This window comes from Rattus norvegicus, chromosome 6 (assembly GCF_036323735.1).
Source record: "Rattus norvegicus strain BN/NHsdMcwi chromosome 6, GRCr8, whole genome shotgun sequence".
Lineage (NCBI taxonomy): Eukaryota > Metazoa > Chordata > Mammalia > Rodentia > Muridae > Rattus > Rattus norvegicus.
In genome coordinates this window covers 116,218,183-116,453,833 of record NC_086024.1, presented here as the reverse complement: position 1 = coordinate 116,453,833, position 235,651 = coordinate 116,218,183, and the positions used below count along the sequence as shown (strand labels likewise).

At 44.1% G+C, this 235,651-nt stretch overlaps 2 protein-coding genes, 1 long non-coding RNA gene, 1 other non-coding gene and 1 pseudogene across 10 annotated transcripts; 4 read left to right on the top strand and 1 right to left on the bottom strand.

Moving 5' to 3' along the window:
* The first annotated feature begins 12,442 nt into the window (after positions 1 to 12,442).
* On the top strand, positions 12,443 to 161,936 carry Ston2 (stonin 2). 4 transcript variants are annotated; one of them, XM_063261953.1, is made up of 7 exons: positions 12,443 to 12,736; positions 46,690 to 46,952; positions 50,396 to 50,671; positions 85,372 to 85,569; positions 145,097 to 146,935; positions 153,379 to 153,581; positions 155,179 to 161,936. In XM_063261953.1, exons 2-7 carry the CDS (start codon positions 46,865 to 46,867, stop codon positions 155,260 to 155,262), a joined length of 2,688 nt encoding a protein of 895 aa, XP_063118023.1. In that variant the 5' UTR covers positions 12,443 to 12,736; positions 46,690 to 46,864; the 3' UTR covers positions 155,263 to 161,936. The 4 variants fall into 4 exon arrangements, with proteins under 4 accessions (XP_063118023.1, XP_063118022.1, NP_001129346.1 ...); XM_063261952.1 differs by lacking the exon at positions 12,443 to 12,736 and adding an exon at positions 39,800 to 44,574; NM_001135874.1 differs by lacking the exon at positions 12,443 to 12,736 and having other exon boundaries at positions 46,742 to 46,952; positions 155,179 to 155,636.
* On the top strand, positions 56,488 to 65,695 carry Acp1-ps3 (acid phosphatase 1, pseudogene 3; annotated as a pseudogene).
* On the bottom strand, positions 115,688 to 138,776 carry LOC134479244 (uncharacterized). Its single transcript, XR_010052317.1, has 2 exons — positions 132,626 to 138,776; positions 115,688 to 131,046 (listed from the first exon to the last, which is right to left on the bottom strand). It is a non-coding gene; the product is annotated as an uncharacterized LOC134479244 (long non-coding RNA).
* Positions 161,937 to 201,613: 39,677 nt separating the features above from the next.
* On the top strand, positions 201,614 to 234,220 carry Gtf2a1 (general transcription factor 2A subunit 1). Of its 4 annotated transcripts, none has more exons than NM_022208.2 (9): positions 201,614 to 202,086; positions 204,737 to 204,838; positions 215,829 to 216,033; positions 218,541 to 218,608; positions 220,635 to 220,710; positions 221,965 to 222,098; positions 222,349 to 222,669; positions 226,375 to 226,464; positions 229,697 to 234,220. In NM_022208.2, exons 1-9 carry the CDS (start codon positions 202,057 to 202,059, stop codon positions 229,802 to 229,804), a joined length of 1,134 nt encoding a protein of 377 aa, NP_071544.1. In that variant the 5' UTR covers positions 201,614 to 202,056; the 3' UTR covers positions 229,805 to 234,220. The 4 variants fall into 4 exon arrangements, with proteins under 4 accessions (NP_071544.1, XP_006240472.1, XP_038968927.1 ...); XM_006240410.4 differs by lacking the exon at positions 201,614 to 202,086 and adding an exon at positions 202,130 to 202,669; XM_039112999.2 differs by lacking the exon at positions 201,614 to 202,086 and adding an exon at positions 202,130 to 203,306.
* Positions 217,614 to 217,756, top strand: LOC120093479 (small nucleolar RNA SNORA79). Its single transcript, XR_005486525.1, has one exon. It is a non-coding gene; the product is annotated as a small nucleolar RNA SNORA79 (small nucleolar RNA).
* Positions 234,221 to 235,651: the final 1,431 nt, after the last annotated feature.

Here is a 235,651-nt window from a genome sequence, read left to right as displayed (position 1 = left end):
ACATTCTATTATAATCTTACGGAACTACCAGCCTACCGAGTACATGCTGTTGACTGGAAACATCATGTAATACCTGACTGTACCTGTGGGTTGGACTTTAGAGCTCACAGTATATATAGTCAATCTAACACATCCCCATTGGAGGAAGGGTCATCGCAGACTGAGCACCTGGAATTCTCCCATTCCATGAAAATGTGCTCACGGTTCCAAGTAGAAGCTGAACTAAGTGAGATGCGATCTTCTAGATTCGTTCTGGTCATAAGGAAAATAGAACTCATCGCTAAGGAAGGGAGCAAGGGTCAGAACTGTACAAAGAGATTTTGAGTAGGCTAATGGTGCCAACAACCTGGCTGAGTGACTCCAGCGTGAGATGATTGGCAGTGAGTGGAACTTCCGCTGCCATTTAGAATTCGATTCCGGGCCCGCCCACTCACCGGAGGAGAGCGGGACCCCTGATTGACAGCGTCTGGAAAATTTGAGGGGAAAGGAGAATCACGGGCTACGGGCCTCAGAAACTGAAAGGAGTTCTGAGCAGAGAACCTTCGTCGATTTCTTTACAGATCCCGTGTTTTTTTCTGTGCTTTGCCTTAGTTAGGATTCTGTAAAGAAGTAGAACCGATGGGATGAATGTTCTCCGAATTCTGGGGAGGCTGAGAACTCAGGAAGCTGAGTCTGTGAGACTGAATGCCTCGACAGTCCCAATCTGGTGCTGAAGGAGAGCCTTGGTCCTGCAGGGCATGTCGGAAGTCAGAAAAGGCTGGGTTCCGATGTCAGAAGAGAATGGCGCCAATGCCAGCAATAAGTAAATGCATTCACAACCAAAGCAGAGAGTCACGGCTTTCCTCAGACCTCCCTACACCCAGTCCACAGTGGTTCCCACTCTGAGGGAAGGTTTTCCTTCTCCCTACTTCCAATCCCTTACAATAACACTGATGTACACTAGAGGGCGTCAGTGTACATGTTTTTAACCGAGTCCAACCCAACAAGAATATTTTTGACATATTATTGTATTTATATATCAAATATATATTTAGTCAAATACATACACACAGACACACACACACACTCTCACACATATATGATCAGGGGTGCATCAAGCTTGAGTGTAAAGGTGTGAGGACAATTTGTAGAAGTCGGTTTCCTCCTTCCTTCATATGGGACCAGAGGATTTGAACTCATATCAGGCTTAGTGACAAGTACCTCTCTGCCTGCTAAAGCTAACTCACCAGCCCTGAAAACGGACTTTTCACAATCTACTTAACTGGCGTCTAGCTCTCTTCACATCAGATGGGTGAGCCTTTGAATAATCATCTTGAAGATATCAGCAGGCTTAAAAGAGAAGCAACAGCTTTAGACCTTGAAGATCAGGTTCCAGTTTTGCTTTTGGCTTTCTTAGCTGAGGAGTGGGGCAACAGTGAGCCTTATATTGCTATAGCGACACACTATTAGCCTATTGTGGCTTCTAAGCAATTTCACCTTCCCTGAGGTGTTGCTCCCAAACTCAGTCCAGAACTCTCCTTTCTTTCACTGACCAACCTCCCGCTCCCCACAGAGCTCCATTGGCAGAGATGAAGAATCCTCAGCTGTGTAACTACGTCAGGGACTCATGGTTGGCGAAGAGGCTTCCTGGTGATGGGTTTATGACGAATATTAAGTGCCTGTTGATTTAGTAACCAGCTCCTGAATTGCCAAACAGTTTACTCCTTGTAAATATCTCTCATATACATAAAGATAAGAGCTGAGGATTCCTTGGCCACATTGCTGGTCTGAGGGGAGGAAACACTAAGTGTGAAATCCATACCCTTTCTCAAAGACATAATGTGGAAAACAGACCAGAACGTTGTTTTAGTACATCTTGGCTGCTGTAACAAAGAACCTCGAACCCTGAAGCCCATAAACAATAGGGACTGAGGGAAGGACCAGCAGAATTTGTGTCCAATGAGAACCTGCTTTCTGGTTCACAGATGCTGCATCCTCAATTGATGGGAGGATGAGGGGACCACTCTTGGGCTTCTCTTAATAAGCATTAACCCTATCCATAGGTGTTCTTCCTCCCATCCCCACCCCCACCTCGAGACCTTGTCTTATAATACCAAACACAGCTGTGCTGCTAATCACGTGATGGCTGATCTTAACTGGCAACCTGACCAGATTATCAATCAACCAAAACTCAAGCGATTGACTGGGCATTCCAGTGCCATTCAATTTCCTTGGTCAGGTTTATTTGAAGCAGGAAGTCCCTTGCTAGATCAGCCACCACCTTCTGATGGCAGCCAAGATAAACAGATAAGAAGGAAGCTTTTGCTTCTTCGTCTACCTGCCATCGCTGTTGCTAGCTCGAAAGTCTGTCCTTCCTGTGGACGTTGCAGCCCTTTGTTGATCTCGCCAGCTTTTCCCGGCCCTAGTGTGGACTGAGGGCCAGCAGCTCTCCCAGAACCTCAGGACCTCGGTGTCAGAGCGGGATAGAGGAGACATCCAGCCTCGAGGACTGAGTACTGGAATCTCAGCCTCTCCAGTGTGAGACAGCTGCTGTTGGAATACCCGGACCACGCTGCAAGTCAGTCTAATACATCCTCCTTTAACGTATATATTTAGTTTATCAGTTATTTTCCTTTAGAGAACCCTAGTGCATCAGGTCTCTCCATAGGAATGCAAGTACGTGTGAATATCCACACCGTAGCAAAAAGTTTAATAATTTGCATTTGAATATCTACTGAGATATTTTACATACGATTGAATGAATATGAGATTAAATGACTTCATTAAAATGGCTCCTGAAGAGTTCGAATGATTTATGTGACTCACCTTCTGTTTCTAATAGATGAACCAGTCTTAGCTATATAATTTACAAATTTTTATCCTGGGGCTTAGCGTATAGCCCAATCATACAGTATAGGGAAGCATGGGCAGGCTCTGGATTCACAAACACCTCGGAAAAAGGTCTTGTCACCCTGTGAGGTCCCAGGATGTAAGAAGTGTCCTAGAGTGGAGAAGCAATCCCATAAGGCTTATATCCTTCAGCTCCGTTCACTGAAGTTTGTTCTATAGAACCACCTGAGCATGGGCTCTTGCATAATGGCTATGTACTTGCAGCCCAGTTTTTAAAAAAAAAAAAAAAAAAGGTAGGACAGCCCAAGTGTCCAACAACCTAGGACAAATTGGTAAATGCTGAATGAAGATATAGGGACCTGAGACAGAAGCTTATTGGTAGAACACCTGTATGGTATTTCAACACCCCGGCTTCACAGCTGGATGTGCGCGCACGCATGCGCATGAAGGGTAGTGGGGGTAGGACTATTCTATCCATCTATGGAGTGTATGCAACCATTGTAAAGACGGAGAATCTTAAAAATCACCTGAGACACTTAGAGAAAGAATCGAAAAGGAAAGACTACCTAGGCTCCTCCAGGAGAAATTCTCGTTCCGCAGGCCTCGGTTGAGACCTGTTAACCTCTGTATTTTAAATGATGTTCCCAAGAGAGTGTGGTTTCCAGACAAGCTTGAAAGATGCTAAAATAATAAGTGTGTGCAACGACATGAGAAAGATGCTCAAGCCAGCAAGTCAGCATTCAAAATCGCGTGGCACAAAGCCCCCGCTGGTTGTCGCCCCGGGACTGCAAGTACACAGGGGAAAATGGAACCACACATACCCACAGAGAAGGATCTGAGTCCAGACAGTCCTGGCGGGTGCCTCTGGGAAGGGAAGAAGAAACGGACTCTGCATTTTTTGGTGTGTACTTCAATGTTTGTTTATACATTGGAGGACGGTGTGCAGAGAACAAGAAAGAACCCCTTGGGGTTTCATAGGTTCCCAAATATATGGAGAGGGTGAACATGGGAGGAAGTGTCACTCAGGATGACAGCCAACGCAGCCCAGGGACAGGCCGTCTTGTGGGGAACACGAAATGGTTGCGGTGCTCTTTCTGAGAGTCCCAGCCAAGCTAGACCTCACCCTGCAGCTAAGGCCCTCTCTCCCTCTGCTCCTTGGTGCTGAGCAGGGAGAGCCCAGACTTGGGAAGAGGGCTTTCCAGATCAACTTGGCCCACGACACAGCCAGAGTGATGAGGTCATTTAGCACAGCTGCAAACTATTTCAAGGAAACAGGTGGTGGCCGTAGCCTCTTCCAGGCTTGGACTTTTGCTGGGAGAGAGGCCTCTTTCAAGGGCGTCCTCCCTGGGAGGCCAGACACAGAGGCCTAGGTGGCTGGGAAAAGGGAGCACAAGGTCACAGAGTGTCCTCAGAAGCCTGCGGATGTGTGTCCCTCCACAACTGAAGTCTCAGTGCCAGCTGTTTGTTTCTTCACCGTAACAGCTTGGAATCCGTTCTTTGGGAGCCACGCCTTCAGACCGCTAGAGAGGACCAGGGGAACCTGGCACAGTTTGAAAGCTCTTGGATCATTTTAGCTGTACAGTCAAGGTTGACACCAGCTGAAGACCCTGGACAAATAGCACTCCCTTAAGAGCTTGCTGGGAATTTAGAACTTCAGGTCTGTACCCATCCTCCCTAGATAAGCAGAATTGCATTCCCAAACAAGAGTCCCTGGAGAGTCTTGTGCTCTGCAGGGTTTAGAAGGTTGGCTGGCTTCTCGGGGCATTGACCTAGCTGGTGAACACAGATCCTGGGGATCTTACAGGGGATGCAAGGCAGGTAAACACTGGCCTTCTCTGAGATGCATTGACCTCCTCGAGGATGCAATAAGGTTGGCACAATTTTCCTTCGAATGCTGGTGATGCCTATGATTGGCGCGACCTGCAGAGCACCTGGAACTTAGCGCTTAGTAGATTAGGGCTCCTGTTTTGTCAGGATGGCTACTGTTTGTGATCCTGCAACACAAGCTGGTTAATATCCTAGCCTGTACGAGCATGCGCCGGCTCCATTTCTTGTCCAGCTCAGCCCCCACTCTGCAAACATCAAACATCTTCTCTCACTGCCGCTCAGAACTGGGGATCGGAAACTTCAGGCTCCGTCCGCACTCTCTCCGATTCCAGCATTGATTTTTTTTTTCTGTTGAAATTGTGTGATTGCTCCATCCTTAGGAAAAGCAAAACGATCGGAGGTGTAGGTTCTAACAGTTGCTGTAGAAGCTGCAAGGGCAGGGTGTGTCCCTGTCAGCTGGAGAGGAGAAGGGGTTGGATTTGGGCTTTGCCAAATCCTTGCTTCCCAGCCTTCTGCTAGTTCGGTTCTGGACGGAGGATTGCAGGCTCTGTGTGGACACAGCCCTGCGATGATTTGGGGACTGACTCACTGATAAGGGTGAGTAGCAGGGGACAGTAAGTAATGCTATATCTTCAATGATAGCGAAGCTTAAAAAGGCATGTGGTGGCGGTGCAAGCCTTTGAGGCCAGCATTTGGGAGGGAGAAGCAGATGGCCAGCCTGGTCTGCATAATAAGTTCCAGGATAGCCAGAACAGAGAGTCTGTCAAAAAAAAAAAAAAAAAAAAGAAGAAGACCAAAATAATCACATACCCCCCTAAAAGCCTAAATAAATAAATGCCTAGTTACTTAGCAAGCAATTAAGCATTTTGTAAATGCCAAGTATTTGTACAATTGTCCCATTTAATTATCAAAGTTTACTCTTTGATACTGATACCACACTTATTTTTAGGTGAGAAACTGGCTCAGAGATGTTTGGGCCTTCAGATAAACAGCCGTGGAGTCACAGAATTTGGAGTTACACAGAGGTGGTCCTGGGTCCAGTGTCTACTCTGGGTCATCCTGTTAAGTGACCTTTCTCCATCCCCACTGGATCCTGGAGCTCTTTCTGGTTAAATATTGGCTAATTGCCTTTCCTTTGTTTTTTTCCTGGTAGTGTTGAGAGAGACACCATCTCTCCAAGTTGGCCTGTCAATCCTTTCTTCTAAAATGGAGAATGTTCGCCTGTTAAGGACTCCAGCTTTGGATTTATGTGCTATAGGAGTTTTAAAAGACATCTCCCTGACTCTCTATTACTTGAGAAAACATCTATCGTGGATGTCGGGAAACACACAGGAGAGCAGAAAGGAGAAATGGCTTTTGTTTTGAGGGATGGGATTATGAAGGAATGAATCCTGAGTGCCGAGGGAAAAGAAAAATACCTTGTGTTTTTATGGATCAAAAAGGAGAAACTTCAAACCATGGCAACAGTACAAGCAAAGCTCTTTTTAAATAGATATTGATTCCTTATTTTCTTTTTCTTTGCCGTGCTGAAGGTTAAATCCAGAGCCTAGGCAAATGCTCTACCACGGAGCCACACCCCAAGTCTGCCCTGTTCCTTTTTGGTTCATGATCTTCTCTAATAGGCAGCTTTCATAAACTAAAAGTCACAGGAGATTTTAAAGAACAAATTCGATTTTCTTATTAATCAATTTACTTACTTGCACCATATGGGATGGAACTCAGGGTTATACCTATACTTGGGCAAGCATTTGCTGCTGACTGTATCTGTGATTGTGAGCTTTAAATGATCCAGAGTGACATTATCCATGATGTCCAATAAGTCCCTATCACTACACACCAGGCATCATCCTTTTTTTTAAAAAGATTTATTTATTTAATGTATATGAGTACACTGCCTCTCTCTCCAGACATAGCAGTACAGGGCATCGGATCCCATTACAGATGGTTGTGAGCCACCATGTGGTTTCAGGAATTGAACTCAGGACCTTTAGAAGAGCAGTCAGTGCTCTTAACCTCTAAGCCATCTCTCCTGACCTGCCAGGGGTCATCCTAAGTACTTGATGCTTGTTAACTCCAGGCTACTTGTGTACTTCCTTACAGATCTGTGTGCAGTGAGTCATTCTTTCTTTCCGTAGCACCTAGGGCTTTTCCTGCACAACGTACACACAATCCGTGAATATTTATGTAACAGAGGAATCTTGCCTTGGGAGGATACCATGCTATAGACCAAAGACAAGAAAACAGTGCCGTTCTATACTATTGATTTCGAGCCCAATAAAAGGATGATTAGAGGTAGTGAAGGAGTTAAGGATATTGTAAAGCTGGACGTGGTGGTTTATAAAAAGGATCTAAAAGAGTCTTCGGAGTAATGAGACAGAAGAAGACATTTGATCCTAAGCCTGACAATTTGAGTTCTATCTCCAGAAACCAAGGGGTGGAAGGAGAGAGACAATTTCTTCAAACTACCCTCTGACCAACACAACTATATGCTATAGCAGTGGCTCCCCACCCCCACCCCCACCAAAAAAAAGCCACAATAAATGTAATGTTACAGATTGTAAGATTTTCCAACAGTAACATCTTAGCAGCAACATTTTCTGCTTGTAAAAACACTGAGTGGTGGTGTTGGAGAAAAGGGCCATGCCCTTTAAAGAGATTTTTAAAAAGTCTTTCCTTCCTCTTATCTTTCTCAAGACCCACCATTTAAAATAAATTTTGTGTTACTCATCTATGAGTACATTACACAAGGAGATCAAGGGGTGTCAGATCCCCCAGAACTCAGGTTCCCGGCAGTTGTGAGCTGCCTGATACGGTTGCTGGACATGAAACACGATACCCTCTTTTAACTCCCAAGTCATCTCTTCAGCCTAGGACCAGGGCTTTAAAGTTGTCCAACATCGTTATTCTTTCCTATCTCTAGTGTGTTCCATAAATTGACTATTCCATGTATACATGTGCATGGAAGCATTTTGCATAAAGACATGCTTAACCCCTGTTGGATTGTTGCTCAGGAAGACAGTGGAAAAGGAGAAAGGAAGAGTGAAATGCTCCTGAAGGGTTTCTGAGCCGGGCTGTGGGTATAGACACAGGCTCTCCCACTCCCTTAACAGTTAAGATGGTTCTAATGTGGTGTCTGTTTGTACAGTTGTTGACATTCTTGACATGTAGCTCTGGCTGATCTAGAACTCACTATGTAGCCTGGACTGACTTCAAACTCACAGGAACCCACCTGCCTCCGCCTTCCTAGTGCTGGGATTAAAGGCATGCACCACTACACATGTCTAAAATGTTTTAATTCTCCAAACCAGCTCAGGTTTGAATGACATAGTGGTAGTCATTAGCTACATATAGCTATGCATATTTCAGTACCACTTAAAGCACGGTATTCCAATAATCCCAATACTCGGGAGGCAGAGGCAAGCTGAACTCTGTGAGTTCGAGGCTAGCCTGATCTATAGATTGGGCTCCAGGACAGCTGGAACTACACAGAGAAACCTTGTCTTGGAAAAGCAGACAAACAAAATGCAATATTTCAAGTCATAATTAACCACATTTCAAGTCTGAGAGCCACACAGCTAATTGCTGCCTTATGAAATAGCTCAAATAAAAAGTGTTTTGCTGGCTGTGGTAGAATGTGACTGTATAATCCCAACACTTATGAGGTGAAGCTTGAGGGGGATCAGGACTTCAGGGCCGTCCTTGTCTACACAGTGAGTTCAAGGTCAGCCTAAACTATGTGATAATCCGTCTCAAAATAACATATACACGAAGAAGACAAAAAGACAAGGAACATCCCATTTTCATAGCCCATCCTATGAGTGAGTCAACATGGATCTAAGAAGTTACGTTCTTCCCAGGCTGATAGAGGTAGAAACGCCGGGCTTCCGTAAGTTGTATTACATTTAGCTTCCTTTCATAGGCCTACCAAAGTCTCTCCCTGTGGAGAAGGATACTTCAGATAGTTCATCGTAAGATTTAATTAACGTTTTCCTCAGAGCATTTGCTTCACTCTCAGAATGTGTGCTGTGTAATAGTGACAGGTTTGTTTTTCACAAGTCAGCAGACGTTCATTCCCTATTTACAAGGCGTTTTACCCCAAAGGAGGCCTGGTCGCCGTTAAGCGACTGCTCCTCATTTCTCCGTCTCCCACAGATGAGCTGCATATAATGTCCCTACAGATCTGCCTAGCCTAGTGTCTCATAGAGATGGAACGCTACACTGTGTCACCGTTGGCTTCAGGCTTCTTCTTTCACTTAGCATAACATTTTCAAGATCCAGCCACACTGTAACAAATATCGGTTCTTCGTTTGTACTGATTTGCTAAATGATACTACTCCATGACACCCAGTATTCACTATATTTATGAACAGTTGATGACTTCATACTTTTCAGCTATGATGGATAGCAGTACTACGAATATTCTAGGACAAATTTTTATGCAGAAGCATGCTTTCTGTTTTTATATATATAGGTATATGAAAAATAGATGTGAATATATTTGAAATATGTGTGAGGATATGTATTTACACGAGTTCAAGTGTAGCTCTGGCTGGCCTGGAACTTGCTATGCAGGCTGGTCTCTAACTTAGTCCATCAGCCTCTGCCTCCGGAGTGGTGGGATTCAAAGCCATACGCCACCACGCCCAGCCAGTTTTCTTGATATTATAAGTAGTTACTGGGTTGTATTGCAACTGTGAGCTTAGTTTATTAAGAAACTGACACCTCAGAGCCTGCCCCACATGTGGCCCATACATATACAGCCACCCAATTAGACAAGATGGATGAAGCAAAGAAGTGCAGACCGACAGGAGCCGGATGTAGATCGCTCCTGAGAGACACAGCCAGAATACAGCAAATATAGAGGCGAATGCCAGCAGCAAACCACTGAACTGAGAATAGGTCCCCTATTGAAGGAATCAGAGAAAGAACTGGAAGAGCTTGAAGGGGCTCGAGACCCCAAAAGTACAACAATGCCAAGCAACCAGAGCTTCCAGGGACTAAGCCACTACCTAAAGACTATACATGGACTGACCCTGGACTCTGACCCCATAGGTAGCAATGAATATCCTAGTAAGAGCATCAGTGGAAGGGGAAGCCCTGGGTCCTGCTAAGACTGAACCCCCAGTGAACTAGTCTATGGGGGGAGGGCGGCAATGGGGGGAGGGTTGGGAGGGGAACACCCATAAGGAAGGGGAGGGGGGAGGGGGATGTTTGCCCGGAAACCGGGAAAGGGAATAACACTCGAAATGTATATAAGAAATACTCAAGTTAATAAAAAAAAAAAAAAGAATTGGCAGAATGACAATTGAAAAAATTAGGAAGAGATGAACAGAACTAGCGTTCATCACACCAATGTTTGATTAGCTACTTATCTCATTAATACTACCAATATCTAACAAGAAGCAACTTGAGGGAGGAGAAGTTTCTTGGGACTTGCAGTTCACGTGATGTTCATAGTTGCAAGGAAAGCATAGTGACACAGTGGCAGGAGTTGGTCACATCGTACCCACAGCCAGGAGGCAGAAGAAACAAGAAGTAGGGACAGACTATAAAACCCACAGCACCCTTATCCCTGGATGATTTTCTCCTGCAAAGATGCTGCATCTTCTCAAGATTTCTCAGCCTGCCAAGACAGACTGGCTGGGACCCAAGTTTTCAAACTCAGGAGCCTAAAATGGGCCTTTCGCATTTAAATAACAGTAGTGGGTCTGTTGCTGTTGTTCTCTGAGTGGGTTTGACGTCAATTCATTTGTTTATGACAAACAGAATTCTTCATATTGATTAAGTAAACTTTCTGAAATGGTAAAAAAAAAAAAAAAAAAAAAAAGAAACTGACACCTTTTTGTAAACCAGCTCTCCAACCTCACCTCACCTGTGTTCATACAATAAAGATACCATTTTTCTCTTTACTCAACAGTGTCCAACAGACAGGAATTACTTGTTTACAATTGGATTGAATGGATGCTAATTTTAAGTCAATAGCCATTTATTCAGGAACTGGAGGGTACCCTGCTGGAACGTAGGATAGGATAGCACTTATTAGCCTGTTGGAAATTGTAGTCGAGTGCATGTTTAGAGAGTGTCTAGAAGACTTGTAACCCATAGACAGAACAACTGTTCCTTTGTGCCTGGGAGACTTGGTGAAGGCCTCACACAGGAATGGACGTTTGGTTCAGACTTCAGTGCCAAGGACTAGTAGAGAGAGAAGGAAGTCAGAACTAAGTAAAGCATTTTTCCTAGATGAGACAAGTTATAGAACTATGTATAAGTGACCTCACCCATAAAGAAGAGTAGACTCCATGGTCTTCATTCTTTCAAAACCTGGTCATTTGTGGGCTGAGGTTAGCTCAAAGCAGCCAGAATTGAGTCGTTTGACACGTCATCTTGGGTCAGCCTCCAACTCTGGCAGGAATGAGTGAGCTTCTCTTCTCTGGAGTGAGCTTAAGAGCAAGTCAAATGGGGCTTCTGCTTTGGCAAAAGCCAGAGCCATGGAAAGCAATCAGCCAGGACTCACAGGTTGCTGGGTGCCATGTGCTTCTGATGCCTGAAGAGGGATGCCATGAAAGGACTTTCTTCACCTAGCCTCCTGTTTTACTCTGTATTTCAACCGCGTAAGGCTCAACCCGAGCCCAATCTGCCCCCTTTCCTATAAAGAAATCCATGCTTCGTTTGTTACTATAAATGACAGAAAATGGACATAATTTTATCCTGTGGACTGTGTCTCTTACTCTGGGATAAATGAAAACAGTTTAGAGTGGGTCAAGCTGGATTCCCAACTGATATATTTTTTAAGCATTCTTCTCCCAGCCACACTTAAGGGTTCTGTGAGCCAAGAGAGAATGCTTATAGAACTCGGTCACATACGGTGTGCTATTTACTGGCTCATTAATATAAACGACAGAAAATGGAGCTGTTTTTATCCACTGCCTACTATCAAGGGTGGTAGAGCAGGTGATTTAAGGGTGGCGTGTGGGATTTACACCACTTGTTTTTGTTTTTAAGAGATCTGGAACAGGTGGGTGGGGACGTGGAGAGGGTTAAAGAACTATGGGGGGGGGAGAGATGGATGATGGGAACTGTTACTGTCCCTCTTCTCCCCCACAGGAATTGGAGCCCTGCTGGTCTTTTAGATGCAATTTTGGCATCTTTAGAACATCTATGTTCTATCCCCAAGGCTGTCTCTACGGCAGGCTTTTCCTGAATTTCTGGATTTTAAAAGTGAATGTAAAGTTCTTGGAATAATGCCTGCCAAATAATATACACCATGTTAATATTAGGGTAATTATTAGGTTATGAATCAGCTTCATCTCTCCAGCTAGGTATTAAGTTCTTTGTCGGTGACATCAGTTCATCTTGTTCTTTTCCTTGCCAGTACAATGTCCTTAATATACTGATGGTAGTGGGCTTTCTGACAAATTATCTCCCTTGTGTGAGCTCTGTCTGGTACGTAGAGACCATACAGAGTTCAATCTGAGTTCATACACACTATTTGTCACCTACTGTTTACCGGCGTCTTCCTAAGCCCTACGCTTCCTATACTAAAAAGTATGGGAAAATAAATGTGAACTCAAAGTGGCTTGCACGAGAGAGGCCAAAAGGAGCACTGGTCCCTACAGGGTAGAGGTTCACAAACACCAGCTCACAGGGGGAGTAGTTAGGACTCGGCAATGATCCCCAGTCCCTGACACCCCTGAAACACTGTTGCTTGCCCCGGGAGCTTGCTTGGCCCACCCCAATGGGTGCACAGGGCGCTGAAACAGATTTCAATGTTCTCCTGGCCCTATAGGTGCGGTGAGAACCAAGGCATGGGCAGCTTGGGTCTGGGAATGGCTCCACCCATCCCATTCCTCTTGTCCAATCAGAGGGCGGCTCTTGCACAAGCTGCGCCCAATCAGGAACGGCGAGAGCTGCTCCCTGAGCCTTCGGGCGCCCAGCAAGCCCAGAGTCGCGAGCGAGGAGTGGAGGTTCGGCGGCCCAGACGGAGCTCCACGCGAGCGGCGGTGGGACAGGGTCAGGCTGGGGAGCTGGTGGCGGTGCGGACCTCAGTGCGGACTCCGGGACTCTGCTCATCTCGATGCTGGTGAGTACGACCCGCGACCCGGAGCGACCTAGGCGCCGCAGGTGGACGGTGGGGGGCGCCGGCCGCGAGGTCCTAGCGCCGTGCATCTCCCAGCACCGCGTACCGAGCCAACGCGGAGCGCCACCGCACCACCAAACCGGAGGGGCCCCATCTGGGAAGTGGGGGATGAGGCGAGGCGGCCTCCTCGGGGTGTTTGTGGAGAGACCCCTGTAACCCCCACACTTATGCAGCACTTCTTGCCAGCCGGTGCCTTCTCCGCAGAGATCCAAGTCGGCCAGGGCGACTTCGTTGTCCTGAGCGGGGAGGCGACAACAGGTGTCCTTGGAGATGGTGCCTCGCCCCACCCCCGCTCGAAATCCCGGCCTTGGCGTTGCGCCCCAGCTTCGGGGTGTTCTGAGTCGGGACCCCAGCCTGGCCTCTCAGGCTCTTTGCCCGCTGGACAGCGCCCAGGGGCCTCCTGGACCCCGGGCCTTGGATGGAGTTTCCTGAACGCGTTGCCAAGCAATTTGCTGGACACCGCCTCTCGTTGGGATGGATAGTTGAAGATGGGGCTGGGGTGGGGTGGGGGGTGGCGGATTTGTTGGACGCAGGCCCCTTCCTGGGATGAAGAGTGAAGAGTTGAAAATGTGTGTGTGTGTGTGTGTGTGTGTGTGTGTGTGTGTGTGTGTGTGTGTGTGTTCCCATAGACTCTGCTGAAAGGAGCTGCCTGAGGGCTGTAAGTGAATCATTAACTCTGGTTTTGTGCAGCTACTGCCCCTGCCTCTGCATTTCTCTTGCTCCTTGTTTCCTTCAAGCTTCCTGTGCTGTTTGCTCCCCTTATTTATAAAGTGACCATTCTGATTGCACTCGTTGTATGGAAGATTGTATGAGCCACTGTCTGAACAATATCAAGCATAGCCCCAAGCATTCAAAAAATGCTGGCTCTTACTATTGTGAAGTGGGTGATTGTGGTGATTGTTTAAAGAGTAAATCAGACCTGTCCAAACTGGCCTCGCAGCCATTTGGAGTATTTAACAGTTTTCTACTCTCCAAGGGGGAAAAAATGTTACTGTTGTTGATAGTATCATGTAAAGGTAATAAATATATACTGTGGGGGAGCAGATGGAAAAGAGAAATGAATTTCAATTAGTAGTCAATGCTTTGTAACCTTATGATGTTTCGTGAAAAGAATATTATGGTACTTTTGTTGAATTCTCTCTCTCTCTCTCTCTCTCTCTCTCTCTCTCTCTGTGTGTGTGTGTGTGTGTGTGTGTGTGTATGTGTGCGTGTGTCTGTCTGTCTGTCTGTCTTTAGGTGATTGGAGTGGTGAGAGAATTATTTTTAGCATTTTGTGGCTTGTAATTTTTTTAAGGTAAGGGGCAACAGAAACACACATGCACAATTCCCGGCCTTATAACAAAAGGCCACCAGCTGAAAAAAAAAAATAAAATTTGTGTTTCTAACTTCCTGCAGTTGATGGAATGTCTGTTTCAGGTGGTCTAGTTAAGTCCTTTGCCTTGTATCTTCCCTGCCCCTTTGCTGTTTAATCTGAGAATCACAGAGATGGGTGACTACATGTTTATCTGTGTTTCTAAACCCGAGATATCACATGAAGTTGTGAGCCTTCACCTCTCGAACCCTAAAAACCTCTGTCTGTGTTCTCAGTGGACATCTGCCTATCTTGTTATCCCACTCCACTCCTGTGGCATGGACCTCTAAGTGAAAGGTCAGACAAACTATCCCCGTTTTCCTGTGCTTGCCAGAGCCTCGTCTGCTTAGGATCAAAATACCCACACAGAGGGTGAGCGCCTTCTCAGTGTCCGAGATGCATTTCTCACTGCAGATCTTCCAAGTGTGAGATCAGTGTGGCTTTTCAGCTGTTGCTCTGTGGACTTTTCCTTTCCGGCAGAGAGGGAAGGTCTGGGAACTACGGCCGAGGAGGGACAGAAGTATGTGGCACAGGGCACATTGCTAAACTCAAAGGTGGACTCTCACCTTGTGAGAGCTGGGCTCTAACTATGACTAGGAAACCTGGGCACCCTGCTTTGATTCTCTGAGCTAGGCTCCACATGAGTGATACTGATTTTATTAAATAGTGAAGAGACAGTATGCTTTAAAAAAAATAAATAACGGGAAGCCCGTAGCACAGTCCTCTGGACACAGTTACTTGTCTGCGGCATCTAGGAGGGTCTCACAGTAAAGACAAAGGCCATTTTGAGAGTTGACCACTTGGGTGGTTGATAGAATGAGAAGCTGAAGTAGGGTTATCGAGAGCAGGGTGGAACAGACAGGAGAAGGCATGGAAGATTACAAGTGTTGCTGGAGCCCACTTGGGCTAAATAACAAGAAACCCCAAATCCCATGGTTCTGCAGTCGCCCTAACTTCTTGCTCACTGATGCTGTATGTCTGGGTGGGTCCCACATCACTTAACAAAACAAGTCAGCCTCCCTCAAGGACCATACTGACCTCACTTATGGCAGAGAAAGGCTTGCGATGGGACAGCACTATCGCGTTTAGCATCGGCCGGGAAGTGACGACTGGTACCTACCCCTACAGCTCCACACTGCTGACCAAGGTCAGTGGCATGGCCAAGTGTCATGTCACAGACGGTATAAGCTTCCTGAAGATAGGGAGATACAGTCTCGGGGATCGGAAACTGAAAGAAAACGAGGTCAGGGAAGTTACCCAGAGGCAGATTATGAAGGATTTGGGTTTGTGGACCAGGCACTTGGGCCTTTATCTTATAGGCAGGATGTAGCTACTGAGAGCAGAGGTGTATGTCTGTATCTGTGTGTCTGTGTGTATATCTCTGTGTGTGTGTGTGTGTGTGTGTGTGTGTGTGTGTTCTTTGAGAGTGTCTGTCTGTGTGTGTATGTATGCGTATGTGTGTGTGTGTTCTTTGTGAGTATCTTTGTCAGGTGTCTCTGTGTATATGTATGCGTATGTGTGTGTGTGTGTTGTTTGCTGTGTGTGCACATAGAAACCAGAGGAAGATTTGGGGTACCCTGTTCTACCATCTCCCCATTCTCTTGAGACACGGTGGCTCGTTGTACCTGGAGCTAGGCTGGTGGTCAGCAAGACCCTGCAACTCTCCAGTCTCTGTCCTTCACACCAGTCTATGAAGCCTTTTACATGGGTGCAGGACATCAATGAACTCAGACTCTCGGGGTGTAGAGCAGGCACTCTTACCTCCTGCGTCATCTACCAGGCTCCCAGTGAAGTTAAGTTGAGGTTTAACAAGGTCAGATTTTCAGGACAAGCACAAACCTCTGGTAGCACTACGGAGAGAGGTTTGGAATTGGTGAAATTCAAAGCAAGAGGTGGCAAGATCCTGATCAACCCAGTAGCCCCGCGTCCCTTTCACGTGTCTCAAAATGCCAGGAATAGGAAAGTCTCTTTAACTGATCCTGGAGCAGCTTGTGTTTTTCACGAGTCTTCCCACAATGCATGTGCTCTCTTACCTTGACATCTTTATCTTATAATAGCATCAAAAATGAACAAACATCTAATAAGGTAGTTCCCAAACTTCTTCAAAGTCCCTTAGAAGGCGCCAGTCAACAGAAATTGCTGACTCTGCCCGCAGCCCCACCCCAGAGTTTCTGAATCAGTCAAAGCTGGGTCAGGCCTGAGAGTAAGCTTTTCTGCCTGCTGTTCTGAGGATGCTGGTGCTGCTGGCCCAGAGGCCTCACAATGAAAAGTAGGAAAGGCAGACATTAAGATGGGTCTCCTGGGAAGAGCTGAAAGGGAGGGCTTATGAAAGCTTCTAGCACTCTGCCCTAGGCCTCCTTGAGCATCAGGATGTAGGAGTGACTAACCCTCCAATTCTTATTCATCGCTTGCTATTTTTACTTTTTTTTTTTAAACAGAACCTTATTTTGTAGCTCTGCCTGGCCTAGAACTCTAAGAAATCCTCCTGCCTCAGCCTCCTAAGTTCTAGAGTTACAGGTGTGTGCCACCCCGCCCAGGCTTTCATTAAATGTCATGTGCAATTCTCCTAAGGAGAAACTGCAAAGCAGCTCCAATTTGGAGCTTGTAGAAGCATACAAGGGTTGCTTTGTCCCACCCCCTTGTAATTCTGTCCAGCATCTCCATCCTGTCATTGAGCACACACCCTTTCATCTGGCTCCAGCCTTCTCTCTCCCTGGCCTGTCCACACATCCAAATCTTAGTCCCTCGTATTCTTTTGTCCTTCCAGTCTAACCTCCTCTGGAGCTGGCCCACTGGGCGGACCTTTGGCTGAATCTTAGCAGAGTCAGACCAAGAGATTTCTTGTCTCATTCGGTTTAGTTCTCAGGACCAAACATCTGCATGGTGCAGTCATTTGCAAATTGCAGCCCATCTCTACCCCAAGATAAATAATCCTCTGAGAATCCAAGATCAGCCAGGCCAAAACTCTTTGGCTTGTTGCAATAGGAGGGGCAAGTCACAACAATCCTCTCCGCTCTGACTCATTGCTCTTGCAGTGACAGAGTGTTTGAAAAATGGTTGTTAAAGAGAGAACATGTTGCTTTGTGCAGGAAATGAAACAGGATTCTTTTCTTTTCTTTTCTTTTGTTCTTTCTTTTCCTCCTCCTCCTCTTCTTCCTCCTCCTCCTTGGTTTTAGACATAAACAAGGGGTGACCTCTCTGTAGGAGCCAGATAGCTATTATCTGCCCACCCTAATATACAGCATGTGAACACGTGACATATGTTTAGCTTCAAAGTTTTGAATGCTGGATAGTGGCTTAGGAGACCTGTCTCTAGGTAAGATGAGCACGTGATGGCTCAATGGGATATGGGTAGAAAATTCTAGAAACAGCGCATATTGTTTCTATAAAATAAGAAATATTGGGCAGATAATCACACTTAGCAGGTATGTTTCTGAAACAGGCAAATCTCCAAGGTAAGTAAGAAAGTTTGGAACCAGAATTCTTGTTCTGTAGGCCTGAGGCCATCTGTTTCTCTCTCCAGATAATTCTGAAAAGCAAGTGATTTCCTCTCCTCCAACACACCCGGCTTCAAAGTGCCCTTCCCTCGGTGACTTTACGAGGCATTTGAGCATTGCCCTGCACCTTAGTCTCCCAGAAACTTTGAAGTTTCAAAAGATGCCATAAACCAGAACCCTGGTCTTAAGAGCAGACCACAAGAGACTATAGACAGGAAGGATAAGATGTCGAGCAGACTGAGAAAGTGCCACTCTCCCATTGGAGAACATTCATCTGGCATATCTGAAATATCATGTGTCAAATATGTCAAAACCTCAGATACCTAGAACATTGCCCTTATGTGCGGATATTGGACAGTTGTGGGAAAAAGATTTACAGTACCATTGCTGTCTTTCTGAAGGGTCATAACTAACATAAAAATACTAGTCTAAGTTCTGTAGACAGACAACAGGTTACAAGATAAGCAAACTGATAACAAGAGGGCGGTATTGAAAACTCAAGTCCTTGCATGTTTTGTCCATCCTGCGCACCTGCTGGCCCCTTACTAACCTGGACTGGTGACCTCCAGTGGCTTCACTGATGGGAAGATGGTGGTCAATGATTTCGATGTTTGTGATGGTCCAGTATAGCCTTTGGAAAGTGACTCCCAGGATGGTATTGACAATCCTTCTGGGTACAAAAGTCTGAGGAAGGAGTTACAGGGACTCTGTGTCATCTCACACAGCCTCTATTCTGAGAGTAAAGGAATATATATAGTATTTACATAAATTAATATTAGTTAATGGCAAGACCACAAACAGTAAGTAGGCAAATGACTAAGAGGGTACCGAGTGCCAGGAGTTCAGAGCAGGAACTGTGTGGTTCTGCGAAAAAGCAGGTACTGTGGGAGGAGAGTAGAAATAGGATTTCGTGAGGCAAGAGCACTGGTTTTGTAGGGAATGAACCACCGTGGACTGTGGTTCTGCATTGGTGACTCACTTCAGGCTCCCTGACAAGACTGCTTCATGTGGGATGAGAGAGTGGACAGAAAGCTGAGGAGATGGTGTGGGTGCTTCCTTGTTCAGTTGCCCTCCGACTATCTAATATGAATGCTCATGCACGTAGAAATTTGCACAACCTCCTAACCAATGATTATAATTCATTAGCAGGCAAACAGCACAGGACTCTGATGTGACCTTCTTAACATGCCTGTTTTATTAATAGGAGAGCACTCTGAAGCGAAGGATGTCAGACCTCTTTATAAATAAAGTCTAACCCTACCATAAACTCTGTCATCTGGCAGGCAACCGGTCTGTCTGTGTCTGTCTGTCTCTCTCTCTCTCTCTCTCTCTCTCTCTCTCTCTCTCTCTCCTTCTAAAATGGTTTAAAGGTCAATTGGGTGGTTCAAAGTCATGCAGGGATCCCTGGACACGTCCGTGTTAACTGATCCCACCTTTCCTGTCACTAGCTGGTGTGGATTACGTTGCTTCCCAGATCTGCACGAGGATGGTGACACTAAGGAGTTAGAGCCCCGCCATCTAGCTAGGATTTCTCCAGCTCACGTTCTGTGCCACGCAGATCTTCAACTGCTAGTACCTAACGCTCCTCGTTAGTTTTAAATTTAGATAATTACACCCTTCTCTTTCAGGCTGGAAACCATCACACTTATCGAAAGAACGTGCCGCTTTTATGCTGTGGCTCCGTGCAAATGTACTATGTGAATAAAAGGGCATTGAATTCTTTCGAACAAATGTCAGCCAGGGTAGTAGTGGGCCTGTCGCTGCTTCCAATCTGTTTGAATATGGGAGCGAGGTGCCAAACCGTTACCAGCTTGATACTGTCCTCCATTGCCTGCCCTTTGAAGGTAGCTGGTTGCTCTTGCTGCTGCTCCTTCTTCCCTACTCTTTCTTTCCCTCCTCCCTTTTTTCTCACTCTTCTTCCTTCTCCTCTACCTCCTCCTCCCCCTCTTCACCACATTAGTGTGAGGGTCAAAGGGTAACCTCAGATGCCAGTCCTCACCTTTCACCTTTATAAAACAGGGTCTCTTGGGTTTGTTTATTTGTTTTGTTTGTTTGTTTGTTTGTTTTTTCCTGCATATACCAGACTAGCTGGTTTTCAAGCTTCCAGGGATTTTCCTCCTTGTCTCACCTCCTGCTGAGATGATAGTAGATGCTTGCGCTATATATCAGGCTTTTACTTGGGTGCTGGGGATTTGAACTCAGGGTCTCATGCTTGCGTGACAACCAATTTTATCCACCGAGGGATTTCTCCACAAAGTGGAGACTTACTGGTTCTTTGGAGAGTCAGTTGTGTTGGATGGTGTTTTGCTGGGGATTTCCTGAAGTGGGCACAGGTGGAAGGCTAAGGAAGATTCCTGAAGTAATGTTTCACTGAAGCAGACACAGGAGAAAGGATGCTCTTGCTAGAGCAAGCACGTGAAAGGACACAGGATGAAGGATTCTTTGCTAGCAGCATGCATGTATTGGTCTGCCTTGCATTGCATAATTGAGCTGGATTTGTTGAGACTCCATAAAGAGAGAAGCACCAAAAAATTTCTGTGGAATCAGGCTGATTGGCAGAATGATGTCAACCGAGATGTATGTGCTGAGGCAAGACCCATGGGAGGACATGATTTCAGGAGGGAGTGTAAAAAGGACTCACGGGCAGTGGTGGAGGCTAAGCTACATTTGCTTATAGAGCTAGCTGTTCAATGCTTGTTGGTCTCTTGTCTTTGCTGATCTTTGCTTCCCTGAGAGAGATACTGCTGAGAACCTCTCCTGGCATTCTTCCTGATCCCTCCTGCTGATTTGTGCTGAGGCTGAGGCTGAGGCCCGGCTATCTGTGTGCTAGGTAGTGCCACCACTGCTGATTTGTGTTTGCTCTATAGAACTAGACTGCTGGTGGTGTATCCATGAAATGTTTTCAAGTGACTGGAACTGCCGCTGCTAACCTGTGAACTGAATTGCCAATTTCTAACAACACAGATGGGAGGTGTTCCAAAGAACCATTTCTAAACAGGTCCACTTCCTCCTTTGCTTAAGAAATTGAATACACCTGTGCGTCTTTCTTGATGGACACTTTTGGAAGAGAAGACCTAGAATGCCATGATTAAGTGGCTAGACTGAGTCTAGTCAGGCAGTGGATAAAATGATGGGTGTTGTACATATTAAGTGTTTTGTGCCCAAAGTTGTCAGAACCGCAGCTCACTTTCTTTCTCCACTCTTGCCAAACCTAATTATTTTTTCTTGTGTCTGCATTTTCTCACTTCAGATGTTGAACAGCTGAAGTGTGTGGAAAACTTATATTGTTATTGAAATGATCAAGGTCCCTGTCAGAAACCCTCACCCATTGAGTTTTCCTTTTTTTGCAACTCCAGGCAGTGAATATCTCATTTTGCATCTGAGGCAGGGTCTGAGGTTAAAATTTGTTTGCATTTGGAGTGAAGCTGGACTTTGAACCCACTTCCTTTAATCCCTTAGGTTTGGAAGCTGTGCTCTTAGTCTCCACTAAGTCACTGGTGTCTGGAAACAAAAGGGAAAGCACTGGAAAGCATCAGTGGGCCGTGTGTGCACTGCTTGCACACCCGTGGAGAGCCAAGTGGGAGAAAGCTGCCCTCATTTTTGCACTATCAGTTCACACAGTCAGCAGTGTCATTGAGGCACCTCTCTCTCTCTCTCTCTCTCTCTCTCTCTCTCTCTCTCTCTCTCTTTCTATATCCTCTTCCTGGGAGTTTTTGTTTATAAACTCAACTTTATAAAGGAAGCATATGAGGATGGGGTAACCTATTTGAGTTATAGCCTGTCTGACAGTCACTCACCTGTCAGTTTCTTTGGCACGAGTGGGTGGTGCTGGCCCGGGCATAGTGTTTCCTGACTCCTCTATCTGTACCACCCAACACACTCAGGGCCCTGGTGTTCACGTGCCCTGTTGTTGTTGGGTTCTAAGTTCCTCATGCCTGAGCATACGGTTCCAAAGAATCAGAGTCGTTTAATGTCACATATTAGCCTCTAATCTGGGTGGCTTGGATGGCCTCAGCTGTGATCACAGGATAAGGGGCTTGGATCCTCCGTTGTATGGTTGCAATTTTCTTGTGAACAGGATACAGCATGTGCACCTATCGAGCTGGGCCCTTTGCAGACGTGGGTCCTGGCTGTAAGAAAGCCGGGTTAAAAGAGTCAATTACTTTATTGCATATGTGTCTCTACATATAGGAGGAGAACTTACCGGTGGGAAAGTATATTGCATGATTGGAATATGGCAAGATGGTTAAGTCTCTAGCCAGTCTGCTCACGTTTGAATTATGAGGTTCAATAAGTTATTTAACCTCTGTATGTCTCCTATTCCTTATCTTTGTAAAGGAATAATACTAGAACTGCCTAGACTTACTATGAGTTAGTGTAAGTTATTTAATTTAGAGTTATAAAGCACTTTAAGACTGATGTTTAGGAGATAGGAAGGATTTATCAAATAGCAGAGAATATAAATCAGAAGGCGAATGTTTCTGGACGGCACCGTAATAGGTATAGCTCACACGGCTGCATCTGTAAAGGTCTCCAGGAGTGAGTCGCAGGCATGTGCTCCCTTAACAAGTGCTCTGGGGGGGGGGGGTGCTGGCCACTTTAAAGAATCCCCTGAGGCATCCCCACAAACTTCCCCTTCATAAAACGAGCACGAGAGAAGCAGTATAAGAGGAAAAGAGAAGCCAAGGACTTGCCTTGGCTTCTGGGAAGAATGCTGCCACCTCCTGCTCTCCACCCATGTGTGTGTATGTGTGTGTGTGTGTGTGTGTGTGTGTGTCTGTCTGTCTGTCTGTCTGTCTCTGTGAGTGTGTGTGCATATGCCTGCAAACTCATGTGCATGTGTGCGCATATGTTCACCTGTGTGGGCATCTGTGGAGACCAGAAGTGAACATTAGAATTGCTTTACCTTATTCTTTAAAATATTTTTTATTAATTTCAATTTATACAATTTATTTTGAACCTATTGACTCCCTCTCCACCCTCCCATTCCTTTCTTCCCAACTGTATGGGCTACTCCTCCTTCTTGTCCCCATCAAGCCTAGTCATTCTGTCTAACTAGTCTTATCCACCTTATTTTGTGAGGCAGGGTCTCGAATTGAATCTGAAGTTTGCTATCTTAGGTAGAGTAGCTGGCTAGAGAGCCTCCAGGATCTCTCCGGCTCTGCACCTCAGCACTGGGGTTACAAGTGTGTGCTGCTATGTCTTTGGTTTCTTTACATGAGTGCTGGGGATACAGATTACATAGCCACCAAACCTTCTCTTCAGGCCCCTGTTCTGTCATCCTGGATGGGAAAGTATCTTGGGCTACAGGAGTGTGAGTCATTGGCCAAGTTTGGATGTTGAGTTTGAAAGGCTGTTAGACATTGACATGAATTGGTCATTGGGTGGAATCAGTTGAGGCATGTATATGAGGGTCTTAGGCTTGGTGATGGGACCCACGGTGGATTGAATGAGAATGGCTCCTCACCTCCTTAGACTCATAAATTTGAATGCTTAGGTACCAGAGAGTAGAACTGTTTGAGAAGGATTAGGAGGTGTGGCCTTGCTGCAGTAGGTGTGGCCTTGTTGGAGGAAGTATGTTACTGGGAGTGGGATTTGAGGTTTCAAAAGCCCACACCAGTCAGTCTCTCTCTCTCTCTCTCTCTCTCTCTCTCTCTCTCTCTCTCTCTCTCTCTCTCTCTCTCTGCCTGCTTCCTGTAGATCAGGATGTAGCTCTCAGCTACTACTCCAGGGCCTGGCTTGCCTGTCTGCCTGCCTGCCACCACACTCCCCCTGCTATAATGATAATAGACTAACATTCTGAAGTCGTAAGCAAGCCCCCAGTGAAATGCTTTCTCTTATAAGTTGCCTTGGTCATGGTGTCTCTTCAGAGCAATAGAATAGTAACTAGCACAGAAAGTAATTCTGGGAGAAAGCGAAAGTAATCAAGGAGAGAGTTCTGGGTGAGAACCAGGGTCATCTGAGTTCTGGCTTTTAGAAAAGTCAGTCTGCCTCTCCATCCCGAGTTTGTTCTTCCCCTCCCCTTTCCAATTGAAGAAATGGACTTGGAGGCTGGCGCTGGAGGCTGGCATTGCACTGAGTTATTTGTATCATTCGAGCTGTCTGGTGAGCGCGTTCATCTACAGACTCTAAAATCCGTGAGCTGGCATCAGTTACCATTCGATCCCTCAGCAGCCTTGTGTCCTCCTCACCCAGTCTCTAAGACTGAGTCTCTGTCCCTGTCAGCTGGTAAGTGGTAGTAGCAGCCTGTCCCTGAGACGGGAGGGCTCTGTGAGTGCAGCACTAATGCTCTGAAGTGGTTCCCTCAGCTGTCGCTGTCAACGCTCATGTCATGCCATTACATTAGAGGAAGGAACACTGGTGGTTCACATGGCCTTAGAGCCCTTTCGGTTCTCCCTGGACTGAGAATCACAAATGGAGGAGGGAGGGCAAGGAGACAGTGCAGTCCACTGCTCACACTTGTCAGTCGTCGCATTTCTCCGCCATTGAAACACTACATCTAGTGACCAAGGCTGGCCTGGGGTGAAACAATTGCTACGCGAATCACAGATGCGGAGGCATTCAGAGAAAAATGCAGACATTTAAAAGGGGGTGGAGGGGGTGGGTCATCTCTGTGACACTGACCTCATGCTTGTTCTTTGCCACTCTAAGCTAAGAAAGAAGATCCTCGCTGCCTCCTAACACACGAGCTCATCTTGTCCGCTGTTGTAAATTCAAGTGTGTGGTTGTCATTCTGAATCTATTCTTTAAAGTCTTTTTTATTACTATTTAGTGTATGTGTGTGTGTGTGTGTGTGTGTGTGTGTGTGTGCTCACATGTGTGCAGGCACTTGTGTGTGTGTGGGTACATATAGCCATGCATGTATGAAGACCTCAGGAGACCTCTTCAATCACCCTTCACCTTGTGGTGTCTTATTTGAGCCCAGAGCTGACTGATTTGGCTAGTGTAGCTAGCTTGTTTCTCACTGTCCCCTCCCATCCCCAAGCCACTACTTCTCCCTCCTCTGCTGGGTTGAGGGTGGGCTCCATGCCCACATGGCACCCTTTCGCACAGATACTGGGGTTCCAAACTCCATCCCTTGCTCTTGCAGTGTGAGCTCGTTACCTGCTGAGCCGTCTCCCCTGCCTCTGAGATGTTCACACGTGGAAACTGCAGCTCTCTCGTCCTGCCTCTCATTCTCTAAGTAGACCTCTGCTGTGTTTGCAGTTCTGGTTTACATCCTTTGAATTTGCGGTTTTTCTGTTTTGCAAGAGTCACTGTTAGTGAGCTGTCTACCCAGAGAAATACCATTCGCCGTGGCAGGACCAAGTACATCGCCACAGCGCGGCGTGGTTTGCTCTAAATCGATACCGGAGTGTTTTGAGAAACAGTTTCCAGATGGCTGTGGGTAACACCAGGGCTGAAAAGAAAACACTAGAAACACCAAAGCAGGAAAACTCATAGGAAAGACCTTCCGGGGTGGGGACGAAGTTTTTCTTTCTGGGTCTTCCAATTTGGGGAAGTAAAGAGGGTAGGCATAAGCAGTGGGAAATTTCCACCAACTTGGGAGAAAAAAAAACCAGACTAAATAATTCTCAGCCACTAAGGTGCTAGCACAGGGAGTCACAAGGTCAGAGGATCCTGTCCCATTTGTCTGTGGTGACAGGCTCCTCTGCCCCCACCAGGAACGCCTCCCCTCGAACAATAGCCATGTCCCCAGGAAGTTGAAATGTATGCAAACAATTATATAAACATAAATCACACTACTCTAGAGTTTAGAAGTAAACTGTGGGTGTGTTTGTAGTCATTTCCCAGATTTTCTTTAGTGGGAATATATATATATATATATATGTATTTTTAACTATAAGAAAAATAGACAGAAATTTCCACAAATGAATCTGAAAGCAGGAATGAACTAGAGATGTTGGAGTAGGAGAGCAGTGACCATTTAAACACAGTCAGCTGCTCACATTTTACGACCTGAGAATTTTCTTCTCACGTCCTCATGCCCCGAACTTAATCGCTTTCGAAAAGGAAAGGATGTTGGTGAATTTTAGATCTCAGAACCCAGGAGCCTGCTGTAATGAAGCCCAACCCACCAGCCTGCCCTGTGGACACGTCAGCCGTGCCAAGCCCACCAGCGTGTCTGGGTTCATCTGTCCTGGCAATGGGCGAAACCCACACACCCCTGCTTCCAGTAAGCACTTGGACTTGGGATGTATCTTGTGTGTGAGTGGTCTAGTACATGACCTGTGTACAAGGATAAGGTCACAGTCAGGCTGGGGCCCCTCCACAGCTGCAACTTTGAGGCCCCCTGCTGTAGTCTGGTTTTGTGTGTGTGTGTGTGTGTGTGTGTGTGTGTGTGTGTCCCATGCTGGCTGGCTGGCTGGCTTGTTTTGGTTGTCTGCCTGTGTCAGGATTCTCAGAAAAGGGAAGCAGAACCTCTCTACATTGCTGAAAATGGAAATAAGGAATTATCAGCTCAGGGTCAGTGCAAGCCAGCTTCCTTCTGCAGCTCTGCAATGATTCTGTCGTGTTTTGAACAGCCTGAAGCTGAGTGGAGCTGGGTTAGGGTTAGGGTTAGGGTTAGGGTTAGGGTTAGGGTTAGGGTTAGGGTTAGGGTTAGTTGTTCTGGGACTGAGTCTTTAGTCAGAGGTCCTAAGGGGATTGTCAGTTGCACTTTAGGCAGGCTGTCCATAAAGCACCTTAAACCACAGATGATGTCGTATGGATGTGTGCTTTTTCTTAACTGAAGAGATTCAGAGAGCCCCAACATGTAACAAAAGTACAAGAACTAGTTTCAGGGGTAGGTTGGAACCATGCATCTCACCTGTGGCCCACCCCGGAGAAGTCTTCCTAATGCAGAACATGAGAGTATAGCTGTAACCCAGGCCATTTGTGGCACTTGCTGGAACCCCAGCACTAGCAAGGCAGTGGCAGATGGATCTCTGAGTTTGAAGCCAGCCTGGTCTGTAGAACTAGTCAAAGAGAGCCAGGGCTACATAGGGAAACCCTGTCTTGAAAGAAAAGAAAAGAAAAGACAAGACAAGACAAGACAAGACAGAGAGAGAGAGAGAGAGAGAGAGAGAGAGAGAGAGAGAGAATATGAATATATCTGTGTGAAACCCTTGGGTGTACCAACAGAAAGGCCATGGTATAGGTAAGAAAAATGGGGTTGATTCCTTCAGAACTAGCAAGATAGACACCCCAAAACTGACACCACTGCTGCGAGCGCTACCCTCAGCACCCTCTGGCCTTCTTTCCTCTCTTGGGCTTGAGCCTCCTTGTCTCTACATTGCTGAACAACTGACCCAATGGAGTAACACCTTTCTCTTTTGCCTGGCTTCCTCTGGCTTCTACTCCTTCAGGATGATGGCAGAAGCAGACTTCCAAGTGGCTGCTTATCTGGCCCAACCATAATTGTTAGCCTTCCCCAGACCTCAACCTTAGTTCTTATTTCGCCTACTGCTATTCACTGTGTGTCTCCCAGTCCAAACCTCTTGCTTCTCCAGACTGACTGGCTTAACAGACTCTAGGAACAGCCCAGCGATTGCCACAAAGGCCCGTCAAACTCATTACGTCTAACTCTGCACTTACCACATCCCTGTCCCCTCAGTCACTCTTCCTCCTGAAGCCCTTGTTTTGGCAAATACAACTTGGTCCCTTCCAAGGGTCTCCTTCATCTGTGTACCCCACAATGACTTCTTCCTTCTAATGAGGCTCAACACACTTCACCTCAGTGTCCTGATGTCACACCCTATATAAACCATCCTCTCCCTCCGTCTTGCTAGTCTGATCGTAGTAATTCCTGCTTAACCTCTCCCCTCGTGTCTAGATTCCTCACTTTCTTCCCGAGTGATCTTTCTAGATGGTTGAGTTACTGTTCTTTGCTCACTTGTTTAATTAGCGTTTGTTGTTTCTATTTCAGGCCCCTGCCCCTGCAGTGCCCTGCCTTCACACCTTTCTCTTGGTCTGCCCAGTGTCTCGTCCTCCTGTGTCCCTTCTGGCTCCTTGCTTTTCCAAATGGAATTGTCCGAGTGTCAGAGGACAGCATGCTTGCATTCATGGTCGTTCCTTGAGCGCTTAGCATTTTAATGCTGCTGTTTCCAAAAACTACTGGAATTCGACTTTCCAAGCCATGTCCAAAACAAATATCCTACGCCATCTGTGTGTCCATCACCCCACCCTTTACCCCATCACACTCATAGCTCACAAAACCTTTGAACTGCAGCCTCACCTCCGAAGCTCAGCCTTCCCTCATACCACGGCTTGCCTGTACCTCCAGTTTCTGCTTCACCTCCCCACTCCACATTCAGCTTTTATGGTGAACACGGGCAAGTGCGGAGTTAGGCAAAGGGATGTCCACAGATGCTCATGAGATTTAGGGATCCCTGTTGCATGTATTCTTCTGGGTAGTGAAGTCATTTTGCATGTTAGCATGGCCGTGAGCATGACTAAGTAAAACGGTACCCTGTATTCTCATGGTTGGTTCTTACAGAGGCCACACTGCCGTCTGACAATGTCCCCCTCTCTCACCTGCGTCCCATGACCCTGGCTAATGTCCATTTACATTTCAGACTCGTGGCTAAGTATCCTTTCTCCTCACTTGTTCTCAGCTGGCCAGATGGAACTGCGTGTCATTCTTCTGCATGCTGGTAGTGGATCCTCCCGGTGTGGCGCTAATCATATTATATCCTGTTTGTCTGTCTTCCTGTCTCTTTAAAGAGGGTCGATTTTAGTCAGCTTGAGCCATAGGATTTCACTCGCTGTGCCAAGCAGCAGGGAATGTTAAATGAACGCTTATAAAATGATTGGATTGGGGTTGGGGATTTAGCTCAGTGGTAGAGCGCTTGTCTAGGAAGCGCAAGGCCCTGGGTTCGGTCCCCAGCTCCGAAAAAAAGAACCAAAAAAAAAAAAAAAGATTGGATTAGTGAATAAATGAATGGGTGATGCTCTGTGGCAGAATTCTATTAACCCAAAGAAGTTCCACGATAACCAAAGGCCTAAGACAGCCGCTGGGTCATCCCCCGTCTTCTGAATATGTGGGAGTGTATACTAATATAGGGTCTTATCTACACTTAAGCTTCTTATATAGGCCTCTTATGTGCCTTAGCAGTCCTCAGCCTCATTTCTCTTCTGTGGTGACCAAGTGTGCTGGTGTGAGCCCTGCCGCTGTCCGAGGCTGATGCTGGGGTCTACGTCTGGGTTCAGACAAAGTACCACACTGAAGGCGTGGGATCTAAGCCCCCCATGTGCTGTTATAGGAGCCAAGAGATGCACCCTGCACATGGAGAAGTTGAGGCACCATGTAGTAAACTCCGACCCAAAGGGAACAAAACCAGGTAACAGCCACCAGACACAGCCTGCCTCTAAGCACCTCCTCACCCCCGTACATCAGACTTCTAGAGGCAGAAATCCCTAACAGTGTCTGAGATCACCAGGCAGCAGGCCGAGGCTCTGAAGCCAGGGCCAGGTCAGTCCATACCTGGTATTACCCTACCTCTTGGCCCTGGGTCCTACATTGTATGAACTTCTCTGGGGTTGTCATAAAGCCCCAGCATCGAAGCTTGACCTTGTGCTCTAACCTAATACTCATTCAAAATTGCCACACTTCCCTGAGAACCCCAGACCAGGGAAGGGCCAAGAAGAGAGACTGGGATGGTAATCCAGGCCTCCGGGTCACAGATCCTACAGTCTTAGGCTTTCGTCATTAGTTTCCTGTTTGCTCTTGGCTATGCAGCACGGAGGGATTCTGGTCTCTCTTATTTAGGGGAACTGGACACAGAGGCTTATTAATAGAAAAAGACGTATCAAATTTGGAGCCCGTAAACTGGTTGTTATTCAGACTAATAGTCTCTCCTTGGGTTTCCTATTTTTAAGAAAATCTTTCTGATTAAAAAAAAATCAAAAATGGGGCTCGAGAAATGGCTTTGTAGTTAAGAGCACTGACTGCTCTTCCAGACAACTTGGGTTCAATTCCCAGCACTCGTGTGGCCGTTCACAACTGTCCCTAACTCCACTTCCAGGGGACCTGACACCTTCACACAGACACGCATGCAGGCCAAACACCGCCGATGTACACAAAATAAAAAATAAGTAAATTTTAAAACTCAGATATACATATAACTTTAAAGGTCACTAATCCAGAGGAATATTACATAGCCACAACGTGGATAATTATGACAATTTTAACTAATTGGAGGTTTAGTATCTCTTAGTGTCTCCATCTACTTGTGTGAATGTGTAAAACTTGGCCTGCCCAAGCCTCAGGTTCCTTAGCAAGAAAAGTCAATGTTAAGGATTGCTCTTTGTCTCGCAGGGTTCATGTGCAGATTGTGTTATAATATAATGCATATGGATGGCGCCATCAGTACTTAAAAACCATCCTTTAGTTGTTAGGTCTATTTGTTTTCAAGTATGTGTGAATGAAGGTGTTAATCCTTGTGCTTGTGGAATAAACATAACTTCAAGGTAAGAGTTTGGAGTCATTAAAGGTTTTATTGGGATTTCAACAGGAATATTCTTGGTCTGGGATTTTTTCCTCCCAGGGAAAGTCACAGACCCAGTTTTAGTCTTGCTTAAAGAGTGGCCTTTGTTGTTGTCGTCATCGTTGTTGTTATTGTTGTCATTGTCATTGTTGTTTTGGGTTTGTTTTTTTTTTTTTAAGGGAGCAGGCAGGGTTACTAGCAAGCAGTGCTGACTTGCTAGCTTTTTAAAGTCTATTTCCCCTCTTTAGGGTACTTTCATAATCTTTACAAGAAGGCTAATATTATCCTTAAATTAATACACCTTGGGGGTGGAGCAGAAAAGTTCGTATTTTTCGCTGTGGCTGAGAGGATCCCAGGAGGTAAATCACGCCTTGGTCCTCACCTCAGGTGGGTTCCAGTTCGTTCCATCCAGGTAAATGGAGAACTATTTCCCCTTTGGAGACATGCAATCAGGATCAACCGTGTATCTGGTGATTCCCTCTCATTTATGGAACGTATTAAGGAGCATTAAGCTTTAGGGCTGGCAAAATGGCTCAGCGGGTAAAGGTGCTTCCCACCAAGTCCGATGGCCTAAGTTTGATCCCTGGCTTGCACTTGGCGGAAGGAGAGAACTGACTCCCACAGGCTGTCTTCTGGTCTCCAAATGTGCACTATAGCACAATAAATCAATGAATAAATTAATTAACTTAATTTAAAAGAGTCTTTAAATTATAGTTATTTTTAACTTTTTGTAATCGAGCTTCCGGCTCAGTTTCCTCTTCCACAGACCTGGCTGCCTGCCTTCAGCATGACATGCACTGGTGGCAAAGCGCCCTCTGCTCCTCATGGAGTGGATGCTCTCGCCGGCCTCTCAGGAGTCACTAATGACCATCCAGCCCCATTATCTTTCTCAGTGATGTTCACTGGAAAATTCTCTCTGGCCTCCATGAACCTTTGAACGATTCTTTTTTTTTTTTTTTCTTCCCCTTTTCTTCCTTTTCCCTTGATTTCTCCCATCTGTCACTTCAGGTCTGGTTTTTTTTTTTTTTTTATTCCTGAGTCTCCCCTCCCATGTGTAGGACTGCTCCAGGGGTCAGATAGTTTCTGTCTCTTTACTTCCTGTAGTGATAGCCTGCTAGCTTGGACTCATGTATTGTCTGTCCAGGGTGATCTTTTACCCCCCACTTCCTCCATATTTTCTGAAACCACCTTTGTTGCAAGCTATTTGATCATACCATGAACCCTGAGATTGTGTTTAATTTACTGAAAATAAAATGTTTCTAGTTTCTCCGTGGCTCAGCCCTTAGCACACACCTTTAATCGCAAACAATGAAAGGAAAGTTAGTTTGTAGAAGGAAGCACCCATGTTTGAAGGTGATGTCTCATTGAGTGTCAGACAGAGTGAGAAAACAAGCTAAACACAGATAAGAGAAAACAAGCCCGAGACTGAGAAGGAGCTAGAAGATTAGAACAGATTGTCAAAGTTAGTATGAGGCCAAGCAGAGCAATTCAGGAGAGGCTGAGAGAGAAACACCAGATTGAATCAGTCAGCTTGAAGAGGAGTTTGAGCCAGCACAGATGAGTTGAACCAGCCAGCCAGAGTTCAGGAAGATCTAGGAAGGGTGAGCTTATTCAGCAGCAAGTCTCAGAGGCTGAGAACATTCTAGGCCCAGATTAGATTGTACAGAGGCTAGAAGCTTCCAGGACTAGGCCTAGGTTAACAGGCTAAGGCAGTAAGGCTTGGAAACAACAATTACCACAGCTGGAAAAAAAAAAAACTGCTTTTATGCACCCTTTTCTTTTAAACCCACGAATCTCAGCATATGCCAGATAAAACTCATTTCCTACCTTCACCCGTGGTTTCCTTAGGTGTTCAGGGCCTTTCTCTGCCCTCTATTCAGCTGCTACTGGCATTAATGGCACCCTAATCACCAAGCTTAATCGCCCTTTCCTGTTGCTCTTTCCTTTATTCTGTTGAGTAAGGAATGACCTAGGGATTCCCTGGCTGTGGGCATTTTCTCTGCTTTTCATCGTCTTGCTAGGTCAAGGTTTTCTTCTAACAGTTAGCATTTCTCTGCTTTTTGTAACACGTGGATGTCTGGATCGGAAGCAGTGTGTGCTGTTCAGGGCTTCGTGGCCACATATCTCCAGGGTAGCATTCAGATAGAGACGTTTCCTGTTGTGGACCTGGATGCTACTGCTCATGGTTATGCTACAAAGGATGACGTGTTGGCGATGCTCACTGTGGTGCTGGAGGCAGATGTCAGGGAACAGGGGAGCACACATCAACCTAGACAGAAGTTCTGTTTCTACAAAGAAGAGGGGATGGGGAAATAGCTTTTCAATTCATCCTGTATCCATGAGAAAGAAGACTCTGTGTGTGTGTGTGTGTGTGTGTGTGTGTGTGTGTGTGTGTTTTCTAGGCAAGGCCACATTGGGCTAACTTCGCTGTAGATCCGGACAACCTTGAGATGTGTGGCTGCAGGTGTTTTCTTCCAGCCCTTGTTTATCTCGGTATAGAGTTGTTGAAGGGAGCTTCTAAATTGCAGAGTCCATGTTCAGTCAGGATAGCACCACACTCTCAGGTCATAACTACACATCATTGGGTGTGGTGAGCACGCTGAAGAGAGGTTGGCAAGATCTGCGGTCACATCGATGCCCCCTATCAACTGAGGCGGCGTGAGTTGGACTCAGTAGCCGTGGCACAGCTGGGCTCATCCCGTAACACGTTGTCCCCCTCAGCTGCACAGGCTGTGGACTTCACACTCCGCGGTCACTGCTCACGTAGGTGTCCGTGAGAATGGAGCCTCAGAATTATCCAGTGTGGTGACCCTCCAAGACAAGATAGAAAGATAGGACGTATTAAGGGACACGAGAAAGGAAAGACGCCCCTGACCCTGAAATCTAGGTTGTCTTTCCTGTCGATGGAGCCAAAAACAAAAAACAAAAAACAAAAACAAAAAAGAAACCAAACGAACAAAAAGTCAGCATAACCTCTGCAACCCACATTGCCTTCAGTGTGATTTTTCCAGAGACCTCTCAGACAAGAAAGTTAAAGAGAGCAGCAGCAATGCTTACTTAGAGCCAGAATCACCAGCATCACCCTGTTATCACTCCTCTCGGGCAGAAATCTAAACATGGTCCTCACAAAACACCTCACGATTGATCTGCAAAGGAGAGCCTTTGAGAAAAAGGAAGCCACAGTTTTAAACTTCCAAACCTCACCTTACATTTTAAACTCCGCTTTATCGGTAAAAACCTTGTTATAAATTACATCCTTTGAGACCTGTAATGTAGAAAGCCACCAGAGCACATATTAACTGTTGTGACGACATTTAAGATCGATCCTCTTGCTGGGCATGGTGGCCAGTGCCTTTTCCCCTAATAGCTCAGACTGCATAGGAAGACCTTGACTTACAGAAGGAAGGGAGGGAGGGAGGGAGGGAGGGAGGAAGGAAGGAAGAAAAGGAAGAAAAGGAAGGAAGGAAGGAAGGAAGATTGACCACCTTAAGAGCCAGCATAAAAGTCTTGGGATGGTATATATCCTCTCCTATTTATTTCTATTTGGTTTGATCAAGAATTCTTTTTGCCTGTAGGTTTACTTGTGTGGAGGTCCCTGAGGGAAAAGGTTAACTCTGAGGGCTTCTGAGGGCTTCTGGTGGTTATGTAGGGCAGTGTCTCCCTGTGTGGCTGCTGACAGCCCTGCTTCACATCCAACACTTATATCCAGAGCCTCAGACCACACTGACCAGCTGTTTCCTGTATGAAGCGGAAACTCTCACCGTGACTTCCTCCCCACACCCCCCAAATTTCTTAGGTCTCCCTTTTTCTTCAACTTTCACTTCCTGAAATGTCATCGCAACCAGACTCATGGGGTTTGCGCTCTCTCTCTCTCTCTCTCTCTCTCTCTCTCTCTCTCTCTCTCTCTCTCTCTCTCTGTGCCAAGCTAACTCCTACTTACCCTAGATTAATGGAAATGTCAGAGATGATCAATGCCGTTAGTTAGTCAAGCCTTTGTTCTTGACTTTGCTAAAAGTCTTAGGTACAGCATCTATTTTCATCTCACAGGAATCTTGAGGAAAGGTTCCCGGCACTGTCCAAGGAGACAGGCTTAGAGGTCCCAGGAGACACTCCCTAATGCACCTCACAAGGAAGAACTTGGCTGGCTAGCCCGCAGGGCCTGCGCTCTGAATTTTTGTTCATTCTTTGCCTTCTCCTGAGTTCATAGGTCAGATAGAGTCTTCCATGACCCCCTCCTGCATTCCTGACTCCAGAGACCCGAGGTCACCCTCCCCCCCAGCACCCACATCATCATCAAACTCAAAGCTTCTCAATGGTGCTGAAGAGAGCTTTGCTTCTTTCTTTGTGCTTTGCTTCTCTGAGATCCTCGGGGTATTAAAAATGTAAAGATCTTAAGACAGGATTAGAAGTATAAATCGTTTTTCCGTCCCTTTCCATTTCTCCAAATTAAAACCTTGAATATTTATGCCTGTACCTAGAACCCATAACGTTGCATAATTTTGCTGTGCACACAGTAACTATATGTGTTAGTTAGTTTAAAAGAAAAGATACTTATTTAACTCTCCCTGCAGATAGTACCGGGACGTGCATTTAAAGTTATAGAGAGTATCTGATGACTTTCCTTCCACTGTGGTACTGGATGCCCTTCCTGGAAGGAAGCCGTTGGATAATGGCATTCCCAGAGTATTAGTTATTCATTCATCTCCAGCATCTACCTTGGTGTCCGTGTTTGGCAAGTCTCAGAATCTACCATGATGCCTAAGTAGATAAGTTTGTGATTTGCCTCAGAAGTCAAAGGGGTCTGGGGTCGGAATCCCCACAAAACTTGAACTAGAGTGAGCCATCTGACCTCTCTGGCTTCAACCTTGTCACCTGTCAAATGCCGGCATTGACTACTACAGTACCATCTTTCAAGGTTGACGAGAAGAACACAGGTAACAACATCCCTCATCTTCAGCATGGCAGAAGTGAGCCACCGATGATGACCGGTGGTTGGGAAACAGGCGTTAGAATCAACAGCCACAGAGCTTTCGTCCCCAGGACCTCTGCCTATGACAGCCATAGAGAAGAGCTCATGGCCCCAGGAAGACTCAGCAGCACCCGGATTATTGCCAGAGACAAAGCCCCTCAAGAAGTACAGTGCACAGAACTTGCTGTTTGCGGAAAGCAGTCCACCAGGCATCCTCCTGCATCAAAGGATTTAATCACTTTTCTGAATTTTGAAACCGTCCATGTTTTTAAGAGATCCCTGCTCTTGTCACGACTTGCCTGGCATCTGCTCATCTCTCAGTGGCTGTCACCAGTGAGGCTTTTCCCTCCTGTTTTTATTCTTTGGCAGCACGTACATGTGTCAGGGAATTTCTTCGCGAAGAGTTCCATTTGAAACTCTTGTTTCCCAGATGTAGAAAGCCTAGGCTTTTTGGCTCTGGGATACCCTGTCATTGAAGGGCACAGCACCACAGCAGTTCACGACCAGGGCATGTCCTCACCGTTTCGGGATCTCTGGAATCTGGTTCCTGTGGCTTGGATGCAGCCCTCATCGTGCTACATCGCAATGACACTGGGCATGGAAAAGCATGGGCCATTCCTTTTTGCTACAACCTCCCCCTTGATGACCTGATGCCCTGGGTAGGATGGTGGCTTGTCCCGATTTGATTCTCCAGCTCTGGGCTCTGAGCACCTCTCTCAGATATATAATAAACATCTGTAAGTGTATCATATTTTAAAAGAAGTACTTAGCTGAGTGTGGTGGGGCACACTAAAATGCCCAGCACTTGGGATGCTGAGGCAGGAAGATGGGGCAAGTCTGGGACGTATTTGTTTATAAAAAAGAAAAAAGGTTAAAAAAAAAAAAAGAGAGAGGGAGGCAAAGGAAGGGAAGGGAAAGAGAGAAAAATGAGAGAAGCTTATTTATTTAACAAACCTTGGCTTTTCTCCCAATGTTAGTTAATGGCTCTGTCACTCACTTGGTTTTCATACAGAATCCCATGAGTCTTTGCCATGGCGCCACCTCTGACTCTACTTTTCCTGTCTGTTCAACTCTCCCTTCATCCCACTTCAGCCTGAGCCAAAAACCTATTTAGCATTCCTCACTGGCAGGAAGAACCTTGGCAGGAGTCGACCATTTGAGCTCCAGGAAACCATGGATGGTTCGCTGGCCTCCCGATGTCCGCTCAAACTGTTTCTTAACCTTTCATACTAAAAATGATGGCTTTGCACCATGGCCCCAAAAAGACTAGCTAATGTCCCCGTGAGCTTGAAAAGCGAGGCAGAAAAGAATTTTTTAATCTTTTGGACAGAGGCTATCCCTCAAATATGTTCCAAATGCTGCAGGCATAATTTTGTGCATTAAAAAACAAAAAAACAAAACAAAACAAACAAACAAACAAACCACAAGGGGTTGGGGATTTAGCTCAGTGGTAGAGCACTTGCCTAGCAAGCACAAGGCCCTGGGTTCAGTCCCCAGCTCCGAAAAAAAAAAACCAAAAACCAAAAAACAAAAACAAAAACAACAACAACAAAAAAAAAACCCAAAAAAACTTTTCTTTGATTTCCTATATTCTGTGGTTGCAACAGTGGTTGATTTTATTTAGAACTTTGTCCTATTTAAAAAAAAAAAAACAACTTGTAATTTTTTTTTCTTTTAACTATCTGAAAACCAGTAGTTTCACCGATTTGCATCATCATTTTCTGATGATATGCAAGAAATCACTCAGCAACGACTGAGAGAGCCTCTGCTTACCACCCACAGTTCTTGAGGCCCCACCTCGGCTTAGCTGCATGGTTTCTCTGCTCAGCTGGACCCACGGGTGTAAACCAGAGGTGACTGGCAGTGTGCTCGCCAGAACTCAGGAGCCCCTCAGATTTTGACCCGTGACAGAATTTCGGTTCTTGTGGTTCTGTGATTGTAGTCCCTGTTTAAGGACTCCACAGTTAGGATGGGCTCACTGGCATAGTCTCCCCTTCTTAGGGTCCATCAAATAGTCAACTTAATTGTATCCATAACATCCATTTCGCCAGGCAGTGAGCGCAGGAGAAACAGAACCACCAGACCGAAACCAGGGTGTGGGATCTTAGCACTCTGTTCTCCGACATTTATTTTTCCCTTAAAAAAAAATCAGTTAGCATAGCATTCATTTATCTGTCTATATCAGAAAATCTAGTTATAATAGTATAAACAAGAATAAATATTTTCCCACAGAGCAATAAATAGGTGAGTGATTGTGGATACCAGGACAGTGGCTTGATGACATTAGGGCTAATGGTTACAGTCCTCATAGCCTCTTCTTCATATGATAACTCTACTTTGCCATATGCCCAAAGGAAGAGTCAAAATGAGAAGGGTTATAGTTACCTGGGCTACATCTGTCTTCTTCTCCAGAAGAACAAAACAGAGATAAGAAAACACTTGCCAGAATTATATAACTCACCATGTCTTCTCCCTTTAAGTCTGATTGGTCTGAACTTGGGGAGATAGCTACCCCACCAGTCCAAGGAGGCCACAAACATAAGAATAGGAATGTGCCTGGCCTAAATCGATAGTGAAACCATCGTCAGATCTGGGCGGTGAGGAAGTAGATGTTTAAATATTAATAGTGTTGTACCTGTTTTCCCCAAGGCTGGATATGGTGTAGTACAGAGTGCCTAGCGTAGTGACTCGTGGCACTCTCCTAGTTCTTTTGTAACCTTGAATTCACCCACAACCAAACCAATTCCTTTGTATAGCAACTGAGAGGAATGCAGGTTTAAATTATCTCAGGGTGACTGTACAAATAAATTTAGGTCTGAAATTGACAGATGTAGAAGACCTTGAGTGAGATCCTCAACAAAAGAAACTCCCAAAATAGCAGTAAGAAATTGACATAATCCATGAGGCTATTTGTATCATGGAACTTGTCTAGACTCCTACGTGGGACATATGACCACCAGGAAGGACTCAGAAGCTTCCTATAGAATCCCCCACCATATTGTGTTGGGCTATCCATAGTGAGGGATCACAGCTTTAAGACATAGACAGAAGCAAGTTTCCCACACCAACTACTTATCTTCAGACAGCCAAATTTAGTACTTTTGTTCTAGAAGTACGAAATTGGTTAAGCCAAGGTAAACTTTCCAAGGTGGAGTAAGCCATTACCGGACTGTAGAGTGTGCTCTGCAGACCTTATGAGGCCACAGAGCTCTGTGCCGCACTGGGGCCTGGGATGCCTGTCTCTCAGGGCCACTGACTCGGGAATGAGCCAGAGACCAGAGGCAAAGCCTAACTGTTTTCCGAGGCAAGTGTGACTTTGATCTTTGGCTCTGAATGTGCAGCCCAGGTATTGTTGGATAGCACAGCTGCAAAGCATCTCGAAGGGAAAAAAAATCATGTAGTCAGGTAATTTGAAGAGAAAACATTGCCTCATCTCTGGAGGGAATCTCAAGTTAGCTATCTGAGCCCCTTTTTTCTCCTCACGACTTCTAAAAGGTCAGGAAAACTTTGAATTAATTTCCAAGTATAAGGTGTATTTTTCCAGACTAGATAGGAAGTAATAGCAAATTACCTTTAGATAATCTGAGCCGGCGTCTTAAAAAAAAAAAAAGTGGAATGCAGCCAGGAAGAGTATTGAAGCGCTCTCAATTCTGGCTATAACTGGCAGCAAACGGGCCCTTCAGCAGCAATTAACCACAAAGATGACAACCATTTTCAGGCAGTGCTTAAGATGTAACACAAGATTTCCTCCCAGGGGTCAGGAAAACGTGGGAGGTGAACTCCACCACCAAGGCTCACCTCTGCTGGCTCTGTCCCAGGGAGGTGACCGCCTGCCTGGAATTTAAGCTGATCACAGCACTCCTGCCACACTAAGGAAATAGAGCTCAGGGTCAGAGCTTTTTCAGCAGGCAGACTCTGCAGGATTCAGCGTGCTTTTGCTGTTGCTATAACAAAATACCCGAAGCAAGATAGTGCATAAAGAAGAGGTTTATCTGGCTCATTCTCCTAGTGATTGGAAGGTTCAAACAGCGTGGTGTCAACATCCTGAATGGACAAGCTGACTGGGAAGCAGTGTGTGGCAGCTGTAGTTTACAACAACCCGCCCTCATGAGATGTCATCAGAGCTTAGATGACCTAATTTATCTTCTACGAGATAAATTTATCTCCACTGTTTAAAGGTTCTACCTCCCCAGAACTGCTCTGAGGACATCAAGATTCCAACACAAACATTTAGAAGTTGCCCCAAAGTCAGACAGGAGACAAGGAGTGTATGGGGAGGGGTGAGGGAAGCCCAGGCCTGTCAGAGGGAGCTCAGAGAACCTTTGGTAGGACTGGAATACATGTCCACTGACTGAAAGCATACAGAGCTTCCTAAAGATGCTGTTAGAACCAAGGTCACAAAGACCACTAGTGGTCAATACTGAGGGGCCTTTGAGTATATATTACAGCCTTCAGTTTAGTGCTATCATGGAATTCCTTAGTGTGTGAATAAGTAGGTCTCTGTTTCTTGGGCTTCTCTTGGGCTCCTTTCCTTTTGTTTGTTTTGCCCTATTCCAATGTGTATTTGTTCTATTTTATTGTATTTATTATTATTATTATTATTATTATTATTATTATTATTATTATTATTATTCCATAGAAGTCTGTCTGTTTTCTAAATGAGAGACAGAAAGGGGCAGACATCAATGGGAGGGGAAGTAGAGAGGATCTGGGAAGGATAAAGGGGGGTGGGGACCATTATCAGGGTATAGTATGTTAGGGAATAAAAAAATCTATTTTCAATGTTGGAGACAACCTGAAAGATATATCCCTTTCCTTCGGAAGCTCTCAGGCCAGCTTGGCAGCTAAGAGCAGTCGCTTTCATTATCCCTGGGTGAATGACCATAGGTTGCAATAGCATCAGCATACGGAACAGTAGGGGATGGGTTGTGGAAGCTGGGGATGGGTACACTGTGTTCTTAAATGAAGCAACAGGACCCAAGTCTGCCTGATGTAAGAAGGAAATGAGTTTATGGAAGGTGTTGGAGAAGTCACTGGATTGTCAGCTGCCAAACTTGGCTTGGAAAATAGGTTAAGAATCACAAGACAGCCGGCAGTGACCAGAGCCAGGGTAATGTGGTGGTTCTGATTAGGGCGCCATATTTGGTTATGTCACTACCGAATCCAGATGCTCCTACCACTGGGTGTACCAGATTTCCAATGCTTGCAAGCTGCTATGCATCCTTCAAAGTCCACGTACCATTGAGCACTCTCTCAAGATCCCAACGCCTGCTGACAAAGGGACAGAAATTATTTTCTTTTTCTTTCACAAAATGGAGATTTGGGGTATTTGGTGGGACAAAACAAAATAAACAACAATAACAGCAAAACATTCCTATTATAAACATTTCATAGCAAAAAGGATCAGTCTTCTTTTCCTTTGGATTGAATGGCCACTGCTTAGAGCAGTACTTCTGAACCTGAGGGTCGAGAGCCCTTTGGTGATTGAATGACCCTTCCATAGGGGTCACTTAAGACCATCAGGAAACACAGATCTTTACATCACGTTTCATAACAGTAGCAAAATTGCAGTTATGAAGAAGCAAGGAAGATAATGTTATAGCGTGGGTCACCACAGCATGAGATGCTCATTAAAGGGTGGCAGCACTGGGAAGGTTAAGAACCACTGACTTAACGCTTGTTGAATTAAACCCGTGATAAAGAAGGAGCTGAGATTTTAAGAGGAGTAGGAGCCCATTAAATAACAGTGTAGAGGAAATATATCCCAACGGGAAGATCTTGGGTTTATTAAGTAGATAAATATATGAACAAATGACCAAATAGAACATAAGCATTCACAGAAACAGCCTTTAGTAGGAAATAATCCAGTTTGTCTGGAAGAGGGAGTTCACATGGGGCTAAACAGATGAGGATAGACGGGAAGCTCACGTGCCCTGGAGCTGCAGTGTGTGCCGAGCTCCTGACAGGCACTCCACTCCGTGTTGTGTGCAATGCTAAGAGCTAGCAGCATGCGGGCTGTGCAGCCCCTGCTCTCAGGGAGCCTTTGTGAATTTCTCCTTCTCACTTTATTTTGTGAGTAGCAGTTAAGGTTTTAAGGAGAACCGTGGCACAGCCATTTGCAGGGTTTTGGAGTCTAGCATAATAGGTTGTACAATAGGCCACAAGATGAGGCCAAGCAGAGGGAGACAGTAAAGGACTAGTAACTAGAGAAGGAGTAGTGAGGACTGAAGCCGTGAACGCAGGGAGAGCTGCTCTAAGAGGTTCTTCAGACTCATTCACTGCCCGGACACCAGTCCCACCCCTCTCAGGTAAGCACACTGCAGGCTAGCCGTGTCATTGCTACGTCTCAGTCCCAAAGGGGACTATGTCTTTGTCTTATGCTCAGGGCATCCTCTTCTAGTTGAAGGTACAGATGAGCCCTAGGACCCTTACTGGACCCCTGTAGTTCTGCAGGACAGGTCATCCGATAGGATGGGAACAGAGGTGACTGTTAGATCTCTGAAGTTGACTGTAAGTCATGTAAAGACTGTGTTGGTCTCCCGCGTTTCCATGCACTCTTAAAGTTCGGAACTCTTTGTACTCAGCGCAGTATGCCTAGTACTAGTTCCAGTTCCTGGTGGTGTCAGCCCCTTGACTGTAGGGCACACCAGAACTGTTGTAACTGATAACTCACCGCCCAGCTGCTGCTGAAGGTGGTGAGCAATGGTAATCTCTCAAAAGCGTGCACTTGAGTCACCGTCCAGCCCTAAACCTTTAGCACCTTTTCATTTTCCATGTGACCTTCCCCTTAGCTTCTAAGGTCCCTTCGTCCTTCTCTTCCACTTTTCCAATACAAACCTCAATTCTCGTCTGACTCCCCAGGGATAGCCCTTACCAAGCACTTACTTTCACACGGATCCTTCTTTCTCCAGAACAGTCTTTTTTTTGTTTGTTTGTTTGGTTGGTTTGGTTTTTTTGAGACACAGTTTTTCTGAGTAGCCCTGGCTGTCCTGGAACTCACTCTTAGACCAGGCTGGCCTTGAACTCAGATCGGCCTGCCTCTGCCTCCCAAGCACTGGCATTAAAGGTGTGAGCCACCACCATCTGGCTCCGCAGAACAGTCTTACTCTCACCCATTAGTGTTCCAGAGCCCAGGGCTTCCTTCCTATCTATACAGCCTGCACCAGGCCTTTGCATTTCCATTTCTCAGAGATGTCTCCATGGCTGACAGTCACAGCACCCCTGTGTGACCTTCAGCAGGCAGTTATCCCCACACTTGTGTTTGCTCTTCTGTCTTGTCTCCCTCCGCTAAGTTATGACTGCTTGAGGGTTGCTATCTCCAAGAACAGCTGGCACATTTCCAAAAGCACAGAGCGCGTGAGTATGAGGGACTGGCCTAGGACTGTCTCCTTCTGATGCCTCTGCTGTCAGACGAGTGCACTCTCCTTCCCCACCACGTAAGGCCTAAGTGATGCTGACAAAGAGAAGAGGTGTCCTTACAATAGTCTTCCGTGGGATTTCTGTTGTCTCCACGTCGCTCCTGCTGCTGACTGTGAGTCACCGCTCATCTGTGGCGACTGCAAGCCTCATTTCATGATTCACAGGCTAAAAGTGGCATGAGGTTTTTTTACCGAGGAACTAATTCCAGCCTGAACTGAGCTTCACAATTACCGGGTTCCTCTGTGGGTTTTGAGTTGCGAGCGTAGGGCTTCTCACAACATGTACCTAGAGTGCACTTCACAGGGATATGCTGGGAGGTTCCCGGCAATACGTTTTCTGTCAGCCTTTGTTTAGCTGATGAAAAAGCTAAGGGAGAATAGAGAATTCCTTGGGGGCTCTTCTTTAGTGTATTTCTGTTGAGCGATGGTTTGGTTTCTCAGGCAGAATATGCATCTGTCTATCCCCAAAGAGCAGGTTTCAGAACTGGCCCCTGACCCCCCGTGGCCAAGGGCTTAGCTCTCCTTAGCATCTGAGAGACCTGCTCTAATCACGAGTGAAAGGGAAATCACTGGAGAGAGGATGGATGCATTAATGGCAGAAATGGGACAGCTTTGTAGATCTCTATTCAATCCAAAGACTTCAAAAGAGCTGTAGCACATCAGGTGAGACACTGAGCAGCAGCTGTGATGACAGTGGGTGACACGTAGGGTTTGGAATGGCGCCTGGCATGGGGCAATCGCTCTGTGAAGTCACCTGCTATTGCTGTCACTGTTTTGTTTCTGAAACAGAGTCTCATGTAACCCTAGGCTGGTCTCAAACTGTAGCTAAGGGTGGCCTCGAACTTCTATTCCTCCCTCCTCCACCACCTGAGTGCTGAGGTTACAGGTTTATGCAGTGATAGTATCGAGCCCTGGGCCTCATGCGTGCCAAGCCAGCAGTCTACCCACTTGCTGCCCAGCAGCTGCAGCCTTCCTGTATCACACTTCAGAGAGCTGATTGTGCCCACTACTGAACACTTGGCGCTCACGGCCCCACTGAGTCCTTTGAGTGGTGAAGTGACTTTTGCTATTCCTGGTGTACAGACATAGACTGAGACTTAAAGAGGTTGAATTTTGAGTTCAAGCACTTGTGCTGGTTAATTCTATCTCAACTTGACATAGGCTAGAGTCAGCTGAGAGAAGGGAACCCCAATCCAGAAAATGCCTCCTTAAGATTGGCCTATAGGCACTTTTTAAACTAGGGATCAAGGGGGAGGGCCCAGCCTGTCATGGGTGGGGCCCCTCTGGGCAGGTGATCCTGGGTTCTATAAGAAGCAGGATGAACAAGCCATGGGAAGCAAGCCAGTACGAAGTAACACCGTTCCATGGTCTCTGCATCAATTTCTGCCTCCAGTTCCTGCCCTTACTTCCCTCAGCGATGAAAAGTTACCTGGAGTGTAAGCTGAAATAAACCCTTCTCTCCCAAGTTGCTTTGGTCATGGTTTCTCAGCAATAATAACCCAAACTAGGACGCCAGTCATGTATTCACTGGGCTATGAGAAGGATCAGCAGGTTAAGTACTTGCCACCAGTATTGATGACCTATGTTCGATACCTGGAACCCACACGGTGAGGTACACACACACACACACACACACACACACACACACACACACACACACCTACCTAGGAGCTATTGATCCTGAAGAGCCTACCTGTTCTTAAGGTTTCCTGCCCCCTTCACATTTTCTTTCCTTCTCCCTGTCCATCTCCCAACCCCACTTTTCCCTGGATTTGGCTGGGCTCACCACTGTGGGGTAAGCAGGATGTTTTCCCCGTGGAGCTGTGACGAGGCATGTGTCAGCACATGCCTTGCATTGTGGCTTTCTTTCCGAGAGAGAGGCCCAGTGGGGGCGCGGCCTCACATCCAGCTGCTGTTTCTGAGAAGCCGAATCCCACTCTTCAGTTTTGCTGTCTTATCTTGGCTCACAGCCATTACCACATTGAGTGACACTGGCATTAACGTTGACGGGACTAAAGAAAGCTCGCAGGCAGCCAGCCATGGGAAGCAGTCCTTGCGTTTGTGGCTGAATTACTTGAGGTAAGATCTGGTTTAGGACAGCAACATTTTCCAGGCTGTTCGCCCACGTCCAGTCCCGTGGCTGGTAAGGATCTCGGGGGAGGGCCTGGGAGTAGAGACTTCTGGACTTCCATCCTGTGTGCACCTTGGGTGTTCTGGCAGACGTCCACTTGGGGAATTTCTCAGGAAGTGTCAATACAGTTAGTTCACTGCAGTTGATATTCGTAAACTACGCAGTTGTCCGACAGTGTACATCTACTCTGCAGTACTTATGTGGCTATACCTGGAAGATTACAGCGTTTCAGCATCAGAGGACCTTGGCTCAGGGAGTGGATCTGTTGCCCACAGCATGACTTTTCCAGAGTACCCGTCCGTCATGACTTCTCTTCGATCCATCTTCATATAGAACATTACCATAGAAAACAAAAATCAGTTTGACATGACACCGTGAAGTTTTTCTCCTTGGAATCCTAGTAGGAGCATTTTAGAAATACTAGGGGGGTATTTTAGCATTGAATTAGGTCGCCTAATTTCTCTCTATTCAGATTTTTTTTTATTAATCTGCCAAAGAACTATTTTTGCCACCCAACCTAGCCATCTAATATGGAAGATAAGGGCTGTTAAAGTAACGCTGTGCATCCAGCGCTCACCCTCCTTGCAGGAAGTCCCGGGCTTGACCCACAGTACAACTTAAAGCCAGGAGTTCCCAGCCTTCCTAATGCCGTGACCTTTTAACCCCGTTCCTCATGTGGCGGTGACCCCGACCATAACATTACTCTCATTGCTGCTTCATGATTGTGATTTTGCTGCTGTGATGAATCTTAATGGAAAAATTTGACCGCAGGATACCTGATATGTGACCCCTGTAAAAGTGCTAGGCTGAGACCCACGGGCTGAGAACCGCTGATTTAACCCACTCGTACTACTGTACGCACCTATTGTGTCAGCATTCAGGAGGCGGATGTGGGAAGATACATTTTTCCACATAGCAGATATGGCCTCAGATATATGAGACTGTCTCCAAAAACAAAAAACCAATCAACCAAACAACAGACCAGCACACCAACAGCTTAAGTGAAGGACAGTACAAAAATAGGTTTCTGATAATTATGAAATTTATATATGCAGTTGCTTTAAGACGTATTAAAAAAAACTTTTTCCCATCAAACAAGGCAAAACTATTAAGTGTTTTCTATACTGATTTTTTTTTCTCAAGGTAAGTTGTTCAATGAAGGTAAAAACTTAGAGCAAAGTTTAACTGTTACTGTTACTATGGAAGCTGAGTTACATAATTCTAGAAATCTGAGTATTCACTTAGCAAGAATGGTAGTGCTGAAGACAGGTTTTTGGTCATCTGCAAAAGCACATCAACTTTGCATTAATCCTCATTCATCCGTCATAAGATCAAGAGCTAGGTTCGAGGTGTAAAAAGACATGGAGAAAATTGTAAGCCAATTAAATAATATTGAACATCCACAGAACATGATTGCCGTGCTAGTAAAGAGTTGACATTTATATACTAATTCAAACTGACCTGAATTGAATTGTATCTAACTCACTTTTTTCTTCCAGTAAAGCAAACATTCCCCAGCCTCTTACATAAATGAACAAAAGCTGACTCTTTCGTTGTTTTGCTTCTTTTTCTTTCTTTCTTTTTTTTTTTTTCTTGATTGGTTAATCATGGTTAAAGATGCCATCTGGGAGCTGCTGGGTTTCAGCCAGAGATTCAAATCAGACTCTGGAAAAGTTACTTGCCTGAGGCAAGAAAGCACTTTGGTTTCGGGGAAAGGAGCTTTTATTTCTCCATCTGTGTAAAAATGGTGAAAGCACTCTGAGCAAGTTTCAATACTTAATAAGGTCCGTTAGCCTCCCATCGTAGATGACAGCGTTTCTGAAATAGAGTGCGGAAATCGGGGACTCTAATTGCTAAAATCTGAGTGGTTAATTGGTGGTCTGTTCTAAATCCTTATCCGGGGATCTTGGTGTTAAAAGAGAGCGGTTGGTAGAAAAGTTGCCACAAGCTCCGGCATGTTGGAAACTGTCCGAAGCCTCATCATGGAGTTCAAAGCGCAAACCTGTGTGGATTCAGTATAATGCATTGTTTACCAATTTCCATTTCTTTTCATATTTAAACAGATCTTGGCAGATTAACCAAGGAGGACGGGTCTTATCTCCTTCCTGAGTACTGCCATTCACAAGACATCTGTGGCATACTGTAGCCCGAGCCCCCTGTGCTGCCCTGTTTACCCCAGACATCTTTCTGGGGTCCACTTGAGGTCAGCAGCGTGAAGATGAACAGAACCCTCTTAGCATGACGACCTTGGACCATGTCATTGCCACCCACCAGTCAGAGTGGGTCTCCTTCAGTGAAGAGCCATTGTTCCCCACCCCTTTAGAGGGTAAGTCTGCTTCTTGGTCATTCACAGGTGGGAATAATAAAGGAAAAAAGAAAAAGTCATTTGGTCCCTTACCACAGGTATACAAGAATTCTTTCATTCAGTAGTCAGAGGAGGGCGTCATCTCAGCCTGAGGCATCACCAAAACCCTGGGAACACGAAGGGCACATGCTTATTTCTACCAAGGGACATAACTTCTAATCACATATTGATTTACCATTGGTCTTTTTTGTGGTTACCCCCACCAGTCATGTGGATTTTTTTTTTCAAGTTTTAAAGTGTAATTGTTAAAAGTGACAGACAGGTTCTGAGCCAAACTGCAAAACTCTAACCTTGTCATCATCACAGATGAGTGGTATGCCCTTGGGTGAGCAATTTGTGTGTGGGATGAGGTGGCGGGTGTGTGGCATCTGCACATGCCATGCCCATCTACAAGGAGGCTAGAACAGGAAGAACATCACGTGTCATCATTCTCTGAGTTGTTGTTTTGAAACAGGATCTACCAACAAGACAGAAGTCCGTTGTTCTAAGCTAGGCTGGTTGACCAGTAAGCTCCCTAGGAACTGCTTGCTCCTACTTAATGCTGGAGTTATAGGTATGTGTGGCCATGCCTGGTTTTTCTGTGGGCATTGAGGATTTGAACTCAGGTGCTTATGCTTCCAGAGCAAGCACTTTTACCCATATCTGCCTAGCACTTCTTTTGGTATCTTGTTTTGTTCTGCTCCATTCTGTTTTTTGTTTTTCAAGACAGGGCTTCTTCTGTGTAGTCCCGGTTGTCCTGGAATTTGCTCGGTAGGCAAAGCTAGCCTTAAACTCAGAGATCCACCTGCCTCTGCCTCCCAAATTCTGGGACTAACAGCATGTGCCACCACACCTGGCTGGTTTTCTGTTCTAAGCATATTTTTACACTATAATCTCCTGTCCTAGAACTCACTATGTAGACTAGGCTGGCCTTGACTCCATATCGATCCTCTTACCTCTGCCTCGTGACTGCTGGGTTTACAGCCAGGTACACCGTGCCTAGCCCCCAGAATGATTTGTCTCAGAATTGCTGCATTGTCTATGTAAGAAAAATGATCACAGGCCTGCCTCGGGAGCCTTTGTGAGCATCTGCCATCAGACGTAAAATGCCTGGTGGAGTGTGTGGTCCATGCAAAGAGCTCAGTTTTGTCTTCCTGGATCACAGTAGACGTGACAGTATTGCCCTTTAGGAGAGCGATGCTCAGGGAGGAAGGAGAGCGATGCTCAGGGAGGAAGGAGAGCGATGCTCAGGGAGGAAGAAGGCCAAGAGAGATGCAGGGGTATTTGCAGCACCATGTCAGTTGGTTCTTTTCAACTTCACCTGCACCGGCTGGGCTCTCAGCTTCGTCCACACAGATGGAAAGTGGCGGTCAATCGGTCACAGCCCCACGTGGTATCCATGTGGCCAGTCTGAATCGAGACGTGCTGAACGTGCCTGGTACACAGATGTACATACTGCGAACATATCTTGGCTGCTGGGAAAATAACTTAGTAAATGTACTTGCTGTGCAACCTTTGGCCTAAGTTCAAGTTGCCAGGACCTGTGCAACAAGCTTGGTACGGCTGCGCGCACCTCTCACCCCAGTGCTGTGGAGGGTGTTAAGTAAGAAGATTGCTGCAGCCGAATGGCCACCAGTCTGATCCCAGATCCGGTGAGAGGCCTTGTTTTTCAGGGACAAAGCAAAGTGGGACAGAGCAAGAGAGTTAAGTGACCTCTCCTGGCCTCTGCACATGCGTGTACCTGCTCTCACACACATACAGACATCACAAACCTTTGGGTTTTGTTTTGCTTTGTGTTGCTGATTTTTATTTTTGTTTGTTTTCATTTTCATCACTTTTGTTTGTTTTTGTTTTTCTGTTTTTGTTTAGGTGGGTTTTTTGGGGGGTATATTTGAATTTTGTTTTGTTTTGGGTTTTGTTGTTGATTGGTTATTGGTTGTTTTTTTTGGTGTGTGTGTGTGTGTGTGAGAGAGAGAGAGAGAGAGAGAGAGAGAGAGAGAGAGAGAGAGAGAGAAAGAGAGAGAGAGAGAGGAAGAACATGAAGTTGAGTGAGTAGAGACCTTGAGAGAGAGAGAGAGAGAGAGAGAGAGAGAGAGAGAGGAAGAACATGAAGTTGAGTGAGTAGAGACCTTGAGAGAGAGAGAGAGAGGAAGAACATGAAGTTGAGTGAGTAGAGACCTTGAGAGAGAGAGAGAGAGAGGAAGAACATGAAGTTGAGTGAGTAGAGACCTTGAGAGAGAGAGAGAGAGAGAGAGAGAGAGAGAGAGGAAGAACATGAAGTTGAGTGAGTAGAGACCGAGAGAGAGAGAGAGAGAGAGAGAGAGAGAGGAAGAACATGAAGTTGAGTGAGTAGAGACCTTGAGAGAGAGAGAGAGAGAGAGAGAGAGAGAGAAGAACATGAAGTTGAGTGAGTAGAGACCTTGAGAGAGAGAGAGAGAGAGAAAGAGAGAGAGAGAGAGAGAGGAAGAACATGAAGTTGAGTGAGTAGAGACCTTGGGAAGATCTGGAAGAGTTTTGTACCTAGTGCCTACAGAGAACTAGTTTGTCCAGAGTTTGAAATTTTATATTTTATTTTATTTTATTTATTTTGGCGCAGAAGGAAACTGTACTGTCTGCCATAGACCCCACCCCACTATTCCATACTGCTTCTCATTTGTCCCACTCAGCTCAGGAATATTTCCTGCTTGACCTCTTGCTGCCATTTGCATGTGTGGCTCTCAAACAAGGCATAGACACTGAGATTAAATATAATGGGCAAGGGCTGGGGAGATAGCTTAGCTGATAAAGTACCAGCTGTGCGAGCATTAGAACCTGAATCTGGGCTCCAGCACCCACACAAAGTAGCCAACAGCACACGGCTGCTGCCCCAGCATGGAGAGTGTGGAGGTAGAGATAGGCAGGTCCCTGGGCTCACTGACCAGCCAGTCCTGTCAAGCAGATGAGCTCCGGGTTCAGGGGAAGACCCTGGCTCAAAGTGAGGTGGAGGTAATTGAGAACGGCATCTCAGTATTGACATCCAGCCTCTACGAGTGCACACAGTATGCACTGGCTAGTGTACCCCCTCACGTGTAGACACTGACTACATCACCCCCAAAAGTAGAGAACAATGAAGGAAAACAACTGATGGCCTCCATCCCCCCTTTCCCACCCTTGAACACATAGCATAAATATACACCACATACACTCGTATGCACATAAGTAAATACAATAAGGGGGATTGTTTTTCCTCAGTCGCCTTGGATAGTGACTGGAAACAAATGAGAGTACAGGCTTTGAACGTTCTTAGGGACACAGCTCTTTAGCATGGAGATGGATTGGCACAGCCATTTTATCTTCCAATGAGGAAGATACACATCCTTTCCCCTGGGGAGACATCCTCTTAGGCATCCTTCTTGGGTAATGGTAGTGTTTGGTATCTGCCGTAGGGGGCACTGAAGAGCACTTCCCAGGATTGTCATCTTCCTCAGACCGGTCTGAGAGCTCCTCTGGGGAGAATCATGCAGTGGACGAAGGCTCGCAGGACCTTTCACACTCTGAGCAGGATGACTCCTCTGAAAAGATGGGCCTCATCTCTGAAGCAGCCTCCCCTCCGGGGAGCCCTGTGCAGCCCACACCTGATCTGGCCTCAGCCATCAGCAACTGGGTCCAGTTTGAAGATGACACACCCTGGAGCAACACCTCAGCACCGCACAAGGAGACAGGTGAGCCGGGAAGGAAGTTGAGGGGGTTCTGGTTTGGTACCGGCTCTGGAGTGCCCTTTCCATAAGAGGTCTGTGAGACTTCTGGGGTTCAATGTTTTTCTGAGCTCCAGATCCTAGAACCACAAAGGAGAGCCATGACCTCCCTCCCAGCCCTTTTAACTTTACGACAGGGCTTTGCTTGAAATAAGCACGTAAAACAGCATGTGTGCCCTTTCTTGGTCATTAGCAGAGTGTTGACCCCGGCCCTGGCTATCGATTTGTCTGCATGAATACTTATATATTTGCTCTGTTAGGAATTAGAATTACATTTAGTCAGTTCCTGTACTGTAAGTTCTAGACACTTAGACATGGACGGTTCTCTAGTGTGACCCACTCGCCATCTCTAAACAAAGACAGATTTTTTTTAAGGCTTTAATTTGATTTTATAATTGGCAGAATGTGATGTTCAGCAATAAAAGAACAGATGTAAACCAGCATTTTACGTTTATCATCTTCTTTACTTATATCACCTTAGACAAAAGGCGAAGAAGCAATTTTCTTTTTAGTGTACTTTTTTCCTGTAGAAGTGTTCAACTTACATAAAGTAAGTAAGATCTCAATTCTTTTTTTTCTCCATCTTTATTAAATTGGGTATTTCTTATTTACATTTCAATTGTTATTCCCTTTCCCAGATTCCAGGCCAACATCCCCCCAACCCCTCCCCCTCCCCTTCTATATGGGTGTTCCCCTCCCCATCCTCTCCCCATTACACTCCCTTCCCTCAACAATCACGTTCACTGGGAGTTCAGTCTTGGCAGGACCCAGGGCTTCCCCTTCCACTGGTGCTCTTACTAGGCTATTCATTGCTACCTATGAGGTTGGAGCCCAGGATCAGTCCATGTATAGTCTTTGGATAGTGGCTTAGACCCTGGAAGCTCTGGTTGGTTGGCATTGTTGTTCATATGGGGTCTCGAGCCCCTTCAAGCTCTTTCAGTCCTTTCTCTGATTCCTTCAACGGGGGTCCCATTCTCAGTTCAATGGTTTGCTGCTGGCATTCGCCTATGTATTTGTTGTATTCTGGCTGTGTCTCTCAGGTTCCTGTCAGTCTGCACTTCTTTGCTTCATCCATCTTGTCTAATTGGATGGCTGTATATGTATGGGCCACATGTGGGGCAGGCTCTGAATGGGTGTTCCTTCTGCCTCTGTTCTAAACTTTGCCTCCCTATCCCCTCCTAAGGGTATTCTTGTTCCCCTTTTAAAGGAGTGAAGCATTCACATTTTGGTCATCCTTCTTGAGTTTCATGTGTTCTGTGCATTTAGGATAATTCGAGCATTTGGGCTAATATCCACTTATCAATGAGTGCATACCATGTGTGTTTTTCTGTGATTGGGTTACCTCACTCAGGATGATATTCAAAGACAGATTTATACTCGAGACCTTTGGACTCAGAATCCTCAGAGGAGAAGATTGTCATAAAAAGTAGAGCTCCTGTTTCACTGCAGTCTAATTACCGCAAGCTTTTCACTATGAAGCTCGTTCACCTGATTACGTGACCATTTACTGTGCTCCAGCACACCAAAGGCTGGATAATCCTGGGATGCTAGTGGCCCTTTACTCGCAGCTGTGACAAATTACCACACATTTGGTGGCTTAAATAATGTGTGCTGATCACCGGTGATCCTGCCTTTCAGTAATCCTGAATGGTGTTTCATTTTCGAGATTCTAGGCAAGAATCCATTTCCTGGCCCTCTAGCCATCCACATTCTTTGACCTGGGATCTCTTCCTCTGTCTCCAACACCAGAACTATAGCACTGTTCTGTGCCATTGTTCTGAAGTGACATCTTCCTGGTGCTCCCCTCTTCCATTGTTAAAAACTCCTGTGGTTACACTGGGCTTATATGAACAGTAACTCTATCTTAATGTCTCAGTCAGTGTTGTATTGCTGTGAAGAGACGCCATACCACAGCAACTCTTACAAAGGACCACATTTAGCTGAGACTGTCGTCCAGGTCATTATTGTCCTGAGAGGAAGCACGGCAGTGCACAGGTAGACATGGTGCTCCAGAGGTAGCCGAGAGTTCTACACTCAGATTAGCAGTCAGTAGGAAGTAGAAAGAGAGACACTGGGCCTGGCTTGAAAAACTGAAACCCCAAATCCCACCCCCACTGACACACTCCTGGGTCACACCTCCAAATCCTTGTCCAGTGGTGCCACTCCTTAACGACCAAGCATCTAAATCTATGAGGGCCATTCTTACTCAAACCACCACACTCACGTTCACATAAGCATATCTGCTGAATCCCTTTGCCATGTAAGGTAATAAATCCTCAGGTCCTGGGATTTAGGAAGATATCCTATGTACGGAAGTGGAGGATGTTGTCCTCTCTTCTACAGAGTCAGAAAGGTAGGCTTGGTGTGTTTTTCTGTTGAAGGGTTAAATAATTTGGTAGGTTTTTTGTTTTTTTTTTTAAACTATGATCTGAAGTCAGACCTAGTTGTAGAGCTTGGAGAAATTTAGTAAGACCCTGTCAAAAAAAAAAAAAAAAAAACAAAACACACACACACACACACACACACAAAACAAACAACAACAACAACAAAAAATTTAAAGGCTTGGTGTGGTAGAATTACCCATACATAGCTCTACATGTCCTGAGCGTGCTTCTAGTCCCAACTACTTGAAACTGAATGATCACTTGTGCCCTGGAGTTTGAGGCAAAGTTAGGCAGCATGGTAAGAACCTGTGGTGGTTTGAACTAAAGCTGTCCCCAACAGGCTCAGGAAACTTGGCCTTGCCAGTTTGGTGGTGCCGTTTGGGGTGGAGCCCTAGGAGCCAGAGCCTTGCAGGAGGAAGTACATAAGGGTCAGGGTGGCTCTGAGAGTTCATAGCCTCATCCACCTCCAGTTTGTTCTCTCTACTCCCTTCACGAGGACGGAAGTGTGATCTCTTGGTTTCTGGCTCTGCCTCTGCTAACCTGCCATCACCACCATTATGGATTCTACCCCTCTGGGACTGTAAGCGGGAATAGACCAAAATAAGCTTTCCTCCCTAAGTTGCCCTTGATGGTCGTGTTTATTACAGCAACAGAAAACTAGCTAATGCAGACCATCTCTAAAAATAATTCTCTTCTTGGAAGACCAGAGGACCTGGGTTTGAATCCCAGCCACTACATCGACAGCTCGCATCAGCCTGTAACTCAAGTTCCAGGGGAATCTAATGCCTTTCCCTAGCTTTCTTAGGCAATGCATGCATGTGGTTCACAAGACACATGCACATAAAATAAAATCAAGTTGAGTTTTAAAAGAATATATAAAATACAATTCTGCCATATAACACATTTTCGTTCGTTTTGATAAAATACCTCACACACTCTGATGTACTTTGTAATAGTTAATCGGCAGATTTTTCGGTGATTTGTTGATAATTGAGCCTTAACACTCAAAGCAGTGTGATGATGTGACAGATCCAGACTGTTTCAGTCTGGCTGGAGAGAGGGGCGGTGACCCTTACTGATCATCTGACACCGGCTCTCCATTCTACGTGGCAGGAAAATTAGGGAACACAGGTGCTGTGGTTCGAGTGTTTTGTCTCTCCAGGATTCATGTGGAAATCTAATCCTCACTGTGTTGGTATTTTGGGGTCTGTGGGAGGTGACTAGTTCACCTTGAGTGGAACCTTTGTGAACGGGATCCCTACCCTTATAAAAGAGACTTGAGGGAGCAGGTGCCTCCTCCTATTACAGTGCTTAACTTTCCGCCATGTAATGACATAGCTGCCCTCTGCACCCTCACCAAGTCCTAATCTGGTGTCCTCATCCTGGCCTTCCCAGCGTCCCAACCCTCAAGGATTACGTTTATATGCTTTGTAAGTTACCCAAACCACAGTATCATTATCGAAGCAAGGACAGAAAAGCCAATCACATGAATCTGTACAAAACTGTGGTTATTGTTATTATTTAGTTTTATAGACAGGGTCTCATGTAGCCCAGGCTAGCCTTTAACTTTCTATGTACCTCAGGCTTACTAGGCTTGACCTTCTGGTCCTCCTGCCTCCAACTTCAAAATAGTGAGATTATAGATGAGTACCACCAAACCAGGCTGTGTTTTGTTGGGTTGTTTGTCTGTTTGGTGTGGTTTTTCTGTGTATCCCTCTCTGTCCTGGAACTAGGTCTATAGGCCAGGCTGGCCTACCTCTTACTCCAGAGTGCTTGGATTAAAGACATTGTCTTAGTTAGGGTTTCACTGTTGTGAAGAGACACCACAACTAAGGCAATTCTTATAAAAGAAAACATTTAAATGGGGCTGGTTTACAGCTTCAGAGGTTTACTCCATTATCACCATGGTGGGAGCATGGCAGTGTCCAGGCAGACATGGCGCTAGAGAAGGAATGGAGAGTTCTACATCTTGGTAAAGGCAGGCGAAGGGGTCTGTGTCACTGGATTAGCTTGAGACTGGGAGACCTTAAAGCCTGCTTCTTACAACAAGGCCACACCTTCTAATAGTGCCACTCCCTATGGGCCAAGCACTCACAGAGAATCTGTGCAGGCCGTTCCTATTCAAACCACCACTGCCTGGCTAAGCCTGGCTGGTCTGTACTCTCTGTGCTCTCACTATATCATCTGATATACGTTATCTTTATGTTATCATCTAAGGAAGGTATGGGTATTCGTCCATGTTTCTGTGAGGACACTGGGGCAGGTAGGGGTTGAGAATTTCCTTGAGGCTATAGGCTAAGAAGTGACCGAAGAAAGCCTTAACACCTGGCGCGCTGGCCTGGAGACCTTGGAGCAGCCAGAGCTGAGCTGTGGTGTTCCCTCACTCTTCCTCTTCCCTATACCCGAGGCGAGGGAAAGTAAGGGCTGGGAGGTAATGGGTGGGTAGGACGAACAGATCACAGATGAGCATCCGGATTCTTTCACATCTTGTTCAGACCTAACCTTTAGCCGCTAACTACTGAAGACTGTTCACATGACAGATGGGTCCCCTTGCCTCAACTCTTCACTACTTCCTTTTACAAAAGTCATTTGAAGATGCAGGAAGCCAGCAGTTCAAGGTCACCCCAAAATTAAAAACAGCATCTTTTGCCAAGTGGCGGCGGCAGCGGTACACACAGTAATCCCAGCACTTGGGAGGCAGAGGCAGGCGGATCTTTGAGTTCAAGGCTAGTTTGGTCTACAGAGTGGGTTTTTAGGACAGCCAGGGCTACACAGAGAAACTCTGTCTCAAAAAAGAAAAACAGCCAAACTCTAAACCTATCCTACCTGACCCGTGAGAGGACACACTAAATAAAAGGCTGCAGGGTTCGTTCTTATCACACAAACCATCCTCTACCATGTGGGCGTACTGCCCTTGGGCTTCCTCCCTCGGACTGCATCTAACAAGAAGGAAGGCAGGTGGTGCTCAGTAAGAGCAAGTGGGCTTCTGTCCACTCAGGGTGGATAACAGAGACGTTCCACAGGTTACACAGGTGTTCTGGAAGCTGGTGGGGAGCTCAGCTTAAATGGCAAGCATGTGGATCGATTGTCGTGTTAACAATACCGTGCGTGCACCTGCAGGCATCATGCAGGCACAGCCTGTATTAGTACCGGGAGCTCCTTCACAGTGCTGGAGGCATGGTGACACTTCTTGCACTCACTGCTGTCTGCTCCATGATTTTGGTCACACTGAATTTTATGATCTCCTAGGCTAAATAGCAGTACCCAAAGGCGACAGGTTTTACTACCTTTAACCTGCGAATGCTATCTTATCCGGAGAAGGAACTCCAGCAGATATAACTCACTTAAAGACTTCAAGAGGAGGTCGAGGGCCCTAAATACAGCCACTGCATCCTTAGGTGAGGAAGGCTTTGCCCACACTGAACAGACAGAGTGGAGAAAATGGAGCAGAGGGCATGATGTTGCTGCCCTTAAAGGCAATGCGATAAAAACCCAGCTGAGGACTGCCAGCATCCACCAGAAGCCAGAGGGGGCAAGGAAGACGGTCTTCCTTCGAGCCTTTTGGAGGGATAGCGGTCCTGCTAACACTAAAACATAGTGTTTCTGACTTCTGATCTCCAGCCTCTATAACCATGTGAAAATAAATTGTCATTATTTTAAGCTACTGATTTTGTGATAATTTATTACAGCAACCACAGGAAGTTCATCCACTAAACTTCATATTCCTAAAGTATAAACGTTTGTATAAGGCTGAGAGTGAGTCAGGACGGGCCAGGGAGATCAGTAATGGCACAAGCCACCATCACTTATTCATCTGAGCACGCCCTCGCTGCAGATCTGCTAGGTGTGGACATTCAAAGACACAGCGCCGTGATCAGAACTTAACAGAAAGCCACTCAGCTTCCTCTGAGTCTTCTGGTAGGGACGCAGCTTGTGCCCCAGTGATGTCTCCTGCCCTTTCCCGTTGATAATCGACCACATGTGTTTCCATGTGTGTCTGCCAACTACTTCATGTCTCTTTCTTGTTGTCCTTGTTAATGTTTTACAGTTCATGGTAGCTAAGAACCTGGACTTGTCTCTGAGGAGGTAAGGGAACCGGTGGGTGTTGGGAGAGATCGTTTGCTGCAGTTGTCTGAGAGCTTCATTTTACAGCCAAGACCCAGCTGCTATGGCTTGTGAAGTATTCAACAAAATTCAAAGCACTCTCCCTTGTCAGTTATCAGTTCCTGTTGGGGCATCTCCAGACTTCTTACTCTGTTTGCTTGGGACCAGTGGTGACTACTTAGAAAGTAGGTCACAGGTAGGTCATTAGCATCCAGAAAATCAATGGCTATCTCATTGATTTTCAGGGTCACTTGGCAGCGTAGAAATATTTTCTCTGTTTCTCACTTATCTTCCTCAAAATGCTTTTGCTCAAGTAATTAGTTCTAATTATTCAGATTCTGAATCTCATAATTCAGCTCTAGATCCCAGGAAAAAATTCTAACACTTGTATTCTTTATCATCGTCAACATCATCGTCATCATCATTATTTGTGGGGAAGGCACACAAGTGCAATAAATAGCCCATGCATAGAGGTTAAGGAACATCTTTCAGAAGAAGAGCTCCTTCTCTTCTTCCCCTGTGAACTATGGGTATTGAACCCTGGTCATTAAGCTTTCATGACAACTGCTTTTACCTGCTAAACCATCTCACTGACCAACAAGTAAGATTTTTTTTTCAGACTAGGAAATATGTAAATGAGACAGAGGGGCTGTAGAGATGGCTCAGCGAATAAGAGCACTGACTGCTCTCCCAGAGGACCTGAGTTCAATTCCCAGCACCCACGGGGGGGTGGGGGGTGGCTCACAACTGTTTGTAACTCCAGTTCTATGAGAATCCAATGTCCTCTTCTGACGTTCTCTGCATGCAAATGTTGCACAAATATACACACAGGCAAAATATTTATGCACAGGGGTTGGAAGAAGAACAATGTTTGATATGTATATTAAACATAAAAATGTTGGGGTCTCTGGTGAAATATGTAACATGCAGACTGCCTCATCATGCAGGTGTAAAGTTCAGCCATGGAAAGGGGAAAGTAATTTTGGCTGTTTTGTTTTAGCCTACCTTGCAGCCAGATCATTAATACGTACTTAATTTATTCCCCATGTCTTATTTGATGACCCTAAATCCCCAAGACTCTAGAATAAGATGTCTCTGAGTCAAGGGGAAAATGTGTCTATTGGTATTTGTGCCACAGCACTTAATTGTGGTCATTGAGTTATGTGTCTTGGCCTAAGAGAATTTGGTAAGAATTTAGTAATTTGAGAGAAGGAAGCAGTCCTGATAGAGTTGTCCCTAGCGGTCCTTTCTACAAGAGAAGTGAAGCCTATTCTAGCTAGCTGCTTAATATCTAAAGATTCTGGCTTGCCAAGAGGAGCTGGGAAAGCAAGGGAGGGCAGACACACCAAGGGAAAATGCTATCTGGGAACCTCCTTTCCTTTCCCAGATTCTTTGAAGTCTTTTTGGCAGAGGAGAGAGAAGAAAATAAATGAAGATCTCCACCTAAGAGAGAAGCCAAGGGGCTTTGGCCTCCAGCCTGGAAAAGGAATGTTCTGATTGCCCCAATTAAAATGCAAGGCGGCTGTGGGCACAGTGGAGTTAGGGACAAAGAGACAGTCCCTAATGGTAGATCTTTTATTTTTATAACATTAAAATGGAAAGAGCCTCGCCCTGGGGAGTTTAGAGAAGCAAGGGAGTTGTTGGCTCACCTCAACTATCCGGTCACTTATTTCATTGTTCACCGAAGCATGCCAACAGTGACTGGACAGCTAGGGGCAGCACCTGATGTGGGTACTGCTCCTGAAATGCTTAAATCCATCAATGGAAGGCCCTCCTCTTAGAGTGCTAACTAGGGCAGGAGCTGAAGGGAATAAAATCCCCTTGTGGCTGGCCCAGAAAAAGGAGACACATTATTTCCTCTCGAGAAACTCGTTGGAGCTTGGGGAGCATGTGCATGGCCTGAGGCTCTGTCCCCAACACTGCACTAAACAAATACAAATGAAAAAGGAGGCCCTTTTATTACCATACATAGATGAAAGGGAGAGAGCTGGCATTCAACTCTTGGGATGTGAGATCTGAGGGTTGTAGAAGGAAGAGACCAACAAGATGATTCCCCTGGACTTCACCCCATGATGACCCCTGGAATGTGTTGGAGGACAGATATAGGGTTCCTCTCTGACTTAATGAGACTCTTCAGAGATGGGCCATCTTGATAAATGTTTGATATCAGAACTTTAGATGCCAAATACTCAAAGGCTTCTTTGTCACAGAACACTGTTCACACCTCAGTTTCTGTATGTCCTGTTCTATATACTGTTATATGTGCTGGAGAGATGGCTTAGCATTTAAGAACACTGACTGTTCTTCCAGAGGACCAGGGTTCAATTCCTAGCACCCACATAGTGGCTTACAGTCATCTGTATGTCTAATTCCAGAGTGTCTCATGTCCTCTTCTGACATGGGCACTAGGAACACGTACATACTTACAGACATATATGCATAAAGTAAATAAAATGGAATGAAACTTAAAAAGAATTTAACTGAAAACTAGTTTCCTGAGCCCTAAGCTTGCTCCTCAGACATTCTACTATGCCTTGAGTAGAGCCAAGGGATAAAACAAATGAGCAAAGAAACTTCTAGACAATCTGTTTAAATTTGAGTCTTACTAGTGTTTCTTTAAGGAGAAAGTTTTTGACAATAGAACAAAAAACGCTGTTGATTTGTTCACACTGAGCTTGTTCCCAACTTTTTGTAGCTACCAAAAGTTTGACTGACTTAATGAGGTTTCACTTGGCTTTAAAGTTCCACGCAAAGAATGTAGCAGTCAGCTTTACCTATCACCTACAGTCTTCATAAAGGTTCTTCATAAGCCAAAATCAATTTTGCCCATGTGCAAAGTGCACGTCCGAGCTGTGATTGAAAATGCTGACAGATTGACTAAAAGAGCACAGTTCACCCTCAAATTTTTAGGAAGGATATGAAGGCACAGTTATTAGCACAGACTTCCTGCCCCCTCACCATCCTGCGTGCTGACCTTCGTCCACGGGCATGGCAGTTCTACCGGAATCTGGGCTGAATTGAACCCATTATGCAGATACTGCAGGATATGCGTAATTAAAAACATATCTCAAAACCCTTTCATTTCCGGAACATTTGTCCCACAGCCCAAGAGAAACACTAATATTCCCTTATCCTTCACATGTCCTCCCTAGAAGCTTGGGCTGAGGCCCTCCCATTGTGTCTGTGGAAGCTAATTACTTGGGGCCAGAGAAAGAGCCATTTGTTTGGGGGGAGGGGGATGAGAGATGATGTCAGCCATATAAGAAAGAGGCAAGAGAGATTTCATCTTGAAGACCAGCCCAGTGGTTCATTCTGGCTACTGGGGGTGGGTGGTGGGTAGGGCTGAAAATGCAGACATGCATATGTATTTCCCCCTCAACAGAGGCAGTCTTATTTTCTTAGTACCTTGAATTGTTCTTTGCTTCTAGATGTAATTGATGACCTTTCCAGAGGACATACCCAGGAATACATTTCATCAGAGTGGGTTCTGCCCCGTCACCACTTAGCCACCCTTGCTGTTTTAGACTCTGTTCTCTGTGCTCTTTCCTCTACCCAGAGGCTCTTCCTCCAACATTTCACACAAAATTCTATGTAAGTGAGGCCTCCTTGGGGAGACTGAGAGCACTCCACACCCTACCCTCAAGTTAGCTTTTCCCTGGAAACTCACCAACTGAGTGTAGTCATATATTTATCCCTTCACTTTCTTTGTATTTAGTTGGTTTCTTGATGAAGTCAAGTTGTGGTTGTCAAGAAACAGCTGCTCCTCTCTGCTCTGCTTTGTTTTCTGACAGGACACATTCAGCCCAGGCTAGCATCAGTCTCTCTATGTAGTTGAAGATGGTCTTGAACTCCTGATCCTCATGCCTCTGCTTCCCCAATGCTGAGATTACAGGTATCCACTTTATGTGGTGCTGGGATTGAACCCAGAGCTATGTGCATGCTAGGCAAATATCCTACCACAGAGCTACCCCCGAAGCCTTGTAAACAGCTTTGATATAGCAAAGACATTAAGAGTGGTGCTTAGGAAAGGGACAATATACACATGAGGCATGGGTAGCCGGCTTCTCAAGAGAGGACTGGTTTAATGTGCTCTCTTTTTGTCTCTCTACCCAATAGAATAAAGAACTTCATTTATTCTAAAAAACTAATTTATTCTCTATCCTAGAATGTGCTATGTGCACTCAGAAGCTTACTTAGTACCTTTTTGTTTACTGAACAAAGACAGAGGAGCAGCATGTATGAAACCTACTGTGGACTGTGTGAATGACTCCAGCAATGGGGCTAATGAGCCTTTAGGTAGACCACAGAGATGGCTTCCTTAGTGAAGTCAGACGTCACTGTTGTCATTGTTTCCACCATCACCATTCCCCACCACCATCACCATCCCCACCACCATCACCACCACCACCACCATCACCATCACCATCACCACCACCATCACCATCCCCACTGTAGTTGTTATTGTTTTCTTTCTCCATCCTTCCTCCCCCCCTCCTCTACTTCCTTCTCTTTTTTCTTCTTCTTCAACAAAGTAGTCAAGGAAATTATACCAACATGTTGTCCTCATGCCCTGATTATCATTGTTTCATCATTTTCCAGCATCGCCATATACCTGAGGGGTGTGTGTGTGTGTGTGTGTGTGTGTGTGTGTGTGTGTACCCATAGTAATCACCTCAGTGGATCCTGAGAGGGGAAGTGAGGCAGGAAGGAAGGGCCGGGAGTGAAAAAGACCTCGGGTGGCGGTGACAGGGAAGAGAACAGACTCACGGGAGGCAACTTCAGTGAGACAGCTCATTTAATAGGGGGAACAAAGGTTACTTAAACCTTTGGGGTGTAGGTAGGAGTTTTTGGAGTGAGGGCCAGGGTACTGGGGATGCCTCACTTGCATAAGGATGAATTCCAGGTGCTGCCAGACATGACCTTATAAGGGGAGAGGTAGTTTAATCTGACTACTAGACTATCTGACCTCCTCTGGGGACAAAGGTAAGGGTGCAGGGGTTCATGTACCCCCCAACATAGGCCCAGGGCAGGGGCAGCAATACTACTACTACCAGTCTCAGGACAGGATTTCTGGGGTTTGGATACACCTTGACCCACTCTAGTGCCAGGCCAGTTCCTCCAGTCCCACTGTTCCCCAACCACCCCCAACCCAGTGTGTGTGTGTGTGTGTGTGTGTGTGTGTGTGTGTGTGTGAGAGAGAGAGAGAGAGAGAGAGAGAGAGAGAGAGAGAGAGAGCGCTCACTCGAGCATTCACACAACTACTTAACATATGCTATCTTGCCTAGCAGGGGAAAACTTTCTAAAGGTGATTTTTCCTATCTCTTTAAACATTAAAATATTAACATCCCAGTAGCCTCTTACAGAGAATACGTTAGCTCATCGAGCAGAATCTGTGGCCTGTCTTGCCATCTGTGCAACACAAAACAGAATAAACTACCTGGGCATGCTCATTAAGCTAGTGCATTCACGTACATCATATTTAGATGTTGGGAACACCATCATGAGACAGCTGGACACAGAGTCCCTGCTCTCCCTTGGTTGTGCTTACCTAACAGTTATACAATCCGTTACTGATGGGGTGTGCTGGTTTGAATGTAATTGGCCCCCAAGGCCCATGGGAAGGAACTATTAGGAGGTGTGGCTTTGTTAGAGGAAGTGTGTCACTGTGGGGATAGGCTTTGAGGTGTGCCATGTTCAGTATGATACATAGTCTCTCCTGGCTGCCTTCAGATCCAGATGTAGAACTCTAACTCTCAGCTCCTTCTCCAGCACCATGCCTGCCTGCAAGATGCCATGCTTCCCACCATGATGATAATAGACCGAATCTCTGAAATTGTAAGCCAGCCCTAATGAAATGTTTTGCTTTGCAAGAGATGGTGTGGTCATGGTGTCCCTTCACAGCAATAAAACCCTAAGACAATGGGGGGGGGGCTATCTGGGAATGAACAGAAGCTCCCCTGAACCAGTGATGGGGACAGGTGCCATTTTGAAGTAGCAGGAAAGTCACCAATGAGGAAGGCATTTGTATCTATTTTATATCAATGGCTGAATTCTCAGCATTGAAAAAAGAGTCACATGTAGCCCTTGTGCTTAGATGTAAGGTACAAATAAAGGACACAATATCAAAACACAGGTCAATATTTAACCTTTTATTCCACCCAAGACCCCCAATGGAGAAGACAAATACTGCATCAACTGTATCAAGTGTATTAGCTGACAGCTTATAAATTAATTAATATTTAACCAGCGCCACTTTCAGCTTTCATCTGCAAGTCACTATTCAAGGTACAGCCAGTGTTCCTGCCCCTTGGAGCCTGAGTTCTGCTAAGGGACCACACCCACGCCAGGAAGGATGAACGGGTAGAGAGTGTGTTAAGTCATGTTTTAAGTTGGAAGGAGTGGGAGATGAGGCAAAAGAAAGGCATGCAGGAGGGAAGCTGTGCAGCTTTGGAGGCCAGAGAGCTGGTTTGAAGAAGGAATCGTGAGTGAGGAGTTCAGGGAAGCAAAGGGGTAGGTGCTGCTGAAATGTCGGAGTTGGCCTTGTAAGAAGCAGGACCGATGTGAGAAAAAAGAGAACAGCCAGGCAGGAGAAGCAGAGCTTCAGGCATGTAGATCTGTGGACAGGATGAGGAGGGTTTGGACTTCCTGTGGGTGAGATAGAAGCCATTGAAGGGTTTTGAGAAGAGGCATGAGCCAATAGGTAGCTATAAAATACCAAGGCTCTCCATGTAAGATTTACATAACCTTGGGTTCCTCTGCACTGTGTCTTAGATGCAGGGGGAGGACCCACCCCTCTATGAGGATATATATCACTACTGATGGGGAAGGGAGAGGCATTTTCTTCAGTGGTGGGTGTAGCCACTGGTAAGGTAACCATGTTCCTGTAAACAAGCCCTCAGCCATACACCTAAACAGCTAATAAAATGCATAGAGCTATGCACACATATACGACGAGGTGGGGGAGAGGTCATGGAATTTACCAGATGGAATTAGTTGAAAAGAAGGGAATTAGCTCTGGGCACCAGGGTCTGCACCGAAACATGGCAGAGGTTGGGTCCAAGTCAATGCTGTTCGTGTGTCTCAGTAACATTTGCCGGTCACTCATTGCAGAAGCAGTGTTCAGAAAATTGGTTACTGATGAAAAGGTTTCAGATAACTGGGCCAAGGACAGCAGCGCTGTTTCCGACTAGAGCAGTGGCCCCCAGACCTAAGAGCTGTGAGCTGCCTGAGAAATCAGGGCATTAGGACAGCCCATAAGGTAAGACAGTTTATGAGGGAAGACTTTGTCACAGTCGATTATACACCGTGTATGGATGAAAGCAATCTGAGATTTGAGTAGAAAAAGTGGTCAAGTAAAAAACTGCAAAGCTAAAATTGGGCCACTTGGAGCCATGATCCACAGACACAGCTCATTACTGAAGATCCCTGTCATGGCAATGGCTCTGACTTGGAGCTGGTGTGCCAGCAATGCCTTAGGTGCTGCAAGGCCTTCCTGGAGAAGACTCACTAGCCAGTCCTAACCATCACCATTGAGCAACTCACTCATCAGCGCTGTGCCCAAGGCAGTCCTTAGCCCCACACCCCACCTCTCCCTTCAGCTGACTTAGTCTAAGTAGGTGGGAATCAGGCATGTGTTCAGAAGGATAAAAACATTTGAGTCAGACAGTTTGAGGTGTGGCTAAGTATTCTTAGCTAAATCCCTGACCTTGCCATAATTACAAAACAGCAGAACAAGCAGCTATGGAACAAAAGAAAACCCAATAAAGTAAGAATGACCTACAAGGTCCAGGTCAACCTCCGAGCCCAGCGAGCCTGGGTAGTCTGGTCTAACTGGAGTGTGAGCCTGGCCAGCACCCAGTGCACTGTTTGCTTGCCTTACACCTCTCTATTCTAGACTCTTATTGTGACAATATCTCCATCCACCCATGGCAGCCTTCCATTTAACACTGGGAGAGTTTAAACCCAGGCACACTGAGGGGATTCAGGTGTTTGAGAGAGGAGAAACGGGATGTGATGATGGGCCTGGAACTCCAGCAGGCTGTCCTGGACTGAAAGATAAACAAATAATAACAGATGGGAGCAACAGATTAGTAAAGTTAACACCTTCAGTCTTACGTGGTTTTTTTTTTTTTTTTTTTTTTTATTAACTTGAGTATTTCTTATATACATTTCGAGTGTTATTCCCTTTCCCGGTTTCCGGGCAAACATCCCCCTCCCCCCTCCCCTTCCTTATGGGTGTTCCCCTCCCAACCCTCCCACCATTGCCGCCCTCCCCCCATAGACTAGTTCACTGGGGGTTCAGTCTTAGCAGGACCCAGGGCTTCCCCTTCCACTGGTGCTCTTACTAGGATATTCATTGCTGCCTATGGGGTCAGAGTCCAGGGTCAGTCCATGTATAGTCTTTAGGTAGTGGCTTAGTCCCTGGAAGCTCTGGTTGCTTGGCATTGTTGTACTTTTGGGGTCTCGAGCCCCTTCAAGCTCTTCCAGTTCTTTCTCTGATTCCTTCAATAGGGGACCTATTCTCAGTTCAGTGGTTTGCTGCTGGCATTCGCCTCTGTATTTGCTGTATTCTGGCTGTGTCTCTCAGGAGCGATCTACATCCGGCTCCTGTCGGTCTGCACTTCTTTGCTTCATCCATCTAGTCCAATTGGGTGGCTGTATATGTATGGGCCAAATGTGGGACAGGCTCTGAATGGGTGTTCCTTCAGTCTCTGTTTTAATCTTTGCCTCTCCCTTCCCTGCCAAGGGTATTCTTTTTCCTCATTTAAAGAAGGAGTGAAGCATTCACATTTTGATCATCCGTCTTGAGTTTCGTTTGTTCTAGGGATCTAGGGTAATTCAAGCATTTGGGCTAATAGCCACTTATCAATGAGTGCATACCATGTATGTCTTTCTGTGATTGGGTTAGTTCACTCAGGATGATATTTTCCAGTTCCAACCATTTGCCTACGAATTTCATAAACTCGTTGTTTTTGATAGCTGAGTAGTATTCCATTGTGTAGATGTACCACATTTTCTGTATCCATTCCTCTGTTGAAGGGCATCTGGGTTCTTTCCATTTTCTGGCTATTATAAATAAGGCTGCGATGAACATAGTGGAGCACGTGTCTCTTTTATATGTTGAGGCATCTTTTGGGTATATGCCCAAGAGAGGTATAGCTGGATCCTCAGGCAGTTCAATGTCCAATTTTCTGAGGAACCTCCAGACTGATTTCCAGAATGGTTTTACCAGTCTGCAATCCCACCAACAATGGAGGAGTGTTCCTCTTTCTCCACAACCTCGCCAGCATCTGCTGTCACCTGAGTTTTTGATCTTAGCCAATCGCACTGGTGTGAGGTGAAATCTCAGGGTTGTTTTGATTTGCATTTCCCTTATGACTAAAGATGTTGAACATTTCTTTAGGTGTTTCTCAGCCATTCGGCATTCCTCAGCTGTGAATTCTTTGTTTAGCTCTGAACCCCATTTTTTAATAGGGTTATTTGTTTCCCTGCGGTCTAACTTCTTGAGTTCTTTGTATATTTTGGATATAAGGCCTCTATCTGTTGTAGGGTTGGTAAAGATCTTTTCCCAATCTGTTGGTTGCCGTTTTGTCCTAACCACAGTGTCCTTTGCCTTACAGAAGCTTTGCAGTTTTATGAGATCCCATTTGTCAATTCTTGATCTTAGAGCATAAGCCATTGGTGTTTTGTTCAGGAAATTTTTTCCAGTGCCCATATGTTCCAGATGCTTCCCTAGTTTTTCTTCTATTAGTTTGAGTGTGTCTGGTTTGATGTGGAGGTCCTTGATCCACTTGGACTTAAGCTTTGTACAGGGTGATAAGCATGGATCGATCTGCATTCTTCTACATGTTGCCCTCCAGTTGAACCAGCACCATTTGCTGAAAATGCTATCTTTTTTCCATTGGATGGTTTTGGCTCCTTTGTCAAAAATCAAGTGCCCATAGGTGTGTGGGTTCATTTCTGGGTCTTCAATTCTATTCCATTGGTCTATCTGTCTGTCTCTGTACCAATACCATGCAGTTTTTATCACTATTGCTCTGTAATACTGCTTGAGTTCAGGGATAGTGATTCCCCCTGAAGTCCTTTTATTGTTGAGGATAGCTTTAGCTATCCTGGGTTTTTTGTTATTCCAGATGAATTTGCAAATTGTTCTGTCTAACTCTTTGAAGAATTGGATTGGTATTTTGATGGGGATTGCATTGAATCTGTAGATTGCTTTTGGTAAAATGGCCATTTTTACTATATTAATCCTGCCAATCCATGAGCATGGGAGATCTTTCCATCTTCTGAGGTCTTCTTCAATTTCTTTCTTCAGTGTCTTGAAGTTCTTATTGTACAGATCTTTTACTTGCTTGGTTAAAGTCACACCGAGGTACTTTATATTATTTGGGTCTATTATGAAGGGTGTCGTTTCCCTAATTTCTTTCTCGGCTTGTTTCTCTTTTGTATAGAGGAAGGCAACTGATTTATTTGAGTTAATTTTATACCCAGCCACTTTGCTGAAGTTGTTTATCAGCTTTAGTAGTTCTCTGGTGGAACTTTTGGGATCACTTAAATATACTATCATATCATCTGCAAATAGTGATATTTTGACCTCTTCTTTTCCGATCTGTATCCCTTTGATCTCCTTTTGTTGTCTGATTGCTCTGGCTAGAACTTCAAGAACTATATTGAATAAGTAGGGAGAGAGTGGGCAGCCTTGTCTAGTCCCTGATTTTAGTGGGATTGCTTCAAGTTTCTCTCCATTTAGTTTAATGTTAGCAACTGGTTTGCTGTATATGGCTTTTACTATGTTTAGGTATGGGCCTTGAATTCCTATTCTTTCCAGGACTTTTATCATGAAGGGGTGTTGAATTTTGTCAAATGCTTTCTCAGCATCTAATGAAATGATCATGTGGTTCTGTTCTTTCAGTTTGTTTATATGATGGATCACGTTGATGGTTTTCCGTATATTAAACCATCCCTGCATGCCTGGGATGAAGCCTACTTGATCATGGTGGATGATTGTTTTGATGTGCTCTTGGATTCGGTTTGCCAGAATTTTATTGAGTATTTTTGCGTCGATATTCATAAGGGAAATTGGTCTGAAGTTCTCTTTCTTTGTTGTGTCTTTGTGTGCTTTAGGTATAAGAGTAATTGTAGATTCGTAGAAGGAATTCGGTAGGGCTCCATCTGTTTCAATTTTGTGGAATAGTTTGGATAATATTGGTATGAGGTCTTCTATGAAGGTTTGATAGAATTCTGCACTAAACCCATCTGGACCTGGGCTCTTTTTGGTTGGGAGACCTTTAATGACTGCTTCTATTTCCTTAGGAGTTATGGGGTTGTTTAACTGGTTTATCTGTTCCTGATTTAACTTCGATACCTGGTATCTGTCTAGGAAATTGTCCATTTCCTGAAGATTTTCAAATTTTGTTGAATATAGGTTTTTATAGTAAGATCTGATGATTTTTTGAATTTCCTCTGAATCTGTAGTTATGTCTCCCTTTTCATTTCTGATTTTGTTAATTTGGACGCACTCTCTGTGTCCTCTCGTTAGTCTGGCTAAGGGTTTATCTATCTTGTTGATTTTCTCAAAGAACCAACTTTTGGTCCTGTTGATTCTTTCTATGGTCCTTTTTGTTTCTACTTGGTTGATTTCAGCTCTGAGTTTGATTATTTCCTGCCTTCTACTCCTCCTGGGTGTATTTGCTTCTTTTTGTTCTAGAGCTTTTAGGTGTGCTGTCAAGCTGCTGACATATGCTCTTTCCTGTTTCTTTCTGCAGGCACTCAGCGCTATGAGTTTTCCTCTTAGCACAGCTTTCATTGTGTCCCATAAGTTTGAGTATGTTGTATCTTCATTTTCATTAAATTCTAAAAAGTTTTTAATTTCTTTCTTTATTTCTTCCTTGACCAGGTTATCATTGAGTAGAGCATTGTTCAATTTCCACGTATATGTGGGCATTCTTCCCTTATTGTTATTGAAGACCAGTTTTAGGCCGTGGTGGTCCGATAGCACGCATGGGATTATTTCTATCTTTCTGTACCTGTTGAGGCCCGTTTTTTGACCAATTATATGGTCAATTTTGGAGAAAGTACCATGAGGAGCTGAGAAGAAGGTATATCCTTTTGCTTTAGGATAGAATGTTCTATAAATATCCGTTAAGTCCATTTGGCTCATGACTTCTCTTAGTCTGTCGACATCACTGTTTAATTTCTGTTTCCATGATCTGTCCATTGATGAGAGTGGGGTGTTGAAATCTCCCACTATTATTGTGTGAGGTGTAATGTGTGTTTTGAGCTTTAGTAAGGTTTCTTTTACGTATGTAGGTGCCCTTGTATTTGGGGCATAGATATTTAGGATTGAGAGTTCATCTTGGTGGATTTTTCCTTTGATGAATATGAAGTGTCCTTCCTTATCTTTTTTGATGACTTTTAGTTGGAAATTGATTTTATTTGATATTAGAATGGCTACTCCAGCTTGCTTCTTCTGACCATTTGCTTGGAAAGTTGTTTTCCAGCCTTTCACTCTGAGGTAGTGTCTGTCTTTGTCTCTGAGGTGTGTTTCCTGTAGGCAGCAGAATGCAGGGTCCTCGTTGCGTATCCAGTTTGTTAATCTATGTCTTTTTATTGGGGAGTTGAGGCCATTGATATTGAGAGATATTAAGGAATAGTGATTATTGTTTCCCTTTATATTCATATTTGGATGTGAGGTTATGTTTGTGTGCTTTCATTCTCTTTGTTTTGTTGCCAAGACGATTAGTTTCTTGCTTCTTCTAGGGTATAGCTTGCCTCCTTATGTTGGGCTTTACCATTTATTATCCTTTGTAGTGCTGGATTTGTAGAAAGATATTGTGTAAATTTGGTTTTGTCATGGAATATCTTGGTTTCTCCATCAATGTTAATTGCGAGTTTTGCTGGATACAGTAACCTGGGCTGGCATTTGTGTTCTCTTAGGGTCTGTATGACATCAGTCCAGGATCTTCTGGCCTTCATAGTTTCTGGCGAGAAGTCTGGTGTGATTCTGATAGGTCTCCCTTTATATGTTACTTGACCTTTTTCCCTTACTGCTTTTAATATTCTTTCTTTATTTTGTGCGTTTGGTGTTTTGACAATTATGTGACGGGAGGTGTTTCTTTTCTGGTCCAATCTATTTGGAGTTCTGTAGGCTTCTTGTATGCCTATGGGTATCTCTTTTTTTAGGTTAGGGAAGTTTTCTTCTATGATTTTGTTGAAGATATTTACTGGTCCTTTGAGCTGGGAGTCTTCACTCTCTTCTATACCTATTATCCTTAGGTTTGATCTTCTCATTGAGTCCTGGATTTCCTGTATGTTTTGGACCAGTAGCTTTTTCCGCTTTACATTATCTTTGACAGTTGAGTCAATGATTTCTATGGAATCTTCTGCTCCTGAGATTCTCTCTTCCATCTCTTGTATTCTGTTGGTGAAGCTTGTATCTACAGCTCCTTGTCTCTTCTTTTGGTTTTCTATATCCAGGGTTGTTTCCATGTGTTCTTTCTTGATTGCTTCTATTTCCATTTTTAATTCCTTCATCTGTTTGATTGTGTTTTCCTGGAATTCTTTCAGGGATTTTTGCCATTCCTCTCTGTAGGCCTCTACTTGTTTATTAATGATTTCCTGTGTTTCCCTAAGTGTGTTCATGTCTTTCTTGAAGTCCTCCAGCATCATGATCAAATATGATTTTGAAACTAGATCTTGCTTTTCTGGTGTGTTTGGATATTCCATGTTTGTTTTGGCGGGAGAATTGGGCTCCGATGATGGCATGCAGTCTTGGTTTCTGTTGCTTGGGTTCCTGCGCTTGCCTCTCGCCATCAGATTATCTCTAGTGTTACTTTGTTCTGCTATTTCTGACAGTGGCTAGACTGACCTATAAGCCTGTGTGTCAGGAGTGCTGTAGACCTGTTTTCCTCTCTTTCAGTCAGTTATGGGGACAGTGTGTTCTGCTTTCCGGCGTGTAGTTTTTCCTCTCTACAGGTCTTCAGCTGTTCCTGTGGGCCTGTGTCTTGAGTTCACCAGGCAGCTTTCTTGCAGCAGAAAATTTGGTCTTACCTGTGGTCCCGAGGCTCAGGTTCGCTCGTGGGGTGCTGCCCAGGGGCTCTCTGCAGAGGCAGCAACCAGGAAGACCTGTGCCGCCCCTTCCGGGAGCTTCAGTGCACCAGGGTTCCAGATGGTCTTTGGCTTTTTCCTCTGGCGTCCGAGATGTGTGTGCAGGGAGCAGTCTCTTCTGGTTTCCCAGGCTTGTCTGCCTCTCTGAAGGTTTAGCTCTCCCTCCCACGGGATTTGGGTGCAGAGAACTGTTTATCCGGTCTGTTTCTTTCAGGTTCCGGCGGTGTCTCAGGCGCAGAAGTCCTGCCGCTCCTGGGCCCTCCCCCACGGGAGCCCAGAGGCCTTATACAGTTTCCTCTTGGGCCAGGGATGTGGGCAGGGGTGAGCAGTGTTGGTGGTCTTCCGCTCTGCAGCCTCAGGAGTGCCCACCTGACCAGGCGGTTGTGTCTCTCTCTCACCGGGTCTGGGAGCAGAGAGCTGCTGCGGGCCGGGATCCGCGGGTGTGGGCCTTACGTGGTTTTTATGTAGTTTTTTTTGAGCTTTGCTCCTATTCGAGCCACTTTGCTTCTTTAAAGTGTGCTTGAATAGCAGTGTGTGTTTGTAAGTGTTCTCTCATCAACATTTTACAAAGTTACAGGCAAGCATGAGTAATTTTAGTGTATTTTCAGAAAATGGACCTCAAATTTATATGGATGTATGTCAGGATTGTGAATTAAACTGGGACATTATCAAATACAACTAAAATACAAAAGAAGGGGTGGGGGGAGTAGCCTGTGTGGGACGGGAGCGAGGAGGAGAGAGGGCGAATATAATCTGAACGCATTATGTATATGTTTGAGATGTGATAATGAAACCCATTATACTGTATAGCTAATATATGCTAATTAAAATAAAACCTCTGTGGCCTGCTCTAGTGTGGCAGCTGAGAAGGGTGTGGCTGGACATACTAGAGAGGCTGTCAACGCATCCCCCAAACTGATCTAGACAAGCATGTGGTGGCTGGGTCAGCATGGAGAGAGCTAGAACGAGCCAGATTCCATAGCTTTTGAAAGTAGGCCTTGACAGAATTGATGCTGAACCAAAAAGGAAATGAATTGAGGTCGACATGAGTTTTATCCTGGGCAGCTTAAAGGATGACGGAGGTGTCTAGAAGGGAGAGCAGTAATTCAGTTTGAGGCACATAAGGTTAGAGATCTGATGGAGATTTCAACTAGACTGTAGCGCACAGATACACTGAATGGCAGCTACCGCCCTTTAATCTGTTTCAAGTACTTCCGTTGTGTGTCAGTGACATGATACCCCAGTGAGGGGTTTATTCTTTTTGGCTCCATTTTACAAGTGAGGAAGTGGAAGCCACAGATGAATTAATCCACTTTCCCCAGGCTGCAAGGCTGGCCCATGCTGTGAATGGGGCATCTGGATTCGGGGCCCTTGTTCTCAGCCTTGGGAAAGAGCAGGGGCAGAGTCCGGTCTTTCTTTTCTTTTATTCTTCGCTGTGCGGATGTGTCTGAGAAGCATCATCATGGCAGCCTGCTCAGTTCTGGCTGGCTCGGGCATCAAAGGTCTGGCCCTGGGAGAAGAGCCATGTAGCTCAGCACAGGGCATTCTTTTCATTTCATTTCCCCTGGCCTCAGGACATTCAGCTAACAACCTGGGTAAAATAGACCATTCCAGATTCTGATGCTGGTGAATGAATAGAGGGTACAGGACCAAATGGGAACCGTGTGTGAGCTACAAGGGCCTGCCCTCCCCCACAGGCCAGGCTATTCTTAATTTATCTTTCAAAGGAAATATGGGTGTTTTCACTTATAAAGGTAAAGATAAGTACTGAAATCAGAGTTCTTGATATGTGGGTTTAGTAAGTCTCATTTACAGTTGAATAAACACAAGCAGATGGCTTTTTAAGTATATTAAAGTATAAAGAACAGCACAAGGTGTCACCCCTTTAATAAGCAGAGTGTTACCAACATCCCAGAGGCCTGTGATTCCCTGCTAGCCGCAGCCTCCTCCACCACAGCCCCTCCCTGAGCTGCTTCCCGCCCCCAAGCCTCGTGGTAACAACTGCATTACTCATCCTTATACCTTCTTTGGACGGCTTTCCGACCGACACATCCATCAAGGAGAATGTGATTTAATTTAGTCTGGTTCTGAACTTTGCAAAAATAGAATAATGCTGGAGTTAGTGTTTTGTGACTTTAACATAGTATCTGCAAGACCCGCCTCCCTCTTCACTAGAGCCGGAATCTCTTCTGTGTCTCTTGCTGTGCTTTCCGCTGTGATTATGGCATTACACAGCAGGTCATTCATCAGGCTACTGATGGACACGCGAGTCCTCTCTACTGCCAGCTTTTAGCAAAGCGCTTCTGTGAACGTCCTCTTTTTTTTTTTTTTTTTTTTTTTTTTATCTTTGCTTTGAGACACTGATCTCATAAGTGGGTCTCGAGTCCCTTACGTGGCCAAGGATGATGCTGAATTTTTTAAAAACAATATCCTTATGAATTCTTTGAGAATATCATGCAGTGTATTTTGGTCCTATTTATCCTACTTCCCCTACGCCTTCCAGATCCACCCTCAACTCCCTACCCACCCGATTTTGAGTATTCATCTCCTCCTCCTCCTCCTCCTCCCCTTCCTCCTCCTCCTCCTCTTCCTCCTCCTCCTCCTCTTCCTCCTCCTCCTCCTCCTCCTCCTCCTCCTCCTCCTCCTCCTCCTCCTCCTCCTTCTTCTCCTCCTCCAAGTAGCCATCAAATAAATGCCAGTAGCTTCCTTCTCTGCTGGTGGTGAGATTTTATCCCCAGATCTTTCTTCCCCTTAATGCTGGGCTTTCGTCTGGACTGAGCTTGTACACACTCATAGTCTCTGTGAGTTCCTGTGTATTCACCCTGCTGTGCCTGTAAGGGTTCATGAGTCACCAAAAAAATGATACCCTGTACTTAAATAGTATGTAAATGCCAAGTGTTTATTCTGCAGAAGTCCAGCACACTGGGGTCTCCCATTACCAAGATAGAGAGACAACCAAGTGAGCTTGCAGGCCTGATTTAAAGCACATTAGGGGATTCCAGGGGTAGGTGGGCTTTGTTTTTTACTCTTATCTCTAGGCATTCCAGAATCATTACCAGGGCACAGTGGCTGGAAACTGTTACTGAGGAATCCCAGGGTAGGTGGGTTTTGTCTTCCTCTATCTCTAAGGAGATTCCATTACTGGGGCATGGGGCATTGTCCTTGCTTTAGGCCAAGTGGTGGGGCAGTTTTCTGGTGGCAGGGCAGTTTCTGACTGGCTGCCTGAAGCCTGGGTGTTTAGGCCTAATCTCCTGAACTGCCCATTTGAAGCCTGTCATGGAGTCAACCTGTCTCATTAGTGCCCAGAAAACCTTTTCCTCGAAGTTACTCGTCCCTTCTTCCTCCAAAATCCCCGAGTCTTAGGGGTAGAAGTATGATAGATACATTCTGTTTAAGGGCCAAACACTCTGCAGTCTCTTATTCTCAGCAACTTAGCTAGCTAGAGCTTCTGTGTGGCTTGGCCTCCACTGCAAGGGAACTGCTCTCTGAGGGCTGAGAGATTCACTGCTCTGAAGTTTTGGATCAGATTGCGTACATGGTGCCAGGCAGCAGGGTGGCTCAAGTGGGTGGGTGCTGAGCCCAGCTATGGTCCTGGTAGAGACAGAGTGACTTGGTTCCTGCCCCTGGGTCAGGGCCCTGTGTGAGCCTCCACAAGTGTCATTGGCTGCTGTGGGTGTAAGGCTTGTTTGTGTAGTAATGTACTCATTTTTCTGGAACCAAGCTGAGCAGTGGAGGACTCTTCCCTTCTGAGGAATGACCTCCCTGACTCCATGATAATTAGAGTCCAGGAGTCAAGGGTGTGGCTATGTCTCAGTAAAATGGTAAACACTGGGATCTTCAAGTTGGCCCTTAAGGCTCTGGGAAAGGATTCTAAATACATGAGCTTGAAAATATATAATTTCTCAACTGTGCAAGAAATAAGGATGCAATATGAATTATATGAGGGGCTTCATGAACCTAAAGGAACAAAGGCAGATACAAGGGCAGGCAGGTTCCTCAGTTCAAGGTCAGCCTGGGGGACACAGTAAGTCCAGGCCCTGGTGTGGTAGAAATGGTAATTTTAGGGGAGAGTCTCAGCCAACTAGCTTATGGTTTTAACAAAAGCAAACAGATCTCTGAATTCTTGTGCAATGTTAGGGGGAAAAAGTCTGCTTGCTGTCTCCTAAGATTCAAAGGGCTGGAGTCCTGGGATGCTGATTCATAAGAAAATCAAAAGGGAACCTATAATAAATAACTGAATTATGTGTAAATAAGAAACTGGGCTTTCGGTCTGCCTGAGATGGGCTAACAGAAAGCCATAGTGACTCTTCTTTAGAATTTTTTCTAGTGAGAACAGAGCTGTCTGGAGATCTCTAGACAGCAAAAACAGCTCTTCAGTAATTTTTCTGACAGGATTTCTGACTTGGTTGGAAGGTCCAATAAAATTTTTTTTATAGCAGTTCTTCTGACTTTGTCAGAAAACCCATGAGCTAACTAGATAGCTTTTAGAATTTTTACTAGCAGAGAGAATGTAAGGGTTCATGATTCGCCAAAAAATGATAACCCGGACTCAAATAGTATGTAAATGCAAAGAGTGTTTTATTCTAGAAGTCCAGCGTGCTGGGGTCTCCCACTACCAGAATAGAGAGACAGCCAAGTGAGCTCACAGGCCTGACTTAAAGCAAGTTAGGGGATTCCAGGGGTAGGTTACCTCTGTGTTAACCTGACGGTCCACCTCTACAGACATTCCATTACCGGGAGTGTGGGGCTGGAAACTGCTGCTGAACCATTGTCCTTGCCTCAGGCCATTTGGTGGGGTAGCTTCTGGTGCCTGGACTTCCCCAGTCCTGAACTGACAATTTGAAGCCTGTCATGGAGTCAGCCTAATCTTCTCAAGAGCTGGCTCAACCAGAGAGTTTTTACAATAGCAAGAAAATGCTGTCTAGGGTGGAGCAGAACATACTCGCTCTCTGTCTCTCTCTGTGTCTCTGTCTCTCTCTGTGTGTCTCTGTCTCTGTCTCTGTCTCTGTCTCTCTCTCTCTCTCTCTCTCTCTCTCTCTCTCTCTCTCTCTCTCTCTCTAGGAGGGAGAAGCACAATCTGGAAAGCCATCTCAGCAGAACCTAGGCCTCCAGCTTGGACCCACAATTTGATTTCTAGTTGTTTGTTTTCAACGCTTCCAAACACCCCTTCTTCAGAACCCCCTCCATGCCAAGGCTGGTCCTTGGCAGCTGGGGTGGCTGACTTGAAATGTTTTTTGATCTGAGCTTGGTGATCTGAGGTGTTAGGAACCACCACACTAGGTGTGGGTGCTGCTAGGGACTGGAGCGAGGGCTGCAAACGCAGGCTTTCCGCGTGCTAGGCAAGTAGTCCAGCAGCTGCACTACGTCCCCTGGGCCTTCTTCGTGACTTTCTATGTGTTCATAATCTACAGCCTGTCAAACATATGCAAGTGGTTCTCTTTTATAAGAACGTAGGAGGGAAATGGCTGCATTATAAGATGTTTTCCTCTCCAGACTGATGGGATAACAGACACCAGCTGGGTTTATAGGCACCCACCACCCAGAGCAGCTCTGTCAGGGTTTCTGATGTGGTTTTAATCGGCATTTTCTAGATTAGAAACGAAGTTGAGTTTATCTTTTTCCTTTTTTGTGTGCAGTGCGTGCGTGTGTGCAGTGTGTGTGTGTGTGTGTGTGTGTGTGTGTGTGTGTTTTCCTAAAATGCTTACTTTAGTTATTTTAGCTTGTCTCTAATTTTTCTTTCTGGAAGGTTTCTAGAAATTCCTGGTGAGTCCAATGGGTAGATATTTCCTTCTACATTATGCATGGTCTTTGTTGTATTTGCTCCCTTTATTTTATGCTGAGTGTTTGCTGCACTTGGTTATCTACTTCATAGTATTAAGTGCATCTGAATGTTGTCTTCTCTGCTTGCTGGGTAGCCTTTTTACAGCCCCGTGTTCCATTCACCTAGAGCTGCTTTCCTCTATACAATACGAAGTACAAGTTTGATCTCATTTTGTGCACATAAATACCCTGTTTTCTTAACGTTGTTTTGATTACAACCAAACATGACAGCCCAGGTTTAATCACTGGAACCCAAAATGTCCAACTGACTGTTGAAAGTTGTTCTCTGACTTCCCTGTGCATATGTGCCATGGCATGGGAACACACACACACACACACACACACACACACACACACACACACACAGGAAAGCAAGGGGCCAGAGAGGTGCTCTTCCAGAGAACCCAGATTTGATCCCCAGTAACCACCTGATGGCTCACAACCATCTGTAACTCAAGTTCCAGGGGATTTGACTCCATATGTGCAAGCAGCACACACACATAAAATAAAATAAACTTTAAAAAATGAACCAGAATTCTGAAAAAATCAACAATAAACAGTTGACTTTACAAACAGGCAAAAGCTGTAAGCAAATTTGCAAGTACACATCTATAGAAATGGTAACTGAATGAAAAGATATTCAGTATTATGAGCCGTTCAGGAGATGCAAATTAAACGCCGCTATCACTACTAATTTTTTTTAAAAAGACTATTGGTTGGGGGAATGCCTCAGTGGATAAAGCACTTGCCGTACAAATGTGAAGAGGTCACCTCAGTTTGAATCCCACATGAATCTGCATTCCATAGGTCACTTCTGCAATGCCAGTGCTCTAAGGTGGGATACACGGTGGAGACAGGAGAATACCTGGAAGGTCATAGGTGAGGTAGCATGGCTAAAGACCCTCTCTCTGGGTTAGCAGTGGAGTAATTAAATGCTATGGTCACTTTAGCCAACAGCTTGATCCTTTCATATAAAACTAGACATGCAGTCACCAATGCGGTCCAACAACAACAACAACAACAACTGAAAATCTACTTTGTGGAGTGGAAGTTTCTTTTCATACAAACTCATTATAAATGTTCATTAGAGCTTTGTTATAATACTCAGAACTGAAATGGCTTAGCTGTCCTTTGATGGATGGATTTATTTGATATATTTGGGTGGTTAAACTGTGATATTTCCCATGTCACAGCATATCACTAATCAATAACAAGGAATGGATTATTAACATCTACAATAACTCAGTTGTATCTCAGAAGCATTATGTGGGCTAATAAAAACCAATTCTGTTTTCCCCCATTTACTCAATCTTTTTTTATTAGTTATTTTATTTAATTATATTTCACATGTTATTCCCCCTTCCCAGTTTCCCCTCCACCAGCCCCTTCTCACCTCCTCCTTTCCTTCTGACTCTATGAAGGTGCTTCCCCACCCGCCCACCCACTCCTGCTTCAGCAGTCTAGTGTTCCCCTATCCTGGGTCATTGAGCCTCCACAGGACCAAGGAGCTCCCTTCCCAGTGATGCCAGACAATGCCATCCTCTGTAACATATGCGGCTGGAGCCATGGGTCCCTCGATGGGTACTCTTTGGTTGGTGGTTTAGTCCCGGGGAGCTCTGGGGGTTCTGGTTGTTATTGTTGTTCTTCCTATGGGGTTGCAGACATCTTCAGCTCCTACAGTTTTTGTTCTAACTTCCCCATTGGGGTCCCTGCACTCAGTCCAATGTCTGGCTGTGTGCATCCATATCTGTCTTGGTCCAGCTGTGTCCTCTCTGGGGACAGCTGTACTGGGCTCAGTAAGCAAGCACTTCTTGGCATCAGCAATAGTGTCTGGGTTTGGTGTCAGCAAGTGGGATGAATCCCTAGATGGGGCAGTCTCTGGATGGCCTTTCCTTCAGTGTCTGCTCCACTCTTTGTCCCTGCATTTCCTTTTGACAGGAGAGATTCTAGATTAATATTTTTGAGGAGTGGGTGGCCCCGTCCCTCAACTGGAGGCCATGCCTATACCCTGGATATGGTTTCTACAGGTTCTAGCTCCCCTTTGTTGGGTATTGCAGCTAAAGTCCTCCCTGTTGGGATCTGGGAACCTTTTTGGTCCCTGGTATCTGGGACTTCCTAGTAGCTACCCCCGGTCCACCCTCTCCCACTGCGACACGCCTACTTTCAAATTCCTGACCCTCTGTTCTTCTGCCCCATGTCCTCCCATATTTGAACTAGCTCCCTTTTGTCCCTTCCCCTCCTCTCTCCCTCCTAGATCCCTCTCTCTCTACTTCCCAGAGATTATTCTCTTCGCCCTGCTTAATAGTACTGTAGCATCCACACTTCAATGTGCTTTTCTTTCTCCTTGGGTTTCATATGGTCTGTGAGTTAAGAGTTACACACTTTATGATTCCATCTACATACCATTCTTAACAGAGCAAAACTGGAAATAAAAACTGGTTGCCAGGAGATAAAGAACAGAATATGGAGGGGTCATCAGAATATGGAGGTGGTGTCATTAAAGGATACCATAGCAGATCTTTCTAGAAATGAAATTGATATATTTCCCATGGGTGTAGAGATACCACTTTTCACATTGCTAACTCTGTAGAACTAGATATGCACATATGTAAGACTAGGCCAATGTGAATTAGTTTATTAGGTTCTATCAACATGTACTTTTTTATTGTGATATTCTACCAGAAAAGGTAATCCAAGAGAGAGTATGGCTGGGGCTGGAGAGATGGCTCAACGGTTAAGAGCACTGACTGCTCTTCCAGAGGTCCTGAGTTCAATTCCCAGCAACCACATGGTGGCTCACAACCATCTGTAATGAGAGCTGAGGCCCTCTTCTGGTGTGTCTGAACACAGCTACAGAACTCATATGCATAAAATAAATAAATCTTTTAAAAAAATGAGTGTGACTCTGTAAGGGCTGGAAAGATTGCTCAGTGGTTAGGAGGACCTACTACTCTATCAGAGGACTGGAGCTGAGGTCCCAGCACCAACATCCAGAGGTTCATAAGCATCCACAACTCCAGCTCTAAAGGAGCTGCCGCCATCTTCTGGCCTCTGTTGGAACCTCCACGTACACATGAACATAAACACACAGGTAAATTAACTTACCCCTTTCTTTAAAAAGTGACAGTAAGCAGGACTGAAGAGATGGCTCGGTGGTTAAAAGCACTGGCTAGTTAGTCTCTGTAAGGACCCAGGTTCGATTCCCATCACCTACATGGAAGTCTGTAACTGTCTGTAACCCCAGGTCCCAGGGGATCCAGTGCCCTTTCTGGACTGTGGGCACCAGACACACACAAGGTACACAAGCATACATGTAGACGAAACACTCCAATACATAAAAATAAATACATTTTAAAAGAGAAGAGAGAGATGGAGAGAATATGTGAGGGAAGGAGGGAGGGAGGGAGGAAGAAGGGAGAGACTATAGGGGAAAAAATTCTAACCAAAGACTTCTTAGGAGAACAATTCATGAAAAGAGGTTGAGAAACACCGCATTCAGCCAAGTTTGCTGAGGAGGGGTAGTCCAGTGTGTTGTAATGCTTCCTTCCTAAGAGCCTCTGACATAATGTCGGGAGTCTTAAATCCATGGTCACAATTAAAATTAGCCTGTAATTCTTATTGAATTGGGTTTATATTGGGTCTGTATTGTGACGTTTTAGTGTAAGGCACCAAGCTGCTGAGAAGGCCTTCCTTCTACACTCTGGAATAATTACCGAAGACAGACATTTCTTTTTTTTTTTTTTCCAATCGAGGTTTGACCTTTTCAGCAAATATACTTAGCCAGAAACATTGCTTATGGAAATACTCTAAGTACTGGTTCATTTCATTTCACAGTTATTAGACAAATCGAGCCTTTAATTTTCTTTTTCATGAATCGTGTTTAAAAGCTACAAGTCTCAGGACTTCTCCAATCTTATCTGTTTCCACATGTATTATGTGTGGATAGTCATTATTTCCCCTTACTGACTTCTCAAGGTGGTATTACGGGTCTTGTACCATCTTGTTCTCTATGATGGCTGGTTGTTTTTGATTGCTTGTTGGATTGGTTTCTGTTTTGTGCCTTTGTTTTAAGGAGGTCCTAGATGGTACCTCAGATTGGCTTTAAATTTACTGTATAGCTAAAGACGAACGTGTACTTCCAATCACCTCAGTCAGGATGCTGGGATTCTAGGTATGAGCCGCCATGCTCGTTCTACATGGCGCTGGGGAGCGAATGTAGAGCTTCACGCACATATTGTAAGCAAATCTTCTACCAACCGCGCTAATCCCTAGCCCACACCACCCCAGTTTTTATTCTCAATGTTATTTGTGCTCTTTTCTTGATAATTTTTTTATCACAATTAGTCTTCTCAAAGAGTGTTACTTATATATTTTTTTTAAATCTTTGGTAGCTAGTGTGTGTGTGTGTGTGTGTGTGTGTGTGTATCTTTCTGCCATGCCATAGGTTGCTTGGTTGATTGATTTTGTTTTATTATGACAGCTCTTTTTTTTAAATAGCTTTGAGTTTTTGTTTCCTTTTTTTTTGTTTGTTTGTTTGTTCGTTTTTTGTTTTTTTTTTTATCTTGAGAAATTCTACCTTTTCTGCTAGTAATGCTTATTTCTTTTTAGTTATTTTGAAAAAGAGTCTTCCTTTGTAGCTAAGGCTTGGCATGAGCCCTCCTGCCTCTCCCTCCTGGGTACCAGGACTGTAGGTATGCTCTGTTGTGCCCAGTTTTCTAATGTTTGGACTGTTCATTTGATCAACATTTAGAAGTATATTTCTATTTCTATTTCTAGAGTTTCAACGGGTCTTTTATCACCTTTAGAAAACCAGGCACTGGTTACCTAAGCAACTAGTTTATTTGAATACTAAATCACACTATGATCAGTATTCTGGTCTGTATAACAGATTTTTGACATTTCTAAAAGTTGCTTCAAGTTACAACTTGTGGCTGCTGGTCTTGCAGGTTCTTGGTGTAGTTATAAAGCATACGCATTCTCTATTTTTTCCTTTGCACAGGGAGGGCATTTCTCCATGCCCTAGTTACCTTAAACCATCCACTTTACACAGCTAGAGTCACCTGAGGAGGCAGTCTCGAATGAGGAATTGCCCAGAGAAATTGACCTGTGGGCATGTCTGTGGAGGTTTCTCTTAATTGTTAATTGATATCGGAGGGTCCATCCCATTGTAGGCAGTGTTATTTACTGGTCAAGTGAGCCTGGGCTGTATAAAGAGCTAGCTTAGGGTAAACCTGAGAGCCAAGCAGCCAGCAGCATCCCTCATGGTTTCTGCTTCAAGTTCCCACTTAACTTCTTTCCCTGACTTCCCTAGGTGATAGCTTAGAAACTGAAATAAACCCTTTCCTCCCCTAATTGCTTTTGGTCAGAGTGTTTCATCACGGCAATGGAAGGGAAATCAGAACACCCTCGATGAAATCCTATCCTGTGCGTATTCTGTATTCTGTATCAGCAGACTGACATGTTCTCTGCATATTGAGGAGATGGTGAAGCCCTTTTGAAAGTGATCTTCAGTCTTACACAATTCTGGACTCCCCTCTTAGTTACTCTGCTTGACATTCCTGGGGAGTTCTAATCGGGAAAGAAAAATTCACAGATTCTGGGAAATCCCCTGTCATCTGTTTCCTTCCTCCTAATATCACCTTCCTCCTATTCCCTCTGGTCCTTAAGAACCCAGTTCTATGGGTGAGAACATGTTCCTGCCCACTATGGAGGTGACTTCTCTTCAATATCTTTCACCTTATCTCTTTGCCCCTTCATGCTCTGCATTCACGTAGAAATCCATTTGGCCATTTTTTTTATTACTACATTTTTTTCTCATATTTCCAACTTCTTATTTCCTTAAGTACTGCACCTAGCTGTGTTCCCTGCTTCCCACACCTACCGTCTGACTTCCTCGCAGGTCTCACTCTATTTCTCACCCCTTCCAACATCTCGTTTGCTCTTAGTCACGATACTGCGGTTTGCTACATACTTTTTGTTTCTTAGTGTTATGTTTCTACCATCCTCTCGGGACACTCTGCCTGAGATTTGGGCAGTTTCTTCCAGAAAGGGTTAGTATATACCTGCCTTTTCCCAGGTAGCCTCACATACCTGGGAATATTTCAACTGAAATCTAGGCTAGAGGTTTTTCAGATCCACACACGATTTTTCCCTGACCGTTGGACCAAATCTACAGCAGATATCAGTCTTTCTGTCCCCAACTGAAAGTGAAGGTATTCCTGGGGAATTCCTGTATACGCATGTACCCGATACCTGCTAGGTTCTCTATCTTCTTCACACGAGCCATATAGACTCGGACTCAGCAGAGGGTCTCGGGGTTCAGCAGTCCCCAGGGTATGAAATTCAGCTAAGCTTTGTTTACATTTCTCGTTTCCAGATTTCACTTTACCTCAGGAATTCTTTACTTTCCTCATAGCTCTATGTTGAGCATTAGATAGTGTCCATACACTTTACCTAAGAGCTAATTTCCATAGTAGTGACAATACCTGATCCTAACCTAGGGAATGGCAGCCCTCGAACAAGCTTTACAGGCTCGTCTTCTTTACTTTCTATGTCTGTTACTTGTTCACGTGTCCCTTTTTTCTCTGTGTAGAGGCCATGGTTTTTTTGACAGTCTCTGTTTGCTGCAGATTGTTGGGCAGTGGTTTGTGGTGGTTCTTCTGACATGACCCACAAGTAATGAGCGCCTACCTTATGCCAGGAAGCATTCTAGGAGGTGAGCAAAACAGACAAAGGTCAGCGATGCAGCCAGTCACATACAGTTCAACATACATAAATAAATAGAGTAAAGGGCCTTCTCATTTGTGGAAAGGATAGCTCGTGAGTGATCTGCAAAGGGAGAATAGTTTGAAAGAAAAGAGCTATGAGCCCTCAGTGCAAAGACCTAGATGCTTCAGACTTGCCTGTGAGAATAGAGAACACAGATTCTCTACTGTTTTATTTTTATACCGTCACAAGTATTGCCATCCACTCCTTCTGAGATCTCAACTTTCCCATTCTGTCTCCTAGCCAAATTCTACCTTTGGCACTTCAGCCAGGATAACTGACTGTATAATCTTGCTGGGTTTTTTATTGTTTTAGGAAACTGATCTTTTTATTAATAGCAGTATCATTGTGGGACTTGCAGGTTTCTTAACCTCTGTGCTGGTTAGCCCCTCTGGAGGAAACCACTCCCTCCCAGTACCATCGGATCACACGCTAAAGCATTTGTCAATGACCTGAAAGGAAAAACAAAAAACAAAAGCACTCTGCTTTTTTGAGAAGCCAATTAGTGTTCTGAGTCAAGGAGATGATGCCACGGCCTGTGCATTTATTTCCCCATAGAAGGTATTTTATTTGTGTTCTCTGTGAACTAGCTACCCCACTAAGTTTCGTTGTGTGTGTAGCAGTGTGCAGAATGTCTGGTTATTGTCAGGCTTGGACCAAGTGGAGACATCTTGCACAGAGTAGCCAGGCTGGCTGGTGAGCCCCGGCTACGCCCTATCTCTGCCTCCACTGTGCCACTATGACAAGCACACACAACCCCCCACCCCTTTTTACTATGCAGGTGCTTAGGAGCAAACCCAGGTTCCCACGTGTCAACAGCAAGAACTTTACCCACTGTCTGAGTCACTGTTCTACTGCCACAAAGAGACATTAGGACCAAGACAACTCTCATAAAAGACAGCATTTAACTGGGGGCTTGCTTACGGGTTCAGAGTTTGCCTATGATCATTGTGGTGGGAAGTAGCTGAGAGCTCACATCTCACGTACAAGTGCAGACAGACAGACAGACAGACAGACAGACAGACAGACAGACAGACAGAGAGAGAGAGAGAGAGAGAGAGATTGATTGATTGATTGATTTGATTCTGGGGGCCCCGACCTGACCTTTTTCAACCTCAAAGCTCACTCTTCTCAAGGACATACATCCTCCAACAAGGTCACACTCATTCCAACAAGGCCACACCTCCTAATTCTTCCCCAATAGTTCCTTCTACTAACTAGGGACCAAGCATTGAAGCATATGGCCTATGGGGACCATCCTCAGTCAAACCACCATACCAACTGATCCATCTCTCCAGCCCCTTGGTATGTTTTTGATAGTAACTCCCCCTGAGACATTAGCCAATCCATATTTCTGTCCTCATCCCAGGCCTTTCCTTGCCTTTTATGGCGGCTACCATTACCCAGGACCTGAGTGATAGCTAACTGTAGGCAAAGGACAACAATTTACATTATATCCTCATGGATTTTTTTTTCACCTGTTCTCAGCCCTCACATTGACCGTGCCCTGCTGGACATGCCCTTCCTTGGACTCTTTGAGAAGATGCCCTTTGGCGTCCGAGAGCAGTTGGACCACCCATTCTGAGGACACCAGCAGCCCTAGTGTTGCTCCATCATATACAGACCTGCAGCTCATCAACGCTGAGGAACAGGCAAGCGGCAGGGCTTCTGGGACCGACTCCACCGGTAAGCCAGAGTTTCAAGTCAGAGCACTGTGCACATCTCTTTTAGCGCACTCAGCCCCACAACCGCCCACCACCCCCTCGCCAGCTTTGTTTGCAAGATAAGTTCATACGTGGTTGTCCAGTTCAAAAACTAGCATCTCCAGTGGTTTGCAATTGCTTTGGGGTAGGAAGTGACGTATAAACAGACTGCATGGTTGCCTGACCGATGCTCACATTGGGCAGACATTTGATGGTGCATTATAAAATGTTGCTTTCTGACTGTTCAGTACAAGTATCGTTTAGCTGTTAGTGTATTTTCTCCTCCAGTCACCGCTAGTCCAAGTGTAATGTATTCACAAGGCTGGATCTTTCATCCAGCCACCCACACATCGATCCTCCTCAGTAAGAGGAAGGTGGATTTCAAGAGAGAGTAATTGTTTTGTGAAGCAGAATGAGAATCCAGGCTCAGCCACAGCTTCTAGACTGGTGCAGATTTTGCAGCCCAGTGCCTGTAGCATCGCGTGTTCACTGTGCCCTACCCTGTATTGTCTCGTGGTTTCATTTGTTAAACGTTGCAATCGTCACACGATGGGATTCTGGCCTTCACTGCGGGTGGAAGATGGGTCTATCAACAAGCACTGCATCCAGGGCTATATGGAATGGTATTGGGAAGACGCATGTACTTGGTGTTTGTACTGTTTGACCAAAGGATTGTTTTCTTCCGAAAATGACAACCCCTCCCCCGTGTCAACGGTATTTTGTTTTCCTTTTCAAAAATATTGTGAAGCTTGAAGCTGTATCTTTTTTTTTTTGATGTTTAGATAACATTTCCTGTCATGCAGGATGCTGTTAGATTCTGCAAGCATTAAGAGTGACCCTGCAAGGAGAATCAAGGGTTTAGACAGGATTAGCTTTGGAATTTGATTGAATTGCCCTCCAGGATTGTTCGCCAAGGAATCTCTTTGCCAGCCACAGTTCTTAAGAGTGTTTTGTTTGCATCAACATTCCCTCAGTTTGCTTTAGGCTCTGGCTTATGTGTCTGTTAAATGCCCACAACTCCATTTTCGCTGTGGGACAGTCTCATGAACGGGAGGCAGCAGCTGGGACTCTTAGGGAGAGAGGCTCGGCTTCCTCGGCACCTCTCAGAGCCTTCTACTTCCTTCCCAAGCCTTCACAGAGAGGAGACACACACTCCCTGTACTGTTAATGGATCCCACAGTCAAATCCCAGGTCTGCCCTACCAGCCACATGCCCTTCAGCAATCCTTATACGCGATACACGTATATGTATATATATGCACATAGACATGTGTGTGTGTGCATGTGCTCTTATCTCTCTCGTGACTGTGGCCAAATACCTGACATAAACAACTTCAGGATGGAGAACTCTATTAAGCCTTGTAGTTTGAGAGGACGTAGCCCGTCCCAGGAGGCCAGGCACGGGAGCAGGTGTCCTCATGGTGTCCAGAGCGTGTGGTTGTGGCAGGACTCCTCACTGCCTCACATCGTGATGCAACAGGGAGCAGGCAGGAAGCAGGGCCTGGTGACCGTCAAGACCTCCCACTAGTGACTCAGTTCCTCCAGTGACCATCCTCAATCCCCAAGCATCACCTGCTGGGGAGCAAGGGAATAAGTACAAGGGGCTAAAGGGACCGGTTTTTAATATTCAAATGATGGGGTGGGAGGAGAAAAGGAGAGAGTGTGTGTGTGGAGATCAAGTGGAGGCCATGTGCATGTTCCCCAAGTGTTCTCCTCCTGAGCTATGCCAGGCGCATCTCCAGCCTGAGACTCTATTATCTTTATGGTTCAATTTTATCATCTGACAAATAGAAATAATACCTCACCTCGTGAGGCAATTGGTGTAGAACAATTTACATCGTGCCTGACTCGGAAGACGTGATACCAGGGATAAATTTCTTTCCCTGCCAAAGAGGTCTCATGGCCCTGGAGAAGTACGAATTGGGCCCTTTACTGAAGAAAACATACAGGGTTCTTGGTTCTTGGTCTGAATTCCAACATTAACTTATCAATTACTATTATTTTTGCTCAAACTCAGAGCCTTGCACACACCAGGCAACTGCTCTACCACTGACCCACATCTGTCTCCGACTTTTATAATTTCTTTCTTTTTTTTTTTGTTCTTTTTTTCGGAGCTGGGGACCGAACCCAGGGCTTTGCGCTTCCTAGGTAAGCGCTCTACCACTGAGCTAAATCCCCAGCCCCGACTTTTATAATTTCTAACATCTTCCTTTTCTCAGTAACATCGTTAGAGTTCACAGTCTCGAAAAATCCCCTCCTCAGTTGCTTTGTCAGGGTCCTAGGAGGAAGCAGATGGTACACAGGGAAGGGCTCGTTTGGAGAGGATTCCATGAAAGCACTGCTCAGGCAACAGCTAACTCTAGGCAAGCTCCTGCAGCCTCCCTGGGTGAGCAGGGTGAGGACGGCAGCCAGCACCGGTGCTCCATCTGTTGTCCCTTTGGGTAAACATGGATCGTGGCACTTAGGCACAGCCTGCCTGGTAGAAGACCGCAGGGACCCGAGTCACAGTCCCCGCCCTGTCGGCTGTGTAGGAGTTCTGCAGGGATTTGGCAGTCTCACAAGGCAGTGTGATTTGTAATATGATTGTGGAGGGAAGAATTCTGTGATCAGCCTACACTTTCTCCTCAGTTCCCCACCAGCCGCAGGGATAACTAGAGGAGGAACACAAACAAATCCCCTGGAGTTGGCTGTATGGGGGGTGGGGTGCTGGAGAGTAGAGGCAACATTCTCTCTAGAGATCCCATCCCAGCACAAATGACAGAAGAACTGGGAATAAGTGCAGCCTCAAAGACACCCTGTCCTCTGTCATCCCTGTCCCCAAGGTCTCCTTTGCCTAGAGAAGAAAGGCACACCTGTCATCTTCACCAGAGAATGCCACTGCCTTTACACCCGCTTGTAAACAGCCAGAGGATGGAAGGCACGGGAGCAAGCCCCTTCCCTTGATCTGTATTGTAAGCAAGGAAGAATAAATATTTGTAGGAGTTACAAGCCGCTTTAAGTGGTAGGATTAGACTCTGGTGTCTGCTTACAGGAAAAGTGCAGATTGTCGTGTGAGATCAGAATGCACAACTCTGGACAAACTGAGGGGTGACGGACTCAAACAGCAGTTAATGGAGGCAAGAGTTATCACCACCCTGATCCCCGTATGTCATTCACATTTTGAGTCCAGTGTTTCCCAACCTGTGTTCCATGTAGCAGCTTCAGGTAAGGCAGGATGCTGGGAACACTTGGTTATGTCGTGTCCTGCCAGCACTGCTGCAGATCCATGATGTGCTGTGTATTAAAGACTTTGAAAGGTTCTGAAACATATGTTTGTAATACGTATGTATACATATGTGAACTTACGTGTGTGCTTATACACACACATATTCAGTTTTCCATCGAGTTATCCTCCATACCTGATCAGATGTCAAAGTACGGCAACCTGAAACACATGAATTAAAGTTTTACTCAGAATTATGTATCAGTGTTAAAGTGTTGGAAGAAAAGACAGATCGGGGAAAGAGATGTCTGATGAACTTGAGAGAACGGGGAAAGAGATATCTGATGAACTTGCTGGCAGGTTAACTTCATGAAGCTGGCTTTGCTCTGTCTCTCGTAGTGCTAAACCTCTTGGACTTTTTCTTTGTAAAGGGTTGTTGTTTTGAGTTCTAGACTCAAAGGGTGTAAAAGTGCATTTGCTCTGCCTCCTTTGTATGTAAACTGCCACGGACTTTAAAACAAATGTAGACCAGATGATGGTGGTTCATCTGCGTTTAGCTGAGTGCAGAGTTCTGCCAGAGGGGGAGGCCCTCTTCCCCACATGCTGTCCTTTTGTTTTTCTTTCTCAGAAACAAGTGTTTAGGCCAGATAAGGAGTTGTGGACTGATGTTGGTGAAGTTTTTTTGTTTGCTGTTTCTTCTTCTTGGCACGTGTATGTGTGTGTGTGTGTGTGTGGTGTGTGTGTGTGTGTGTGTGTGTGTGTGTGTGTGTGTGTGTGGTATGTGGTGTGTGTGTGTGCGCGCGCGCGCGCACGCGTGCACATGCGCACGATCAAAGCACAGCTTCGGAAGCTGCCCCTTTCCTTACACCATGTACAGATTGAGCTCTCAGGTTTGGCAGCCAGCACTTTACCTGCCAAGCCGTTTCTCCTACCTGATGATTATAATCTTCTGAACGATAGTTCCCTTTCTCCTAACAGAGGGATAGCGGAGTAGTTTTTTAATCAAATTACATGTTTTCTTATTCATGAGAAAAACACAGATTTAGCCTGACTTCTGTTTCTGCAGTCTAGATGTATTCATTAGTTGTACACTTTGTGTTTTAATGGATGTTAAGAAAATACCCTTCCCTCCCATATGTACCTCCCAAAGGCTGCTTTGTTTGAAACTCTAGAGTTTCTCAGAGCACAGATACTTACACACGGTTCTTACAGTCATGGCAAACAAAGAAGACTATTAGATGTTATTTTCCTACAAAGAAAGAATTTTTCCTTGTCATTAAGGAGATTTTTACATACATATGACCTCAGATTATTTCTATTTATAGAGCATCTGTTATGTGCTGGGGAGGAATGTGCTGCACACTTTATACACGTCTTAACCAGTCTTCACAGTCTTAAAAGGCCATGTTACACATACACAGATACCCACAGCCAAGCATTGGACAGAGGTCAGGGGACCCCTTTGGAGTTAGGGGAAGGATTAAAGGCCCTGAAGGGGATGGCAACTAACCTGGACCCCTGGGAGCTTTCAGAGACTGAGCCACCAACCAAAGAGTGTACACTGGCTAGACCGTAGACCTATGTAGCAGAGGGCTGCTTTGTCCTGCCTTAGCGGGAGATGATGTGCCTAATCTTGCAGAGACTTGATGGGCCAGAGTGGGGGGCATACCCAAGGCAAAGGGAATGGGGGAGGGACTCTGTGAGGGAGAGAAAAGACAGCATGTGGGATATTAATTAATTAATTAGAGATTCCATATTACTGTCCCATGTCATAAATACGGAAATAATACCTAAAAGGGTTTGGTCACATGGTCCCACAACTAAAAAGGGAAGCACTGGGATTTACCCCACCTCTCTCCTCTGCTCACCAGCCCTGCCTGGAATGCTGTAAAGGCCTGGTGTTAGGGATGAGCTGTGGGAAGGAGCAATCGATTACAGAGCCTTCCATAAGGAAGAGTTTGACATAGCCAAGCGATGGTGGTGCCCTCCTTTAATTTCAGCACTCAAGCAGCACGTGTTTGAGTTTGAGGCCAGACTGATCTGTAGGGTGAAAGTTCTAGGACAACCAGAGCTACACAAAGAACCTATCTTAAAAAACAAACAAACAACAACAAAGTTGAAACAACATCTAAGAGAAGCGTCCACTAAAGGTTTGAACCCGGGGAATGAATGGCGTGAGCAGGTACAGAGAATAGTGCAGATGAGGGGGAGAGAGAAGATTCCAGCAGCCACGAGGACAGGATCCCGACATGATACACAGTGTCCTGGGCCAGAGGCTGGACTGTATCAGAGAAAACTAAAGAGTCCAAAGAACTTCAGAGGGGCAGGATTTCAGACTGGTTCCCCCATTATGTTTCAGAAACATCGTTTCTGTGTCTGTTCTTGTTCTTAACCCTGAATAATCAATCAATCTCCCCTCCAAATACACACATGCCAAACTCCTACTGATTAAGACAAAATAATTTGTGAAAAGCATGGTCTGTAGACTGTGGCTTCTTTTACTCTTTAGTGTGTGCACACATGTGTGTGTGCATGTGTTCATGTTACATGAAACGGGCTTGCTTGGTACAGCACATGTGTCAGAGGTCAGAGACAACCATCTAGCTGGCCCCAGAGTGGGACTCCATAAGCCACTCGAAGCAAGTTCTCTGTGTTCTGTTCCATGTCATGCGTGCAGAGCTGTCCCCGCCTTGGGCCAGGGAGGGCTCTTTGCTTGGACATCATCTTCCTGTAATATTCCAGGAACTAAGAAGCTGTCCACAGATGTTTTCACAGAGGTGCTCCCTTTCTACTTGGCTGCCAGCATTAGACTGCTGCCTCCAGCCCGAGGAACTAAAGGAATGCTAACTTCAAAATGCCTTGTTCCCACGTACGGGAGTCAATAAAGAAAAGTGAGAGGCATAGAAGGTAGTTCTCCTGGGGTGGGGGAGGTGGCTCAGTGATTACGAGCTCTCGAGCACCTGAGTTCCCTTGTCAGCACCCATATCAGGAGGCCTGCAGCCATTTATAACTCCAGCACCGGGGACCTGATGCCTTTTCCTAGTCTCCTACACACACGATATACACTCACAAAGACATATACGCATGAATAGAAAATCTTTAGAAATTAGTTCTTCTGGTTATAATTCTGAATTATTTGCTGTTTCTTTAAATGTAGGTATACTTTTCTAATAAGAGACCAAATATACCTGAGATGGATAGCATCTGACATGTTAAGTAGTTTCTCCGATAATCACAGCTTTCTGAGTTACCATGGTTATGATGTCTCTTCACAACAATGAAACCCTGACAGTCCCCAATGTGTGCTACTGTGTGAGGTTTAGGAGGTGCAGTCTTGCTGGATGAAGTGTGCCACGGGGGACACCTTTCAAAGTTTGAAGCATTGCAGGGCTGGAGAGATGGGTCAGCAGTTTAGAGCATGTGACTGCTCTTCCAGAGGTCCTGAGTTCAATTCCCAATAACTACATGGTGGCTCACAACCTTCAGTAATGGGATCTGATTCTCTCTTTTGGTGCACAAGAAGACAGAATACGCGTATATACATAAAATACATGAATAAGTAAATCCTTGTTTAAAGCATGGCCTCGTTCTCGGCTTACTCTCTCTGCTTAGTGCCTGCTGTTGAGCTGTCAGCTTCCAGCTTCTACTGTGCCTCTGCCCTACCACGGTGAACTCATACCATCGGCCATAATAAAATTTTCCTTCTGTAGATTTCCTTGTTCATTACGTTTTACCACAGCTACAGCAAAATAACTAATGTAATGGACTCTAAATATAGTCACATTGAACTAGGGGGTCACAAAATAACTTCATTTAAACCTAACCACCCCTTTAAAGAGCTTTCTCCAAATACAGTCACATTTTGGAGTGACTACAACATATAAACCTGTGGGGATACAGTTCAGCTCATAACACTATGTAAATACAACTTAGAAGCCCTCATCCATCCCTGTTGAAGAATAAGTTAAAATTCTAAACCCATCCCATATAGTATTTCTACAGCCTTCATAAGCAAGGTCACTTGATATAGAAACTGGATCCTGGGTCTGATACTTCGTACATAGCCAACTTCTCACAGATGCAGCAAGGAGAAAAGAGACGCCTGTGCCTAATAAGCTCCTTGTCTTAGTTCAGATTTTACTGCTGTGAAGAGACACGAGGTGATTCCTATAAAGGAAGACATTTCATTGGGGCTGGCTTATAGGTCAGAGGTTCAATCCATTTCATCACAGCAAGAAGCATGGCAGCACGCAGGCAGATGTGGTGCTGGAGAAGGAGCTGACAGTGCTACATCTTGATCCACAGGCAGCAGAAGGAGATTGCGTGCCACACAGGGCACGGCATGAGCATTAGAGACCTGGACGCCCACCCTACACAGTGACACAGTTCCTCCAGCAAGGCCACACCCACTCCAGCAAGGCCACACCTGCTCCAGCAAGGCCACACCTACTCTAACAAGGCCACACCTACTCTAGCAAGACCACACCTCCTAATATTGTCATTCCCTATGGGCTTATGGGGGCGGGGGGCCAATTACGTTCAAACTATCACACCCCTCCATTAACTAACATTTCTACCTGCTTGCCTACAGAAAGGTTTGGTACTTTTCTGTGGGGACAATATATCATGCCCGACTCACTGGCTTACCTGCCAATTTGAAACTCAGTTTCACAGGAGAAAATGCAAAACGACAGGAAGAGAGGGTTGCTCCCCATCAAGTGAACGGGTTAAATAACTACGTCCACTATCTGGGTAAAGCCTAAGTGACAGGAAACATGTAGCTGTTGGGAGAGGAGAGATGAGGACTTACATGCAAGGACACTGAGACGTCCTTTCGGGGTATTCTACCGATCCATTCCAGGGTAACCATGCCCTTTGTTAGTGTATCCCAAGTAAAGAATGAGGCATGTGTTTGGGGGTGCAGTAGAACACGGCTTAACTGATTAACTTAGTTTTTTTCCTAAGATAAGGTATCATTAGGTAGCTCTCGATGTCCTGGAACTCACTACGCAGACCAGGCTGGCCTGGGACTCTGAGATCCACCTGTCTCTGCCTCCCAAGTGCTGAGATTAAGGGAATGAACCACCGAGGAAGGCAGCACTGTTTATATTAACAAAAAGAATCACAGCCCAGATACCTACCCTGTATCAAATGCAGACAGCGAAGTGTTAGCAGGCACAGCAGGTATCTCAGTTACGCTGTTCATGGAAAAGGACAGTAATTGTCCAGTATGGTTGAGCATGCTTGTAATTCTAGCGTCGGGGTGTTTGAGGCAGGAGTTTGAAGACAGCCTGGGCTGTATAGCAGATTCAGGCCAGGCGGAGATAAATAGCATGCCCCTGTCTCAAACAAACAAGCAAATAAACAAACAAAGCCAGCAGGTTCATGTATAAAATGTGTTACTGTTTTGCCAAGTTGGCCACTACATGGTCTTAGACTATGTTTATAAACATATAGAAGGGATCGATAGCATGTATCCAACACAGATGATAATGGTAACCTTGACTGAGGCACCTGCGAGTTACTGTCTTTTCTGTCGGTTAGATGGGTTGATGTAGTTGTTCCAACTTGGCCTCTTTGCTTTGGGGAAGCCAGTTTTGCAAATCTGTCCTGTGTTTAAAAAAAAAATGTGTCCATTCCTAACTTTTTTTCTGACATATGTATATGTCATAGCTTATTCATAGCAGGAAGTATATATGGTGCCATCGCCTGGACAAACATGGTTCCACACCAGCTCCACCGTTCCCTGCATATTGTTTAACCTCGGTGACCATTAGCTACCTCACTTATAGAGTGGAAGACATAATAACATAAGGTTGAGCTTGTAGATGTGTTCTGAGGGTTTGCAACGAGGAACATAAAATTCCCAGGACATGAGAAGTCATTTCTCTGGTGATAGCAATATAATACACTTTAAATTTTTATTTCATTTTTATTGTATGTGTATGAGTGCTCTCCGTACATATATTTATGTGTACCATGTGTGCCCTGGTGACTTTAGAGACCAAAAGAGGGTATCAGATCCTCTGAAACTGGAGGTTTAGGTGGGAATACTGGGAATCGAACTTGTGTCCTCTACAGCCTGTACTCTGAACCACTGAGCTATTGCTCCAGCCACCGTACATACACTTATGAATTCTTCATATTCTAAAGCCAAGACGTGGTGAGTAGAACTTTAAAAAGAAATTAACAGGGGCTGGGGATTTAGCTCAGTGGTAGAGCGCTTACCTAGGAAGCGCAAGGCCCTGGGTTCGGTCCCCAGCTCCGAAAAAAAGAACCAAAAAAAAAAAAAGAAATTAACAGTAGTTAATTGATAGTAGTTGATAATATTTCTATTTTCCAAATGTATCCCTTATCTGTACATTTATTTCGAATGTATCTACAGTTCTCAGCTTGCGTTAGAAGGAAGAGTTGTCAGATCATAACTGTGGTGGTCATGTTAAAGGAAGGAGGCTGTTGAGAAACACTATTTTTCTGACATGGGTACAGCCTTCAATCAGTGTGAAACCACGAACTTGGCTTAGGGGCTCAGACCAGAGTTCACCAGTGTGGTTACGATCAGCACTGTGTATTGTGAGAAACTTTGTCATTTTTATAGTGCTTGGAAGCCAGGCAAGAGAGGCAGGCCGATCACTGAGTTTGGGGGAGGGGGCATGGAGCTCTCAAATGCAAGCTTTTATTCCTTCTTTGTGTAGCCTGTGAGAAAAGCAGAAAAATCTCTCTCCTTTAAACCAAGGAAGCAACTGAGGCATAGTAAATTTCAATGATTTGTGCTGTTCTATCAAATTAATATTGATATTAGGAATATTATATCAATCGATATATCAGTATGTATCCTTCACTACTGATGGACCTGTCATATGTCATAGATTATGCATTTATATTTAACAGTATTCCCACTGTCTTCTCATGTGTCCATGCCTACCTGGCTCATATATACAGGCCTCCAGAATCCTCCATGCAGACTGCCCCAGAATCTGTTTACCTGAGTATAACCCACACTGCTGTGTGTAACCTTTGGACTTTGGATGCTAGGAACTGTGAAGATGAGGGTGGGACCCTGATAGCAGCACATGGGGCTTTTCCCACGAGGACTCCATATAGTTCACAGTGCCAATACTGCAGGCTGGAGGCAGGGCTGAGCTCCAGAGCTCAGGGGGCTTCTCTGGCTGTTCCTGCATCCAGTGGAGGCTAATAGTGGGGGCAGATGCTCTGCCAGCCAGAACTCTTAGCCACTTCTTACTGCTAGAAAGTCTAGAGGGTAGGATGCAACTCTGTGCCCATAAAGAAACTACAGATTTTCATGGCATACCTGACTCAGACGTTATTGAAGTTGTGCTATACATCTCCCTTGATTGAAGTGATTTTTTAAGAACTTTGACTATTGTCTTTCCCCAGCTTAAAGTGCACTCTGATGTGTTTTGACACATGAGCACCCATGAAGTCATCTTCATAATCAGGATAATGAGCAACCCCCCCCCACACACACAGTGGGACCAAGGCCCATTATCATCCTTTCTGCTCTCTTTGTCCCCAACCCCTTCCCCAGACCCCCACTACTCTACTTGCTGTCACTATGAATTCATGGTGTCTGAATCATGTATGAATGGACTTGAAAGATAGGCTCTCCACTGTGCCTGGTTCCTTCACGTAACGTAATTCTTTTGAGCACAATAAATGTTGTTCTAATCCTTTCTATCAGTGAGGAATGCTCTACCATTTGCTTATAGTGTTTCATTATATTGACAGATAAAAACAAACCCAAGGCTTTTAAATAATTTTTTTGAGATTTTTATACATTTGCTTTAATTTCCCCCTTCCTTTTCTCCCCACAAAGCCTTCCATGTATCTACCCCCACCCTGCTTGCTTTCAAATTCATAACCTATTTTTGTTGTTGTTACATACATACATGCACACATGCATGCATGTGTACATACATACTCCCAGATACATAAATTCAGCCTGCTCAGTCCATATCAGGTTGCGTGCATGTAGTACATTTTCAAGCTTATCATTTGATATTGGATAACTGACGGCCAAGTTCTTCCCTAGAGAAGACTGTTTTTCTCTCCCTGGTCTCAACTCCTTAGCTGCCTGCGGTTCTCTGTCTACCATTGAAGCTGGGTGAGCTCTCCTCCTAACCCATCAGCACATCTATTGCTGTCTTCCTTGTACACGAAGATAAGTTTGTGACACTTGCGGACCAAAGCCATTGCTCCTTGTCATTTTGCCTCTTAACCTATAAAGGCTAAAAATAAAATCCTCATCATTGCACAGGCTAAAATGAGCAGCCCTGACCGTCTGGAATATAACCACAGTTACAAGAAAAGGACTAAGCCAAGTGTGCTCATACACAACTTTAGTCCCAGCACTTGAGGCAGAGGATCTCTGTAAGTCTGAGTCCAGCCTGGTCTACATAGTAAGTTCCAGGTCAGTCAAGGCTATAGTGTGATCATGTCTATTATTACAAAACAAAACAAAACAAAAAAACAACAGACAACAAGAACAATAGCAAAATGACTAGATTGGACTGTGCTTTTTTTGACTTTGAACTTCAAACTAGGTAGACTGTTAGTCAAGCTTGCTCCTGCTGCTAGCCTGGGCTCAACGGTCTTGGAAATCCAAAAGAAACGAAACAGGCCATTCCAGGATCTTACCAGGATGTTCCAGAGATCTACACTGTCATCTGCTGGTGCATGTTGATACCAGGCTAACCCAGGACAGCACAGCTGTACATCCCACCTGAGCTCATAAATCCTCCATGACTTCCTGTACCTAACCTTTGGCCGCCTTAACCTGGAGGCTGTAATTTACTCTGGGGTTTAACTTTCCCTAGCCTCATTTTCTCATCTATAAATGGGCTCAGGGGTGGTAACGATTGTTTAAATTAAATAAAACAAATTACCTAATATTGCCAAGTAGACAGTCTATATTTAAAAGATTAAGGTTTGTTTACATGTTCAAACAATAAAGTATTTATTGCTTTTAAAACAAAAACAAAACAGAACATCACTGTGGGGCTCAAGTTGGCCTGGAACTATGAAATCAAACCTTATAACTCAGACTGACCTCAAACTTCTGGCAATCCTCCTGTCTCAGCTTTCCAAGTGTTGGGGTAATAGGCATGAACCACTATGCTCAGCTCAGATTTCCTTTCTTTCTTCATCCTCTCTTTCCCTTTCCAGGTTCCCTGCCTTACTTTCACTTTTTGGATTTAATGAAATGCCTATCAAAATTCCAAGTGAACTAGTAGGATAAACCATTTTCGAAAGAAGAAACAGAAATGGCCAATAACTACGTTGAAAAGTATCCAGCAGTCCTAGCTTTAAAACCAATGCAAATTAAAATTACATTGACGTACACCCTTACCCAAGTTAGAGTAGTCATCATCAGGAATTCTAACAAAGCAAGAAGGCTGGAGAGGAAATGAGAGACTAGGAGCCTTGACTGACAGCCGGCGGGAGTTCCGATTAACATAGCCATTACGGGCATCAGTTTGGAGGTTCCTCAAAATAATTAAAAGTCAAACTGCCACATGACCCAGCTATTCCCAGGCATGCACCCGGACAATCCCATACCTTATCTGTGCTCATCACTGCTATATTCAAGGTAGCAAGGAAATGGAGCCAACCCAGATGTCCACCAACAAATGAGTGGGTAAGGATGTGGTAATCCTTATGTGGTACGTACATACATACATACATACATACATACATGCATACATACATACATACATACATACGATGTAAAGAAAATTGAAATGTATTGACCCAAACTTAGGGAAAAAAAAACCCTCAGAGGCACGTTCTCCCCCTCATATGTGGATGCTAATCTGGAGTGTGTACATGTATGCCATGTAGCCAGGGCTACACAGAGAGACCCTGTTTCAGAAAAGAAAAAGAAAGGGAAAGGAAAGGAAGGGAAGGGGAGGGGAGGGGAGGGGAGGGGAGGGGAAAGAAAGAGAAGAGAAAAGAAAGGAAGGGAAGAGAAGAGAAAGGAAGAGAAGGGAAGGGAAGGGAACAAAGAAAAAAAAAAGCCAAACCAACCAACCTGAAGCGGGCTTGGAGGCTTCAGACCCGCCATTCTAACTACACAACTTCACTGAGTGTAGACTGGGCAAGTGTGTGCCTGAGTGGCCTCCCAGATCCAGCTGTGATGTTTTGTTTGAGTTAATTACAGCACAGTGACGTCATTAACATTTATTTTTACATATTTAAATCAGTGTGGTCTTTGTTTGGTTTTTGGTTGGTTTTGCTTTGGCGTTGGTTTTTAGAACAGACCCATCCCTCTTTGGTTTTACACTGACACCGCCTCTAACTGCTACTGAACTTGGGTTCCTATTCCCCTTCAGTGTGAGTCCAAATACCACCCCTGACAAGGACCCATGGGACGTCTGCTTAGGTTCATTAAGAGCTCCTGTAAATGACAGACGACACGATTTGATTCTCAGCATGGAACACTTCGTGTCTGCGAGCTGAGATGTGTGGGGATGTCCACCAGACAGACGCCTGAGTGGTCCACGTTTTAACTCCCTTCTGCCTCAGGAAATGGTATAATGACCCAGGATTGTTGCTCCGTCCCCTGATTACTCTTCCGTCAGATGCCAGTCACAGACAGGGTGCCACCTGGACGAGGCAGAAATAAGGTATCCCTGTGAGTCCAACTTTGATTCTGATTAGTTAGCTGTAACTGGTCACAGGACTTGGGGAACCACTGTGTGACGTCGGCCAGCTTATTACAAAGGTGAAAAACCAGAGGGAAGAAACGACAGAGTGCCAGAGTCCAGCTCCGGGCGGGGTAAAGAGACTGACTGAGGGTAAATCAGGATAGCTCTTGTGTTTACTGGGAAAAGGCTCTGCCTTTCCTACTCTGTATGTGCAGAGTACCTTAGTCAAAGGCAGTGCTAAAGCAGGCTTAGTGATTCCAAGAAACATGATCTTTTCACCGATTGTTTTAACTCGTTTTAGCCTGATTTTTCAGTGTCCAGAATGAAAGAGATTATTAACGTCATTACAGTAGTTTTCTCTGAAGCAGAGGCAGGAAGTTCAGCAAGCATCTAAGTCCCTGTTATTTTCTAGGGTTCAGCAACCCCACCATGTACCCTCCTGTATGCTCTCAGTCTTTGTGGTCAGGAGGTATCAGACGTTGAGCCCTGAGAAACAAACCTATAAGCAGTTTTCATTCCTCGAAGGGCAGGATGCAATGCTTGTACCATGTAGCATAACCAGCATTGAGCAGTCCCCTAATTGTGTTCCTAGGCACCTTAGTCTTACAATATGTGGTGTTCTCATACATTCCCCAGGGGACCGCTATGACGTGTCCTAATACCTTCAGTGTATATCCCTGTATATGACAGAAGATCAAGCCACTCTAGCTTAACAGAATCTGCTTCTCAAGGGGCAGTACAGATCTTCCCATTCATCCTGTAAGTCACACACCTAGGGAATCAATCGTGGGCACTATTCTATACTGAGTAACTGAACTTTTTCCTGTGGGACTGTGAAAGGCACCCTGGTTCCCGGTTGAGGAGGTTTGAAACCCCAGAGACCCTGAAAGGTGTTTCTCCTGACTTCCAGGAAACCAGGCCAGTCACTGGCCCACAGCCCTCCATAGATTTGTGGCCATCAGTCACATAAGGGCAATGTCCCAAGCCTCTCCACAGGTAGAGGAAGTGACCACAGGTCACGTAGGCTCAAGACAGATCTCCATTATAATGAGGTACCTAAAGGCCTGGAGGCTTAGCCAATCACCTTTTCTTCCTAGACACTCCTCCCTGCAAAAGGTATTTAATCTCAGGCTCACTCTGAGAAGTGGAGTACAGTTTTACTCATCCACTTTTTGCCCTGACAATAAACGCCTTAAAACCACAGGCTGTCTCTTTTCATTGGGATCTGCCATGGGGAGCCACAGAGAAGGCCTTCACCTACAAAGCTGCTGTCTAATCTCCTGAAGAAAGCCTCCCTGTGCTCCAAGGGGCAACAAACTCAAGCCCACCGCCATCAATCCAAAGACTCTCCCCATGGGACCAGCTGGAGCTCCGCCTCTCTTTCCCCTCTGCCCCGGGCTAGATCCAGCCTCATGGGCCCCCATTCTGATCTCAGCTCTTCCACAACATCCCAGCCGTGCCTGGATGCCCGAGAGCCTGAGAACCCGATGGCTCCAGCATCCTTGCAGGTCGAGGACCCCCGAGCTAGCTCTGGCTGTGTCCTGCTCTCAGACTGTGCTGCCGCAGCCCCAGAGGGGTGTCCTGAGGCTTCCCACAGCCCAACATCCACCCAGCAGCAGCTTGGGGTAAGCGGGGTCAACTTCCCCGTGTCCAGCCTCCCCAAGAGGCCCAAGCCTGTGGTGGAGCAGACACAGGACCCCCCTAACCTACAATTTCCCTCAACTGCCAAGGCCTCAGACTGGGTCTGGACCCATTGTTTCTCTCAATGGCATGCTTTCATCCTTGGGACCAGGGGTAAGAGTCTAAGAGTTCCTAGACCAATCTTTTAGTTAATAAATCTTTAACTTATCTATTCTTGGTGCAAACAGGGGGGCACGAAGGGGATTTTTGGATTCTTGGGTAGGAGTAGGCACAGTTGTCACACTGTGTTTCCACAGTGGTGGAGATCTATTTTTATTAGAATGATTTTTGTATACATTCACACCCCCTATGAAAGCCCATACAAATTTCCCAAAGGAGAAAAACATAAGGAGACTCCCATAGCACATAGTGAAGATCATCAAAAGTGAAAGCAAAGGATGCTGGAGAACTGTGACCCTCTATATCGATATGAGGGTACCTTGTCAAGCAGTAGTGGCCGTCACAGGGTCCACACCAATAATGCAACATTCATGGGGAACAGCACACAACTTTTGTGCCCTCCGTGGGCACTCCCCCTCCCAGAACACTCTCCATGCGCAGTTATCTTTGGGGTATTTGTGGAGGCTTCATTAAGTAGGCCTGTAGAATACATCAGTGGCTATTGACTGTCAACCCAATCTTCAGTCCTTACCTCCTCAGAGTTCTGGGAAATGAGGTCAAAAAGTCCAACTCTGATCACACATGTTTAGTTCTCCTGACAGCCAGCCCCCACCCTGAGGATCTTCAGGAGTCTACCGAGAGTAACCCGTTAAAACAAGAGAGTCTCTGGTCATTCAGAGGAATCTAAGGAATTTAGAAGGTCTATGTCAAGAAGTGGGTTCAAGTACCACATCATTAGAACAAAAGATTTTCCCAGCAACCTTCTCTACAGGGGAGATGTAGATTCGGATAGATAGAATGGATTCTGCCCGAGAAAACAGGCCAAAGACCATATCTATAAATGTATGCCACATACATGCTAGAACCCCATGGCACCCACTTCTATCACAGCCAGTCACATCGCCCCCATCGTGTTGCCCACGGCACTGTGTATTCTTGTGTTCCTGTCTACCATCCTTGCTGTTTACGGCTCTTTTGCTCAGTGTGTTTTGTCTAGAAGGCTGTGCCTGGCGACCTTCACGCAAACCACTCCTTGGCCAATTTCTTTGTTCCATGGAAAGCATCCCCACACTGCTCCATGTAATCAGGGTTTTCCAGCAATACTTATTGTTGGCCTCTTCTCTCCTCCATTGCACCTACCCATCCTTCAATTGCTCTGTGTGTGCCGGTGCGTGCTCTTACACATACCTACACACAGACGGACACAGATGCACACAATCAAAAATAAGTTGTTGAAGATATTATGAAATGTGTCAGGTCAATAGTTATGATCTGGTGCTCTCTCCCTATAGACTCTTCCTCTGTCTTCCTGGTAATGGTAGAAAGAGGCACATTTCCCACTTGACTGTTGACTAGCAGATCAGTTGTATCCCTAGAACCTCTCTCCTCCTGAGAGGGGAATAAGAAGCTGTTTGTTCCTCTGTCCTGTGCATCTCTAGAAGCTGTTCTTCTGGTGCGTACATCTCTACAGACCCAACTCACTTTGCACTTCTCCTTAGGTGGAAGCCACAGAGCACATGTGATGTGTGAGACTTGGACAGTCTGAGATGGTCATGGTTAATGCTTGTCTGAGAACCAAGAATATATGGACGTAGAGAAAGATAATGGATGGTGTACACAGGTTCTTTGAGACCTAGCACTGTGAATGTCACCTCCCCCAGCATATTAGAAGGGGATTTCAGCCACCATTCTAGAACTTCTAGAAAATTGATCAAGGTCTCATTTCAATAATTCAAGGCCAGAGAGTAGACTTAGCATATCATCTACTTCTTCTGTTGTGAGGGGGCTTCAGTTGTGCCCTCATATTTAAATAAAGAAAAAGAAAAAGATTATTTAAGAAGAAAAAGATGAACAGTTGTTCAAAAAACTAATATTTTGCCCGACAGTGTGGGCACATACCTTTAGTCCAGCACTGAGGAGGTAGAGGCAGGCACCTCTCTTGAGTTTGAGGCCAGCCTGAACTACAGACATTAGGGTTTTATGGCTGGTCAAAGCAAGGTATGATCACAACATGCAATGTATTTATTGACGATGGAGAGACAAAGGCCATCTCAGAGTGGGACTATGAGAGAGAGACACAGACCAACAGCAGACAGAGAGCAACAGTGAGCGAACGGGAGAGCATGCCGTGATGGTGGAGATCCTTTGTAAATGGTGCATTTAGCATTGGCTTTTGATGACAGAGCTGCTTGCACTGAGTCACTGACTGCAGGCTGGGGCTAACGACAGAGCGAGTTCCAGGTCAAAACAAACAAACAAACAAACAAAACACCTAATATCTCACTTCTTTATAGATGCTTCAGAGACTTAGTACTTCCAGCAGTAAGGAACTGGGTGTTGAATGTGGCACATTGCTGGGTCCCTGGAGGTGGCTCAGGGATCTGTAGATGGATTTTCAGTGTCATAGTCCCCTCTGATCCCACCAGCACATTGGAGTCTTGACTCACATTCTAACTAAGAATCTTATGAGATGAAGGTTCTGTGTCACATCGGCGTGACTGATGAACCTCTTGGCTTTGGCACAGAAACACCGGGGAAGACACCTCTAACCACCCACTTCCTAGAAGATAGGAAGTTGTTTCAGAACAGGTACTCAGAACCAAACCTTCTCTTCAGACAGATCTGAATGTCACCTGCAATGACAGTGATTTCTCCTTCAGACTGGAATGACATAGAACGTCCTGACAAAGGTGAAAATATGACTATAGAAAGCTGTGTGAAACCAGGTAGTTCCATGCAATAACATATGAACTCATCACCAGGGGGATGAGAAAGGGCGACTGGCTAATGTTACAGGGGCAGTTTGAGTTCTCACTCAGGTCAGTGCCTGTAAGACTTACTGTCTGGGAGCACTCGAGTCCAAGTTCATACACCATTGGTGTGAGCTAGTCTTCATCTAACCAGCAAGTGCCAGGCTTGAATACTGCCTCTTCTGACCTCATGAAACACACATCCATGAACTATAGGGGTATTTTTTTTTTAATTCTTTAAAATTAGAGCAGGAAAAATAAAAATGGCATGTGGTTGTTGTGAAGTTTATCACTTGTCCATTGAATTGATAAAATAATCAGAAAATGGGAGTTAAAGAAGAAAGGGGAAATCCTTAAATCCCAGCACCCAGGAGGCAGAGGCAGGCGTCTCTCTGAGCTCAAGGTCCTAAGATGTGCCTCAAGTCTGCGTCGGTAGCCCGCCGAGGCCATTCCTCCCACAAGCCTCCCACTGATGGCACTCAGCATCCTTTTGTTTTGCCAGGTCATGGACTTGGGACAAATCCAGTTGCCTACTCTGAGGAGTTAAAACTATTTGTGATCCATTTAATGTTGACTACTGGCCTTAAGGGAAACTCTACTGTTTTGTTAGAGAATAAAAAAGTCAGTGTCTCTCAGTGGGGTTTGTTCCCTGCAAAGATGGCAGGCCAAGTCTTCATTAAACCGTTTTAACGGTTGTGGGGTGGGGGCACTCGCCTCTCATACCATGGCTGGCAGAAGTCAGGCTAGCGTGTGTGGGAGTCTTTGTTTGTCTCCATGGCTCTGGTGTCAGCTAGCTGTTCTTAATAGAAAGGAGGGGAAATGTGGCTGTGACCTCCAGTCATGCAGCTTCCTCATGGCTGCCTTCTTCCCCTCTGCCCCATGACTAGATTTAAGTACACTGAGCATCTTAGTAGACCGGCTTTGCGCCTAGATCAGAGTTCGTTGCTTACCTTGTAGGTGGTGTGTGAGGGTGGAGAGAAGAATGGCTCGGAGCCTCGTCTATGCTTGTCACCTGTTCGGTGGCTTTCTCCCCTCTCTCCTAATAGTGACTGTGGTCCTGTGGGGCTAGACTGCATCACTCAAACACTGTCCCAGCCCTGGCTCTGCCTTCTCTGGGCAGTTTCCCAGTGACACAGGGTAGGACTGCTGAGAGAGGCTAAGCAGGATAAGAAAGAGACGAGAGTAAAGACATTAGCACCACTGGGCATGGTGGCTCACTCCTGAGATTCCAGAATTCAAGAGGCCAGGCAGGAGAATTGCACATTTGAGGCCAGCTTTGCCTATATATCAAGTTCCAAATCAGCCTTGGTTATATGACAGGACTTTGGCTTTAGAAGGCAGAAAAAAAGGAATAAAACACACACACACACACACACACACACACACACACACACCCCTCACTCAGCACCATATGACACAGGAGATCCATGTCCACAGTTCCAAAGATACATGGGACTGGAGTCTGCAACGGCAAGTACCCGGAGTATTGCCACCAGTCCCAGCAGTCACTAAGAAAGGCTAGCGTGTAAAGAAAATACGTCTGTATAAATGTGGCCCCTGTCAGTAATAAAGTTGATGGCCTATAGGCTAGGCAGGAAATAGGAGGTGGGACATCCTGTAGACAGGAAGGATTCTGAGGTAGTGTAAGACACACAGGATTTCCCCAGGGAAGATGTGACAAGACAGGCACATGTTACCTAAGCACAGGTAACCAGTCATGTGACAGGATGCAGATTAGAATAAATGGGGTATTTTAAGTTATGAGCTAGTCAGAGAAGAACCTAGCTATATGGCCAGGGTATTTATAAATAAAGTTTGAGCCTGAGTCTTATTTCTGGGCTAGGAGGAAGAACCAGACCTAACTTTTACACTAGTAGTTTACAAACACTTGCATGCACACACACACAGACACACAGACACACAGACACACACACACACACACCTGTCCTAGACACTTTGTTTTCACTCATAGTTGGATATTTTAGCCCCCCTTAAATGTTTCTTTTACCTGTGGTCTTAGTGGCCACACTAAGGGGTGGGATGACCCTTTCCAGGAGTCAAATATAAAATATCCTGCATATCATATATTTACGTGATTCCTAACAGTAGCGAAATTACAGTTATGAAGTAGCAACAAAAATAATTTTATGGCTGGGGTCACCACAACATGAGCAACTGTGCTTAAAGAGTTGCAGCATTAGGAAGGTTGAAAAACACAGATTTAGGGAAACCAATGGGAAATGGTTAGTACCCAAGTGTGAGGAGAAGTCTCTTACAGCCTTTTCTACTTCCCTCCCTGCCTCAAGGAATCATTAGATGGCTCATTGTGGCTCACTTTTCAGAGGGGCAGGATGAAAATCTGCGTGAAAGTCACCTGATCTCGGGGTACTGGTGAGCCAGTGCTAACAGGTGATGAGAAAGGAAGGAACCCTTGCTCTGAAGGAGCTGTGCTGGGAAGTAGACCCCATACCCCATCAGTCAAATGCTGACTAAACAATACGCTTCTACCGACCCCTGGTTAGAATTCACTGTGTGTGAGGATGAAGATGGGTCTCCTTGAGCTACACAACAGCCAGTGCTAGGAAACAAAAGCCTTTGGGAGGAGGGAGGAGGGGGGTGGCTACGAATGCCTTTAAAACCAGCACTCGGGAACCAGAGGCAGGTGGGTCTCTGAGTTCCAGGACATCCAGGGCTACACAGAGAAACCTTGTCTTAAGAAACAGAGACGACAGAGACAGACAGACAGACAAGCAGACAGACAGCTTTGTAATCTTCCAGCGCCTGACACACTTCACGGATCAGAGCCGAGGTTCATCTCGTCTGCTCCATGCAGAGTGCTCAGGGAACACAGACAACCGCCATCACTATTTAGTGTTTTAAATACACAGGCAGTGGCTCTGTAACAGGTGTCATGGCGGCACCCTTGCTTGCCACCTTCTCCTCTTCGTTATGGCGATGAATTCTCAGTGCCGAGGAGTGGCCAGCGCTTGCTGACCTTTTCCACAGTGAGGTAGCCTAGCAGCTCGGTTCAGTGCAGCTCTGTGTTCATCAGGCCACAGATGCTCCCCCAACTACAGTAACAGCCAGCCGATCGATCGATCGATCAAAGGATGTTTCCTCAGGACCACCCTCCCACCATGCCTGAGTCCTGCTCACACTCCCCCTCCCCACCGGCTAAGAGGCAAGCTGCCTGACTGCACAGAGAGCGTTCTCATCAGGACGTGTCTGTGCCAACAGGCTGTGCAGCGTCTGCCCACCTGCCTTTCAGGTAAAGCAGCCTGACGTGTTTGTACTTGTGCAGCTTTGAAGAGCCAGACCTGGACCTTGCTGATGTAAGGCAGATTCGAGCTGATTCATGTTCTCCCATCTTGGGTCTCCACCCACACTCCTCACCCCATCCTATACTTTGGATCTGACGTCTCTGGCTCTCTTGTTTCCCAGAGCTGCTGGGACAAATGAACACAAACTAGGTGCCTTAACACAGTACAGATTTATTCTTTTACAGTTCCAGAGACCAGAAATCCAAACCCGACGTGGTTTTAGGGTATCAAGTGACTTCTGGCCATCCTCAGCACTCTTCGGCTTGTAGTAACATGACGCCAGTCTCCTCCTCCACTTTATACTGCCTTCTAGCCTATTGCATTGCGTTTCTCTTATTTATTTTATTTATTAATTATATGTAAGTAGCTGTCCTCAGACACACCAGAAGAGGGCATCAGATCCCATTACAGATGTTTGTGAGCCACCATGTGGTTGCTGGGAATTGAACTCAGGACCTCTGGAAGAGCAGTCAGTGCTCTTAACCACTGAGCCATCTCTCCATTGCATTTCTTACAAGGAAAACACTGATTAGATTTCGGGGACCCACTCTAATCCATCATGACTCATCTCTGTAAAGTCCCAATTTCCAATTAACATTCTGGAGGGCTAAGGCGTTATAGCTTGTTGTTTAAAGGATATAGCTCAATCTGCTGTAGAGCTAGTCAGTTTTCTGTTACTATAGTAAAAATACCCGAGATTATCCACGTATGAAGAGAAAATATTTACCTCGGCTCACTTTCCGAAGTTCTTGTTTGTATTAGTTACCTTTCGTTGCTGTGCTAAAACCATCACAACCAGCAGCAAACTCAAGGAAGAAAACGTTTGTGCTGGTTTACGTTTGAGAGGGAGAATCCCTGCCAGGGACATTGCGGCAACAGGTGGCAGAAACAAGAAGCTGAGAAGTCACATCTCAGCCACACCAAGGAAGGAAGGAAGGAAGGAAGGAAGGAAGGAAGGAAGGAAGGAAGGAGAGAGACAGAGACAGAGACACACACACACACACACACAGAGAGAGAGAGAGAGAGAGAGAGAGAGAGAGAGAGAGAGAGAGAGAGAGAACTGAAAACAGGGAGGCCATAAACTCTAAAAGCACGCCCTCCGATCGTGTCCTTCCTCCAGAAAGAATCCACATCCTAAAAGCTCTCTAACCTCCAAAACCAGCATCAGTGGGGACCAAGTCTTCAAATGCATGAACCTCTTGAAGACATTTCTCAAACCTCCATATTCTCCATGACCAAATTGTTCATCCTAGTCTGAGGCCATGGCAGAGTAAAACTGCAGACCTCATGGCTACCAAAGAAAAAGAAAAAGAGAGAGAAGGGTAAGAGTCCCACCATCTTCTTCAAGTGAACTTAAGACCTTTTACTAAGCCCCACCCACTGAAGAGTCCACACCTCCCAGTTCCTGCTGGACCTCCCAGTTCCCTCTGGACCGAGGCTTCCATAGGAATACTGCTGAACGGTGGCACCAGCCGGGTCCTAACACACCTCAATTTCTGAATTGTTAAGCAGATGTATGTGGAAATTTGTTTTACCTTTTTCTTCAGTTTCATACATGTTTGAGATTTTCCACAATCTAATGAGGAAGATTCATTTTGCAAATAATCTCTTGGAGACTAATTTGAAGCCGACGTGGCAGCACAGGCCTTTAGTGTCAGATCAGACAGACAGATCTCTGTCTCCCAATGATGACTCATTGGGGCATAGGTAACAGGGTTCAAATACTCTTGATACCAGTGGACACTCGGTGTTTCTTCCTTCCCATTGAGTCTAGAGCAGCTGAAAGATTCGTTTCTAGCTTTTTAATGCTACCTATTTCAGTGAACAACTAACTGAGTTACTATTCCTGAGGTTGGGCTCTTTTCCAATGATCAGTGATGGTTCAGTATAATTGAAACAAAGAAACAACATACACTCATTAGCCATGACCCCCCCCCCAACCCCAGACATGAGGACTCCTCTAACTCACATGAGAGGACATGGGAAGAGGGAACGCATACTCAGACACCTGCCGAGCTCCTGTGTGCTCCAGCCCCACTGAAAGTCACAGTCTCCTATCAAGATGGGCGTCAAAGTGACATTGAGAAGAGGTCAATTTCTCTGTCTTCAGTCTTTGAGTGAAACATACAGCGTTCACTCAACTGTGACCACCTTACAGGATCATGAGTCACTGCTCTTCCTCTCTCAGTCTGACATTTGTCACTTTGTCTACAGGGCTTCCCTTGCTTGGGAAGGTGTGCAGAGAAACAGAGCAAGGCAACAAACAGCTTAAGGCTTAAGCCGTGAGACACTTCCGAAGGTTGCACTGGGAGGAACAAGACCCAGTGAGCTGATTTTGAAGGTCTCTGTTTTGTTTTATTGGGAACAAGAGTATCTGTTGAGAATATAAGAAGGTATTGATTCTTATTATTCCTGGACAGTGTTTCTAAGAATGAGTCAGGAAGAATGAGTCCAAAAAAAAAAAAAAAAAAAGTCAGTTCCTCAACTGACTTTGAAACTATGATAGGTAAGCAGGGCGTGGTGCCGCGCTTCTTTAATACCAGCACTCAGGAAGCAGAGGCAAGGAGGTCTCTGTGAGTTCAAGACCCTCCTAGGCTACAGAGTGAGCTCCAGGATAGCAAGGACGTATAGAAAAAGCTTGTCTAAGATTTAAAAAGAAAAGAAAAGTAAGAGGGGGACAGTAAAGATTATCAATACTAGTTAACTGTATTGATTGCATACTAGCACCACACTTATGACACATTATGTTTGGATGCACACTGTGTGTTAGAGTCTTCTGTGTGATAAAGGGTTCAGATGCACACTCAGTTTAGAATGGCTTCGTTACTCAGATAGCATAAAAGACTATGTATGCTTAGAAAAGGCTCGTCCAACCTACGTCATTTCTTTCAGTAGTAAAGAGGGGCTGTCTAAACATGACATCTGTATCAGCTGCTCCAAGTCTCTGGAGAGACTCCAGAAGAGAGGTCAGAAAGATTGTAAGAGCCAGAGATTGGCAAGGAGCGCCGTGAGATGTGGTTTTTCTGGCTATGACGAGAGTGGTGCACCCCCATACACCCGCAGGCTCCCAGCAACAGTGGTTACTTGCACAAGACTGGGCCAACATTCCAGGGTGGATGGAAGGGTCAAGAGGCCCTACGCCTCCCTGAGCTGCTACAGAGTTAATGGTTGCTGGGGAGTCACCATTCACAGTGATGTAGCCCCAAGTAAGTCACCCTTGCCAAGTAAATAACCCCCTACTTGCTTGTACAAGTGACTCTAATTATATTCAGTGTGGTGTGTGCATGTTCATGCACACACACACACACGCACACATAAACACACACACACACACACACACACACACACGCACACACACACATACACACACACACACCCCAAAGCATGAAAGTAAGAGAGGACTTGTTGGGAATAAGAAAGGTTTGGTAGGAGGGAGATAATGGAGGATACACAAATAACTATAACAAAGTACATTAGTACATTTTGTGTGTGTGTGTGTATGCGTGTGTGTGAAATTATAAAAGAAAACCATTAAAAATTATTTTTTAAGAATAAGAGACTATTTGAGGCACTCTCAATCTTGTTGTAAGATATCATTTATCAGGTTGGCTCAGCAGGTAAAGGTGCTGGCCGCCATCTTAATGTGACTTACATTCCTGGGATCTGCATGGTAGAAGGAGAGAACTGATTCCCACAAATTGTCCTTTGGCTTCTCCACATGAGCCATGACATGCATGTGTATTACCCCTCCCCCGCCACACACAGAGTAAATAAAATGTAATTTAGAAATACTTTTTTTTTTTTTTTGGTTCTTTTTTTCGGAGCTGGGGACCGAACCCAGGGCCTTGCGCTTCCTAGGTAATCGCTCTACCACTGAGCTAAATCCCCAGCCCCAGAAATACTTATTTTTTTTTAAGATTTATTTATTTACTTTATGTATGTGAGTACACCGTAGCTGTCTTCAGACACACCAGAAGACAGCATTGGATTCCATGACAGATGGTTGTGAGCCACCATGTGGTTGCTGGGAATCGAACTCAGGACCTCTGGAAGAGCAGTCAGCGCTCTTAACTGCTGAGCCATCTCTCCAGCCCTATTTATTTTATTTTTAACTGTGTGTCTATGGGCTGGTGCAGAGTATATAACATGAATGCAGGCGCCTGAGGAGGTGTCACATTGCCCTGGAGGTGGTTATGGGTCATGAGCTACCTGATATGGATACTGGGAGCTGAATAACAACGGTCTCCTGGAAGAGTAGGATTCACTTTTTTTGGTTTTTGAGACACAGAGAAACCCTGTGCGTCCTGGAACTCACTCTGTAGACCAGGCTGGCCTCAAATTCACAGAGACCTGCCTGTCTCTACCTCCCAATATGCTATCACCACCCAGCCAAGATTCACTCTTAACAAATGAGCTATCTCTCCAACCTCTAAATGTAATAATAATAATAATAATAATAATAATAATAATAATAATAATAATATAATAAAACAAAATCATAATAAAATCAAGGCAGATTTTATTGATGATGTCTGGAATTTATAGAAAGGCAAGCTAAGATCTTCGACCAGAACTCTTTAACAGTGTTCGTCCTCGTAAATAAGTTCACAATTCTACTTGAAGAACAACTCATGTCAAGATCAGGAGCGTCGAGACTGTTTTCTTTGTTAATACAGCAACTTTAAGCATTTCCAGCACCCTCCCCACTTGCTAGCGGCACACCCACCCCATGGGTGCTTTCTGTAAAATGGGCTGACACCAGCCTCTGCTTCACAGGGTGCTGGAGAAAAGGGCTGAGTCATTACGTAACAAGAACTTTAAAGACAGATGGTGAGCACTCAGGGAGTGTTGATCTGCACTGTTGTCGTACCACTGGCACATCTGTACTTGATGTGAGGTAGGTCAGAGAACGCTGGTCCTCACCTTTCCTAATCCTGCAACCCTTTAACACAGTTCCTCATGTTGTGGTGACCCCACAACCATAAGGTTATTTTTGTTGCTATTTTGTAACTGTGATTTTGCTACTGTTAGGAATGGTGGTGTAAATATCTGTGTTTTCTGACAGTCTTAGGCGACCCCTGTGAATGAGTCCTTTAATCATCCCAAGGGGTCATGACCCACAGGTTGAGAACTGCTGTACCAGCGTCCATCCCTGTCCTGTTCCGTCTCGTCCTGTTCTCTTCCCCCCTCCTTGACTCCCCAGTTCTACACATAAGCTTCAAGTAAAGGTTAAACCAGCACCGGTGTGGGAAGCCAACATGACCGGACTTTTAATTAACATACTTTTAATTTAAAAAAGTTATTTATTAAAAAAAGATTATGGCTGTTTTGCTTGCATGTCTGTCTGTCTGTACACCACTCACATGCCAGAAGAATGTGTCCGATCTCCCGGAACCCGAGTCACGGAGTTGCGATTGACAGGTGAGCACAGGGAACTGTTAATCGCAGTAACCCCACGTTTTAGACTCCCCTTACTTTACTTCCCTCCTTCCATTGCTGGGGATCGAACTCTGGGCTTGTGCATATGCCAGGCAGATGCTCTTCCGTTGAGCATCCTCCCCAGCCCTGCCCTACCCTGAGTTTTCTTGACTGTGATGTGCTAATAACAGTTCAATATGCTGATATGGACGATACTCTTCTATACCATTAAGTTAAAGGAATGTGCCGAATAGCACATCAGGGGTATACTTTAGCTGGGGTGTGTTATTTTAAAAAGTGTATTCATTGTGGCCAGAAACCTAAGAAATTGCTAGTGGTGCTTTCCTCTGAGGAACGGGGACTGGTTTGGGGAGGAATAGGAGGTCACTTTTTATCTTATACTCTTAAACATCACTTGAAAGTTGTCACAATGGATTTTTTTTTTATAAATTTAAAAATAAACTTTGAAGATGAAGAGAAAAATACAGTAACCTGCTTCCATATTAGTGTCTACTGACGCCAAACCATCCCCTCTCATCAAGAAAAACAAAAGCCAAAGTTCCTTGAGAAAGGATTAAACACACAGACTCCAGGCTTGCAGATTCACAATACGTTTTAGCTTTTTAAACGTTTCTTTTGGAGAGGGGTGGAGGGATGGATTTTCATGACCAGGTTTCTCTTTCTAGCCCTGGCTGTCCTGGAATGCACTTTGTAGATCAGGCTGGCCTTGAACTCACAGAAATCCATCTGCCTCTGCCCCCAAGTGCTGGTATTAAAAGCATGTGCCGCCACCACCTGGCACACGTCACATTTAATAATTTGACTACCAATTACAGTTTAGTCATCCAGCATGAAGAAAAAACCATGAAAGCAGAAACTAGGAAAAGACAAAGCTTCACCTGGCTGCTTTTTACAATTTTTTTTTTTCAAGATTTACGTTCAGCTGTGTGTGTCAGTGTGAATATATACCATATGTGGGCAAGGTGTCCTTGCAGTCCTGAAGGGATTGTTGGGTCCCCTTTAGCTGAATTCGGGTTCTCTGCAAGAGCAGCAGAAAATCCCCCTCCCCCACCCCCTCCTCCCTCCCCCCTCCTCCCTCCCCTCTCCTTCCCCACCCCTGAACTCTTAACTACTGAGTCATCTGTCCTGTTTTCCCTTCTCACTAATCTTTGGTTTTTGTTTTAGTTTAGTTTAGTTTAGTTTAACTAGTTTAGTTTAGTTTAGTTAGTTTAGTTTAGTTTTTGAGACGGGGTCTCACTTTGTAGCCCTGCCTGGATATGTAGAACAGGCTGGTCTTGAGATTTGTCTGCCTCTGCTCGTATTACCACACCCATCCAGTTTATGTCCTCACTGAGATAGTGTCTTACTAAGCAAGCATCCATTGGTGGCCATCCCCCTGCCTTACAGAGTGCTGTGAGTTACCGCACCTGGCTTATTAAAAGCTTTGAGAAGATACAATGAAGAAACCTTCTTTCACTTTTGTCCCACAGACTTTATCTCATGAGACATCAGTCACGGAAAAGCTATATACCATTTGAGGAAAGGTGTCTTGGTCTTAGGTAACGTGAAAGAGGGTTTTGTTTAATGTAGCCCAGACATGCCTGGCGGGTGTTCTGGGACAGTACAAGGTCTTGAATTCTGACAAACCTGGGTCCAAAATCTGGGCTTTCTACTCAGTGGCTGGCTGAGCAGGACCTCAGTGTACCAATCTGGGAAGGAAGCAGCTTACCTCCATCCTAAGAGCATCTTGGGGTTAAAGGAGAGAAGGGTCTGGCCAGTGTAGAGGCCTTTTCCCTCGAGTATCTCTGGGTATCTATCTGAGAAAGGCTTCCTTTCAGGATCCACCCTCCAACAGGCTACCAAGTAACAGTTACTTCACTTACTGTGTGGATCCATTTCCCGCATCTCCCCTTACAGACTTCTGTCTCGATAATGTGCATCTTATAGAAAATACAGTCCACAGGCAGCTGAGCAAGCCATTTCTTTAAAATCCAGTCTACAGGTTATTTTAGAAGTACATCTGATTCTCTAGCTCCTGACACTTCCAGCCTCTGCCCCAGGGTAACCATTCACTTTCTGGATGATTCAGTGTTGATAACAGAAACACAGTAGGAACCAACGTTGGGGGGTTCCTCTGTCTTTAGAAGCAACCTTTGTGTTACATTCTTGCCATCTAATGGCCAGGAGTTATTTGCCTCAGTTATGCACCTAGTCTCAAGACATTTACCTCAGAGTTCAGGAAGTGATAACAAAAGGAATCGGAATGCGCTCTCAGGCAGTGGCTCAGAAGAATCTCCCAGTCCGCCTTGCCTCTCCCTCCTCCTGGGTGTGTCTGCCTGGGAAGGCCAGTGAGTAACCTGCACTTTCCCCCCCTTCATCTTGGCCCTTCCCACCCAGACAAGAGGACTGAGTGGCAGACAGGCAGGCAGACTGCGGGGAGTCCTGTTGAAGCATGCACGGAGCACACCTCTACCCGCACCCACCACCAGGACCCCTCACCGCCACCGCCACCTCCTTCAAACGGGAGGATCCAGAGCCCCGCGCCAGGGCTCCCAGGGGCACTCTGCTAGCTGTGGTAAGAGCTACTTGCAACCGAATCTCTTCGTGGACCTTGTTCGCTGTGTGTTGGCTTTCCTGTTCGATTGTGTTGAGGTGGGAGAGTTTCTGAGAGGTGTTCTGTTTGGCTAGTTCTCAGTTGTCCTGAGACAAAGAAATGTCTTTCTCTGGAGCAATTCATTAGAACTTGTAACCGGATAGCCTGACTTAAAGCAAAACTTAAATCACTCATGACTTCTGATTGGTATAACTTACCCTTTGGGCCTTGGGCAGATCCTCCATGCCAAACTTCACCTCCACCAGCCCACTTCCCTTCACTTCACACCCCCCCCCCCCAATTGCTCACCAAATAACCAAATAGAGTTTCAGAGAAAAAAAACAAAACAGTGTCAAGGGCTTGTGGGCATTTTAATGCATGGGTCCTACTGACTGACTTATTGTAGCGCACATCTGATGGCTATAGCCTTAAAGTAAAGCCTGCATGACATTTTTGGCTGAAAAGCAAAGAGAAAGTCCTATTTTGAAAGGTTTTACTGTGGAGAGGTGACAAGAGGTGGTTTGGGGGATGGGGGAGCTTAAAAGATAAGTGAGTTTAATTAAATTTATGTGAGCCTGAAAGTATTAAATTGGCAGCATTCCAGGAAGAAAAGGGTCTGGTGTTTTGATGTGAGCTTCCCGTGATATTTAAGGGAGAGAACGGAGATCTTTGTACAGTATGCTGAGGGCTCTGAGGAAAGGGTCGGCGGGCTAATGGAAGAGGCTGGGAAACAGGTTTCTGGTGTGCAGCTCTGGCCAAGGGCTCCTCTCGCCCAGTGCTGTGGGTGAGAGTCATTCAGAGCGATCAAATAGTGCATTGTTAGCTGTGCTTCAGTTATTCTGAAAACGAGCCGTAGCATTCAAAGGAATAAAGCTGCTGCCTCCGGTTCCTGGTCCAGCCTCAGCTAATACCTGGGAGAGGGAAATAAAAGAACAGTGTGTTAAAGGCGAAATAAGGCAAGCGGTGAAGTTAACTAGACACGATATGCTCTCACCAGCCCTGAGGAATTATCTCGTGATTGCATTAGAGTGGGAAGACGCTGAGCTGAGAGGCAAGCAGAACAGAAACCACGATTGAAATGGCCCTAAGCTGAGGCGCCCTGCGTGATACATGTGGACGTCTGGCACAGGCTCAGGTGCCAAATGCATCATTCTTTGGCATCTCGGTGGAGGCGGCACTGGGATTCTGTACAAGGAGCTGCCTCTACCGTACATACCTGGGCTTTTGAGCAGCAATGAGCAGCTAAAAACAAAACTAGGAAACTAATGAGGCCAGGAGAGCACTTGAGTCTCCTGCTGGTTTGTGAGAGTTGAGGGGGAGGGGATCCCTGTGAAATGCTCCTCCTCCGGTCTGTAGGAAGTCCCGTGTGCCTTTGGCTGAGGAGTTGGTAGCCTGCCTTCATTGTCATTATCGGTGTTCCTGGAGTGGTAATGCCAGATGTTTGCTTCCTTATCCGCGTGGCTTCCCCTCGGCTAATTAGAAGCTGAGAGTGACTGACTGCCTCCCAGTCAGCCAGCTCTTCATCTTCTGATCCAAGAACGGCACTTGTTTTGACGCCAAGTGGTTGAGAAGCGGAAGTGAGAAACCCAGTGGCAGAGTGGTTTTACCTGGAAATTACAGGTTTAAATCTGTGACTGTCCAATTATGACAGAGAGCAAATGGATGATTACCGAGCCAACCCAGACAGTGCTTGGCACTGAGAGACTTTCTGGCTCTGTCAGCATCCACACACTGAATACTTCACCTTATGGTAAAATTATATCACTCCCTGTCAAACCTGTCTTTCTCCAGAACTGGAACTCTGGGACAGAATGCATTTTGGAAGAGTGTAGTGGACTCTTCTCGTTGGTGTTTTAATGACCCAGGTTTTTGTATTGAAACAAATTGGATGCTGTGTTTGCTCAATTTGGCTCTTCTGAGGCTTCTTCATTGTGAATTTCCCATCTCTTGTGTTTTACACTCCCGGTGCTTGGTCTTATAAGGGTTGACCCTACTCGGCAGGTTGAAAACTAGACTTACGTTAGTAAGTCAGAGTTGGGCGATCAACTCAAGGCAGCTTTGTTTCTGAGAAAGTTGTGTAGTCTCCTTCTCACTTGAAGAATTCCCTCCAAGGAGCCTTCAGGCATTTCCCAGTAGAGCTGTCTCCTCTATTATGCTGTGATCTGGTTTCTGGAATTCCTTCTTCTTCCACCCCATGCTGTCCAGACCTCACAAGTCTGGAAATTAAAGCATTCCAGTGGCGATGGCGAGTGACAGTGTCCAAAAGGTCATGGTGATTATTCCAGAGCAAAACAAAACAAAACAGAAGCCATGCCGTACTTTGTGGGGATGCCATATAATAACTGCCAGCTGTATACACGTCGGGACCTAGATCAAGAAAAACAGTTTGCAGATGTAACCAGGTAGCTTTTGCCTAAGTAGTGACCATGGGGCAAAGAGGAGTGAGGCCGAGAAAAAGCGTGAGGAGGTAGCTAGTGGCAGTAGCAGCCCTCCAATAAAGTAGAGTAACTATCAGCCTATGGTCTACAGCAAGCTCCAGCTTCCTTCTTCCCCAGGCTGCCTGCAGCTCCTACCTGTCATCTGCTTCAGGTAGCATTACCTCCTAAGCCCTGGGGCTCCACGTTCATGCCAAGCTTCTCCAAGGATGTAGCTCTCATCCGCAATGCCATCTATATTTCCATCCCAAGCTAAGAAGAGACGCCGAGGAGAAACAGGTTTGCCCTGACAACATACAGGTCCCGTACATCTTCAGGTGCAACCAGATGGCTCTTGTTTGGTGCAAGGCTGAGGTCCTAAAGACTTTAAGGTGTGTGCGTGCATACGCAAAGCACAGGCAGAAGTGGAAAGAAATGAAGCTTCCGGAGGTCTGGGGGAGGGCTTGGCTTTTCTTTTCAAGACAGGGTCTCTCTGTTTAGTCTTGACTGTACTCACTCTTTAGACCAGGCTGGCCTTGAACTCACAGAGAACCCAGTCTGCCTCTGCCTCCTGAGTGCTAGGATTAAGGGCATGCACCACCACTGCCCAGCAAAGAATATTCTATACATATGACTATTTTGCCTGAATTAATGTATAACATATGTATGCAGTGACTTCAGAGGCCAAAAGGTGTTGGATCCCTAGAGCTAGAGTTGCAGACAGTGGGTGCTGAGAGCTGAACCTGGGTCTTCTGCAGGAGCAACAAGTGGTCTTAACCACTGAGCCATCTCCAGCCCCAGGATGAAGCTTTAATCTGAGAACCTTGTATCTTTTCTAGAGGAAAGTCAAAATGATGACCCTTGGTTGGGAATCACACATGGCTGGAATGACATTTTTCTCCTATACTGTGTAATAAATTGATTGCAATTTAAAAAAAAATAGATCCAGTCATTGTCTTTGAATCTATTCCACTGCAACATGGTTTTGTGACTCCTTTTTGCCAAGTGGCGCTGTTTGTTTTTCCCAGACTTCCAATCTAGACTTGGCTTCATTACTTGATTTGGCCAGTTGAAATGTGGGAGTAAAGTGTGTGTTTCTTAGTCCAGATCTTGGGAGACTTCATACAATTGTGCTTGCTCTCTTGCAATAGATGTTCCATGAATGGCTTACAGTGATACACTTCCGCCAGGTGATTGTACTAGCCAGCTGTCCAGACACTTGAATGACCCAGGACAGAGCAGACAAACCCCCCCCCCCCATAGACCCATGACCAATAACAAGGGCTTCTTGTTTTAAGATAGAATTTAGATTTTCTTTTTTTTTTTTATGTAACTCACAGCTAACTTATACATTTTATCTACCTGGCCCTAGTTCCTGCACACAATTTTGTGTCAACTAATCTATGTCATCACAGAATTGATTTGGTCAGCACATGGAATTCTGTTATGTTGGTGTTGGGTGAGGTGTCCTCAATTTGAGTGTTCCCACTACCATAATGATTTTAACAACATGGCCTGTATCTTGTGTTAGGGTGTTTCATCAGTTATTTGTCTATGGGGCTTAGAATCTGTAGATCACAAAAGTCTGGATTGGCCAAGGTTAAAAGCCAGTAACTGTGTGGTCTTGCCAATCCACTGGATTGTTATTACTGCAAATGGAATGATTCTAGTTTGCCCAGTACTTAAGTCAGTAACATTTGGTGTTTCCAACTTTGTTACTGACTCTAATTTTAGCTGTAGAAATCCACTTTATTATTGTCTTCAGAGAAAACACATTGGCCCTGATGCTAGATGGGGGGGGGGGTGGCTCACAGGTCCGGATTGATAACTAGAATTGTATAATATTTACCCTTGTGTTTCCTGGAGCTGAGAACATGGGAATGCACTCATGAGTCCTAGGCATTAAGAAGGAAATAGGACCCTAGATCTATGGTATAGTGAGGTAAATTCTCAGAGCTCTCTTATTTCTATTACATGTTAAGGAAAAGCAAACACTATTTTAACTCTTACCCTACAGGTGAGCTCCTGGGTTGGATATGTCAATTGTTGCCACAGATAACCACAGGCTAGACATACCTTTAATCCCAGTACTGGGGCAGGCAGCTACCTGTGAGTTCGAGGCCAATCTTATCTACATAACAAGTTCCAGGGCTACTAGAGAAACCCTGTCTCAAGAAATAAAATAAAATCAATAGAAGGTGTGCCTGAGGCAGATAATAGTGCCTAGTTCCTCAACCTTCTATGGGGAAAGGGCATGTGTAGAAACCACACCATTTCCTTCTTTGGAAAGGATCAAGGAGCCATTGTTGAATCCCTTTGCAGCCAAGAGACAGACAAGGTCTGCCTTCGGAGCGAATCTTTTTACGCCTGGTCATGCAGAAGTAGCATCAGACTCCATTGGGATCTATCTGATGAGGTTTCCTAAAGAGTGGTGCCAAGAATTAGCTGGAATCTTTCCGCAATGTCTCCATTTCCACCCACCTTGTCCTCCACGTCTTAAGCATGCAGGTCACTCTGTTGGCTGTCTCTTCTCCAACTCCAGGAGAGTAGCAACAGGTGACATCATTACTCCAGGTCCTATGACATTCCTTGTCATTTATTACATCAGGGTAAAAAGTGACCAGTTTCTATCAAGTCTGGTTCTTGGGCTCTTCTCCCAGATCCTAACTCAGGTGTTGTGGATGAGTGTCCTATCCTGGGAGTTCATCTTCCCTCCTCTAACGGTAGCCTGAGCCTCCTGTTGAGGTAGGAAATCAGTGTTTCAATGCCAGCTGAAGCTACATCGTGACCTTCCCGGAGCTGGCTATTAGATCATATCCTTGGCCCGAAGATTTTAGTTGAGGCCACTAGTTGATAAGCTTTGCCTGTGACATTCGTGGTTTTGCTTCAGTGTGCTCTGGTCAGATTTACCTTGCAGCCCAGCACAACTGAGATGCCAAGGACATTGAACTCACAGAGATCTGCCTCAGCCTCCCAAGGGCTGGCTTGTTCCACTCCACCCAGTCGCCACCTTCATTTTTGAGAAAAGGCCTCTGACTGAAATTAAACCTCTTCTTTTGCTCGCCCAGCAAGCAGTCTCCCAACCCCCTCTCTTCTCAGCTCTTTTGCTTAGCAGTCTGATTGCTGCTGTCTTGTTTCACTGATAGCTTATGGGATAAACACTACCTACTTGCTTTTAGCCTCCTGAGAAAACTCCGATTTCCTGTGTCTGTGCTCCGTGGGAAATGAGGAAGTTGATCAAGGAGGCGTGTCCGACAACCTGAGATTTCCACTCTCAGTGTAAGGAAAGAAGTCTGGATTAGACTTAGGTCATTTCTAAGGTGTATTTTCCAAAGGTTTTTCATTGGTACCTTGACCACAGAAATGAACTGGGGTGTGGGAACTGTTTTAGAGAGCCTGGACACTGCTTCTTTGTGTATTTTCTAAGTACTATCTGGCATTTCTGTTGCCTGCCGGGAACTATACACGAGGGACCATGGCCTCATGTTCAGCACTTGTGTGACATCATTCTCTAACACAGTGGTTCCCAACTTTCCTAATGCTACAATACTTTATTACAGTTCGTGTTGTGGTGACTCCCAACCATAAAATTATTTTTTGTTGTTACTTCCTAACTGTAATTTTGCTACTCTTATAAATCAAAAGCTTGATTTAATTAAATGGCTTATTTAAACTAATTTGTGGGAGGCATGAGAGCACTGGGGCAGACATTTCTAGTGTTGTTGTTTTTTCAAATTAACACTGGCAAGTTATCAAGTCATTTCCCTCACCCAGAACATACAGTCTACTGTTAACTAATGAATACTCTGACTATCTTACATAGATTGTTTTCTGGTAATGCCTTTACTGATACTGCATAATGTGTTGTGGTTTTAGCAATAACTTAATATCCACCTCCTCCTTCATGCTTAATGCCAAAGGCCATGCCTGCCTTGCTTTCCATGAAAGCACAGGACCTGCATAAGGGCGTGTAAATCAATGGGCATTGGGTGGATGGCATGATTGGATGCCAAGAGGACTGCATCCAGCACTGAGGTAAGCAGGGTTCTTCCCAAGTATTTCTGCCCCTGGACAGGGGCAGGGAAGGGTTAATGTTCTCTCTGGGAGCTGGAGGGATTTGGATCTTGATCTCACAGAGCTGCCAGAATCACATTCTTCCTGCTACTATAGCAACAGGTTGAATTCTGCCAGCTTTGTCCCTGCCTACTGGAAAGGCTTGAGCGCCAGTAACTTCATTGTCTGGGAGACAGCTGCTTTCTTTCTGTGACAATTCAATGAAGCAACTTCTTCACCAGAATCCTGGGCAGGCAGGGAGAAATCTTAATCTGATTGGAGGGACATCTCAAATCCTTTGTCCCTTAAAGAGGTGTAAGGCAGGGAAGGAGCGGAGGCTTAATCTATAATCAATAAATAGCACACCAGAACATTTCCCTCCATTTTCTTAAGTGAGGCATTTCTTTTGAGAGCTATCTGTCCATGGCCACATTTGGAAACTTCCTTTAATTCTTTTTGCTAACAGAGAGAAATAGGGAAAGCTTCTGGATGGCCGTTGAGTTTGGAGAAGCCAGACCAGGCCAGGGTTGTTTTCCTGACCAAAAGGATGCCTGTGTTGGTTACTGAAAAGAGCTAAGAAAGAGTGAGGAATGGAGAGGTTCGTTTTGGTTTTTTGGATGGGCTGGGGGTGTTGTGATGGGAACTCTGGGGAGAAAGATCAGTCAGCGAGTGGTGTAGACTTCAGGGCTGGTTTCCCAAACACCCCATTTATTACTCAGGGCTGCAGCTTGGTGTATCTGTTGGGGACAAGGAACACTCTGGATTTTGGAGCTAATTTTAGTTCTTTCTGGGATAATGAATAAAATTAGTAAACCTTAATCGAAATATTACTATATATTTGCGATTTGCTTTTACATATATCCATATACTACATGTGGGCCTGGTACCATGGAGGCCTAAAGTAGGCTTCAGATTCCCTTAGACTGGAGTTACAGATGGTTATGAGCTGGAAATAGAACCTGGGTCTTCTGGAAGAACGGCAAAGTATGGACTTTAACAATCGTTTTGGCTTAATTGGTTTTATTACACTGTGTGATTATTATCATTCTTATAGCCCAGTTTTTCACTTCAAAGCCTGGAGAGATGGCTCAGGGGTTAAGAGCACTGACTGCTCTTCCAGAGGTCCTGAGTTCAATTCCCAGCAACCACATGGTAGCTCACAACCATCTGTAATGAAATATGGTGCCCTCTTCTGGCCCGCAGACATATATACAATCAGAATGCTGTATACATAATAGATAAATAAATCTTTAAACAAAACAAAACCCAGCACCTTGAGCCTTTTTTAGAAAGAGCACTGGGTTTAGGGGGTATTATTGCTAAAAATGCACTTGTGGGGGAGGGGAGGGGCTTAGTGGTAATTGCAAAGCATGAGCAAGCAAGCAAGGCCTTGGGTTTAAGTCTAGTACCTCTTCCCACCAAAAATTTTAATTGAATTGGTTTTTTTATACTAAAGCCAAAACATACCATTTCAAAGCAGTCCACATTTGTATCTTTTGTAAGTTGTCATGTCTCATTATTGCAACCTTGAGTCCCCTGGTCTCCCTTAAACTGCTGTCCTTGGCTCTGCAGTGTGCCCCAGGCCAGAAACCCATGGCCTGTCCTGGCCAGTAGTGACTTTGACAGTTAATGTGGGGATTTTAAGTCCATCATATAAATAATGAGAAACTTGAAGCGATTTCTCAGAGATGGTGGTAACACACGCCCTTAATTCCAGTACTTGGGAGGCAGAGGCAGGTGGACCTCAAGTCCCAGAACAGCCTGGTCTAGAAAGAGTTCCAGAACAGCAGATTGTCTTTAAATTTCATGTGACTGGGGACTCTGAGGAGTGTCCCCGTCGGATGTGCTTACCGTCATTTATCTGTGTAGAGCCACTTGGAAATGAGGTGAATCGCTGTGTGCACCGAGCTGTATGGAAGGAAGATCCACAAGGATCTATTAGCCACACACTCAAGGGTGTGAGGCTTTGCTTCCCTTGTCTTTTTCCTCCTTGACCTCAGACCTACAGCCTCCAGATTCCCATCACTGATCTGGTCGTTAGGCAGGTTTTCATTTTCCTTGGCTGTACTGAAAGGCTTTTGGGTCAGAAATTATGAAGCAGGGCCTTGGACGATCAAACAAGAGTGTCAGAAGAGAAAAGGTAGGGAGAGGGTGAGGGGAGGGAGATGGAGAAAGACAGGACTGAGCCTTGGTAATTGTGTTCAGCAGGGTCCTCAACTAAGCAGAATTCTTTTCTTTTTTTTCCGGAGCTGGGGACCGAACCCAGGGCCTTACGCTGCGCTCTACCACTGAGCTAAATCCCCAACCCCCTAAGCAGAATTCTTAAGGGAAGTATTGAATGAAAGGATGCTCACATTTAAAATAAGACAACCAAAAAGGTAGAAACAAGCAGAAAAGTATTTCTGTTTTCAAACGACTTGGTTGGCAGGTCTCTATAACTCTGTGCAGCTACAGTAAATACAGAAGAATGACTTGTGAAATCATAGCTAATCCTACCCATTGTACCTGAAAACAAACAAAAAACCGAAGGGATCATTTTGAGTCTAAGCCCTAAGGTTTGTCTGGATACCTGGAAGGAAGGGTGAGAGCCCTTACTTTGGAGGAGTGATGGACTGTTATCCTTCAGGAAGAGAAGCTTAGAGGGACTCACTCACCTCCTTTGGTCTCCCTGAGTCTTCCAGTTCAGAGGAAACACCCGAGGGGCGTTGCCTAAACATTAGGGTTCAGTCAGAAGCCTGACATCTCTAGACTCTTGAAGCCCAGGCCATTCCCATTTATTTTAAGATCAAACCCAGATAAGTGTTAGGGCAGGTAAAACTGGTTGTTTCCCTTGTAGTCCTCTCTCTCTAAAGAGGTCTAAAGACAGAGTTAGTTGTCTGTCTGGCTGTTGCTGGTGTCGTTTTTTCACCAACACCCACTGGTACAGAAATGTCTATGAGCTTGGTCATACACTCACGCTAAACAGATTAAGTTCTAGCCACGTTCTGAGCCACTTCCCTGAGCCACTTCAGGACGAGCAGAGTGACTAAGACAAAACACATGATCTCCCTTCCTTATAGACAGGAAGGGGTTTCAGCCAAGAATGGAAGGTGTGCCTGGTGGCTTTACACCTAGCTGCACAACCACTACAGACATCCATGTAGCCTATTCATTTAGGTAGAGGCAGTACGGTGTCATGTTGGCCAAAGACCAAGAAGTAATTGAGTTGACAAGCAGCCAAGGCATAAGGCCCATATCTTCCCAAGCAGCATGGCTGTTCCTTCCTTCACACAAGCAAAGTTATTAAGCTAGGTCATGGTGCTTTCCTAGCTGATGCCCCTTGGCTAGTTCCAGAGAAGGTCAGCTGTAAACACTCTCCGGCTTTCCTAGCCTCTGGCCTGTTAGTGGACTTTTTCAGAACATGTAGTGAAGCAGATCCATTTCTTCTCATGGGAAATGCTTTCACAGCTCAGCTGAACCACTTCCTAACTGTACAGCCAGCAGCTGTGTCATTTAACCGCCACACCTCATCCTGCCCATCGTATTTCAAACTCATAACAGCGTCTCTTATAGAATTGTCCGGAGATGCAAATATCTAACAGCCCATGCGTGTGTGCGGGTGTGCATGGTGACTGGCACGCTGTAATGGTTTCTGTGGTTGTTGGTTGGTCAGATTTGTTTGGTTTGGGTTTTGTTTTTGGTTTTTAGAGACAGGGTTCCCCTGTGTGACCCTGGAACTCACACTGTAGACAAGCCTGGTCTCCAATGCACTCCAGAGTGCTGGGAGTAAAGGTGTGCCAGCTAATTTTTTTGTTTGTTTGTTTTGTTTTATTTTTAACATATTTCTGAAGGACAACCTGTTCTCTTTCGGCCATTCCCAACATTTCTTCATGTTTGACATCTTTTGGTATCGGGGTTGTATTGGAAAATAGCAAGGAGACAAGGAGAGCTGAGTAGAGCAGAGGTGGAGAGGCAGGAATGTAGTGTTGGAAGCCTGGGCCCCAGATTTTTCTGCCACATTGCTCTTGCATTATGCCATCCTGCTTTTGTAGTTTGAAATACAGTGTGTTAAAAAGAATACGAATTCTACTCCATCTTCCAGGAAGTGAGTCTAGGTTCTAGGCTAATTTCTTCCCTTCTCCCAGTCCTCATGTGCTTGCCCTTTAGCTCAGATCAAGCATTAAACAAACGCAGGCACAGATGAGGAAGAAAGGCCGATGAGAGTTGCCAGAGGACTTCATGATAGGCAGTCACAGAAACACTTGACACTCAGAAGAATTGGTCTTTAGAAAGTCAAAGAGCAGATCCAGGGTTGACCTTTCACAGGCATCCAACCTCAGAGGAAAGATCAGATCCAGGGTTGACCTTTCACAGGCATCTGACCTCAGAGGACTTTCAGGCTTGTCAAAAAGGGATGTGAATCACAGGACCTGCAAAGAGGACACAGGAAAGGAAGCAGGAGCTTTCCTGTCACCTCTGCCATGAAAGAGCTGACAGCACAGATGGTCAGGAACCCTCTCCAACCCTATTCCTCCAACCCACAAACAAGGAACACTAATGGAGGGTTTGACAATGCTGGATCTAAAGCCCGTGGCCCAAGAGCTTGGCATACGGTAAATAATAGCGTAATTAACTTAAAACTCCTGGAAGCCAATGAGACTCCTTGGATCTGTGTCACTTAAACTCCCCCACCATTGCTGATGCTGCCACCTCTTATGTGTTGGCCACAGTGAGCTGGTAGAAGCCGTTCATGCTGGCCCGTCTATCTGCAACTCCACAGAGCCTTAGGGTTCATGGGTTAGAATTAAATGAGTCATCATGAAGGTCCACGGACAGTGTGTCTGTCATCGCCACAGATGGTGAAACCGTGACAGTCAGCAGGTATGATGAGGGGTAAGCAGCTGGCTTTGTAGTCACTGCAGGATAGCACCGTATATACATGCTAGCATGAATTCATATTTTATCATTACTTGTTCATCATTCGTGCCTCATCAAAGCTGTGTGATTTTTTTTTTTAAAAAAAAGCTTTCTTAAAACAATCTGTCTGGTGGCTTGCATGGTTGCATTTCATAATAAAAAAATGAATATGGGTCTTAGAAATATGGATATGAATTCATCCTGTCTACACTCCAGGATCATCTGAAGCATCTCCCTTACTTTGAAATGTAAAAGGTTTGCAATAGTAAATGAATTCTGTAGCCAAAGAGCAGGGTTTTGGGCACCTAGGTACACATTCTCCTGCCCTACACCTTCTCCATCATTAACAGAGCCACTGTTCTGAACTGTGAGGATGATGACCTGTGTGGAACATACTCGGAGGACACCACCTTTGGCTTAGACTCTTTCTGTCTTTGGCACTTATGTCTGACTGTCCATGGGAAAACTCCTGTCTATTTTCAAAAGAGTCAGTAAATGAGAAAATTAATAGTTCCTGTTTTTCCCACTGAGGAAGTCCCATAGTCATTGTCCTTCTGGATATGCAGCCATGATTAAAACGAAATTACTCTTGATCTCCTTTATGGCCCAGAGATTGACCTTGTAAGACTACTACTTAGTAGAACTTCATCCTTCACAGCACCAGTCTGAGGAACAGTCAGCTCTGAGAGCACACAGCCTAGATAGTCCACTAAGCAACTTTTAAAAAATTATCTTAACTCAGTGATGCTCCAAATTTATATAGATTTAAGAAAAGGGGTGGAGCTAGAGACAGAGCAGCAGTTAAAAGCACCAGTTACTCTTCCAGAAGACCTGGGTTCGAGTCCCAGTACCTACAAGATAGCTCACAAGCATCTGTAACTCTAATTCCAGGGGATCCAACTCCTTCTGGCCTCCACAGGCACTGTATGTACCTGGTACACAAATATTTGTGTAAATAAGACACCTATATACATAATAATATAAAAATAAATGAAAAGAAAGCCTAAAGAACTATTTGAAGAAACATCATCCTTCAAAAATACAGTAATTGATCAAGATTCAGCAAACTCTCAAACTATAATTTAGATCTAATATTTGGTATTTCCTCCTTTGTTTAAAACCAATAATAATGACCGTAAGAACATCTTACTCAAGCAGGGGCATGCACCAGACAGTGTGATAACTATTTCTCCCGAGATCATTTAATTTTCCTGGTACTGGGAAGTAAATACGAGTCCTCTCATTTTACCGATAAAGACACTGAGACCCAGTTACTTAGTCTAGGGGGCATTTGACAGTCTATTTCCAGGGCCACGAAGCAGGGCAAGCAAACGCCATCGAGCTCATGCACAACTGGTTCTTCTGTCGGGTCAGCCTGTTCTACCCGGCCAGTACTGTGCAGCAGATAGCTGGCTGGAGTTTTGAAGACACAGCCCACTAAATCTTACCAGGAAGAGAGAGGTACCCGTTCTAACTCTCCCAGCAACCCCTCTGTGTATTCAAATAGAATCGCGTTTTCTGGGCACATGCGTTCCTTGAGAGTGCCTTCTTCCTCCATCTACTCTTTTTTTCCTGGTCTGAAAAACTGCCTGGCTTCTCTGTCTCCCTCCACGGGACACGAGATACTGGGCTCCGAGGTGGTCAGACACCAAGAGGTTCCCTGTGACCAAGCACCCTCCTGTCCTCACATGGGTGCTGTGGTTGTGCTTTGTCCCCTCACAGGCCTAAAACTAATTTCTGGCCTGATCTGGATTGCACATAATCCAGAGAAAATATCAGTCCCGATGGTGACTAATGATCATAACAATGGCTAAATCTTATAAATTTCGGAAGTCTTTTCTGAACCAATTTATATTCAGTAGACAGAAGCCATCCTTCTTCCTTACAATAATAAAATCAAAAACATAATGGCTCGAGATATGTTATCCTATCTATCAACCTCACCGTGGCATGCAGTATTAATCCTCCGTGACACATTAGGAAATTTAAGCCAAGCTTCGCCGTCAGACACCAGCCAAAAGACAGTCGGATCCAGACTTCTACTCTATACTGGGATGCCCCTTTAAAATCAGATGTTCGCTCATCAGCGTTAATTCCAACTGTTCTGAAAAAAAAATCAACACTCACTCAATGCCCGGAGATGAAGCTTTGCCACTACTTGGGTGGGCTGAAGACGACAACACTGGTGTTCTGAAAGCACTTCAGAGAGATGCAGTCAAGGGATGCCTCCTATTCTCCTCCCTCTGCCAGTGTTTCCACAGTCCACCAGCTTAGGCGCCTTCAGAGGCACGCATGACTGTGCTGTTTTGTCAGTCTCCCTGCTTAGCGCTGGCCCCAGAGGACTGGAGAGAACGCTCACTGAGATGAGTCCCTGGTTATAGCAGTGTTTCTTAGCCGTGTGCCTCCCTGCCTGCTAGATGATATTTAGAACTCCTCTGAGCTACCTAGTTACTGTTTGCCCTTCCATTTCAATAAATCAGCGCTTATGATGATAACCACCTTAGGACAGGATACTTACTTGTTCCTTGGGCACAGCTTCGGGCTGTCCCTGCTGGTGCTCACTAAAGACTGAGTGTTCTGGTATGCTCGCACTGTATTGGAGATGCTCAGTGTTAGCTGCATTTCCCCTTTCTTCTGTGCCCTACCGAGGGGAACATGTTATTATTTCTCCTAGACATATCAGAAGCCTGTTTTTAAAACTCATCCTGCCGTAATCATGGACGGATGAGGACTGAATTCCTTGAAGGTGAATTTTCTGTTCATATAATGTCATTGTTCAGGCTGTGCTGGGTACCATTGTGGTTTGAATGTAGAATGCCCCCCTACAGGTTGGTGTATCAGAGCCTGTCATCACCTGTTTGGGAAGGTTGTGGAACCATTAAGTGGGAGGAGCCATGCTGAAGGAGATGGGTCACTGATGGCGAGGCATAAGCTTTCAGGTTTTATAACTCTGTACTACTTCCTGTCAGCTTTCTGCTTCCTGATTACCATACTCAACCACCATGGTCATCTAAATCACTGGTTCTCAAACTATGGGTCATGCCCCCTCTGGGACTTGAATGACCCTTTCACAGGAGTTGCATATCAGATGCCCTGCATGTCAGATACATTGTAACTCATAACAGTAGTGAAATCATAGTTATGAAGTAGCAACGGAAATAACGTTCTGGTTGGAGGCCTCGCAACATGAGGAGCTGTACTAACCAGTCTCAGCATTAGGAAGGTTGAGGACCTATAGCCCTTCATAGATTGTGAGCCAAACCCTTCTTCCTTAAATTGCTGCCTGTCAGATCCCAACAATTAGGAATATGGCCAATACAGTGATGGGTAAGCATGGAGACCCTCAAGGGAAGAAACTGTGAGTTAAGGAACCAGTTGGCATCTTTGGTTACCAGCAACAAAAATAAACATTGGCCAACGAGAAATGTTAAAGGGAGAGTTGAGGAACAGCCAGTCTCAGAGAGGAGCAAGAGCCAGAGCAGCTCTGTTCCCCTGGCAGGAGCTTGCGGGTAGTTCCTTCTGAGCGCCACCCTCTCGATGGATGAACAGCATGCGCTTTTACTGTCGTGAGGCAGTTCTCAGGAAAAGCGCGTTGCCGTGACTTACAGTGGACAATGGCCACAAGTCAGGCTTTCTAACAAAGTCTCTTCAAACGAATCTTAAAGATTTGCTTTTAAGAAAATTAAAAGCAAACCACCGCATAAGAAGGACTGTTGCCGATAAGCATGTCTAACAAACTGCTCACGTGCAGAACATAAACAACCTTCTGCAAGAAGTTAGCCAACCACAAACAAGAGCCATATAAAGATAACGTCCATGGGCTGGCAAGACGGCTCACCAGGAAAAAGGGCTTGTCGTGGAAGCCTGGTGACCTGAGTTCAATCCCCAGATCCCTCGAAAAGGTGAAAGGAGAGACCCAACTCCCCAGAATCGTCCTGAGATGATGCATACTATGGGGTGCCTGCCCCACAATCCTACCCTCTCACCATAATAAATATTATTTTAAGAAGTATATCATAAAAGAGGACAGCCAGATAACCAATAAAACATGCACCAAGGTGCCATGCAACCCTCCTTAGCTATCAACGAAAGGCAAGTCAGTCTACTATAGAACAAACTACATAGGCGTCATCACAGTTAGAGTGAGAATGCCAGGCAGTACCAAGTGTTAGCAGAGATAAAGACCAACAGAGCACTTAGACACTGTGGGTAGAAGCCTAAGATGCACTGACCTTGCTTACTGGATGACGGGACGGTCCTGTCTAGTAACTCAAATAATGCAGCCTCATGGGTACCGAAGTATGTACCAGAATGTGCAGTGGGGCACCAGCTATAATTGCCCAAATATCTGCAAGCGTTCCAAAGGAGAAACTGTCACATTGATGCATTTGAATACAATATAGAAATGTTCATATAGTGCACGCAACAGCCTGAATGACTCTCGTGAACCTAAGTGAGTTTGTGAGCTACTGTAGTAGTCGTTGTAGTGATTATGAGAAGCGGGAGTTGGTAGGAGGAATGGGGGGCGGGGACGGGGGTGGGCGACAAAGTGAAATCGCCCTGGGTGCTGGCTGTGCTCTGGCCTTGGATCTGTTAATGTCTTTGCAAAAATGCATCAAGCTTTAAACATAGACAGGATTTCTGTTCTCTTCCGTGTGCTTGGTGTTTTAATAAAATGTTTCCAAACAGAAAATCCAGGCAGAATGCTATAGGTCCTTGATGCCAGCACTTGGGAGGTAAACAGGATGAGCTCTGTAAACCAGCCTGGGCTTACGGTGAGGTTCCAATCATCGTCAGTAGAGATGAGTCAAGTAACAAACAGTTACCTCTATAAGAAAGCATTGGGAAATTCCAGATTATTAGCAAGAAAAATATGAATTTGTTGAGAGATTGTCCAGCAGCTAAGACCATTTGCTGCTCTTGAAGATGAGTTTGGTTTCCAGCACCCGAGTTTGGAGGCTCACAACCGCCTCTAACTCCAACTCCAGGGAATTAAAGTGCTCTCTATCCTCCAAGGGCACCTGCACTCACGTGGTGTGCAGAAACTCTCAAAGACAACACACACACACACACACACACACACACACACACACACATGCATGCATGCACAGACAGACAGACAGGCAGGCAGGCAGAGACTAAATGAATCTTTTAAAAAAAATAGAAAAGTGCAAATTTAACACAAGGAGCAATTGCTACAAGTTAACTGCACTGAGTAAAGCTGATGAAGTAGGTCAGTAGGTTAGCCTTCACCCATCAGGACACTAACTGAAGGAAGCATAAGAGCTCCTGCTTCTCACAGAGTGCAGGGGATATGGATGCTTACAGTCCTGAGTGTCCCTGTGCATCCCTGTGCACCTTTCTCTGTATGTTCTACTTCAAGTCATTGAAGAGGATGGTTTTGAAACTGATTAGAAACGTTTTGCCCAAAGACAGGTTGCCTAAGCTTTTTTTTTTCTTCCCCTGTAGACCACGAACCCCCTCCTCATGGTCCTGAGGATGAGTTAAGTCCGAGAGCCATAGCAGTTCTTGCTACCTCATCCACTCACTGGGAACAGTGACAAACTGGGACAGATCTTTCCCGTGTTGAGATTTGAAGCCTCTCCTGGGGCTTCCCTGTGGAATGACCTCGTGTCATTGTGAATGGACCTGTCACAGCATGTTGGTTTTGGTGGCGCAGTGACTCAAGCACTGGGGCAAAGGGCACTTCTGCTTATCTGTACCGTGGTGTGAGGCTTGTCCCCACACCAGCATGCCACACTGACTTCCTTTTCCTGCGTTTACTCACAGACGCACCTGCAAATAAACCCAGACCCTGACACAGCGCCTATTTGCCGGGTGCTAGGCCATATCTTAGATCCTAATAATAATGAATAAAGACAGCATAAAAATGAAAAAATATAAAAACGAAATGCTACAGCCTTTACCTTCAACTTGTTTGTAGTCTGGAAATGAAGTGCATGTGTTTCTTCTGCAAGCTGCCATTTTCCTTTTCTTCTTTTTCTCTCCACAGCCTCTGCTTGGTACATATCACCTCACACTCGCACCTCATTTAAGTCTCCTCTCAGAATAGCATTCCATATAAGCAGCCTAAAAGTCATTTGACTCAGCAGGTCTGCAACGGAAACCGTCAGCTCATAACCTATGTCTCCTTGTTCCATTCACTCAGAGACCATTGCTGGCCGTGCCTGATTTTAATTATAATTGCAGAACGAGGTATTTATTAGATGTCCCTTCTATAAGCAGGAGCCCTTTGGCTAAATGGCACCAGCCCTCCTCGCGCACGGCCTGTTCATGGCACAGTACAAGGTCCCATTCTCTTCTGTGTCTCCTGTACATCACAGAAGCCATGTGAGGGATTTGCTCTGCTGATTCAATCACGGAAACGCCCATCTGCCATCAGTTTGTCAGCTGCACATATGCAGAACTATGTGCCTGGTAGAGGCTGGCACCATGGGTGTTGGCATCGTGGGCATGTTCCTGGTTCTTGTTTGACGAGGTCAGTAAAGAGCCAGGTAGACCTCACTTACAGATTCTGAGCTCGTATCTTAGAAACACTTAAGTATTCAGCAGTGGTAGCCTGCTGTGCCATCATAGGTGCACCACAGCAATGCTGCTGCAATCTATATTAAAATCTTAGGTGCACCTGAGCCTTCCAGTCTCTGCAGGAAGAGTCCTGTACGGAGAAAGCTGTGCTATTTTGTTCCTACCTTACTAGGCTGGCTCCCTCTGAATGACTTAAGATGGGCACCACACGCTGGTTAAGATGAGCCTTGCTGTGAGCTGGTAGGCAAACGCTTCTGAGTGGCTACTTAAGGGGGCGTCTGCTGTTCTCCTACTTCAACTCTCTCATAAACCACTCAGATTCCGACAGCCTCTGCTCAGTCCACAGTGTTGTCAGTCTGTAGGTTGGGCAGGGAATCTCAAAGCTGGCAAGTCACTGTTGATTTCCTGGATGACACTCTCACAACAGTGAAGGGCAGTGGCTTTTCTCTAACTTCTCCTTGGCCGAGCATGCCGATGTGTGCTGTGACCAAGGTGTAGATCAGGACTTAACTCGGCTTGCCCAAGTTCACAGTGACTTTTCCGGTGGTGACTTTCTAAGTCTGCCTTTGAGATTATGGGGTTTTAGCCGTCGAGGCTTTTGGAATCTGAGGTGGACACCTCTCTCACACTGGACTTTGGGTGGTATGGAGAATGGAGACAGGCATTAAGGTCTTACAGCTGCTGCTCTTTGCCTTTGTAGACTAGGAACTCATTCTCTAGAGAGCCATCAATCCTTTATTGCTCATTTCCTTCCCAAAGGGAAGTGCCTCTTCCTTGATAGCAGTTCCAGTGGGTTTTGTCCATGGCTCTAATGTCCCTACCACTGGGCCAAAGTCACAGTCTTGTCCAAATAACATTACTACTTTTTCCTTTTTAATGAAATATCCTGGATAGATAGATCATTTTCTGTATTTATTGAGATGGTCTCAATATTTAAAATATATTGCAATGAACAATTTTTTTTTTGTCGTTTTTGTTTTTTGTTTTTCAAGACAAGGTTTCTCTGTGGAGCCCTGGCTATTCTGGGACTCACTCTTTAGACCAGACCAGACTTGAACTTAGAGATCCACTTGCGTCTGCCTTCCCAGTTCTGGGATTGAAAACATGCACCACCAGTTCCTGGCTTATCATCTTGTATTGATTATTAAGGCTACAAACATTCTCTTTTTTTTTTAAAGATTTATTTATTTATTATATATGAGTACACTGTAGCTATCTTCAGATACCAGAAGAAGGCATCAGATCTCATTACAGATGGTTGTGAGCCACCATGTGGTTGCTGGAATTTGAACTCAGAACCCCTGGAAGAGCAGTCAGTGCTCTAACCACTGAGCCATCTCTCCAGCCCGGCTAGAAATATTCTTAAGCTAAAAGATCGTCCAGCTTCCTGTATGGATGCACATCTGTTCTTTTAGCACTAGGGGGCTAAGGAAGGAGACTCTCCAATTTAAATCTAGCCTGGGCTACATAATGACACCTTGTTTCAAGGGGGCAGAAGGCACTGGAAAGATGGCTCAGTGGTTAAGAACACTGACTTTGCTTGCTGTTGCCTATAGGTCTAGTTCCAGGAGATCAGATACCCTCTTCTGGCATCTGTGGGTACCAAGCATATATGTGGTGCATATCCACACATGCAACCAAAACACTACTGTATATAAAATAAATCTTTAATAAAAAGAAAGAGCAAAACAACCTGTTTTGTTTTTCTATGAATTTCCATATGTCCCACTTGGACCTCGTATCAGTTTTTGCAGTTCAAAAGTTAGATTCTCTGTTAAAGTAGAAGACTGAGACCTCAGAAATCAAGAAAGATGCAGAAGTGGGGGTACATAGCTGCCGTCCCAGCACTCAGCATCTCCCTTCATCCTCCCCCATGAAAGAAAGCAAGAAAGTGGCTTGAGGTTGGCCAGTCCTGGTGATACTAAATTGTAGTCCCAACACCATGTATACGAGGTTACAGAGGCTACATGCAATGTCATTCCTTCTTGTCTCAGATCTTAGCTTCTCTCCTTGTATGACTTTAGCTGATCACTGAACCTCCATGGAGGCCTTAGTGTCCCCATTCCTAAAACACAGTTATAATAGGCCATGACCCGGGTCTCAGGGTTTCTCATGGGACAGAATACCTAGCTGTAGGTACTGTTAGGCTCAGCTTGACTTCTGTCACAAGTGCATAGGTGAGGCAACAGATACCACCTAGTGTACTACTGCATGTTTAGCTGCAAAGGAGATTCAAGATGGTCCCTAGCAATGCCCAAGTGTAGAGCACAAGGCTACATATATGGTATTTTCACATCACACGCACACACACATACACACACACACACTTCAGCTTAGGTTCACCCAGGCCAAAGGCATTGAATTTCTTGTCCCAGAAAGACTCTCTGGTACAATGACAGCTCATTACTTAGAGCTAGAGGCTTGTCTTTGTGTTGTAGAACTGTCCCATCACCTTGTGGACAGTGTGAGCGTCGGTTAAGAAGAGTAATGGAGCTGAAATGGTTTTGCCCAGTAGCCAGACAAGCCTAAAGGGTTCTAACTACCAATGCCTACCTACCCACAGACCCCACAGACCCTACAGACCCCATCTTGTCATCTACCTGTGACTTTGTTGCTAAATAGCTTGTGTGACAAGGAATAGAAGCCCACTCAACTAAACAAAAAAATAATAATAATTTGTTCTAAGAACATAGTAGTATGTAAAACAAGCAGGAAAGCGGGACACTCGGGTTTTAGAAAATGTCACTTACGTTTTGTCACAGAATACCCCCAAATCTAGGGGCCCGAAGCGGTCACTTGTTTACCTCACACTGCTGTAAATCAGCATTCTAGACAGGGCTTGGGCATCCCATTGTGTGAGAGGTTCAGCTGGTCCCATTGAGGACTTGCTCATGGAGCCTGCAGTCGGTTGACTGGCTGTTCTGTCCGTTCTCTTCCATGCCCTGGAAGGTCACTCACACAATAGGTCTCAGGGTCTCAAGTGCTGGGAAAACATTAAATCTGCCCCCAAAATATACATGAACCTAAATGGACAAGCATTTTTCAAATTTCCACTTGTAGTACATAATTTCAGTTATTAATGAGAGTATCACAGGACTGCACTCATAGTCAGATGGACCCAGACCATGGGTAGACATAGAATCCCTGGCCTCTTTTGGTGTCTGCAGTGAGAACTTTGGTTTCTTTAAAAAAACAAAACCACAGAAGTAGGACTGGGCTTTCATTTTAATCCGGGGTGCGGGATATGGGGCTGCTTCAGATTGTCCACAGCAGCTGACTGGGACTCCCCTCATGCAGGAGTGTGGTTTTGCCAGTGGCATACGGTTTATGTGTTGTGTGACATTTAGAACTCTGGGGACTTTTCAGAGGGTATATTAATGCTAGGGCCCTGAAAGGTGTGGTGGGTCGTTGGTTGGTTGCTGTTGGTCATGGTTTGTTAAGTAGTCACATGTGAAGAAGTAATAGAAAAAGAAGAAATTAGATATCCTGACAGTGGATTCAAACTTGCCCCAGGGAACTCAATGGCTGTGATCAACAGGAAGTAGTATACTGATAATTTTGCCTCCTTTCCTTTCTATCCTTTTCCCTCTTCTATACAGTGTTGTGGAGTTGAAGGGATGGGGAAAAGGTAGAGAAGGATGGAAGGAAAAAGAACCCACGAAGTAGCCCAAGTTCAGCCTCCAGGTTCCAGGGACGGCTGAGAAACTTCTCCTCAGTGTCCCAGGGACGGCTGAGAAACTTCTCAGTTTTGTTGTTGTGTTTTGTTTTGTTTTTAACTTTTTATTGATTCTTTGTGAATTAGCACCATACACCCCCACCTTGCAACCTCCCTCCAAAAATAAAACACACAGCTACAATGACAACAGAAGCAACATTCCCCTCTCCTCTTCTTCTGTTTGACTAATAGAGAAAACTAAGAGCCTCATGCTTGCCTGGCAGGTATTTTACCAACTATGCCATTTTCCCAGCCCCATGGGCCAGACATTATTTTTTTTCATTTGTTTATGTATCTTGAGACAGAGTCTCTGTCTACATGGCCATGACTGTCCTGGAACTCACTATGTAGACAAGGCTGGCCTTGAACTCATAGATAGCCACCTGCCTCTGTCCTCCTGAGTGCTGGAATTAAAGGCATATACTGCCAGGCCAGGCCAGGCCAGCCATTCTTCATTTCACTGTCCTTAGTAAAACTCTTTAAACTAGCCACATTATTGGTTGATGCGGAAGTTTACGGGGGACTGAGGAATATTCCTAGGATGGCTCAAAGTTGGCGGTAGAGCCCAGCATGGGCTCAAGAACTCAGTCAGACATTAATACAAATCCCCTTTAAGGCAGCCTCTCCCTTGTGACCTGTTCTCACCCAGGAAACACTTGTATATATCTGCTACAAAGTGTGAGTGTGGTAGCAGGTCAGGAAGAGTGTTACACAAATGCACCATCTGGAAAGAGTTTAGCACTGTTTTCTCAGATCTTCTTAATGCAGTTGGTCAGAAATTTTGAGAGATTTAGAAATACACCTACACCTACACCTGCTGAATAAATCCATTGAATTGTTAGAGGTTGGTTTGTTCCCTGTCTAAGGTCTTGATATGTTCACAGGTTTAAGTTTTTTTTTTAAGGTTTATTTATTATTTTATGTGAGTGTTTTGCCTGTGTGTATGTTTGTGGACCACATGTGTGTCCGATGCTCTCAGAGGTCAAAAGTAGACAGCAAATCCCCTAAGACTGGAGTCACGGCAGTTGTGAAATGCCATGTGTGTCCTAAGAAATAAAGCCAGGTTCTCCACAGGAGCAGAAAGTACTCTTTAACCACTGAGTCCGTTGGTCTAGCCTCTATTATTCTTTTCAATCACTTTCTATAAGATTTTTGTCTCTTCTGATCTTGGTAAAAGAGGGTTAGACAAATGAACAAATTATGCCATCCAAATCCATTTGAAAAGAAATGGCCTGCTGCATACACGAGAGATGTTTGTTTATTCTGTTGTTGCCAATATTGTTGTTCAAAAACCAACATGAGAAGAAGTGAGTTTTGGGTAACACAGGAGACTGAATCTGTAGAGAGCCTTCCAGCATATAGGACTCACAGCCAACCTTCTTATGGAGGATGTTGGGCCCCAGTCAAGACTTCTGGAATTCCTTTGGGAAACTATATTATAGCTTCCAAGGTCAATAAGTAGAAGTTATCCAGACTCAGGATGTCTGTTCTCTGTCACATATGTGCACAAGCATGTGCGATAATGTGTTAGAGCTCCCAGCGCTGCAATTAACTCTCCTTTCCACCACATCCCAAACAAATTGACAGAATTAACTTTGATGAATCAGAAATCCCCATCACTAAAGCTTACACAATGGAAATATACATAGAAGTACCACGTGTGAAGGCTGGAGTAGGAAGTCAAGTGATGGAGTGCTTACCAGGCAAACACGAGGACCTGATGGTTGCCAAAACTCATATTTGATAGTAGGTGGGTGGGTGGGTGGGTGGACGGACGGGTGGACGGACGGATGGACGGACGGATGGACGGACGGACGGACGGATGGACGGATGGATGGATGGATGGATGGATGGATGGATGGACAGGTGGATGGATGGATGGATGGATGGATGGATGGATGGATGGATGGATGGATGGATGCCAGCATGATGGTACACACTTGTAATCCCAGTGCTGGGGAGCTGGAGACAGTCAGATCCTGGGATTTGCTCCCCAGTCAGCCTTGCCTACTTGGTTAAGTTCCCGGCCAGTGAAAGACTATTTTAAGATAATGAGGATCACAGGTAATAGGTGATAGCTGAGGTTGACCCCATCTTCCACATGCATGCACTCTTTCATGCACACGTATGTGCACACACGTAAGAAGTACTAGGTATGAAAAGGATGGTTAAGTACCAGCTCTTAGGGGTTTATACTGATGATAGGACATTAGCGGGCTAAGAGGTACATTAGACAGTACTGTGTTATGGGCAGAGGCCCTGATGAGACTTGAAATCTTCATTTCATTCAGGTTTGGGGAGCAGGCTCTGACCTCATAACCCAGACAGTCTTCAAGCTCTTGGTCCTGTGACATGTGGTCACTATGGCATCATCCCTGAGGAGTAGCTTGGCTTTTATTACTTGCTCACATAACCAGGGAGGTAATGAACGAAGTGCTTTGGTTGTCCCACTCCTCTGAGCATCTGTTCTTTTTTGTAATGTAACTACCGTAATTCACGGGTCGTAAAGGTGATAGTGTGGTGTGTCTTTAGTTGCTGAGCAATCCCAGGATTTATAATTGTCTTATGATTACACTAAACTTAATTTTACCAGCTCACAGGAGAGAGTGGATACTATTAGAAACTGATAGTAATGTAAGGTCGGGATTCAGTTCCCTTAGTGTATAGCGATCGACCCTAATCTTCACTAACTTCCTGGAACTTACCTCGGTATCTAGAGATTACTTGGCGCCTGTAGATGCCCTGCATTGTTACTGGCATATGTTCATCATCACACGGTAAAGAGGAGAGGGTCTGAGGTGTGTGAGTGCATGAGTGAGACTTGTTTGGAGGGAGCATTCAGCTCTTAATGATTCACCTGCTCCATTCAGAGCACGGGCACTATAGTCTGGCTGCTTCAAGGGATTCACCAGCACTCTTCCAGGAAACAGTGTGCCTGAGCCCCAGGCCTGGTAGCTTCTAGGCAAAGAACTGTCTTCAATCTGTCAAGATGGAGAGGCTCTTTCCCTCCTGTACTCTATGCATTGCCTCTTAGAGTGACTTCTCTGAAGTTCTCAAGCCACGAAACATGGTCCACTTTTACAGAATCCCTAGGTCCGGGTGGTGACGCCCTACTGGGTAACTAAAGTTGGTCCTACTGGCTACAGCAAGATGTATGACACGGCTCTGTGAACTAGAAAATGGAGCTTTTATCTAAGACAGTGGGAGAAACTTAGAAAAGAAAATGGATATTAAGGCAGGGAACTAGTAGGCCCAGATTGACTGAAGTTTACTTGTTAGAGGACAAGACGAAAGAATATAGAAATTTCTCATTAAATTGTCTCTTTGTGGAAAAGTGCTCCATGATCAAACAGAGGCCAAAGTTTGGAACTCCAGAGAAAAGATCCATCCCTGGCCATATGTAAGGATACACATTAACAGCTTGCTAGAAAGGGAAATATTCCTGAACCATTGACAGACTTCAAATTCCGATGCCCAGTCAGTCGGTCTTAATAAGCAGAGAGAAACTGACAGAAAAGCCGTGCGCACCATTCGAAGAAGGTCCTTGGTAAACACCAAGGTTTGTGTTGATGCATGGTCTGTTAATTAAGCGCTGGGTGGCAGATCAATACATCTGCTTCCTGCTTCAGGAAATGTCTGTCCAGGTATCCTTACCAGCATGACAGCATCCTCAGTCCTGGACGGAACTTAGGACAGGCAGAAAGATTCGAATCGCGGAGTTGAATATCTCCTTGTACTTCATAAAGCTAGAAGCTCCTTTGGGAAGTTCATTTGAGTAACTTCTGCCCTTGCACCCTCACGTATTTGGGGTGACCTTCTGCCCAGGGACTTCTGTATGAAGAGATGTCAGGCTTTGTTTAATTACCATCTTTCTCCCAAATTGGACAAAGCCCCTAAGTTTATGGCAGCATAACTCTTGCCATTGTCAAATGGAGAACGTTAATCAGGTTTTTCAGAGCAAACAGTAAGGGAATAGTGACTGATGAAGATGGATAGCAAAATGACTTCTGATCTCACGGTAAGGCAGTTGTCTCTTTAAGATACATCTATTCTTATATGTATACATATTCTGCCTGCACAGATGTATATGCACCACAGGACCTGCAGCCAGGAGAGCGGTTAGAACCCTGGGAACTGAAGTTGAATGTGGTTGTGAGTTACCATGGGACTGGCAGGAACTGTACTTTTAACCTCTGAGCCATCTCTTTAGTCCCTGGGCAGTTTTCTCCAAACCACCAAACCACGGTCTTCTCAGCAAAATGAAAGGGTTATGTTTTGCTGTCTCTAAGAAATGCTCCACTCCTCTGTCCATACCTCAGATTGCTATATGGCTACTTCAGTGCCTAGTGTTTATATTAAATAAAACCCGCAGCACAGACTCTTGGCTCGTATCTCTCCCAGCAAAGCCAGTGGACATCTTGCAAATAGGTTTTCTGCATGATGGCAGAAATTACACTAATGAGTTTAGGTTAACAACTGGGGGTAGCAAGATGCCCACTGAGTTCTAAATATAGAGACCGTTAATTCCCTGCCCTCACCACAGGCCATCAGCTTGGTCACCAGTGGGTCACTTAATCTTGTAGACTCTTAACCTTGAAAGAATCTGCTGCTTCCCTTCAGTTGGTGTCAGTAAAGATATTAGAAACCTCTTGGACCTTAGCGATCCTCCTGCAGTTTATACAGATTGGGAATCAGTCTTCAAATGTGGCCCTGCTTTAGCAGTCACTCAAATCATATCATACCAAAAACAGTTTTGAGGTAGCAAGTGGGAGAGTAAGTAAACCAAATGCTGACTTTTTTTTTTTAATAAATGGAATTGTGGGTGATAGTTAAATTCATATCCAAGAATATACTAGCTTTTGCCTGTTTTAGACTGGGAAAAAACTAACCGTGGCTTGTTCAACACACACTATAGCAAAACTGTCTCCTGCCAACCCCCTCTGGCATTACAGGCACATGCTCCTGAACTTCAGGCTCTCCCAATTTGAAATCAGGTCCCTACACTTGTGTGGCAGACGCACTGCTCAGTGAACCAACTCCCCAGCCAAGTTTCTGTGAAAGCATCATCGCACTATTTTTGAGGGCTTTTTGTTTCTTTTTAATCTTGCTTTTATTCCATGAGCTCAACATTTGCCTTTAAAGGGTTATGAAATACCATACCCTCGCTAATGCTTAGCTAATGTTTTTAGACACATAGTTACTTTTTAAAGGAAAATACTCTTCTGTTAATAATGGGAGAGCAGCCACCAACTGTTACGCTCTTGGCCTATCAGGTAGGAATTAATATTTTCTTAAATCCATGGATAGAAAACTGAGAGACACACACACATTAAAGATGTACCTGAAGTTTAATAGCTTTAGTAAGACATAATTAAAACATGAGCAGTCCGGGGTTGGGGATTTAGCTCAGTGGTAGAGCGCTTGCCTAGCAAACTCAAGGCCCTGAAAAAAAGAAAAAGAGAAAAAACAAAAAACAAAAACAACAACAACAACAAAAAAAAACCATGAGCAGTTCTAATTCTGATTATAGGGCCTTTATTCCCTCAACAGCCCATCATGGTTCTTCCCTGTGAATAAACTTGCATTGAACATTGTTCCGCGGGTGACGTGGTGCTCCATTTTAAGGGTCCAGCAGTCTACAGAATGTTTTTCTGTTGTTGAAATGTTTTTTGTTTATAGTTTTTCGGTTATCTAAACATTGGCATGTTAAACATCCCCTCCGTGCATTGTGACAAACTTGTCTTGTTATTCTCTCAGGTGAATTCATGTAAGCATTCTTGAGTTACTTTAAAAAAAAAACAACGCTTTGTGTGTGTGTGTGTGTGTGTGTGTGTGTGTGTGTGTGTGTGTGTGTGTTTGCGCGCGCGCACTGGGGATGTAACCCAGTGGTAAAGCGTCTAGCGTGAATGAACCTCAGTTCAGTTCTCAGCACTAAAATAAATTACACACCGAGTCTAATGCTTCAGTTCCTAACATCTAGCACTTTAAATAACTTGGTTTTGAAGAGGAATTTATTATAAGAAAATAATCTTCAATAGAGACAAGAGCCCTTCCCTCCCCCCCCCCCCCTTTTTTCTTTAACTTTTGTCTCAGGAGATGAAGAGGACTATTTTGGGGACAAGATTTTCAACAGAAGGGAATCTCTTGGCAAGAACATAAACAATTTTGGCAGAAAGCCACCCTCCAAAGGGACAGGACTCAGCTTGTCTTTAGCCAGTGGGTAGGGATGAGCTCAAGGCAGAAGGGATGTCCACAGCAGTAGCCAGCAAGGGACTGTATGAGTGGAGATGCTGTCTCACAGGGAGCAGCCACATTGTGACTCCTCCGAGTCCGGAGACTGCTTCAAAGAAGTAAGTGTATCGTACAGGAAGCCACTATGTTCCCCTTGTCCTTCCTTAGAAACAATAATGATTCATAAATGCAGAGGGTAAGCTTAGCTGTTCCTCCCAACTCCCTTTCCCCCAGGAAATAAACCAATTCTGTGTCTACAAAAGCACATCTGAAGGAGATGTTTATGTCCTCCTTAAGGCACTCCTCCTTCCTCGGCCTCCTAGTACTACAGTTACAGGTAAATGCCACCGTGCCTGGCTTTCAAAATGACTCTTTCAATTAAGGAAATTGCCATCAGTTTGAACAAATTCCTTGGAAGAATGGATAACACACCAACCATGCCTTCCACGTGCAATCATGTGTGCAGTCGTGTGCAGCTTTGCTGGTTCAGTGCGGATGGATGTGATGAGCATGACAGTCATAAAATCCAAGTGTCTGTTTCAAGTTGATCCCAAATGACTGGCATCACACATGCGCACACACACATACACACACACACATACACAAATACACACACAAACACACACATACACATACACACACGCACTCGCCTAGAAAAATAGAGCTACACCATATCAAAGCTTCTTTCCTCATCCAGACAGTAAAGTGAGGAGTATTTGCTAAAAGCCTGTGGCCTGCCTTCCTTCCCACCACTTCTTCATATTAGGGACTTAAAGGCTACACGAGTTTGGATCATTCTCTTATTAAAACCCAAATTCTTTATTTCCTTCCTTTAAGGCCCCATCAGGGTAAAATTTTATTTATAATAACTTCTTAAATTATAAAGTATATATAACCAGAGGTGGAAATTTAGATATGGAAAAAATAGATATTATATCATAAACTCTTCCTCATATTACTACAAACTTGTAAACATTGTCACCGCTAGGTATATTCCCCTGTGTGCTTAAGTAAACTGACATCACCAGTTTACTGCGCTAAAGGCAGAGGGGCCTGGGAGAACGGTGCCTAAAATTGAGGCAGACTAAAGTCTCACAAGTGTATATGTACTCCAAGGGTTAAAAAAGGTCACATGAGTAAAGTTCTCCTGAGTATATAATCATAAGGACAAGATGCATATGGCAGAAATGTGTTTTTCCATAGACGCCGATGAATACCAACAGCTGAAGTAAACTCCCTCCTATCTGCTACACCTGGGAGGAGGACAAATACACATTTCCACGTTTTGGGGAAACTGAGGTCAGAAGACTCTTGTTTTCTTGGAGTTTGCTTACCAAGCACTCAGAATTTCCCTCGAATGACTCCATTCTTGTGCCATGTTCTGACAGTCACCGAATTGTTAATGTGAATGAATTTATTACACGCACATTAAGGGTGCCTAACATGTTGTCATCCATACTTACGGATCACACTTAGGCCATAATTATTTTAAGGATAAGTACTCATGGTATTATGACTGATAGACTATAGGGTTTGTTTAAGAATATAGTTATTCTTTAAAGAATCAGTTTAGTCATTTCACACAGGAGAGTCATTTCAGTGTTTATAAACTAAGAACACACACCTTAGAGCTACGTGCAGAAACCGTCTGTTTCACATGTTAGTGCATCTGTTTTGACAAAGCCATCATGCTCTTACTGCCTTTAATGTGGTGGCACCTCCAATATGCCACATGCAAAATCACGAGACTTGTGTGCAAACAAGGAACTCTATGCATTCGAGACACGTGGTACGCTGCTTGGGAACTCACTGGGTTCTAGATAAACCTTTGCCTCCCCCATTTCAATTTCCCGTAACCCCGAGGTTCCCCAGGGCAGCTCCTCATGTCTTTTCCTTTCCCTTTCAGACAATTCCTCCTCCCTCCAGGAAGATGAAGAAGTAGAAATGGAGACCATCAGTTGGTGGGCAGGCAGTCCAGCCATGAACGGGCATCCTGCCGTCCCACAGGTGACCACTGCTCGTTTCCCCAGCTGGGTCACCTTTGAAGACAATGAAGTCGGCTGCCCTTCGCCAACAGTCCCCTCTCCAAAGAAGCCAAATGCTCCATCTGCTGCAACTGCTGGCCCAGACGTACCTTTCAACTCAACTGGGTCATTTAAGAGGGACCGTCCCAAGAGCACACTGATGAACTTATCCAAAGTTCAGAAGCTGGACATATCCTCCTTAAACCGTCCACCTTCTGTCACGGAGGCCCCACCCTGGAGGGCCACCAATCCTTTCCTGAATGAGTCGCTCCAGGACATACAGCCCTCCCCCATCAACCCGTTCAGTGCTTTCTTCGAAGAGCAGGAACGGCGCTCCCAAAACAGTTCCATTTCCGGTACCTCGGGCAAAAGCCAAAGAGATTCTCTGATTGTCATCTACCAGGATGCCATCAGCTTTGATGATTCAGGCAAAAGCCAGTCCCACCCCGACGCTATTGAAAAGCTCAAGCAACTCCAAATTGATGATCCCGATCCCGTTGGCAATGCAGCCCTGCCCGATGACGACCCCACAGCCTCGGTTGAACCCGATGCGCCCTCACCCACCTCAGCGCTATCTCAGCCCAGGGATGGATGGCCAATGATGCTGAGAATCCCCGAGAAGAAAAACATCATGTCCTCCAGGCACTGGGGACCAATCTACATCAAACTGACTGACAGTGGTTACCTGCAGCTGTATTACGAGCAAGGCCTAGAAAAACCATTCCGGGAATTCAAGCTGGAGATCTGCCACGAGGTGTCGGAACCCCGGCTCCAAAACTATGATGAGAATGGGAGGATCCACAGCTTGAGGATAGACCGGGTCACTTACAAGGAGAAGAAGAAATACCAGCCCAAGCCTGCTGTGGCCCATGCAGCCGAAAGGGAACAGGTAATTAAACTGGGCACCACCAACTACGACGACTTCCTGAGCTTCATCCACGCGGTTCAGGACCGCCTCATGGATTTACCAGTGCAGTCGATGGACTTGAGCACAGTTGGCTTAAACTACCTCGAAGAGGAGATTACAGTGGACATCCGAGATGAGTTCTCTGGCACAGTAAGCAAAGGAGACAACCAGATCCTACAGCACCACGTCTTGACACGGATCCACATACTGAGTTTCCTCTCTGGGCTCGCCGAGTGCCGCTTGGGCCTCAACGACATCCTCATCAAAGGGAACGAAATCGTCTCCCGGCAGGACATCATGCCCACCACCACCACCAAGTGGATCAAGCTCCACGAGTGCCGTTTCCACGGGTGCGTGGACGAGGACGTGTTTAACAGTTCCCGGGTCATTCTGTTCAACCCTCTGGATGCCTGCCGGTTCGAGCTAATGAGGTTCAGGACCGTGTTTGCCGAGAAGACCTTGCCCTTCACCCTCAGGACAGCAGCGAGCATTAACGGGGCGGAAGTGGAGGTGCAGAGCTGGCTGAGGATGTCTCCCGGCTTCTCTTCTAACCGTGACCCTCTCACTCAGGTTCCCTGTGAGAACGTAATGGTTCGCTACCCAGTACCCAGTGAGTGGGTGAAAAACTTCCGCAGGGAAAGTGTTCTAGGGGAAAAGTCTTTGAAAGCCAAAGTGAACCGGGGGGCAAGTTTTGGCTCCGCTGGCGCCTCTGGCTCGGAGCCCGTCATGAGAGTAACTCTGGGAACAGCCAAGTACGAGCACGCCTTCAACTCCATTGTGTGGAGGATAAACCGGCTGCCAGACAAGAACTCAGGTAGGGATCCTTGTCTCTGGAAACAACCACTGAGACTGAGGTGGGGGTCAACCTTCCACGGCCTGCTAGGCCAGTGTGTAGCATTGGTTATGCCGTATGGTAGAAGTGGTGGTGATGGTGAGGGGGGAAAGGGACTAGAGAAGTCCGTGTATAGGAATAGCCAAGATGACTTAGTATACCTCATCTCTTCCCGGCCTTACCATTCTCATCTCCCATAAGGAGTACTCATTATACTACTCAGCTCTGTGGACAAATAGCTGTCCAGGGCAGCTTCTGCATTACGTGCGTGTGTTTATGTTCCTGTGAGGAGTGTGTGTGTGCAAATGTGTGTGTGTGTGAGAGAGAGAGAGAGTATGTGTGTGTAAGTGTGTGTGTGTGAGTGTGTGTAAGTGTGTGAGAGAGTGTGCGTGTGAGTGTGAATGTGTGAGAGTGTTGTGTAAGTGTATGTGTGGGTGTGGGTGTGAGTGTGTGTGCAAATGTGTGTATGTGTGTGTGAGTGTGTGAGAGTGTTGTGTGTATATGTGTGTGTGAGTGTGTGAGAGTGTTGTGTGTGTATGTGTGTGTGAGTGTGTGAGTGTGAGTGTGTGAGTGTTGTGTAAGTGTGTATGTGTGTGAGAGAGTATGTGTGTAAGTGTGTGTGAGAGTGTGTGTGTAAGTGTGTGTGAGAGTGTGTGAGAGTGTTGTGTGTGTGCAAATGTGTGTGAGTGTGTGAGAGTGTTGCGTGTGTATGTGTGAGTGTGTGAGTGTGAGTGTGTGAGAGTGTTCTGTAAGTGTGTGTGAGTGTGTGTGCAAATGTGTGTATGTGTGTGTGAGTGTGTGAGTGTTGTGTGTGAGTGTGTGTGAGAGTGTTATGTGTGTGTGAGTGTGTGAGAGTGTTGTGTGTGTGTGAGTGTGTGTGTAAGTGTGTAAGAGAGTGTGTGTGAGTGTGTGAGTGTGAATGTGTGAGAGTGTTATGTAAGTGTATATGTGGGTGTGGGTGTGAGTGTGTGTGCAAATGTGTGTATGTGTGTAAGTGTGTGTGTGAGTGTTGTGTGTGTATGTGTGTGAGTGTGTGTGAGAGTGTTATGTGTGTGTGAGTGTGTGAGTGTGTGAGAGTGTTGTGTAAGTGTGTGTGAGTGTGTGTGTAAGTGTGTAAGAGAGTGTGTGTGAGTGTGTGAGTGTGAATGTGTGAGAGTGTTGTGTGAGTGTATATGTGGGTGTGGGTGTGAGTGTGTGTGTGCAAATGTGTGTGAGTGTGTGAGAGTGTTGTGTGTGTATGTGTGTGAGTGTGTGAGTGTGAGTGTGTGAGAGTGTTGTGTAAGTGTGTATGTGTGTGAGAGAGTATGTGTGTAAGTGCGTGTGAGAGTGTGTGTGTAAGTGTGTGTGAGAGTGTGTGTAAGTGTGTGAGTGTGTGAGTGTTGTGTAAGTGTGTGTGTGTGGGTGTGTGTGAGTGTGTGTGCAAATGTGTGTATGTGTGTGAGTGTGTGAGAGTGTTGTGTGTGTATGTGTGTGAGTGTGTGAGAGTGTTGTGTATGTGTGTGTTAGAGTGTGTGTGTGTATGAGAGTGTGTGTGTGAGTGTGTGAGAGTGTTGTGTGTGTGCAAATGTGTGTGTGAGTGTGTGAGAGTGTTGTGTGTGAGTGTGAGTGTGTGAGAGTGTTGTGTAAGTGTGTGTGAGTGTGTGTGCAAATGTGTGTATGTGTGTAAGTGTGTGTGTGAGTGTGTGAGAGTGTTGTGTGTGTATGTGTGTGTGAGTGTGAGAGAGTGTTATGTGTGTGAGTGTGTGTGTGAGTGTGTGAGAGTGTTGTGTGTGTGAGTGTGTGTGTGTGTGTGTGTGTGTGTGTAAGCACATATGTGTAGAGGCCAGAGACTGTCATCAGATGCCATTGGTAGGGTGCTGGCCACCCCGTTTGGGAGAAAGATTCTCTCACTGGCCTGGAACTCCATTTGCCAAGTTCAGCCAGGGTCCCGAGTGATCTGCATGTCTTTGTTTCCCTACCGGTGGTTCATGCGTTCTGTTGTTTTAATTATTTTACTATTTTATGTATGGCCTTTTGGGCCGCACATATGTCTGTGCACCCTATGCATGCACTGCCCTCAGAGGCCACAAGAAGGTTTCAGATCCCATAGAACTGAAATTACAGAGGTTTGTGCCTTACCATGCAGTTGGTAAGAATAAAACTCAGGTTCCCTGCAGGAGCAGCCAGTGCACTCAGCCTCTGGGCCTTGTCTCCAGCCCACCCCAGCCACGGGACTATCTGCAGACCCCCCACACCTGCCTCTTTTACCTGACACCAAATCCAGGTCCCTGTGTACACATTTTACTTGTTCAACCATCAACAAGTTCTGTTGAAGTGTTTTTCCTTCTGGAACCCATTGAAGTATTAGGACTAGGAGCAAGTATTAGTATTAGTGCCAGAAGCAGTTCATTCCCAGGTCCCAGAACATGTGGGTTCTGAAGAGGAATCCTTCCAACGACAATCCCCTTGATGAAGGTGAAAGAGTCAGTGTACATCCAGGCATAGGCACAGTCTGTGTGAGAGCTGCGCCTTCCGCAACGAGCCACTGTTGGTCATGGTGTATTAGACCCAGAGTTTGGTTTTGGGACTCGTGATGGAAAAGAGATTAAGTAGCCAGGATACCAGGGTCCAAAGGGCTGAAGTTCCAGCAGACAGAAAAATAAAGAGTGTTTGATTTGAACAAACAAACTTCCCAGCCTAGCTGTCCTGCTCACAGCCAGCGGCTTCGCTACTGTGTCTGGGAAAGCCCAGGAGGCAGTTACTAGCAAAACTTCTTGACTGAGAAAGCAAGACCATGCTAACGGCTTTATTTCTGGAGTATGTCGACGTGACCTCAGTGGCCCGCAAAGAGCCTGTGATCCCACAAGCCCTTAAACCACTTCTCTTGTCTGCAATAAAGCGTGCCCATCTGTTAAGGAAAGTGGATTAGCTAGTCAGAGGAAAATCGCACCGCTGCTTTCTTATGGTACCTCTGCTAAACTATTACAGTGCGTCCAGGGTATGCTGCTACAAGTGTGGATTTGGTTGCGTTATCATATCTCAAATGGAATTCGATGAGATAGACAGAGGAACTGCGGCTGCCCGGGAGAAGGCAAACACCGGCCTTCTGTGTCAGACACTGGGTGCGGCAATGCAAGCTGAGGAGACAATCAGACCTCTGTGCTGGAGGCTGGGGCGGCCACCCTCCGCTCCTACGCTGGGTTTTAAAACAGTCTTCAGCCCTGTGCTGGCTGTCTCCTCTCTCCCCTGCTCAGCACTGGGTTCTTCTCCCGGGGCTTATGTGCTGGCTGCCTCAGTCACTGGGGCCCATCTCGCTTGACAGTGGAAACGAGAAGCCCTGAGTTCTCCTGTGGCACAAAAGCCCCGGGGAAGAGAGAACTGTGTGTGAAAGGACTGGGCTTTCAAGCTTGGGACCTCAGAGGAGAGGCTAAGATCTGACAGGTGACATTACTCACCTGAAATCACAAAAAACACACACAAGGGTCTCTTCTTCATACCACAGCTCCTCTTTATACATGAGCAGAATACGTACACGCCTCAAATAATCTACACCCTGGAAACACAGATGTGTAGTTTCTCAATGTGTGCAAATAATATCAAAGTGACTTAAAATACTCAAAAGTACTGCGAGGAGGATTTTAGTCAAGGCTGACCTTAAATGGGTAGGAGTAGAGGCCTTCGGTATGAGTAGATCATTGAAATGAGGAAAGGTTAAACATCAGACATCAGAAAAGAAAGCTCTGAAGCAGCCCTAGTCACAGAAACTAATGGTCATCTCCTCAGTACAGCCATGGAGACAATTTTTGTGTCAGTCATTTTTGGTCCGTGGGCAACTTGGCTCAAGTTGACAAGTGACCAGAGCAATCAAGATGGCAGATAGTGCCGGAGAGGTTTATTGTCCTAAAGGAGAGAGAAAAAAGGATTGCCACCAGAAGAAACAGACCATGGGCAGAGGGCAGAGAGACAGCAAACAGATGTTCAGCAAATAGTTCTTTAATGCTCAGTAGGCTGAAGCCAAGTGACGGGCTGCTTGTGTATTACACTCGTTATTAGTTTATTAGAATTTCTTCAGGGAGGTCGGGACGGGGTTTCTCTGTGCAGCCCTGGTTATCCTGGAACTCTGTAGACCAGGCTGGTCTCAAACTCAGAAATGCCCCTGTCTCTGCCTCCCAAGTGCTGGAATTAAAGATGTGCCAGCTGTTAATTTCTTGCTTGATTAAAGGAGTGAAACTCCACTGTGTAGTAACATCAATCTGATTTTTAATGCTAAGTTTCATCAAGAAAGACCCAATAACGTAAAGATGTTCTTATTATTATAACCATGAATTGAATTATTCAAATTTTAAAATGGTTTAGCCCCACCTGTCCACCACACTTACACATTAAATAGCTGAAGCTAGGAATTCAAGTCAAGATTTGGCTTTCAGAGTTCCCGTGAGTACGCTCTGAGACAGTCAGAGAAGGAAGTCACCTTTTAAACAGAGAAACCACTTCTCAATATTCCAGACAGAAATGTCAGAGAAAGCTGATTAGAAAAAACAAAAACAAATGTTCAAGTCTCTATCTGAGTTAAGAGGCCTTCCACAGTGTAGTGACCACATTCCATAGCAGCTCACCATGTATGTAGGACCTGGTTTGGAGTCAGTGAGATCTGAATTTTATTCTTGGTGCTGCTGCTTAATGGTGGTATGACCCCATGCAATCGACTTAACTATGTCGGAGAAACCTAATTTTTCTCACTTATGAGACAGAGTAATTAGTACCTAGCTCATTCAGAACAAAACTGGGTAATGCTGTTAAATGTGAAGCATAGTTGTAGTATTGGTGACAAACGAGAGCTCTGTGATTAGTCCGTGGCACCCAAAACAATAGATTGAACAGGCGTGTTTTGAGATATCATCAAGTTTGTGTGTGTGTGTGTGTGTGTGTGTGTGTGTGTGTGTGTGTGTGTGTGTGAGAGAGAGAGAGAGAGAGAGAGAATGTGTGTGTGTGAGTGAGAGAGAGAATGTGTGTGTGAGAGAGAGTGTGTGTGTGTGTGATAGAGAGAGAATGTATGTGTGAGAGAGTGTGTGTGTGTGAGTGAGAGTGTGTGTGTGTGAGTGAGAGAGAGTGTGTGTGTGAATGAGAGAGAGTGTGTGTGAGAGAGAATGTGTGTGTGTGAGAGAGAGTGTGAGTGAGAGTATGTGTGTGTGTATGAGAGAGACAGAGTGTGTGTGAGAGAGAAAGTTGTGTGTGTGAGAGAGAATGTGTGTGTGTGTGTGTCAGAGAGAGAGAGAGAGAGAGTGTGTGTGTGTGTGTCAGAGAGAGAGAGAGAGAGAGAGAGAGAGAGAGAGAGAGAGAGTGAGAGTGAGATTTTGGTTCCTTTCCTAAAAGTCAGTGCAAATTTTTCAGTTAAATATCCTAGCCTTATTCTTTAGAAATAACCATTAAATTGTGCTACATCTGTGAAAAACAAATGCCTCACTCTGGAGTGATTTCCTCGGAGAGAGGGTGTGTGTCTCCTGATTCTCCGAGATGGGAAAATCCTGCCCAGAGCAATAAAGGAAATTGAAATTGTTGACTCTGAGAGGCAGGAAAGAGTTACACCGTCGGTCAAAGCCGCATCACAGTTTATCCGTAGTCATTGTGCATGTCTCATCTCCACACTGCCATCCTGCAACCTGGTCTCCATGTTTGGGGACCATGAAATTATGACTCAGACAAAGGGGTCCACAGTCCCAGCTGTAAGACTTTTTGCTGTGACCCGTGGCGGCTTGCTTTATGCACAGAACCCTCAGCCAGATGAGAGCATTGGTCCAGTGCACTGTGTCCCCCAGTTTCATGTGTGCTGTCTATAAATCCGTCACTTTCATATGTCACCCACCCACAGAAACATGCCCGAGGCACCTCGGAAAATATAAAATGCTATTAGGGGAATTCATCTTTTACAGGAAAGCAGTTTGCTGCAGGCGGCTGTCACCCATGTTTTATTAGGTGCCAAGTGCTAATCTAATCTCAGCTGCTCCTTCTTCCGCTGTCAAGCCTCTCTCTCAGTGTTCCTGCTGTCTGCACAGCTCTGGGACCTAAACAGTCAGAAAAACACTGTGGGTTTTGTTTTCCATTTGTTTTTTTGTTTGCTTTCACTTTTCGTTGTGAGCTGCCTTGTGGGTGCTGAGAACCGAAACTAGGTCCCCTGGGAAGACCAGCCATTGTTCTTAACCATTGAGCCATCTGTCCAGCCTCCACAGGCTGGAATTCCAGGCTGTGGTTACCAGGAGGACTGGATGAAAGGGTCCGGGGCACACGGAGCCTGATGTCCGCCCAGGGGAAGTTTATCACTGGACCCTCAGCGAGCAGGTGCAGCGCCGGCAGCCCTCCATTATTACCAGCGGGGCTCTTTAGCCTCCTTTCCTTTTTAATTTTTTCCTTAGAGAACTCAACCTCTGGATACTTTCTTTCTATTACAGCTTCTGGCCACCCACACTGTTTCTTTTGCCACCTTGAACTTGGCTCTGACCGGGAAGTGCCTTCCAGATTTGCCAATCATGTAAACGTCGAGTTCAGCATGCCCACGACGTCTGCCTCCAAAGCAGCTGTGAGATCCATCTCTGTGGAAGACAAGCCCGATGTCAGGAAGTGGGTCAATTATTCCGCACACTACAGCTACAAGGTAGCCTCAGGAGGGCTTCGGGCCCATGTTTCCACATCCGTTTGTTAGCCCCACAGCTTCCCCTCGTGCCTTCCAGCAAATGCTTCTTATATCAAGGCACTTCACATTCATAGCTGTGGATGAATCTGCTTAATGAAATGATCTCTCGTGGGTAAGAAGAGAGGCTAGGCCAAAAAAAAAAAAATTAAGGGGCTGATGAGACATCATGAATAGTAACAAAAAGAACAGTCGGACCAAGTGATACTTGTTCCCGGTCTGTGACAGGGTTCCTGTTTTGGTGTGAGGCACTGTAAGTAAGAGGGCAAACTTAAAAGCCAGCCCTTTCACAGTGACAATGGGATGGGGAACGTGGGAGGTGTCTGCAGTCAAAGCTGGAGAGCTGCTTTTATTGGGGGGAAACGGGGGTGTCTGAAGGCAGGATCCCTCCCTGTAGCTCAGCCCAACTTCAAGTTCTGCTTTCCTGCCTGTGAAGATTATAGGCATATCTCCATGAAGCAAGGGCTTACAACACACCAAAATGATAATTCCCCGCAGAGGTAGCCGTTTGGTAGATCAAGCTCCGAAGAGGGAAGAGAAAGGCATTGGTGAAAGGTTTCGCAAAGTCATTTGATCATTTCCTACATATAATGATTCCCACAGATTTATGTAATTTATTATTCTTTTTAAATATTTTCTTAGTTGTATCATGGAAAACTATTTCTTTAACTACCAAGAAGAACGAATGCCCCATCTTGTGGCCAGGGGAAAACTAGCAGTTCCCCACAACCATGGCTGTAAGCTACCTTCAGTTGTTGCCTCTAAAGGGAGAGGCTTAACATTCCGTGCAGTGATGAGAAGCACTTATGGGACCCCTAAGTGCAAAGGAGTGAGTCCCTTCCCAACTTACCAGAGGCTGTAGTCAGGGTGTGTTACTCTTTAAAAGGATTTTATTTATGTATTGAATGTGTGTGGATATTCTCTCACATGCATGCACAAACAGTGGCGTGCCACCATGTGGGTGCTGGGAATTGAACTCAGGCCCTCCAGAGGAGCATCCAGTGAGTGCTTTTAACCACTGAGCCATCTCTCCAGCCAAAAGAGCAACTTCTGGACAGTATTTTGCAGGAGATAGAATAGAACAATAAACGTTCCAATACGTATTAGTTTAGAGACATTTTTTTTAAATGAAGTAATTGGAGGTGCTTAAGAGGTCAGCTACAAATGGTTCTCTAAACCATTGTCAGTTGCCTACTAGAATCCCACACCATTGGATAAAGTCAGCTAGATCTTGCCCTTATCCCATGAACCTATGGAATAGTGGAGACAGGGACAGTGGATATATTCAGAGGAAACTCGGTCTCCCTCCTGAGTGGGCAGCAAAGGTAATATCTGAGCAAATCTGTGAGACAAAGGATGGATGAGAATTTTCCAGATGGACCATGAAGAAGGGGAATGCCACACCTCCACGGGGATCCTGGGATACTCAGGAGTAGGTGCTCCTCTGTGGCAGATGCCCAGAACATTCACAAAATTCCGGGCAATCCCAAGGGACCTCCGGGGTGCTTCTCCTCTCGCTTCCCCTTAGTCCTGACAGTTTCTTCATCTTTTCTTTTGGCAGGTGGAAATTGAACAAAAAAAGAGTTTGAAGCCAGACTTTGAGGGAGAGGACTTGGAAAACCCAAAGGAATGTGGGGTACAGTGACAGTGACCCACCTCAAGGAACTGAGGACCGCTGACTCGCAACCGGGTGTCTTCCCCGAATAACTCAAGTTTAAGTCGACACCTGCTGCGGCTGCTCCACATTGGGGGCTGCCTACCTCCGTTTCCTGTGTGCACCTACCTGTGGGTCACAGGAAATCCTGAGGGGGGCTGCCTTCAGTAGGCCCCTTGACACTGAGCATGCCCGAAGTACGTGGCACACCTGGCTTCTGGAGTTTACCAAGTATTGAGCCTCCTTGTCTCTTTTCTGCTTGTATCATGGCACTGGTATGTGGTTTGTGGTGACTATTAGAAACCCAGAAAGAACCGCCAGCATCAGTGTTGGCACAATTTGCCCCCAGTACTCACATGTCACTTGTAAAATTCTGGAGAAAATAGCCCTGAAAGTTTATTAAGAATCCATCTCTATTGCTCCCTCTGTACAAGATTCCAGGAAGTTCCAAAGCCATTTCTTTGGGCCTGCTTTTCTAGATATCTCCATGTTTTTAAACATGGGCATTCTGCAACAGAGGTTTCCCAAATGTTTCCCTTCTAGTTCTAGATTGCTCAAGATCAAAACACTCTTTCAACTTCTTCTCCATTTGCTGTCTTAAATATGGTGCATGATGGGAAAGGCTCCATCTGATATTTTCAAATTTAGGTTTGGAGCTTAATTCTACAAATGGACTAAATTGGCTTCACAGTCTGTTAAAAACAAAAAAACAGAACTTATTTTTCTTACCTAAAAGGAACATTAAATGTAAGCTTATATTTAGTTCGGAAGACAGCTTCGATCATAAAATATGCCAGATTCTCACTGGTCAGTTTTAATTCCTGAAACACAGCATGACTGTAATTCCGTGTGCGTAAAAGAGACACTTGGAAGTTCTTTTCATACCTCATACACAATGACTGTTACACATCTCTTCCCTCAAAATTCAGAGGAAACTTAAGCTAAAAAGATCATTGTAAAAGCTGAGTTTGGATGAGCTTTACCCCGAATTCTGAGGTTGGTTAGTTACACTATTGTGAAAGCTCAAAAGGGTGGTGGCGCACACCTTTAATCCCAGCATTTGGAAGGCAGAGGCAAATGGATTCCTGAGTTCAAGGTCAGCCTGGTCTACAGGATGAGTTCCAGGACAGCCAGGGCTGCAGAGAGAAACCCTATCTGGGAAGAAAACAAAAAACAAAAAAACAAAAAACAAACTAAAAAAGGCAGAAGGCTCCAGTGTAGGGCTGGGGAAAGCCGGTCTCCCAGTGTCATGACCATGAAATCCTGATTCCCAGACTCAGGCCAGCATCCCTTTCCTTACATTTCCCACCCTGCCCCCTGCTCCCCCACCCCTGCTTATTTGTACTCTGTTGATTGCTCTCATGAAGAAAAAAGTGAGGGGACTGAGTACATATTTTATCAGACTTGGGGAATATATGGAAATAAGTAGAAAATGCCTGCAGTTTGGGACTAACTGATTCAAGCTTTTTTTTTTTTTTCAGCTCCTATCTAGTGATCTAGGTATTAGAAATCATGGCAGTACTTTGAACCATGTGTTTAACTCTCTAAGCATTAGATTGGAATGAAAAGGACAAGCTACATAGGCCCACATGAGAAGACCTGTATTTTGAGTTTTTCAAATGCAACCCTTTCAGTATAGAGGGGTGTGTGTGTGTGTGTGTGTGTGTGTGTGTGTGTGTGTGTGTGTGTGTGTGTGTTTTGATGAGAACTAGGGAGACTTGATATTAATAGCAGTCCATATAGAAATGTTTTCTTGCTGAGTTCAGTCTTGAACCAGGGATAGATCCACAGCTATTCTCAAGGCTAATTCCTTCTATCTGTGGTGGTAGGTCATTAACAACTGTGCATGATGCACTGGCCTGTGCATGCCTGAATGGAGGGTTACATTCAAGTATGGCTACTGTATTTTAGGGGTGACACTAATAAGTCGACCGTATCCACAAGCAGGTGACCAGGGTTGTGACGATCCTGGTTATATAAGGAACAGGGGGCAGCTCTCCTGCAGAACAGAGGGCATAGCTGGGAAGGGAGTGCAGGGAAGTTGGGAAATGAAAGAACAGCCAATAACCAACTCAAGGTTTCTGCTGCACTAGGGAAAGAAGAGGAGTTAGCATAACCTCAAAGGCAAAAAGAAATAGGAACAGAAGAGAACTTTCCAGATGACAGATGTTTGCTCAGTATAAGAATCTCCTAGGAAAGAAGCGTTCTAAAGTTGAGAGGGTCAAGAAGATTTCCTGCTGCAGCTAGTGCCCAAAAGTCAACAGAGCCACCTATCCCAGGTGCTCCGGAAGGGACTATCACATTGGAGTGGTCAAGATGGCAGGAAAACTCTTATTCAAACAGCCTTGATGGGAATGAGGCTGGCTAGCTCCAGACAGCCTTTCCTCTGTGGGTTTTTTTTTTTTTTTTTTTTTTTTTTTTGTGCTGTTGGAGGGCAGTGGAGCTCTCGAGAAGAACTCAGTCATTGAAGTCCATGTCATTTCCACTGTAAGGCTAACGATCTTGAGAGTGTCAGATGACCAACAGGCTGGGCAGTTGGCAGGATAGGGGAAGGTCTTCCCTGGCTTAGCCCTGTGCCAGGAGCCCTGCCCGGGCTGCTAACATGCACAGCACCTGTTTTCTCTTGTCCCTCCCACCCCCTTGGTTTAATTCTTCCTGCCTTGGTGCTTCACCTGGACTGTTTAGATTTTTGTTTTTGTTTTGCCCTAATCAAAAGGTGAAAAAAAATCCCCTCTGTGCTATTTATATTTAGCAAGCAAATTATCACTAATTTTTAAGTATAGACCACCCTCTGGGTTCCATCAAATTTGGTTCACCTCTACTGCGCTTAGGGTCATATGAATAACATGTAAGGAGGTGAAATGTAGTTCAGAACTTACTGAAAACCTACCTAAAAACTGGAATTGGGCAAATCACCCTTTTCATGTGCAGAGTGTATGCTTGCCACAGCGGCCCTCAACTTTTATTTTCCTGTGCTTAAAAAAAAAAATCTAAATCTGTTATCAACGACATAAAATTTTGAAAAAGGATTGATTTTTACCAATACAATTAGGACACATTAGTTGTCACATAGTATCTAAATACAATTAGGACACATCAGTTGTCACATAGTATCCAAAGCTATTTTTGAGTCTAGGGCTTCTCTGTTTCAACTTTACAGTGAGACAGGACAAAAAGTAAATAAGCCTTCCAATATATCAGACAAGAGGTCTGGTCATGTAGCTCAGTAGGAGAGAACTTGCCTACCATGCACAAGGTCCTGGGTTCAACCCCCAGTACCACAGAAACAACAACAGAAAAGAGTGGTGGGTATTTAGAGGGCAGATCCCTGAAGCCCCTCTTGTTGACACAATGCTGGTTACTCCTTGGGAAAAGTTAGCCCTTCTTCCTTATCCTCTGGACTTGCTTCCTCATCTACCCGAGACCTCCTCACATCTACTGTGAGGCCTTATCCTCATGGGTGTCCCTTAATTTAGAAGACTTCTTATCTGAAGTGAGACTAATCTCTGCTTAGAAACACAGTTGAGATCAAGAGTTTATGTCCCTAGAAACTCCGTTCCTGAGAAACGTGGTAGCGACTAAAACTGTTTTAGTCATCGTGACTCAAATGCCTATAACAAGTGCGAGCCAGCAGGGCTCGGCCGCTTTCAATATTTAAATCAAATATGCCCGTTAAATACATGGAAATTATTGACACTTGGACCCTGAGACTACTTACTCTCTGCTTACAGCTAGCAAGCCGCTTTTATTTCCTGGAGGACTTAAGTAATCACTTTGCTCCGCTTTGACCCCTGCCTGCAGTGTCATCCAAGTGTCAGGATGGTGACGCTTAATGTGTGGCTGAGTCTGACCTACAGTGCACTTATTCATACCAAGAAACACTTCTACTCTACACTCAGCGGTGCGAGGGCACAGGTGCTGTCCACGGTTACGCTATTGATTCAATCAAGCAGACGGGGAGCCTCTGCCTCGCCCGTGACTCATGGAAGATGCTCGCATCTGATGGAGCACGCAGCCAGTCCTGCTGGGTCAGGTCTTTGTCCTCCCAACTGTAACCATGGACCAGTGCTATCACGCATGTCGTGTCCTCACAGGAGATGGAAGTCTGAGACAGGAAGGCTGGTGCTCACAGGGGAAATCACGATTTCAAAGCCGATTAATATTTTTAACCATCAGTTTAAGGGTAGAAAAACAAGAGAATGAGCTGACTTTTTTTTTTCTGCCTTAAAGGTCTTAGAATTAATTATCATGAGGAGGAAGCACTGTCATCCAATATACCTTTACAGATTCCCCTAGGAAAAGGTGGCAAGTTTATTTCTTCTATGAACAGTTGGTTCAGATTAACCCTAGCATTTCCAAAGTTGAGATTGTGATTAGATTAGAATATGATAGAGAATCCAATCGAAATTAACAAAAAAATTAAGTAAAAATATACCGTCTAGTAAATGAATGTTGTGTTAACACTTCGTTACCACCACCATGACAGCATTTTATATATAACATTGGTCAGTGTATTGTCTCTATGGTTCTGATGAGTGTTTTCTAAACATGACCAGTGTGGCTTTGCCAATTTCCTTCAAATCACCACATTTTAATTATGCTTTTTGGAAAGGAGATCAGCTTTAGTTCTTCTCCTTCATAATTGTGTTTTAAAGGGATTAAGAGTGAAGGAGATACAGGAGGCCAAGTCTTAAGTGTAGGAACAAATGAATGGGTTAGTAATATCCCCAAGGTCGTCTAAGCAAGAGCATGGAAGCTTTATATTCTAGTGTGCCTTAGCCACTTTGCTAATGAAAGTCCAGTCCTGTACTTTAAGAGTTGAAAGGGGATGTGGGGAGCATGCATATATCAACTTGCAATGCCAAGCCATAAAAGTAGAAAATTTCAGTAGTACTATGTTCTGCAGAACCTGGAAAGAGGCAAATAAAAAGGTGGATGTAATGAAAAACTACTAAACATCAGACTAAAGAAAATAATTTCAGTATGAAAAGAGTTGGAAGATAGCATTGGCCACCGAATTTAATATAACCTGAACTGGAGGCTGTCTCCAGTAAGAAGCTATTAGGGAAGAAGGGGGCATAGCGGGGACAGACAGCAGGGGTCTTTGCTCTGCCAGGATTGCTCAGGTGCGGTTTAAAGTACTGTTAGCAGCCAGCTTCCCTGTGGACGAGAGGCCATGCACTAAGATGCTCCTAGCTGTTAGTCATGCTGTGACGGCTTCATGAAGGAAAGCTGGCCTTTCTGTGACTGTCTGAAGGGCACAAGCATGGGGGAAGTTACTCTTGCTAACTGACCTCTTGTTGTCATCTTGGTTTCCAGAGACAACAGAGAGAGCACTGGGCTCGTTTTCCTTGGGATTGTTTGTGTGTGTGTGTTTGTCTGTTTCCCAGCAATGGTTTTATGGATTGTTTCACAAACTATCCTTTCCTGCCACATCTTGTTGATGTCCCAGGTCAGTATGATTCTTACGATTCTTATGCTTAAGAACCAAGAAGTCTGAAGTCGGAAAGTTGAGATCAGCTGGTTTATCTTTCTCCTGCTCAGCCCCCCCCCCCCAGTCCCCACTACGATGTTCTGCCTTTGACCTCAGAATACCAGTGGAATATGAGGGTCAAAAGGCGAATTCCCACTCGACACTGAGGTGTGAATACACCTCAGTGAGTATCCAAGTGGACACCAAGGTATGAATACCTCAACGGGTAGGTCCAACCCTCCACGTTAAAGATGTTTGAATGCAGGATGCTGGAATGGTCTGGAACCTATGGCTAGTCTTCCATGGGAAAGACCATAGGAGAGAGGAGGAAACAAGCCAATCTGGAGCCATCTGCAATTATAGCAAATGAGAGAAAAGGCCAGTCGCTGTACATAAAAATGTACTTATTTTTTTCTTAATAGCTTCTCTGTGTGGTGTGTCTGAATATGCTTTTAGTTTCTTTGGGGGGTTCTAATTACTCAGACAGAATAGATCAGTTTTAACTGGTCAGATGGAATTCCAGCATCCTCTCCTGGTTCATTCCCATGTTCTGCCTCAGACGAAACCCCAGTTCTCACTGTGGACACTAGCCATACCGTGGCTAAAGCCTTAAGCGCCGCCATTGCTCACACCCATGCGCTGATCAGGAGGCCCGACAGCACCAGTTCTGTGAACACGGATGAGCCCTCCGCTCCCAACATCAGCCTGTTGGGTTTAAGGGTCTTCAGGAATGGTGCACGAGTGTCACAGCTCCCTCTCCCCTTCAGCCAGCATTCACTTATCTTTATGTTCACTCGCCAACAGAAACTGGACAACCCTTTACCACATTCAGAAGGCTAATCAGGATCAGTGTTTGAGAGAAGGATTGGCGGAGGAGCGTCCCTCCCCACCCTCCATTTCTGTAACGTCCATATGAATTTCATGGTGTCGGGTGGTTGAACCCGCGGTCCAGTGACTACCTTGACTTCCTTTATTCGTCGTCCATCCCCACTCAGTGTAACTTCTTGCACTACTGTGGCTCGTTTTATGTAAAACCAGTTAACTCTAAAAAGAATGTGCCTATGTAATAAAGTCTACACACTGGCTATCTCTGTAGAGGTGACGTTTTGTTTTAGATGTTTTGCTGAATAATCTGTAATATCTTTTTTGAGCTATGAAAAGGAAGTATTAATAAAAAATTTATGCAAAGTGACTTTGCAGTGTTTGATGAGTACAGCATGATAAAGAGTGTTTGTCTGGCATGGTAGTGGATGCCTTTAATAAAAATCTTTGAAAAGAAGTAGATGTTTACTAATGAGGTCCATTACCCAGACAATATGGATATGGTCATTAGCTGACAAGTAATTTGCTTAAATTATTCTAGATACATTTATCATGTATACAATTTAAGTCAGTTCTAAATACATTAATTGCATTTCTTTCTTTCTCTCTTTTTTTTTTTTTTTTTGGTTCTTTTTTTCGGAGCTGGGGACCGAACCCAGGGCCTTACACTTCCTAGGTAAGCGCTCTACCACTGAGCTAAATCCCCAACCCCTTCTCTCTTTCTTTTTTTTTACTTTGTCCTAAATGCTATGAGAAAATAAATGTAACATGTAGAATCCTCGAGGTTTTCGTGGAGGTAAGAATTCAGCAGACAGACATGATTTCGTACACAATTCCTGTTCTATTGCCAGTGCTCACCCAGAAATTAATTGGTGAATACTAATTGCTAATGTCAACATAGCCCATTTGGAAAACACCAGTGTGGGACTATGGGAAAGATTCAAAACAAAGACGATGATGTCAGGGTTTGGTTTGACTTTGGTTCGTTTGTTTGAGTAAACACAAATAAGCAGCATTGTGTTAATTGTGCTTGGTTTCGTTCACATGGACCAAGGAAGGACATTTTATTATAAAACACAGGCATGTACTGCGGAAGGGCTCAGACCAGTCCAGTGGCTCCTGCTGTCGAGATGTCTGTCCTGAACAGTACACAGGATTCCATCACCTATTCCATAGGAAGTGGTGTCAAAAGAGTTAATAGCTAAGTAGAAGTTTAGTATTTTCTTAGGTTGGGGATTCTGGAAAGTGTTTCTTTTCCACTATTCTCCCCTCCCTTTAATAAATCTGGAGACATAACTGTAGGTACCACACTGTTACTGCTTTAGCCTGTCATCCTCCTCCTCCTACCCTGGAAAGGCCACTGTTCTGCAGAATTTGGGTAGGGGACTGGAGGATGAGGTAAAGTGATGAAGGTTGAAATGTCTTTGATGCCATTGGTCATTTGTTCTAGAACTCTCTCAACCAGTTAGTAACCTCCAAGTATCTTCTATTCCTCTATGTTGGGACAGCTTGACTCTCCAAACATAGTATTAGGGGCGAGAGAGAGGACTCAACAGTTGTGCTTGCTGCTCTCCCAGTGGACCTGAGTTCAGCTCACAGGCACACAGCAAAACATCCCATGACTCCAGCTCCAGGGACCCAATACCCTTTGGCCTCTGTGGGTATCTGCATTCACACTTACACATGCCACATATAGACATATGGAGTGAGTGTTGGTTCCTTTAAAAACCCAGCTATGGTTGTGTGAATATCTTTTTGTTTTAATCCCAGGTGTGGGATAAGAGGCTGCTTCACAGCAGGTGATTATGATTTGCCCGGTGCACTAGCAAGGGCATGATCTTTGCCAGCTGCTGATAGTTTAACTCTGGGGACTCTGGAGAGGTTATAAATGGGAGAGCCCTGAGATGGCCTACCTGTGACAGCTGCTGCTGCTACCCTTGCTGCTGGTTCGTTCTGCACTATATTTGCTATTGCTGGATATTCTGATGACCAAGATTATACTTACCCCAAGAAACAAGGCATCTCTAATCAGCAGGAAGTAGTCTAAAGAAGGCTATACCTCCATTCCCTTCTAACCTTCTTTCTCTCCTATCTAGTATTGGGGAATTCGATCAGAGGTAGAGGTATAAGAAATAAAGAATAAAATAGAAAAAAATAGTGCCAACAGACATATATACACGTTTATGTTGTTAGTATTTTGTTTTTCCAACCGGGGTTTCTCTGTAAAACAGAGTGCTGGCTGTCCTGGAACTCACTTAGTAGCCTAGGATACTCCAGTTCAGAGAGCCCTACCTGCTTCTGCTTCCTGAGTGCTGGGATTTAAGTCATTTACCACCATACACAACCACATTTTTTTAATCTTTGAAAAACATAATATTAAACAGTGTGTAATGAATGCCTTTAATCCCATAATCCCAGCATTCAGGAGGCAGAAGCAAGCAGATCTCTGAGTTCAAGGCCAGTCTGGTCTACATAGTGACTTCAAGGACAGCCAGAACTGCATAGTAAGACCCTGTCTCAAAATAACACAAAAAAATTCAAACAATTATGTACTGATTATACTCTGGTGCGGCCACCAGTACAAGGGTTTGTGGTATGTGTTCTCCCTTATGTAAGTAATCACCTTTCTCCGATTCCAGGCTGGTGGATATAATAGACTTTACCAAAAGTTAGGAACTGATGGATGATGTGGTGGCATGAATGAGAATGGCCCACTTAGGCTCAGATGTTTGAATACTTGTTTCTGCAGTAGGTGGAACTTTTTGGGAAGGACTAAGAGGTGTGGCCTTGTTGCAGTAGGTATATTATTGGAAGTGGGCTTTGAGGTTTTAAAAAAACCCACATCATTCCCAGTTAGCCCCCTCGTTCTCTGACTTAGGGTTATTGTCTCACTGCTCCAGAGCCATGCCTGCTGCCATGTTCCCCGCCGTGACTGTCACAGACCCATCCTCAGAAACTGTACACAAGCCCTAGATTAAATGCTTTCTTTTATAGGTTGCCTTGGTCATGGCGTCTCTTCAAAGTAATAGAAAAGGAACTAAAACAGATAGTGAGGACCTATAGCATAAAAGCAGACACTCTTGCTCCTAAGGGTCACTGACCATACCCTACAGAGGGAATTCCCAATGAAACACTTTCTTCTTAAGCTCCAACCTGAGCAAACCTACTTATTCCTCAAAGTCCCAAGCCACTCTCTGCCAATGAAGACTAGAAACTTAACGTCTTGTCCCAATGGGGATTTTGTTTGTTTTCAAGACTGGGTTTCACTGTGTATCCCTGGTTGTCCTCAAATTCAGAGATTCACCTGCCTCTACCTCCCGAGTGCTGGGACTAAAGGTATACACCATTGCCTTCCTGCTGGAATTATATTCTTAAGTAAATACTCTCAAACCTCACATAAACATTCACAAAGGAGGCCAGGAGCAGACAAAGGAAAACACTAATGGCAATTGCTCGCTGGCCCTCAATTGACTTGTTAAGTTCTCCCTTGTGGATACCAAGAGTAAGATGGTGAATAGTGGGAGGAAGTCATTAAAGTGAGTCACACATTTTCCCTGAGACCTACTGACATGAATGGACCATTCCAGACTTGGCAGCATCTTTTGTTTGCCTCCCAGACACACCAGCAAACAGGATCACCAACCTGAATGAAAGTGGCTGGACTTCCGGTTCTACCTCACTCTAAGATACAAAGTAGGATCCTCCCACCCCATCTCATCCTGCCCTGTCCCCAGTGAAGGATCTTTCCAAACCAAAAAAAAAAAGTTAATCTTGCATGGCCAGAAAAATACAAAAGTACTCAAAGGTTACAGATAAAATTTTCTGGAGAAGTTGAAGTCAAATTCCTGAGAGATGGCTCGACAGGCAAATTACTTTCTGTGCAACCCCGGTGGCCTCAGTTCTGGAGTCGCTAGCCAGCATCCGCATGAAAAAGATGAGTGTGGTGGCTCTGCCTGAATTTACAGCGTCAGCAGTACTACAGGATGGGAGGTAATTATGACAAGTAAAACTATCCAGGAGAAAAGCAGCAGAAATAATAAGAGAGACCCTGCCCCAAAAACAAAGTGAGAGAGTGTTGACTACCGAGTGCTGTCCTCTGACTTCCATATGTGCTCTGGAGAATGTGCACGCAGCACGCATATGAATTTTTTTTATAAATTAGTGCTCCAATAATGGCACAGTTAACCGAGTTTCCCAATACAGTGTCCCCTAAAGTCCTGCCTCAAATAAAGAGTTTGATATAGCCCACGCAATCCCAGATGGTGGTTACAAAATTTCAAGTACTTCTTTCTGATTACAAGTATTTTTTGTGGACTCTGGAGAGATGTTTCAGGATTTTTGAGCCTGTTTCTAGTGAGGGTGTGGCTCATGCCCTTACCATACACCTTTAATCCCTCCGGCTGGAATTCAGACAGCTCCTTAATACATACCTTTAATCCCAAACAATGAAGGTAAAGATAGCTTGTAGAAGGAAGCACCCGTGTTTGAAGGTGATGTCTAATTGAGCGGCAGAAAAGTGACAATCAGAGAATGATTTGACAGAATGGGATATGCCCAACCCTCACAAGAAGAGAGAGGGAAAGGAAGCTACGTAAGGGAGAGACAGACAGTACAGGAGAACGAGTACAGCACAGGAATACAGTTGAGTTGAGGGGGAAAGTGGAGCAGCAGAGAGAAGGAAGAGGGGGAGGCAGGTTTACCGGGAGAGGCTTACAGAGATAGACTTAAGAGAGAACAAGTTAGCCACAGGTAAAGACAGAACAAGCAAGAGAATGAGAAGGAGCCAGAAGGTTAGAGAAGATTGCTGGAGTTAGAGGCCAAGCGGAGCAATTCAGTGATTGAATCAGTCAGTTGGGAGAGGAGTTCAAGCCAGAGAACAGTTGAGTTGAGCCAACCAGCCAGAGATCAGAAAGAACTAGGAAAGGTGAGCTTATTCAGCAGCAAGTCTCAGAGGCTGAAAACATTCTAGGCCCAGATTAATGGTATGGAGGCTTCAAGCTTCCAGGACCAGGCCTAGGTTAGCAGACGAGGGCAATAATCCTTAGAGACAACAATTAATTCAGGCAAATAAAAAGTACTTTTACGGGGCTGGGGATTTAGCTCAGTGGTAGAGCGCTTACCTAGGAAGCGCAAGGCCCTGGGTTCGGTCCCCAGCTCCGAAAAAAAGAACCAAAAAAAAAAGTGCTTTTACAGAGAGATGCAGGTTGTACCTCTGTGAGTTGACCCTGGCAACAGCAGCCAGCATGGTTATCATTAAAGTGTTTTTTTTTTTAAACCTTGCTTCTCCATTGCTTCTACGAATGAAGCGTAAACTACAAAGTGCATGTTTCCTACTACGAACCCTTATCAGGTTCACTTAGCATTTCATCTTTACGGTCTCTTGCTAACCCGGTGCACTTCTCTCCGCATTGCTAAGAAATGTCTAATGGAGGAAAGGAGGAGGGCTGGGAAGGTTGTGGAGGGCCTATGGGCAATTAATGTTTACGCAGAGGACGGAGAGCCTTTTTCTTTGAGTGGTGTTATTTCTTAGTTGCCCATGTTCCAGTAAGTAGCACACACACACACACACACACACACACACACACACACACACATTCATGCAAGAAACCCTAATCAAAACCAGTGGGACACCCAAACACACAAAGACGGAAGCAGGAGGGGAACATGTGGAGAGGGGAACATGTGGAGAGGGGAACATGTGGAGAGGGGAACATGTTGGGAGAGGGGAACATGTGGAGAGGGGAACATGTAGGAGAGGGGAACATGTAGGAGAGGGGAACATGTGGAGAGGGGAACATGTGGAGAGGGGAACATGTTGGGAGAGGGGAACATGTGGAGAGGGGAACATGTAGGAGAGGGGAACATGTAGGAGAGGGGAACATGTGGAGAGGGGAACATGTGGAGAGGGGAACATGTGGAGAGGGGAACATGTGGAGAGGGGAACATGTTGGAGAGGGGAACATGTAGGAGAGGGGAACATGTAGGAGAGGGGAACATGTAGGAGAGGGGAACATGTTGGAGAGGGGAACATGTAGGAGAGGGGAGGGAACATGTAGGAGAGGGGAACATGTGGAGAGGGGAACATGTGGAGAGGGGAACATGTTGGAGAGGGGAACATGTTGGGAGAGGGGAACATGTAGGAGAGGGGAACATGTAGGAGAGGGGAACATGTTGGAGAGGGGAACATGTTGGAGAGGGGAACATGTAGGAGAGGGGAACATGTGGAGAGGGGAACATGTTGGAGAGGGGAACATGTTGGAGATCGCTAAAGAACGAAGTGTCTCAAAGCCTATGTAGTGTTTACAACTCTACTGTGTTTACATACAATACTTCATCCACCCCTATGGATCACGCACTGTTGATGCCTTTATTTTACAGATTAAAAGAAGAAAGCCAGAGTCACAGAGAGGTTAATTGATTTTTCCCAAGAGCAGTAAACCCACAGAATCAACTAACCTGGGCTCATAGAGGCTCACAGAGACCGAACTGGCAACCAGGGAGCCTGCATGGGTCTGAGTTAGCCCCTCTGGATATAGGTTACAGTTGGGTGGCTTGGTCTTCTTGTCTTCTTGCCTGCTTTTGGGACCCTTTTGCTCATACTGGGTCGCCTTGTTCGGCCTTAATACAAGGGGAGTTGTCTAGTCTTACTGGAACTTGCTATGCTGTTTGGTTGCCAGCCATGGGAGGCCTGCCCTTTTCTGAAGAGAAAGGAGGAGGAGGAAGAGGAGGAGGAGGAGGAGGAGGAGGAGGAAATGGGAGGGGGGAATAGGAGGAGAGAGGGGGAACCGTTGTGGGGATGTAAATAACGAAACAACAACAATGGTGATAATAATAATTAATAAAAGCAAAAATACTCCAAACATTAAAAAAGGGTAGAACTTGCCTGAAGCTGAGAGCCCGTCTGTGTTAGTCTGCCCCCTGCAGGACAGTCGTGGGGGAGCCGCCCCATTCTCAGGGACAATAACCACTAGGATTTTTATTCTGTCCACTCAAGAAATAGTTTTCTTTGTTGAAAATAGATTTTTTTTTCATACAGTATCTTCTGGTCATGGTTTCTCTCCCTCCCCCAACTCCTTCCAGTCCCTCCTCACTTTCCCCCAAATCTCCTGTCTTTCACTCGTTAGAATACAAACAGGCATCTACGTAATAATAATGATGATACTACTACTACTACTACTACTACTAATAATAATAATAATAATAATAATAATAATAATAATAATCAATTAAACCAGAGTAGGACAAAACAAACAAGCAAACCAAACGGAAGAGAAAGAACCAAAGAAAAAGCTCAAGAAACACATAAATGCAAAGGGAAAAACATATTTCCACCCACAGAAATCCCATAAAAACATCAAACCCGAAATCATACCCAGAGGATCTGTAAGGTTAAAACAAAACAAAACAAAACAAAACAAAACAAAGCAGGAAGCCCTGGCAAAGCACTATAAGACAACGCATGCTGTGAAGTGTGGTTTGCATATCCAATCAGACTCCGTTAGACCAAACTAATTTTTCCATTTGCAAGCAGTTGTCAGTTGGAGACTGCTTCTAAGTCATGTATGTGAGCTTGTGCCCTCTTTCTCTCTCAGCTGTGGCCCAGAACCGTGCAGAACCTGTGCCTGCTGTCACGGTCTCTGTGAGTTCATCCGAGCAGCAGTCCTGCTGTGTCTTGAATGAGATGTAACCTGTTCCTGGAACTGGAGGTTTCCTTTGGTGACAAGAGATACCCAGCTGGGGCTCTGTCTCCCCCCTTATTTGGTGCTCCCACTAAGATCACCTTCATATTACATATGCTTTTCAGAAAGCATCTACTCTACTTATTAGCTTTCCATGTGACCCTCAAATGACCCGTACTTTTAACTTCCCCTTCTCCCCTGTATCCCCTCCCTCACCCTCTTCCCCAACTCCCTGTTTGATCCTTCCATTCCAGTCCCACTGCCACCTTCTCCACCTATAATTCTCTATTGTCTTTCCCCTTCCTAGGGAGATCCAGCCCTCCCCTCTAGTCACGGACTCTATACTTGGCCTCCATGGTTAGAGGGATTGTAGCCCGTTTATCAAAGACTTCATAATTAACATGCATATAAGCAAATACATACCATATATGGGGGCGGAGTTATCTCAGGTTGATTTTTTTTTCTAGCCCTGTTCATTTCCCTGTGAATTTCATGATTTCATTTTTTCCATCTTTATTAAATTGAGTATTTCTTATTTACATTTCAAATGTTATTCCCTTTCCCGGTTTCCAGGCCAACATCCGACTAACCCCTCCCCTTCTACATGGGTGTTCCCCTCCCAATCCTCCCCACATTACCGCCCTCCCCACAAGAATCCCGTTCTCGCTCTTGCCTTTACTCTTCTCTGCTCTGGTGCCCTCTTCCCTGTCCCTTCTCGCCCCATCCCTCCCCCTTCCCTCCACATGCTCATGGCCAGCCTTTGTTCCTCCCCTCTACTACTCTTCTTCTCTCATTAAACCTCTCCATGTGGGAAAAAAAAAAAGAATCCCGATCACTGGGGGTCCAGCCTTGGCAGGGTCAAGGGCTTCCCCTTCCACTGGTGCTCTTACTAGGATATTCATTGCTACCTATGAGGTCAGAGTCCAGGGTCAGTCCATGTATGGTCTTTAGGTAGTGGCTTAGTCCCTGGAAGCTCTGGTTGCTTGGCATTGTTGTACATATGGGGTATGATTTCGTTTTTAAACATCTTTGTAATATTTCATGTTGTAAAGGTACCACATTTTCCTTATCCTGTCATATGGTGACAGATGTCTAGTCTATCATGAGTAGAGCAGCAGTAAATGTAGTTGAGCAAGTGTCTCTGTAGTAGGATATGGAGTCCTTTAGGTATATGCCCAGGAGCGATATAGCCGGATACTGACATAGCTCTCTTCCCAGCTTCCTGAAGAACCACAACACTGGTTTCCACAGTAGTTGGACAAGTTTTCACTCCCATCTGTAAGGGATGAGTGTTCCTCTAATTCCGCATCTGACAGCATGAGCTTGACTAGTGTGAGATGAAATCTCAAAACTGTTTGACTTGCGTTTCCCTATGACTAAGTAAGGATGGTGAACATTTCTTAGCTGTTTGTGATTCCTCTTCTGAGAATATTGTTTAAATCTGTACCCCATTTTAAATTTTTCTTCTCGATGTTCACTTTATTTAATTCTTTATGTCTTTTAGCCATCAGCCCTCTATTAGATGTGAAGTTAGAAAAAAATCATTTCCTGCTCTGTAGCCTGCTACTTTGTCTGAGTGATGATGTCCTTTGTTGAACGGTGTCCTTTGTAATATATACAAAGCTTTTAAGTTTCATGAGGCCTTATTTTGTTCTTAGTGCCTATGCTATAAGTGTTCTGTTCAGAAAGTCTCTGTGCCAGTGGGTTGAACACTATTCCCACTTTCTCTTCTATCAGGTTCAGTGTATCTGGCCTTATGTTGAGGTCATGATATATTTGGGGTTGAGTTTGTGCAGGGCGATAAGTAGGGATCTATTTGGATTCCTCTACATGTAGCTGCCCAGTTTAATCAGCACCAGTTGTTGAAGATGTTGTCTTTTTTCTACTGTGTATTTCTGACTGTCTTATTAGGGTTTTACTGCTGTGAACAGACACACCATGACCAAGGCAACTCTTATAAAGATAACACTTAACTGGGACTGGCTTACAGGTTCAGAGGTTCACTCCAGTATCATCAGGCAGGAGCATGGCAGCATCCAGGCAGACATGATGTAGAAAGAGCTGAGAGTTCTACATCTTATTCTGAAGGCAAATGGAAGATTGGATTCCAGGCAGCTAGGATGAGGGCCCACACCCACAGTGACACACTTCCTCCAACAAGGACACACCTCCGAATGGTGCCACTCCCCAGGCCAAGCATATTCTAACTACCACACTGGATTCCCAACCTTACCCCCATAACCCCCCCAAAAACCAAAATAGGTGTCCATAGGGTTAGAAACTTATCTCCCAGTCTTCAACTTGATTCCGTTGATCCATGGGTCTGTTTTTATGCCAGTACCAGGCTGTTTTTACTATGATAGCCTTGTAGTAAAGTGTGAGGTCAGAGACAGAGAATCCACCAACAGTTCTTTATTATTCGGTATTGTTTTAGTCACACAGGGATTTTCGTGTTCCATAAGCTCCTAAAGATTGTCTTCTCGATTCTGTGAATAATTGCATTGGAAGGTTGACAGAGGAGAACACTGAATCTGTAGACTGCTTTTACTGTACTAATTACTATATTACTATATTAATCCTCCTAGCCCATGAGCCCGGTAGATACTTCTGCCTTCTGATACCTTCTTCAGTTTCTCTCCTCACTACCTTAACGTTTTTATTAGACAAGCCTTTCACTTGCCTGTTTAGAGTTACCCAAGGATTTCTTTTGTGAGGTGTTGTTTCCTTGGTTTCTTTCTCAGGGCTTTTGTCATTTGTCTATCAGAGGACTACTGAGTTCCGCGTATTAATTTGTATCCTGCTAGCTTGCTGAAAGTGTTTATTAACTTAAGAGTTTCCTGGTCACGTTTTTAGGGTCACTTATGTATACAATCACATCAGAGTTTTCTGTTTGTTCGTTCGTTCGTTTGTTTGTTCGTTCGTTTGTTTGTTTGTTTGTTTGTTTGTTTGTTTTTAACGGGGTCTCACTATGTAGCTATTACTGTCCTAGAACTCACTATGTAGGCCAGGATGGCTTTAAATTTTGAAATCTGCCTGCCTCTACCTCTTGGGAGCTGGGGTTAAAATTTGGCTCTGTCCTTGTCTTGGGTAGGTTTTCCCTCCCTTGGTTTCTATTGCCCTCTCTGCATCTCAGGATGGTGTGATGGCTGTGGTGGCCTGGTAGGGACCAAGTGCTTCTGAACCAGGTGTGGCCACAGTGGGTTTTTGGTTAGAACTTGTTTGCAAGTATTGGGAGCTGATACAAAGGAATGGGGATGGGCTAGAAGTGGGGGTGGGGTGACTGAGAGGGTCTCCAGGAGAGGGGAAAGCTAGGTCAGCCATGAGGATCTGTGGCACCCCCAAGTAAGAGAAGAAAGAAGAGAGGAAAGACAGGTCCTTGCTTGTGATCTGCTACAAAACTGGGCATGAGACTGGAGACTTGGAATTGGAGGAAGGAGAGGAGAGTGAAAAATACCTCCCTGATTGCCACAGCCAGCAGGCTTTCAGGGAGAGAGTGCCTTGTGTATGGGTGCTGGGACAAGCTTGGTGGTGGTGGATGTGGTGGTGGTGGTGGTGGTGGTGGTGGTGTTGGTGGTGGTGATGGAGGTGGAGGTGGAGGTGATGGTGGTGGTGGTGGTGGTGGAGGAGGTGGTGGTGGTGGTGGTGGTGGTGGTGGTGGTGGTGGTGGTGGTGGTGGTGGAGGTGGTAGTGGTGGTGATGGTTTGGTTTAGATTTGGTTTTTCAAGACAGGGCTTCTCTATGCAGCCCTGACTGTCCTGGAATTCACTGTGTAGAGGATGGCCTCGAACTCTCAAAAATCTGCCTCCCCCTACCTCCCCAGTGCCGAGATAAAAGGAGTGCTCCACCACCGACCCCACAGAGAAGTGTTTTAAGCGTACGTGTTGTGTTCTAAGGAAATAAAGTGAAAGCAAACACGGTTCCAGAAGAACCTGTTCACAGCACAGACTTTGTTGCAGCCTGAAAAGCAAGAGCAGCAGATTTGAGCTCTTCCTTTGAATGACAAAAGGGGATTTTTTTCCAAGAAGACAGCCCCACCTGCTCAATGCCCTGAATACTGCATGTAGCTAAGGAGCCAATCCTCGCCCCACTTTCTCGGAAGAGCATTCTCCTGAAGAATAAAAACTACCCAAATTATAACTCTTGGGAATTTAGATGGGAGAGAGGGAGGGAGGGAGAGGAGGGAGAGGGAGAGGGTCCACTTGCTGGGTTCTGAACCACCTTCAGCTTCCAATTTTCTATTTTATTTTATTTTATTTTTTTTAGAATAGGAAAGATATTATCAGATGTTTGGAATTTATGGCAAAGTAAAACTGCATAGAATAGTAACCGAATGTCTTAACAGTTAGGTTTATTTACTTCATTTTATGTAGATGAGCATTTTGCCCTAATGCATGTATGTGTGTCACATGCATGTCTGGTGCCTGTGGAGGTCAGAAGAAGTAATCAGAGCCCCTGGAACTGGAGTTGAGGATGGTTGTGAACCACAATAAACCAACCCCGGGTCACTTGCAAGAGCACCAAGTGCTTTTAACCACTGAACCATATCTCCAGCCACAGCACCTTATTTTCATCTCAGTATGAAGAAAGGTCGGGTATAAAGAAAGGTTGGAGAAAACGAGTAAGCTGTGGGGAAAATGAAAGTGTCACATTTCCATATTACACTATATATTACACATTCCAGGTGGGAGTATTTCATACGCACTTATACTGCATTTGTCATGAGACCTCAGACTGCTCTCGTCCCATCTGTAGATAATCATCAACAACCATAAACACTTAGGGCCTTCCCCTCTTTCCTGTCCTCTTCCTCCTCCCCTTCCTCCTCCTTTTTTGTTTTGTTTGTTTGTTTGTTTGTTTGTTTGTTTGTTTTTCCAAGACAGGGTTTCTTTCTTTTTAATTTTTAATTAATTAATTTTAACTAAGTTATTTGCTTCCTCTCCATCTGGATCACAGCTTCCCTCCCCTCCATCTATCCCTCCTCCCCTTCTCCTCAGAAAAGGGGAGGACTCCCATGGGTGTTGACCAGTATTGGCAGATCAAGTTGTAGTAGGTGCATCTTCTATCAAGGCTAGATGAGGCAGCCACGTTTGGGGGTCCAGGGTGCAAAGGCAGGCGAGGTAGTGAGAGACAGCTCCGAGAGGGGGTTCTCTGTGTAGCCCTAGCTGTCCTGGAACTCACTCAGTAGACCAGCCTGGCCTCCAGTTCACAGAGATCTGCCTGCCTCTGCCTCCTTTGTGCTGGGATTAAAAGCCTGCACCACCACCCCCACCTCACCTTCTTCCTGTTACTCACTTGTGTGTATACGGTGGGAGGACAAGCTTCAGACGTTGCTTCTTGCCTTCTGCCATGTGTGTTCCGGGATCTAATTCGGGCTTGACAGAAAATACCTTTATCTTTTGGACCCCTTGGCTTACTCTGTAGTCTTTTTTCCCTTCAGTCAAATTTAGCATTTTTGCATACATGAGGGCAAATGCTCTACCATTCAGTTAGATTTCCCGCCAAAAGAATTTGTCTTAATTTCTAAATACACCAAATCTTGAAAATGTGATCATTAATGCTCTCAAAATGAATTACGCTTAAGAAAGTAATGGATGGGCGAGACTGGAGGGATGGCTCCAGGGTGCACTGTTCCTTCAAAGGGTCTGGGTTTGATTTCTAGCACCTACATGGTGGTTGATAACCGTCTATAACTATAGCTCCAAGGGGATCCAGTGCCCTCTCCCAGGTCTGTACATATATGGATGTGTGCACAGACATACAGGCAAAACACTCAAACACGAAGTGAAAATAATAAGTAAAACTCACAAAAAGAAGACAAGGCAAGCTTTGCATGATTTGTATGATGCTAGGGTATGGATTTTAGAGATTCAGGGAGGAAATCAGATGACCTACTATAATCGAAGAAAAGATTTAGAAAAAAAAAAACTGTGTTCTGAGCCAGCTCAAAAAAGAAAAAAATCAAGCAAGCAAACACACACACACACACACACACACACACACACACACACACACACACACACACACACGACTAGCACTTCAAACAGTACATCAGAGTGAGGAGAGCAAGTACACTGTAGTCCTCTAGTCCACAAAGTCTGGAGGCTACCATGATGTAAGTAACATAGGCAGGATTAAGCGTAAATTGTGGATTTAGAGAACATCTGTTCATTTCGGGAGAACAGCAGATACAAATGGCAAACTCTACTTCCCCCAAGACACATTCAATAACCAGCAATATTCCAGAGCCCTGCTCTCCCAGACCCTCCCTACTTTACGTCAAATGGTGGCATTTCTTCTCTGGTCCTTCAGTCTGAGTGGTTCATGACGGCTCCAACCAGGTGAATAAAGTGCTCCTCTGTGACTTCAGGACAATACCATTCAAAGATACATCTTCTGTGCTCTCCCTGTGACACTCCCCTTGGGAATCCTGCTGCCATGTCTCAGAGCTACCAAGGCACAGGAACAAGTCATGTGTAACTCCTCCAACTGACAGCCCAGCAAGAGTCTCAGCCAACAGAAGACTCTACTGCTACGGGTAAACGCGTGACGATGCCTTCAGATGACAACAGGTCTCAGACTCTGACCTTCCGGCTGAGGTACCAGATGTGAAAACCAAGAGCCAGCCCCAAGAAACCCTACCAAACTCCCAACCCATCACTTGTGCTACCTTCCAGAGAGTGCGACCAGACTAAAATCAAAGAGGTAAGCAAACATATGCCACTAAAATATACCAGGAAGTCATAGTAAAATAAGATGCGCTTAGGAAAAAGGTAACAGACCATAGCCATTCATTTGCTGTCTTGGAGTTAATCTTCATGATTATTAAGGACTATTGCCAAACTTCACTCATTTCACCTATGCAGTGAACTGAACATTGATAGTACCATGACATTATTTGATTCCTTAAATCTTATATCCATTAACTATTTCCGAGTAACAGTTAACCCAAAACATCAATAGCTTGGTGCAGGCTAGTTTTAGGTCAACTTGACTAAGCTAGCTAGAGTTAAAGGAAAGGAGGGAACCTCAATTTTAAAAATGCCTCCATAAGATTGCTGCAGGACATTTTCTTAATTAGTGATTGATGGGGGGAGGGCCCAGCCCATTATGGGTGGTACCATCCCTGGGCTGGTGATCCTGAGTTCTGTAAGCAAGCAGGCTAAGCAAATTACATTGAGCAAACCAATACGTAGCACTCCTTCATGGCCTCTGCATCAGCTCCTGCCTCTATGTTCTTGCCTCAATTGAGTTCCTGTCCTGACTTCCTTCAGCGATGGACTACAGTGTGGAAGTGCAAGCCAAATAAATCCTTTCCTCCCCAACTTGCTTTGGTCATAGTATTTCATTACAGCAATAGTAGGCCTCTACCTAGGACAAGCTTTAAAAACTTCCTTCCTTCCTTCCTTCCTTCCTTCCTTCCTTCCTTCCTTCCTTTTTCCCCTCTCCTTCCTTTCTTTTTTCTCTTTGTTTCTTTGTTTGTTTTTTGCTTTCTTTCTTTCTTTCTTTCTTTCTTTCTTTTCTTCTTTCTTTCTTTCTTTCTGGTTCCTATGTCTGGGTCTATCAGGGATTGGTCTCTCCCATATGTCTAAGTTGGCTGGGAACTAACTATGCTAGGTTTAGCTGGGCATCGTAGCAAATAGAGACAAATTCAGTCCTTGAAGCCAGTGCTCTGTATGGAATAGGTTATTTCTGTGAGAAGGCAGAAGCACAAGAATAGGACTAGAGACACATAAGGCTTCTTGATACCTCTGCTGAAAAATGTCCCAGCACTTAGTCTGCCACTACTAGAGTCATGTGACCAGACCTAAATTAAAGAGGTAAAAAGACATATTTCACCTGCTCAGTGAACTACAAAGTCATAGGCAAAGAACTGACACACATGAAAGGGTAATAGGCTGGAGTCAGTAGCTTAATCGGTCACATGCTTCATAACCATCAGGTCAGTGTCCTTATTCCAACTCCATCCCTTTTGTCGGTAAATCAAGGCTCAGCACCTTTAGAAACACGAGCTTACTGACTTTTGGGAGAGGCTGATGAATGACACCATTCTTGGGACTTTCCACACCCGTGTTCACTGAAAACTACCTAAGACACCAACCCAAGCTTTAAGAAAACATTTCCTTTGGGTTTTTGTTTTTTTCTTTCTAGACAATAATGGACTACCAGCATGCTAGATTTTCCTATCTGATTCCTGACCTTGCTCTAACTGGCTCTCAGGAGTATCATACTGATGATCATAATGTAAACTATACAGGTAAACTGCCATGTGCTCTTTGAAGTCACCAAGAAGTCGGCTCTGATGGTGGGGTTGTCCTTCTACCCCCATTTCAGATCCAGTCATGCTTGTCACAATTGCCCTCCCAAAGTCCCTGTCCTGGGGCAGACTGTCCACTTAAGTCAGAACAGGGAGAAAGGAAAACAACTGACAGATAAGAGTGTTAAAAACATTGGGGCCTTGAGAACAGCTAGAATGTAAACCATTTCTAACTGATTTTACCATTCTTTATCCCATGATATAATAGTGCCTGCCCAGGGTCCAAACGCCGGGCATTTCTGTGGAGAAACAGCTCAATTGGGAACTGTAGTTTATCACTTCAACTTCCTTGATTGATTTCTGTTGGGTGTTATTGATCTCCAGTATGATGCTGTTATCTGTGTAGGGTGTTATTGATCCCCAATATTATCTCTATGGTATGTAGTCTTAGGAGTTCTTTGGGTAGATTCCCAGGAAAGGTATAGGCTAAGTCATATAATAGTTCTATTTTAGGTTTCTTTGATGCCTTTGTTGATGTTCTGAGGTCTCTCCACACAAATTTCTATAGTAGCTGCACCAATTCGCCTTCCCACCAGCAGTATCTTTACTGCTATGATAGCTAAGGTCATTGAATATGTCTTCAATTGCTTATTGATCATTTTGCTTCTGCTTTTGGAGATTGTCTATTAATATAGCAGTTTGAATGAAAATGGCTTGCATAGGCTCCCAACGAGTGGCCCTGTTGGAAAGGACTGGTACAAGTGGAGTAAGGACTTGTTGGAGGAAGTACGTCATTGAGAGTGAGCTTCGGGGTTTTAAAAGCTCAAGCCAAACCCAAGGTTTCTCTCTCTCCCCTCCTGCTGTTGCCTTCCAAATCCAGACGCAGAGCTCCTGGCTCCTTCTCCAGCCCATGTCTGCCTGCACGCTGCCGTGCTTCCTACCATGACAGTAATGGACAAAGCCTCTGAACCTGTAAGCCGACCCCAATTAAATGTTTTCCTTTGTAAGAGTTGCTGTGGTCATGGTGTCTCTTCATAGCAATAGAGCACTAAGACAATTAAGCCCATTAAAACATTTACTAATTGGATGACTTGATTTCCTTTTGGTGTTTATGTTTTTGGGTCCTTCATAGATAGAATTCCATCAGAGATAAAGTTAACAAATATTCGTTTTGTTTTGTTTTGTTTCTGTCCTGTAGGATGTCTCCTCAGTCTAGTAATTGCTTCCTTTGGGGTTGAGATATTTTTTGTTGTTGTTTTGTCTTTCACTGTTGGTGTTTCTTTTTTCAACTTAATTTTTTCATATTATACTTTTTTTTTGAGACATGATTTCTTTGTGTAATGGAGCCATGTCTGTCCTGGACTCCCTTATGTAGACCAGGCTGGCATTGAACTCACAGAGGTCAGTCTGTCTCTGACTCCCAAGTGCTGGGACTAAAGGTGGGCCCTACCACCATGCCTGGGGCAATACATTTCTTATCATGTTTTGTCCTCTCTCAACTCCTCTCAGATCCCCACCCCCATCTCCTTTTCCACCCAACTTTATGTTCTTTCCATCTCTCTTTTTAAAAAGCCACACAAAGAAAAAACTCAAATGAAAACGAACAAAATAACCCAGTAAGACAAAACATGTCAAACAAAGCACAGTGAGGCAAAAAACTTACCAAAGGAAAAACATGGAGTTTGCTTTGTGTCTTGGGCTTGGTGCCTGCACTGGAGCGTGGTTGATATATCCGGTGACACTCCACTGTAGAAAACTGATTTTCCAGGGTGGAGAGGTGGCTCAGTGGTTGGGAACACGAATTACTCTTCTAGAGGACCCAGGTTCAATTCCAGGGACCCATATGGCAGCTCACAACTGTCTGTAATTCCAAGATCTGACACCGTCACACAGACATACGTGCAGGCAAAACACTAATGCACATAAAAAGAAAGAAAGAGAGAGAAAGAAAGAAAGAGAGAGAGAGAGAGGAAGGAAGGAAGGAAGGAAGGAAGGAAGGAAGGAAGGAAGGAAGGAAGGAAGGAAGAAAGAAAACTGATTTTGATTTTCTGTTTGCTGTCTGGTAACAGTTTCAGATAGCTTCTCCATTAGTAGAACCCAAGTCCACCGCCCTGTCAGGCTTAGACCTGTGCGGGTCGAGTGCATGCTGTCACAGGCTCTGTAGGTTCATATGAGCACCACTCCTATTATGTCAGGAAACAAGACTGCTGCCTTAGAGTGGAGCCCAGAGAACTTTTGGTCACCAGTCTTTTTTTTTTTGTTAATTTTTTTTGTTTGTTTGCTTGTTTGTTTGTTAACATTTTGCAGGGGGGTGTAACAGGGCCCCCAGACCTTAGCCCAGCTGACTCCATGATAGAAGTACCATTCAGGTTGTAAAACTCAGCATGTAGACAGCAAGCACCACCTGCCAAAATGAAAACAAAGACCTAATCCATCAATGCCATAGTTCTAGGAAAGTCTCTAAATATACTGACCTTGCTTTTTACCGCCTGTAGATCTGCTTCTGACTAACTGTTCTTGTTAACTGAAGTGTGTCAACCCAGGACATGTTTTTTTGTGTTTAAAAGCTCACCCTGAGAAAGGCTCGGGGCTACACTGGGAACCTAGAACACCCAGAGTAGTATCTAGCTGACTAATAAAAACTTTCTATTGGCTTAAAACTAAACCCTAGCAGACATCCCTGATGACTATCCCACAACACTGGGGTGGGGGAACCAGTATGCCATGACATGCCTGTGGAAGTCAGACGACAACCTGTAGAAGTCAGTCTCTCCTCCCATCACGTGGGTTTCAGGGATCAAGCTAAGGCTGACAGCCTTTGCCAGTGAATGAGTGCCTTTACAATGGAGTCATTTTGCCCACCCACCGTTCTCTTGTTTTTTAAAAGATTATTTTATTTTCACTTTATGAGTATTTTGACTACACGTAGAACACACATTTGCATTCAGTGCTCACAGAAGCCAAAAGAAGACACTGGATCCCCTAGGACTGGAATTATAGGTGGTTGTGGGTCACCTTGTGGGTACTGGGAACCGAACTCTGGTCATCTGCAGAAGATTTCCTTGACATTCTTGATTGTCATGTTTTTGTTTTCTTCTTTACTTTAGATGCTCACTCTTCACACACAGGCACACACACGCACACACACACACACATGCACACACATGCACACACACACACACATGCACACACATGCACATACATACACACACATACACACATGCACACACATACACACGCGCACACACACATACACACACATGCACATACATACACACACATACACACACATACACACATGCACACACATACACACACACGCACATACATACACATGCACACACACACACACACGTGCACACACACATATAATTTTTATTTTTTTGAGACAGGCGCTCACTATATACCCGAATTGCCCTGTAATTTGATATCACTTGGCCTCCTGACAGTTAGCATTGCAGTTGTGAACCATCATGTCTGGGTTAAGTCCTGTCCTTGATCCAAGCATAACTCTCTGACTACCATCCTTATCTTTCAAAAGATCTTCTTTCAAATTATTCTTTGTTTACAATAAATGCGATGAGACTATTATTTTATTTCCCATCAGTCTGGGAGAATAAAAGCTCCCCACCCATTCCCCTGGGGCTAAATAGTTCACTAACATTAAGGAGGTCAGACAAGTGTCTTCTTTAGGAAGAAGAATGACTCAGGAGTTGTTAATCTCTCACCCCATTGCAGGGCAAGGGAAATACACAAATAGCTTGTGTGGGTGTGATGGTACACACCAGCAATCCGGACACTTGGTAGGCTAACTTTCCCCACCCCATCTCAACAAACAAAAGACCAAACTCCCTAAATACAGTCTCCTACTAGGCAAGACTCGGGCGCTCTGATTTGAATCTACAGAGTTCCAGGGCAGCCAAGGCTTCACAGAGAGACCCTATCTTGAAAAGCAGCAGCAGTAGCAGCAACAGCAACAACAACAACAAAGAAACAAATCTAATCACCATGGTAACAATGTTGTAAACTCGGGCTTTGGGGGTGTTAAGGTGTTTGTAAAGACAGGAATCTGACTTAATAAAAGAAATGAATTTTTTCATTTTTAATTTATTCTTTGAGACTATTATGTGTGTGTATAATGCATTTGACCTTATCCCTCCCTACTCCCCACCCCTAACTCCCCCAGACATTCCCACTAACCAGTCCTTTTTAAAACTCCCCTAAATCCATTAGTGCTACCTATGTAGCTACAGTGTGAGGTCATCTGGTGGGGGATGGTTCGCCTACCAGAAGCTACATCCTTTGATCGTGGAGGGAGGGGAATGCCTCTCCCTCCCATCAACTGCATAGGTCCTCAGCTTGGTGTAGGAGTGTACCCTGTCCCGCCGCTGCCCCATCCACTGTAGAAAGGTGACTGGTTTGACCTTGCAGGTGTTGCCATAGCTCTGTATGCTGTGTGGGTGTAATGGTGCTGTCAGGTCCAGAAAACAGTGGGGTTTTCTCCCCTAACAGTTCTCTCTGACCCTGGCTCTTACAGACATTTCTCTATCTCTTCCAAAATGTTCCATAAGTCTCATGGGGCTGGGGTGGGTCCAGTACATATTCACTTAAGGCTGAGGACTCCCCATTCACTTGCCCCGGCACTCTAACCAGTTGAGTCCTCTGCATTAAGCGCAACCGGCTACAAAAACACCAAAGACAGCCTCTGATGAGGTCGGAGAGCTTCACTTATCCACCGATATGAGGATAAATGCTTGAGGCCAGCCTGATGACTTCCGTTTGACAGCTGGAACGAAACGAGAATGGACTCCTGCAAGCTGTCCTGTAAACTCCTCTCACAGCCCCCCCAAAACCCTCCCCGCAGTAAATCACTGTAAATTTATTTATTTATTTAAGTTTAAAAGGTTAAGAAGTTAGAAGATATTTAATGCTATATTCATTTAGCAAAATAATAGTACTCAGGACAGCAGAGAGAGGGAAATAAACACTAGGTCTGGTGTGGGCTTTTGAAATCTTAACGCTTATGATGCTCTCAGCCAAGGGGAGGAATCTGGTTGATAAAACAAGGCTTACATTGCACCTTACGGATCCAGCCCTAAATCCAAGCGCAAAGTGCTTGGTCACTCACATAACATCAGTTTTGTACCAACAGAAGGATCTTTCCAGTCTGGTCATTATTTTTGGACGGATAATTGGATTAGCTTGTTGATTTTTCAACTACTCAGCGTCTTCTAGCTCTGTGAAAGCTAGCCAGAAGGGAGAGAGCTTCCTGGTCAGGTCTAGCTTGATTTCTCCATGTCCTGTGCCCAAAGTGCCAGTGCCTTCATGGTGGATATCACGTCCTGACAGTCAACCAAGCACAGTGGCAGTAGCCTGTATTGTTTCGAGCGACTCTGGGACCCTCTGAGCAACAGAGTTTGCCTATCTGTTTCTTGTACCGTGAGAGACACAGCTTCCCCCTGGAGAATGAAGTAGCAAGGTACCAGACTGGACTCTCACCAGATGCTGAACCTGCTGGTGCCTGGCTAGCTATCAGCACTGTAAGCCATACATTTCTGCTCTTTTTATTTATTTATTTATTTTTTCGGAGCTGGGGACCGAACCCAGGGCCTTGCGCTTGCTAGGCAAGCGCTCTACCACTGAGCTAAATCCCCAACTCCTCTGCTCTTTTTAAAACCGTTGTTCTATGTATAGGAGTGTTTTACCTGTATCTATGTATGTGTACCAAATGCATGCCTGGTGCCCACAGAAGTCAGAAGAAATCAGCATCAGATCCCCTGGAACTGGAATTACAGATGGTTGTGAGCCACGGTCTTAGATATCATTCTATTGCTATGAAGAGACGCCACGGGGAAGGCAACTCTTATAAAGAAAGCATTTAACTGGGAGGCTTGCTCACAGGTCCAAAAGGTTAGTACATTATCATCAGAGCATACAGGATGATGTTAGTGGGGAAGGCCTGCCCATGTCTGAGTTCCAGAGAAGTAGCTAAGCGCTTTGCATACTGATCCACAGGCAGCAAACAGAGACAGGCAGGCAGACACTAGGCCTGGTGAGGGCTTTTGAAATTTCAAAGCCTACCCCCAGCCACACACCTTCTCCAAGGCCCCACCTTCCCAAGCAGTTTTTCAACTGATGACTGAGCATGCAAATACATGAGCAAATATATTAGGGAAGGGGGTGTAATTCTCATTCTGACTACCACAACCATCAGGGGTGTTCTGGGAATCAAACCAGGGTCTGCCGTAAGAGCAACAAGTACTCTTAACCACGGAGCTATCTCTCCAACTCCACAAACATATATTCCTAAATGATCGAGCTGTCAAACAATACCACTAACGGACTAAAACAACGAGTTCAAACTCGAAGCATCCTATTATTAAAAAGAGATATAAATATTTGAAGACAATTGCTACCTGTGCGAGATTCATTAAGCCCAAACGCCCACCTACCTGCTCCAAGTCTTTTCCCCAGACAGCTGAAGACAGTGAGAGGCATGCAGAGAGGATGACTGTCACTTTTAACACAATGACCGCCTGCAGAGCGATCCTATCTAGACTGTGTCATTTCTCAGACCTCCAACCATCCCTTCCTATATACAATGGATCTTCAGATTATAGCTGATCTTTTGGGAAAAAAAGAAAAAGAAAACAAGAAAGCAGTACTTAGTCTCAACATCAACTCTGCTTTTCTCATTCTCCTTTTGTAGCAGGTAGACGATCCTAGCAACAGGCCCGAGGTGAGTAGCCCAGGTAAATCAATACCTCCTTTTATGCACGAGCCCATCTGTAGGCAACGGCACTGACAGGCTATGGCTATGGATTTTGGAGCACAATGAAAGCTTGCAACTTCAAGTGGAGGACTTAGATGGCAGACGGCTGTTACTTTTGGTCACTTTCAGGTCTTGGCACACGGACAGTCACCCAACTACCACTCAACCTTTTGGCAGACTGCCAGGCCCTCATTCCAGGAACAGCTTTCATGGAGCTGGTAGGAGCCAGAGTGGGTACAAAGGACACTGCCATCTAAGTATTTGGATCTGTGGCCAGTCGCTGACTGCAGTTTAAGCTGATCAGTTTTAGAACAGTCTTAGGCGCTCAGAGATTTCCCATGGACTCTTTGCCTCCACACCAAGGACAGCACAGTGAGGGTTACATTCGTTCGGTAGTGAAAGGCTGAAAGCTTTCCCTGTGAGATGAGGAATAGGGCAGAGCTGCCCACTTTCACCTTTCCTGCCCGTTATACTGCTGCGAGTTTTACTAGAAGCGACCAGGAAAGGAAAAGAAATAACAGACACCCCAATAGGGGAAACATTAGTAAAATGACCTCTTTCACAGATGAAGTGATCATGTGTATGCACATGTGTATTAAAGAGTCTATAAAGATTTGTCAAAATTTAAAAAAAAATCGAATTCAGCTCTGAAGAGATGACAGCTCAGGGGTTAAAAGTCTATACTCAGGCTGGAGAGATGGCTCAGTGGTTAAGAGCACTGACTGCTCTTCCAGAGTTCAACTCCCAGCAACCACATGGTGGCTTCCAACCATCTGTAATGAGATCTGATGCCCTCTTCTGGTGTGTCTGAAGACAGCTACAGTGTACTCATATAAATAAAATAAATAAATCAGTTCTCAGCACCCACAATGGGGGTGGGGAGGCAACTCATAGCCACTAGCTCCGAGGTATCAGGAACCTCTGACCTTGGCCAGCACCTGGAAACACATGGGCATAACCCCCACATGGACAACACACACACACACACACACACACATGATTAAAAATTAAAAATAAATCTTAAACAAAAATTACTAATGTCAACATCGAATCAACGCATAAAAACTAGTTAGAACTTCATCCTAATATTCAACAATCTGAAAAGGAAATTGACAAAGAAATTCTGTTTATAACAGCAACAAAATAATCAGATGCTAAGGAATTAATTTAGGCAAAGAGGTTAAAAGAATTGGCTGCTTTTCCAGGGGACAGAGGTTTGATTGATTCCCAGCACCCACATATAAACTCACAACCGTCTATGACTCCAGTTTCAGGGGAGTGGGAATCCCACACCCTCTTCCGGCCTCCACTGGCACCACGCATGAAAGTGATGAGTTGGCAAAACACATATACACATAAAATAAATATCTCAAAGTAGTTCACAATAAACCCAAAACCTACCTAAAACTCTTAGAAATAACTACAGAACAAAAACTTTGTAGTTAGATTTAGTGATGATTTCTTTTATATGTCCCCAAAGATACAAGCAACAAAAGAAAAATAAAATAGACAAATTGGTCTTAATGGAAAATAAACTTCAGTGTGGTAGAATATGATCTTAGGATACCTGGGAACACAAGTTCAATCCTAGCACCCTCCACCCACTACCCGCCCCCAGCAAGGTGTGTGGAGAAGACACTGGCCATTGGAGAATGAAACAGAGTAAAATGCCCACCCATATAATGGGAAACAAATTTGTAAGTCATGCATTTGACAGGGCTTTAAGACCCATAACACGGAGAGAACTCTTTTTTTTTTCTTTTTTTTTTTTTTTTTTTTTTTTTCGGAGCTGGGGACCGAACCCAGGGTCTTGCGCTTCCTAGGCAAGCGCTCTACCACTGGGCTAAATCCCCAACCCCTTTTTTTTTCTTTTTTTTTCTTTTTTTCGGAGCTGGGGACCGAACCCAGGGCCTTGCGCTCGCTAGGCAAGCGCTCTACCGCTGAGCTAAACCCAACCCCACCGAGAGAACTCTTAAATTTCAACAGAACAACTCAGTTCAGAAAGGAGCAAAGAGACTTTCCCAAAGATGTGGATGGGCAATTACAGATGGAAAATGGCTAACATAAGTAGACATTAGGGAGAGAAGGACTGAACATAAGGCGACATCACTTTATAGCCATTAGGTGCTTGAAAAAAAATCCAGAAAATATACATTGGTAGAGATGTAGAGAATTTGGAATGTGTGTGGAGTGTCAATGGCTATATAAAATAATACGATTACCATGGAGAACACTGTGGCATTTCCCCATAAAATTAAAAGTGTAATTACCATGTGATCCATCAATTAATACCACTTCTGGATCTCTACTCAGAATAATCGAAGACAGGGTTTCAAACTTCTGTCAATATGAAGGCAAACCAGTGTCCATTGCCAGATAAAATGAACAAGCAAAAGGTTGAAAATACCTATGATGGACAAGCCTAAACGGCTCATGACACGTGACAACATATAGGAAGCATCCGGGAAAGATTCGGGAAGAAATAAGCCAGATTCCGAAGACCAAGTATGGCAACAGCTCTTCTTATATAAGGGGATGAGTCAAAATCATAGAGACAGAAGGCAGAATCATGGTGGATAGGGACAAGAGGAGTGGGAATTCTTTATCAGGTGTAAGCTTTTCAGATTTGGAAAACACAAAGAGTTCCAGAGGTAGCTGTTGGTATTGACTGTACAGCAATATAAATGCATTTAACACGACTAAACTCTATGCTTAAGATGATAGGACAGTGTAGTTCACATTGCATACGCTTTACTATAATATAAAGAGAGAAATCATTTGATACCGTGTCCTCTACCCCAACCAAATACAACTCCATCTGAGGACTCTCACAGGCAAGCTTCTCCAGATCTTCTCCCTCTTCACTACCCTCTGAATTCACTGTAGTTTATCATTCATTTCTACGATCACAACAGATCTTCCGACAGGACAGATCTAAGGTCCGACTGTCAGTGCTTGACACATTTCACGCTTCTCTTCCTGACACAGTTCCCTTTCCTTGTGGTCTGACCACTTCCCCCAGCCCTCCTCCTGACTTCCTTCCTTTCCACTGGAAGGAGATTTTTTTCTCTTCTGGGGTTCATAATCTACAACTGAGAAAGCCTCTACTGTCCCCCCCCCCTTCCAGTCATCACCTGAACCTTTTGGCGGGAGTAAATATATTCTAAAGACTCTCCTCTGCCCTTCTCTTTGGCTGTTAGATTATTGAGAGACAATGGTCCTTCAGGAATTGGAATTTCTCCAGGACTCTCATGCAGGGAGAAAGAAAAGACCAGAGCCCTGGCTGATAGCAGCCTGAGGAGAAAGGGATGGCACACAGTTCCAACAACTGTCACATCCCTCATAGGAGAGACTGGAGCTGAAATAGTAATGAGTGGAATAGTACCACGTGCTGAATGGAAACCTCGCACCTTCCGTTATCTGCTTACCTGTTCAGCTGCTACCTTCCCTAACCCGAGAGGCCAAGTCAGGATCTGAGAGTTCAGTGCTGAAAAGAATTCCAGGGCTGGTTGATAGAGTGAAGCAGACTTAGAAACTGTATTAAAGATATTTTACTTTAGGCATGAACACTAGGGTTAAGAGAAAGAGATGTGCGCGCAGGAAAGTAAGGTACGCCCAAGTGGGCTATGCGCTTCCCTGGTGCGACTGGAGGGTGGGGTGGGGGGATGGGTTCCTCAAGAGAGAGGAAGCCATTAATTTCCTTAGCAGTAGCATGGTAGTTCTGAGGCTACCTCTAAAGGTCACTAAGAACTCTTCCCTCCCAGCTCTCTCTATCTCCTTGAACAAAATTATGATCTTACAAGGTAAAACTGAAAGCCACTAGGGTTGTACAAGGAGTTAGTACATGTCCTTTCCTTAGAAATAGGTTTTTCTGGCGAGATTCCTAGAAACTGCGGGTTTCTAGCTGGGAAGAGAAAAAGGGCCTTTAACCAGTGGTAATTGTGCTGGGGTTCTTGCTGCTTGCAAAGGCTTTAGGCAGATTCCAGACTGAGGGGATATCCTTTCCCTATTCAAGTCTCCCGAATTCCCCCTGGCTTTCAGTGCTACTTCAGTAATGGGAGTCGTAATTAGAATTTCTTCAGGAAATTCCACACTGCGGGCAAGGTTAGGCCTAAACCCGGTCTTCCAGGAAGACTGCCATAGTTCTGAGGACTTAGCACGCAGCCAAATCGATGCGCGCGCAGCATTTCCTGGCATTTGTTCCATCCTTGCTGTGAATTCTAACAGCGCCGCAAGGCAGAGAGAAGCTGAGAATATTACTTCCTCAGTTCTAGACAGAACTGTAAATAAATCTGGTTCCTTTCACCAAGCAGTTACCATTTTCCTGGCTTTCAGTAGACTGAGCAGTGTACCTGGAATTCTGAGTCCATCGTGGCTTAAATAGAATTTTCAAAACTTTCCCCACTTTCTAGGCCTTTCACCTAAGCGGGTGTGGAGAAGTTGGGGCTGGAGTTTTGAGACAAGGGCTTCTTTTATAACTCTGGCTGTTGAGGAATTTGTTAGGTAGTTCAGGCTGGCCTCCAACCAACAAGAATCTACTACCTGCGTCTGCTTCCCAGGTGCTGGGATTAAAGGCACGTGCCACGATATCCGCAAGAACATTTTATTCTGTTTTAAATTGTGTGCGTGTTTATGCCTGTCCATGGAGGGTAGAAGAGGGCAGAACTGTGGCATCCCTTCCCCCTGAGGGACCAGCCGAACGAAGGTATAGTATAGAGTGAGTTTATTCAGAGCATGGGGAGGGGAGTCAAGAGAGTAGTAGAATCAGAGAAAGGGGGACAGAGAGAGAGAGAGAGAGAGAGAGAGAGAGAGAGAGAGAGAGAGAGAGAGAGAGAGAGAGAGAGAGAGAGAGAGGAAGAAGAAGGAGGAGGAGGAAGAGGAGGAGGAGGAGGAGGAGGAGGAGGAGGAGGAGGAGGAGGAGGAGGAGGAGGAGGGGGAGAGGCTGGCCATGAGCATGTGGAGAGAGAGGGGGAAGGGAAGAAAGTCGGGGCTGGAAGACAAGAGCAAGAGAGAAGTGGGGGACAAGCAGCCCCTTTTACAGTGTCAGGCATACCTGGCTGTTGCCAGGTAACTATGTGACAGAGCTTAGACAGAATGCTACCAGTGAGTGTTAGAAATTGAACTCTGGGGGCTGGGGATTTAGCTCAGTGGTAGAGCGCTTACCTAGGAAGCGCAAGGCCCTGGGTTCGGTCCCCAGCTCCGAAAAAAAGAACCAAAAAAAAAAAAAAAAAAAAAAAAGAAATTGAACTCTGGTCCATTGGAAGAACAGCAAACACAGTTAACTGCTGAGCTCTCCCTTTAGTTCCACACCTGAAAATTTTTTGTTTCCCCAGGCATAAAGGCATATAAAATAGGTATATAGGGCTGGACATATAGCACAGGGGGTAGAGTGCTCCCTTAGCAAAGCTTCCGGGTTTGCATCTCAGCGTAACATAAACTGGCCTAGCAGCACACATCTAATATGAACAATCTGGAGGTGGAGGTAGGAGAACCAGAAGTTTATCCTCTCCTCAATTATACAGTGAAGCCAAGGGCAGCCTTGCTTGAGTACCAATGAAGGAACAGTGCACAGTGCAGATGCAAAATACACACTGTGTGTTCAGAACCAAGCCTGAGGCAAAAATCACATGCTGTAACACACTCGAGTGCTACTAGAGACAGACACCCAGAGTCCTAACAGAATTGATTTTTAATTAATTCTTGGTCATTATGCATTCTGCATCTTTTTATTTTTGGCCAAATATTTCATGATACCTCAAATATGTGTGTAACCTCAAACTGGTTCACAGCCCACAGTTTAAGATGCTGGGGTCTACAACAGAGACCGATGCTCAATAAATACTTGTCGAACGAAACAACAGACACAGTGCCTGAAATCCTAGCACTCTGAAGAGGCAGGGGCAAAAGGATCAAGGTTCAAAGTTACCTGTGGCTACACAGTGAGTTCAAAGCTAGCCTGGGTTCCAAGAGATCTGTCTCCAAAAATTTATAATTTGTTTTATTGAATGAATATAAAAATAATTTAATGATAAATTATATAGACATTATATGGACATAAGATATATTCAAAAGATTTATTTTAAAACAGGAATAAATACCAAGTTTAAAAAAGGATGTATTTCCAGGTATTTTTGAAGTTGGGGCAGCTTTAGTCTTTGTCTTGGATGAAAGAAAGACAAACACAAGATTAAAAATACTATGAACACATTCACCTTAATTTTCCTTTGACTATATGTGTCTAAGCAAAATATACAGCAATTATGCCAAATACCATCACTTTCTAAATGTTTAAAACTGAGAACAAAGGAGTTGGAGAGACAGAAGCGAGGGGAGGTGAAAGTCAGTGGAGGAGAAAGGAAAGAGAGTTAGGAAGAAGAGATTTAGGCCTGACTGTCTTTGGCAGAAATTAGAGAGAATTTAGAAGCAACTATGTGCGGAATTCTACACTTGGAAAATGAAGCCATTGTTATCAACACATTTCACCATGGAGACTAGAAACAGGAAATGTCTCCAGACATTGTGCTTTCAGGGCACCGTGGTGTTTTTTTCTGGGTTGAGGCATATTTTGCCATCCTGTGGCCATGTGACAGTACTGAACGGCCTTTACTTCACAATATACCTGAAGTCTGGGGGAGAAACCCATCATTTTCATCTAACATTTGTTGAGGAAGAGCAGAAATACATTTTACACTTGAAAACTGAGCCAATGATAGAACGGATCTAGTTTTAAACAAGCTGATTCATTCCAGAAAAAGTGATCTTTTTCAACTGATAGAGAAACAACGAGATCAGTTACTCAGATGATTTAGCTCAAAAAAGCTGGTGGAAAATATACAAAGAGTGAGATCAATGTTTAATTTCAAACGTGCAATTGTATTCTGACTCTCATTTTACAAGTGGAAAAATGCATGTGCTTGGAAGATAGATATGTGTGTCTCATTGATAGACTGGGTTACAACCATGCCCTAATTTCCCAGAGTTTGTTCTACTTAAACCCTCAATAAGATCTAGGCAGAAACATTGGAGAATTCATCCTTTGTAGTCTATGTTGTCAATTGTCAGCAACGTTTACTGAAAATCTACCATGTGCCAAGGGCTACCAAGGGGTTTTGTGAGTTCAAGGACAGCCTGGTCTACATAATGAATTCCAGCCTAACCCAGGCTACATAGTAAGTGAGATTCCCATCTCAAAAACCAACCAACCAACCAACCAACCAAACAAACAAAACCTTTGTTAAATTAAAAGGTAGCTTTAATTCTCAAGCAACTTTCTAAAGTAATATCACTGAATGCCATTTTATACCTGAAGTACTTTTCCCACAGGGAGGACAATGCTTGAACCCATTTGACTCTAGAGCACAGGCTCCTGGGAACTTGCAAGAGCGGGATCTTTTCCAATGTACACTTTCTCTTCTAATTACTGAACAGCCACATTAACACAATTTATTTCTGTTTCCATAGTGGGAGGTACACCATTGACCCATTAAGAAAAATAAAAAGGAATTCTCTTAATTTTCTACCACTAAAAAAATGAACATGCTTCATTTTTCTTGTTTTATGGAAGCATTAGCAATTTAGAGTTAGAAAGCAGTATTTTCCATCAGAGAGAATCTCACTAGAGTATGACTACCTTTCGCCAAATTCAGTAATTGAGAAATTGCTTTTCAAACCAGGAGAGTAAGATTTTTGACTGATATAAAAGCAGAGGAAATCAGTTATTCAAATGATTTAACAAAGGTTTTTTTGTTTGTTTGTTTGTTTGGTTGGTTGGTTGGTTGGTTTTTGAGATGGGAATCTCACTTACTATGTAGCCTGGGTTAGCCTGGAATTCATTATGTGGACCAGCTGTCCTTGAACTCACAGAGATCCAGGTGCCAGAGATTAAAGACATACATCATTATGCTCTCAATAACAGATATTTTGGGATGAGTAGGACAACTATATTTAATTGGGGTCACTGTTTTAAGCCTCAATTTTCTTTACTACGTAAGTTTCTCTTTTTCCAAATTTATATAATTTGTAAAATTAATCTGTAATTAATTAAAAATGACAGTTTTGGAAGAATAAGATGTTCCAATGCAAACACCTTACTTGAGTGCTCCTGTTTTAATTTTTTTTTTAATAGAGTCTTCCCCCCCCTCACCCGGAGCTGGGGACCGAACCCAGGGCCTTGCGCTTGCTAGGCAAGTGCTCTACCACTGAGCTAAATCCCCAACCCTCACTTGAGTGTTCCTGAACAGTTCCATATGTTAAAACAGGTGTAAAAAGCCTTGAACTTGTACCTCTAATGTTTCACCAATGACGTTATCGCTTAAGATGGGATCAGTTTCCTACCTACAATACAGGAATAGACCGTTTTTCTAACTCATTGGACTATTTGTATTACCTTTCTGCTGCTCTAACAGAATACCTGGAAAAAACAACTTGAAAAAAAGTATCTATTGTGGCTGGCATACGTGTTTCACAGGTTGCAGTCCACAGTGGCACGTGCCCCTTACTTTAGGCCTCAGATGAAACCGAACATCATGGTGGTGGTAACTTAGGGTTTGGAGGCTGCTTCCCTGGTAATATACAGATGAAACGATTAGAGGCCAGAGTTAGGACAATAGACCCTTTGAAGGCAGGGACCTACCTCTGCTAACGAGTCTGTCCAGCAATGGTCTCCACAGTGAATTAGCCCATTGATATTAATGATCACACCAAGTATTCATTTCTGTGCAGCATACCAGCTGGAAACAAGTACTCAAACCATTAAACCCTCAGGGAGCAACCTCCTATTGATCCGAGATACTGTGATAGGTCCAAAAGAGATAAATATGTGATTGAAGTTTTTAAAAACGTGGTTGGAGAGATGCTCAGTATCTAGGAGCAAATGCTCTTAGAGAGGACCCAGGTTCAATTCCCAGCACCCACATAATGGTTTACAAACACCCACAACTCAAGTTTTCAGGGGATCCCAGTGCCTTCTTCCAACCTTCGCCAACACCAAGCATAACACGTGATGGACATACACGCAATCAGACAAAACTCACACATACAATAAAAAAAATATATTCTTAAAAGAAGAAAAAGATTCCTTAAAAAAAAGTTTTGTTTAAAATGCTAAGCATAGCTGTATACATTCCCACTGTATTGTCAATTTGACAGAGTATACAAGGTCATAAAATATTCATTCTTACTTGTAAGGTCCTTTGTGATGTTAAACTGCCAAAACAACCTTGCACATTAGGTCTCGGTTTTCAAGAAAACATTTGAATGGCACCCTTCGGTTTTTGTTGAGGTTTGTTTGTTTGTTTGTTTGATTTTGTGTGTGTGTGTGTGTTTTTGTTTTGTTTTGCCTCCCCCACCTTTCCTGCTATAGGAGGACAGTCTTAATATTTATGCAGATATATTACTTTCTTTTATTTTTTAAGTGTAATTTAATTTAATTTTAATCAATGTTTTACTGTGTAGTCCTGGCTGTCTTGGAACTCACTATATAGACCAAGCGGGTGACGAATTTGAAAAGATCCTGTCACTGCCTCCTATGTGGTCTGGCGATGGGATGCTTTCTTTTAGACCGGATCTACGATAATAACCCTTCTGCCTTTGTTTTTAAACTCTTCATCACCTTTATTTAGAACTGTAACTTTCACAGGAAAGCAAATTTCGGAGAACAGTCACCTACACGTGCTGGCTAATCACTTGGCTGGATTCGGAGTCACCTTGGAAATATACCCTGGAGGTGTTCCCAGCTAGGTTTAATTGGGGGACATACTCCCTGATAGTGTGGGTGACACTACCTGTGGATGAGATCTACACTGAATAAAAGTTAAAAAGGAGGAGGCCACATTCATTTCTGTGCTACGGTGGCCACAGTGGGACAGATTGCCTCACGCTCCTTCTACCAAGCATTTTCCACAGTAACAGGTTGTGACCCTCAAACTGTAGCCAAAATAAAAAAAAAAAAAAAAAAAAGCCCTTTGTCTTAGTCAATGTTTTATTGCTGTGAAGAGACACTATGACCTCGCAACTCTTACAAAGGAAAGCATTCTGTTGGATCTTGCTTCCAGTTTCAGAGGTTTAGTCTGTTGTCAGAATGGCGGGGAGCAGGCTGGCATGTAGTTCTACATCAGGATCTCCAGTCGGGAAGCAGGAAGAGACAGCCACTGGGCCTGACTTGGGCGTTTAAAAATCTCAAAGCCCACCCCAATGACACACTCCTTCCAACAAGGCACAGTCTTCATCCTTTCAAATAGAGCCACACCCTAAGCATTTAAACCTCTGAACCTAATGTGGGTCATTCTTATTCAAACCACCATGCCCTTCTTTCCTTAAGCTACTTTTCTCGAGTGTTTTTTACCAACGAGAAAAGCAACTAATACATCCTATTTCCAACTTTAGTGCAGCCTGACCATTCCTAATGTAAAAATCTGAAGGCTCTCTGGGCTCCCATGGTAAATGTCTATAATCCTAACACATAAGTCTGACATAGGAGGATTCTGAATTTTATACCAGTTTGGGCATGCTATAAGACTAAGTTTTATAACACCAAGGCCATGTGCATATATTAATTAATTAATTAACTAGTTATTATTAATTAATTAATTAAAATGGAAATGATCCAAATTAAAAGTCTTTTGAGTGTTGAAATGATGGCGCTGGGAGAAATTTCTATGCCTGAATTTACCTGAAGGACCACCCTCAAAGTGTAGGCACGCTAGAAATACTGTATGAAATTACCTTCAGGCTGTGTGAACAGGTATATATGAAACATAAGTGAATTTTGTGTTTAGACTTGGGTCCTATCCTTTAGAAGGTTCATTCTATAAATCAAGAAAAATCCAAAACACTTCTGGCCTAAAGCATCTTGGATAACGGATACCCAAGCTATAATAATTAGTAATTTTTCTAAGATCTAGTCTGTATATTATACATTTCACTTCATTACTATGATGTACTTTATTAAAAAATTGAATATTAGAATGGTGGTGCACACCTTTAAACTCAGCATTCAGGAATCAGAGGCAGGCAGCAGATCTCTGAGTTCGAGAACAGCCTGGTCTACAGAGAGTGTTTCAGGACAGCCAGGGCTACACAGAGAACCTTTCTTGAAAAACAAAAACAAACAAAATAAAACCAAAGTTGAGTATGTAACCTGGGCATGGGAATGCTTGTGCGGGGCCTCAATATTTGGAAGGCAGAGGCAGAATAGTCAAACATTCTAAATTAGCTCTGGCTAAGTAGTGAAAAGAAAAGGTTTGAAATAGTGTACTGAAACCCAGCAGATCCTGAATTTACTTAACAATGCTCAAGAATGGTCAAGCTTGTTTCATTTATACTTAACCTCGGTGCTGCCTTTGTATTATTTTCAAAACAAATTCAGAGCTCACACCAATTCATTCTCAAATATTTTAGTATGATTCTGGCTGTATCATTCTACCTTCTACTCCTCCTCTTCTGTTTGCTCTCTTTCAGATTTGTATTTATTTTTATTTATATGTAGGGGTGTGTCTTAGAGTTTTCCTGCTATGAACTGACACCATGACCAAGGCAACTCTTTTTTTTTTTTTTTTTTTTTTGTTCTTTTTTTCCGGAGCTGGGGACCGAACCCAGGGCCTTGCGCTTCCTAGGCAAGCTCTCTACCACTGAGCTAAATCCCCCACCCCTCAAGGCAACTCTTATAAGCACCACATTTAATTGGGGCTGGCTTACAGGTTTAGAGGTTCAGTCTATTATCATCAAGGTGGGAGCATGGCAGCGTCCAGGCAGGTGTGGTATAGGCAGAGCTGAGAGCTCTGCATCTTTATCTGAAGGCTGCTAGTGGAAGATTCACTTCCAGGCAGCTTTGACTAGGGCATTATTGTCCATGCCCACACAGGCACACCTACTCAAACAAGGCCACACCACATAATAAGTGCCACTCCCTTGTCCAAGCATATGCAAACCATCACAGTGTGTGTGTGTGTGTGTGTGTGTGTGTGTGTGTGTGTGTGTGTGTGACTATGGGGGGATTGTGGGGGTGTGGGGGGCAGAGTGCATGTTGTTTAATGTGCTCCCGGGAGCTGAAGTTACTGGTAGTTGTGAGCTCTCCAACATGGGTTCAGGGATCTAAACTTGGGTCCTCTGGAAGCTGCTCTTAACTGCTCAGCCATTGCTCCAGCCCTGTCGTGTGTCTCTTTTAAGGACACACTTTTTATTAGATTGAGGTCCTACCTAGTTAACGTGACAATTCAACCCAAGTGGTGCTCTTATCAAAACAGAAATTGGGACACAAAGACAGACAGGATGGTTTGTAGAAACAGAGGCATTGGCAAGGCAGCTCACATCTCCAGTGTCAGCACTCACAAGGCAGAGGCAGGAGGATTTCCATGAGTTCAAACACAGTCTGGGCTACATAGTGAGTACAAACAATATAGAAACTAGGGAACACTAAGGAAATCATGGCTTTTGATGCTGGGAATAAGCGAGGAAGAGATTTCATTTGCAGACACACGTGGAGAATAGGCTGTCCTCATTATTGAGACTGAGAAATCCAGTGACCAGCCACCTACACACTAAAGACCTGGGAAATTCCAATCTCGGGAGCCAGTGGTATAAGACCAGGTCTAAATCTGTAGGATGGAGAACTAAAGTAAGAGGCAGAAACTTGCCTAGCAAGTGCAAGGCCCTGGGTTCGGTCCCCAGCTCCGAAAAAAAAGAAAAGGAAAAAAAAAAAAAAGGCAGAAACTTAAGGGCATCCAGCACGTTCTAAGTTCCCAGTTCTATCTCCAAACCCCAACACCAGAACTGCTGAAATTCTAAGAAGACAGATGCTTCAGCTGGAAAGCACAGAAGTGAATTCACCTCCGTTCTTTCTTTTTGTTCCCCTCTGGCCATCGATAGATAGGATACGAATCCGCATTCATGATTGTAACCTTCAGTATTTTGTTTACTTATGTAGATGCTAATCGCTACTGAAAATACTTATATTAGTGACTTTCAAATATTTGGGACTAAAATACCCGAGGGAACAATTTAAAGTTGAGGGAAGATTTATTTTAATTCATAGTTTTAGACTCTCACGGGAGGGAGGGTAAAGCAGAACAGACTGGCTCACGTCACAGTGGGACAGCAGAGGAAGCAGGATTATACAAAGGGCCTAGGCCAAGAACCAACCCTTAAGGGAATGGCTCTAGTGACCTATTTCCTAAGTAGGCCCCATTTCCTACTTTTCATCAGCCCCCAATAATACAATGCCATCATATTATTACTTTATTAAGAGAATAATCTGTTTATTAGACCAGAGTCTCAAGAATCTAATCACTTAGTAAAACTCCATCCACTGGCAGCCAAACAACCAATGCATATGCAAACCACAATACACCTTTACAGGCATACTCATAAATAATATTTTATTACGTACGGACACTCATCAGCACAGGACAAATTAACACAAGACAGTTAATCATTGCAGGATTCTATCCAGTGTCTGTGACTACATGGACCTGCTTAAGTAGTTTAAATGCTAGCTTCCAGAGTCAAGGAAAAATACTTGCTTAAACCACTTAAAGGGGTACTTTGTTAAAATAGTATTTAAATTCTTCCCCTTGGTTATGTGTAGGAAAAGATATTCCTCATTTGGTTTGGATGAGTAATACTTGAGGTTTTGTTGTTTTGTTTTTGTTTTTGTTGAGACAAGGTTTCATGTAACTCAGGCTGGATATGAATTTATGGCCAATGTTGAGCTTTTGATACTCTTGCTACTGCCTCAGTGGTTGAGTTACAGGCTGGTAGCACTGTGACCAGTTTTAGGCAGCGCTGGGGACAGAACCCTGAGCTTCGTGTGTACTATATAATCTACTGAGTAATGTACATGCTGTGTCCCTAAAGAAATATTTTTCTTGTAGCGTTTATGGAGTTGTTGTAAGGTACCCACCAGAGAAGACTATTCATACCAGGGTTTAAGCCAATAGTCTTCAGCTGGCAAGTAGTGGGTGTTTAGGATTCCAGTGTAGCCCCGAGCCTTTTCTCAGGGTGTGCTTTTAAGCTCAAAAACCGTATCTTGGTTTGTCATACTTCAGTTAACAAGAACAGTTAGCTAAAAATGGAACTACAGAAGCTAAAAAACAAGGTTAGTACTGTAGAGACTTTTTCTATGGACGTTGACGGATTAGGTCTTTGTTTTGGCTGGTGGTGCTGTTATGTGTTGAGTTTTATGGTCTCGATGGTACTTTCATCATGGAGTCAGTTGTGCTAAGATCTGGGGGCCTGTTACAGCCTCAGTACTATCTCCAAGCAACTTTGATTGCTCTTAGTGAGAAATAGTTCAAGATCATAACCCAGAAATTAAGTGTTACTTCAAGTTACTGGATTGGTCAGTTTTGAGGCTCTTCTAGGTATTTTATAAAATAAAAAATTCAGGTTTTGTTCGTGTTTTAAGGAAGGCTTTTCCTGCTTGTGGCTTAGAATTCGAAAACAGAAACGTCTCAAAAGCAACGGACCTGAAATAACACACACAACCTAGGTACTACGTGTACTTGTTGCTGCTAGGTTCACTTCAGTCAGCTCATCGTGATTCTTAAGACACAAAACTGGAGAATTTTGTTTCTACTCTATTTTCTTAAATATGGATCTCTTCTCTCCCATGTTGACAAGAGTTGAGCATTTCAATCTGTAGACTAGGTAAGGATCATTTTAACCATTTGGGCATCATCATGGAGGTGTTGGTCTCCAGAATATACAGGGCTTTTTTGTTGCTCTTCCTTTTGAGACAGGATCTCTCTACGTACTTTTGGCCATCCTGGAACTCACAGAGATCCTCTTGCCTCTGCCGGAGATCAAAGGTGTGCCTACCATCCCTGGCTTATACAGATATTTTTATCTGCCTATATAAAAGATTTTGAAGTTAGAGAAAGATACTCATTACAAAAAAAAAGGCACTATTATGTGTCTACATACATTAAAACTATAAACTCAAAATTGGAAATCCAGTATGTTTCATACAAAGAGCTATTAAAATTATAAGTCATTCAAGCTTTAGAAGGAAGGAGGGTCGGTTAAAAATAATGTAAGTATGATGCAGTTTTGTTTGTTTTCTGGACAACCTTGTCTTGGAAGCTAAACATTAAGTTTTTCAGAATTTTGATACAAGAGCAGAAAATATCTGAAGCTGGTTTGTGACTGAAGGGGTACTACAGCTAATTGAAGAAGTAGGAACAATGCACTGTAACGGAGTCCATGGTGGTTTCTTAGAGGCGGGTGGGCACTGGACAGGGGAACAGTATGTGTGAGGCATTGCTGCAATCTAGACATTAAAGATATGGAAAGAGCCTCCAGTAGTCTGATTGGATTATTTTTCCAGTTGTGTATATATGTGTATATCCCGGCACTCGTGTGTTCAAGTTCTTCATGAGCTGGGCCGTGCTGCTTGAGTCTCCTGAAGTGATGTTCTCAGGAAGAGCAGCAATCACTTCTAACTGCTGAGCCATCTCTTAAGCTCCTCAAGGAATTCTTTTAAAAAAATCCAATTAACAACACCCATTTCACAAGTCGGACCTAACAACAAAGATCCAATCAATCCCCTCTGAAGATTAATTCTGTAGAGAGGAAAGTTTATAGATTCTTCTGAGTTCTGTCTTCAGTGGTCTTTAACTGATGGCAGAAACACCTGATCCTCGTTTCTCACGACAATTGTAAGCTAAGTATTAAAAAAAAAAGTTAAAAATGTAGACTGGATCACAATTTCAAATACTTATGCCCTGTGAGTTATTTTCTAGTGCTCCAGACCAGACACACCTGTGCAGGGTGTATTTAGTGGTTCAGAGGTAGTGTGGCACAAGCCTTTATTCCCAGCACCAGAGGGCAGAGGGAGGCAGATCTCTGTGAGTTCAAGGCCAGCTAGGTCTACAGGGTTTCTATGCAGTCCTGAAATTTACAGAACCCGACTCAAAGAAACAAAAAAGAGAAAATTAAAAAAAGAAGTTAAAGAAGAGAATGAAGCTAATGTTGAAGAAATCCTAGAGGCAAGTGAGGTGGCGTGCACTGTGAAAGCAGAGGTGGGCAGATCTCGGAGTTACAGGAAAGCAAGGGATACACAGAGAAATCCTGTGCTAAAAACAAAACAAAAAAACCTCTCAAGAATGGTATTATGCCCAGCTTCTCAGCATGCACGGCCCCTGTCTTCTCTGATCCCTTCCCTGAGGTGATAGCAGTCTGTAATCTTTCCTTGCCCTACTGGTCTTTGATATTCCATTATTACTTGGCTTCATTGGCACAGAATGACGTTGTTTGGTTGCCTTTTGAATATAAAATTCCCACGTCCACATTACACTTTATTTGTCCCCAAATTCCTAGGACCAGGAAAAGTGGCAGTGTTAAATTCTGCCAACCGAACAGGAGTCTGTTTCCTGAAATATTGATACAAAGGCGGGATTTGCTTGGACGTCACAGGTCAAATTCCCAATGAATTGCATTCTAAGACACCGACGAACTCTGCCTGATCTCTTGTGACAGGCCTGGCAAGTTGGTGAGTCATGGGCCTAAGTTTCAGATATGGTTAGTCACTGTGTGCAATCACAGCACTTTGGTAACATTAAAAAACAAAAGCAGTAATTAGTGTATCCCAATCTGGTAGTTGTATCCAAGTTTTTTTCTTCTCCACCCTAAGAAGTCATTTAAAGGTTCTGTGAGTTGGTAGAGGCTGATTCTTCGGGGGTATTTTAGCCAAACCACCTTGTAGTCTAAATCTGTAGAGACAAACAGCTGAGAACACAGGCTTTCCTAATTCTGTAAGGTACATACAGCGAGCACAAAGCTTTCCTCTCCTCTCCTCTCCTTTAGACTTATACACAACTTCACGAGGTCTATCCTTTGCAAAAGGCGCGAACTTCCTCCTCGCCCGACCTAAGCTCTACGAATCAAAAGATGACTCCGCATTTAAAACTGTCCCAAGCCCCAGCGCGCGGGAGCCGGAAGCCGCGCCACGTGACGCGCCGTCCGTACGCAGCCATCCTCCGGAGAGCCCGTAGCCTCCACCGCTACTCCACTTCTCCGCTCCACCCGATGCCCTGCTAGGTAGCCACGAACTCTGGGTTCCCTAAATAAACCAGCCTCGTCCAGTGACGCCTCCTGGCCAACCCGCCAACGCGCCGGGACCACCGCCGCGAAACGCTTCCGCTAGGGCTCCCCCGCCCCCGACCACGTGATCACGCGAGACTTGGAAAAGGCGGCGGCGCGCCTTCTTTTACTCCAGCTCCGCGGCCCCGCCCACCCAGGGCCTGGCGACGCCCCGGCGCGCGTGCGCACGCGGTTCTCGCGGTGTCTCGCGCTCGGCCCCGCCCCCCGCTGCCCCCGCCCTTTCCGCCCCTCCCTCCCTCCGCCCTGTCTCTCGGCGGCAGCGACGGCGGCGGCTCGCGCAGCTTGTTGGCTCGCTATATAAAGGGGAGAAGCAGGCGGACCGGACGGCTGGAGCTGCAGCCGGTGGCGGCAGCGGTGGCGCGGGGAGCGGTGACCGGTGTTGGTTTCCCTCCTCGGCGCCGAGTGGGGGAGCGGGTGACGCCCCCTAACCCCCTAAGGGGTCGTGGCTTATTTTTTTTTCCCTTTTTTTTCCTTTAGGCGATTCTCGAGGTTTTTAGCTGCGGGAGGAGTGCCCCCCTCCTCCTGGTCTCCCGCCTCTTACTCCTTCTGGATCGGTTTTGTTGAGAAATTTTTGCCCCACTCTTGCGGGTGACTTGGGTCACCCTCCGGGTCTCAGTTTTTTTTTCTTTTTCTTTTTCTTTTTTTTTTTTTAATATCTCGTTCTCTCTTGTTTGTGTTGTGTGTGGAAATGGCGAACTCGGCAAACACAAACACCGTGGTAAGGACGTGGTGCGGTGGCCGGCGGGGGCTGCGAAAGGTTCCGGCGGCAGGCAACGGCCGGGGCGGGCGGGGGCGGGCCCGGGCGAGGCGGCGCTCCCGACCCGGTCCCCTCCGCCCTCCACCACCGCTGCCCGCCGCGGGCCTGGCCGGGCGGGGGGGCGCCGCGGGCTGGCGGGCGGAGGGCGGCGAGGCCGGGAGCGCCGCGGGGCGGGCCACGCAGGCCGTTGGGCCCTGGCTGCCGACCCCGGGGCGCAGGCAGGAGGGTGGCGGCCCCACGCGGGACCCGGACCCGGCCAGCCTCCCGAGCGTCCGCGGGTCGAGCCCCGCGTTTGGGGAGCCTCTTGGACGTCGCCAAGGCCGGGCGTGCCTTCGGGGGCTCTCTGGAGGTGGTGCTTTGGGAAGCCTCCGCTGGGGCCGATTTTACTAATCCTCCGAAAGGAAAAAAAAAAAAAGAGACAAAAAAGATGAAGGTTGGAAAGCACTTATCTCGGTTCCTCCCCAGTGGATAAAATGGCGAAGGGGAAGCAAAACCCCCGCGGTATCCTCGACTAGCAAAAGCACCAGAACAAACAAAGCCTACAGTGAGTGGCCCAAGAGTCCCCCGCTTTCGCCTTGATATTTGCCTACTTCCCGCTGCTCCCTTTTTTGGTTACTTGCGATCACGTAGGTTTGCAAAAAGCAGTCACATAAAAATAACCTTTTAAAAAGAGTCACCAACGCAATGTGATCACTAGGCCACCCCAACTCTTGATCCTTTTTTTTTTATTGTTACAATAAAACACATTTTTTTGTTTTGTTTTTTTGTTTGTTTTCTTGGGTTTTTTGCCCGGTCCCAAACGCCGCAGAACAGCCTGCGGCCGCCCGACACTGTACCGTTGGCGACTCGGGTCGATCCATCATGGCTGCGGCCGCTTACCCTGCTTTTCAGTGCCTGCGCCTTGTGGTCCTCCTCCCTTTGGCTGCCCTGTTTATATAGAGCCATTGCCGCTCTCTAATATAGACTCTGCCAGGATGGGAAGGTGCTTTTCAGGCCTACGTCACCGCCTCTCCATTTAAACACCAGATCCGGCTTTAAATAGTGAGAGCTGCAGAGCGCGGGGCTGGGAGGTGCGTGCTCCCGAGGCGAGAGGCGCCGGCGTGCGGAGTTCAGTTTATTTCTACGCTCCCTTCACGCCGAAATTTCGCTCCGGAGCCAGGAGGCTGTTGTCACGGACCCGAGTGTGTTTTTGCTGTGGCAGCTAGAGTGTACTGCCTTTGTTTGTAGTGGGAAGTAGGCCAGAATTGCAGCCTCGTTTTGTTCTTTTTTCCTTCCCTTTATACAGTTTAATTTTAAATCGTTTTAGATCAGATAGGATGATTTTCTTTTTCTTGGAAGAGATACTGTCAACATTCTCGGCTTTAAAAAAAATGGCGTTGTACGTTAAATGTTTCCCCAAAGAGGACTTGAGTTTGGTAGTGTTTTCTTAATACTCAAGGCATGAAGCTTTTCGCGGTGACTGAAGCTTCTGTGCTCACAATCCATTGATGTGTATGTAGAGTTAAGTGAAGAAAGAGGTACAGCCTAAACTGAATTTTAAGAATTAAAGATTAAGTAATGGTTTTAATTTTACCAGAAGCTAACATGGTCAAACCCACCCAGGTTACCAAATATTGTGCCAAAAAATTAGCAACCTCTAAAAGGAACCTTCCAATAATGCTACATGCAGTCTCCAATTTGCCAGTTTCAAAGTTTGGAAAATGTGTTTTAAAAGGACAGATTTATTAAATGACCTTGTATTCAATAAAGACAAAAGCCACTTCGAGTGAAGTTTAGCATTTTCCTTTTTCCTTCAGTAATAGTGCTTCTGAATTGGTTAAGTTATTGGCTAGTTGCTGAATGATTGAATAGTAGCAAGAGAACGAAATTTTGTGTCTCAGTGTTGGAATTTCTTTTATGGTGACTGATTTAAAAAATATTGAAACTTCTGGTCTGCTGGAAATTTATCCTACCAATTTAAAATTACATGACCAATGTAGAGTTTGGTGATATAGCTTGAAGGTACAGACCAGGACAGGGAAAAAACTGAGGTCATTTTTGTATGATCACATTTGGATAAGACTGCTGGGTATGACCAGAAGATGACTAGTGAACAAAGAGTTCCCCAAATATAAGAACTGGAAAGGCTGTGAGATGGGACGAGGGTTAAATCAAACATGGATAGTAGGAACCAGGCGTAACCATAAACTTATTAATTATGATGTTAGAAATTTTAGTCACAATCAAGGAAATTAGAACTGGAATTTGTGTATCCTGTCTGCATAAAGAACTTTGTTTTATGAACTACATTGCCCGGCCTTACACTTTTATAAAATATGTCACTGTAAAATTTAATTTAGTAAGGACAAAATATGTGTTTTGTTTTGTTTCGAAGACAGGTTCTCTGTGTAGAGGTCAGGCTGCCCTGGAACTCTGATATCCTCTTGTCTCTGCCTCAAGAGTGCTAAGCCTGACTTAGGATTGCAGTATCTTTAAAGTCGCAATTTAAAATAGATTTAGATAATTGACCCAGTGACTTGTATTTAAGGATTAGATATTTTATTAAGGATTTCTCAAAGCCTGTTAAAATTTTGAAATCAGTCTTTTATTGAATCTTATTTTTCCTTTAAAGCCTAAATTGTATAGATCTGTGATTGAAGATGTTATTAATGATGTCCGAGACATTTTTCTGGATGATGGAGTGGATGAACAGGTCCTGATGGAACTAAAAACTGTGAGTTTGTCTCTTTTTAAAAGAATATTTTAGTATTAATAACTTTTCTATGAAGATGTCGAATGATGAATGTTTGACTTTAAGGAGAGACAGTATATAGTGTAGTGAAAGGTATTGGCTTAAACTTCAGCTCTGCCGTCTCTACGTCCTCTACTTGGGTAGCTAGGTACCTTGTATTCAGCTTCCTTCCCTGTGAGATTGGAGGTGGTAGTGCAGACTCCTGGGTGGTGGTTCTCAGGATGAAGTGCAGTAAGCATAGAGAATGCCTGCCTATCACAATGGCTTATAATAGCTTTTCTTGTTCACATGTGATTTTTATGGTTGTTTTACTTGACATGTCAGTAATAGTATTTACTTTTTTTGTATTTTTATTGTATTTGTATTTTAAAATTTGTTTATGTTGAAGGAGGGATTGAACAAATGCTCAATAAAAAAGTGTAGGTACTAGAGTAAAATCCTTGGTGTAGACTAAATGCTCCTTTTATTGTGTATTATACACTGAGAACTAGTTTTTCCTCTTAGGTTTATTATGCAGACATACTTAAAGATTTTTTTTTTTAAATGGCATTTGTGTGGGCACTGAAGAGATAGCTCAGTGCTTGAGAGCTCTGGCTGATTGTCCAGAGGAACTGGGATTGATTCACAGCACCCACATGGTGGCTCACAATAGACTATAAGTACAGTCCCAGGAGGTGCCCTCTTTTGGCCTCCATGGGCATTAATCAGCACACAAATGGTGCACAGACATTCATGTGGGCAAAGCACACATACACATGGCAGCATGTGTGTTTTCTGGTGGTAGAATGAGGTGAAAGTGTGGAGTATTTTTGTACTAGTTAGACTAAGTACCCAATTTGAAAATTTCATAGTTTATTATTCTTTCATTTAAAAGTTGCATCTTGTATGGTTGGGAAAATGACTCAACGAGTAAGAGTGCTTGTTCTGAAGTTAAGAGGACCTGAGTTCACATCTCCTGCACCACATAAAAAAAGGCAGGTATGAGACCCACATGTGCCTGTCACCCCAGTGTCTGGGGGATTGAGACTGTGGATCCCAGGCGTTATTGACCAGCCTCTAAGCAAGGGCGGAGAGAGATAGAGGAAGTCATTTTAATATCCTTCTGAAGGTTCCACATGTACACATACAAAAATTGTCCACTGAGAAAAGTCAGTACCTCAGTTCAGCAGCCTAAGTGCACAGCACTTACCATGCCTTTCTGTTAGATTCTGTTCCTGTGCAGCAGCGCTGCGTTAGGTGTATATTTACTGTGCGGAGACTGTTCTAAAAATGTGTGCTCTGCTGTTTAGTCAAATGTGTAAACATTCGGAAGGTTTCATAACTTATAATGATTGTCGGAAGATCATTCAAAGAACAAGATATATTAATAGATTTTACTCTTAGTAATGAAAAGTTCATTGGTATGCAGATTGAGATTATATATTGTTGAACTTTAATATTTTAAAATATCTTTTGCTTTCTCAGTTGTGTAACTATATGAGAATTTTTTCTTTCTACCCTTCGATCAAAACAACATTGAAATGGAGAGGCAGATGGGAAATCCAGCTTCTTTATGCCATTTTTATCAGCTTTTTTTCCCAGTTAATTCTGGAAAAGTTGGCATCATTTATACAAACCCAGGCTTTTCATTTTAAAATTTTAACACTAAAAGTATCCCAATTTTTTTGAAGTGCTCAGTCATTTTTGGAAAGAGATAGAGGAACAGAAGCTGATTTTCTAAAGTTGTCCTTTGACTTGTGCTTTGGCATGTGCACAACCCCCACCTCAAAAAACTTGAAATAATAAATTAAAAAGAGAGAAATGGACCTGAGGTCAGAAGCAGTAACTGTTGGTTTAGAAAGCGGGAGCAGCTTCTTTAGAGCTGTGCTCAAGTCATCACAGCCAATACGTCCTTAGGGCATAGCTGTGGTCTTTTCCTTTCAGATGTGGAAGCTAGAATTTAGCACTCATTTAAAATGAAGTCTGAGCTTTATTGTGGTGATGAAATATGTCTTAATATGTTTAAGCACCTGTGGACAACTTCTAGAATATTGCCAATGTAAGAAAGGGAAAAAAATGTTAAGTTTTAGTGAAATGAGTAGTACTTACCTGGAGGGAAATAAGTTATTTTTTAATACTCAAGGATACAAGTGTTAGAATTCCTCTTATGAAATAGGAGTTGGAAGATCGTGGAACAGCATAGAGTATTTATAGTACATTAAGAATAAGGAAATAAACTATTCCCTACAGGGAGAGAAATGGAGTGCCTAAAGATAAAGGTGTAGAATGCCTCCTTTGGGATTTGGAACAGCATAGATGTCTAAATTATACGAAGATTAAATAGACAAGCTTACCTTCGTCCTTGTGCACTGGGGAATGTTTTACATTTTGCTGGACTCCGTAATTGTCTTCTCTGTAACATTATGTAAAGAATAAAGTTTTTTTAGAGATATAGAAATGGTATGGGTCAATCTGGGATCTTTATTTTCTCTTGCTTTGTCGGTTGACAGTTTGGAGAATTCTGTCTTTTGACTGGTCCCTATAGCTGTTCAAAGACATTAAATTGTCTTGGAAAAATCAAGTGTCTTCACTTGTGTGTTTCTGACATTTGAAAGTAACTCGTTCAGCATTTAATCTTCAGTTTCTACCATAATACTTGGCCTATGTAGCTGGCACTCAGTTAAATATTTAGCTGAACTGCTTAATTTCGGATGTGGCTTCTGAATCTTACTAATGCTATTTTTGTTATTGTTAAGTGGGGCACACACTTGGGTTGTAATAAGAGTTAAAGCTGTTAGACCAGAATGAACTTAATTCTCTGCACTAAATTTCAGGACCTCATTAGAATTTTCAGAATGTGCCCTAGATTTAACAGGTAGACCCTAGCCTTGCCCAGGACTGTCTGCAGTGACCGAAGTGTGTGTCTGTCATCTGCGCAGCCACATGTGGCTGTGCAGCATCTGGGATGTGATTGGAAGAACTGAGGAATACATTTTTGTTAATTTTATTTAATTTAAATTTAAATCACTACATGTGGTTAGTGATTATTACCACATTGAGCTATTCAGATTTTCTTGCTCACAAGGTTAGCATCCATTGTGTGTTTTATGATTTATAATGGGCTTTGTGAGTGAGCTCCTTTTTTAACTGTTTCACAGATTATCAAGGTTGCTGAGGCTATCAGATACAGTGGTAATTAGATTATGAACTGAGATGCACAGTGAGGCAGCATATAATTTAAAGATTAATTAGATATTGTCAGAAATGTCATTTAAAAACTAAAACAAACCTAGCCAATTATTTAAGTCAGTTCCTGACGTGTTAAGAACTCACTTAAGGCGTGTTTAAACTATGGGAGCTGGGGGGAAGGCATAAATATTGTCCATATTTAATTGGAATGTGTATTGGCAAGGAACTGGATGGGAATGACACTTTAGAAATTCTCTTCAAAGTAAATAATGAGCAAATAAGGAAGGGAAGGTAGGAGAAATGGTACTGTGTAAGGGCTACGTAGTGAAGTTGTCTCAGAAAACCAAAAACCCAAAACACTGTAAAAGCAAAACTCAAAGTGAATGATAAAACCAACCTGTCAGGCCTACCTATATATCTAAATAGCAAATATATAAACTGCGTGATTCCGAACCTCCATTCTCCCCCTCACTCACACACACTCACACACACCCACACCCACACTACATTGCTCTTCATCAGACTGGGAGCCTTGTACAAGCTAGGCCAATGCTATGCCAGTGAGCCACATCCTTAACCCTTTGCGTTCATGCTGATAAAATGGATTCCTCAGTTAGAGAGGAATCTGAAAATTGAGGTTCTATGCCTCTAGTTTAGTCCCTCAGCTGTGGTGCATTTGACGTTGGACTGATTTTGACAGCTGTATATCTAATGTTAGCAACTGACTGACTTCTGCCAGTTCTGACTTACACCCATTAGTTGTGTTCAGAGATGGCTTTATTGCCCATCTCCCTAAGGAAGAAGTAGCAAAATCACCACATGTTGAGAACCACTTTTCTAAATACACCCTAATTATACATAGATACTTAATACATTGATATAAATACCTAAACTATAAATTGAATAATTACCTGCTTCTGTCCTTTGACAAGAGTGTTTAGCTAGTAGGTAGTGGCAATATGAGAGCCTGTGTGCGCCATGAGATAAAAGACCTACATTCACATTTCTACCATCTTTTAGTTAAGTGTCCTTGACAAAGGATGGTCAGCATTTACCTTGTACTCAAACTGTGAAGTGCCCATTCTCCAGCAGTGTTGGATTAGAGATTTTGAATGGTTCCTGTTTCTGCAAAGTACCTAGCTTCTGGATAAAGTGTACACTGATTTTATTTCAGAGCTTCCAAAAGATGTTAGGGAACTTAGCTTCTCCAAAGAGTAAGTGAAACAGAAAGTAGAGGAAGGAACTGGTGAAATGAGAAGGGCGAGGCAAGGGCAGTACCAGGCATGGTGCTCAGAGACACAGAGTTAGTCTTCAGCCATGTAATTATCCTGCTTTTGCCTTCTGTTATTTGCTCGTCTTGGAGAACTTGCTTAACTACTCGTTTTTCAGGTTCCTTTTCTCTAAAGAAGGAGGTGATAATGTCTACATGTGTGCTTATTTCAATAGAATTAAATAAAATGTAGTTACCAGATCATCTCACATACAGTCTCAGACTTTTGGGGAACAGAAGCTAAATTTTTGTCATGTCAATTTTAGATACCTAGGCAAAAATTGCTGAAGTGTGAATGTGCCAGAATTAATATTTTACTTGTGGGAAAGGGAGTAAATAAAATTAAAAGAGCTCTTCCAGTTTTTTTAAGCAAAGAAATGCTTAACAATTCTATATCCCTAGTTCAGCATTACCAGCACAATTACTATTGCCAAAGCAGAGTAGCATTTTAACAGCTGATATTTAGGACCTAGAACTTTCTGATCAAGTTAAAATTGTGCAGAAGTGAAATTGAAGAGCTGAAGAGATGCTTGAGCAGTTAAGAGCGCTTGCTGCTCTTACAGAGGACCTGTCCTCAGTTCTTAGTACCCACGTGGAGGCTCACAACCATCCATAATTCATTTGCAGGGAATCTGATGCCTTCGGACCTCTGTGCGCATTAGACATACATACACGCCAGCATAGCAGTTAGATGCACGAACCTTTTTTAATAAATGAAAGTAAAAGATAAATATTGAGTGGGTAAATCCAGCTTTATTTGAAGGTATAAGCTTGGTGCTTAGTTATATGGTATTATTTCTGTGTTCATTAAGTTACTAGAACGTTTACGAAGCTGAGTTCTGATTCTTTTTTTTTTTCGGAGCTGGGGACCGAACCCAGGGCCTTGCGCTTGCTAGGCAAGTGCTCTACCGCTGAGCTAAATCCCCAACCCCTGAGTTCTGATTCTTGATGGACGGCCCAACCCCTGCCAAGCTTTTGGCAGGATGTGGACATGTTCATGTGTCAGGAGTGGCCAACACCTTTGTCGTTTAGTAGGCAAGGACTAGGAATGTTGCGTTTCCTGTGGGACCATCCCGTATGATACAGATATCCTCAGCCTAAAATGCCAGTAGTATCCTATACTGAAAACAGAATTCTAATAAACATTATTTTTTACAATCTTTCTTTAAATTTAATACTAAATAGCTTATAAATTCCTAGTTACCTGTTAAGTCCCAAGTAAAATAATGTCTTCATGAAGGAATTCATTCAAAAGTAGAACTATCTCTAACAGCACATGGGGTAACACCCTCCCACCCCCAACACCCCCTACCCTCGAATGGGTGGCCTTGGAAACAGACACACTGGCCTTTGCCCCTCTCCTGTGTCTGCACTGAAGACATGGCTCAGCATGCCCAGTCTAAGAGACTGCCTTTCTCTGGGCTTACGGAACTTTGATATGGTTCATTTTAGAAACTGCACATTAAGAGCAATGGAGTAGCCTAAGGTTATTTAGCAGAAAGTAGCTCAGTATTGTAACAAATACAGTACCCGTTGCAGTGGCAGCTAGTCTTTGCAAACAAGCCATACTAAGCCTCTGCTCAGGAGTCTGACTAACTGGGGCAATAGATGGGACTAAGCTGCTGTTCTTAAAAATAGTTGCTAGTTTCCCCTTATCTACAGTCTTTCTTTTTTTAAAAAGATTTGTTTATTCATGTATGTAAGTACACTGTCACTGTCTTCAGACACACCAGAAGAGGGCATCAGATCCCATTACAGATGGTTGGGAGCCACCATGTGGTTGCTGGGAATTGAACTCAGGACCTCTGGAAGAAACAGCCAGTGCTCTTAACCTCTGAGCCATCTCTCCTGCCCCTTTACAGTCTTTCTTTAAAAAGGAAATGTGTGTGGGTGTTTTGCTTGTAGGTACCATGGCTGTGCTCAGTGCTTGTGGAGGCCAGGGGATGGCATTGGATTTCTTGGAACTGGGGTTACAGACTATTGAGAGGTGTCATGAGAGAACTGGGAACTGAACCTGCGACCTCTGAAAGAGCAGCAAGTGCTCTTAACTACTAAGTCATTCTCTCCAGATTCCTTATCTTATTTTTTGAGGTTTTGATTACCCTTAGTCAGCTTTGTTAGGAAAATATTAAGTGAAATAATCCAGAAATCAGTAATTTGTGAGTTGTAGGTTGTGTGCATGCTGACCAGAATGATAAAATCTTTCTCCAGTCAGCTGTGTAGTATCTAGTTGTGAGTCATTTCTCTGTCCAGCTTATCCACTCTGCATATGCAACTCATCCATTAATCATTTAATGTCCACCCAGGTGCCGAAATACCTGTGCAGTGTCATAGTGTGTTTGTTTAGATAACCTAACAAGTGTCTGTACTTCACCTAAATCTTACCACATAGATATTGGATTTCATATCCCCACGAGAAGCTGCAGACATTCAATAAAGTACTTTGAGAAAGAGACAATCACATAGCTTGTTATCCCAGAATATTCTTATAGGTGTTCTCTTTTATTGCACTGTTTATAGTTTGCTAATTAAACTTTTATCATGGGTATGTATGTAGGGGGAAAAAATCATAATTGAGGTGAGAATGGTTTTAGACTTCCAGTTGGGATGCGGGCTATTTTTACAGATATAAAGGTGATTATATTATAGGTTATATACATATATATCATAATGTTCAGATTATGCAGATTAATATAATTAACATAATCTATAATATAGTCTACAGATTATTACAGTTCAGCAGATGTGTTTGTAAACTTTAGAAAGTTAATCCATTAACTAACAGTGCAGAAAACAATGTTTCTTAAGCTTTTATGTATACTGTATAACCCAATAAAAACATAGAATGAATGAAAATATATATATATATATATATATATATATATATATATATATATATATATAAAATCCCCCCCCAAAAGAAAAGCATTGGTTTAGATTTTAATACAACTATTCTTACTTTTGCAAACATCACAAAATAACCTTGGCAATTTATTATAATGGCTTGTGGCTCACTTCTTAATCTGACGATAGCCTAAGTCTGGGATTTCACCTCAGAATCAGCTCTCCTCCTCTTGTGTAGCAGCCAGCTCCTCTTCTTTCCTTTCCTTTCCTTTCCTTCCCTTCCCTTCCCTTCCCTTCCCTTCCCTTCCCTTCCCTTCCCTTCCCTTCCCTTCCCTTCCCTCCCCTCCCCTCTCCTCTCCTCTCCTCTCCTCTCCTCTCCTCTCCCCTCCCCTCCCCTCCCCTCCCCTCCCCTCCCCTCCCCTCTCCTCTCCTTTCCTTTCCTTCTTCCTTTTATTTTCTTATGGTTCTGGATTTGTGGTTCTCATTTCATGCTAACCGGGAAAGCACTCTTACTACTGAAATACACTGTAAACCTTCTCAGTTCTGAATTTTGATTGCTAGGTCCTTGACAGAAGAAAGTAGGGGAGTAGACTATGTACTTAGCTGCTCATTACATGTAGCCAATATTCATTGGAATGATGGGCTCACAACCAACTGATGGTAATAACAATACAACACTGAATTTAGGGAAGTAAAGAGGGGCTATAGAGAGATGGCTCAGTCATCTGAGCACAGAACGTAAGAGCTCTGTTCCTAGAACCCACTTCCTAGAACCTATAGCCAGCTCAACTGCGTGTAACTCCAGTTCCAGGGGGATTCTACCTACACCCTTTTCTGTTAGTGAGGACAGCCCACAAGCAAGTGATATGTCTTCACATACACACAAATAATTCTTAGAAGGGGGAACAAAAATATTCATAGGAGATAGGGAGACAAAGTTTGGAGCAGAGACTGAAGGACTGCCCCACCTGGGGATCTAGCCCATATACATACAGCCACCAAACCCAGACAATATTGATGAAGTCAAGAAGTGCATGCTGACAGGAACCTGATAGAGCTGTCTCCTTAGAGGCTCTGCCAGAGCATGACAAATACAGAGGTGAATGCTTGCAGCCACCCATTGAACTGACAATGAGGTCCCCATTGGAGGAGTTAGAGAACGAACTGAAGGAGCTGAAGGGGCTTGCAACCCCATAAAAACAACAATACCAACCAACCAGAGCTCCCAGGAACTAAACCACCATCCAAAGAGTACACATGGACGGACCCATGACTCCAGCTGCATATGTAGCAGAGGATGGCCTTGTTGGGCACCAATGGGAGGAGAAGCCTTTGGTACTGCCAAGGCTGGACTCCCCAGTGTAGGGGAATGTCAGGGTGGGAGATGGGAAAGGGTGGGTGGTTGGGTTGGGGAACACCCTTAAAGAAAAAGGGGAAGAGGCGATGGATGGGATAAGGGTTTATGAAGGGGAAACTGGAAAAAGGGAATAACATTTGAAATGTAAGTAAAAAAAAAAATCCAATAAAAAAAAACCGAAAAAGTATAATGGGTTGGATATTGGACATTGTTAGAAAATGTACTTTAAGAACTAGTTTGGATTGTCTTCATCACCTCCTCAGTTAGAAAATTATTCTGTAAAACTTCTTCCCCCTCTTGGGGGAGGATCTTTGGAACTTACTATGTAGGCTAGGCTGGCCTTGAACTCAGACATCCACTTGCCTCTGTTTCCCAAGTGCTGTGAGTAAAGGTGTGTGACTGGCTTAAAAAAGTTTCTTAAACACTGACTATTCTTTTACTTTATATTTTGATTTTGATTTTAAGAAAAAAATGTATTTTGTCTGTGTGTTTGCACACACATGTGTATATACCACCATGTGCATGTGGAGGTTAGGTGATAATTTGTGGGAGTTGCTCCCCCCCCCCCCCCCCTCCGCAGAGTTCAGCCAGATAAAATTTGGACTCTTAGGAAGTACTACTTTGTTGCTCTAGGAAGTTGTTTTTAGTGTGAAGTTTGTAAAAGCCTCTATTGGCTAGAAGTTTAACAATAATCTAAATGAATTCCCTTTAGTTTTAGATGAGGAAATGTGTAAGAATGTTACACGATTGAGTCACATTAGTAGACAAACCAGGATTAACTGGTTTTCCAGCCTCTGATGTAATGCTGTTACCTAATTAAAGCCACTATTGGATTAGTAATAACAGCGAGCGCTCAGTGACCACTCACTTTAAGCTCCCATAGCCATGAGTGAGTGGAGGTTAGTACTGTTTTAAGTACAGATTTCAGGCCTTTAAGCATCGGGTTTGCTAGGGAAGTAGTTCTGTTGTGAACCTGACTTACTTCATTCTTCAGAACACTGCTGGAAAGACACTGGGACTGTTGGAGCAGGTTGTCATAAATCTAGGTCATGTAGAGAGGGAAAGGCGAGGGGAATTTTGCTTTGTTTTGAGTCTGTGAGTACAGGAGCCTCTGAAAGGATCCTGAGGAAACAGAGCTCTGAGTTAGCAAAGCAGTATCTCAAGAGCGGATCCTGGACTTAAAAACAGAATGCATACACGGATGGACTAGTGTAAAACTGACCAAATTGTTTCTTTGCATTTTAGAGGCACAATTTTACTTTCTTAGATAATTTCTTATAGGAGTGAAACTCTAAACAATAAACATAGGAGAAAGCAAATATGTTATGGGAATGTTTTCATTTCCTTTCTTTTGGGTGGTTCTTCCTCCCCTTTCCTCCCATTATGAATTTACCGTGTGGTGAAATAAGAAAGTACAAATTGGGTATCCCTAACCTGAAAGGAATCAGCAACCCAGGAATGTTGTCTTTCTGCATTTTTTTCAGACTTTGAAATACTTGCATATAATAAGCAGTAAAAGTTCTCTTATGTTTCACATACACCTTTTTATACATTGTTAGAAGTTAATTTTGCATAGTATTTTAATGGTTTTTGTACATAAAGTAAAGTTTCATCAGGTAGAATTTTCCTGTAGTGACATCCTGTCAGGAGTCAAAAAGGTACAGATTTTAGAACATTGCAGATTTTGAGTTTTTAGACTAAATATGTTCAACCTATAGAAGTGACTAAGCAGAAAGTGAATGTCAGTCGTCCATATTGGGAGAAAGGACATTTCAGGAGGTGTAGAGAGAGGATTGGGATGACCATTTCAGCATCACTTTCTTTAACATCAAGGTTAGACAAACAGAAGGAAGTTGACCTGTCTTAATTTAGAATGCCTTTATTTCTCATTATTCTCATTAAGGACAAATGGGTGAATAGTTCTCATGTTGACTCCTATTGAAGAGATAGGAAATTTGTATTGAGCAAAGTTCCATAAAAGCAATTACGTAATGATTTTGAAATAAAAAGTAAAAAGATAAGCTGTGATTATTCAGGGATTGACTCTGGGAACTCTGTTAACAATACCTGACAACTGAGGTGAGGAATTACTCTAGAAAGTTTCTTGGAATGTAAAAAAAATTTCTTCAGCATAATAAACATGAGGTCTGATTAAGGTTTATTTTCCTTATATAAAACTTGGGTAAGAAAGGTTAATTCATGTGTGTGTGTGTGGGATTGTATTATTTCTTAGAATGGAAGAAATTTACAAACACGTAATAAATTAATGTTTTGCCTATATATCCAGAGTTTTCTTGAAGTCACTGAGAAGTCTTTATTGTTCTTTGTCTTAGTTGTGGGAGAATAAACTAATGCAGTCTAGGGCAGTAGATGGATTTCATTCAGAAGAACAGCAGCTTTTGTTGCAAGTTCAGCAGCAGCACCAGCCCCAGCAGCAGCAGCATCACCACCACCACCACCACCAGCAGGCGCAACCTCAGCAAACGGTACCTCAGCAAGCACAGACCCAGCAGGTTCTTATTCCTGCGTCACAGCAAGGTGAGGAGGCTAGAGCTCCCTGTCGTGGCTAGCAAATTGCACTTGTTTTTCAAAAGTATTCCTTTGACTTGAATTTCATGGATCCATCATCTTTTTTAAATAGACGCTGGGATCGGGTGATCTATGTGATCTTTTTCTTCTCTGTTGGCTGGTAGAGTGCTCGCCTAGCATATATGAAGCCCTGGGTTCATACATGAACCCACCACTGCATAAGCTGGGTATTGTGGAGCACGTCTATAATGCTAGCATTCAGGAAGACGCAGGGTGAGATATTAAGGTCATCTTTAGTTATTTCTGTAGAGAGTGAGTTGGAACCAGCTTTGACTACTTGAGACTTTGCCTCCAAACCAGCAAAACAAAATAACAAAGGGAAAAGTTAAGAAGAGCATCCCTGGGAGGGGAGCTACAATATGTGAATGAGCTGAGCTAGGGACCAGGTAGAGAGACTTGGAGTCCCAAGAGCATAAAGGCAGAAGACCCCTGTGGGGAGATAGGTAGTATAGACAGAGTCCCAGAAGGTTTTGAGCCAGCGAATCTGTTAAATATATCAGAAACATTACAAAGAAACCTTGTGCCACATAGGTTGGAGGTAAGGATCCATATTCCACACTTTGTATATATTGTATAAGAAAAAAAGAAAATGGGGATCCCCACCTATACAGACTTATTTATAAAGGGATTCATCATTTAATATAAGGTAGTTTTTCTTTATGAAACATGTTCTTTCAAAGACATGTTTGTTTTGTTTTGTTCTTGTATCTTCAATACTGAAGAAATTTTGTAACTTTGGTAGTCTGAAAATTTAGTCCACCTTTTAATGCTTGATTTAAAGAAAGAAAAAAGTCATTTATTGACTCTGCCATAGTTTGCAAAAGTCAAATCATGTTATAGGTCCTGTTCTGTTAACTTTTATTGGGGTGTTTGCAGAATAGCTATTAGCTCAATCTCACAGTTGAAGAAAATCTGGAAAGATTAAGAATCTGCCATACCATTCAATTCAGCACTCAGGAGGAAGAGGCAGGCAGATCTCTGATTTCAAGGCCAGCCTGGACTACAGAATAATATCCGGGACAGCTAGGGCTACATGGAGAAAACTTGTCTCAAAAAACCCCAAAAACAAAAAAGGATCTCAGTACATAAAAAGGATCTCCGCCATACATAGTTTTTTTTTAATATGACAAAAATCTATTGAGTTACAACATTTCCTGAATCTTATAGTTAGATGAACTTGACTGGCAAGGAAACTTCAGGTGAATGAAAGCGTAGTTTAAGGTGGTGACTGTCCGTGACTCATTTGCTTCTTCTGTGAGTATGTGAAATGCACAGGGAATAGTTACATGGAGCAGAAAACCTATACAATTTGGTTTACCATTTACAGCTAATAGATTCTGAGGATCTTTTTTTTTTTTAAAGTTTTGTATATTGTGTGTGTGTGTGTGTGTGTGTGTGTGTGTGTGTGTGTGTGTGTAGGAGCGATAGTCCGTGGCTTGGTGGCAACTACCTTTGCCTACTGAACCATCTCACCAGCTCTTCATGCCTATATTAAGTCTATACCATAAAGTAGACATCCTTTTCATCTTTGATGACTGTTCCTCCTATTGCCTATAGGCATGGCACTAGGATTTTAGGTCATCATAAATTAAAATTGATTTTTTTCACTCAGAGAATATCAAGATAATGGGATTATCTGTGTATTCTCTGAAATTTGCGGGGTCAAACAATTACTTCCGCTTTTTAATTAACATTGCCATTGTTCCTTGTGTGTGTGATGTTGTGCGCACATGCAGATGTAGGTGCTCATGTACTGTGGTGCATGTATGGAAGTCAGAATACAACTTTAGGTGTTGATCCTTGCTTTCCACTTGGTCTGAGACAGCATCTGTGTGTTTTCTGCTGTATGCACTAGGCTACCCACCCTCAAGCTCCCCTCAAGCTTAGCGCTCTTCTGTCTCTGGCCCACCCTCCTGGTAGCTCCATACAACAGTGGTATTAGGGTGCTCATGCTATTATGGCTTTTATGTGTGTTCTGGAGATTCAAAGCAGGTCCTCCTGCTTGTATAGCAAGCATTTTTACCCACTGACTTGTATTTTTCAAATAGTTAATTAAAATGCCTTGACTGTGGTAGCAGTCAGGTTGCTAGAAAAGGTTGTAGGGTTTTCGTTTGTTTTTAGAACACTGCTTTACTATGTCGACCTGGCTGGCCTTGAACTCAGAGTTCTATCTGCCTCTGTTTCCTGAGTGCTGGTGTTAAAGGCATGCACTGCAATGCTGGCTAAGGTATTGTCATTTTATTAATATTTTTCAATATAAAATAAATGTATTCTAGCTGTTGATTTCCATAGAAAATTTTTTAAAAGTCTAAAATAGCAAATACTTTGAGAGTATTTTCAAGTAGGAAATGTAACAAAATCATGAAAAAGGTTTTGACATTTTATAACATTCCTGCAGCTCTGTACCCTTGTTTGTAAATGGACCTTTTATTCTTTTTTTTCTTCTATTTTTGTAGCTACAGCACCACAAGTTATTGTTCCTGATTCTAAGTTGATACAACATATGAATGCATCAAGTATTACGGTGAGACTTGAACATGGCACTTTCATCGGCTTTATTTATTTCATCTAAAATGACAGTTATTTCTTTGGGTATAATTTAACAACTTGAGGTTTATGGAAGATTTCAGCAAAATAGCTGTTAATGACAAATCTAAAGTGTAGTTTAATCTTAGACATTAAGGTTTGTAAAATAATGTAATTTTCTTCTTAAGAAAATACCAAGATACTCTTTGTGGGGGTTAGTTCATAGCTGTAAGGAGCCAGCCAAGCTTGTACATCTGCAGATCTCTGTTTGAGGCCAGCCTGGTCTGAACCCTGTCTCAGAAAAACAAAACAGTACAAAACATAAAAGGAAGTAGCTTCCTTGAAAGCTTCAGTAGCTGACAACATACTCAAATGTACATGGTTAGCACGAGATTTAATGGTTCAAAAAGAAACAAGGTCCAAGCTGGGGTTAGTGGGTAGAAAAGAAGGGGTGCAAGAAGGGGTACATCTGGGAAGAGTTGGGGTAGGGGTGGCATGATTAAGATGTATAGCATATATTTCTCAAATAACTAGTAATTTTTTAAAAAAAGAAATAGCTATCTTGAATAGTCCAAAACAGTTAATTTTCAATGTTTATAAACCTAGCATTCCTGTACTTACGTTTAGCTGACCTCCTGACACAGAAGTGCCAGTGTCGGTATATGTTTGAGAAGTAAATGATCTCAACCACCTTTTGCTCCTGAACTGCACAAAAGTCATTTTTATTGCTTTCGTTAGTTTCTCTAAAGCATATACACTTATTTTCTTAAACTCAAGGTAAATGTTGGTCTCCTAAAATTTTATAAATTAAAAAAATAGTTAATGGTTGTATGTTTTAAGGAATATCTAAACGTAATGGAATAAAAGCTACCTAAATGAAGTTACAGTGAGATGCATAACAATGTTTAAAAGTACAAAATTAAGCTAACAGAATGATAGAAACCTTTTGGGGCAAGCAAGAAGAATATAAGAATTCTTTGGAAGAACTAAATGGAGTCCACTAGAGCTGTCATAGGGCACTGTGTAATCCCTTCTCTCAGGAAGCAAAGATAGGAGGATTACCAGTTAAGCCAGCCTAGACTAGAGTAGGGCCCCATCTTAAAGAAAAAAAAAAAGACCAATAGTGTTGGTACACACTTCTGATCCCTGTACTTGGGAGGCACAGGCTTCAAGTTGAAGACCAAGTTGTCTGGGCAGTGAATTCCAGACAAGAGAGGATTACATGCAAGATTTACTTTAAGAAAAAAGGGAAAAAGAGTTCGCGCGCGCACGCGCGTGCGTGCGCTCTCTCTCTCTCTCTCTCTCTCTCTCTCTCTCTCTCTCTCTCTCTGTGTATACACAAGTATTTCTTAATTTAGGAAAAATATCTGGAGTTGAATAATTCTGGCTTCGGTGTTTGGGCTAAGAAATGCTTAACCTATTGCATATAGTATCTGGGTTACTGTGTCAATGTGCTCCTGTTCCTTTTAGAGAATATGGTGTCTTAGAATTGCCAGTTACAGAAACCAAAGAATTCTGAGGTAATATTGTGTGGAGACCTGTTGATTCTGGTAGTAATGTAGAAAACCAGGAAACAAGGATGATTTGATTTTGGTCTTCAGTGATGTGTATAAAATTGTGTGTAAGCAACTAAAAAATGGTTCCCAGTACACGGTCCAGCAATAATGGAATGGTGGTCTGATATGGTACAACATGGCTCTTAGAGCATATATTTCTAAAAGCATACGGGTTAGACTCAGACTGTGAGAGCTTGAATCAGGAATAAAAAAACGCTTCCGTATAAGGTTACTTAGAATAAATTCTCTAAGGGAACTAAACAATTGGACCGTCCTTTCTTGAAGTACTTCAGTATGTTATTTAGGCTGTGCTGTCTGTTTTGTGCCACATTGAACTTAATCTTGTTGCTAGAATGCTATCATAATAAACTCCTTCCTGTACTGCTGTGCTGGCACTGCCAGGAAACTAAGATTTTGTTGCGTGCACATGCAAATATGACTTTCTTCCTTTGTTTTTTATTATTCCAGAGTGCTGCTGCTACAGCTGCTACCTTGGCGCTCCCTGCAGGCGTGACTCCTGTTCAGCAGATACTAACAAATTCAGGTAACTAGAAACGGGGGGCAGCTTTAAATGTTGTTCAGAAGTTAGCATCAAGGAACTCTAATGGTTATTGTCACTGAAGAAGGAGGACAATACTGACACTTGTTTGAGCTTTTGTTTAGATTGTTTAAATGATTTAAGTGTTATAAAATAGAGAGCTGTAATCTTTCTTGAGGCTACAGTTGAGAAAATGGAAGTTATAGCCGGGTTTGGTAGCATATAATCCCAGCAGTTTGGAGTTGGAGGCAGGGGGTCAGAAGTTCAATCTCAGTCTACTTTTATAGAAAGTGTGAGACTAGCAGAGACACTGCTTTAAGAAGAAAAGGGGATAGAGCTTTTGTTCTTGGATGGAACCCTGCTGAAGAGGCATGATTATGTAGAAATGGTTATGTACTGGGATTTTACTAAGCATCTGTCTTGCCAAATGACTTAAGTGAGATATTGTGATGACCAAGTTGAACATTTCACAGGCCTGAATAGCTAATACCTGTCATTTTATTTTTGTTAATTTCTAAATTTGAGGAACCAGTTAGGGCTTTGTCTTGCTGCATGTTTTTGCTCACTCTTAAGGATTCTGTTATATCTAAAGGAACATACACGAGAGTATTGTATATATTATGTTATTTGGTCATAATTTCGGCATTCTAATTGACTCACAGCAAATTTTCATTGCATATTGAAAATTTTAAGCAAACCTTGTGCTTTGGTTTAAGATATAAATGAGATATTATACCTTTGTGCCTTTAAAGTTTAATAACAACCATTGAAATATCTGATCCTATTTACTGCATTTCCTTGACTGCTACCATATGACGAAAAGTAATTAAGGCTATCAGAAAGTATTATTTATTTATATATATATATATGTAAATATATTTTTTCCAGTTTTAAATTCTGTATATATGGGTATTTTGCCTGCTTGTATGTGTGTGCACCACATGCTTGCAGTTCCTTGGAATACCAAAAGAGACCATTGGATTCCCTAGGACTGGAGTTAGAAATACTGTGACTTCCCATTTGAGTGGTGGGAGTGAAACCCTAGACCTCTGGACTAGCAGCCAGTGTAACCGCTGAGCAATTTGGATATAGAAGAAAACTGGGAACAGTAATAGAGTGTAAGGCGTATAGTTGATAGTCCTCTGTAAAATGCTTACTCTTCTAACTTGGTAGGTTCTTTGGCTTGAAAGCAATATAAATTTCTTTGTGTTTTAATTGCTGCTTAACTAGTAACTTGGACTATATTCTTTTTTGCCATAGGCCAGCTGCTTCAGGTAGTCAGAGCAGCCAATGGTGCCCAATATATCTTTCAGCCTCAGCAGTCAGTTGTTCTACAACAACAAGTTATACCACAAATGCAGCCTGGTGGAGTACAAGCGCCTGTTATCCAGCAGGTAATGCAGTTTTACCTACCATCCCCTTGATATTCATTTTCTTTGGCTTCTGCCTCTGCTGTATGACTTTGTGTGCTTCCCCGCTCTTTTCCTGGACAGGTTAATAGGTGTACAGCAGTCAAGAACAACCTTATTCTGAGTTAAGATGATATGCCTTCAAGCACATTTCTCATGTTTAAATTATTATTAGTTTGATTTTGATTTTGGATCCCTGTAACCAGTTTGTAATAGGTGGTTTTGTTTGCCCTAGGTCCTAGCCCCACTTCCTGGAGGGATTTCACCACAGACCGGTGTCATCATCCAGCCACAGCAAATCTTATTTACAGGGAATAAGACTCAGGTCATTCCTACGACAGTGGCAGCGCCCACACCAGCACAAGCACAGATCCCTGCAGCTGGACAGCAGCAGCCACAGGCCCAGCCTGCTCAGCAGCAGGCTCCATTGGTGCTGCAAGTTGACGGAACAGGGGACACATCTTCTGAGGAAGATGAAGACGAAGAAGAAGACTATGATGATGATGAAGAGGAAGATAAAGAGAAAGATGGAGCCGAAGATGGGCAGGTGGAAGAAGTAAGTTTCTACAAAAGCCTTGAAAAGAAAAGGCGCTCACCATTCACTATTGTATTTGGTGCTAAGCAGACAAATTATACACTATTTTTTCAGAGGGAGAGAGAGGTGGGTGCTTGCACTGTTGATTGTACTATAATTCGATTATCCGTTTTTGGATCTATTGATTATTTTGGTGGCTTGTGTTCTGGAGCTCCTGCATTTCTCTTTATGGACATGAACTTGCCAACCTAACTGTATGAGTCTATCTTGCCATTTTGTCTGTAATTCGTAAACATCAGTGTGTTATCACTTCATGATAGAGCAGACTGTTAAAAATTTTCCAGTCTGAAAACCAGTCTCTCGGTTTGGTTTTAGTTTGAACTTCTGTGAGTACTTAGAAGCTTCAGTTGCTTCCGTGTGTTTACTGTTATTTATTTTTTACTATGTTGAAATGGCAGGTAGCATTATTTCCAACCGTTTCCCACAGTTTTAGTCCTTCCTTAAGTGACATTTACATGGTATTTCTTCAGATTGCTTGTGTAATAGACATGTATAGAATTTTTAAAACTCATCGTTGAGCCAGCCTGATGTGTTTATAATAATGTGTTTGTTGACGCTTTTGTTTTTTATATAGAAGTTTTTTTTATAATGGTCTATTGTTTGTTATTGTTGTTGTCATCGTGGTTTTTTTCATTTCCTTGTACATGTCTTTTGGGGCTAAGTGAGTTGATTGCTTTTGTAATTAACCAAGTACTTTGCTTTTTTTTTTAATTACTAGGAAATGTATTTTATTATTAAATGCCTTTCTGCAACTCTTAGTCACAGTATCACATTTATAGCCTGCTATTTATGAATTTTATTGAGTGGTCCTACTTTGTAAACCAGTATTGAGTTTTCATTATGGCACAGCTTGGTCATTATGTATTATCCTCTCTAACTGCCGGACCCACATGGACAGAAGTTTTAGATCAGTGTTTATGAATGCGTTTGTAATTTCTTTTCTCTCAATCTTCTCACCAGTTCTCATGTTGATAGTATCCTTATGAAAGAATTTGTAATTTTTTTAGAAACATGACATAATCTCTTCTGTGATTTTTTTTTTTTTTTTTTTTTTTTTTTTGGGTTCTTTTTTTCGGAGCTGGGGACCGAACCCAGGGCCTTGCGCTTCCTAGGCAAGTGCTCTACCACTGAGCTAAATTTTTTTTTTTTTTAATTGTTTTAAAGACAGGGTCTCATTAAGTAGCCCTGGCTGGCCTGGAGCTCAGTGCCTCCTATGTTCTAGAATCAAAGGTGTGTCCCACTGTCTGTGCCTGGCTAAATTGGGGCGGGGTGGGATGTGTTTTGCTTTTTGTTTTTGTTGTTTGTTTTTTTGAGGCAGGTTCTTTTTTTTTTTTTTTTTTTTTTTTTTTGGTTCTTTTTTTTTTCCGGAGCTGGGGACCGAACCCAGGGCCTTGTGCTTCCTAGGTAAGCGCTCTACCACTGAGCTAAATCCCCAGCCCCTTGAGGCAGGTTCTTACTATATAGCACTGGCTGTCCTAGAACTGGGTATGTAGATCTTCCTGTCTCTGCCTCCCGGGTGATGGGGTTAAAGGCTTGTGACAACCATGGATAGCATCTGGGTATTTGCTTCTTGTTGTTGTATTTACCATTGAACGACCTATCCCTCAGCTCAAGAGCATCTATGAAAGTTTCAGTCTTACAACTGTAAGCAATTCAGTTCTGCCAGCCCACCTGAATGAGCTTGGAAAAGACTCAAAGGTTTAGGTGACAATATGGTATCTTGTGATGCCATAAATTTTAACCTATGTGAGACTGAATAGGGAAATTTTCTATATTATGCTATGCTTATACTTTTGAGCCTCAGGAACTATAATAACAGATGTGGTTTTCTTTTCTTAAGCATTTTTAGTCATTAGGGAAATGGAAATCTAAACCACAATTGGGAGGTCGTCATACCTACTAGGAAAACTATCATTAAAAAAAATTATGTGTCTGGTGGTTTTGTCTGCATGTATTTCCATGTATCATGTGTATTCATTGCCTATAGAGGCAGAAGACAGGGTGTCAGATCCCTGGGATTAAAGTTAGAAATCGTTGTGAGCTGCCATGTGGGTGCTGGAATTGAACCCAGGCTCTCTGGAAAAGCAGCTAGTACTCTTAATTGCTCAGCCATTTCTCCAACCCACACTGCTGTATTTCTTTTTAAAAAGAAAGTTTATTGATGATGATGAGGATTAGGAAAAATCGGAACCCTTGTGTATTTCCAGTGTGAATAAGAACCAAAACAGCTTTCACAGAAAACAGGGCTTTGAACACAGAATTAAGCAGAGTTAGCCATGTGCTGCTAAGTTTCACTTGCAAATGAACATAGGAAAGAATTGAAAACAGGAGTTCAGACAAAACCATGTACATGAGTGCTTACAGCAATACTCTTGTCACTTTCCAAACAATACAGACATCCTGAATGTCTGTCAATAACTAGTGAATGGCAAAGAAAAAGTGGCCTATCCAGACAACAGGACAGCATTTGACCGGACTGTAAGGAAGCATGAAGTGCTGTGCGTGCTGCTACATGAGCATACACGAACACCCAAGCACAGCACAGACACCCACAAATTGTATTGCTTTATTTATGTATACAGAACAGGCACATTTATGAAGTCATAACGCGGATTGGTGGTTGCCAGGACACAAGAGGGAATAGAGAGTGATTGCTTATGTAAAGGTTAGTGGAGTGCTCTGGAGCTGTGGAGACAGGAAGTGTATGTTCTAAATGGTTTTATCGTTTTTTTCCCTAACATAGACATTTCTGTTCAAAGAGTATATTTGTCACACACCCCTATGTATGAGTGGCATACACCAAGGCTTTAATATCCTCAATTATTTTCCTTTCTACCTCTGTTTTGTCTTGTCTTTCCCCTCGTCATTTAAATCTGAGTTAAAGCTTCTGTCTTACACCACAAATGAAGTTTAACCTTATTTTATCAAACCCTTCTTTGGTTTTACTTTTGCCTCTGAGGCGGTTCATCCTCTACGTTTAAGAGTAATTTAAATCTTAATGATTTTTTTCCACCATGTCATCATGTTGATAAACAGTACTGATTGGCTTTTAGAATCTTAGTTTTTAGTACAGCCCTGAGGCCACACTTTGTTTTCTTCTTCAATGCCATTTTTTTTCCTTTTAAACTGTTGCTGGTACATAATACTATGACCTCATGAGGCCGTCATATCTTCTCAGGTTTATTCCTAGGCTTATGAAACAGGGAAATTTGTCTTGAGTACTTATTAACGAGTAAAGAACAATTTAAAAATGATGTGCATGATCGATTTTGCCTACATGTGTGTTTGTTTACTGTATGAGTGCCTGGTACCCAGGGAGGTCTGAAGAGGGCATCTGAGATTGGAGTTAGAAATGGTTGTGAGCTGCCATTGTGAGTGCTGGGCGTTGAACCCAGGTCTTCTATGGGAGCAGACAATGCTTTTTAATGAGTTCCAAAGGAAATAAATGTTAACCTTTTGAGTCTTGTGAGTTCCCTAGCTTAACTTTCCTTAATTTCTTGCTGAAGTAACATGAGCAGACCTTAAGCGTTGACAGCTCTGCATTCAGTGTGTCCAGATACACACCTGACGTCCTCAGAACATCCCAGCTACAGGAGCTCTCAGTAAGAGTTACAGGAAACTTTATAGCAAGCGGTGCATGAGATCTGTGTCTCCTTTTGTTTGCAGGAGCCCCTCAACAGCGAAGATGATGTAAGTGATGAGGAAGGGCAGGAACTCTTTGACACAGAAAATGTTGTTGTATGCCAGTATGATAAGGTAAGGACTTCACATTCGGTCGTGAACGTTGTTTTTATTGTAGTCTCTCTAAACCATCTTTTCAGCCTCACTGAAACATTTAGGCAGAAGATGACTGCCTGTATTTCTGTTTTTCTTTTACTCCTGAGACCAGGTTTTATTTAACAACTCAGGATGGCCAGGAACTCCCATGTGTAGCGAGCTAGCTAGTCTAGGATGACTTTGTATTCAACTGTACTCCTGCTTCAATCTGGGCTTATAGGCACATGCTGCCTACCACGTCTGGCTTCCTGACTTGTTATAGCCAGTGTGAAGGGACGCATTGTGACTGCTTCACGGTTGTTTGAGTAGAATGAGTAGAACTTGACTCCTTAACATTGCCTTGAAGAAAGTAATGGTAAGATGGTGAGAGATGATCATTTTCATATTCATCCACCTTGTAACAGCCCCCCTGCCTTCCAGGGACAGAACTAAGGTAATAATTTTTTCTTTCCTAAACTTCAGCTCTCTTGAGTCTGAAAAGACCTTATTGATGAGTTTTATGAGCTTTCTTAAAATTTTACGGATTTTGCTGTTCAAGGAAGTTTTAAACCAAACTATTTGGGAATTGATCATTGAGTTTTGTAGGCCCCCTTAGTTTATAAGGTTTTGGTTTTTTGGTTTTTTTCTTCCCTCCACTTTTAAGTGTATGATATGAGTGCTTTGCTTGCATGTGTGTATGTCTGTGCACCATGTTTGTGCCTAGTGCCTGCCTGCAAAGGCGAATGGAGGTTGCTCAGATGCCCTGGAGCTGGAGTTACAGGGCAGTTGTGAGCTACCATGCATGCTGGGAACCTAGCCTTGGTCGTGTGGAAGAGCAGCCAGTGCTCTTTATGGCCTGGTATTGCAGTTGATTTAGTTTTCTGTAGTTATTTGTTAATAGCTGTCAGTGCAGCGGTTCCCAGCCTTTCTAATGCTGTGACCCCTTAATACAGTTCCTCATGTGTGGTGACCCCAGTACCCCACCACCACTAATTTATTTTTGTTATGCTTCATAACTGCAACTTTGCTATTGTCATGAGTCTTAATGAAACATGTTTTGTTTTTTAAACTATGGTCTCAGTTTGTGTGCCAGGCTGGCTTTAGCAGCAACTCTCCTGCCTCAGCCTTTCATGGGAACGACTATATTCAACTTTTTTTTTTTTTTTTTTTTTTAAAAGAGGGTCACATCTTTGGCTGGTGACAGAAGTGGCCTTAGAGATTCTTCTAGAGCCAGTGCCTTCGATCTACATTTTTTGTTCTGGAAAAGTAAAAGGCCAAGGAGAACTTCTAGGCCACACTAGACCTTCAGCCAAGGTCTGAAACATCTGTTTTCTAATGGTCTTAGGCTATCCTGTGGAAAGGTTGGTCAGCCTCCAAGGGTTGAGAACTGCAGTGTTAGTGTTCTTCTTGGGATTTTTATAGTTATGTCATTAATCAATAAGTGCTTATCAGTCATGAAATTGATTGTAAATTCACATATTATTGATTCTTTTTGTACCCATGTGATTCTTTTCTTAAACAAATGTTTAATGAGTAGCAGTCAGTACTAAGTACTCAGTGAGTAGGATTTGGTTATGAACATGTAGTATTTGTACCCTGCATGAAATTCCTTCAGATTAAAGAGATCTTACTTTTTTGTTGTTACAGTGAGTATAAGTAGCTATGCCTAGTCAAACAGGTCTTTAGGGGGACTGCCAATACAGTGTATCGTCTTAATTAGAAAAAGGGTAAAATCAGGTCTGTTATATGATTGATCTGTTTTTGTGCATTGTGACTTCAGATGAATGCTTTTAATAACCTGTGTCACAAACTCTACAGCAGACGGTATTTTTTGTCAGCTGCATAAAGAGTATGAGGTTAAAACAGCAACTAGTCTGAAGAGACCTACTTGCAGCCAAGTACCCAAACATAGTTTCATAATGGCAGGTTACAGACAAGAGCTTGACTGAAGACTATTCCTCAAAGTGCTTTCTTATTTTAAGAAGATAGTGTATTCTCCTTTGTTGAGCTGTATTCAGGTTTTACGTGTTAATTAAAGTTGGTTTGTCTGGCTCTCAGATGCATTCATATTTTAAACTAATAAAATGTGAGTAGGTTTATATAGCCTCGTGAAAGACAGTTTTAGAGTTTTCAGAATTCTATTTGAAGAATTAGAAAGACCGAAAGAATAGAATGTGCTTCAGCAAGTTATAAATGGTGAGGAAGCCTGAGTTTTTTTAAAATGAGGAATGAATGTGGCTTGAGGCAATTTGGGTTTTTAGTAGTTTTGTTTTGAAGTCTAAGCTTTGTATTTCAACTGTGAGTCAATTTAAAGAAAAGAACAGAAGGAATAATGAAGTTGTTGCCTGACAAGTAAGTCGTGGCTTAGTTTAAATGCTAACATAATAACAAGTTTCGGGTAATTGAAGAACTGTTGGGCATTGGTGAAAACAGTATAGTGTGAGGCTTCACCATTGTTAGAAGATAATTTTACTTGAAGGGCTTAGGCTAATAAAGGAATGCTTTTAAATTTGTACTTTGTACTCCTTTACAAATACAAATATTACTCAATATGAGTTCAACTTTGAGTTTCTGGACTTCCCTCCGAATGTGAGTCTCTGTTCTACCTTTATTCTAACATTAGTCTCTGTTCTGTTTTAATGAGGGAAGTTTGAGCCTAGAGCAAGAACACTCAGTGATTTCCAAATGCACAAAACAATGTTTACATCAAAAACAGTGAGTGCTAGGGTCAGTAAGTGAAAGTGCGAGGACATAGGTTTCAGGGCAGGTAAAGTCTAGACAAATTTCTAATTATAATCAGATAGACATTGAATAGCCATTTGTCATAGATATGCAGAGGGTGTCTGTGCTAAGAGGACAGGTCCTAGGGTTTGAGGATTGAGATCTCAGAGATGGGCATCCTGTGAGCGTTTTATGTGCATGTGTGAAAGGTCCATAGTAGGTTTGGAGAGCACTGCTATTCGAGTTTATTTTAGTAAAAGATGTAAGGCCACAATTGTATTGTTTGCAGATAACTCATAACTGTTTTATTTGAATACAAATTACTGAGAGCTGTTAATGAATTATTAAAAAAATTAAATCTACACCCTGTTTTTTTTTGGCCAAACATTAAGAAAATTTCAAATTTCTTTTATGAATAGTAATTATATAAGATGAAGCTTGTGGTTTTATTATGAATGAGGTTTTGTTGTGTTTTCCTATTACATCTTTTGCATTTTTAATTTTTGTTTAGATACACAGAAGTAAAAATAAATGGAAATTTCATCTCAAGGATGGCATTATGAATCTTAATGGAAGAGATTATATATTTTCCAAAGCCATTGGAGATGCAGAGTGGTGAAGAGTCGCTTCTTTCCTTTTATAAATAAGACAAAAGAAACTTAAAACGTTAACATGGACGGTTTGAAACTTGGGACATATTTCAGCCAAACCTTCACTTCTGCATGTCAGAACAGCGCAGTAGAAGCAAAGCTACGGGAACAAAGCTAGGCCTTGACCACATAGACACTACTTCAGACTGGCGAGCCATGGAACTGTAGCACCTGGGGCTGCTGGGCGGGGGGAGGGGTTTGTGTAGGACAACTGTAACTGTCAATTTTAAATACAGGAACCTGCCATTGGTAATTAGCATGTAAAGCTTTGTCTATATTCGTTTCCAAGTTGAGCTCAATCAGAAGATACGTGTTGGAATGACCTGAAGAAATTACCCTTTTGATAGATTGAACTGAAACTGCTTATTGTATGTGGTTATATTTGGTAAAAATTGCGTGTGAGCTTTTTACAGAAGGGCAAGAATTATGGTGTTGAATTTTAATTCATTTGTATAAGAAAATTTAAAACTCATAATAGGTCTTAAACATTTTTACTTGTTACTCTCCCTCAGTAAAATATACCTCTTGCTTCTCTGCTGTATGAACATCTACTTAAGATTTACAGAAAAAGATCAATGGCCACAGTTTGAGACAAAGTTGACCCAGGAGTAGATGCTTGGTTTAATTAGGTTTTTATACTTGTTAAATGTGATTGAAAGACTTGGGTCTTACCTGTGTTATCTAGAATTAGAGGGACAGTTTAATTTCCTTACAGAAAAACTGCTCAGTCCCAGGCTATGAGGAAACCCCAGATTGGCTCCTCAGGAATGTGTCTTTATTTCACAGAGGCACCACTGAGCTGAAACTGTATAGTACACGTGCTACGCGAAGGTCTTTCTTGCCGGACTACAGTGTGTGCTTACCTGTGCATTAGTCTCTGTAAACCCTGGGATGGCACTCTGTACATTGATCTAAGAAGCTTAAGGGCAAGGCATGAGGACTGGGTTTTTATTAAACAATTTAGTAATTATAAAAGTTTCTTGTGTTTACTAGTAAAGAATTTTAGAAATTATTTTAATTGAACAAAATTTTTAAAAAAACTTTGTAATTGGAGGGAAAAGTTTGAGGGTGGAGGGGGTAGAGGAAAGTGGGCCACAAAATACAAATTTACCTCTTTCATTGGGTGGCTCTTCAGGCCATTGATGAGATACATAGACTTGCACATTGGAGAGAAAATACAGAGATTAGACTTGTATATTAAACCTGCAGACACGGCCATGTGCTGAGATGTGTAGCTCTGCTCCCGTATGGGGCTCTGCAGAACAAAGAGGTGCTGCAGTGAGCAGCTTCCTGGGACCTGCAGGGACACTCACTCTCCGTCACCTCTGTTCTAGTGACTAACAAAATTTGTGTTCAAGGTAACTTGCCTGTTGACTTTTTTTTTTTTTTTTTGGTCTTCCATTTTTGTCTTCCTTTAATTTGACTTTATGTAGTTCTGGAAGTAACAGATAAACTATAGTACAAAAGAAAAACTGTGAGCTATATAGTGCTTTTTTAAGTACATATTTTAAAGTTTCTTAAAGCAGTTGATTTCTCCTCTCCACTTCCCCCTACTGAACCAATTTCTGTTATGAAATTTGCTATCAGTGGTGGGGTCTTAACGTGATAGCAGTTAGATTTTGTATTCCATAACTGGTAATACAGGTTTTTTGTTTGTTCTTTTTTATTAATGTAGCTTCTTGAGGGGAAGTCTGTTTAATCTCCTATTCTCAAAGCACACCGCAGTTCTGGTTGAACTAAACCTTGGTGAACAGAGGGCACAGGATCCCGAGAGTTGTTGAGTGGTCCCTTGCTATAGTTTCTAGGTGTGTGTTTACTCAGTGAATCAGTAACCTGAACTACCTACAGCAGCACAGCAGTGTGGCCGCAGTGGGACTAGTGGGCTATGTTAGTGCCGCACATGCCCTGGCTTCTCTGTGTAGTCAGACATACTGAAGGTTAGCATTGAACACTGGCCTGTTTTCTAGCCAAAATGTTCAGACGTGAGCAACCACTTCTTTGAGAGTGAAGCAGGAACTGACCATTGATATTTGTATCTATGTGTACTGACTAATAATGCTGGCATCCTGGACAATACTGTGATCTGGGAAAGCTCTGAAAACTGGTTCCAGCCGCCCTGCACACCAGACTGTGCTTTTCCATGCTGTTATATTGTGCTCCTTTTAAATCAAGTAGCATGCTGCATTCCTCAGGATAGTAGCTTTTGCTGTGTAATGTCACTTGCTTTGAATTTTCAATCATGCTTTCGCCATTACATTTAACCAATGATGTCATTAAGTTCTATTAAAGTGTCATTCCTTTGGGAAGCAAGGGATTCCCACTTGCAGAATTTTAAGATGAAGGTAGCATGTTTTGTTCAGAAGGTGGAAATAGGGACTCGAACAGTGTCTTCAGAAGCTGATCTGTTGAGATTTGTGTGCACAGTGAAGGCACCTCTTACATGATGTGAGGCCAGTAGCGCTAAGGTAAATTTACACAGATGACTAAGGTGGGATGTGTGCCTTCCAGTCCATGAACTCTTGCCTGGTGGTCGTTTGTATTCTCACACCACCAAAATGCCCGTGAGCACATGGGATTTCCTAGAGTAATACAACTTTGTCACGTGCAGTTTCTAGAGTCAAACAGGATAGGAGGGGGTCTTTATATTAGGCTTTTATATCTGAAATGTTCACATGTCTATTAAATGTGTCACACTTACACTGTTGCCTTTTGAAAAGTCAGGCTGGCATCAAGATTCATGCAGTACATATAGTTATCAAAGTGTGTTATTGACAAGCATTCTGGCTTTAGAAGGCAATGTAAAAAAATACTAATTTTTATATAAAGGCTTTCTTTTGCTGTATTGAAAATCAGGTTTTTCTTTTGGTGACTTGTATGGATGAATGCAGAGTTGTCTCCCTCTGAGAATATTTTTTTTATTATCTTATAGCAATAATGTCACCATATTAGAGGGTAAGTATTCCTTGAATAAGAAAACACACATATCTCCTCTTAGCAGTTTTCCCTTTATAACAGCATTTTCTTCCACTTGAGAAGGCTCTTATATTTTCATATTACTTCATCTTGAACTTTTGAGCTTTTGTGCAATGTGCTATTTTATTGGATCTTTGTACGTTTTCATTTCATGTTTCCTCCCTACCTGTCTGAAGCTGCTATAGCTGATGTTGGGGTTTCGGTTAATGGTTATGTGTTTTCTCATCTTTATTAAAGTTAGGTTTATCTTTTAATTTGTTACCCTTATGGAAATTATTCTGGTTTATACTCTTCCCCCTGGAAGCCTGCCTTTGTCCATCTGTTATCTTACTTTCGTGCATGATTTAAGGAAGATTGCATCAAATTTAATATTTTTATTTTGAAGAAGAAAAGCTTCCTACCATTTGAGGGGAGAACAAAACAACATTGAATAAAGAATTGGTCGTTCAGTCAAACTTCCTTAAGTCAGTTCAGAATGCCTCGGTTACACCGATGGGGGCTCGTCCCTAGCTGGTCAGAGTTACTGTTGTCGACTGCTGTTGTACATACTGTTATGTGTAAGGGCGTAAATATATTTATTATGTTTGTAAAATTCATTCTGTACACTTGCAGATCAAGGTTGCTCTTCTGTGATATATCGGGTGTTACGTTTTAAAGACCATCTTGGAATACAACTAAAGAGCTTAGTATTTTGATGTACTAAGACTATTTTAAGTTTAATATTTTACCTTGCAAAAACTTTAATTAAAGATGTTATTTAAAAAAAGTAATGTGGCTTGCTTTGCTTACTAGTCAGTGACGCTGGTATATGGACAACTGAGAAAACTAAAACCATGCAGTTTAGACAGGAAGTTCAACAAAAACGGGGATATCGTTAAATTTTGTACCCTCGGTTAAATCTGTACCTGTAAGGTAGTGGGTTTGGGATGCCAGACTGAATTGTTAAACTGTGTTAGAATTCCTTAAGCGCTTTCAAAAGTTGTATTTTCCAGGCACAGAAGCATTTAGAATGGGTAAATTCACACCAAGTAAATGTAAATTAAGGTTAATATAATTAACATTGTATTAAATGAGTATTTCTGCTCACGAAGCTTAGATTCCACCAGATGAAGTTATTAAGGACATCGTTTTGTTTGTTTGGCTAAACTGTCTCTCAGTTCGGAGTTTGTAAATAATCGCTCACTAGGAGATTGGGTTATTGAGGTTTGTATTACATAGGAATATATTTTGTGTTACTTTACAAGATATTAAAATTACTAGCAGTATTTTGATTTTATAGTTAATTCAAATGGATCATTAAGAGCTTGCCTTTTTGTAATTTTTTATCCTGTTATAAACTACTTTATCTAAGGAAACATGCAGATTTTAACTATTAAATAATCATAATAAAGATATTTTATTTATTGCCAGCATTTCTTGTATTTTGCAGTTTAATTTAATCTCCCACGTATGATCTTAATCCTTGTGATCTGAGTTCCCATCTGTGAAATCACAATGGCAAGATTTTGAGTATTAAATAATTTTTGGATACTGTAAAATGATTGGTTTTAAAAAAAAAGTACAAATAGCAAAATGTGGTGTGATTGAGATCAGACGGTTTGGTCATAGACCTGCCCAGAAGGGAGAGTTGGTAAACCTGTGTGGTTAGCAAGAGCAGAGCAAGGGAGAGGACGAGAAGGAAGGCCGGCCACCACAGAGTGGGGATACCTACTGTTCACAATCACACGGCTGAGCTAGATTTATTTTTTCAAAATGGAAACTGATAGAACTATACTACTTTTCAATTCTATTTTTTACTTTATGTGTCTGAATGGTTTTTCCCTCTGCATGTGTGTATATGCAACATAACATTCAGTGCTCACAGGAGATCAGAAGGCGTTGGATTCCGTGGAACTGGAGTTAAGGATGGTTAGGAGCCAGCAAGTAGGTGCTGAGAATCAAACCCAGGTCTCTGACAAGAGCAACCAATGCTCTTGGTCACTGAGTCATCTCTAGCCTAGGAACTGTTTTTAGAAACAAATTTGCCAGTTAATGTATGGGTCACCTGCAGTGGCTGTAAACGGAAAGCTCTAAAGTGACAAGCACCAATCCTCGAGTGGCTGGTTAGCTCTTTTGGCCAAGAGCTCACTGATTTCATCTAACCCATGAAACTTCCATGCTCAGGATACCACAGCTAGTTCTCGTGGACAACCAGGAGCAATGGCTATATTGTGCATTTTGGTGGGCTGGGCCCCTCTGACCAACTCAGATATATAGCCTATATCTGGTACTGGTTTTTTTTTTTTTTTTAAGCCATGAGAAACTTGCCAAGAATATTCAATGTGAGGGAGAAAGGTAATGGAAAGAATATGATCAAAGTACATTCTGTATATGTGTGGGAAACAAAAAGAACAGAAAGGATGGCATAGCTACCAGGGCAGTGGGGGCAAGGCAGGCTGGCGGGCCTAGTAACAATGACATAGTCCTTCTTTGACTCAGTTTACAGGAGCAAACACTTCTGCCTGTCCTGTTAGCCAGAGGCTGTGGCCCTGTAGCCTGCTGGATTTTCTTTTCTGCAATCCTCACTGCCTCCATGTCTTTGAACAGACAGGAGAGCAAATAAATGTCCAGTGTATAGTCCATTTGCTTCACATGTCTACCATCAAGACCTAAATCGCCATGATGACTTACAGAACATATTGGCTGGCCGTCAGAGAACAAGGAGAACAAGGTAATGGTAATGAAACCATTTCTTTTTTTTTTTTTCCCCCGGAGCTGGGGACCGAACCCAGGGCCTTGTGCTTGCTAGGCAAGCGCTCTACCACTGAGCCAAATCCCGAACCCTGAAACCATTTCTTTGTGGT

What these genes read in the sequence shown, in the direction of transcription:
- Ston2 (XM_063261953.1), top strand. Translation starts at nt 46,865, where the DNA reads ATGACGACCTTGGACCATGTCATTGCCACCCACCAGTCAGAGTGGGTC. An exon ending in GCTGCCAGACAAGAACTCAG is followed by an intron (nt 146,936 to 153,378) that starts GTAGGGATCCTT and finishes TTTCTATTACAG; the next exon opens with CTTCTGGCCACCCACACTGT. An exon ending in CCGCACACTACAGCTACAAG is followed by an intron (nt 153,582 to 155,178) that starts GTAGCCTCAGGA and finishes TTCTTTTGGCAG; the next exon opens with GTGGAAATTGAACAAAAAAA.
- Gtf2a1 (NM_022208.2), top strand. Translation starts at nt 202,057, where the DNA reads ATGGCGAACTCGGCAAACACAAACACCGTG. An exon ending in CGGCAAACACAAACACCGTG is followed by an intron (nt 202,087 to 204,736) that starts GTAAGGACGTGG and finishes TTTCCTTTAAAG; the next exon opens with CCTAAATTGTATAGATCTGT. An exon ending in TGAATGCATCAAGTATTACG is followed by an intron (nt 218,609 to 220,634) that starts GTGAGACTTGAA and finishes TTATTATTCCAG; the next exon opens with AGTGCTGCTGCTACAGCTGC.